Source organism: Pleurodeles waltl, chromosome 7, assembly GCF_031143425.1.
Source record: "Pleurodeles waltl isolate 20211129_DDA chromosome 7, aPleWal1.hap1.20221129, whole genome shotgun sequence".
In the NCBI taxonomy this organism is placed as follows: domain Eukaryota; kingdom Metazoa; phylum Chordata; class Amphibia; order Caudata; family Salamandridae; genus Pleurodeles; species Pleurodeles waltl.
Genome location: NC_090446.1, coordinates 480,970,198 through 481,258,555, shown reverse-complemented (window position 1 = coordinate 481,258,555; position 288,358 = coordinate 480,970,198). Strand labels below are relative to the sequence as shown.

Genomic DNA, 288,358 nt, shown 5'->3' with positions numbered 1-288,358 from the left:
GCTTCTCATCCAGCGCACACGCAGACACAGAGCACGGCAACAACAACAGCAGCTACCAAAACACCAGCAGGGACCCCAAAGGCAACGCAGAAGGCAGGAGAGGATATTCCGCACCAGGACAACCCTTCATGGCCTCAGGGAACATGCATCATCAAGAGGTACAGGTTGAACTGGCAGGCCATTCAGCAGCTGCTGCGCAACATTGAGCCACAGTTGGGCCACAGTTGGCACCCAGCTTGCTGACACCCCGCACCATCCCAACAGAAACCAAGCTGCTAGCTGTACTACACATGTTGGCAAGTGGCTCCTTTCAAACCACTGGCGCCCTGGTTGCTGGGATATCACAGCCATCATTCTCCGCCTTCTTGCCCAAAGTACTGGATGCCATCATTGGACTCACACCCTGCCACATCTGCTTCCCAAACACACAGTAGAAGCAGCAGGAGACAAAACAGGGTTTTTACCTCATTAATGGATTCCCACATGTCCTTGGTGCCATTGACTGCACACATGTACGCCTTGTGCCACCTGCTGCAACTGAACACCTATACCGCAACAGGAAGCACACACACTCCATCAATGTGCAGGCCATTGTGGATCACCAAGGATTGATCACCAATATCATGGCAAAGTATCCTAGGAGTGTCCATGACTCATTCATCTTCCGTCACTGTACCATCAATCAACACTTTCAGGATGGACGATATGGCAATGGACTACTTGTTGGTAAGTACAGAAACCTACTTATATACACACTGCACAGCAACCCTCTAGGACAAATAACACATACACCACGACATCAACATGTGGACAGGAACACACTGAGGTTGTGACACCGCTAGGCATGTTTAATAGGTCTGCAGTGAATGTGTCACACATCTGAAATTAGTGTACAGTCTAATGTCAAGATGTCAATGATCATAACGTATGGAGAGGTTTGGCTAATTGTCACCTTGCAAAATGTAAGCATCTCGCTGATGTTAAAATTAATCCATTGCATATGTCTAAAGGTATGGGATGTCCAGGGTACATAGATGCTAACGTGTTACCACCACTGTGAAATTGAATCTGTGTATGGAACTATCATCTCACCCCCAGTGAAGACACAGGAACACCTGTATCACAAGTCACAATGCTAGGGAGTGCACACTGTACTGCAAATCCCAAAACATACTGCTGACAACCGGTCAGCAGGCAAACACTCGTTCAGCCAAGGAAACAAACCAATGCAGATGGTACATCCTAGAAGCCTAGGAATCAACACAATAACACAAAAGAGCCACAAGACAACTACTGCCATGCAAGGTGATATGAATGAGGCAAGATACGTCAACATGATCCCAATCATTTTCTCTTTCAGCTGATCAGGGGTATGGGATCCAGCCATGGATTATGACACCATTTGGCAAACCAAGCACTGCAGCAGAGCGTGCCTACAATGAGACACATAGGAGGACACGCACCATAGTCGAGAAGACCTTTGGCATCCTCAAGTTGAGATTCAGGTGCCTTGACATCACTGGTGGCAGCCTCCTATATTCACCAGAAATAGTTTGCAAGATCATTTTAACATGTGCCATCCTGCACACATTTGTGTACAAAGGAACATTCCCCTATTAGAACCAGAGCCACAAATGCCTGAAGAGGAGGAAGAAGAGGATGCTGGCCTGCAACATGAGGGGGAACAACAAAACACAGCTGCTGGATTGCGTAGGCGCCAACATATTGTGAACAATTTCTTTTGAAACAACTCACCATCACCACTGTAGCAACATATGTAAATAAACATCAGAATAAGAGTGTAGCCTCATGGAGCATTGCTGACATACCAAACAGGACACAGAAAATTCCAAAGCAATTGTGATGCGTATTATACAACAGTCACATACACACACTGTAAATGACATATATCCTGTACATTTCACCTTTGAAGGGCAATAGCAGAGGACCACACCTATTTCACACATACATGTTGGCAACATGGTTCATCGCAGCATATGGCACACAACTAAGACACCATCAGTCAATTAGGGAGAAAAATGCCTCATACATGAGGCAGTGGATGTGCTATTGCATTGGTAACAGGAATGTATGACCAGACCCTTGACAGTTGTAAGTCATACTGCACCTATCTTTGCAAGGACTATTTGTGACTAGAGTTCCTTATAAGCAGAACAGAGACAACAAAAGTGCCACACCTATGACAAGCATTGCGTACATGACATTCCATGTACATGTCAGCCCATGTCCTAACTCCTGACACAACCATGCTCCTGGTCTCACCCCACCTGTCTTAAGAGGTCCCTGGAATGGTAATATGTGTACCCAGATATTCCCTCCTCTACACACATACAGACTAACAATAGTAATCCAGTGTGCTTCACCCTTTCGTATGGTATGCCATAGTCATAGTACATCTGACTGCATGGACGTCAGGTCAAATAATGCACTGGCTTGTAGTTTCTAAGCCCTGTTATCAGCTGTAGATTGCTTCCCATGTGAAAGGTACTGTTGGCCATTTGAACTCAAATCTCACCTATAGGACTTGTGAGAAACTGATGCAGCACACACCTGTGAGCACCTCCAAGCAGACCACCCAATTGAACATGCACTGCCCTTGCAGATGCTGGGAACAGCATAGAACCTGCCATTTTGTCGATTACACTGTTATGCATTGCTAGAAAAATAAGCCGTGTAACACAGCCCTTGGGTTTATGTGTCACCTTCCAAAACACAGGACAAACACAGTGTTCCATGTCAACTGTCTTGTTCTTCATCTGACCAGTCTTAGTCAGACCACTGAGTACGTACCTTGTGAAATTGCTGGATCCTGATTGACCCTGCATCCTGTCAGCCTGACTGGCACCTGTCTGTGTGCGTTACCCTAAAGGTTCCTTGTGGCTACATATGTAGCATACTTGCTTTCCCAACCCTCACATTCCTCCGGGGGTATTTTGTCAGGTGCTTCCTCAATGCATACTCAAATACATTGTATAGCATAATCTGCTTTTTTATTGTACCATAATTGTGAACTTGTCTCCAAAAACCCAAATCATAGCCTATCCCTTGTCTGGGTCTCATGTATGCATGAGCGACAAAGTGTGACAGTGTACCAGGGCTGTATGCAGGGATTGGGTATGGTGCCTCCAGCAGAACCAGCAACCTCTGATAATATGCACACGCTGAATCAGATTGCTCACAACATATTGATGGCTTGTGCGTGCTGAATAGCTGCAAGATTAATCAACACAGAGGCTATGATGTTCCCAGATGCAGTGGGAACTTTACGGGCCAACCTGTGTACAAATGTTGTAATGACACCTGCCGGAACATGACTCCTGAGATATGATCTCACTCAGCACACCAAGGTTGCCCTGTTGACAGTCTAATAACACGTCTGCAGTGACAGGGTGGGACCATCCCCATGTAGGTTCTCATGTCCTCATTGGCTTTACTTCCATTGATCTCCGAAGGATACTCAGTAGATACAGGAATAGCCACCGCTGACTCATGATGAGACCTGGACGTAACTGTGACAACATAGACCCATAAAAATATACAGGATCAACATTGGACCACACACATGAACCAGACACCTCTGTGCAATTGATCACTGGAAATATGTGGCCACGTGCTGCCTCGTCTGCTGGTCCACCACTGCCACAGGAGAGTTGTGGCACAGTCATATGACCACAACTATGGGGTGATATTACATTTGTGGGTCACCTTTGGCTTTCCGTGTCAATAACATGGTACCCACTTAGTCTGTACCTGTGCCTGACTCACGGTGGGTTCACCAACAAGTGCCTAGGAAGCAGTATCCAAATTTCCAGGACATGTGATAGGCAACTTTTGGACTATTGACATGAACAAGCGTCTGCCATCTATCCGGTGCATGCTTTGTCATTTGTGGTGTCTACGTTACCCAAAATCTTGGAAGTGCACACAACAGATGTTGCTACATGTATGACTAACACATGTCCTCTCTCATTTCCACACTGACGTGCATCTGAGGTTTGAACACATTGACTTCACATTCATACAAGCATATTTGCAATAATGCATCTTGTGATGCACACACACTGGGTCAACAACTACATTAGTAGCCAATGCACACACATTGAGCCATAGGCATTGAGGTATTGTACTTATGTGCGTCACATTGCTATCCTCTCCTGACGCCAAACATGCCCAATTTGTGCAATACATATATGTAGGCCACACATATGGCCATCTAGTGCGTCAGCCAAGAGTGAAAATCCTGTTAATGAAGTAGCGGATCATGGTCCGCAGTAGTATGATGTCTCACATGTGCCCATACACCGTCAAGACCAAAGTGGGTGCAATCAGCCTATCTCAGTTGTGTCACAAATGTTACATAACATTAAAATGGTAAAATTACCCAAACCCAGTTAATGCCCTGAAATTTTGACACATATGCGTCAAAAAATGACACTTATGCCCGAAAAACGATGCATAATGCCCTGAAAACACCATTGACTCAACCAATTTTCTGAGGTACAGTGTGGAAAAGTGTTAGACTATTTCCAAATATATGGATGCGGGCTCATTTCTACTACTGTGCGTCGAAAAAAATGACGCCCAGACCGTGTGCGTCAAAAAGTTTTGACGCATAACGATAAAAACGGCTGCCATTTTAGGCAGGAAGTGATGTAATAGGATATCCTGTTTACTGATTATGTACAGTGGGTTGACTTTCACTTTCACTTTGCAGTCTGTGATTCTTCTAGACTGTGTGGCTGTGTTGAGAGGTTTGTCTGGTTAAATTGTGCTTTTGTCTCCTGTGTGGTCCGTTTCTTGTCATTTTGTGAATAAAATATTGTTGTTGTATCCTGTCCGAGTGTTCATTGTGTACAATTGTGTTGTATAGTATTGTCTTTGTTGTTTTTGGGAATCTGTTGTGGGTAGTGATAGTTTGGGTCTAGTTGGGCTGTTTTAGTTGTTTAGTTTAAGTTTTTCATATTCTACTTTCCCCCTATTCTCCTTTGTTCCCCTTTATCCCCTATTTATCTTTTGCTGCTAAGATGTTGGGTAGGCCTCGTCTTGGCAAGATGGGTGAGGAGGAGCTTGGTGGTTTCATATGGCTGGTGTGCCATTTCCTCCCCCTTATGATTGAGGCAGGTGGGCAGGTGATACAGGGGGATCACACTGAGGCACGGAGGCTCCAGTGGGCAAAGGTCTTGCATCACCTGCAACGCATTTATCGGACACCAAGGAATGGCCACCAGCTGAAGCACCTCTGGGCTGACCTCATCTCCAGGGAGCAAGATCTGCTGGACCACGTGGGCATTGTGATTGGTGGCCCTGTTGGTGAGTACAAATCATGTAAATGTGCACGAATAAATGCTTTGTAGGGACATCAGATGATTTGTACAATATCTGCCGGCAATATTGTTGAGTGTGTGGAATGCTTTGGAAACATAGAGGGTCATTTATGTACTATGTTAAGGACCACAGTTGCTAGCTGTTGGGAAGCAAGTGCTCTGCAAACTTACTGAATACTTTTGCTTAATGTAAGTTGATGCCGCCTTTGTGTCAAACAGCAACACAAATTAGGAGCCAATTATGTATAGATATAAGTCACATTTGCCTGTGAGGTATAGAAATTTCCAAATCATTACCAACATTTGTTGACGCAACAGCTAGACTGACTTTTGAAACACTACATGAGGCTGAAAATGAGTGCAGGCTTCACGTCAATTGATGATAGCAATGTGGCCCAAACATATGTCCATTGTGTGTCTGGTGAGTGTGTAAGGAAACCAATCATGGAAATTTCCAAAATCTTAGGGATTATTGTGCCCCTCCTTCATTTCGGATACATGTCTGATCTGGATTTGGACACATAGGGAACAAGTTCTAGCTGCACTCAGCTAACATCTTAGACTGGTATTTGGAGTTTGTAGTGCCACATTTCGATTAGGGATGGCTGGCTAAAGGTATGCACATGGGTTCATATCTCTGTGGTTGGTGCAACTCATCATAGCTGGGCCACATCAAATGAAGAAACTGTAACAACACGAGGGCTTACAACTGTCCCTGCCCCTCTGTACATTGTACCTGTGTGTCATAAATATGACATGGGCACAATAGCTGGTTGACTGGTAATGCACTCCTCAAGGAAAGTGGCTTGGCACGTCTCTCATGGATACACATGATGAGAGGAAAACACTCCATGAATTAGTCTGCTCACTAATGAAGAAGCATGTTTGCCACCACATGATAGTTAGGGCCACTGCATGTGTGCAGATATGTGTGTAAAACTCACAGGAGACCCATGGTATGTACATGTTAGCCGTGCTATATCGGATGCAGTATCATCATGTCCGAGTGGCTTTACTTACTTATGTAATCTTACACATAGTATTTGTCTTTGGAATTGTTGGACAGTGCACAGAATTTGAGCACATTTCTCCCTTCCATGCCTTACAGGTGGACCCGCACCCTACACTGTTGGCGAGGTGGCTACATTCGAGGACCCAGACAACTCCAGTAAGTGTTGATATGTCTGTTAGGTGTTGTGTTGGCTGGTGATGTGTAATGGACTCCTGTGTGTTTAACACATAGCAAGGTGTGATGTGCTGGCCAATCATTTGTTTTGTTCCATGAGTGGAATTTCATTTTATCACCATCTTTGAGCTGGCCAATCCTTATCCTATTGTCTTATTTAGGGATTCTAGGTCAGTCCTGTAGGCCCCGCAATGTGAATGGGGATGAGTCATGTGGATAACACTTGTATCAGCAAGAGTCGCACTGGACCTAATCTGTGATTTAGTCAGCCTGTCAGACCCACATTCTCCCAGAATGGGGCTGCTAAATGCTTACCCACAGACTTCTGCTTCCCAATTCACTAATGTACTTATTAAACTGTAGGTTGAACTTCCTAGCAGCATTTAGCTCCACATGTAGTGCTACGAGTATGTGGCACTTGAGTGCAATGGCCTAGGCGTGCATGCAACTCATGGCCAGGGGTGTTCTTGCATCTCTGTGTTTGTCCACATCATATACTTCCAGTAAGCCATGACTTACAACAAAGGTCTGCATTTCCAGACATGTGTGGCGCTGGGATTGGTCAAGGGTTAGCTGTCTCCTATTTGGAGATCCTCCATACCTGTGGTGTGTGTGCTGAGCCAAACACATGTCCAGCTTTCCTAAGCTTCCTGGGTGTCCATGTTGTTTGCAATTGTTACTTGTTAGCCCACCCCCACCCTTAAACACAGGCATGGGTTTGTGAATACTGTACCTAGGACTGATGATACAGGTTTGGTACACAGACATGAAAATCAGTGGATCTTTTGTCAGAACCTAGTATACACACTAATTTTTCCCACATGAGTACTATACTTATAAGTCCATTTACAACTTGCAGTTCATGTGGCCCTAGATTTCCATCCCGTACAATGACATTTGTAGCCCTGGCATTGGCGGAGGATGTGCTGCATGACTGTTAGCTGACAACTGGCAGCACTCAGATGCCAAGTTAATGCCAGTTGTTACCCATCTTGTATGGTTTGGATGTGCTATGTGTGATGGAACCTTTGTAGGCTGGCCTGCCATGTACTTCCTCACGGACAATCAATGATCTGTACGATGATATGAGCTGTTACAAGTACAGTAGATGTATTGTCTGATTTACTTCTTGTGCCATTTCATACAATGCAGTTCCTAATGTTAGTTTTTCGATTTGTCTTCACAGCTGCAAATATGACACCCATCCAGGTGCGGGAATTTTAATGGCGGGCAATGAGGTATCAGCACATACTTCAGGTAGAGTCTGGGTAACGAAGAATGGCCCGCAGATACCGGCACGAACGGGCCTCCAGAGCCTGGAGGGCATTCCCACAAGGCGGCCCTTCTTTGCTCACCACAGCCACCACCAGCGCCACCACCACTACCACCCAGGTGGCACCACCAACAGCTGGGACTGTTGCAGCAACCACCTCCGCAAGTGCTCCAGGCCCTAGCACAGCACCACCTGCAGGGCAGCCCACAGCCATGGACACTACACGGCCCCACACCTCCTCAGCTGGCACCCAGACCACTCCAGCTGTAGCTATTGACCCTTGCTGCTTTTGGACAGATGCAGCATAAATTGGACCGTGCCCTGCGTAAAATGAGTCGACTGCAGCAGGAGGTGCGACATGTAAACCGGCGGGTGCGGTCAATCAAGCGGACCCTCCAGAGGGCCAACCTGTAGCAGTGTTGAAGGACATGATTCCCTCCCTCCTCTTTCCTGATTCTTATACTTTGTGGGTTTAGGGGGCTTAGTGTTAGGTTAGTATAGGATGTTAGTTTAGTTAGTATAAATAATCAGGACCAACCCACCTACTGACACTGTTTATTTTTGAGTGGGTGGCAATGTTGGGGTTCTTGTGTGTTTAAAAAAACAAAAAAAACAAAAAAAAATATTTAAAATAATTAACAAATAAAAATTACAAACAAATATATATAATTGTTTAGTATAGGATAGTATGTGTTTAGGTTAGTATCTGTTGTCCTCCATGTATCCCGTCTCATAAGGGGGGTGGGGGTTGATGTTTAGAACATTTAGTTAAATGTGATAAGTAAGTTTAGCTTAGGTTAGTTAGGGACAGTTGTGGGTAATGAGTAGTTAGGGTAGATTAGGGTAGGTAAGGCTTTTCCCCGAGTTTTCACTTCTGTTTTTACAGTTTAATAAATATGTAGTAAACCCTTTACAGCATGTGTGACATGCTTGTAGATCAGGGCCTTGGCATGAGTGTGCATGATTTCTTTTCTATTACAATTTGTGTCCTACGCTACAAACAAATCCCAAATGAGCTGTAACATTGGCAGCTACCCCAAAGCTACCTTACAAAGATTAGACCATTCATTGCAACCATCAATCACAGTTACTATGGATCCCAACGTGCTTTTTTCAATAAGTATGTTTTCAATGTCACATGCAGTGCTTCCAGATTTATGATTGGGGACACTGTGTTATGTTTGACTGCAGTCTGATGTCCAAGGAAACCGTTATAAGGTGAGTGGTAGTAAGCACTCTTGAAGTATAGTGTTCATGTCTCACATAGATCATTTGTTACACTGGGGAACATCTTTACTATATGTCTGTAAAAAAGCCCTTCGGGAATTAATATACAATAAAAATAAAAGGGGAGCGAGAATGCAGCCCTGCCCTACACGTATAGTAGCTCTAATTGGTTTAGTGCAACCCCCATCATAGGTGTAGCGGACTGAGGTGGTTGTGCTATGATTCAGATACTTTATTAAATCCAATAAGGGCCGATCAATACTCGCCTGACCCATTAGCTCCCAAAGAATTTCCCTGTCCACTAAGGCAAAGGCACAAGAAAGCATGTGGAGAGCACCTCTCCTGGACTTGACATACTTCCCCCAGATAAGTGTTAAATTGTGAGCCTGTCCCACCGTCCCTAGGCCGGGTCTAAAGCCCTATTGAAATAGTGAGGAAAAAGGAGGTGGCCCCTGCCCAATTGTCCAACTTGCCAAAGATTACTCGCCCAAGAATCTTTACAGTACAGACTAAAAACAAGATTAGGTGATAACAGGTGGGAAGATTCTGATCACCCTTTTTAAATATGGGCACTATAATGGCCCCTCTCCAAGAGTCCAATAGGCTGCCTTAACTGATGCCCTTAAGACATTAGTCAGAAGAGGGGCCCAGAAGTCAACACTTTTTAAAAATAAGTCTACTGGGACGCCATCTGGCCCTGGGGCCTTACCGCCGCCTACACGCTGAATTGTAGTGGCAATGGTTGCATGGTCAATCAAGTCAGCTAACCACTCCTCCCTTACCTCTTTAGAGGATATGGCTTTGCTCACCTGCTTCACTATTTGGATTAAAAATATGAGTAAAATGTTTTATCCAGTCCTGCTCGCTGATCTGGCATTTAATGCCAGTGGATTGTTTATGAGAAAAAAAGGGTTGGTTTATGGCCTCCCAAAAGAGTTTGTTGTCTTTTAAATAGACAGATTTTTCCAAATCCTGCCAGGCCTTCCTTCAAATTTTTGCCTTCTATTCCCTAGAGCATGCTTATATTCTTTATATCCAGAATATTACAGTAGCACTTAAAGCGTTTAAAAGGGCCACTAATAAAATTCTGCTTAAGTGCTACTGTAATATTCTGGACTGCATTAACAGAGGACTTTCTCTTTGAAATAGTTTTAGATAAATGTCTTGCCACCATGCTACCAATTTTAATAAAACTCTCTATAACATCACTGGGGGGCCTATCTGATGCAAGATGGCAGATAACATCATTAATGTTTACACTAATCAATTCATTAATAAATTTAGCTGGTTCTGTGTTATGCCACTTTAGCTGTATCCTCCTATTTACAGCATGACAAACAGGCAACTTTGATAAATCCACTGCCTCATGTTTTATGCTAAATTAAAAGCGCAGGCAGATGGGATTATGGTCACTGAAAGGGAGGGGAAGCACTTTATAATGTGCTATCTTGCCCTAAAGGTCATCTGAGAGAGGCACAAAATCTATTGTGCTACCCTTAGTCCTGCCAGTAAACGTAGGGGGATCGAGGTTACCCTGCCCATGGTCCGCAGATGCATAGCTTAAATCAATCAATCAATCAATCAATACGTCTATAGCGTTGCTTATCACCAATAGGGTCTCAAGGACCTGTTACGGGCATGCTGCTCACTTGAATAACCAGGTCTTTCCTAAACTGCTTCAGTGTCTGAGTTTGAGTGATAGGGTGTTCCATGCCCGGGCTACGAGGTAGGAGAAGGATCTTCCCCCTGCTGTGCTTTTTCAGATTCTGGGAATGACTGCGAGGGCAAGCTGGGAAGAACAAAGTTGTCTGTTGGGTGCACAGAACGTGAGGCAGTGGTTGAGGTAGCCCATTCTATGTTGTGTAGTGCCTTGTAGGTAACTTAAATTATATGTATTATATTATATTGTAACTTAAATTATATGATAAGATAATTTGATTTAATGCTTCACCATAAGCGGAATGCACAAAGTGGCGGGCAGGGATTCCATATATATCAGTAAATGAACAAACTAGTTCTGCAGAATAGTTTAGGTTGATTATATTTGGGCAGAGTGAGTTTCTCTACAGTAAGTTTGCACAGCTCACATTCTATGAGATTGTCAATTCCCCTTTCAATGTAATGCCTTACTGTGAATGCCCAGGTGTAATACCAGTTTATCTGTGACCTAATGTGTGCACCCCTAAAACTCACTTCTAGCAACACCACTGACAGTCTGGCCAGGGGCAATTTAAACATTGCATATAGTAAAAAAGTGCATAGAGAAAATAATGCAGATGTATGTGATGGTCCGCACAGGTATGGGAAATACGGGTAATCACTGTTTCGGGTAGTGAAAAGGGCCACAGGTATTATGCAATTCTGCAGTCAGTTTCCACATTATTATGGATTTGTTGCATTTTCCACATATCTCATCATCTGCTGCATAAGCTACAGATTTTAGCAAAAAAATGCTTCTAGCTCAAAGGGATTAAAAGTTACTGAAATCTCAGTGACATGTCTTGCAGTGCAGCGGCAGGCCTTATGCAAAAGTGGATTGGTCACCTTTCTGTTGTTGTTTACTGTATTTTTATGTTATAAGCCCATTAGTTGCGACGGACGTTAACTTTAACGTCCAGGGACCGGCCCTCCTGGGACGCGCTAGCGCTTCTCCCGAGGGCCTTTCCCCACCCCTCCTCCAGGGCAGGGCTGGAAGTGGAATAGCTTCCCCTTCCCCCCGATCCTCCCCAGTGATGTCTGATGATGTCAGCGCGTGATTGTGCGCTGAACTCATCAGAGGCCATCTGCTCACGGCGGGCAGAGGCATCAAAGGAAAGGAAAGGCTTTTCCTTTCCTTTGATGTCTCTTTGAGCATTTCTGCAGCCAGATCGTGAAGTGATTGGGCTGCAGAAATGCCCACTCAACACCAGGGAGGTGTTTTTTTGTGTATGGGCATGAAGGGAGCAACCCCGTGAGCAAGTGTTACTCCCCAGAGGGGTCATTTTTTATAATGCTTTTTTCGTCCACCCCCACCTCAATTTAATTAGGCCAATCTGCCCCAAGGGGAGGCAGAAGCCACTAGGCACCAGGGATTGTTTTTTTTACAGATGGGGAGCAACCCCTTAGGCAAGAGTTGCTCCCCTGGGGCACAGATTCTTTTTAGGGCATTTGGGGCAGATCAGCCTATTTTTCTTATTCCAATCTGCCCCTAAGGGGGCAGAAACCACTAGACATCAGGGATTTTGTTTTACGTCAATTTCACGCAAGGGGAGCAATCCCTTAGGCAAGGGTTGCTCCCCTGTAGGTCAATTTTTATTAGGCTGATCTGCCCCCAAGGGGGGGCAGAAACCACAAGGCACCAGGGATGAAAAAAAATTACAGATGGGGAGCGACCCCTTAGGCAAGGGTCACTCCCCAGGGGGGCAAATTTATTTTAGGCCATTTCTGCCCCGCCTTGGCGGCAGATCGGCCTATTTCTATTAGGCTGATCTGCCCTCGGGGGCAGAAACCACTTAGGCACCAGGGACTGGTGTGTGTGTGTTTTGTTTGGGGGGGCAGCCCCTTGGGCAAGGGTCACTCCCCATGGGGCATATTACTGTTGGCCATTTCAGCCCCCCTTGGGGGCAGATCAGCCTACTTTTGTAAAGCCCATCTGTCCCCAAGGGGGGCAGAAAACCCACCAGAGACCAGGCAAGATTATTTTTCCAAAAAAAGAGGGTGGGGGGAATGGCCATACCCCCACCCTAAATAAATGGGGACAAAGTTGTTCTGCCCACCGGAGGGCAGATGGGGCAATTACCCCCAATCCTGGGGGGCAGAAAGCCTGCTAGATGCCAGGGAATAAAAAAAATAGTGGGGTGGTGGCTACCAACCAATATGGGCATGGTTATGCCCCCACTCCAACTGAAGGGGATAACAGTCTTTCAGCTCTCCCCCCCCCCCACACACTAAAAGATCTTATACTACAGCAAGCAAAAGGACATTTGATTGTTTTGGTTTTACATTTGACCCATGAGAGCTTTTCTAACTCTCAAAATATCCCACTTGGAATGGTTAGGGCTGCGCTTCTGGATGAGTTCAGGGTGGTGTGCTTTACATGCACCCGCACCATTTTCTTACTCGCAATGCCCTGCAAACCTCCAACTTTGCTTGAAATCACACATTTTTTCCCACATTTTTGTGATGGTACCTTCCAAAATCTGCAGGAATCCACAAGATTACTACCACCCAGCACTGTCATGTCTATACTGATGAAAATTCTGCCCCACTTGTCAGTCTAAAAACGTTTTATTTCAAATTGCCCTTTCGGACGCGCTTTGGTTTTCCCTTGATTTCTACATGTTTTTGTCTCTTCCCTGTCACAGGCACTTGGCCCACGTACACAAGTGAGGTATCCTTTTTGTCAGAAGACTGAGGGGAACGTTGGGTGGCTGGAAATTTGTGCCGGTACGGTGATCCCATCCAGAAATGTGGAACAAATGTGATTTGTTTTAGGTAAATCTGAGATTTGCTGAGGTTTCTGAGTAAGAAAACATTGGTGGATCCACGGAAGTCACACCACCCTGGACTCTCTGGGGTGTCTAGTTTTCAAAAATGTGTGGGTTTGCTAGTTTTCCCTAGATGGTTGCTGAGCCCAGGACCAAAAATGCAGGTGTCCCCCGCAAAAACAGGTAGTCTTGTATTTGATCATTTTGATGTGTCCACGTAGTGTTTTGGGGGCATTTTCTGTTGCGGGCACTATGCCTACCCACACACGTGAGGTACCATTTTTATCAGGAGACCTGGGGGAATGCTGGGTGGAAGGAAATTTGTGACTACTCTCAGATTCCGGAACCTTCTGTCACTGAAATTTGAAGAAAAAGTGTTTGTTTTTTTTGCCAAATTTTGAGGTTTGCAAAGGATTATGGGTAACAGAACCTAGTGAGAGTCCCACGAGTATCCCCATCCTTGATTCCTCAACGTGTTTTGTTTTAAAAAATGCACCGGTTTGCTGGGTTTCCCTAGGTGCCGGCTGAGTAACAGGCTAAAATCCACAGCTGGCACTGTGGATTCCAAAAAACACGTCAGATTTCCATGTAAAAATGTGATGGGTCCATGTTGCGTTTCCTGTCGCGGGCATTAGGCCTACTCATGCAAGTGAGGTACCATTTTTATCGGGAGACTTGGGGGGAACACAGAATAGAAGAACAAGTGTTACAGCCCCTTGTCTTTCTCTACATATTCTCCTTCCAAATGTAAGGCAGTGTGTAAAAAAGACGTCTATTTGAGAAATGCCCTGTAATTCGTATGCTAGTATGGGGACCCCGAAAAAATGTTTGTTTTTTTTGGCCAAATTTTAAGGTTTGCAAAGGATTCTGGGTAACAGAACCTGGTGAGAGCCCCACAAGTCACCCCATTCTGAATTTCCCTAGGTTTTCGAGTTTTCAAAAGTGTATAGGTTTGCTAGGTTTCCCTAGGTGCTGGCTGAGCTAGAGGCCAAAATCCACAGCTAGGCACTTTGCAAAAAACAGGTCAGTTTTCTTCGGGAAAGTGTGATGTGTCCAAGTTGTGTTTTGGGGCATGTCCTGTTGCGGGCTCGACGCCTACCCACACAATTGAGGTACCATTTTTATTAGCAGACTTGGGGTAATGCTGGGTGGAAGGAATTTGTGGCTCCTCTCAGATTCCAGACCTTTCTATCACCGAAATGTGAGGAAAAAGTGTTTTTTTTGCCACATTTTGAGGTTTGCAAAGGATTATGGGTAACAGAACCTGGTGAGAGTCCCACAAGTCACCCCATCCTGGATTCCTCTAGGTGTTTTGTTTTACAAAATGCACCAGTTTTCTAGGTTTCCCTAGGTGCCGCTGAGTAACAGGCTAAAATCCACAGCTGGCACTGTGGATTCCAAAAAACACGTCAGATTTCAAAGTAAAAACGTGATGTGTCCATGTTGCATTTCCTGTCGCGGGCATTAGGCCTACTCAAAAATTGTACCTCACTTGCATATCGGGAGACTTGGGGGGGAACACAGAATAGAAGAACAAGTGTTACAGCCCCTTGTCTTTCTCTACATATTCTCCTTCCAAATTTAAGACAGTGTGTAAAAAAGACGTCTATTTGAGAAATACCCTGAATTTCGTATGCTAGTATGGGAACCCCGGAATTCAGAAAGAAATACAAAGGTTTCCTTGATACCTATTTTTCAGTCTTTACATTTCACCACTTGAATTGCTGTATACCTGGTATACAATAAAAACCCATTGCAAGGTGCAGCTCCTTTATTGGCTTTTCTGTAGGAAAACCTTGTAGTATCTACACAAATTACCCCTTTCTGAATTCAGAATTGTGTCTACTTTTCAGAAATGTTTAGCTTTTTGGGATCCAGCATTTGTTTCACACCCATTTCTGTCACTTACTGGAAGGAGGCTAAAAGCAGAAAAAATAGTAAAAATGGGGTATATCCCAGTAAAATGCCAAAATTGTGTTAAAAAATTTGGTTTTCTGATTCAAGTCTGCCTGTTCCTGAAAGCTGGGAAGATGGTGATTTTAGCACCGCAAACCCTTTGTTGATGCCATTTTCAGGGGAAGAAATACAAGCCTTCTTCTGCAGACCTTGTTTCTCATTTTCTTTTTAAAACAAACTTTTTGCTGTATTTTGCTTAATTTCTTGGTCTCCTCCAGAGGAACCCACAAACTCTGGGTACCAGTGGAGTCCCTAAGATGTTGAGAAAAAAAGGATGCAAATTTGGCATGGGTAGCTTATGTGGACAAAACGTTATGAGGTCCTAAGCCAAAAAAAGGCCTGGCACCTGAGGGGGAAAAGGCCTGGCAGTGAAGGGGTTAAATTGGTACAAATGAGAACAACCCCTTACTCAGGCAGTAATAAGGTGTTAAAAAATTACAAACATTATGACGTAATACTGTCACAAAATATGTCACATTACACCACATAATTGGCCTTTTCTTCCCACATAATTTAGTCAACCCTACTGCATAATTTGGTCCTTTCATGCTGTATAATTCCAATGGCTCTGGTACCAATTTTAAATTACTTGCTGATGGATTCACATTCAGTGAAGCAGATGCTGTTACCTTTTCAATGCATCTGTTTCAATTAAAATCAATGAAATGTCCCTACAGAACTCTTCTTCTTGGTTTATTGCATATGCAGGGAGTACCATGCCTACATTTCACAATGTTAAACAGGACTACCAAGTGGTAAGTCTGCTTATGTGTGACATCTCATTGATTGTAGCAGCTAATGTGTGCCACTTCCAAGCCTCCTGTGTGAGACTCTGAGTGACACATTAGGGAAAACTTTGGCCCTCATTACAACCCTGGCGGTCCAAGACCGCCAGGGCTGTTTCGGAGGAAGCACCGCCAACAGGCTGGCATGGGCAGTGCGGGGGCCCCCTGACAGGGCCCCGTGCAGCTTTTCACTGTCTGCTATGCAGACAGTGAAAAGCGCGGCGGGTGCAACTGCACCCGTCGCACAGTCGCAACACCGCAGGCTCCATTTGGGGCCGGCTCCTGAGTTGCGGCTGAGATCCCCGCTGGGCCGGCAGGCGGAAGCTAATGGCCGCGGCGGGACTGCGGCTGCATTGGCGGCTGCCCGGCGGTCCGATGCCGCCCGCCAAGGTCGTAATGAGGGCCTTTGTCTTTTACCCACGCAGATAATTGTGCACACAAAGGCTTTTTTATGTAACTCAGAGGCTATCTGATTTGGTTTTAAAAAACTACTAAAAGCACCTGTCAATATTTCAGTAATGCTGGTCACTTTTGTTTTACATTGCTGTACTTTTATTGGTATATGTTTTTTGATTATTATTAAACTAAATGTATTGCAAATTGTTTTTAACTTTTGCCTGAAACGTTATTGAAAGTATGCCCAAGGTGAACGAAAAACCTGGGGTTCCGCTCAGATCCTTTAATAGAAACATTGTGAAATCACTTGCAATGACTGCCATTTAATATCCTGGCCACCATTTCCCCCTTATCAGTAACTATTCTACAGCAGCCCTAATGACCCATGACTGATAATTTGAGTAAAGAAAGACAGCGAGGTCATGTTTAAATGAATGCAGATTATTTCATACAAAGTTCTACTCGTGAATTATGTGCAGGCCTTAGCAGAATCTTAATAGGTGAAAAGGGGCTCACATTTTTCTCAGCAAAAGGTGCAACTCTACCTCTGCTCGGTACGTTCTGTGCTACCTCTTTCCCTCTAAGACAAGCAGTGCTCTGTCGAGGGCGCTCTCTCAGTGGCCCAACCCACTCTTTCAAGGTGCCTGGCAATCTCCTACTGAACAGAAAAACAATCCATTATTTTGTTTCTCTTCAGTGCTGGGTCAGCCCGGTGTCAATTCAGAGCATGATGAGCAGTGCAGCTGATTTACATAGACTCACACTGCACAGAGAAGCTGAGGGGGGCCCTTCATGTGGAGAAGGCTGGTGGGTGCTCTGCACCCTGGGGGCTGCAGGGATGTCCCTTATGCCCCTGACTACTGCATATTCCTACAATTGCTAATGAGCATACAAGCAGCCTAGAGTGCCACTATGTGACTTAAGGTGTCCTTGTGCTTTCCAGATTGCCAGGGTTAGAATAGTTTAGGGTCTTAGGGGGTCATTCTGACCCTGGCGGCCGGTGGCCGCCAGGGCCACCGACCACGGGAGCACCGCCAACAGCCTGGCGGTGCCCCTTAGGGCATTCTGACCGCGGCGCTTTGGCCGCGGACAGTGCAGGAAAACCGGCGGTCTCCCGCCGGTTTTCCGCTGCCCGTCAGAATCCTCCAAGGCGGCGCAGCATGCTGCGCCGCCTTGGGGATTCTGACACCCCCTACCGCCATCCTGTTCCTGGCGGTTCGGCCGCCAGGAACAGGATGGAGGTAGGGGGTGTCGCGGGGCCCCTGGGGGCCCCTGCAGTGCCCATGCCAATGGCATGGGCACTGCAGGGGCCCCCGTAAGAGGGCCCCGCTTGTATTTCACTGTCTGCATAGCAGACAGTGAAATACGCGACGGGTGCAGTAGCACCCGTCGCACCTTCCCACTCCGCCGGCTCGATTACGAGCCGGCTTCATGGTGGGAAGGTCGTTTTCCCCTGGGCTGGCGGGCGGCCTTTTGAAGGCCGCCCGCCAGCCCAGGGGAAAACTCAAAATACCCGCTGCGGTCTTCTGACCGCGGTACGGTATTTTGGCGGCTCCCGCCGGGCGCGCGGTGCCCGCGCCCGGCGGGAGTCAGAATGTCCCCCTTAGTCAGGGTAACTAGAAATATGCAGCGGGGAAAGACCAAATTATTTGAAGGGTTGCCCCTGTTAAGCGCCAAGAAAGGACAAATGATGCACCATAATGTGGCACATTTTGTGATGGTATTGCATCAGTATTATCTTATTCATACTATATGGGCAAAGGATTCACTACATTAGTGCCAGATTAACACCCAAACACATAAATAGGCAACTGAAAGGTGGCCTGTCAACTTTCATGAAGGACCTTCTACTGCGCAGCAGCACACGTTGATGCATTTTCAGTATCTTTTCGTCCGTTTGAGCTAGAGACAATTGTTTTTGTTAAAATCTGAAGATTGTGCAGCAAATTATGGCTTTTTGGCAAATGCAGCAAATCCATAACTAATTGAAAAATGCTGGGGCTGTAGAATCACACAATTCCATTGGCCCTTGTCTTGTGAAAATATGGTTCAGCTTCCTAACATAATTGCTTCAGTGTTGTCCAGTGTCCCGCAGAATTTCTTTCAGAGTGGACTTCAGTGAGTGACCCTTGAATCTGAGGTAAACTAATCATTATTTATCCAGAACGTCAAGGGCAACTGAATAGAAGATTGTGGCCTCCCTGATGTTTAATCTATTATCCAACAGAAATAGCGAATTTCTGTATCGTGGCCTCGCCATATTGAATTTGTTCTAGAAGAATACAGAGTTCTCTCTGCATCTTGACCTCTTCAGGAAACAGAATTAATCTTAGTTTTAGTTATTTTACTAAACCTGTCCAACACAGTTTGTGAAGCCATTAAGACCTTTCACACATAAAAATGTGCACAATAAGACATGTTCATTCAGTTTGTTAAGTCAAATGTTGTCAGCAGCACCGTAAAATTAGACTAGTAACCCAAAGTGTAATAATGAATTATAATTAAAAAATGAGGGTGTTTACCTCTGAGAACCTATCTCTGTGGAAGGGTAAGGAAAGTTAGAGGAAAATTCCCCTGCTCTCCAAGATCAACCTACCATAAACATGCTGCTTCATTTTCTTAAAATGTGTTACATTCACCAGTGAAGAAAAAAAGGAATGTTACCAGAATATGCCTTGCTTTCTACATGACCAACCCACCTTAACACCTCCTGCTTCACTGTCACGTAAGAACATACTACATTTGTGTAAGGAAATGCCTCCTTGGCATGGTTACCCCCTGACTTTTTGCCTTTGCTGATGCCAAGTTATGATTTGAAAGTGTGCTGAGGCCCGCAAACCAGGCCCCAGCACCAGTGTTCTTTCCCTAAACTGTAACTTTGTCTCCACAATTGGCACAACCCTGGCACCCAGTTAAGTCCCTTGTAACTGGTACCCCTGGTACCAAGGGCCCTGATGCCAGGAAAGGTCTCTAAGGGCTGCAGCATGTCTTATGCCACCCTAGGGACCCCTCACTCAGCACAGACACACTGCTTGCCAGCTTGTGTGTGCTGGTGGGGATAAAATGACTAAGTCGACATGGCACTCCCCTCAGAGTGCCATGCCAACCTCACACTGCCTGTGGCATAGGTAAGTCACCCCTCTAGCAGGCCTTACAGCCCTAAGGCAGGGTGCACTATACCACAGGTGAGGGCATATGTGCATGAGCACTATGCCCCTACAGTATCTAAGCAAAACCTTAGATATTGTAAGTGCAGGGTAGCCATAAGAGTATATGGTCTGTGAGTCTGTCAAACATGAACTCCACAGCATCATAATGGCTACACTGAAAACTGTGAAGTTTGGTATCAAACTTCTCAGCAAAATAAATGCACACTGATGCTGATAGAGCGTTCCGTATTAATAATTTACCTGTATTCGGACGCTCTTTAGGCCGATGAATCTTTTGGCTAGGTGGGACTCTCCGTACTCTATATCGGTCAATTTAATCAAATCAATAATCAATAACGAACATAAGCAATACCCTGATCAACATAACACTTAACAATCAATCCAGAATACATTTCGGCGAACCCTGACCTTTCAGTCAGGAATAACCACACCAGTTTATTCAAAGTTAGTGAATTTATTTCCCTATATTAACAAAGCTAGCACAATATAGATGTGTCTCAACACCAAATGATAAACATAAATGAACATTAATAGCTGTCCATAGCGGCGAAACAGGTGCAATCTATGCAGCATTTGGATAACAAGGCATTCGATAATAGCAATGCAAATCACTAATACGATAATCTGTAATGAACTAATTGCATACATTTAGTCAGCATAACAAGGTCTCAAATTGCATCGTGCAACAAAAGGAATCCTCATCTAACCACAAATTAGCATCAGCATGTGGGACTTCATGCAAAAACAATTTAGCAACATAAATTTGGAAAACTCCTAACTAGGGATCTTATCAAAATCAGCAGTTGGTTACCTAAAAGAAACACAATGCAATTGTACAATTTCCTTTCATATTTACCAATTACGATCAGCATACAAGGAAGTCTTCGTCTCACAGGTACCGTTTCTCGATCAGCATGGGACGGGGCAAAGGGGCAAGGTGGACGGGGCAATTGCCTCACGGCAGCAAAGTAAAACTACTACTTCATGCAAGGGATCAAAGTTAAAGTCTCTAGGGTAAGAATCATTTAAAATCTCTTTCTCTCGATTAGAGAAAGCATCAAAGTCTCTTTCAAAATGGCGTCGCAGCAAAGTGGGCCATAATAGCTGCAAAATGGCGCAATGTCGGGCAATAGCTGGTAATGGCTACTTTCTTCTCGTGCACCTGGTTTAAATAGACAACAGTTCAAATCCAGTAGGGTCTTCCATTGGAGGGTTCATAGGTTGACTTCAAATTGTCCAATCAAAAACAACAGTTCTCAAGCTTTTACTTAAGCATACATTATCCTTGGAGACGAGTACGCAAGTTGCAACATTTTATACCAATTAACTCACTTTCAGAGCTTCCATTGTCCGCACCTGCAGATTGACCTTGGAGTAAAGAGAGAAATATGCTAGGCTGGCCCGAAACCTTAAGATAAGCATGTGAACGATCTCAGTGGAAAAGTACAGCTTCAAGCAAAAATACACGTTTATTAGCACATTGGAAAAATACGAGCATCTAAACCGTGAGACCAGGCAACTAGGCCAAAGCCTCCACTAAAGTTATGCTAAGCTAAAACATTTCAAGCAAGCAAATCGTAGCACACGTTTATGATTATGTCGGATTAGTGCAATTCTAATACATCACGTTATATAAAGCACGCTTATAAATGTTGGCGAACTACTCTAAGGGCACATTTTGTCCCCGTACAATCTTTATTAGTTTGGTTAAAGTCACACATGATTATTGCAGCACTACGTTTAAGCGCTAATAAATGAAAAACCTTCATTTTCTGCTTCATCAATGCCAGTGTGCACGTTATTGTAAAAATACACCCAGAGGGCATCTTAGAGATGCCCCCTGAAAACATAAACGACTCCAGTGTGGGCTGACTAGTTTTTGCCAGCCTGCCACACACCAGACATGTTGCTGGCCACATGGGGAGAGTGCCTTTGTCACTCTGTGGCCAGTAACACAGTTCCTGCAGGGGGAGGTGTGAAGCACTTCCACCCACTACAGGCTTTAACACCTGGCGGTGAGCCTCAAAGGCTCACCCCCTTTGTTACAGCGCCACAGGGCATCCCAGCTAGTGGAGATGCCTGCCCCTCCGGCCACTGCCCCCACTTTTGGCTGCAAGGCTGGAGGAGATAATGAGAAAAACAAGGAGTCACTGGCCAGTCAGGACAACCCCTACGGTGTCCTGAGCTGAGGTGACTCTGACTTTTAGAAATCCTCCATCTTGCAGATGGAGGATTCCCCCAATAGGATTAGGGATGTGCCCCCCTCCCCACAGGGAGGAGGCACAAAGAGGGTGTAGCCACCCTCAGGGCTACTAGCCATTGGCTACTATCCTCCCAGACCTAAACATACCCCTAAATCGAGTATTTAGGGGTCCCCAGAACCAAGGAAGACAGATTCCTGCAACCTGCTGACCTGAAGCCCTGCAGAGAAGACAGAGACACCAACTGCTTTGGCCCCAGCCCTACCGGCCTGTCTCCCCACTTCAAGAACAGCGACGCGTCCCCCAGGGTCCAGTGACCTCTGAAGCCTCAGAGGACTACCCTGCATCTAAAAGGACCAAGAAGCTCCCGAGGACAGCGGCCCTGTTCAACAAAACTGCAACTTTGCAACAAAGAAGCAACTTTTAAAGACCACACGTTTCCCGCCGGAAGCGTGAGACTTTCCACTCTGCACCCGACGCCCCAGGCTCGACCTGCGGAAAACTAACTCTACAGGGAGGACTCCCCGGCTACTGCGAGCCCGTGAGTAGCCAGAGTTGACCCTCCTGAGCCCCCACAGCGACACCTGCAGAGGGAATCCAGAGGCTCCCCCTGACCGTCACTGCCTGCTTCAAGGAACCCGACGCCTGGAAAACACACTGCACCCGCAGCCCCCAGGACCTGAAGGAACCGAACTCCAGTGCAGGAGCGACCCCCAGGCGGCCCTCTTCCTAGCCCAGGTGGTGGCTACCCCGAGCCCCCTTGCCTACCTGCATCGCTGAAGAGACCCCCGGGTCTCCCCATTGAATCCTATTGCAAACCTGATGCCTGTTTGCACTCTGCACACGGCCGCCCCTGTGCCGCTGAGGGTGTACTTTCTGTGCCTGCTTGTGTCCCCCCAGGTGCCCTACAAAACCCCCATGGTCTGCCCTCCGAAGTCGCGGGTACTTACCTGCTGGCAGACTGGAACCAGGGAACCCCTATTTCCATTGAAGCCTATGTGTTTTGGGCACCAATTTGACCTCTGCACCTGACCGGCCCTGAGCTGCTGGTGTGGTAACTTTGGAGATGCTTGAACCCCCAACGGTGGGCTACCTTGGACCCAACTTTGAACCCTGTAAGTGTTTTACTTACCTGTGAACTTAACATTTACTTACCTCCCCCAGGAACTGTTGTTTTTTGCAGTATCCACTTTTAAAACAGCTTATTGCCATTTTTGCCAAAACTGTACATGCTATTGTGATTATTCAAAGTTACTAAGATACCGGAGTGAAATACCTTTCATTTAAAGTATTGTTTGTAAATCTTGAACCTGTCGTTCTTAAAATAAACTAAGAAAATATATTTTTCTATATAAAAACCTATTGGCCTGGAATTGTCTTTGAGTGTGTGTCCCTCATTTATTGCCTGTGTGTGTACAACAAATGCTTAACACTACCCTCTGATAAGCCTACTGCTCGACCACACTACCACAAAATAGAGCATTAGAATTATCTATTTTTGCCACTATCTTACCTCTAAGGAGAACCCTTGGACTCTGTGCACACTATTTCTTACTTTGAAATAGTATATACAGAGCCACCTTCCTACAATTTGCCTGTGGAATAGTTAGGCTACATTTGCCTCCCTCCATAATTAACCAACCAACCTGATTCACTGGTAACTCAGCGAGTCCCTCTCCTAATAGCCTTTCTTGACCCCCCCCGCCATACTCAGGATTGGGTGTGAAACCCTGTCCACTATGTGATAGATCAATCCTCAATGGGGACCTTGGGATGAACTGGGTAAAGCCTGTTCCTTCCGCTTGTATGTCAGAATATTGTGGTCTGGAACATTGTCTGAATTAAATAATGTGTTCTAAATATCATTTAAAAAATGTTTGTCTCACTGTGTGTAAATGTTCCATGATTACCTCTGATGGGATAATATTTTTTTAAACAATATTGTTATAGTGAATGTGGAAATGAGAGAAGGCCCACACGTGCTAATGCAAGCTTCAGCAGAAAGAAGCATAGAAATGTATGTGGTGAAGAAAAAACACAAACCCAAGCTGTTTACGATGTCAGAATACAAAGCCAGAATTGAATGGGGCCTGAACGAAAAGTAGACACGAGTTCTAGTAGAGAGAGAAATATAATTAGTAAACGCAGCAGAAATGGAAGTTCACGGCATGCACCACAGGCACGCTGCGCAACAACATGACTCTGATAAAAAATGTAGATGAAAGCAGACACAAAGAAACAAGATAAGCATGTGCTTAGATATGGCAGAACAGCAGACCGTAGGGAAGAAAGTACTGATTTGCTCCAAGGCATGAGACAGTGAAGGACAGAGTGGTTCAGAGTGCGTAAACAATTTATCAATGACGTGCAATTCAGCTAAATTCTGTGAAGTGTGGTTAGAGGTTTTTGCAGAAACTATTGCTCCTTGATGAAATTATAAGAGATTGTGTTTGATCAATCACTTAATTTAATGTGCATACCGATGAATAACACATCATTTTGATTTTGAGACTATATAAGACATTGCCTGATCTGTTGCAATGTGAGTTCAGTTTCAGTTCTACAGAGCTGTTTGATAAAAACCTATACTATTTTGCCAACTGAAATTGTGTCGCTTCTTTATTTCTTCTTCAACAACATTTGGCCAGCCAGCCAGGAGCCCAACTCCTGTTCCAGGGCTGCTGCCGAAGGAAACGCCACCTGCCCATGTTGATTAGAGTACTATGCAAAAAACAGGCGAGCAGACACCATGCTTTAAAACAAAAGTCTGCCTATTGAGAACAGGCAGGCAGGGTTTCCTGAGGTTGGCGTCAAAAGGGTTAAGAGAGGTCAGACTTCCGACCTTAAAATTCTAATTTCACGATCTTTTGGCAATCACAGTATGGGGGGATGAGGAAATGCATACATAATTTATGTGTTTTTTTTCAAGACGCAATGTTATGTTTAAAAATGTGGTGATTTTCTAGTTAGACCAGAAGACTGCCTAGTGTGAATCCCCTTTAAAATAGAAGGGAGGAATAACAGCGTGTTACCCAGGGGCTAGCTCCTGGAAGGGCTTTCCTTCAGGTAGTGGCCAGAAAATAGCCCAGTTAGATCCAGAGGACTAGAGTAAAAGTAGTGAGTCGGACCGGGTAACAGGTGTGAAGTTTGACATGGTAAAGGGACGGTCACTTGATCAGCGCTGGCAATCCTTATTCTGAATAAGTCAGATGCTGGCTCCCAAATTCCCAGGTTTAAGATATCTAGAAGGCATCTTCAAGAAACAGCGACCAAGGCAGAGGCATCAGTTAAAGAGTATGGTGTTTAGGTAAAGGGACAACCGGATGGTTGGTGTCAAGTGACTTTGCCCTGAGCACTGTCAGACCCTTGGTTGCAAACCCGAAAAGCGCAATAGTTGCAGGTAGATATCCCTCCATGAATAAGGAGGATGACATAAAGTGTACATTATTTTATAATCATAAGGGGCAAGATATACAGAAGTGGTGGGGGTCTCCGCTGGTTGTCATCCACGTTGATATAAGCGAGGAAGAAAGGGTGCAACACTGTGATTATGGTGGGTATTCTGTGATACAAAAACAAACCTGACACCAACAGCACCCGAAGATGAAATAACAAAGCCGCCAGAGAAGCCCCCAGAGAAGCCTTCAGGGGAGCCCCGGCCTTATGGTCTTTATTCCATTCTGCCAGCTGTAGGGTATCAGGATCCTGTAAGAGTTGCGCCTAAAGAGGAGAGACAAGAATCACAGGGAGCTGAGGCAACTTTGGATCTCACCCCTACAACTCCTCGGGCCGGTCCAAAATCAGACTGAAGAAACAGACTTATACATGAATTGCAGCATACCGTAAGACAGGCAGAACACTTTAGAAGTCCTGCCCCCTTATAAGGACAATGAACCATGGGACATGTTGTTCTTAGGCTGGGAGACACTTCTGCAGCGACTCTGAGAGAGGCAGCTGAGGAATACAGAAGATAAGAATGATGATGGGAAACAGACATAGAGACACCACAATATAATGAACCCCTGACTCAGTTACAAGACGTAGCAGGGGCAGAGGAAGAAGGGGAGTAGGAACAAAGGCCTAATCGAGGTGCAGAGGAACAGTAAACTAATCAGAGACCATATAATTTCCGCCCATGTCCTACGTGGGGGTTACTAATGGCAGCGAAAGACACCTCATACATGAGGAAGAAATAAATTCTAAAAAAGAGTTGGTTAGATTTAACACCTATAGACATAGTAGAGCAAAAGGAGGGTAGTTACTATTGCCAACCCTTCTCAGATGAATTGGCAAGGTAGACTACAAAAGAGGGGAGCAAGCCATGGCCCTGACAAGGGTCTTTTCAACCATTCGACATAGCAACTGCAGAAGATTGAATAGAGCAGGGACAGGGTGACCCAGACTGGAACTACCCTATATGCAAGAGTGCTCGTGGTCTAGGAGCAGTATGGTATAGACAAACCAACTGAAATGATCCGAAGTAATAGACCAGATCGGAGGGTAGGCCCAAGAACAGTTAACCCTCAACCAATAACTCAGTTACCCCTCATTTTCAAGGGTGGGCAGGTACCCACATATGTACCATGGCCACAGATGGTTAAAGAGAACTTAAAGAAAGCAGTACCCTCACTGTCTGAGGGAGTGGTCAAATGGATAGGATGCTTTGAAAAACACACTGCCGGAGTGAACCTCGCCTTGGGCAATGTTAAAAGCTTACTAAGTACTCTAGTGGCAAATAAAGTAAATACAATTTTTGCCAGAGCAGTGTTCCCTCAAATAACATTGATAAACACACAATTTATGGGTCATCCTTTAACAATGTCCGTCAATATGTCTGGGATGCACTCCGACAGACATTCCCAGACAGACCAGACTTTAGTGCCTTTATGGCAGAGAGCATAAAACCGACTAGGACACTGCAGAATTTATCACCAAAATGACCAACACTAGTGCAGCTGCAGGCACCTGGAGGGCAGCCAGAAAGTAACATGGTAAAGGGACGAGGAGGTTTTTCAGGAGACCAAGGGACAGTGCAGGGAAAAAGAGAAAGAGGATATAGGGTAGGACAGCAGTGATGTTATTGTGGCAATATGGGTCATTTTGCAAGGGAATGTAGAACAAGAAAGAACAATGAGCAAGTACAAGGATGGACTACTCTGCAGATGAGGCACAACAGATGCAATGGGCTCCCCAACAAGTTACACATGGACCCCCACAGATCCCTCATGTTCAGTTGCCTGCACAACTGGGGCCAATACCACAGACTGTACCCCAGGTTGGCAGGAACACTGTAGGACGATCAACACAGGTCCAGATGGGAAGAGTAATGGTACAAAGAGACAGTCCCTTTTATGCACAACCCCAAATGTCCGGAGGGGCACAGACCAACCATTATACTCAATGAAAGAACCCACAGACAACTACTATGTGTCCAATACTATTGGTAACCCACGGGTCAGATGAGGAGCCCACTGTGACAGTAACCATAGAAGGTTGCCCCTACAGTTTTCTAATTAACACTGGGGCCACCAAATTGTGTATAAAGGAAGGAACACTACCACTTTCTCACAAGTCAGTGGACACAAGGGAGTTAGCGGGGGCTGTCAGGAGAGTTCCTTCTACTGAATCAGTGAGCATGACTGTAGGAGATACACAAATTGAAGGACCATTGCTATATTACCCAGAGGCACACGTCAACCTTCTCGGAAGAGACCTAATGAGTAAGTTGAATATGACCATGTCTTTTCTGGAAGATGGGTTGATGGGTCGATGGTATGTCACACACCCAGTATCACAACAGGTAGGATGTTGTCACTCATAGCTCAAGAGGATATGGGACAACAGGTCAGAGCAATTCCTTTTGACACAGATTCCTTTTTGGATGGCATATATGTTTTGATAGAACATACACCAGCGCAACTGGGGAAGACAGTGCAGATACCAAATGAACTATTGTTCAAACCCGACGGGCCTGTGGATCCTGTAGAAGAACCTGATATGATATTTGAAATATCAGCCCTTGAAATAAGGCCAAGTTATGCATTGTTGTTAGCATTTGACAGAAGACAGGAAATGTGGGCATGAATGCTATTTACAGATCCAGGGGGTCAAATTGAGAGATACCTCATATGAAGAAATGTTTGATGACAGCCCACCAATTGAGACAGCGGTATTTGAAATTGATATCACCATTAGAGTACAGCTGCATTACAGGACAGTGCCAAAACATTCACAAGACAGTACAATAAGAGAAAAGGATTTGGGAGTGGTAAAAGAAGGTCTGTGGACAAAGGAGCCACCCAACATGGGACTGATTAAAGGAGCTCTAGCCTGTGAAAATCACACTGAAACCCAGGGCTATACTGCCCGGGGTACATCAGTATTACATGCCTTCTTCTGCCTCTTTCGACATCTTTCCCACAATTAAGGCATTGCTTGAGCAGGAAGTAATGTATGAGGGAACATCACCATATAATACACCCATTTTTCCAATACAGAAGACTAAGGGGGGAATTGAAGAATGATTCAAGATTTCCATCCCCTGAATGATATAGTAATATCAGAGTTTTCAGGGGTACCAGGCCCCTCGGTTATACTGACAAACATTCCTTTGGATGCCATCTACTTTTTGATGACTGATTTGAAAAATACATTTTTCAGCATTCCATTGCACCCATATAGTCAATAATTAACAGGTTTCATGTACAGGGAAACTCAATATTGCTATTGATGACTTCCGCAAGGCTTTTGTGAGTGCCCGTGCATCTTCAATAGGACAGTAAAAAAGGATTTAGCCAATGTAAAATGCAAAAGTACCCTTTTACAGTATGTGGATGACATTCTGGTATGTAGCCCTACTGAAAACAAATATAGAGATGATACTATTGCTCTCCTTTCCATGCTTACAGGAAAAGGATACAAAGTGGACAAGGACAAATTGCAATATGTGCAGACAGAAGTTCACTATTTGGGGCAGATAATATCCAAAGACAGGAGGAGGGTGATCCCTTATAGAGCAGAAAGCATCAGAAACATCCCCAAGCCCACCACCACAAAACATATGCAGCAGTTCATAGGGCTCAGCAATTATGTGAGACAGTGGCTATGTTGTTATGCCACCCTGACTGCACCACTTCTGACTGCCCTAAAAGAGTCCAATACCAATGAGAACAAAATAAAAGGGACTGATGAAAAGAAACAGCATTTCAGGAGCTAAAGAAAACAATCACAAATGCTCCAGTGGTAGGTACTCCTGACTGCAGTAAAAGATTCTACCTCTTCTGCCATTGTCATGTAATGACAATGACGGCAATATTGACTCAAAAGACATCCATGGGACACAAACTAATTGCCTATTATAGTAGGCTGCTAGACCCCATCATGAAAGGTCACTACCCATGTGAGCAACCGCTGGCTACAGCAGCATTTGTGGTCTAGAAACGCACCACCATAGTGATGGGATCATCTTTAACACTGCATGTAGAAAATGCAGGATTTGCTATCTTACAAAGAGGCGAGAGCACCCTCACAACTCAGAGGGCATCTGGATGTGAAGTAATACTCTCAGTACCATCATTGCAAGTTGTTAGCTGTCACACAGTTAATCCAGTGACATTCTTTGCACACCCAGTTACTGACGATGAACAAGCACATGGCAGTGCTAATTACACACCAAATAAAGGAAGTAGGGTTGGAGGAGACCCCATCCCAGGGAGCTTGTTTATTGTTGTTGATGGGTCCTCTTTCATAGATCAGGAAACTGGGATTAGACATTCTGAAGCAGCAGTTGTAAGAGCTGAACAGTAGGGATCATCTGATATATTACAAATTATTAGTCAGATGCCACTGGCACCTTATTTTTCCGCCCAGGCTGCAGACCTGGTGGTCATTATTGAAGCATTATAGTGAACTTAGAGACTAGAGGTCACCATTTACTCGGATTCAGCATATGTCACCACCACTGTACATTCTAGCATTCACAGATGGGAATATAATGGGCTCACATGATCCACAAAGATTTATTGGCACAATTAATAAAAGCTCTAACTCTTCCATCCAAAGTAGCACTTATAAAGTGTGCAGCACACACCAATCAGTAAGACCTTATCTACAGGTGTAACGCTTTGGCAGATTGGGCAGCAAAAGAAGCAGCTAAAGCATCCTCAAATATAATGAATATGATGAACACACATTAGGTATGATGAGAACAGGATGCTACTGAATTACCACTCCCTTATACAGAGGCAGCACAGTTACATTTACACGAAGTGCAAAAACAAGCACTACCTTGTGAAAGGGAGCTGTGGGAACAGCAAGGCTGCATGCAGTCACCAACAGATTTCATTTACAGGCAAGAGAGCACAGGCAATGCCATAAGTCCTGTTGTACACAACTCTAGAGCAACTACATCTGCCAGCACAACACTGCAAAGGAACATCTTCTTGCTACATTACAGGCAGATTGGTTTATTCCACAACTATCTTAAAAGATCACTATTTATATTAAAGAATGTGCAGTATGTCAACAGTATATCCCTAAGCCTACATAAAAAGTGACCACCACACCCAACAGGTCCAAATTTACATTTAGACTTTGTTGACATGATTGAGAGATGTAACAATTACAGATACCTTATAGAAGTTGTTTGTCCAATTTCAAGATGGATTGAGGCAGGACCATGTGTACACAATGATGCTAAAGCAGCAGCCATTTTTTTTTCTCAATAAAATAAGTAATAACCAGGTGGGGAATTCCAGAAACGATCGGCTCAGATAACGGCACACATTTCTTTAATGTAATGTTCCAGCACATTTGCACCTCCCTAGGAATAACACATAAGTTGTCATCTGTTTATCACCCTCAAAGTAATGGTATTGTGGAGCACCTTAATGGCCTTCTAAAAATAAAATAAGTAAACTGTGGGCTACGGTACAAAAGAAGTGTCTGTATTGCCTACCTCTAGCTTTATACACCCTCAGAAATCAGCCAGGAAGTCACCACCATTGGATCCCACTCCAGATAGTGACAGGGCAGCCCATGCCCACATCCTTAATGATAGTGTGGGAAAAGACAGATGCCCATAAGACAACTGAGGTTTTGGGGGATGAAATTAGTTATTATTTATCTCAGTTATTGCAGTCTGCCAAGTTCTTCTCTAAACAGTTATTGCGAAAGAAGTGCTCCACCTCAGCCCAGCAGACCAGTTCGATACCCACTGGCCAGCAATCGTGCATCTGCAATTTTGTGAGAAAATGGAGGGACAAGAAGTTTGAAGGTCCCTTCTCAGTGACAATGAGTACTCACAGCGCAGTGAAAGTGGATGGCAGAAAACCATGGATATACTTGTCAGTTCGTTCTACTGCTTTGTGCCAGGAATCGCCATCAACATAGAGAGAATTAGAGGAGGAGATAGACAAACAATGTCTACCATCAAAGTGCGAGTGGAGTATTTTATCGTCTCTGCTTATGGACAGTTATGTATCTCTGTTTGTTTTTCTTTTTATGTTTTCTTAAGGTTACATTCACCCAAAGAGGTACCCCTGAATATTACTCTGTATCTATTACACCTTTCTCTCTGAAGAATACAAGCGCAGACGCAGCCCCTGCATGTAAAATAGGGCACATCCCTAGTAAACACCACACAATATGAGGAAGAGTTAGCAGACAAAATGAATATGAGGTACAAGGATGAAATGTGGAGAGCTAAAATATTGTAACAGGGATTTTTAGGGGTATCCTGACCTTCACTTTTCTGTAAGAATTACTCTGCCACACCTCGGCCTCACGATTGTCAAGAGAGACCATATTTCAGGATAAATGGATCAATATATGTTCAAGGTCACTGGCACCATGGTTCTACATTTGGATGCTGGGCCCTTTCCTTATGGAAGGGAAACCAGAGTGATAATATTACACGACAAAAGCATGGGATGAGAACATATTTAGACTAACTAGGCTAGAAACACCTACAACTTTTCGAGTAGGTAGCAAGCTCATTCTTTTTTATTTATGTTTCAGGAAGTATGGAAAGGTCCTGGTGGGGAACAACAACAACTGCATCACCACAATGTATAATGCTGTCATGCAATGGGGCAACTCCAGTCTAATAGACCACAACGGGCAGTGTGGACAATGGCTGTATACATAAATTCCTTCAGCCTGGAGAGGTCTCTGTGCTTTGGTCACCTTGCACTCCCCCTCCCTGGTGATTCCAGAGTGGACATTTCAAAGTTACGTGACCATCCCATGAGCCATCCAACTACCTTGCTGCACAATCGTTGGAAGAAGAGAGCTACAGACTACTTTGGCATTACAACCTGGAAAGACGTCCCACAGGAGCAAAGGCTGTTCAACAATGCCCAGTTGTTCTTTGGAAGCATCTTTCTGTTTGTCCAAGCAAAAGCAACTGCACATTGGTCGAACGTAACTCATTGGGCACTCATGAAGGTGTTCAACTCCACAGAATATGGCTTTAATGCAGTCAAAGAAGAGTTGTGAGCTATGAGAGTAATGCTCATGCAGCATAGGTATGTGCTGGACTTGATGACGCCCATAGAGGGGGGAGTTTGTGCTGAAATTGGGACTGCTAGCTGTACGTACGTACCAGCCAATGATGCAGACAATGGAACATTAAAAGAGGCCATACTAACTCTGCATACCTTGCAAAAGAAGATGGTGGACGAGAGGGGTGTCCCCGCCGAATGGTTCTCAGGGTGGTTCTTATGGATACCATCCTGAATGTCAGGACTGTTTAAGGCCTTGTTGTCCATCTTTGTGGTAGTGCTCTTGATGTATTGTATCTTCGAGTTAGTGATGCTTCAAGAGGGTTTTGTCAGAAGTTGGGAGGGATGTTTACCACTAGACTGGTCAATAAAATGCAGGACGTTGAGGAGAACATGTATACACTGATGGAAGCAAGCAAAAGGGAGGGTGAGGAATAGTTGAAAGATCAACTAAAGGGGGAATGTTATAGTGAGTGTAGAAAAGGGAGAAGGCCCACTCATGCTAATGCAAGCATCAGCAGTAATAAGCATAGAAATGTATGTGGTGAAGGAAAAACATGAGCCAATCTGTTTACTATGTCAGAATAGAGAGCCAGAATAGAGTGGGGGCCTGGAGGAAAGGAAGTCACAATTTCTAGTAAATAGAGAAATATAATTAGTAAACACAGCTGAAATGGAAGGTCACAGCATGAACCACAGGCATGTAGTGCAACATCATGTCTCTGAGAAAAAATGTAGATGAAAGCAGACACAAAGGAACAAGATAAGCACATGGTTAGATACTGCTGAACAGCAGATACGTTGGGAGGGTAGTACTAACATGATTCAAAGCATGAGACCGTGAAGGACATCATGGTTCAGAGTACATACAAAATGAATCAATAACATGTGCACTTCAGTTACATTCTGTAACATGTGGTTAGATGTTTTTGCAGAAACTATTGCTTAGTGCTGACATTAGAAGAGCTAACAGTATGCTTATGCAAGCGCTTGATTTAATATGCATTCTGATGAATAACATGTCATTGTGGTTTGTAGACTATATAAGACATTGCCATATGTGTTGCAGTCTGTCAGTTTCAGTTCTACAAAGCTGTTCTGACCTCCCGGCCGTATCTGATAAAAGGTTATACTGTATTGTCAACTGAAATTGTGTCACTTCTTTATTTCATCTTCGACAACAATATTTAGAAAACAATGTTTATGTCAGGCAATATTCTGACAACTATGTTCTAATACTAGACTTTTCCATCTCTTTCCTTCAATAATTTCTCTATTTCTGCCCATCCCTTGGTTTTTTTCCTGAACAAATGAGGTCAACGCTTTGCCTAGGCAGTGTTAAGGTGTTAAAAAATGTAAGATGTTATAGTATCACAAAATGTGCCACATTAAGTTGCGTAATTTGTCTTTTCTTGCCACATATTTGGTCCTTCCATGCTGTATAGTTCCAATGGCCATGGTAACAAATTAAATTACTTGTTGAGGGGTTCACATTCAGTGAAAGAGATAATATTACCTTTTCAATGCATCTGTTTGGGTTCAAATAAATTAAATGTTCCTACAGAATGCTTCCTCTTAATTTATTGCAGATGAAGGGGACACCATGCCTCGATTTTACTGTGTTAAAAATGGCTATCAAGTAGTACGTCTACATATGTGTGACATTTCATTGTTTTCAGCAGCAAATGTGTGGCATTTCAGGCCTCATGCGTGACTCTGTGGGTAACACTTAGGGGAAACTTTGTCTTTAGCTCAAACATATACTTTTTATGCACACAAAGGCAGGAATTTTCCCTGAGACACGTTCAAGGACCCTCTGCGGGTAGCTTTCCCTTCAGTGTGTCAGGAGTTGTATTCAGCAATATAAATTTACTACATTTTGACATCTTACCATATAAATACTCCCCGTTTAGCAAAAATACCCTTACGGTCGCTTGCCATTCTCATCACCTGCCCAATTACATCATGTGCTTGGTCCCCTTCTTTAAAGACCCACAGGCATTGCTTTGTTACCACTGACTACCTTGTTATACACGAGGGATGCATTTTATTTTAAAACCTGGGAAAAGTAAATTTGCTAATGCTGCTGTAAATTCCTATTATGGGAGCTACCAGTATGAAAACACAAATGTGCTTTGTGGAAACAATGAGGGAAAAGGCTTCCTTGCTCCATATGTGTAAAAGAAGTCATCCATTTGAACTTACATAGTGACCTTGCATTTTTCTATTTCACGTATGAGTAGTTGATACATTGTATTCTGGTACTTGTAGTCCTGCCTAAAATAGGAAGAGCAAAATAACAAATACCAGGTTGCAAAAAAAGATACATGTTACAAGGGAGAGCCTGATATCTCCGCTTTACTTTCCTGCAACTTAATTGGGTTATTTAAATATTGAGGCCCGTATTTATACTCCGTTTGCGCCGAATTAGCGTCGTTTTTTTCGACGCAAATTCGGCGCAAAACTAACGCCATATTTATACTTTGGCGTTAGACGCGTCTAGCGCCAAAGTATGGGCAAATAGCGTCATTTTTTTGCGTGAACGCCTTCCTTGCGTTAATGAGATGCAAGGAAGGCGTTCCCGTCTAAAAAAATGACGGCGACGCAAATGCATCGTATTTATACTCCCGGGCAAAAATCACGCCCGGGAGTTGGCGGGTCAAAAAACCCCGCATTTGCGCCACTATTTAACGCCTGGGTCAGGGTAGGCGTTAAGGGGCCTGTGGGCTCAAAATGAGCCCACAGGTGCCCTCCCCTGCCCCCAGGGACCCCCCCTGCAACCCCTGCCCACCCCAGGAGGACACCCAAGGATGGAGGGACCCACCCCAGGGACATTCAGGTAAGTTCAGGTAAGTATAATTTTTTATATTTTGTAAATTTTTTTGGTGGCATAGGGGGGCCTTATTTGTGCCCCCCTACATGCCACTATGCCCAATGACCATGCCCAGGGGACATAAGTCCCCTGGGCATGGCCATTGGGCAAGGGGGCATGACTCCTGTCTTTACTAAGACAGGAGTCATTTAAATGGCGTCTGGGCGTCGAAAAAAATGGCGCAAATCGGGTTGAGGCGATTTTTTTGCCTCAACCTGACTTGCCCCATTTTAAGACGCCCTAACGCCATTTTCCCCCTACGCCGGCGCTGCCTGGTCTACGTGGTTTTTTTTCCATGCACACCAGGCAGCGCCGGTCTGCTAGCGCCAGCTAACGCCATTCCATAAATACGGCGCCCGCATGGCGCTTCAGAATGGCGTTAGACGGCGCTAAATTTTTTTACGCTAAACTGCGTTAGCGCAGTTTAGCGTCAAAAAGTATAAATATGGGCCTGAATCACTGAGGCCCGTATTTATACTCCGTTTGCGCCGAATTAGCGTCGTTTTTTTCGACGCAAATTCAGCGCAAAACTAACGCCATATTTATACTTTGGCGTTAGACGCGTCTAGCGCCAAAGTATGGGCAAATAGCGTCATTTTTTTGCGTGAACGCCTTCCTTGCGTTAATGAGATGCAAGGAAGGCGTTCCCGTCTAAAAAAATGACGGCGACGCAAATGCGTCGTATTTATACTCCCGGGCAAAAATCACGCCCGGGAGTTGGCGGGTCAAAAAACCCCGCATTTGCGCCACTATTTAATGCCTGGGTCAGGGTAGGCGTTAAGGGGCCTGTGGGCTCAAAATGAGCCCACAGGTGCCCTCCCCTGCCCCCAGGGACCCCCCCTGCCACCCCTGCCCACCCCAGGAGGACACCCAAGGATGGAGGGACCCACCCCAGGGACATTCAGGTAAGTTCAGGTAAGTATAATTTTTTATATTTTTTAATTTTTTTTGGTGGCATAGGGGGGCCTTATTTGTGCCCCCCTACATGCCACTATGCCCAATGACCATGCCCAGGGGACATAAGTCCCCTGGGCATGGCCATTGGGCAAGGGGGCATGACTCCTGTCTTTACTAAGACAGGAGTCATTTAAATGGCGTCTGGGCGTCGAAAAAAATGGCGCAAATCGGGTTGAGGCGATTTTTTTGCCTCAACCTGACTTGCCCCATTTTAAGACGCCCTAACGCCATTTTCCCCCTACGCCGGCGCTGCCTGGTCTACGTGGTTTTTTTTCCACGCACACCAGGCAGCGCCGGTCTGCTAGCGCCGGCTAACGCCATTCCATAAATACGGCGCCCGCATGGCGCTTCAGAATGGCGTTAGACGGCGCTAAATTTTTTGACGCTAAACTGCGTTAGCGCAGTTTAGCGTCAAAAAGTATAAATATGGGCCTGAATCTTTTTATGTGACTCAAAGGCAATCTGCTTTGTTGACTTTACTTTGGTTTAAAAAAACTAGGGATTGGCTTTTGCGGAGTTTTTCTCGCTCTGCTTAGAGCACGGAGTTCTGAAAAACTCTGCATAGCGGAGCAGAGTTTTTTCCTCATTCTTGCTCACTTGCTTGGCGAGTGCAATTGAGGAAAATCACCACCTCCAGCGAGATTTCTCAACGCGGGCGGTCGCAGATGGGAGCTACGGCCCGCGTTGAGACATCTTCCATTCATATTGAGGAAGTTGCTGCTTGAGTAGAAAATCTACTCAAGCCGCAGAAAAGAAGTAGCACCATCTTGCGCTGCGCGTGGTGTCATTCGTGCTGATTTTTAAGCGTGGGACAAACACCTGGCACTTCACCACTTGTGGAAATTTGCACAGTGCGGCAGAGTTTTTTGGTCACTTGCGAACTCCGCCCAGGCCTAAAAAAAAACTACTAAAAGCTGATGCTGGTCACTTTCGTTTTTCAATGCTGTGCTTTTTTGGTATATATTTGTTGATTATTTTTAAACTAAATGTATTTCATATTGCTTTTAACTTTTGCCTGACAGGTTATTGAAAGTATGCCCCACAGGAACAAAATCTGTGGGGTTTCATCCAGGTCCTTCAATGGAAACATTGTGCAATCACTTGCAATGACTGGCATTTGGTATCCTGGCCTGTATGTTTTCCCTTATCTGTACATACTTTAAACAGTTAATGTAAGAAAAAAAACACGTTAACATTCTACAAGAGCCCTAATGACGCCTAAATAATAGCTTAAGTAAATAAAGACAAAAGGAAATGTTTAAATGAATGCAGACTATTTAATATAAAGTTCCATTCATGAATTATGTGCAGGCCTTAACAGAATCTTAAGAGGGGAAGAGGGGCTGGCTTTTTTTTCTGGCAAATTTGCAACTCTACCCCTGCTCTGTAAGATCTGTCCTGCCTCCCTCTAGTAAAAGCAGTGCTCTGTCAAGGACACTTTCGCATGGGCCCCAGCCACTCTTGTAAGGTGCCTGTCAGTCTCATACAGAATAGAAAAAAATACCTTATTTTGTTTCTTTTCAGTCCTGGGTCAGCCTGGTGTCAGATTAGAGCATGCTGCACACTCCGGCTGCTTTAGAGAGACACACGCTGCACAGACAAGCAGGTCGGGCCCCTTCATGTAGAGAAGACTGGTGGGCACTCCGCACCGCAGGGGCTGCAGGGGTGACCCTTGTGCCCCAGACTACGGCATATTCCTACAATTGCTAATGAGCATACAAGCAGCCCAGAGTGCAATGGTTAGACTACAATGGTACTTTAGGTGCCCTTGTGCTTTCCAGAATGCCAGGGTTATAATAGTATAGGGTCTTAGGCAGATTAAATGGAAAAATGCAGCGGAGAAGGAACACATTTTTCAGCAGGGTTGTCCCTGTTATGCACCAAGAAAGGGTAAATTATGCATCCTATTGCAGCACATTTTGTGCTAGTATTGCTTCATTATTATCCTATTTATATTCATGTCAACACTATGGCCCTCATTCGAACCCTGGTGGTGTAACACCGCCAGGGCAGAGGGCAGAGGAAGCACCGCCAACAGGCTGGCGGTGCCTCCTGGGCCATTCTGACCGCCGCGGTCAGAAAAGGGGAACCGGCGGTTTCCCGCCGGTTTTCCCCAGGTCCAGGGAATCCTCCATGGCGGCGCTGCTTGCAACGCCGCCATGGGGATTCCGACCCCCTTACCGCCAGCCTGTTTCTGGCGGTTTTCACCGCCAGGAATAGGCTGGCGGTAACGGGTGTCGTGGGGCCCCTGGGGGCCCCTGCACTGCCCATGCCACAGGCATGGGCAGTGCAGGGGCCCCCTAACAGGGCCCCACCATGATTTTCACTGTCTGCTGAGCAGACAGTGAAAATCGCGACGGGTGCCACTGCACCCGTCGCACCCCTGCAACTCCGCCGGCTCCATTCGGAGCCGGCATCCTCGTTGCAGGGACATTTCCGCTGGGCCGGCGGGCGCTCTTTTGGAGAGCGGCCGCCGGCCCAGCGGAAATGTTTTAATGGCCGCCGCGGTCTTTTGACCACGGTGCGGTCATTTGTCGGCGGGACTTTGGCGGGCGGCCTCGGCCGCCCGCCAAAGTCTGAATTAGGCCCTATATGGGAAAAGGTTTCACCAAATTTGTACCAGATTAACACTCAAACACATAAAGAAGCAACTGAAAGGAGGCCTGCCAACCTTTGTGATAGAACTTCTACTGTGCAGCAATATGAGTTGATGCGTTTGCAGCATTTTTTAATCCGTTTGTGTAGGAACAGCAGTTTTTGTTAAAATCTGAAGATTATGCAGTAGATGAGGAAATACGTAGCACATGCTGCAAATCGATAATTCATTGCAAAACACTGGGGGTGTTAAATTGGACAATTCCAGAGGCCGTGGTCTTAGAAAGTCGAACAATATTTCTGCTACATGATTGTTTTAACGTATCCCGCAGAATGCCTTTCAAAGTGATTTTCAGCGAGTGTCCCTTGCATCTGAGGACAACTGATCATTATGTCTCCAGAACATCAAGGACAATTGAGTAGAAGATTGTGGTCTCCCTGACATTCAATCTCATTTCCAAAAGAAAGAACTAATTTCTGTATCATGGCCTCACCACCTGGAATTTGCTCTGGAGAATATTTTGTTTTCTCAGTCTCTTGATCTGTGCAGGGAACAGGATTTGTCTTAGTTTTAGTTCTTTCACTAAATCTATCCAACACAGAGTTTTGTAAAGCCATTAAGACCTTTCATGCATAAGAATGTCTACAATACGTTTTTTTGTTCATTCAGTTTAACTCAAATGTGAAGTCAGTGGCACAGCTGCAAAGTGTAGTAATCAATTATAATTCAGAAATGAAGGTGTTAACCTTCCACAGAGACACCTTCCTGAAGGCTAAGGAAGGTTATTGGAAAAATCTTCCTCCCTCCAAGATCAACCGCCCATAAACATGCTGCTTCATTATCTTAAAATGTATTACATACACCTGTGAAATTAAAAAAGAACACTCCCTGAAGATGTCCGGCTTTCTACCTGACCAACCCACCTTAATACCTCATGCTTCACTCCCATGTAAGAACTTACTACAGTTGCTGCGGAATAGATAGGATACATCTGCCTCCCTCCATAACCAACCAGCTCTATTCACTGGTAGCTCTTGTGTAAAGCCAGCCCCTCTCCTAATATCCTTTCTTGCCCCTCCCCCTATTCAGGCCTTGGTGTCAAACCTGTCCAGTATGCGATAGATCAATCGTCAATGGGGAGCTCGGGATGAACTGGGTAAATCCTGTTCCTTCCACTTGAACGGCAGAACACTGTGGTCGGGAAAATATTCTGCAATAAGAATTGTGTCCTGATATCATTTACAAAGAGTTCATCTCACTGGGAGTAAATGTTTCATGATTAACTCATATTCTTCCAAACAATATTTAGGGTACAATGGCCCAGATTTATACTCTGTTTGCGCTGAATTAGCATATTTTGTTTTTTACACTAATTCAGCGCAAACCTAACTCCATATTTATATTTTGACGCTAGACTAACTCCAATATTTTGATGTTAGATTAAAGTCATTTCTTGCTAGCGGGAAACTACCTTGTGTCAATGAGATGTAAGGTAGGCATTCCCGGGCAAAAAATGACTCTAAGGCCCTAGCGCCTTATTTATCCTTCCGTGAAAAAATGGTGCATGGGAGGGAGGCGGGACTAAATAATGGCACTAAGGTTGCTTAGTGCCATTATTTAACAGTTGGGTCAAGGCAGGCATTAGGGGACCTGTGGGCCTAGTTCCATGGTGGAATACCATGGAATAAGCCCACAAGTGCCCTCCCCAGGCCCCAGGGCATCCCCACCCACACCAGAGGGACAGTTGAGGATGGGGGACCCCATCCCAGGTAAGTAGAGGTAAGTATTTGGTTTAATTTTAAAAGTGCCACTGGGGGCCCTGAAATGGCCCCCCCTACATGGCACTGGTTGCAATGGCCATGCCCAGGGGACCCTTGTCCCCTGTGCTGGCCCTTGGGGTGGTGGGCATGACTCCTGTCTTTTCTAAGACAGTAATCATATAGTATGGCAGATTTTGCATTGAGAAATGACACTAGGCTGGTTAGGGTCATTTTTTTTTACTCTAACCAGCCTAACGTCATTTGTCAGTGCAAAACCCCCATCCCCCATACCACCCCCCCCCCCCCAGCCGGAGAACGTCATTTTCCTTGACATTAGCCCACCCTTAGCACCGGCTTGCACCATTCCTTAAATATGGTGCCCGGCTGGCGCTCTGGAATGGTGCTAGCCGGAGGTAAACTTTTTCATGCAAAACTGCGTTAGTGCATTGTTGCGGGAAAATGTTTAAATATGGGCCAATGTTTATATCAGATAGTATTGTGATGACAATATTCTAATACGATACATTTCCTTTGCAACAGGTCCATAATACTCTGAGAGTTGACAGTGTGACCATGGTAAGGGGGTGGTAATGCTAGAGAGTCTGTCAGAAATCTGCACAAATAGTTATGGTGGTCATTCTGACCTCGGCGGTAAAAGGCGCCTACCGCCGGTCAGAAATCCTCCATAATCCCGCCGCGGTCGCGGAAACCCGCCACGGTCATTCTGACCCGCAGAAGGCAAACCTCCGAAAATCCGACCGCCACAACAGACCGCCAGACCAGCGGTCGGCGGAAAGGTGGAGGTGACCAAACCTCCACCGCCACGCCAACAGAAATACGCCCATGCCATTACGACCCACGAATCCACGCGGCGGTCATTCAAACGCGGTATTCCATTGGCGGGACACACCGGCGCGGTCAGAATACACACAAACGAACAAAACTCAGCCACATTGGACGATTTGAATCCCACACACCTGATACACATACACACACCACTCCCACACACACAATACAATATAAAACACCCACCCACATCACCCACAAACCCCTACGCTTAAAAATTCGTAAAGAAGACAAGAGCGAGACACCAGCATCCAAAACATAACAGCCACAGCCACTCAACACCATCACCCACACACTATCCACACACAAAACAACACACACCACCACACTCAACTCACTTAAATACACATACTCCACCCCACACATCATACACACCACCCCATGGCACCCCAAAGACAACCCCGCTTCACAGACGAAGAACTCAGGGTTATGGTGGAGGAAATCGTTCGTGTAGAGCCCCAGCTGTTCGGCACACAGATACAATACACCAGCATTGCCCGGAGGACGGAGCTATGGCAGAGGATTGTCGACAGGGTGAACGCAGTGGGACAGCACCCCAGAAATCGGGAAGACATCAGGAAGCGATGGAACGACCTACGGGGGAAGGTGCGTTCCATGGTATCCAGGCACAACATCGCCGTGCAGAAGACTGGCGGAGGACCCCCACCTCAACCCCCACAATTCACATCATGGGAGGAGGAAGTCTTGAACATCCTGCATCCTGACGGCCTCGCAGGAGTCGGCGGAGGAATGGATACTGGTAAGTTGAAGCTTCAATACTGCTTCCCCCCCACCTGCATGCCAAATCAGACCCCAACCCTCACCCCCATCCTCGAACCCCACCCTCACCCCCACCCCCATCCTCACCCCCACCCTCACCCCCACCACCATCCTCACCCCCACCACCATCCTCACCCCCACCCCCAGCACACCTATTCCCCGCCAATGTCTCACCATCACAACCCACACATCCCAAAACCTAGTCCTGCATGCGTCCACTAAGCATGGACACCCATCACCAAAGCATGCCCAATGCATATACACATCCCCCCCACAAGCCACCCTCACCAAAGCCCCCACACACGAATGCCAGCACTTGGGGACACGGGAACCCACAGATACACCCATATGCCACACATTGAAACTATAACCATACCTCTATACCCCTGCAGGACCCGACCGTCAACACACCGCGGCGGAGGGGCCAGAATTATCCACACCCCCCACCCAAGAGGCCGTCAGCGATGACAGCAGCTCTGTCGATCTGGACACCGATGACCAGCCCGGACCATCGGGGACCTCTGGACAGTCGGTTCCCCTCACACAGGCACAGGCCACTATAGACCCTAACCCCTCTGGGAACACCAGCACAGCTCCCACCCAGCGGGCCCATGCCTCTGTCTCCAGGGCGCGTCAATCTGCGGTGTGTCTACCACTACAGGGCACCCAGGATAACCCACCACCCCAACAACAACAGGGACCTGGGGGCAGTGGTAGTGGGCACACCGGCCAGGGGGCAGAGGCCCAGGGAAACAGGGCAACTCGGCGGGCAGCTGTGCGACAGGGGGGGGAGGAGAGGCCCAGGGAACCCACTCTCCACGAGGTCCTCACCACCATCATGGGAGCATACAACCGCTCCCAGGAGACGATGGCGACGGTACTGGCCCGGTTCCAGGAGATCCAGGTGCTGCAGGAGGAACACTATCGGGGGTACAGGGAGGACATCAGAGCCATCAACACCACCCTGGTTACCATGGTAGGGCTGCTGCAGGACCTCATAAACAGCAGGGCGGACACTGAACAACACCCAAGGGCCCCTGCCACTAGCCTGGACCAAGAACAGCCATCCACCTCCGCCGGCGCTAGTGGACAGGAGGCCCCCGCACAGCAGCAGCCCACCAGACCCCCACCTCCTGCAGGAGAAGAACCACCCCGCAAGAGGGCCCTGAGATCTCGCAAGACAGAGTAGGATGTCAAGACCCCCGCCAGCAATGGATACCACCTGATGTCATCCCACTGTCCCACATTGTCACCCTGTCCATCCTCGAACTGCCCATGCTCCATCTCTCCACAGGCCTCTGGACAATGCACCTGTGTGACTGTTACTCTGGACTCTGCCATGGACATTCCTTCACCATAGCCCCCACCCACTTGAAACCACCCATCCCATTTTGAGCACTTCAATAAACACCTATTTTGCACCAAAATATCAGGAGTCTGGCTGTGATTTCAATAGATTGTAATTGACATGACAGTGCAAATATGTCCTTGTACATGGTGAAGTCAACAAACAGCTGCCACAAAGCTGTAGTCCATGGGGAAACGAAGCACAGGACTCGTAGTGGGGACCCCAGATCTGAAATAGGGAGGGAAAAGCCAAAACTCAGTCATCATACACTGGGGCAAATAGACAGGCAGCAGAGATGCTGCAGAGTAGTTAACATTTACTAAATTATCTTTGAAATGTTACCTGTGTCCTATTGGAAGTACTGTTCAATGATTCTGTCCCTGTTGTCTGTTTCAGCCCCGTCGTCTTCCTCCTCGTCACTCTCCTCAGGTTCCACCGCTGCCACAACACCACCGTCTCGACCATCCTCCTGCAGGAAAGGCACCTGGCGGCGCAAAGCCAGGTTGTGAAGCATGCAGCAGGCCACGATGATGTGACACACCTTCTTAGGTGAGTACTGTGGCTTTGCTCTCCCCAGGATGGCCCAGTGGGCAGGCCACCCACTGTATGGACTGTATGGACTGTGGCTTTGCTCTCCCCAGGATGGCCCAGTGGGCAGGCCACCCACTGTATGGACTGTATGGACTGTGGCTTTGCTCTCCCCAGGATGGCCCAGTGGGCAGGCCACCCACTGTATGGACTGTATGGACTGTGGCTTTGCTCTCCCCAGGATGGCCCAGTGGTCATGGAGTCCCCTCGTGGATCTGGCGTCGTGTACTCAAGTGGCTGAGGTGCCCCCCCTTCCCTTCCCCCTGAGGTGCCTGTCCTATTTTCTTTCTGATGCCCCTGCAGTGTTCTCTCCGTGGAGTTCTTGTCGTGGGACTGGGCCTTGCCCCTTTGCACAGGACCCCTGTGATCCACGGACAGTGGTTGGACTACATTTAGTAGCTGTATATATTTTGTACATAGTTTATTTATTTTTTGGGATTAATGGCGTACATATTTCAATATATCTGCCCGTTTACGATCTCTTCTTTTGGTCTTTGCATTATTTCGGAGGGGGGTGGTTTGTGGGTTGTGACAGTGATCTGTGGGAATGCATTGATGTGTGTGTTGTAGTGGGTGTGGGTGGGTGGGTGTGTGCCGGTAATCTTTTCCCTCCCCTGTGTCGTAGGTGCAGTACTCACCGATGTCTTCCGCGCCGCCGGGCGTGCTCCTGGTATATGAGGAGGAATAGGAGTGCGGGGATGACCTGTAACTCTGGCTCCATACTGCCGGAATCTCGCGTGGAGTGCGTAGAGGTGAGCGTTTTCCCGTTCGTAGTCTGTTTCCGCCGTGTTCTTATCGGCGGTGCTCCCGCCCCGGAAAAGGTGGCAGATTGGTGGGTCGTAATAGGGTGGGCGGTACTTTGTCTGCCGCCGGGCTGTTGGCGGGAACCGCCGCGCTGTTTGTTTGTACCGCTGTGGCGGTCGGAGTGTTAAGTTGGCGGGCTGTGTCGGCGGTTCCCGCCAGGGTCAGAATTGCATATTTTAGACCGCCGGCCTGTTGGCGGCTTGGCCGCCGCTTTATCACCGACCGCCAGGGTCAGAATGAGGGCCTATGTCTCCAGAGTAGCCCATTGCAGGGTATTGTGGTCTGAGTTAGCCAGTTAACTCCTAGAACAAAACTGCTGCAGCACAAGTTCTGGCACTAGGGGTTCGGAACTCCTGTAGCAATAGCTGTTTCTGAACTCAATGGTAACCCACGGCAAGGCTAGGGAACATTAAGGCAGGAGGTAACTGAAAACTTGGGCCCTTACTGAATGAAGATTGGTTTGCAGTTGTCCAGCATTTCCTTGGAGAGGCCACATGGAAATAAAAGGCCTGCGGGTTTGTGCTTGTCTGACGTTTCCTCCTTCCCGGGATCATGCATCTCATATTGTACTGGGACTTTAGTCCTGTGTTTTGGCTGGCAGGTGCCAGTGGCTGCAGGTCTTTGTTCTGGATGAGGAGTAGCCCACGCATGCACAAGGTTGGCCGGTAGAAGCATTTGACCTGAGATGATCCATTTTTAAACCTTTGTCGGTGTGAGCCATTTTCAACCATCACCTCATTGGACTCCCTTGCACCATGGCAGTGGTATGCCAGTCCTGAGGCCGCATGGGTTGCTGACGATATGGATGTAACAAGTAAAGGAAAACAAGGGCCATGCTGCACACATGCTCACAAATTGCCCACGCAGGAAAACATGGGCTGTGTGACCCTGGCATACTAATCCCCTTTTTTGTGCTAACCATACGTTTCCTGCATATGGAGGAACAAGAACGTTCCTTTTAATATACTTGGACAAAATATCGTCAATTTATTTTCATCCAAGAAAGCCTTCAGCTCATTTCTCACTGAACATATTCTCGTTGTTCACCCGTTTTCAGCTGCTATTCTTTTACTAATGTCTTCTACTGTCTTAAAAATACATCTGCAGTCACTTGAACAGAAGATGTCGGCCATACCTGGATGTAATAAGGGGTCTCAGAAATCTGCAAAAACAACATTCTGAGATATATTTGGGGATTTTAGTGATATTACACAAAATACGTTTTTCTAGTTTTAGGGTAACTTTTGTTTGCGAGATTGAACCTCTCACCAAAATGTCACACGAGATACGAGCAGAAAATGTCTCAATCGAGAAAAAAAGGTCTGTTTGGGAAATATTATCCTCTTAAAACAGATGTCCTTGTGCAACAAACACACAAAAGCTTGAATAATGCAAAATTGCACATTTTCGTGTTGAGCATAAGAAGAAATTCTTGAATTATGCAAAATTGTTTCAAGATTATACCATCACAACAAACATTTTGCACAGAACGATGTTTAATCTAGGATATGTAGCATGATGGCATCATCTGGAATTTGCTGGCCAAAGACACTAGGGCCCATAGTTATACTTTTTTAGCACCGCATTTGTGCCATATTTGCCCAGTATTTAAACTTTGAGGCCCGAATCCGCGGATGACAAAAGTCCACCGTGTGCGTCATTTTTTGGATGCGGCAACCCGCCTTGCGTTGATGATATGCAAGGTAGGCGTTCCCGTCCAAAAAATGACTTAAACGGGCGTGCGTCGTATTTATGCTTTCAGGGAAAAATGACGCATGGCCGGGAGGCGGAACCGGAAAATGACGCTCAGCCCGATTTGCGTCAAAATTTTACACCTGGGTCAGGGCAGGCATTAAAATGGGGCAAACACACCTGTATTTAATCAGAACACACAGAAGCAACAGCAGAGCAGCAGAGCAGCAAAAGGGAGACATGGAGGTGATTCTTATCCAGCGTGCACGCAGATGCAGAGCCCAGCAGCTACAACAGCAGCTACCACCACACCAGCAGGGACCCCAAAGGCAGTGCAGAAGGCAGGAGATGATATTCTGCCCCAGAACAACCCTTCATGAACTCAGGGAACACAACATCATCCAGAGGTACAGGTTGAACTGGCAGGCCATTCAGCAGCTGCTGCGAAACATTGAGCCACAGTTGGCACCCACTATGCTGACACCCCGCACCATCCCAACAAAAACCAAGCTGCTTGCCGTACTTCACATGCTGACAAGTGGCTCTTTTCAAACAACTGGTGCCCTGGTTTCCGGAATATCACAACCATCATTCTCTGCCTTTTTGTCCAAAGTAATGGATGCCATCATTGGACTTACACCCCGCCACATCTGCTTCCCTAACACACTGCAGAAGCAGCAGGAAACAAAACAGGGGTTCTACCTCATTAGTGGCTTCCCACACGTCTTTGGTGCAATCAACTGCACACATGTACGCCTTGTGCCACCTGCTGCATCTGAACACCTCTACCGCAACAGGAAGCACACACATTCCATCAACTTGCAGGCCATAGTCGATCACCAGGGATTGATCACCAACATCGTGGCTAAATATCCTGGGAGTGTCCATGACTCATTAATCTTCCGTCACTGCACCATCAATGAACACTTCCAGGATGGACGGTATGGCAATGGACTACTTGTTGGTAAGTACAAAAACCTACTTATATACACACACTGCACAGCAACCCTCTAGGACACACAACACATTCTCTACAACAGCAACATGTTGACAGGAACACACTGAGGTCGTAACACCGCTAGACATGTTTCTTAGGTCACCATTGAACCTGTCACACATCGCAAATTAGTGCACAGTCTAATGTTAAGACGTGAAAGATCACAACGTGTGGAGTGGATTGCCTAAATGTCACCTTGCAAATTGTAAGTGTCCCAATGACGTTTACATTAATCCATTGCATAAGTCGAAAGGTATGGGATGTCCAGGGTACATTGATATGAACGTGTTAACAACACTGACAAATTTAACCTGTGTATGGAACTATCATCTCACCCCCAGTGAAGACACACGGACACCTGTATCACAAGTCACAATGCTAGGCAGGGCACACTACTGCAAATCCCAAAACATACTGCTGACAAACGTTCAGCAGCCAAACAGTTGTTCAGCCAAGGAAACAACACGATGCAGATGGTACATCCTACAAGCCTAGGATGCGACATAATAACACAAAAGAGTCACAGACAACACAAGACAACTACTGCCATGAAAGGTGATTTCAATGGGGCTAGCTACATCAACATGATCCCCTTCATTTTCTCTTGCAGCTGGTCAGGGGTATGGCATCCAGCCATGGATAATGACACCTATTGGCAACCCAAGTACTGCAGCAGAGCGTGCCTACAATGACGCACATAGGAGGACACACACCATAGTCGAGAGGACCTTCGGCATCCTCAAGTCAAGGTTCCGGTGCCTCAACATCACTGGTGGTAACCTCCTATATTCCCCGGAGATGGTCTGTAAGATCATTCTAACATGTGCTATTCTGCACAACATTTGCATCAAACGGAACATTCCCCTCCTGGAACCCGAGCCACACATGCCTGAAGAGGAGGAAGAGGAGGATGGTGGCCTGAAACATGAGGGGGAACTACAGAACACAGCCGCTGGTATACGCAAGCGGCAACATATCGTGAACAATTTATTTTAAATATAATCACCACTTAATGAACTAATTTAAATAAACACCTATAATAATCCCCATATCATCGTTTGGCTATTCATTTTTGCACACCTTCATCTCTAACTATCAGAATAAGAGTGTTGCCTCATGGAGCATTGCCGATATACCGATTAGGACACTGAAAATCCCAGAGCTAATGTGATGCCTAACATACAATGGTCACATACACACACACTGTAAATGACATATATCATGTACATTTCTCCTTTGAAGGCCAATAGCAGAGGACCACACCTATTTCACACATACATGTTGAAATCAAGGTCCAATGCAGCATATGGCACACAACTAAGACACCATCACTCAATAAGGGGAAAACAAGCCTCATACATGAGGCAGTTGATGTGCTTTTGCATCAGTAACAGGAATGTCTGATCAGACCCTTGACAGCAGTAAGTCCAACTGCATCCAATATTTGCAAGGACTATCTGTGACCAAAGTTCCATAGAAGCAGTACACAGACAGCACAAGTGCCACACATATGAGCAGCATTGCACACATGACATTCCATGAACATGTCAGCCCATTTCCTAACTCCTGACACACTATTCCAGGGACCTCTTCAGACAGGTGGGTTGTGACCAGGTGCATGGGTAAGATGTGTACCCTGATATTCCCTCCTCTACACACACAGCTTGTCAACAGCAATCCAGTGTGCTACACCCTTTCCTATGGTATGCCATTGTCATAGAACATCTGACTGCATGGACGTCAGGTCAATTAATACACTGGCTTCTAGTTTCCAAGCCCTGTTAGCACCTGTAGATTGCTTCCTGTGTGAAAATGGCTGTTGGCCTTTAGAATGCAAATCTCACCTACAGGACTTGTGAGAAACAGGTGCAGCCCACACCTGTGATCACCTTCATGCACACCACCCATTTCAACAAGCACTGCCCCTGCTGATGCCTGGAACAGTATAGGAGTTGGCATTTTGTCAAATACACCGTTAAGCATTGATACTAATTAAGCCGTGTAACACAGCCCTTGGGTTCATTTGTCACCTTCAAAAACACAGGACCTACACAGTTTGACATGTCAACTGTCTAGTTCATCCTCCAAACAGTCTTAGTCAGACCACTGATTATGTAACTTGTCAAATTGCTGGATCCTGATTCACCCTGCATTCTGTCAGCCTGACTGGCATCTGTCTGTGCGTCACACTAAAGTATCCCTGTGTCTACATATGTACCACACTTGCGTTAGCAAACCTCTCATTCATCAGGGGGTATTTGGGCATGTGCTTCTTCAATGCATACCCAAATACATTGTATAGCATCATCTGCCTTTTAACTGTACCATATGAGTTAAATCCTCTGTCATTCATACATAAATGAGACCCAGACAAGGGATGGGCCATGAATTTTGGTTTTCACAAAGTGTGACAGTGTCCCAGGGCCGTATGCAGGGATTGGGTAGGGGGCCTTCAGCAGAACCAGCAACCTCTGATAATGTCCATGAAAAATCCACACGTCAGGACCCTGACAGTTCACACACAGAATTACATTGCTCACAACATATTGATGGGCCGTGTGTGGTGAATAGCTACGAGAATAATCAGCACAGAGGCTATGATGTTCCCAGATGCAGTGGGAATTGCAGAGGCTAACCTGTGTACAAATGTTGTAATGACACCTGCTGGAACATGACACCTGAGACATTATCTCACTCAGTCACCAGGGTAACCTTGGTGTGCTGTCTCATTACACGTCTTTAGTGACAGGGTGGGACCATCCCCATGTAGGTTCTCATGTCCACATCCACTTTACTCACATTGATCAACAAAGGATACTCAGTAGATACAGGAATAGCTGCCACTGACTCATGATGAGTCCTGGACCGAACTGTGACAAATTACACCCCAAAAAATATACAGGATCAACATTGGACCACACACATGAACAAGACACCTATGTGCAATTGATCACTGGAAATATGTGGACACGTGCTGCCTCATCTGCTGGTCCACCACAGCCACTTTCGAATTGTGGCTCACTTATATGACCTCAACTGTGGTGTCATCATACATTTGTGATTCACCTTTGTCTGTCTGGGCAAACAACATGGTACCCACTTCCTCAATGCATGTGTATGACTCACTGTGGGATTCACCAACTAGTGCCTAGGAAGCGGTTACCAAAACTCTAGGACATAGGATGTTGAAAATGTGGACCATTGACATGAACAAGCGTCTGCCATCTATCTGGTGCATGCTTTGTCATATGTGGTGTCTACGTTACCCTAAATCTTGGAAGTCCACATTACGGATCTTGCTACATGTATGACTAACACATGAGGAAGCATTATTCTATCCAACACAGCATGATGGTGTATGGTTTCTCACTTCATCAGATATGTCCCTCAGGATGGGCAGAGTATGATGCAATCATGGGAATTGTGCAGATTTATCTGACTACATAATATCAGGACAGTTGCATTGACAAGCTATGTAATTTGACAGTAGGCACATTTCAGTTATCTACTGCATCTGTAATCTGTTATCTGTAAGATCATCCTAACATGTGCTATCCTGCACAACATTTGCATAAAAAGGAACATTCCCCTCCTGGAACCTGAGCCACACATGCCTGAAGAGGAGGAAGAGGATGATGGTGGCCTGCAACATGAGGGGGAACAACAAAACACGGCCGCTGGTTTACGTAGGCGGCAACATATCGTGAACAATTTCTTTTAAATATAATCACCATCACCACTTTATGAACTAATTTAAATAAAAACATATAATAATCACCATATCATCGATTGGCTATTCATTTTTGCACACCTTCATCTCTAACTATCATGACTCACATTGATCATTTGTGACACAGTTCAGCATGATTACCTATTTGGATGTAAACTCAGACAGCTTCATTCATGCATTTTTTGTAGTGTTTGCTTAGATTTGTGTGCACTGTTATATGTGTTAGTATTGCATGGTGACAACATTTTGCTGCCACTATTTGGTGACTTAGATATTCCTTGAGGAAGCATTATTCTGTCAAACACAGCATGATGGTGTATGGTTTCTCACTTCTTCAGATATTACCCTCAGGAAGGGCAGAGTATGATGTAATCATGGTCACTGTGCAGATTTATCTGACTACATAATAACAGGACAGTTGTATTGACAAGCTACGTAATTTGACAGTAGGCACATTTCAGTTATCTACTGCACAGTTGATATGTCACATTACCCAGAGACAGATTTATTGTCTAAGTGCTTTAGTACTATCTGTACTTTGTCCATGATTGTGAGTCCATTAGAGTGACATCTTACATAGTGATCCTACACAAGGGGTTACGGAAATGCTTTTGACATGCTGGGGTGATGTTTCAGACAGTGCAGAGGGACAGGATTTGCCAATGAGTTCGTGAGAGACAATCACAAGGCAGGCTGACAAGATATACAGCGGTAAGCAGAACAGTGCTTGAGTACAGTTGTTGCAAGACTGGCATGTTACGAAGTGCAGGACCTTGGTAATAGGTGGACATGTGGCAGGGGCTATTGCTTCCGGGTACTTTTACGTGTGAAGGTGATCTGTTCCATGTCTTCATCTTCTGATATGTGTGTTGCCTCCTCTGTCCTTGGTGGTAGTGGTTGTGAAGGGGCAACACACACCTCAGTGTTAGAAGACGTGGAGTCAAACATCCCGGTCGCTGCTACCTGTGAAGGTCTTAAGGGCAGTACTGCAGCAAGGAGGATCTGCTGATTCTTAAGAATAGCAGCCACATCGCGATGGTAGGCAGCCAGGTCGGTCATGAGGGGTTCAATGTTGCATTTGTGCATGCGTTGACAGGATTGCTGTTGTAGGTGTTGGGTCAACTGTATTACAGCTGTGCTGATTTCTTTCAGGCTTTTTTGCTGTTCCTGCAAGATAGATGTTAGGGCTTGCATAGCTGCTGTCTGATCTGCAGATGACATCATGCACAAACGCACCCCCTCTAGGCTGGCTGCCATAGTTTGCATCCCCACCCGCACCTTGTAGGAGGCTGGACTGGATTGTAGTGAGTACCAAGGGGTACTTGCACCTTGCACCAGGCCCAGTTATCCCTTATTAGTGTATAGGGTGTCTAGCAGCATAGGCTGATAGATAATGGTAGCTTAGCAGAGCAGCTTAGGCTGAACTAGGAAACGAGTGAAGCTCCTACAGTACCACTTAGTGTCATATGCACAATATCATAAGAAAACACAATACACAGTTATACTAAAAATAAAGGTACTTTATTTTCATGACAATATGCCAAAGTATCTCAGAGTGTACCCTCAGTATGAGGATAGCAAATATACACAAGATATATATACACAATACCAAAATATGCAGTAATAGTATTATAAAACAGTGCAAACAATGTATAGTTACAATAGGATGCAATGGGGACACATGGGAATAGGGGCAACACAAACCATACACTCCAAAAGTGGAATGCGAACCACGAATGGACCCCAAACCTATGTGACCTTGTAGAGGGTCGCTGGGACTATTAGAAAATAGTAAGGGTTAGAAAAATAGCCCACCCCAAGACCCTGAAAAGTGAGTGCAAAGTGCACTAAAGTTCCCCAAAGGACATAGAAGTCGTGATAGGGGAATTCTGCAGGAAAGACACAAACCAGCAATGCAACAACGATGGATTTCCAGTCGAGGGTACCTGTGGAACAAGGGGACCAAGTCCAAAAGTCACAAGCAAGTCGGAGATAGGCAGATGCCCAGGAAATGCCAGCTGTGGGTGCAAAGAAGCTGCTACTGGACAGTAGAAGCTTAGGTTTCTGCAGGAACGACAAGGGCTAGAGACTTCCCCTTTGGAGGACGGATCCCACACGCCGTGGAGAGTCGTGCAGAAGTGTTTTCCCGCCGAAAGATCGCCAACAAGCCTTGCTAGCTGCAAATTGTACGGTAAGGGTTTTTGGATGCTGCTGTGGCCCAGAAGGGACCAGGATGTCGCCAATTGCGTCAGGAGACAGAGGGGGCATCGAGCAAGACAAGGAGGCCTCTCAGCAGCAGGCAGCACCCGCAGAAGTGCCAGAAACAGGCACTACGAGGATGCGTGAAATGGTGCTCACCCGAAGTCGCACAAAGGAGTCCCACGTCGCCGGAGAACAACTTAGGAGGTCGTGCAATGCAGGTTAGAGTGCCGTGGACCCAGGCTGGACTGTGCACAAAGGATTTCTGCAGGAAGTGCACGGAGGCCGGAGTAGCTGCAGAAGTCGCGGTTCCCAGCAATGCAGTCTGGCGTGGGGAGGCAAGGACTTACCTCCACCAAACTTGGACTGAAGAGTCACTGGACTGTGGGAGTCACTTGGACAGAGTTGCTGGATTCAAGGGACCTCGCTCGTCATGCTGAGAGGAGACCCAGGGGACCGGTGATGCAGTTCTTTGGTGCCTGCGGTTGCAGGGGGACGATTCCGTCGACCCACGGGAGATTTCTTCGGAGCTTCTAGTGCAGAGAGGAGGCAGACTACCCCCACAGCATGCACCACCAGGAAAACAGTCGAGAAGGCGGCAGGATCAGCGTTACAGAGTTGCAGTAGTCGTCTTTGCTACTATGTTGCAGTTTTGCAGGCTTCCAGCGCGGTCAGCAGTCGATTCCTTGGCAGAAGGTGAAGAGATGCAGAGGAACTCGGATGAGCTCTTGCATTCGTTATCTAAGGAATCCCAAGAGACAGAGACCCTAAATAGCCAGAAAAGAGGGTTTGGCTACCTAGGAGAGAGGATAGGCTAGCAACACCTGAAGGAGCCTGTTAGGAGGAGTCTCTGACGTCACCTGATGGCACTGGCCACTCAGAGCAGTCCAGTGTGCCAGCAGCACCTCTGTTTCCAAGATGGCAGAGGTCTGGAGCACACTGGAGGAGCTCTGGGCACCTCCCAGGGGAGGTACAGGTCAGGGGAGTGGTCACTCCCCTTTCCTTTGTCCAGTTTCGCTCCAGAGCAGGGCTAAGGGGTCCCTGAACCGGTGTAGGCTGGCTTATGCAGAAATGGGCACCAAATGTGCCCATGAAAGCATTTCCAGAGGCTGGGGGAGGCTACTCCTCCCCTGCCTTCACACCATTTTCCAAAGGGAGAGGGTGTAACACCCTCTCTCAGAGGAAGTCCCTTGTTCTGCCATCCTGGGCCAGGCCTGGCTGGACCCCAGGAGGGCAGAAGCCTGTCTGAGGGGTTGGCAGCAGCAGCAGCTGCAGTGAAACCCCTGAAAAGGCAGTTTGGCAGTACCAGGGTCTGTGCTACAGACCACTGGGATCATGGGATTGTGCCAACTATGCCAGGATGGCATAGAGGGGGCAATTCCATGATCATAGACATGTTACATGGCCATATTCGGAGTTACCATTGTGAAGCTACATATAAGTAGTGACCTATATGTAGTGCACGCGTGTAATGGTGTCCCCGCACTCACAAAGTCCGGGGAATTGGCCCTGAACAATGTGGGGGCACCTTGGCTAGTGCCAGGGTGCCCTCACACTAAGTAACTTAGCACCCAACCTTTACCAGGTAAAGGTTAGACATATAGGTGACTTATAAGTTACTTAAGTGCAGTGTAAAATGGCTGTGAAATAATGTGGACGTTATTTCACTCAGGCTGCAGTGGCAGGCCTGTGTAAGAATTGTCAGAGCTCCCTATGGGTGGCAAAAGAAATGCTGCAGCCCATAGGGATCTCCTGGAACCCCAATACCCTGGGTACCTCAGTACCATATACTAGGGAATTATAAGGGTGTTCCAGTAAGCCAATGTAAATTCGTAAAATTGGTCACTAGCCTGTTAGTGACAATTTGGAAAGAAATGAGAGAGCATAACCACTGAGGTTCTGGTTAGCAGAGCCTCAGTGAGAGAGTTAGTCACTACACAGGTAACACATTCAGGCACACTTATGAGCACTGGGGCCCTGGCTGGCAGGGTCCCAGTGACACATACAACTAAAACAACATATATACAGTGAAAAATGGGGGTAACATGCCAGGCAAGATGGTACTTTCCTACACACCTCCTTGGCCAGCTCCTGCTGTACCCCAACTACAGTTCTCTCAAAGCTGGTGCCTGTGTCGTCTGAGTCCTCAGCTGTATTGGAGCTGGCAGGTCTTACAATTGGGGTGGTGGGTGGATCCTCTGCGATGGCTGCTTGTTCTGTGCTCCTCCTTGTGACTGAAGGTGGGGTCTGGAGGCTTTCAAGGACCTTTTGGATGGTCTCCTGAGAAATGTTTATCAGCTCGTCATCCATGTCATCAGGGTAATCTGGGACAGGCATATCCGCAGGAGATCCATCTTCCTCTGCAATGAGACAGGGTACAATTAGTGTGTCTGTGTTGTAGCATTAGTGATGTGACATGCCTGCCTTGTGATGATTTCACATGATCTTGTTTCGTGTTTATTGCTCCAGTCTTTCAGATGGGCATTCTCCCAGGCCTATGGCCCACCTGCATGTCACATGTATGTTATTAAGTTATCAGACTTGTTGGCATCATCTCTTCTAGGTGTTGTTTTTGGCCAAATAGTGAATTGCCACCTTCTTGTCCTACTCAACCCTCCGTCTACATCCATTCTCATGGTGAGACCTTTCACTGGCTGTGGGTGTTCTGATGGCACTGGCAGCACACTTAACAATCTGGACCTGCCCCAGTCTCTGATCTTTCACATCCACTTAAATGTAGTTGACATGTAGCATATCTTATGCATAACAATGTAAGGGCATGATATGGATGTTGGCACTGGTAATGTGTACAGCTGATGTTGGGAATGTGTGGTACATTGGATTGCCCTGATAATCGTATCAGTGTCCTATTTCCTCATCTGACTGTGCAGGTGTATGTCAGTGACCAGTTACATGTGTCCCCCCTCAATGCTGTTGTCTGAGCAGTATGACATTTGGGATGTTACATTGTGACCCAGGCACAGGATGGACCCTGAAGACGCCCTCAAGAAAGTTACCCGCGAACACCACCACCTGATCCGAGCAGCCAAAAGGAATTTCTTCACAGACAGACTGGACAAAAACAGCCACAACAGCAGAGAACTCTTCAGCATCGTAAAAGAGTTCTCCAACCCCAACGCCAACGCCATCACGCCCTCACAAGACCTGTGCAACTCCCTCGCCACCTTCTTCCATTGTGAGATTACCGCCTACACGACAGCTTCGGACACCAGACCCAGCCGACCAACACTGAACCCACACCCCCAGCCATCACCCTCAACGCCTGGACCCACATCAACATAGAAGAAACCAAAACCACCATGAACTCAATTCACTCCGGTGCCCCCTCGGACCCCTGCCCACACTTCATCTTCAATAAAGCCGACGACATCATCGCCCCGCACCTCCAGACCATCATCAACTCCTCGTTTTCGTCTGCTACCTTCCCCGAAAGCTGGAAACACGCTGAAGTCAACGCCCTACTGAAGAAACCTACGGCTGACCCAAGCGACCTGAAGAACTTCCGCCCCATCTCGCTCCTCCCCTTCCCTGCCAAAGTCATAGAGAAGACCGTCAACAAGCAACTTACCAACTTCCTTGAAGACAACAACCTTCTCAACCCCTCACAATCCGGATTCCGAGCCAACCACAGCACTGAAACCACCCTCATCTCAGTCACAGACGACATCAGAACCATGATGGACAACGGTGAAACAGTCGCACTCATCCTCCTCGACCTCTCGGCTGCCTTCAACACCGTCTGTCACCTCACCCTAATAACCCGCCTCCGCTCCACCGGGATCCAAGGCCAGGCCCTGGACTGGATCGCCTCCTTTCTCTCCAACCGCTCTCAAAGAGTCTACCTCCCACCTTTTCGCAAAGACCCCACCGAAATCATCTGCGGCGTGCCTCAAGGCTCCTCGCTCAGCCCGACACTCTTCAATGTCTACATGAGCCCCCTCGCCGACATCGTACGCAAGCACAGCATCATCACCTCTTACGCCGACGACACTCAACTTATACTCTCCCTCACCAAGGACCCCACCAGCGCAAAGACCAACCTGCAAGATGGTATGAAGGACGTCGCAGATTGGATGAGACTCAGCCTTCTGAAACTGAACTCAGACAAAACGGAAGTCCTCATGCTCGGCAACACCCCAACCGCCTGGGATGACTCCTGGTGGCCCACGGCCCTTGGCACCGCACCAACCCCCTCAGACCACGCTCGCAACCTCGGCTTCATCTTGGACCCTCTCCTCACCATGACCAAACAAGTCAACGCCGTGTCCTCCTCCTGCTTCCTCACCCTCCGCATGCTCCGTCTGCAACGAATTCAAAACGCCTCCGCCCGCCTCATCCTCGACATACCCCGCAACAGCCACATCTCCGCCCACCTGAGACACCTGCATTGGCTTCCCGTCAGCAAAAGGATCACCTTCCGACTTCTCACCCACGCACACAAAGCCCTCCACAACAAGGGACCAGAATACCTCAACCACCGCCTCAGCTTCTACGCCCCCACCTGTCTTCTCCGCTCCACCAGCCTCGCTCTCGCCGCCGTCCCCCGCATCCGCCGCTCCACAGCGGGTGGGAGGTCCTTCTCCTACCTGGCGGCCAAGACTTGGAACACCCTCCCCACCATCCTCAGGACCACCCAGGACCACTCCATATTCCGGAGACTCCTCAAGACCTGGCTCTTCGAGCAGCAGTAACCCCTTCCCCCTAGCACCTTGAGACCTGCACAGGTGAGTAGCGCGCTTTATAAATGTTAATGATTTGATTTGATTTGACATATGCAGCATGGGTATGTCCTTATTGCTGTGTAGCTCCTATTGTTGTGTACATTGGCTGATGTTTGCAACAGCTATGGGCCTTGACATTTGACAGTACTGGGGCCTTTGTCTTTTTTCAGGGGATTGTTGAAGTTGTCATCCTCAACCCTCTAATTTAGGTGTGTATGATCCATGGGGAGGTTACTGCCATTGGCTACTTGAGCTGCACACAGAGCGGAGGTGGTAGTGGCAACTGTTGACGCAGTTACATCCCAGTTGTCGGTATGACTAGAGGTTGTTGATAGGGCCTTAGTTAATTTGGGGGGTATGGTGGCTGACGTGTGCCGGGATGTCAGTTTGACGTTGTGCCCTTCCCTCCTGGCGTGGCTTTCCCTTTGCTCCATCGTTGGCATGGGAGCATGCCCCCTTGGGACTTTTGTTGGTGTAGTGTAATGGTGTGCCCCAGCTTCTGTCTGTGCAGGCCATGACCCCATGCTGTGCCCCTTTACCCATGCCACTCCATGTATATGATGACTTACATGCAATGTGTAGTAGGTATTCCCCCTCCCCGGTTGCAGTTGACATTAGTGCATTTCAATTCCCCATGCGACTTACCCTGCATGTGTGTTGTCTCCTCGTAGTCTGCGCTGTCCTGTCCTTGAATCCCTGTGAGGATCTCCACAGGGATGACGGCTGCCTCCATCTCCTCCATGTCGTCAAGGGCCTCCTGGTGTGCTGGACTCCCACCTCTAGTCTACAGTGCTGCCTTCCTGTTCCTGGCCATCTTTTCCTTGGTCCTGCGCTTGCAGTCATGCCAGCATTTCTTGCACTCGATGACTGTTCTGCGTACTTCTGCCACACTGTTGATCTTGTCAACAATTTGTTGCCATATAGCCTCTCTCCTACTAATTGGCAATTTTGAGGTGACAAACAGTTGGTGCTGATGTTCCGTCACCCCTTTAACCAGAATTTCCTGCTTCTCTGCACTGAAGCGACACTTTCTTTTCTTCTTATAAGTGTCCTGGTCCTTGTGTGGGTCCTCCTGGCTGGTTCCTGGTCTGTTGTCATCTTCCTGGGGTCTGTTGTGGCATCTGGGATCCATTTTGGCTCTCCTCTGGTGAAATGGCAGTGTTCGCAGGGTTTTTTGACGCTATTGCGTCAAAAAACGCAGCATATCCGGTTTGCGGGGTCGTAAATCGAGCCACAGTCATTTCCGATGCGTTAACGTCATGTTGCTTTACGACGTGACGCTGTGGTGTGCGTCAAAATAAATGACTCCCACCTGTGGTTTGCGCCTCCGTGCGTCAAAGTAAAAATTTGACGGCCGCACGGTGCACCAAAATGGAGTTAGTCGGCGGTATTATTTGTTACGCAAAACTGCGCCGGCGCAGTTTTGCGTCAAAAAGTATAAATATGGCCCATAATTGTTTTGAAATTTGCACTGCTGTTGCGTCAAAAAATGATGCAAATGCGGCGCTACAATAGTATAAATATGGTCCTAGATCTTCTGCATCTTTGGGATACAGACCGCATCCTGGCTATTAAATGAATTCAGACCAAAAGTCACCCAGAGTCCCCTAGTCCACACAGTAAGAGCAGTAAGAGTGTGCTACATAAGTGATGTGACTCACTTGCTCACCTTTTCACAGGTCAGCTGTTCTAAAGTTCAATTTCTTTCTACTGTGCTACTGCAGAAAATGATGCATCTAATGCAGAGCACAATGAACACAGCAGCTTGCAGCACAATACAATGTAACAAAATGTTTTTCAACATACTCAATGTTTTTTTAAACGTCTCGACTATTCTGCTGACTAACCTGACATGCAACCTGCATGTCTGTCCCAGTGTCAAGACACCCACGGAGCTCTCAATATGAAACCTCTAGTCTGACCTGCTAAGCAATACTGTGCCACAAATGAGATACCAGTAGAGCTATTGGAATGGACCCCTATCCTAACTTGCCCAGTAAAGGACATTCACAATTCTCTCGGTATGCACCTCTAGCTTGACTTGAAGTGTGCACTGGAATCTTGGCACTAAGACATAAAAAAAGCACTCACAATACAACTCTATCTTGATTTTAATGTGCTCTTGTACAACAACAATGAGGTATTCTCAGCACTCTTTATTAGGTCACTTCACTTTACATATTTCAGTGGGAATTTGAAGCACAGTATTTTTTCTGATGAAACAGCTGGAGTCAATGCACCTCTTACTGGTTAAAATCCCAGCTTGGTTGACGTGTTCTTTCATCCTTCTGATGCTAAAAAAGACGTCTATTTGAGAAATGCCCTGTAATTCACATGCTAATATGGGCACCCCGGAATTCAGAGATGGGCAAATAACCACTGCTTCTCCACACCTTATCCTGTGCCCATTTTGGAAATACAAAGGTTTTCTTGATATCTATTTTTCACTCTTTATATTTCAGCAAATGAATTGCTGTACACCCGGTATAGAATGAAAACCCATTGCAAGGTGCAGCTCATTTATTGGCTCTGGTACCTAGGGATCTTAATGAACCTACAAGCCCTATATATCCCGGCAACTAGAAGAGTCCAGCAGATGTAACTGTATATTGCTTTAAAAAATCTGACATCACAGGAAAAAGTTACAGAGTAAAACATTAGTAAAAAAGGCTGTCTTTTTAGCTCAATTTCAATATTATTTTATTTCAGCTGTCATTTTCTGTAGAAAAACCCTGTAGGATCTACACAAATGACCCCTTGCTGCATTCAGACTTTTGTCTACTTTTTGGAAATGTTTAGCCTTCCGGGATCCAGCATTGGTTTCACACCCATTCCTGTCACTAACTAGAAGGAGGCTGAAAGCAGAAAAAATTGTAAAAATGGGATATGTCCCAGTAAAATGCCAAAATTGTGTTGGAAAATTTGTTTTTCTGATTCAAGTCTGCCTGTTCCTGAAAGCTGGGAAGAAAGTGATTTTAGCACCACAAACCCTTTGTTGATGCCATTTTCAGGGGAAAAAACACAAGCCTTCTTTGGCAGCCCTTTTCCCCATTGTTTTTTTTTTTTTTTAATGAAATGTTTGCTGTATTTTATCTAATTTCCTGGTCTCCTTCAAGGGAACCCACAAACTCTGGGTACCTTTAGAATCCCTAGGATGTTGGAAAATAAGGACGCAAATTTGGCGTGCATAGCTTTTGTGGACAAAAAGTTATGTCGGCCTAAGCGCAAACTACCCCAAATAGCCCATAAAGGGCTCAGCACTAGGGGGGAGGCCCAGCAGCTAAGGTGTTAATAGCTATCACGAAGAGAGACAAAACACTGGCTTCTCTCAAAGGGCTCTTTACACTCTGGACAATAGAGACTGCAGTCTCACCTTTCCCCTGCACCTTCTACCAAATGGCAGAGCTCAGGAAAACTCAGCAGCAGCTCCTGCAGCAGAAGGACATGAACAAACTTCTGAAGGGAAGCCTATCTCCTCTTTCCTCGCTGCAGTGCCTTGGCCTCCTCCAGCAGGCTTCAGAAACGTCAGCAATACTGTACAGTTCCACTATATGGAAAACAACCTCACCTCTGTCTTGCACACAGGAAAAGGTCAGAGGCTTCCAAATGGAACCCACAGCCCTCCATTACTGAGGCATAGTTTGGTGCACCATGCAGCTCACACAAGACATACACAATAACATGCACAGGCATTCTAGCGCTTGGAACTGGGTTGGCATGTAGCACTGAAACTTCACGAGTGGGTAAGAATGCCACCACTCAAATGACACAGACAAAAAGATCCAATCCCAACTAGATTCACAAAACACAGGACATTGCCTCCACCATGTTACATACTAATCCCATGACATAGACCATAGTCCACCCTCTAACAAAACAGGGCATGATTTGCACACCCTTCCAGGTTCAGGACAGGTCCAGGGCCACTCTCATGTCAAAAGACAGGCTTAGCTCTTTGCACACATTCTAAATTGGCTGGGGCCAAAAGAAAAAAGAAAACAGGATACCAGATCCTCACAGTTGGGCACTAAGGCCATAGGACCACAGCTGTACACCATGCAGGTGACATTCCCATCCCAACAAAGACTTTGGTATCAAGTAATGTAGGAATTGCTTTTGATTCAGTATTGATAACTATAACTTTTATTAATTGAAGACATGCTATATGATATTGGTTACATTCAAGTAAGTTCCATGTGCACCCTTATTCTTAATGAACTGATACACACATGTTCACCTCTGCTACAAGGTGGCACTGCTTTGTTACAATTCCAGCAACATATTGCCATTTTTTAAAGGAAACAATCTTCTTTTGGACCAGCATACTGGACTCCGTCCTTATTACTGCATGAGCCGTGAGTGCCACATGGAACAACATCAAACCGACTGTTGACTCAATGGACTAGTAGCACTCCTGCAACCAGACCTCTACACGTTTCATACTGTTCATTAGCCTACATTGCTAGAGAGAACAGACAACAAAGGAGTATGTACCACTGTACTGTACAACATAGTCTCCTTTCTCGTACCACTTCCTTCCTTCTGCTTTATCTCACTCTTCTCCACTAGCAGTGCCCATCAAGGCTCCACCATCATCCTACTTTTCCTCAATGTGTTCCCCAGACTCTTCCAGGCCTCAGCATCTCCTCCAACTACAACTTCAACAACTAGCCTGAAAACGTGCATTTTTCTGGCATTTGAAACCCATCATACCGCTTTGTCATCGACCTGTGCCTATGAGCGGTGGATGCCACCCAACCATCTCAAACTAAACACATCAAACATGGGATATCCTGGAAATAGACTAAGTATCACTCCTCTAGCATCTGGCTCAAGAACTAGGTATACCCACAAAGACCTCAACACACATAAGAAATATAGGAATGACTAGGGACTGAACTGAAGGCTCTCCCTGATAACATAAGTAAATTAAATTACCAAAATAACTTTTTTCCTCAATCGCAGTGTTGTATATTTCTTTCTCTTCCCTCAAATAGTACAGACCATGAAAGTCTGATTATGCTAAAGGATTTTAAGTTAATTCCCCTCTCTGCTTGTTTTGAGGGCTGCAGAAAATGCAGATGTCAGACAACTCTTTTATTTGAATGCCCAAATCACATCTTACCAGCGATCTAATCTCTACATCAGCTGCCAATGGCTACACTTATCACCTTTAAAGAGGTGCACATCACACATTGAGTTATCCAGTGCACTGGATCACTTCTTCAACATCATTTCCACATCTTTTGGCCAATCAGAATACTGCATTCCGGACTAAGCTCACTCTTAACCATCCCTTCCTCCACAAATTGTTAGAGAGCTCTTTTTCAGGCTGGGCGGCTAAAATCTGGAATTTGATTTCTGAAAGAACGAAAATTGACAAGCGTTCGGAAAGTCTTAAAACTTTTCAGTTCATACATGAATGATACAAACCACGGCTAATGAAGATAGTAGGTATTTGTATGCATGACTTCATCTAATCTCACACTCTTCTACAGCACCATGCCTAGAGCACGTCTCCAAAGGTCAAGCACCACATCCATGTTTCATACACAGACCAAACGACAGCTAAAACCTTTTCAATCAGGTCCTCTAAAAAGGCTTCTCATGAACCTGGTGTGAAACACAGCCTTTTGCTGCTTCACTAGGAGTTTGAAGAGCCAGTATAGAGTCCAATACAATGCATGCATGCACCCCAATGCAATTAGAAGCTCAGAAAAATAAAGAACAATGTGTACACTTGTAAATACCACCATAGTGTTTTACTGAACTCCTGGAGCCAGAGTTCAAAAGAGATTTCAGGACATCTTTCTCAACAGGAACTTCCAGTTCTGGACCATTTTCCTGTACTCTTGGTCCAGATGAACTTCTTTCCTGCGGGTTCCCAAGGGGGAATACCAAAGCGGCAGAGATATTATCGGTCTCTGGCCCAGTGGCATTATCACTCATGATTACAAAGCAGCTACCAATCTGTGCTCATTTGCTCTTGTAGGTTTGAGGAAGGGTCAATACTTGCAAGCTCCCATCCCCGCACATGGTGCGATACGGCCTCAAGAAGCCACATGCCCCATTATGCCCCGTTTCTGTGGCCACCTGTCCAATGTTCCATTCTACTTTGCATTTCACACTAAATGTGCAATAGAGAAGTGAATGATTGTGCATGTTCCCAATCTGAAAGCCACACACTGCCTTGGACTGCTCCACTGAAAACTGTGACTTCAGAGTGCTCTGTAGGTAAAGGTACAGTGGGGTGACTGGCATTGGGTGGGTTTGGTAGGGCATGTGTCTTTCTTCTCATGGTCCACCACTCCCCACAAACCTAACATGCTGTACTTTTCCTTAAAGAAACTAGGCACTCCTGCACCTTAATAGATTCCACTGCAGAACATCTACAGAAGAGGAAGCCCACTGCTAGTGGTAACATTTGTTGTCAATCTGTATAATGCTCCCACACTATTACATCCTGACCGCAGAATTCTGGATCTCTGCACTTGACATTAGTCAGGTACCTTATGAAAAGCATGGATCAGGAGTCACCTACCTCCTGGACGCCAGCAAATCAAATAGTAGCCTACACCGCCACCACTGAGAGGGAGAGGCCTATGTAGGTCCTGTACTACTGTTAACTTGGTACCGAACTGCAACATGGTGGTTGCTAGAGATGATTCAAAGTTAGTGCTGTAAATATTGACATAGGACAACCATCATGGTGTGTCTTACAACCATCCAGGATACATCTCAAGCATGAAATACCCACAAGAGAGAGACTGTAGAGCAATCATTCAGACAGAATTATTGTTTGACATGGAAAGTTGAAAATACTGGCATAGTGAGGCAAAATGTCAGCATGGTACATGCATCACAAAGAAGTCAATAGCATGTGCACTGGCTTCCCAGTTATGTGGTATGGACAGCTGCACTGTGAAGTAATCAAAGACTCATTTCAATTCAATTTTATATTTTTTTTATTTGTGAGGTCCAACTTAACTGCATTTCCTCATCCTCCCTCCCCACCCCAAAAGCATCAGAGCCTCTCTATCCTCCACCCCAGTACTTTCCATTCAAATGTCACCTTAACAAATAGAATATTCCAGTGAGTTTTCGTCCATCCCTCGACATACGCACACAGGGTGGAGCAAACAACAGGTGAAGGAGGAGCGTATTAAGTCACAGAAACAATCCCGTTGCCACTCAGAATAAAGCAATGTGTATTAGTGCACGTGTATAAAATTACTCAAAAGTGGGCCCTGTAGCTGTTTTTGGCCCTCAGATCCTCTGGTTCCTGTTTTCATAATTCATCATGTCCTTTTGGCTGACGTACTTTTCTAGCCATTTTGTTTTCTCTTTTGTTTAGAAAAAAATGAAACAGCACCACTGAAACCTGCCCCTGCTCAAGTTTAGACCCCCATTACCATCATCACCTTGTTTGATCTCTGAAATGATGACGTCTTCTAAATTTGATGACACCAGTGATCCCTGTCTTTGGTCTCTTGAGGCTGTCATATCCAGGAGTGGCTTATATGACTCGGTGTCAGCCCTTTCAGAGCCTGCAGCTGGCTGGGAATTCTCTTGGCGACCCCAAAAATGTATCCAGTTCTGGTTATCCACAATGAGAGATAGAGAATTCTGTGAAAGCTTGAGTTTTGCGGGACAGCCTGTGGATCCACCCTAGAACAGGTGCTTGCCAATGCCCACCCACCCTTTACTGAGAAAATAAAACTGGGGTAGCATTTTTCCAACATTTGCTTTGGTAGCCACGGATATATAAGGCTTGCCTATTGGTGCTCCCCCTGACATTTCCTCCCTCAAATGACCATGGAACTTGTGTTGTGTTGCAAAATGCTTCCTTTGTGGGGGGGACACAGGTCTTCTGAGGCGGCATATAGACCGAAGTTAGATCTGTAATTCAAGCAGCGGAACAGTTTCTCCCATCCTTCTAAGGCTCAAGCAGCAACACACTGCCATGTTATCCCCAGTAAATCATGCCCACTATTTCCATATAAGGCATGCAAAGCATCCGCAGTTACGTGCCGGATCTCTGTGCCCTAACAATGTTTTCATCCAAGGAAGCTTTTAACTTATGTTTCATTACCCATATTCTGGCTCTTTCCCATCCTCAAACGCTGTAGGAATGAACACCTTTCTCCTATTGACCAGGAGCCTCTCTGTGGGCCTCATAGATCCATAAAGGAGGAGAACTTGCACCATCCCACCACTCTGGAAATGGCACAGCCACTTTCTGGCACTAGGTGGTAATTTATGGCACTGTGTTTGGCATAAAAAGGCAGAATCTTGAGACGGAGTGAGAGGGGGAAAGGGGACAGGAATATTTGTGGTGGATAGATGGTGTAATGGTATTTTACCTCAACATTCCTTTTCTTCGTCCAAGTCATTACTTTTGAGTTTGCCCCACCTACGAGACAGCAGAGGTCCAAAGAAAAGACTACGAATACATGCCCCACCAACTCAGACTACGTGCCATAAAAATGACAGACACTTCTGGCATCCACGTGAATTACCCAAGCCAGCAGAGAAGGCCAAAACGTCAGTGGTGGATGGGAAAGCCATAATGTCTGGGTGCGAGGAAGAGAAGGATAAGTATTAATGAGGGGTATGGTACGTAATCATGGTATTATGCTGTCTGGAGGTCCGCCCACCACATGGGGTAGAAGTGGCTTACTTTGCCCAGTTGAGATGGTACAGTAGATGCCAATGTCCATATCTGAAGTGGGAACAAACAGCTGAACCATGTTCCTTTTGCTAAACTAGCCTGCCTTGGCAAATACACATATTAAAATTAAATATTTGTAAAACATGTATTTATTCCTTGAATTTGATATTTCTCATTTAATGTTATAAATGAGGCCTCATTCTGTCTGAATAAATTATGGGATTACTACCAGAGGTTCTTACCACCTGACAGTAAAAAGCAAAACTAGTTGAATTAATCTGCTCATGTATGCAGTAGCTATGCAACTGTTACTGTGGGCAAAGTTGTACCGCTGGGTGATAACACATAACTCTGTATAAAATATACTGTTGTTTTTTTAAAATATGAAGAACCGAATTTTGTATCTTCCTATTGGTGCTGAAAACTGTTTTGGGAGCTCCTCTCAGGTCCAGAGAGTTTCCTTCATTCCAGCTATCCATCAAGTATTGTTAGCTCATCAAATAACCCCTGTGATGGATAATCTAACATTTCTTTACAAATAAGGTGCACAGCATTTATGCAGACATGATATTGCTTCAAAACCCTTTCAAAGCTCCTCTTTTATCTAAGTATGTTTGTTTTTCTCATTTTTCATACTATCCTCCAAGGTGGAACTTAAGTATATTACTGCTACTACAGGCATTAAATCAGAATCTCTGGATGACCTGTGTCCAGTGACTATTTTGAAATGTTACATCTCACCCATCGCAGATGGGGTCACGGAGCTAAAAATCCACCTGAACCCACTTATGGGCTGCGCCGTGAATAAATATGGATAGATAAGATGTTTCTTCCACTGAACAAGCATATAGTAACCTTGGGTTTGTCAACATCGTTCACCCTATTCCTCTTCATCCTGCTTTGGGTAGCATTCTAGGCAAATATTGAACAAACAACTTTCTGACTTTTCTTGAGGAAACCAAGACTTTGGATTCTCTGCATTAGACATTATACCCTGATAGAGGCATTGAAATTGCTCTGAGAATGTCAGTATCCAATGTATGAACTCTGCTGGATAAAGTGGAAACCAGCTTGAGTCATCCTGTTGCCTCTCTCTGACGCATGTATTAGAGGGGACCGTTCGGTTCTGATCCAGAGACTGGCAAAGATGGGAGTCACTTGGGAGTTGTCTTGGAAGTCACCTGGGCTTCTCTCTCAATGCACACATTAACACTGCAGCAAGTTGCTGCTTGCATATTCTGCGCCGCTAAGGAAGGGCTTTATGAACCTCTCAGACAAGTTCCACGCTACCATGGTGGCCTTCTCTACACGCAACAGCAACACTCTTTACTTAAGACTGCCTGCCGGTGTAGCAGCGAAATAGCACCAAGTCTAAAATCTTGCGGTCTGGACGATCCAGCAATTACAAAAGGACTACCATGAACCGGGCGCCAGCAGAGGCCTACTATTAAATAAAGGTTTCAGTGCAAGTCTTTTTGCTATGTACACAAATGATTTTATGGAAATTAGTCAGCTAGTCTTACAAACTACCTAAGCCCCTACCTCCACCTTGGGACCTGATTTTGTTTACAGTCACAAACAATTGTTTAAAGGCCCAACAGCATTTTTGATGTCTGCAGCACTGTGTATATATTCCGAGGTCACCCTGCACTGCATTTTCACAGGCAGCTCTGCGCTGTTCTTTGCATGAGCAATGGGGCTTGGCAATCGTGTGTGTCACAGTCAGCACAAATTAACAACTGCCACTACTTTAGCTCCGAGCTGCCACACCCAAGGGAGACCAGGCTGTCATGTATGGACAAGACTGACATAGGTTCCTTACTTACACTTTTGGTAACACTGCCGGCAAGCTTTAAAACTCCTTTTCTTCAAGTGAAAAGCCGCCCCCGGGGATGTATGCTCCCTGGGATGATTGGGGAGGTGGTGCAGTCAGGGCGACTGTCCACTAGGTGCTTGAGCTGTTGTGGTAGGGGGTGGAGCTTAGGCCATTGGGTTTCACTTTTTTGGGCTATATGCCACTATTTTAGGTTTGTGACCTGGTGGCTGCCAAGGTAGCTGGCGTAGGGATTGTTTTGTCCCATCCACCCATCCCATTTTGTGTACATTTCAGGGAAAATCCATTGACATTTGGATACGTGTACTTGAGGGGGTGCTTTATACTGGAACAGGTGTGCAGGGGGCAATATGCTGTGTCACTGTCACTAGAGACTGGTGCAGTTGGTGGTTGGCCGAGAAGTTTGCATGGTTTTAGCTAATTGTATTATTGTTGCCGTTGGTGAACCAGGTTGAAAGGGGGCGGGTGTGGGTGAACTGGCTCACACCTGGACAAGGCAAAGTTAGTCTCGGATAGCAGAAGTTAAAGGAAACAATTTCCGCAGCTCAGTATGGTAGGATGTAAATAGTTACAGGGTTGGGTTACTTTGCGAGACATTTAGGGGTGAGGTAAGGAAACATAAGTGACATTTGATATAGTGAGGCATTCGTTTTATTTGACCGAATGCCTAGGATAATATTATGTGCACCTATTTCAATAAACACAGCCTTTTTCACACAGAAATCGCTGCCAGTGGGTGGTGCTGTATCTCTCTCATCCATTAATGGGGATATTATGGGCAGCAGTTGCCTTTGTGTCCAAAATGAAGAAAAAGAATTTGAAAGCATGTCAGCCGACCCGGAAAGAAGCACCACCTCTGCTCCTTGAGCTGAGGGGGGTGGGATTATTACAGCTGCAAACAGACAATGGAGCAGTGTACCTGAAAAAACAGGCGCGCTGCACCAGCAAACAGGCTCGTTGCAACTGGAGGAAGGTGCACTGCCTCGTTATTCTTCATCGTCACTGGAAGCCACCACTGCACTGCAAAGGCTGGAACAAGAGCATTAAAATAGGCAATTCCAAATCGTCCGCTGTTGAGACGCAGCACTGAGGCCCTTCAGTGCTTAATTTGTTCATTCGTGGTCCCAGAGTTTTCTGTCTGCTCCGCTACATGCCAGGGATGCCAAATAACAAGGATGTCCTGATTCCTCCCCATGTCTCTTTCTTCCACCACCTTACAATTATTCCCTCCTTATCACTCTTGCAGACTCTTTGTTAGCCATGTTTTCGGCCTTTATCACTGTCTTCCTATTGTTCTCTCCCTCCTCCTTTCTACCTTTCCTTGCTTCCTCTCTTGAGCTGTAGGGTAACATTTGAAGAAATATAAGTTCTGGCCCCAATAATGAGTGCTGGTACCCACCGCTCACAGCCACCAGCGCAAATTAAGCTCTGCCCCCACCTCCCTGCAGAGCAGGAGCACTCAGGAATGGGACCTGGGTCTTCATTTTCAATTCATCCTTTACTCTGCAAACAGGAGAACAGAGGCGTTATACAGGGTGTTGTCCTCATTTTCTCGGTCGTAAACTTCGTAACAATCTTTCATTGAAGCTGATGTAAATTAAAAATCATCTGCCTCACAGAAAGGATCTGAACATTTTATATTTTACAAGACTTTCTAGTGAAAGTTTTGGGGTTCCTACACTGATTAAAACGTATTTTGTTGCACGAGTCTCCGTGCCAAAAAGCCACTGATGGCACGCGTAGCGCTTCACAAGTAATACAAACAATTGGCCATGCGCTGTGTGCCCGTTTCTGATATACATCAACACACGTCCTTGCTCAGATTGTTGGAATGTCTCACGTCACATGTAGTAGATATCCCCTGAATGAAAAAGATACTACATTCATTTTAGCGACCCATGACCCATGAAACTACAAAAGGGGGCCATGGCACGTGGAGCCCTGCGTACCACCTCTTCCTGTCACGGTCCTCTTGGCCGTCTCTAATAACGCCAGAGCGAGGCCCTTCCTCCCTTCCCAGAATCCCTGGGGTGAACTCGCGGCTGGGCCTGTCTCTCTCTTCTTCAAGGCAGTGAGATGAACCAGCGAGAGGGCGGACAAAATAATGCAGATCCTGCTGTCCCTACTGGGAAAGCCGATGGAGCAATAAGGCTTGATTTTTGGATTCAAAAACCTACATACAGCACTAAATTTGACAAGAACACTGAAAGCAGACGATGATAAAATGCAAAGCGAACAACATTGTATAATTTAGCATAACGAGTTATTTTTATCACTCAGCAGAAGTAAGTGTGATGGCCACGGTTCCTTTGCCGAACATTGCAGCCTTCTTATGCCAAGAGCGCAACTGCATCAGGGCTCACACCTGCCTAGTCATGGGGACCGTCCAAAGTGGATGGACATACCCTTTCTGGTGACACCATTTCTTTGTATTTCTGCGAACACAAACTAGGCTCTTAAATTAAGGATAAATATTAAATAATTATTTACAAAATGAATAAATAAATACATGGTAATAAATCAGCATATCATGTTACCTAGCAACAATAAGGCTCTGCACGTTCCCTGTTAATAAATATAACACATGTACGAAACGTGTTCCGGAAAAAAATAATTAACTTTGCAAAAACAGGTCTCTTTCTACTTAGATTGCCTTCTGCGCTCCACGAGCCTCAGATTATTTGAAGGCTGCATTTTGACCCCATTTCTGTTTACATTATATGTCAATAGCTTGGAAAAGTCGCTGATTGAAGTTGGCAGGGACATGTCCCAAATCGGTACTCGACAGGCCCCAATTCTGCTATATGCAGATGATGCTATTCTTATTTTACGCACTGCACTGGGTTTAGAGGTTCTCCTTAACCGATTAATAGAATTAATAGAAAATCTTGACTTAAGCATGAACTTTTCGAAGTCACATGTCATGGTCATAGGCCCACTTACCACCAGGACAAGGACCTGCTACATTAAAGGCAATACTTTCAGTCGTGTTTCTGTTTTTTCCTACCTGGGAGTTTTCTTTGATTCTTCTCTGTCTTGGACACTTTACATTGATTGTTTTTATTTGCCTTTGTAATGTTTTCTTTTATGGTTCCATGTGAACCGAAATAAAGATTGATGACTGACTAAAGTCTAGATGCCCCTCTCTTTTCCTGTACCTTGTCCCCCCCATGCCTCAGAAGTGAGGGCTGTCTACCTGCCCAAGTGGGCAAGGAGGAAACGATTCTCCCCCGTCACACACTCGTGACCAAATAACAGTCCTTGTCTTATTTAGTTTAGTCACCGAAAGACACAATGTGTATTTTCTGTTTGGGAAATCATACCAGAAGTACCTCAAAACATGAGCCCCCCAGAGATCAGGAGGGGGCTGGGTAGGCCAACCTAAAGTACCCAATACCGGACCAATTTTACCCACACACGCTCTTAATAGAAAATGTAGATGCAATTAAACTTTGTTTGACCCCAGACTATCACTTTAACCTTCCCATCATTTCCACTGAAAAAATATTTACCTTCTGAAGAATTATAGGTGAATAATAAACATACAATATGTGCATATTCAAAAACAGCACTGCAGTGTGTAGCTTGTGATGGAGAAAAGCACTGTGCAGAGGAGGGCCCGGGTGCAAAAGGGAGGGAGTGGTGCAAGAAAAGCGAGGAGGGATGCTCCATTCGCTCAGTGAAAGGGTTTCCAAGTTTGATGCCCCCTGATTGCTCAGGTCAGAACTGTGGGAAGTGAGCATATACGGGATCCATAACAGCAACGGAAATTGACACCAATGGTGACAGAAGTGACATTCAAATTATGGCCCATGTATATATGATCACGTGTAATTTGTGTATGTAAAAAGAGCATGACATTTGCTGTCCCTAATCAGTAGGTGGCACAGAGGATTTGGCATCGACAGCTTGGCTGTTAACTAACAGATGGCAGGGCACAATGAGATCTGCATGTCTGTTCCAAAAGCCACCTTCCTCCCTTTGAAGTGGAAGTGTGGTTCTACAATAATAACAAAACAGTAAGGGCCAGAGATGATGGTGCTTTGGATGTGGGTGTTAGACTACCATAGCTCGATGAGCATCTTCATGGTAAGTGTGATGTCAGTGCATGCTGGCTGTTAGTTGTATTTTTAGCAACACAACATGGGCAGTGGACAAAGCTGTAGCGCCAATGCACAGTGGCCCAAGCTAGACTCGACCAATGCTCTCATATTGAAGGGATTATCGTACATCTATTAGTTAAACATCACTTGTAAAATACTGTAAAATACTGGTAGGATATTATAGTTACCTGAACCTAAGCCAATATGGATGACACTGTACAAAGCCCAATCAAAGCTTGGTTCAATACAGTTCTAAATTAGCAGCTGAAAAACTGTAGTTCTTTGCCCGTAGAATCTCGACATCCCCCTCACTAGTCACCAACTCCCCTACAACCCCACCCTGGCTACTGACCACACTCTCCTTGGTGACCAACTTGCAGTGACGAGTGAGAAAAAAAGTGCAATGGGGATTTGGCACAACTGACATTATTTACAAGTGGTGAAAAGTCACATGACTGTGGCGAAAAGGCAATGGTGTTGCGTCAGAGGCAGCAGTTAAGAGCAGCAGGAAGCAATGGCAAGGGGCAAAGGCAACGGGCAACAGTAAAAGATGGCCACTGGGGAACATGATGGGATTAAAAATGGTTCCTCCCGCCCTACCCCCGCCCTCCCTCCCCTTTGTTTGATTTGTCTTTTTTTCTTATTTTCTCTTTTATTTCCTCTGCTCATTCCTCCGGTAATGGCTGTTTCAGATAGAAACTTCGTACTCCCTCGTGTCCTGCAGGAGAAGAAAACAGGGGATGAAAGAGATCTGGAAACTACATAGCTTAAAATGTAAACTCTAAAATGTTTGCAAGCTCCCACATCCTACATCAAGTAATTAATGGACAGTTTTGGATATATTTATTCCAGTATTTAATGTAATGATTTAAAAATCCTTAGGCCCATATTTATACTTTTTTATACATATTTATACTTTTTGACGCACAACTGCGCCAACGCAGTTGTGCGTAAATTTTTTTACCGCCGGCTAACGCCATTCCAAAGCACCATGCGGGCGCCGTATTTATTGAATGACGTTAGCCGGCGCTGCGGACTGGTGTGCGTAAAAAAAAATGACTCACACCAGGCAGCGCCGGCGTAGGGGAAAATGGAGATTGGGCGTCAAAAAATGGGGCAAGTCAGGTCTGAGGCAAAATTTTGGCCTTAACCTGATTTGCACCATTTTGTTCAACGCCCAACCCCCATTGAAATGACTCCTGTCTTAGCAAAGACAGGAGTCATGCCCCCTTGCCCAATGGCCATGCCCAGGGGACTCATGTCCCCTGGGCATGGTCATTGGGCATAGTGGCATGTAGGGGGGCACAAATCAGGCCCCCCTATGCCACAAAAAATAAAACGAAAAAAAATACCTACCTGAACTTACCTTTCTTTCCCTGGGATGTGTCCCTGCATCCTTGGGTGGCCTCCTGGGGTGGGCAAGGGTGGCAGGGGGTGTCCCTTGGGGCATGGGAGGGTACCTTCCGAGCCCACAGGTCCCTTAACACCTGCCCTGACCCAGGCGTTAAAAAACGGCGCCCATCAGGCTGGGCGTAGTTTTTTAAGGCCTGCCCCCTCCTGTGCGTCAAAATGACGTCACAGTATAAATATGGGGCACAGGCCTTAAAGTCATTTTTTGGAAGGGAATGCCTACCTTGCATATAATTAACGCAAGGCTGGTTCCCCCTTCCAAAAAATGGCGCACATGGTGGAACTTTGACGCCCGCTGCGTCGGACGTCAAAGTATAAATATGGGGCAGGGTTTGCGCCGATTGTGCGTCAAAAATTTTGACGCACATTCGGCGCAAACAGAGTATAAATATGCCCCTTAGTTTTAGAGGAGAATTTTGGTATATTGTACAACGCTATGAGACATCTAAAAAAGGAGGTGATACAAATGTTGTGGGGAAGCCAAATGGAAAAGATAGTTATTGTGGCACAAGGGATGGACATGATGCACTCCTGCAAATCCTATAGGAGAAGAAAACCAGGAAAGGGCAGAGATATGAGCAGCTCCTCAACTTAAATGTTTAAAGTCAATAGTGTTTCCAGCCAACTCTTATTTAAGTGTTATGTGACATAGAATGCAAATCTGAATAGATTTCATTCTAATGTTTTATTTCTCTTCAATGAAGATCTAAGTCTATACCCAGGTGTAAAAACCAGAATGCACAGGCATAGAACCTATTCCATGCAGAGTTTTATAGCCCACTAAGGCCAACTTAAATTTAACAGCGTATTGTACAGAGGGTTACGTGCTGGGAAGCATAGGCTCCTCTTCAGCAAGCATAGGCTCCTCTTCAGCATCAAAGCTGATGAAGGTACATGCTAGTTGAAGTCACTCATCAGACCAAAAGCTTTCAATATATGGCCCTTAGATACTGGCAAATAGGCATTGACTATTGATGACCAATTTGGTATTAGCAAGACAGAGCACAAACAGAAGCATCCTCAGACATAGGATTACTAACCACCACTTCTAATTCAGCGGGTATTTTAACTCTCGTGTAAATGTAGAATCAGAGGTTATGCACGCACGTCAAGGAAAGTGGCTAAACAGTATATCCTTGCTCAAACCCACGTAAATTTCTAAGATCTGTGTCACCATGGCACACTTTGGGTAAATGCTCAACTAAGGCTGCTGCCTCTTTCTGGGCCACCACGGGGTTATTTGGCCTCCTGTCAATCACAAAGGCAAGCCTGGGGCTGGTCCCATTAACAAGATAGCCCCCCCTTGATTGTGCTGGTCTTCGGTGGTATTATGGGTCTTTTACAAAATAGACCAATACTCTATTCTGTTAGAGATGTGGCACCGGTGCACACTTACCCCAGCCTCGTAGAGGGGGTTGTTGAAATCCGACTCAACTGTGATGGGGCTGTAGGAGTGGGAGTTCGAGAAGGAGAACCCAAAGATTGACTTTCCTTGGAACCTGGGGTAGGAATGGAGTTTTGAAGTGTGTAGAAAAGTGGAGATTAAAAACAGAAAAAGAAGGTGGAGGCAAAAGAAAGGAGGTGGTGGAGCAAATGAAAAGAATAGTAAAGCAGTAAAGGGGAATGGCAGGAAGAAAACACAGAAGCAAAGGTAAAAAATATGAAAGGAGGGAAGAATGGAAATTGAATGTAAAAGAAGGTAGGAAGGGGACAAATAAAGTAAGATGGATCGAAATGAAGGAAAGGAAAAATATACAGGAGAAAAGAAGGCAGGAAAGAAGGAGATAATTGAAGGGAGAATGAGAAGGAAGTGAAGAGAGGATGCGACGAAGGAAAGGAGTGAGGAGAGAGAAAGGAAGAAAGTGAGAAGAGTGGCAGGAAGAAGGAAGGGAAAGGAAAGGAATGGATATAAAGAAACAAAAGAAGGGAAAATTGACATTTTATTAGACATTACTTTTTGTAATAGCACACATTTCTATCAAAACTTTCCAACCAAAGTTATCAGTAATTTGTAATGTATGATTTCTTTCTTAAAAGTAATGTAAAACATTTTTTTAACTCTAGGAATCTTATTAAGTTTAAAAACAACTTTATTATCCCTGTCGGCGGCCTGGACATTGGTCTTGTAACTGAGATACATGCCCCATTTTAAACCCCACTCATGTGCACCACTCACTTTGTATAGTAGACATAAATCCCACCAATTAGGAGGATCACCAGCACGATTGGAAGGAAGATCGCCAAGGCAATGTTTCCTCCTTCCATCTGATGGGAGGGGTCTGTGGTCTGAGTGACTACAAGGCAGAAAAAAAAGAAATAAGGTTAAACACTTTGATATTCACAATACAATGATTGAAAATCATTTATATTATTATTCAATACATTTATAACTTGAAATCTCACAAATCAGAGTTATGTGTTACAAATTACAAAGTTTACTCTTTCAACATGACATTAGGATTGAAGACTAATGGCTTTAACCTGTAAGAAAGTGTAGAGGTCAATGAAGCTCCTGTATATGACATTTGATATTCCATAGCATGTCAAATTTACTAATTAAATCTACGATTTATGTATGCAAATCCCCTTTGTTTATGTACCACATAAACCACATGCACCACATCTAGCCCCACACACACTCATGGCCCCTTCACCTGCTACACCTGCCACTTCTCCTGCTCATCATCCCTCACACAACACACCAACCATAGCGACCCCACCTTCAACGAACACAACACCCCCAAACAAGACTCACCCACCCTGCCCCACCAACCAACCCCGTAGCACACCAGCCCACAACCAGAACACACCCATCAACAACACCCTCACGCACCACACCAACGCCACCCACCACAACAGCCTGAACTGCCTGCTCCTCAACATCCGCTCCCTTCACAAACATGCCATAGAACTCTGGGACCTCATCACTTCACACTCACCTGACATCGCCTTCCTCATGGAAACCTGGACCAACCCCTCCTCACAACCCGACATAGCCACAGCCACCCCCAAGGGATACAAACTCCAACGCAAAGACCGCCTCAACAGGCCAGGCGGGGGCATCGCCATCCTACACAGAGACACCATCAAAGTCACCACCAGCTCCCAAGACACTATAGGCAACACTGAACACATGCACTTCCTCATCCACAACAACAGCAACTCCACCCTCAGAGGTACACTAATCTACAGACCACCCGGACCACGCCCCGCCTTCTGCGACACCATCGCCGACAGCATCAGCCCGTACGCCCTCACCTCCACAGACTACATCATCCTCGGTGATTTCAACTTTCACTTAGAAAACCCACACGACCACAACACCACCTCCCTCATAGACAACCTCAACAACCTTGGATTCAAACAACTGGTCACCGCACCCACCCACTCAGCAGGACACACGCTGGACGCAATTTTCACCTCAAGCCAACATATAGCCTACACCCACACCACCGAACTCCTCTGCTGCGTCCACTTCTCCTTCACCAAACCCCCCACACACTGCCATCAACACACCACACCCTACCGCATGTGGGACAAGATCCCCACAGAACGACTAAACTCCCAACTGGCCCACAAACTCCCCCCCCCCATACCAACGACCCCAACGCAGGAGCACACAACCTCTCCAAATGGATCACTACCTGCGCATACACACTAGCACCCCTCAGAAAACACAGCACCACCCGCAACATCAAGAACGCCCCATGGTTCACCCCTGAACTCCAAGGCTCCAAGCGCAAATGCTGCCAATCTGAGAAAATATGGAGACTAGACCCTCCTCAACCAACTTCTCCACCCTCAAAACCACCATTCGCACCCATCACCAACTCATGCGCACCGCCAAAAGAGATCACTACAAGACACGCCTTGACAACAACTACCAAACAGCAAAGAACTCTTCACCATCATCAATGAACTTGCCAAACCCAAAGCCAGCAACATAGACCCCACACACACACACAGCCCCTATGTGATACCCTTTCCAACTACTTCCTCCACAAAATCCTGGACATCTACAACAGCTTCATATCACACACACCCACCACACATACCCCACTCACCCAGCTCAACCCCCACCCAAGACCCCCCACCACACTATCCACATGGACCCCTACCACACACGAAGAAACCGAAAAAAACATGAACTCCATCCACTCCGGTTCCCCCTCCTACCCCTGTCCACACCGCATCTACAACAAAGCTAGCCCTACCATCGCCCCCATACTCTACAACATAATCAACTCCTCTTTCTACTCCGCCACCTACCCAGACCCCTGGAAGCACACGGAAATCACAGCTCTCCTAAAAAAAAAAACAAGCCGACCCGGAGATCCTCTCCAACTACCGCCCCATCTCCCTCCTCCCTTTCCCCGCCAAGGTTGCAGAGAAATTAGTCAACACCCACCTATCCCACTTCCTCGAAGCAACCAACACCCTTGACCCCTCACAATCTGGGTTTCGCAAGAACCACAGCACAGAAACCGCCCTCATCGCATGCACTGACGACATCAGGACCAAAGTCGACAAAGGCGAGACCGTCACACTCATCCTCCTAGACCTCTCCGCAGCTTTTGACACCGTCTGCCACCACACACTCCGCACACGCCTCCACAACATAGGAATCCGCCACAAAGCCTTAGACTGGCTCACCTCATTTCTCACCGACCGAACCCTGAGAGTCTGCCTTCCACCCTTCCACTCCAACACTACCAAGATCACCTGCGGAGTCCCCCAAGGGTCCTCCCTCAGCCCCACACTCTTCAACATCTACATGATCCCCCTAGCCAACATTCTCCGAGCACTCGGAATCACTATCCTCTCCTATGCAGATGACACCCAACTCATCCTCTCCCTCACCCGCAACCCCACCACCGCCAAAACCAACCTACACGCCGCTCTCCTAGACACCGCCAACTGGATGACCACTAACCACCTCAAGCTCAACTCAAACAAAACCGAAATCATCATCTTCGGCCCCAACAAAACCACATGGGACGACTCCTGGTGGCCCACCGCCCTAGGTCCCGCACCCACCCCTGCAACCCACGCACGCACCCTCGGCATCATCCTCGACCCCTCCCTCTCCATGACACAGCAAATCAATGCTCTAACCTCCTCCTGCTTCCACACACTCCGCACTCTAAAAAACTCCTTCAAATGGATCCCCCCAGAAACCAGAAAGACAGTCACCCACGCACTCATCAGCAGCAGACTGGACTACGGCAACGCCCTCTATGCCGGCACCACACTCAAACTCAAACTCCAAAGAATCCAGAACACAGCCGCGCGCCTCGTCCTTGGCCTCCCCCGCCATGAACGAATCTCACCACACCTCAAATCCCTTCACTGGCTCCCCATAGACAAGAGAATCACATTCAAGATCCTCATCCACGCACACAAATCCCTCCACAACACCGGCCCAACCTACCTCAATGAAAGGGTAAACTTCCACACTCCCACACGCAACCTCTGATCAGCCGACCTTGCCCTAGCCACAGTCCCCCGCATCCAGCACACCACCACACCACCACAGGAGGCAGGTCTTTCTCCTACCTCGCCCCCAAAACCTGGAACTCCCTCCCCACCGACCTTCGCAAAACCAAAGACCTACTGGTCTTCAGAAAGAACCTCAAGACTTGGCTGTTCGACCAGTGACCCTCCCTGCGCCCCCCCCCCCCAGATTCCCCCCAGCGCCTTGAGACCCTCACGGGTGAGTAGCGCGCTCTACAAATTCCTTTGATTGATTGTAGTCTCAGACAGTGTGTATGGGTTACCAATTTTAGGTAAGGAAGAAAAATTTACAACTGAGAGATGATGCGATTTGCTCATGCTCACATGAGTTTGGTGATGTGAGGGAATAGAGATTTAAACCTTGGTATCACCATTCTACAGGGGACACATAAGCCACTAAATCAGATCTACAGGTAATCAGTGGACAACAGGCCATTCCAACTAAAGTGCCACATTTCGATTTAGTCACTAGACCACATTGTAATATAAAAACTAGAGCCAACATATCTTAATGATTAAAATTACATTTCACCTTAACCACAACACCACATCTCAACTTGGCCACTGAGCTGCATCTCAAATGTACCAATATGTTCTAGGCAACCTCACACCTTGGCTACTTGACAACCGTCACAACTCCACCTGATGTCAGTTGAATGAAGAACAACGTTTTAGACAATAGGCACTACTCTCATAGCATTCTTGAACCCAAGCTATGACTTTTTTTAAGGGCAAACCCGATTTGCTAGCCACCAAATCAAATTGTTCATATGATTTGCATGTAAGATCTGTGGTTTGTTCACAGTATAAGTTGTAACAGTAAGATGTGAAAAATGAGTTTTTGTAGCTCGCAACTAAAAAGCAGAATCAGCTCCCTTAGGGTATTTCAAACGGAAACTTACTACATAGCAAGATCTGGTACCTCAATGGTGCAGTCAGAATATCATCTGACATATAAATAAAATGCCCTTAATGTTGTTTTAAAAAAATATAGCCAAGTTGGAGGCTGTAATAGAACATCTACACCTCATGGAACAATATTTTTGCAAGCAATGTTTAGGGCACAACATTTATGTCAGACAATATTTCAGACTATGATATTCAAACATACAACCCTTAACCTCTTCTGTGCCTTGGACGAGATGATCTCGTCCAAGGCTACAGTTCCCCTGTGCCTTGGACGAGATCATCTCGTCCATGGCACAGGGGAACTTGGGGGCGCGCTAGCGCGCCCCCCGTGCACCCCCCTTCCCCCCCCAAGTCGGGGATGGAAGGGGAAGACCTTCCCCTTCCACCCCCGACCCCCCCCCACCCCCCCCTGTGACGTCAGCGCGCGCGCGCGCGCTGATGTGTCACAGGGGCCTCCCTCGTCGCGCTGGAAGCTCTGCTTCCAGCGCGATTGAAAAAGAAATGCAAAAGCATTTCTTTTTCAATCACTTGGGAGGCCCGGAGGGGCTTCAAAGGGAAGGAAAAGTATTTCCTTCCCTTTGAAGTCCCTCCGAGGGTTTCAAAAGCCGGATTGCTTGCAATCCGGTTTTTGAAACCCCACTAGACACCAGGGATTTTTTTTTTTTTCGTAGAAATTGACAAAAGGGAGCGACCCCTTGGGCAAGGGTCGCTCCCAGGGGGGGCATTTTTTTGAAAAGGCCTTTTCTGCCCCCCCTGGGGGCAGATCGGCCTTATTAGGCCGATCTGCCCCCAGGGGGGGCAGAAACCTCTAGGCACCAGGGACCATTTTTTTTTTTTTCATTTTTTTTTTATTGAGGTGGGGAGCGACCCCTTAGGCAAGGGTCGTTCCCCTTGGGGGAAAATTATATTTTGGCCATTTCTGCTCCCCTTGGGGGCTGATTGGCCTATTTTGATGAGGCCAATCTGCCCCCAAGGGGGGTAGAAACCACTAGACACCAGGGATTTTTTTTTTTTTTTATGGTTATTGACAAAAGGGAGCGACCCCTTGGGCAAGGGTCGCTCCCAGGGGGGCATATTTTCGGGAAGGCCTTTTCTGCCCCCCCTGGGGGCAGATCGGCCTACTATTAGGCCGATCTGCCCCCAGGGGGGGCAGAAACCTCTAGGCACCGGGGACCATTTTTTTTTTTTTTGTTTCATTTTTTTTTTTGGGTGGGGAGTGACCCCTTAGGCAAGGGTCGCTCCCCTTGGGGGAAAATTATATTTTGCCCATTTCTGCCCCCCTTGGGGGCAGATTGGCCTATTTTGATGAGGCCAATCTGCCCCCAAGGGGGGTAGAAACCACTAGACACCAGGGAGTTTTTTCTTTGCGTGAATTTCACGCAAAGGGAGCGACCACTTAGGCAAGGGTCGCTCCCTGGGGGAGAGGGGAATTTATTTTAGGCCATTTCTGCCCCCCCTGGGGGCAGATCGGCCTATTATTAGGCCGATCTGCCCCCAGGGGGGGAAGAAACCTCTAGGCGCCAGGGCAAATTTTTTTTTTGTGTTTTTTTTTTTTGTTCTTTTTTTTTTTTTAGAGATGGGGAGCGACCCATCAGGCAAGGGTCGCTCCCCTGGGGGGCAAATTGTATTTAGACCATTTCTGCCCCCCTGGGGGCAGATTGGCCAATTTTAGGTCAATCTGCCCCCAAGGGGGCAGAAACCACTAGGCACCGGGGATTTGTTTTTTGGCGCCAATGTCACGCAGGGGGAGCGACCCCGTAGGCAAGGGTCGCTCCCGGGGGGGGGGGTGGGGGTTGGGGGGGCAAATTTATTTTAGGCCATTTCTGCCCCCCCGGGGGACAGATCGGCCTATTATTAGGCCGAACTGCCCCCGGGGGGGGGCAGAACACTCTAGGCGCCAGGGCAATTTTTTTTTGTGTTTTTTTTTTTGTTGTTTCTTTTTTTAGAGATGGGGAGCGACCCATCAGGCAAGGGTCGCTCCCCTGGGGGGGCAAATTGTATTTAGACCATTTCTGCCCCCTTGGGGGCAGATTGGCCAATTTTAGGTCAATCTGCCCCCAAGGGGGCAGAAACCACTAGGCAACCGGGGATTTGTTTTTTGGCGCCAATGTCACGCAGGGGCAGCGACCCCGTAGGCAAGGGTCGCTCCCGGGGGGGGGTGGGGGTTGGGGGGGCAAATTTATTTTAGGCCATTTCTGCCCCCCCGGGGGACAGATCGGCCTATTAGGCCGAACTGCCCCGGGGGGGGGGGGCAGAACACTCTAGGCACCAGGGCAATTTTTTTTTTGTGTTTTTTTTTTTTGTTGTTTCTTTTTTTAGAGATGGGGAGCGACCCATCAGGCAAGGGTCGCTCCCCTGGGGGGGCAAATTGTATTTAGACCATTTCTGCCCCCCTGGGGGCAGATTGGCCAATTTTAGGTCAATCTGCCCCAAGGGGGCAGAAACCACTAGGCACCGGGGATTTGTTTTTTGGCGCCAATGTCACGCAGGGGGAGCGACCCTGTAGGCAAGGGTCGCTCCCAGGGGGGGGGAGGTGGGGGTTGGGGGGGCAAATTTATTTTAGGCCATTTCTGCCCCCCCGGGGGACAGATCGGCCTATTATTAGGCCGAACTGCCCCCGGGGGGGGGGGGCAGAACACTCTAGGCACCAGGGCAATTTTTTTTTTGTGTTTTTTTTTTTTGTTGTTTCTTTTTTTAGAGATGGGGAGCGACCCATCAGGCAAGGGTCGCTCCCCTGGGGGGGCAAATTGTATTTAGACCATTTCTGCCCCCTGGGGGCAGATTTGTCAATTTTAGGTCAATCTGCCCCCAAGGGGACAGAAATCACTAGGCACCGGGGATTTGTTTTTTGGCGCCAATGTCACGCAGGGGGAGCGACCCCGTAGGCAAGGGTCGCTCCCGGGGGGGGGGGGTGGGTGTTGGGGGGGCAAATTTATTTTAGGCCATTTCTACCCCCCCGGGGGGGGGGGCAGAAACCTCTAGGCGCCAGGGGAATTTTTCTTTTTTTTCTTTTTTTTTTTCTTTGTTTTTTTTTTTTTAGAGATGGGGAGCGACCCATCAGGCAAAAGTCGCTCCCCTGGGGGACAAATTGTATTTAGGCCATTTCTGCCCCCCTTGGGGGCAGATTGGCTGAGTTTAGGTCAACCTGCCCCCAAGGGGGCAGAAACCACTAGGCACCGGGGATTTGTTTTTTGGTGCCAATGTCACGCAGGGGGAGCGACCCCGTAGGCAAGGGTCGCTCCCGACGGGGGAGGGTGGGGGTTGGGGGGGCAAATTTATTTTAGGGCATTTCTGCCCCCCCCCCCCCTGGGGCCGGCTGAGCTACAGGCCAAACACCACAGGTAGGCACCTTGCAAAAAACACCTCTGTTTTCTGTGAAAAAATATGTTGTGTCCACGTTGTGTTTTGGGCCATTTCCGTTTGTGGGCGCTAGGCCTACCCACAGAAGTGATGTACCATTTTTATCGAGAGACTTAGGGGAACGCTGGGTGGAAGGAAATTTGTGGCTCCTCTCAGATTCCAGAACTTTCTGTCACCGAAATGAGAGGAAAAAGTGTTTTTTGGGCCAAATTTTGATGTTTGCAAAGGATTCTGGGTAACATAACCTGGTCAGAGCCCCGCAAGTCACCCCATCTTGGATTCCCCTGGGTTTCTAGTTTTCAAAAATGCACTGGTTTGCTAGGTTTCCTCAGGTGTCGGCTGAGCTACAGGCCAAAATCCACAGGTAGGCACTGCTTTTTATAAAAAAATTTGATGTGTCCACGTTGTGTTTTGGGCCCTTTCCTTTCGTGGGCGCTAGTCCTACCCACACAAGTGAGGTATCATTTTTATCGGGAGACTTGGGGGAACGCTGGGTAGAAGGAAATTTGTGGCTCCTCTCAGATTCCAGAACTTTCTGCCACAGAAATGTGAGTAACATGTGTATTTTTAGCCAAATTTTGAGGTTTGCAAAGGATTCTGGGTAACAGAACCTGGTCCGAGCCCCGCAAGTCACCCCTCCTTGGATTCCCCTAGGTCTCTAGTTTTCAGAAATGCACAGGTTTGGTAGGTTTCCCTAGGTGCCGGCTGAGCTACAGGCCAAAATCTACAGGTAGGCACTTCGCAAAAAACACCTCTGTTTTTTTCCAAAATTTAGGATGTGTCCACGTTGCGCTTTGGGGTGTTTCCTGTCGCCGGCGCTAGGCCTACCCACGCAAGTGAGGTATCATTTTTATCGGGAGACTTGGGGGAACGCTGGGTGGATGGAAATTTGTAGCTCCTCTCAGATTCCAGAACTTTCTGCCACAGAAATGTGAGGGACATGTGTTTTTTTAGCCAAATTTTGAGGTTTGCAAAGGATTCTGGGTAACAGAACCTGGTCCGAGCCCCGCAAGTCACCCCTTCTTGGATTCCCCTAGGTCTCTAGTTTTCAGAAATGCACAGGTTTGGTAGGTTTCCCTAGGTGCCGGCTGAGCTAGAGGCCAAAATCTACAGGTAGGCACTTCGCAAAAAACACCTCTGTTTTTTTCCAAAATTTAGGATGTGTCCACGTTGCGCTTTGGGGTGTTTCCTGTCGCCGGCGCTAGGCCTACCCACGCAAGTGAGGTATCATTTTTATCGGGAGACTTGGGGGAACGCTGGGTAGAAGGAAATTTGTGGCTCCTCTCAGATTCCAAAACTTTCTGCCGCAGAAATGTGAGTAACATGTGTATTTTTAGCCAAATTTTGAGGTTTGCAAAGGATTCTGGGTAACAGAACCTGGTCCGAGCCCCGCAAGTCACCCCTCCTTGGATTCCCCTAGGTCTCTAGTTTTCAGAAATGCACAGGTTTGGTAGGTTTCCCTAGGTGCCGGCTGAGCTAGAGGCCAAAATCTACAGGTAGGCACTTCGCAAAAAACACCTCTGTTTTTTTCCAAAATTTAGTATGTGTCCACGTTGCGCTTTGGGGTGTTTCCTGTCGCCGGCGCTAGGCCTACCCACGCAAGTGAGGTATCATTTTTATCGGGAGACTTGGGGGAACGCTGGGTGGAATGAAATTTGTAGCTCCTCTCAGATTCCAGAACTTTCTGCCACAGAAATGTGAGGGACATGTGTTTTTTTAGCCAAATTTTGAGGTTTGCAAAGGATTCTGGGTAACAGAACCTAGTCCGAGCCACACAAGTCACCCCTCCTTGGATTCCCCTAGGTCTCTAGTTTTCAGAAATGTACAGGTTTGGTAGGTTTCCCTAGGTGGCGGCTGAGCTAGAGGCCAAAATCTCCAGGTAGTCACTTTGCTAAAAACAGCTCTGTTTTCTGTGATGTGTCCACGTTGTGTTTTGGGGCATATCCTGTCGCGGGCGCTAGGCCTACCCACACAAGTGAGGTATCATTTTTATCGGGAGACGTGGGGGAACGCTGGGTGGAAGGAAATTTGTGGCTCCTCTCAGATTCCAGAACTTTCTGCCACAGAAATGTGAGGAACATGTGTTTTTTTAGCCAAATTTTGAGATTTGCAAAGGATTCTGGGTAACAGAACCTGGTCCGAGCCCCGCAAGTCACCCCTCCTTGGATTCCCCTAGGTCTCTAGTTTTCAGAAATGCACAGGTTTGGTAGGTTTCCCTAGGTGGCGGCTGAGCTAGAGGCCAAAATCTACAGGTAGTCACTTTGCTAAAAACAGCTCTGTTTTCTGTGATATGTCCACGTTGTGTTTTGGGGCATATCCTGTCGCGGGCGCTAGGCCTACCCACACAAGTGAGGTATCATTTTTATCGGGAGACGTGGGGGAACGCTGGGTGGAAGGAAATTTGTGGCTCCTCTCAGATTCCAGAACTTTCTGCCACAGAAATGTGAGGAACATGTGTTTTTTTAGCCAAATTTTGAGGTTTGCAAAGGATTCTGGGTAACAGAACCTGGTCCGAGCCCCGCAAGTCACCCCTCCTTGGATTCCCCTAGGTCTCTAGTTTTCAGAAATGCACAGGTTTGGTAGGTTTCCCTAGGTGGCGGCTGAGCTAGAGGCCAAAATCTACAGGTAGTCACTTTGCTAAAAACAGCTCTGTTTTCTGTGATATGTCCACGTTGTGTTTTGGGGCATATCCTGTCGCGGGCGCTAGGCCTACCCACACAAGTGAGGTATCATTTTTATCGGGAGACGTGGGGGAACGCTGGGTGGAAGGAAATTTGTGGCTCCTCTCAGATTCCAGAACTTTCTGCCACAGAAATGTGAGGAACATGTGTTTTTTTAGCCAAATTTTGAGATTTGCAAAGGATTCTGGGTAACAGAACCTGGTCCGAGCCCCGCAAGTCACCCCTCCTTGGATTCCCCTAGGTCTCTAGTTTTCAAAAATGCACAGGTTTGGTAGGTTTCCCTAGGTGGCGGCTGAGCTAGAGGCCAAAATCTACAGGTAGTCACTTTGCTAAAAACAGCTCTGTTTTCTGTGATATGTCCACGTTGTGTTTTGGGGCATATCCTGTCGCGGGCGCTAGGCCTACCCACACAAGTGAGGTATCATTTTTATCGGGAGACGTGGGGGAACGCTGGGTGTAAGGAAATTTGTGGCTCCTCTCAGATTCCAGAACTTTCTGCCACAGAAATGTGAGGAACATGTGTTTTTTTAGCCAAATTTTGAGGTTTGCAAAGGATTCTGGGTAACAGAACCTGGTCCGAGCCCCGCAAGTCACCCCTCCTTGGATTCCCCTAGGTCTCTAGTTTTCAGAAATGCACAGGTTTGGTAGGTTTCCCTAGGTGGCGGCTGAGCTAGAGGCCAAAATCTACAGGTAGTCACTTTGCTAAAAACAGCTCTGTTTTCTGTGATATGTCCACGTTGTGTTTTGGGGCATATCCTGTCGCGGGCGCTAGGCCTACCCACACAAGTGAGGTATCATTTTTATCGGGAGACGTGGGGGAACGCTGGGTGGAAGGAAATTTGTGGCTCCTCTCAGATTCCAGAACTTTCTGCCACAGAAATGTGAGGAACGTGTGTTTTTTTAGCCAAATTTTGAGGTTTGCAAAGGATTCTGGGTAACAGAACCTGGTCCGAGCCACACAAGCCACCCCTCCTTGGATTCCCCTAGGTCTCTAGTTTTCAGAAATGCACAGGTTTGGTAGGTTTCCCTAGGTGGCGGCTGAGCTAGAGGCCAAAATCTACAGGTAGTCACTTTGCTAAAAACAGCTCTGTTTTCTGTGATGTGTCCACGTTGTGTTTTGGGGCATATCCTGTCGCGGGTGCTAGGCCTACCCACACAAGTGAGGTATCATTTTTATCGGGAGACGTGGGGGAACGCTGGGTGGAAGGAAATTTGTGGCTCCTCTCAGATTCCAGAACTTTCTGCCACAGAAATGTGAGGAACATGTGTTTTTTTAGCCAAATTTTGAGGTTTGCAAAGGATTCTGGGTAACAGAACCTGGTCCGAGCCACACAAGTCACCCCTCCTTGGATTCCCCTAGGTCTCTAGTTTTCAGAAATGCACAGGTTTGGTAGGTTTCCCTAGGTGGCGGCTGAGCTAGAGGCCAAAATCTACAGGTAGTCACTTTGCTAAAAACAGCTCTGTTTTCTGTGATGTGTCCACGTTGTGTTTTGGGGCATATCCTGTCGCGGGTGCTAGGCCTACCCACACAAGTGAGGTACCATTTTTATCGGGAGACTTGGGGGAACATAGATTAGCAAAACAAGTACTATTGCCCCTTGTCTTTCTCTACATTTTTTCCTTCCAAATATAGGAGTGTGTGTAAAAAAGACATCTATTTGAGAAATTCCCTGTAATTCACGTGCTACTATGGTCACCCCGGAATTCAGAGATGTGCAAATAACCACTGCTCCTCAACACCTTATCTTGTGCCCTTTTTGGAAATGCAAAGGTTTTCTTGATAGCAATTTTTTACTCCTTATATTTCAGCAAATGAATTGCTGTATACCCGGTATTGAATGAAAACGCACTGCAGGGTGCAGCTCATTTATTGGCTCTGGGTTCCTCGGGTTCTTGATGAACCTACAAACCCTATATATCCCCGCAACCAGAGGAGTCCAGCAGACGTAACGGTATATTGCTTTCGATAATCTGACATTGCAGGGAAAAGTTACAGAGTAAAACGTAGAGAAAAATTGATGGTTTTTTCACCTCAATTTCAATATTTTTCTTTTTCAGCTGTTATTTTCTGTAGGAAACCCTTGTAGGATCTACACAAATGACCCCTTGCTGAATTCAGAATTTTGTCTACTTTTCAGAAATGTTTAGGTTTCTGGGATCCAGCATTGGTTTCATGACCATTCCTGTCACTGACTGGAAGGAGGCTGAAAGCACAAAAAATTGCACAAATGGGGTATGCCCCAGTAAAATGCCAAAATTGTGTTGAAAAATTGGGTTTTCGGATTCAAGTCTGCCTGTTCCTGAAAGCTGGGAAGCTGCTGAGTTTAGCACCGCAGACCCTTTGTTGATGCCATTTTCAGGGGAAAAACCACAAGCCTTCTTCTGCAGCCCCTTTTTCCAATTTTTTTGAAAAAAACGAAATTTTCACTGTATTTTGGCCAATTTCTTGGCCTCCTTCAGGGGAACCCACAAAGTCTGGGTACCTTTAGAATCCCTAGGATGTTGGAAAAAAAGGACGCAAATTTGGCTTGGTTAGCTTATGTGGACAAAAAGTTATGAGGGCCTAAGCACGAACTGCCCCAAATAGGCAAAAAAGGGCCTGGCACAGGAGGGGGAAAAGGCCTGGCAGCGAAGGGGTTAACAATCCAAGGAGTCCGTAAGACATCAGTAATGCAGATGGATACCTTTATGTATAATTTTGCTCATTTGAGCAGCTTTCTTTGCTACACCTGAATGAAAGGCCTGGGTGATTCCCAGCTATATGGAACATAGCACTCTCTAAGATATTTTAGAAATGGAGACAATACAGCAAATTCAGCTGGAAAATTTCAAAGGCATTTCTAACCCTTAAAGTACACATTTGGCAGAAAATGTGTTTACTCCTACCAATTATTCCTAAAGCGACTCCTGTCAGATGTAATGGTTTTGTTAAAAGGTTATGTTTCTCTTCCACGCCTCTGAAGAAATGCTCCGTAGTAATTCCCACATAAGGGGTAAACATTTGGCTGGACAAGGCATGGGAACCTTGTAAGCTTGAGATCGCATACAAATGTGTACATACAGAGTAGACATTCATAAACACCTATCGCACCCTTTTCCACCCTGTAAATGGTCACGGTTTTACTCCAGCAAAGTATTGGAGTAACAGTTCTTCCATGATAAGAGGAAAGGGTCACCCAAACCTTAAAGGAAATGTAAAAAAAAAAGGTTCTCCATGCTTTTATCGTGGGAAATAATGAGAAAGGAAAACATTTCCCCAGTGCTTAAGTGCACTTTATGTAGATGAATGCATTGGAGAAACAGTAGTACAGGAATATGTCACATGCTGTGCTTATTTTGTTACATAAATAAATAAAAACAAGTGCATTGGCCTCGTCAGGAGTCCACTGCGGCTTTTATCACCCATTGCTCGAGTAGGCGTTGCCCATGACAGTACCAACACAACTAGTCATCATCACACTTCTACATGTGTGACAATTCAACTGATCCACCCCCCGGAGCTATGAGAATTGCTTCAGCAGCAAACATTAGTTTTACTGTATATTGAATTAATAAACAACTGTCACACTCATTGCTGAATGAAACAAGCAGTGCCACAATGTAGCAGGCCATCATAAGGGCCAGTGTTGACAATTACGTGTCAATGCCGAACACTGTAAACAACAGGATCAAATTAAGCACTGGCCACGTCATTGCCCGTAGTACACCCAGTAAAATGGGTCTATGCAGTTTTCCATACCTACTATTCTGAATACAAAAAGTAATTCTGCACCTGTTCGTTTAAGAGTACATCTACAGGTGCAGATCTAACACTTTCTTTATGAATTGAACCCATGGTCTCCAGACTCGAATGCAATCCCTAAGGTGATCTTTTATAATTGCACACAGCTGTGCAAATGTTGTCTCCAGACATAAATGCGATGTACCCTAAGTGGCGAATAGCTCTGACACGAAGCTTGAGCAGAAGCATTTGCAGGCTTGACAAGGAATACGGCCTCATTTAGCGGCTGACGGAGTGTGATGACAACTGGAAAAAGGCAGTGGCCCTACCATGCCAAATGTGCGATTTTCAACTCAATTTTCAGTCAGAAAAAGTGCCAGGTTTGCATCAGCCAAGCCTCAGTATATTCCTCTAACTTGGCAGCCCATCTACCATAAGGGCACCATGAGACAGAATCATCCCACCCCATTTTCGGCAGAGCGACTGTCACTCACTTTCCTTGAACAGCTCTGCAATGCAAAGCATTCATTTTTGTATTGAGACATCAAACTCTTGCTTTGGAAGTTTCTTTTCTCGATATAAAAATGTTTGCTGAGTGGGCGCTTTAGACATGGCAAACACTTGTCAGTCCTTAATTACAGAGTAATTGCAGAGAAGAGAGCCACCTCAGTGCCATCTCGTGTCACAATACAGAGATCCCCACCAGGCAGATGGTGACTTCTCAGTAGGGCGGACGGTCCTCCTCTAGGGTCTAAATGACCACCAATGTTTTCTGGCTTTTATACAACTCTTCACCTCCTCTGCCCAGTGCTTAGTTTGCAAAAGAATAAGTGCTGGTGCCCAAAGCTCTCCTCAGAGGTCCGCGAGCAGCGCTATTACACGCTGTTGCGCCAAATATCAAGGCTGTGTATACTTGATTTCACCCCAAATGCCTCTTTAGTCCACAAGCAGACACTCCCTACCCCTTTAATTTACTCACACAGGTTCCTGTTTTCTCCATCTGTGACGGTTTTCCGTCTTTTGTTTCCTCATTCTTTCACTTTTGTGTGTTTTCCTCGGTTTTGTTCTCGGTAAATGCTTGATGGGGAAAGATAAGTGCCGGTCCCCAAAAATGAGTGCTGCTGGGCCCCACCAGCAATCATCAGCTCAAATTAAGCACTGACCCTGTCTTTTTCAGACTATCTTCAAATCTTTCAGGTCAACAGAAAATATTAATGAACAGAATTCAGATGTGACTTCGGGATGCACACAAAGTGGCTCACAATTCAGGCATAGCCCATCAATGACTTCTACACACTGCTAGTAGCTGTTGTGTTATGAGACACGAGTTTGCCATAAGTGCTTGATTGGTTTCTTTAGAATTTACTGCAGTGATATTATGTAACATTTATGTTTTACTGTAACAAATATTGCAATTAACAACGGTTACATTCAAACATAATTTATTGGAGTCTTGACACTCATATTACGGAGGAGTAAGTGACGAAGTAGATCTCATTAGAAGACAACATAGAGCCTTAAAAGGGATGTTAGGAAATTTAACTGACTATTATTGGTTGTTGTTTCAGAGACGGCAGATTGCGACTGACTCGTCATAGTATTTGAATGGCCATTTTTAAAGTTCCATTCCTGGTACTTTGACAGTATAAATCCGCTATACATCATACATGGATTAATGGCATCATTTTAATCACTGTATACATCAATGTGCGTGCAAGGAGTGGTTTTCAGTTTCCAGGTGGAAAAGGCTTTAGGCATTAAGATGTACACCCTAATGGGAGTGCTTGGACTAGAATGTACACATCCACAAGTGGTAATAGAGACAAGAAGCCCCCGGACAGTAGGCCTACCTCCCTTGTCCCCCTTGAGAACCAAGAGTTAGAATTCAGCAACTAAACGGCTAACACTTTATCCAGCACTATTGACAGGCATAGCTAATGGGGAATTAATAATTGTAGCCTTTATAGCAAATTATACCGTATGCTTCTGCCCCCTAGCGCCCCCTACTGCCACCATGTGGGTGCCGTATTTAAAATACGGTGCACCATGGCGCAGGATAGTGGGCCATAACGTCAACATTTTTGATCCTGTTGATGTGCTGTTCAGGGTTAGAGCCATATTTTTGGTGCTAAGCCTGAACAGTACGTAGGTAACCGTTGTAACCAATAGTGTGCCCCCTTTTCACGCCTGCTCTGAGCAGGCGTTAAAAATGCATTTGTTTGGCCCCCCTAATGGGGGAACACCCTCCTTACATACATTATGCCTGGCACAGGCATAACGTGGCGCAAGGGGTTACAAAGTGGTGCAATGCATGCATTACGCCACTTTGTAAATATTGTGCAGCATTTTTGCCCACATAACGCCACATTAGCGTTACAAAACATAACGCTCATGTGCACTTAGATGGCGCTAGGCCCTCTTGAAATCTAGGCCTTAGACGGTTAGCACAAGTTATATAAATACAGTCTGTTCTTGTTATTATATATATATATATATATATATATACGCATATATATATAGGTAGATCACTTCCAGGTAATGCTTAGTTCCAGATAGCACCTCACAGGTATCACTTTACTGGCTGGGCTTAGTTTTACAAAAGTAGTGCTTTGTAAGAGATAGCACCTTTAAGGTAGTGTTTAGTTTTAGGTAGCACTTCACAGATAGTACTGTTATCGATGAGACAGCTGAGATCATTCTTGATTTTAGATAGCACCTTACACATAATGTTCTGTTATAGATAGCTTCTTGTATTTTAGCACTTTATTTATATATCAATTGGCAAGTGGTGGTCAGTTGTAGATTGCCCCTTACAAGTGGTGCTTAATGAAATACACCTACTCCTGCCAAGCCCAACAATGACTCACCTTCTAGTTTCCGATCATCCAACAGCTCCTCGTAGGCAACTGGAGGAGAAAGAGAAGAAGGTGAGAAGTAGGAAGCTTCAAGTGCACTCTGACCTACTCACCCCCTTCCTGACGTTAACGTTACATACATATATATATATACATACATATATGCAAATACACACACACACACATATATATATATATATATATATATATACACCCACACACACATACATATATATACACACATGCACACACACACACACACACATATATATATATATATATATATACACACACACACACACACACATATATATATATATTTCCTACTTGCGGTTGTCAGTAGGTCGTTATAGTTAGGACCATGTTTCCATAGGAAAAGGTCTTTTTGACTTGCCTATTTCTTTGGCACTGTTGGACTAATCTTTATGAAACTTTCCAAAAAAGGAGCACCAGTAATTCTTGTTGCACATAGAAAGTGTCGGGTGATTCGTCAAACGGGGGCTGAGAAAAAGGGGGGTCAAAAAAGTTGGGTTTTCCATGTTAAGCCCCAGACCTTTGAACAAGACAACAGCCCAGACCGCTAGACGGAATTACACTAAATTTGGCAGAAAGCTAGCTTTTGGTATGCAGAATGTGGGTTTGATTATTTGGTGTCAATCCGTTCAGTATTCTTTGAGAAAGTAAAGGAAAATAAATTTGGATATCTCAGGTTGTGAATTTGTTGCAACATTTTTGTGAGGATCGCAATGTATGCGCGAATGCACACACCTCAAGAATGCTATTATTGACTGGCTGCAATCTGACTAGAAACTTGCGGCCACCATTTTAGGGAACAGGGCAAGGTCCCAGGGCTGATAACTGACATGAAAAGTGGCATAAGGGGTCAGGCTGGGGTTACCCTGACCCCAAGGCTGTCGTATTGGTGTCTTTTTGGTCAAATTATGACCTTACAATTATTTTTTTCCACGGCTTGTGATAGGCTCTCAGCATGACCCCAGTGAACCATTGCAATGTAGGTGTGAAAATCAGCGACAAGGAAAACAACCTAGAAACAGTTAGTTTTACATTAAATCATTCAGTCACAGCAGCACTGAGAAGCTCATGCACCCAGGCACAGACCCACTCAGACACTGATGCACTCACTCACAGACCCACTCACACCCTCATGCACCCACTGACAGATTCACTCACACCCTGACGCACCCATTCGCAGTTCCACTCACACCCTCAAGCACCAATTTGCAGACCCAGTCACACCCTCATGCCCTCTTTCAGAGATCCACTCACACTCTCACAAACCCATTTGCAGACCCAGTCACACCCTCATGCACCCATTAACAAATCCAATCACACCCTGATGCACCATTCACAAACCCAGTCACACTCTCATACACCCACTTACAGATCCACTCATACCCTGTTGCACTCTTTCACAGACCCCCTCACGCACCCATTCACAGACCCACTAACACCCTCATGCACCCATTGACAGATTCACTCACACAGTGACGCACTCATTCACAGATCCACTCATACCCTGACGCACCAATATACAGCCCCACTCACATCCTCACCCATCCATTCAGAGGCCCTGTCACACTCTCATGCACCCATTGACAGATCCACTCACATTCTGGCGCACCCATTCGCAGACTCACTCACACCCTGATGCACCCAAAGGCCATGTGCCGAGCGGAGTTAGGTTGTTAGGGGAGTTGGTCACAGGGACTGGCTGCAGGCCAGGCCCTGCGCAGACAACTGCCGCTGTGCACGCTGATGGTTGGATTGATGTATAGTAATGAAAATTACTTTACGTTAAAAAAACATAGAAATTCACTGAAAAAAAACAAAGGTTACAGGGGTGTTAAACGTAGGGAATAGATGAAAAAACATACAAATTCTCATAAAAAATAAATGTTACAGGGACGTTATTGTTAGGCTCACATTTGAAACGTACAAAACCAGAGAAATTCACCTGTTAGAGTTATCTCAAGTAACTATAACTCGTGCCTTTAGGTAACTATAACTCAAACCCTCACCATGCACTGCTAATTACGCCACAAATTACAGCACTCATGACATCTTTGATGACATCATTGATAATATCAATGTAATATTTGCAGTAAAAGTTTTTACGAAAAAAACGTGCATGGCAGTTGGCTCATTACTTTCGACCCTGCATGCCAATGTTTTACTTCCAGGTTTTAGTGGTCTAAACTCATCGGTGAATGCTGTGTGACCTGTCCAACAGAGGCTCCTGGTCAGCTTGTAGTATCAGGATAACTTTGAAAGCAGCTGTGCCTGTGTTCTAGAAGAGTGTGCGCATGAAGCACTGTGCTCTGAACTTGGTCCTGCATACCACAGGGAGTCAGTGAACAGATTTCAAGGCAAGTGTGATCACAAGTTTTTAAGGTGAGGCATGATCATCCCTTTGGATCCTGGCAGTCGTTTTAGACTGTGTTCAACCATGTTACAGTAACCTAGCCTACCTATAACTGAATATCTGTTCAACTTCACCTGTCAATTCATTTTCAGACGTGACAAACACAGGATCACAGACAATTGATCCATTTGAGAAGTTAATAGACTTTGCAGAGAAGGTGAGGTTTTAGTAAGAAATGATGATTATATTTCAGAAATTTTTGGCATAAACCGTACAAGTTTCAAACCAAATAAAAATTAATTGTCTAGTCTTATGTGCCACTGAGCACAAGGGTCACAGTTTTGTCATTGTGACAGATGTGACTCAGGCACATGGTGTTGTTGTCTAACTTGTCCACTATTGCCTTGTGATTTTGGTACCCCTCAAGGGCCTGAGAGAAACATATTCTGAGCATGGTTATGAAGTAATCTAATAGCTTTAGCACTCTTTTGCTTGGGTGTTAGTACTTTGCAGGTTAGGATCCTGGGATTGGCTTTTACTTCAGTAAGGAGCAGGAGACTAGTGCTGTCACATCATATATGACATGTAATATAGTGATCCTGTAGCTTATACGAGGTTCGTCATGAAGATCTTTTTAAGGCCTCAGAGTTTGCTATTTCCTTGAAGGTGTTAGGATTACCCTTGAATAAATGTCACATCATTTATGTGATTGGCACAGTAGCCTCTTAGCCCTTCATTTTACAATTTTGCCAGATTGGTGGAGTGCGGCCCAGAGACTGATACGCTCAGGATCACAATTCTCAGTTAAACTAGGATTATAAACTAGTTGTTTTAGCCTTAAAGTGAGCCATTAATCGCTGACTCACATCTTCTGCTTCAGAACACCCTTTAACTGGTCAATACAGTTCTGATCATTTGCAAGCACCAATCTGCCTCTTTCACAAAAGGAGAAGGTCAAAGTTCATAAAGAGAAAAACAGAGAGGATAAAGGAAGAAGAAAGTGTGTAGAGACAAAGCTCACAGAGGTAGAAAGCTCAGCAAGTGTTAGTGGCACAGTGACCTCTCCTCACCTTTGCATAGGGGTGGTTGGCTGGTCCACTGGGATGGGTGTCCGGGCACGCAGGTGATGGTGACTTCTCCAATCAGCTCAAAGCCCTCATAGCAGAAGAAGCGCAGGTTCTCACCGGCCTGGTAGTGGTGCTTGTAGAGGGTCTGGTAGCCGTTCTCTGGGACCCCGGGATTCAGACAGGGTTCGTACTTCACTGTAGAGGAAGCAGAGCACATGAACAACCCTCGGACAGTGGAAAGCTATACCAGCCAATATTAATAAACCTCAGAAAGTGGGGGGTGCAATAACTGACCCTGCTCACTATCTCACACCCAGTACACAATAAGGTACTTACACACACACTTGGGGACTCGGTCACTCCACTTAGGGGTGCCCGTGTCCCGGTTGTAGCAGGTTAGGCTGCTGCTGCCCTCGATGGTGTAGCCTTCATTGCACGAATACTGCACGTGGGAGCCAATGGGAAAGTGGTGGTCAGAGGCCCGGCGCAGTCCATTGCCAATCTCACCTGGATCAGCACAGTTCAGGACTGGAGATTGGGGAAAAAACAGAGAAAGATACAAAAAAAGACTTTAGGTGTGTTGTAATTTAACCTGCTTGTTAAGTTAGTATAGTTCACAATAGACCACACTTTGCATATGGCTGGATCCAAACTGGGGTGGCGTGGGGGGCAAATAAACAATGGGTTAAACCCAGAACTTTGTGACCGGGGGTGAACGTTTGTATTGTTCAGCATTCCATCCATCATCTGTTCTTTTTGCTTTTACCGCCCTAAGTCAGAAGGGTACGCCTTGACGTAGGTCCAGTGCTTACTGCACCAATGGATTTAAGCTAGCTTGGCTGATGCAGCATGACACCCCAAAACTAGTCCCAGGATGCTTCTTTCTGATCCTGGAAGAACCTGGTTTGGCAGTTCGGGCTAGACTGTTCCCATGGAGAGCAGGGTCAATGTTGATTTGCATATCACTGGGTCCAAACTGGGGTGGCGTGGTGGGCAAAAAAAAAATGGATTAAACCCAGATCTTTGTGACTGGGGTTGAATGTTTCCATTGTTCAGCATTCTGTCCATCATCTGTTCTTTTTACATTGTCAGCAAAGATATCTATTAACATAGATATACAGTAAAGATACCGCTTGTATAAAGACCCAGTTACTGCTGTTATTTAGCAAGCATATTTGCTGTACATCTGTTTGCAATGCTTTGGTGGCTAGGTTTAAATAATGAAATCAGAGAGTAGGGTGAGAATTGTACTTTGTGTTGAAACGTGAAAGAAGGTTGAAGGGGGGTGGTCAAGACGTAGGCCATTATGATTCTGGGGAGGGAGCCTGGTATAAGGTTTGTGTAGATTTCTTGGGACCAACGGATTATCTGAATGAACCAGAGAGGTATCTGGTTGTTTTAGCGAATGTATTTTCAAGGTGCATGGGGGTGGAATTCATGAAGAATATGATGATGGAGAAAGCAGTAGCGGTATTTGGTAGAGTTTTTAAAAGGGAAGGATGTCAGCATTTCTGGTCACGGATAATTGCACGCAGATCCCTTCACCTGTCATGCAAGAGTTTTTGAGAACACATGGAGTGAAGCATGTGAAAAGGCCCTCTCCGTATAATCCAAAAAGAAAATGGTAAAGTAGAGTGGGTGAATAGACTGGTGAAGGGTACAATTCAGATTGTAATAAATAGTAGGAAAAGTGTCAGGGAAGCCGTAGATCAACTACTTTCGGTACATCGTACTACAAGAAGTAGAATGACAGGCAGGACCTCTCTTCTGATGATGAGCTAAAAACCAAGTTAGATTACTTTTTCTTGGAGGCAGGTGACGGCCACAGGAATAAAAGGGAAATTTGAGGCAATGGTAGCTCTGCAATTGTAAAAAGAGTGAGGCCTGGAGATTGAGTCAAGGTCTAGTTAGGGAGGAACTGGATCTAACAAATTTTCATAACCTTTGAGGTAGATAGGGTGTACACATTGCATACTGAATAATGAACAAAGACCGAAGAAAAGGAGAGTGGGTTTATATTGCACAAAAGGAGACGAAAAGTGTGAGAGTTGTCTGAGAGTGGGCATGAAGAAGACTGAGGGACAGTATGAAGGCTGAAGACTTTGTGGGAGTTGGTCACAATGTAATGAGTGGAAGGAGGTAGTGAACGTTTTGAGATGGGTGGAGGAGGCGTCAGTCTGGTGGGAGGAGTTTTTCAGTATGCGATGAGAAGAGAATAGCATTGGATGAGAAGCATCCTCGTCAAACTGCAAGACGCTGTACTGTTGTAAATCTTAGCAAGTTTAGGATGCTTATGCCTGTGCAGTGGTTGTTGGATACTACATTCTCATGTTTTGTTAGATCCAGCGCATTAAACTTTTGTTCTTTACTGGTATTTGCAACCTTTTGCTGGGGCAAATGCACTGGGAGGGTATTTTGTTGCTCTTCCTCTGCGATAGTTTTGATTCATTGTAAAGGGGAAGATATGTTATATGTGAATATTGGGTTATTAGTTGTAAAGGGAAATATATATTTTACCAGGGAATGTTTAGTTGCTGAGGGTGTATCCTCAGAGGTGTGTGGCCAGCAGTCTTGTCAGTGGGCCAATTTTCAGAAACGTGGAAAGTTTCCCCATCAATGATACCCCTGCAGGAGTTAGAGGTTCTCAGAATCTGGGATGTGGTTGCTGGGCAGGCTGTTGGTTTGACAGCTCTGTGGTGAACTTAATAAATTTAGAATATTTCAACTTTTGGTGGCAAGGTAACAACGCCAATCAGAGAAGTTCGTTGGCTCGTCAGAGGTATGAAACACTATACAAATGTTGAAATACAATATATTACAGCAATTGCTTTAATCCACTGAGGAGCTCTAACAAGAGTGAAGCTGATGTCAGAAGCTGTGTGTACTGTACTGTTAAGATAGTGATTTAAGAAACTACTAAGGAGAATAAATTGTTTAAGAGAGTGCTGTAATGAGCAGAATTTAATGGGAGATGCGCAAAACCAGAAAATTACCAAATCACCGACCTCCACGACAGCTTCGGACACCAGACCCAGCCAAGCAACACCGAACCCACACCCCCTGCCATCACCCTCAACGCCTGGACCCACATCAACACTGAAGAGACCAAAACCACCATGAACTCTATCCACTCCGGCGCCCCCTCGGACCCCTGCCCTCACTTCATCTTCAATAAAGCCGACGACATCATTGCCCCGCACCTCCAGACCATCATCAACTCCTCTTTTTCATCTGCTACCTTCCCCGAAAGCTGGAAACACGCCGAAGTCAACGCCCTACTAAAGAAACCTACGGCTGACCCAAGCGACCTGAAAAACTTCCGCCCCATCTCGCTCCTCCCCTTCCCTGCCAAGGTAATAGAGAAGACCGTCAACAGCTTACCAACTTCCTGGAAGACAACAACCTTCTCGACCCTTCACAATCCGGATTCCGAACCAACCACAGCACTGAAACCGCCCTCATCTCAGTCACAGACGACATCAGAACCCTGATGGACAACGGTGAAACAGACGCCCTCATCCTCCTCGACCTCTCGGCTGCCTTCGACACCGTCTGTCACCGCACCCTAATAACCCGCCTCCGCTCCACCGGGATCCAAGGCCAGGCCCTGGACTGGATCGCCTCCTTCCTCTCCAACCGCTCTCAAAGAGTCTACCTCCCACCTTTTCGCTCAGACCCCACGGAGATCATCTGCGGCGTCCCTCAAGGCTCCTCGCTCAGCCCGACTCTCTTCAATGTCTACATGAGCCCCCTCGCCGACATCATACGCAAGCACAACATCATCATCACCTCCTACGCCGACGACACTCAACTTATACTTTCCCTCACCAAGGACCCCGCCAGCGCTAAGACCAACCTACAAGATGGCATGAAGGACGTCGCAGATTGGATGAGGCTCAGCCGTCTAAAACTGAACTCAGACAAAACGGAAGTCCTCATCCTCGGCAACACCCCAGCCGCATGGGACGACTCCTGGTGGCCCACGGCCCTTGGCACCGCACCGACCCCCTCAGACCACGCCCGCAACCTCGGCTTCATCTTGGACCCTCTTCTCACCATGACCAAACAAGTCAACGCCGCGTCCTCCTCCTGCTTCCTCACCCTCCGCATGCTCCGCAAGATCTTCCGCTGGATCTCCACCGACACCAGAAAAACCGTGACCCACGCCCTAGTCACTAGCCGCCTGGACTACAGCAACACCCTTTATGCTGGGACCACTGCAAAACTCCAAAAACGTCTGCAACGTATTCAAAACGCCTCCGCCCGCCTCATCCTCGACGTACCCCGCAACAGCCACATCTCTGCACACATGAGATACCTGCATTGGCTCCCAGTCAGCAAAAGGATCACCTTCCGACTTCTCACCCACGCACACAAAGCCCTCCACGACAAGGGACCTGAATACCTCAACCGACGCCTCAGCTTCTACGCCCCCACCCGTCTCCTCCGTTCCACCGGCCTCGCGCTCGCTGCCGTCCCTCGCATCCACCGCTCCACGGCGGGTGGGAGATCTTTCTGCTACCTGGCAGCCAAGACCTGGAACACCCTCCCCACCAGCCTCAGGACCACCCAGGACCACTCCGCATTCCAGAGACTCCTCAAGACCTGGCTCTTCGAGCAGCAGTAACCCCCTTCCCCCTAGCGCCTTGAGACCCGCACGGGTGAGTAGCGCGCTTTATAAATGTTAATGATTTGATTTGATTTGAAAGCATTGTCTATTGGAGCCTCACTCCTGCAAAACTGATGATTCAATAAGGCTGCTAAAACATTGCTCTTGGTGACTCAGGCCTGAAAAATACTTATTAATCGTGGGTGATGGCATGTGTTGCTGTCACCTTCGTTCAGTAAACTGAAGTCTAGGTAATGTGCAGGTAACATTATGGCGCATTCGGGGTGATCCATTGCAGAAAGCGTAGCTTGAGGGGCCATCAGTATATGACCTGAGGTCTTCACCTGCCTGAAACTAAGCTGCCCACATAGTTGTATCTGTCCCGGGCGATACTCGATGCTGTTTTGGAGGATCAGGATGACTGCAAATCTACAAATGCAACTTTCACTTAAGAGAGTGTAAAATCCACCACATGGGCATACTTTGCACCTGTTGAAAGTGTCTTTGTGGGGTGGAGATATGGGTTTTCCGAGAGGAAAATCAGGAATGTGCTTGTGCCTAATTTTGAGAATATCAACAAAGCAACACATTTATGGTTTTCACCAGTGCTAAATTTGTTTCAGTGGGTGCAGGTTGCAGCCACCAGCACTCATTTTTGGGACCTGGGACTTTTTTCATCAAACTTTAATCCACAGCAAGAAAAAGAATGACAGATAAGGGAGGAAAAGAAATTTAGAAAAACAGTGACAAAGGGAGGAAGCATATACGAAAAAGCACTTGCACGAGTGATATGAAGAAACAGGAAAAGTTAGGTGGTAGAAGAAAGAGGTGTGAGGTGGAATTAGACTAGGCAGCCTTGGTATTCAACAGCCCCCATATATTCGACGTGCCACCAGCATTTCTCCAGTGTAAAACCTTGAGCCCCTGCACTTATTTTCTTTTACAAATTAATCACTGGTGTTCACTAACATTTGGAATCTGTGTCACACGTTAACAGCACTTGTGAATCTGCACCTAACAATGTAAGCACAAGTGATGCTGTTAATCTGAGAACATGCATCAACACCTGTACCTGTGTACAATAAATCTTTCTAATTGGAAATGTTTTCTATGTAATGAGAGGAACAAGAAAATATAAAATGTACATCTGTGCTAAACTTACAACTGCTGCTTGACCTCGCTGGAGACAACTGTCAAATATACAGTCAGGGGTGAGAGGGTCACATTGTAAGGGCTGGACCTCAAACAATAAGTACATTCATGCTGGCTGAGGGGAGGACCTATACCTACAATGTTCATAGTAGTTATCATTTTATAAACAGTCTGCAGAAACTATGACTTTTGCAGTGTCCTTTGCGCACATCTATGACCTGTGGTTGTAAATAGAATATTAGCAGGAATGAGATGTTAAAATGCATACAATTACACATTTATTTTTGCTCATCTTTTTTTATCCACAAGGAAAAAAATATCTCACATGGAGGAACTATTTCTGTACAAGACTTTTGGGAATTTATAAAAAGCCTGCGTCTTTGGTAATCTTCTGTACAAACTGCCTACCAGGTATTAATGTAAGGTTAGCTGTGGCATGCACTGAGAACCTACAGAGGATCCCCATCCTGCATACATACTTTTGTCACACGTGGGTGGGCTGTTACTCCACGAGAGGTCCCACTGACAAGTGAGGATGTCAGAACCCATGATGTCGTAGCCTGGCTCACACTGATACGTCACAACCGTGCCCCTAATCAGATCAGGGTGTGAAGATGTCTTCCAACCGAATTCCACATCAGGCAGATCAGGGCAGGTGTCATTTCGGGCGACTTCTAAATTGTGGAAGCATGATGTAATTTATGATCACATATCATGAGGTAACAAAGGCGCACTAATACAACATGGTGGGAGATAACTTGGCATGATCCAAAACGTAACATTAGATACACTATCACAATCAAGTATAATTTGATACACTATAATATAAAATAATGTTAGATAACATATTAAGAAAATATAGCAAACAATACTGCAGTAAGAAGGAAAAACATGGCTTGTAACAAGGCCAAAGGTAAAAATGTAACAGGAACATACATTAGCACAATAGAAAACGCTAAAACTGCTGAAATATAAGATATAATAATATAGGATAGCATATGATAACATATTATGAGATAAAATAATATATCAAATAAACATTATGATGTAGATAGTAAGAAATAACAGAAGAGAGGATGACACAGAGCAAAATGGTCAGAGGTGGGGAAAGATAATGAGAAATAGGGAAGTAAAAAAGTGAGAATTCTAGAACAATATTAAGGCAAAATGTGTGGAAAATGAGAAATTAACACTTCAAAAGAAATAAAATGATGTGGCGTAGAGCATAAAGATAGTGGAAGCAAATAATGCAATAATGAAGGTGAATGGTGAAGGCAGAGAAATTAAAACTAAACAAAAAAGGCTGAAAGACAAAGAGATTAAAAAAGGAATGATAATGCAAAAAAATAAAAATTTAGGGAAGGAAACTGATATATCTATTAATTCAATACTCAAGGAAAATAGAGAAGAATATTCAGCATAAATAAAAGAGAAAAATAATATTTGAATATATGAAGCAGTAGAGAAAGACATTATGAGATTGTCTCAAAAAGAGGGACAGAAGCAGATAGAGGAAAAGGTTAAAAACTATTAAAAATGTGAAAAGATAGAACACAATCTTAAAGAGATTGTTGGATGGAATCATAGACATTAAGATAAGGGGAACAAAATGAACGATTAAAGAAATTCACTCATGACATCCCATCTCTAAATGGATATCTCAGACTTAGGACACAATATTCCTGTTAAACAATATTTTTGTTACCAAAGTGTTGTTTACAAAAATAACATCCCAATAGGTGAGGATTTTCTATTATTAGCTCCAATGGGGCAATATTTGTATAAACAATATTTCAGAGGCAATATTTCTGAAAGACATTTTTTTGGTTATAGTATTCTTGTACCATATACTCCGAAGTCCCTCCTACCTTTAAAGTGTATGATGAAACCCTGGCTCAGCCCAAATAAGGGGTCGTTGGTGTCAGACTGGAACTGTATGGTGACGTCGTTGTCGGAAGAGAAAATCATGAAGCGCTGGTGCACCCCCATGTACTGGCCCAGGATGCGGGCTGTCAGATCCTCGCCATCAAAGACAGTAAGGATGTCACTCTTCCGGATATTCAGGCTGCAGAAAAGGAGGGTATTAGTAAAGAAATAGAGGGTAATGTTTTAAAGAGGTCAACTAGGTGTCAACCAAGTGTAGCCCTTGAAAACAGCTAGGTAACCTTGGATGTGCAATTAAATGTACATAAGGGTTAAGAAAAAAAACTTGTAATGTCAAGCATTTGTTTTTCAGATGGTGTTCTGTAACAATACTTTGAAAATATAATTTTACCTATAGATAAGGATATGTACTCAATATTTTAATGTGTATGGTAAATTAGAACTAGCCTAATGGAGGAAACCTGTCTAGTGAAAATAATCTGGGAATACTGATGATGTGGGAGATGTAGGGAACACAAAACAGTGGAAGGGGTTTATCTAGCTTGGCTGAAGAATTCAGACAGTGCAGGATAGAAACAAGATAAAGAAGCAAAAAAAACACAAAGTAATGAATAGCAGACAAATGTATTATAGTTGGTAATGGAATACCTTCAGTGCATGCCTGTGATAACCAAAATGCTCTGTACCACTTAATTTAGATCACCATTATATCTTAGCAAACTAAAAATATCGACAGCTCACCCATAGCCTGTGATGTTTCCCTCCAAATTAAGAATACGATTATAGAACTGGGTATTAGGAGTGTGAGCAAACATTTGGAATATTTTTTGTTTCATATTCAAAATAGAAAAGACACAACCTTCATCACATTATAGGCACACTGAAATACTATTGTGGAGAATTGCAGCTGTTATAGTAGATAGTGCCACAAACGAATTCCAGTGAAAAAACACATAGTCAAAATGATACTTTAAAGTGATTAGAATGGTCTTATTTTCCAGGGGATATGGGTGATTTAGAACACAGTTTCTGGTTGAGCCACATAAACGTCCCTAAACAGTATTTAAATCCTCATGGGCACAGTATAACACTATTTTAGTTTTCCATTAACAAAATGTTGTTTTTTTCAAATGTTTGGTTTGCTAGTCATAAAAAATGCTGTTAATAATAAATTGTTATGGTTTGCTTGACTGTTGTGTTATTTATGGTTTTCGGTCTTAATGGCTTTTAGGTGAATTTCTGAGGTTCGTTAAATCGTATGTTAGAGTGTTATAACAATGCCAGTTGTAACATCACTTTAAACTTGAGTAAGTGTCTGCCAAGTGTTGTGCATATCTGTAAAAGTGCACCAAAGTTGTTAGCAAATCCATGATTTTTGACCCATCCCTCTTGAACCTTGTCCCCTTTTAAGATCTGTACCAAACCTGCAGTTCCTGTACTGTACATAACCTGCCAAATTTCATTCAGATTCAATACAGAGCACCAAAGTTATTTGTGCATGAAATCGTTTTTGCCCCCCACTTTAATTTTTGCCACCTTCTCTATAAACTTGCCATAGCCTCAGAACATTAAGCATACTAAATACTTGCCAAATTTAATTTGGGTTTGTTTAATGATGCCATCGGTTTTTGCTGATGGACACATTATTGACCCCAGCCTTTTAAAAGTGCCCCATTGAAGAATATACACAAGTTTAAAAGTACAAAAAGGAAAGTAACTGTGCTTAGCACTTGCCAAATTTCCTGTAAATTTATCATACAGCACTAAAGCATGGGCAAATTCAAAATACAGCTTTCCAACTGTGAAAGTATCTCTAAAAACTAAACCTCTTCATATGCAACCTGAGCACGCCTTGAAAGCCTAATTTGTTGAAAACTACTGAACAGCTTTACACTCATCTACCATAAACACAATCCTTAGGTAAACTTCTCCCTTTGTGTCAAGTTGGGCGTAATTCTGTTCAGACATTTTTGCCTGTATCAAAGAACAAAGAATGCTAAGTGAATTAAAATGGAAAATTGCACTTTTGGGATTCCCTCTCCTTTTTCTTGGTCCTCACTTGGTGGATCTGCACGGAACTTGCCATTAAAGGCCTAAAGTGGATGATTTTTTTAAAGGGCTTTGCGCATTATTTAACTGTCTCCACATTTTCCTTTAAACAGGTTATGTATGACTCAGGCCCTCATTATGACCCTGGCCGTCATGAGACCACCAGGGCCACAGTGGAGGTTGGACTGCCACCAAAGCAGCGGTCGGCCTCCACATTACGACTGTGGCGGAGATGCCTTGGTCCGACCATCGGCACGGCCAGGTTGCTGCCAGTCCACAGTCTAGCAGTGCCGGCGGTCTTAATCCACCAGGGCGGCACTGCAAGCAGCGCTGCCCTGGGCATTACGAGTCCTCTCTCCACCGACTTTTGCTTGGCAGTCCCACGGGGTGCACTTAGCATAAGCAGTGCAGGGGCCCCCAAGGACAGCCCCATCTCGTTTTTCAAAAGCGGGACGGATGCTGTCCCACTTGTCACACCTGATGCACCGTAACATTGCCGCCGGTTTGATAACGAGCCAGTGTCAATGTTGTGGTGAGTTTTCTGCTGGGCCAGCAGGTGGAAATGCTGTTTCCACCCGCTGGCCCAGTGGAAAACTCCTAATAGGGCCAGAGGGCGGAAAACCAGAGTGGTGATTTTCCGTCCTAAAGAGTTTGGCGGGCAGCAGAGTGTGGCCCTCAGTCTGTTTGTTTAGGTAATTGTACATGCAACAAAATGCCTGTCGCTTACATCACTTCAGAGTCGCAAATGATGAGACCATAAATAGGCACATTACAAAAATAAGTTAAATATAACAAAATAGTTGTGCAGCTTCTCATTTATAATTTTCTGAATTGTTTAGAGATAGGTTTAGACTGGATATAAATGAGTATAACAGCTTTCTGGCCACATTCAACATGGCTGAGAAACAGACTACCAGGTCTGTGGTAAGTAATGTTTTGTAAATGTATACTATGTAGTGTTCATTATATAGCGAAATGTCCTACTTTCAACTAAAAATAAATGAACAATTTTCTGAGGCTGCAGGGGGTGAACTAAATGTGATGTTTGTGTTCTATCAGTCTCATTTATATTGCTGGAAAACGTGGATAACAAATGCATAACACATGGAAAAAGAGCTTTATAGCTTCACACATGTGCCTTCTATTTAAACCATGTCCACACCCGGAGAGAGTGCATGGTGCAAGCGGCCTACAAAATGTTTTTTTTTTCAGCGTAAGGGTTGAGGTAAATATGTATTAAAATGTGCATTTAGAATTTTTTCTCTTTTGCATATTTACCTTCAAACTCGGGTTTATGCTTTAAGCATACTGGCACTGGGTGTTGGGAAAAGGAGGACCGACGAGGAAGGAAAGTAACACTTTTAGCCCTGGGACTTTGGGAGGTACCAGTAAGGAAGGGCAGGGTGCGGTTAACGTCAGCAGCAACGCTGCTGGTGCGTCCCCTTCTTTTCAGGGTAATGGGGGAGCTAAATAAAGGTTTAATTAACCGCTCAGCACAATGCAAGCCCACCGCCCACCGTGATGCAGGCAAGTGGGCCGTTCTTTGGAAGCCATGGTGGTTAAGAAGTTGTGTAGAAAAGTTGAATGTCGCAGTTCAGTCTCTGATGGCAGGCGGAAAGAGAGCGCTCAGGATAAGGTGGGGGAGACGGAAAATGTTAGGATAGGCGGACAGGAGAGTGGGACGAGACTGGAAGACACCATAGAAGATGGAATACAAAGCAGCCTAGGCCTGTTGAGGGCAGGCGGAGAAGAAAAGTGAGAAAGTTGATGACAAATGTTACAAAGAGGGGAGTTTTAAAGGAAGTGTGTTAAAAAGTGAATTGCATACTAGGGGAGGGACTGTAAGCCATTAGGTTTGGGACTGTTTAGGGGTTGGGTGACCGGATTAGAGTTCAAGGCTAAAGTTAGGGCCATTTAAAGCCCCAATTAAGCCAAAGGTTGTACCAGTTGTGAACTGTACATGCTTCAAATATAGTGGCCTTTTTCACACAACTTGCCTCAGGAGTGTGTAATGTCAGCACTGTCCAACATTCGATTCTTAAGTGTGAAGAAAAGAAAAACACATAACACCAGTACGTTTAACTGGGTGGCTAGCGGAGGCTGCTCAAACTTGCACCGACCTCATGCATTGCCTCACTGCCTTCCTCCGGCCACGCCCTTTATTTTTATAGCTGCTCACCTACGACCTCAGGGCTAACCATTAGCAACAAAAACTATGGGGGTACAACAACATTTTGGCATGGGTGGTTCCCAGTGGTAGTGTCCGGTGACCAATTGCATCACTGGCACGCGACATTACATTCCTCCTAAAAATAAAACAAATGAAAATGCACCACACAGCATTAAGTCATCCATCAACTAGATGGTCGCGTAGTCTTATAGACGGAGTTGGGTTGCTGTGCAGGTTGTATCGTGTAGCCTCTGACCGGCCTGGATCAGGGTCTCGACTTGAGTCTTGACAAGGGATAACATCATGGATCGTAGCCCGCATGGTGTCGGGAGTCATTCGGGGCATGGGCACCAACAGTATCCTCATCAGGCAGCAATATCGAATCACCGCCCATAATGGGGTTAGGTGCGTCCTTGGTGACATCAGCTGAAGAATGGAACCTCTTGAATAGGAATATGTTGTGGGTGACAACATCAGCTCCTTGTTGCGCCACCACTGACGATCCGTGTCGACGGATGATGGTCCAAGGAGCGGTACCAAATGGCATGCAGAACTTACTTCCTGACGACAGCTCCCTCAACAGTACTCTGTCACCAACCGTGAGGTCTGACGATACCGCCCGTCTTTTCCGGCTTGCATAACTGTTTGTGGCTGACCGTCGTTCTTGGACTTGGTCAGGGTTTATGGATGGAGGGACCCAAAAGCGGTGATGTGGGATGGAGTCAACTGCGGCTCGCCCAAAAACTACATTTCCAGGGGCTCGATTAGTCGTAGAATGAAGGGTCTGGCGATAGTTCCTCAAAAACGAGTATATGGCATAGTCACTGGTTTGACCACTAGCGTGGGCAATGCATATCACTTTGTTTAGGGTTCTCATAAAACGCTCGACCTCCCCATTAGCCTTGGGCGATCGTGGCGTGATTCGACGGTGTCGAACACCTGTGCTCTCGAAATATCCAGCCACCTCTTGATTCTGGAAAGGTGGACCATTATCAGTTTTGATTTCACAGATGAGACCGTGTGGCCATGACCTTCGCCAAACAGGATATTACTACATCAGCTGTGAGAGCCGGTATGATCTCCACCTCTGAGTATTTGGAGAAGTCAGCAATCAGAACCAGGGTGTGGCGTCCATCCAGGAGACTCCCAAAATCAAGACTCGCTGACACCCAGGATTCCTCTGGGCCAGGCTCTTTTTCAACTGGGACTGTCCGGGTGGGCTCACCAGAGGCCTGGCACCACACATAAAGACCTCACCACATTCTCCTCTTGTTCATCAATAAGGGAAAACCACACTTTTGATCTCAGACGGCTTTGGGTCTTGACCATACCTTGGTGACCATTGTGAGCAAGCTGCACCAGTCGGGCTGTAAGAGATGACGGTATGACCAATCTGCACCCTCTGAGCACACATCCATCCGTGTCCATGGTAAGTTCATCTCGAACATTGTACAAACTTCCCAGAATACGTTGGGAATCAGAGGTTAAGGTGGGCAGTTGTTTCTTCACAACGTACGACTGATTGGTCCGTATGGCAGTTAACACCTTTTGTAGACACACATCACCTTCTGTAGCTTGGACGACCTCACTCACAGAGAGAGGTAACGGTCTAGATCGGTCTGACACATACCGTCCTGCGCCCGTCAGTGACCGGAGGAGGCCGGGCTGGGCCACACCATTTTTATCCCGACTCCTGAGGTGGGTGACCAGCGGATGAACATACCTTACCTACCCGTCACCTTCCTAATACAGGTGAGCAGTACTTCAGGCCCTTCTGGCGTCTCGGCTTTTTTTTTATAAAAGCCCTAATAGAGCAAAATTAGGGTGGGAAAAGGAGAAGAACAACACCCACGGAAACAGACTGTCAAACTCTGGGGCTGGACCTAAGAGTCTTACCAAAACAAGATGGGCAGACGGAAGGGGGGGATGCCTTTGGAAAAAGCCGGTAACAACAAGACTCTAGATGGCTTCCTCCAAAAAGCGGTAGGGGCATTGGAAAAAGAAATTAAATTGGTGGAGCGCCGATTGACTGCTCCCCCACCAACGAATGCTTCATCGAAAACCCCACCACAACATTTTTACCCACCAGTTTTCCAGCCTACACTGGCAACCCCACCACCAATTACCCAAATTACCCGAATGTCCCTCGCAGAGCCCCTGGACAAAGCCATACATTCTTCAGAAACTTCACAGCCTATGCCAGATAGGCCTGCACCCTCCCCAAAGCACAGTTCAAAGGGCAAAAGGAAATGTGGGGAGGTGAACCTAAAGAATAAACGGGCCCGTGTTTTGAACTCCCCCAATCATGCCGTGCCTACTCGGACCAAGGACTGCACACCTGCCCAAGCTTCAAATAACGGCAGCCTAGACATAGCTTTCATAATAGATTTTATAAAAGACGAGCTCTCCAAAAAATTAAACCCTATAACAACTCGCCTATCAGATATTGAGGAGAAACTTGACGTTCTCATCAAACTCAATCAGCCAACCATCGCTATCTCATCGGATTTACAATATTCGCAACAACATCTTCCCCCATGCCCTCCGGCCAACAGTGCCAGCAGCCCTCTTCTACCACCAAGCACGGTTCACAACCCTCAATCACTTTGCTCTGATTCTTCGCATCAACCAGTGAAGACTTCTACTGATTGAGTGTCAAGTTTTAGGGGAGTTGGCCAGTCTAAGAGTGACCCTCTCTTCCCAAGGCAGAGTGATGAAATTGCTTCTTCCATAAACACGGACACAAAACTGTGCAAGTACTATACCAACCCTCCAGCAGACCGGATGCATAGGGATCTAGGATCCAATATGAGAACCTTACACCTACCACCGGAAGCTTGTCCTTATGTGCTTGTCATCACGAATGTCCCTAGACTTAAGCCTAATATCCCCGAATCATTTACAGAACTGAAAAATAAGGCCATTCACTGGCTACACAAACATGCTAGATTTCCTTTCCATATGATACCCTCAATATTAATGGTGAGGCGGGTGGGTTGAGTGGGTCCACTCAAAAACCCCGGTACAGGGGACTGTATTGTTATTTACTTCAATGCGCCCTTCCTTGTCCAACAGCTTTCCTTGAATGTGTGTCACTCCAACCCTCTAGGGGGAGCAACCTCACTTTGTAGGCTCCAGGCTTTTTACCCTCATATAGCTGTACCAACTACTAAGGGGGCAATAATGTCACTCAGAGGTCCCACTAGGGCACAGATGCAATCCGACTCTCAGCCGAGATGCAGCCCTTTTTCGCTCTCGCTCTCTGAAAATGATTGACTAAAAAACAGCACTGAGTACAGCTCACTTCAGCCTCAAGGTTCAAACACTTGGGTTAAAAAGCACCCTATAGTCGGAAATAATGAAACTCACGAAATAGGGCAAGGCAACCCTGAGGTCCAAGAAACCCCTACTGTAGACGGCAGAGACCCTACGCCAATTTTCGTACCTGCTCAGCCAGATCTTTCTAAGTGTTTTGAAAACTGTATTGGGGGTGCAAATAAGAAGTGCAAGGTGATTGAGACCAATTTAGCCACAGATTTATCAGATCTCAGCAAACTTGGATATCCACCAACATTTCAGACACTCGAACTGCTCACGCCACCCCCCGATCTAGACGGGGCAAGAAATACATTGGGCAATACAGTAGTGGGAAACCCAAACCTGACTGGCATAGTTACGATTGAAAAGGGTATAAAACTTCTCCAAGGTACCCCATTGGCAAGAGAGAACCCTGTGGCCGAAGCTCGCCATGACAAAATAGATGGCCTAGATACGATCCTTAGTTGGAATATTGCAGGGTTGGAGAATAAAATGAACAACCCTGAATGGGACAAATTCATAGACGAACACAAAATATGTCTTTTCCAAGAAACATGGGCATTGGAGCCCAAATACTGAATTGGTTATAAAAGTTATTGGGTCCCAGCAACTAAGGTGAATTCAGGGAGACCCTCAGGTGGCCTGCTTATATGGCTCAGCTGCTCCTTTAAATGTCGGATTGAAACAATTGACTTGAGCTGCCCTGATTTAATGGGCTTATCAATACCATCCCTTAGCGAGAAACCACTCTTAATAATCAATATTTATAATAGGAGCCTGGGTAGCAAATACGAGTCCGACACACTGACTATTTTGGACAGCTTTCTTTCTTGTAAATCACCTTCCCACTTTATTCTTATTGCTGGAGATTTCAATACCATTTTTGAACCCTACTTGCTGGCCCAGGAATTATACAAAGATGAAGATGCTTACTGGGGTATACCTCAATTGGTATCAAGCAAAAGACCAAAAATAAATAGATTAACACACCAGGTTGTGGACATTACATTGGCACATGGACTGCAGGCTTGCAATGGTCGCTCCCGCTCGGACCCTAATCTTCACCACACATTTAGACGCAGGGCACAGAAGAGCCAGATAGACTATATTTTGCTTGATGTCCGCCTGTGGGGCTATATGGCTGACATGAATATTGTAGAACATGAGGAAAGTGACCATGAACCATTGATTTTATCTCTTAGGAACCTATTACCCCTACTTGAAGTTTCCTGTCCCAAGACCCACGAACAACAGCTCGCACTGACCAATAATAGACGAAATGTTAGATGGGAATCCCTGAACACCGATACAGCCACCTTGGCATCTGCGTACAGGCAGCTGGCTGATCACATGGATTGCATATCTCAGCCTCTAGAAGATAGTGGTGGGCTTATAGCAGCCCACACACGTTTCTTTAATTCTCTAAAAAACCTTTTTACCAAAGAGTCTGTAAAAGAAGTTAAAGAGAAGTGCAATGCAAGGTGGTTTAACGCCGCATGCAGGGAAGCACAGCACAAACTGCTGAGAGCTTTAAGAGGAGGCCAGTCAGATCATATAAGGGAAGCCAGGAAAGATTATAAACAGGAACAAGGCAGAGCCCGCAGGACATGGGATGAATCTAGATGGGTTTCCCTCCTGGAGTCTGCTAAAACAAATGACACCTCGCAATTTTGGAAACTGGTGGCTGATGCCAACAAAGAACCTAATCGTTCGCCTGGTACCTCAATACTCCCTGCAGAGTGGACAGATCATTTTTCCCGATTATATTCTGGGATCACTGGTATTACTCCTAGGGAATTGACCCATATCATGATTACTGAGACCCCCAAAATAGAATTTACGTTGGCAGAAACTAAAGCTGCGATTGCTTCATTGAAATGGGGGAAGGCCCCCGGCCTTGATAAAATACCTGGTGACTTATACAAGACAAACCCAGATATATGGGCCCCATATCTGAACCTTATTTCCAATGCGGTAAATGCAGGAGCACCTGTCCCGAGCTCCTGGATGGGTGCAGAGATAGTTCCCATCTTTAAGAAAGGTAACCCCTCTAACCCTGTTAACTACTGCCCAATCTCCTTAATCGACAACTTCCAAAAACTTTTTGCAAAGCAAATTTTGTCCCGTCTAGAAGAATGGATTCTGGAAACCAATGCTATTTCTGATTTGCAAGCAGGGTTTAGGCCAGCAGTTAGTACCATAGATCAGGTGCTAAGATTCCTAACAATAAAATGGAAGACTGTGGAAGTAGGAGGTGGCAATCTTTTTGTAGTTTTTATTGATCTTAGAGCTGCGTTTGACTTGGTCCCAAGAAACCAGCTATGGCTGACACTAGCCAATATGGGTGTCCCACATGGCCTTTTGAAACTCATCATCTGACTACATGAAAATACTTATGCTCAAATTAGGAGCGGCAAGAATGGTGACCTAACAGAACCAGTCGCTATTGAGAGGGGAGTCAGACAGGGGTGCGTTTTGGCCCCAACTCTTTTCCTTCTATATATTAATAATTGTATTAAGTATTTAGCAAATTGCACTAATGATTCCCCAAAGCTGGCCGGGACCAAAGTCCCATGCTTACTTTATGCAGATGACACTATCCTCCTGTCCAAATCATCCATGGGAATCCAGAATTTGGTTAATCAGTTCGGTGTATTCTGCAGAGATTACGGGTTAGACATAAATCTCAAGAAAACTAAACTCATGATATATAGTCCCCCGAACAAGAAGCTCAGAGCAAGTATAAAGATAAATTCAATTCCTCTGGAGAGGGTAATTGAATACGATTATTTGGGCATCAGACTATCCGATAAGGGCAGCTGGGATGCAGCTATAAGGAAAGGGGCACTAACAATCAGCCAAAGATGTGGAGTGATAGGACGCAAAGCTAGCACTGCAACAAGTCCCCCTCTGACCCTCATCTCTGAAATATACAAAGTCCAAATCCGCGCCGCGGCCCTATATGGAGCGGATTTTTGGGGATCTCACAGACAAATGGATACTCTTCAAGTTAAAGAAAATAATTTCCTTAGACACATATCTAGACTAGGGAAGGGTACGCCGATGCTCCCCCTAAGACTGGACCTGGGTCTAAATAGTATTAAAAACACAGCATACTTAAGACCACTTCTGTACTGGGTCAGACTATGGAAAACGGATGAACTCGAACCTTTTAGGTTAGCAGTTAAAGAATTATTGCCACCTTGCTATGGATGGGAAAAAGTACGATGGCTAAGGGAGATGAAGGCAGCTTGGGTTAAACTGAATCTATCCCATTATTGGGAGAATCCCGAGATGATTCCTGGTAACGCTAAACGCTTGATCAAAGACCGTTATTGGGAAAAGATCCATGAGGAATCTCTCGGCTCAAATGGGTTAGGTCGGCTGACAGCAGGGTTCCTGCTGGTTAAGCACGAACCTCTGCCTGAAAGCTTCCTGGATCTCCCTATACCAGCCCGTGCTCGTTCTCTATTACTTCAGTTCAGATATGGAACATTGGCAGTCAACAGCTTCACAGCCTGCTGGTCGACCAATAGTTCCTTATCTGACAAATGCACAAACTGCCATCTATGCAAGGAAACTTCTGAGCATGTCCTATTTTTCTGTCCTTTGTACAAATGCCCCCGAGGGAAGTGGATTACCCCTCTGTGTAAAACACTGTCAATACAAAATCGTAACAGTGCATATAGAATATGTAAATATGATACTTCCATGCTGATAGTGAGTTCTGTTTCTAAATATTTGGCAGCAGCATGGAAAATCCGCAGTAGGATCACTACAGATCTTAATCCACCGGTTGAAGTACAGTCTAGAAGTTAGCGAACTAGCACCCTGTTTACAAATGGTAAGATGCAATCTACTTGATCAACTCATTCAATAGAACTGATTAACTTAGGGCTTCATTTTCCACTGGTTGATTTTTTAACTTTTGCTAACAGGAGCTATTGTATGTAGTTTTTAGGTCTTATTTTTATTGTATAAACCCGTTTTAAAATGCTTTTTATGCTTTTAACAACTGATCAGTATCATTTTAGCATTTAGCGTCTTGCATAGGGTAGGATCCAGAGACTATTTTGTGAGTCTTGTCTTAACTATTTTTGAATCCTTTTATGTAATTTTATGAACTTTTTTCCTGTATTAATTGTCAATGTCCTTTTTATATATATTACTTTTTACTTTTCAAATGGTCCAAATTTGGACCGAATAAACTATTGATGATTGACATACTTAACGTACTCTTCTGTCTCTTGGGCGTCATGCACTTCTTCATCTGACACTGCTCATGGGTGTCTTGACAGATAGTCTGCAGGGTTCTCAGACCCAGGACGGTATTCTAGCTGACACCTATAGTCCTGCAACTGGAGCATCCATTTCTCTATCCTGGGAGGAGGCTTTGATGCAGTGCCGTTGAACAAAGGTATTAGGGGTTTGTGATCCGTCGTCACTACGAAGGGGCATCCGTATACGTAGATGTGAAAATGTTTACAGCCCCAATGTACAGCAATTGCTTCCTTCTCTATTTGAGAGTATCTTTGTTCGGTCTCAGTTAGAGATCTGCTGGCATAAGCTACTGAGGACCAATTCCCCTCATCCTGTTCTTGGAATAATACAGCTCCCAGTCCTTTTAGCCCTGCATGGACAGCAACTTTGGTCTCTTTATTTGGGTTGAAGTACCTCAGTGTGGTTTCACTGGACAGAGCATCCTTGGTGGCCTCAAGTGCGGTTTGTTCAACCGAACCCCACATCCAAAATTCGGATGCTTTGGTCACGTTTCGGAGGGGCTGTGTGAGAGTGGACAAGTCCTTTATGAATCAACCACAGTAATTGACCATGCCGAAGAAGCTTCGAACCTCGGTCACACACGTGGGAGGAGGCGCATCTTTGAAGTCACTTACTTTCACTGGGTCAGTTGCAGCGCCGTTGGCTGAGAATACATACCCAAAGAACTGTATTCTGTCTTTTAAGAACCCGCATTTTCTGCGGTGTAGTGTTAGTCCAGACTCCTGGATCCTCTGAAGCACGCTTCTGAGGCGGGAGTGGTGTTCTGCGATGGTGGGTGCGTGAATCAGGATATCATCACTGACATTGATCGTCACTGGTAGATATGCTAGTAGTTCCTGTATCACGTTTTGGAAGACCTCAGCGGCGCTGGAAATCCTGAAATTCAAACGCTTATATCTTCTCAGCCCTATGTGAGTAGAAAACATCGTGATGTAGCGGGACTCCTTTGACAGCACCAGCTGGTGGTACCCTAACCTTAGGTCCAGCTTTGAAAACCAACAGGATCTGCTGAGTTCACCTATAATATCATCGATCGTGGGTGTCAGATGTCTCTCCCGTTTGATGGCTGCATTCGGGAGGCGCATGTCCACACAGATGTGGCCCTCTCCAGGTTGCTTGGGTTTGCGTACCACAACGATGGGTGAAACCCACGGCGTTGGTCCTGACACTCTTTCTATGATACCCGCCTTCTCAAGGTAATCTAACTCCTTCTCTACCTGGGGTCGGAGGTGAAACGCAATGCGCCTGTGGCGAAGGACAACCGGTTGCACTGTCTTGTTGATGTGTAGCTTTACCTCTTTACTCTTTAAACATCCAATTCCTTCAAAAACTCCTTGGTATTGGGCCAAAAGCTCTGTTACTGACTCCTCATGTATGCTGAGTGCAAAGGTGACTACTCCTAGGTCCTCTGCTGCCTTGCAGCCTAGCAGCATTCCACCTCCTTCTTGTGTCACATAGATTTTAGCCAGGATGGTGCGAGACCCGTGTGAGATGGTAGTCTGAAACATACCCTTCAGGGCGAGTAGCGTGTTCTGGCCGTAGGCATAGACCTTTACTTTGGCTTTAGTTAGTACAGGAATAGGCATCATTTTGTGATGTTCATCAGCAGCCAGAATGTTGATTGATGCTCCTGTGTCGACCACTGCCAGGATCTCATGCGTGCCTACATGAACCTGGCATTTTGGTAATTTTGTTGACACAAGGGAGGTGTTCCCAACCATGAACAATGAATGAATTACGTGTACCTCGGCCTCATCGTCATCCATGTCACTACCATGCTCAGATTTTGTCTGTTGTGGCGTTGATGGAGGTATTTCCAGTTCGGTTTTTGCTTGACCTACACACTTTTACAAAGTAGTGTAGTTTTCTGCAGCCAGCACATTTCTTGCCTCTTGCCGGGCATTCAGACGGCTTGTGTGTGGATCCACCGCAATACCCACACTGTCTTGTTGGCTGTTAGTTTGGGCGGTATTTCGTTCTGCTCGTGGTTGGAGCTACTATGTTGGCGGCCTCCTTTTTTATGGGTCTCTGTAATGCTCCTTCCATATGAGAGGCTCGGGCTTTGGATAGTTTCTTCGTGCGCCCCATCTGTAGGATGTCGGGTAGGGACATTCCGGACTCCTCCAGGATCCGTTCTCTGAGTTTGATTGACGAACATCCTTGAATTATTTGCCCTCTTATCTCTTCTGCCTCGTCGGTGAACCTGCACGTACTGGCCAGATCTCTCAGTCTCATGTGGAAGGAGTCTAATGACTCATCTGCCTGCTGACGTGCTTGTCTGAAGGCAAAACGCTCGTAGTCTGTATTGGCCATGGGCTCAAAATGTCTATTTAGGGCAGCAATGAGAGTGGTGTGTGTTCTGGGAGCATCCTCAACGAGATTTTTGGATATCTTGTAGATGTCCTTTCCCCCTAAATGTAGGAGCATGGTGCGCTTCTGAGCGTGTTCCACCTTGGTGGCTTCAAAAAATAGTAGGACCCTCTCCACCCAGTCTCTCCACTTAGGGGCTTGTACAGATGGTGCCCCATCAACGAGAAAGGGCTCTACAGGTGGTATTGATGACATAGCAGTGGTGGGGTAACGCGCCTGCAGTGAACTTGGGTGTTGGCAGGGCAAAATCTGTAGACAGGTGCACTCACCAGGTTGTCACTAGCACAGCTGCGCGAGGAGCCAGAGCACTCTGTTGAAGAGTCGTGTGGGAGGCCTTGGAGCACGTCAATACTCCTCTGGAATGAGGAGGGGCAGGTGGATTCTCCATGGCAGGGAAGAATAAACTGCTGTGCACAGTAGTCTCGATACTCCTCTGGAATGAGGAGGGAGAGGTGGATTCCTCGTGGCAGATAAGAATAAACTGCCTTGCACAGTAGCCTCAATGCGTAGGAGGCAGCAGCAGCGAGCCGAGGGCTCGAGACAAGCGGGGTGGGCGGGGGGGTTACCGACACGGGCTGCACAAGAGAGCAGCACGCTCCTCGTAGTAGGTGCGCCGGCACCACTCACGGCCAAAATGCAGGGTAACAGCAGACCCCCGCGGTCACAAGGGGCAGCGTGCATCCAACGGTGGGAGGCCGACAGAAGGAGACACTGCCGTCTCACTGCAACCCACGTGGCATGAGCACCGCACCTGGAGCGGCCGCCACAGGGTAGAGCAGCACGGGGTGTTGTTTCACTCCCTCGTCGCCAAATGTAATGTCAGCGCTCTCTGACATTCGATTCTTAAGTGTGAAGAAAAGAAAAACACACAACACCAGTACGTTTAACTGGGGGGCTAGCGGAGGCTGCTCGAACTTGCACCGACCTCGTGCATTGCCTCACTGCCTTCCTCCGGCCACGCCCTTTATTTTTATAGCCGCTCACCTACGACCTCAGGGCTAACCATTAGCAACGAAAACTACGGGGGTACAACAACATTTTGGCACGGGTGGTTCCCAGTGGTAGTGTCCGGTGACCAATTGCGTCACTGGCACGCGACATTACATTCCTCCTAAAAATAAAACAAATGAAAATGCACCACACAGCATTAAGTCATCCATCAACTAGATGGTCGCGTAGTCTTATAGACGGAGTTGGGTTGCTGTGCAGGTTGTATTGTGTAGCCTCTGACCGGCCTGGATCAGGGTCTCAACTTGAGTCTTGACAAGGGATAACATCATGGATCGTAGCCCGCATGGTGTCGGGAGTCATTGGGGGCATGGGCACCAACAGTATCCTCATCAGGCAGCAATATCGAATCACCGTCCATAATGGGGTTAGGTGCCTCCTTGGCGACATCAGCTGAAGGATGGAACCTCTTGAATAGGAATATGTTGCGGGTGACAACATCAGCTCCTTGTTGCGCCACCACTGACGATCCGTGTCGACGGATGATGGTCCAAGGAGCGGTACCAAATGGCATGCAGAACTTACTTCCTGACGACAGCTCCCTCAACAGTACTCTGTCACCAACCGTGAGGTCTGACGATACCGCCCGTCTTTTCCGGCTTGCATAACTGTTCGTGGATGACCGTCGTTCTTGGACTTAGTCAGGGTTTATGGATGGAGGGACCCAAAAGCGGTGATGTGGGATGGAGTCAACTGCGGTAGTGTCCTGTGACCAGTTGCATCACTGGCACGCAACACTACAGAGTGGTCCCTCTCCCAAGGTACTTTCACTCCGATCGGGTCGAGGTGGGAGTTTTGCCTATGGTAATTTGTCCCAGGTAATACCCTAGCTCGCCCAATTTCAACTTTCTTCCTCTAGGACGAGCACACCAGAGCCTACCTCCATCGTTCACAGGACCATGCAATGCAGGTCAAGCAGCTTATGCGAGGGTGTAACGTGCATTGAAAAACTGCAGTCATGGTATAAGAGAGTTGGACTGTGAAACTCCATCACCACTGACCGGCATGGTGTGGTACAGCAGCCACACCAGACTGCTTTAAAAGAGAAGCGCATATAGGGAGAAAGCAAGCAAGGAGGCAATGTTTCTCCTACTGGTTCTGTGCTCCCAGAAATAAAAATAAGAATGAAATAAACCAGGGACATGCTCAGTTGCATGCTTATTGGGTAATATGCTGACTGCAAAAAATATCCATCGACTCAACGCGTCGGTGCAGCCAGTAAACATACCAGATCACTGGATTTTTCGCTAAAGATGCATTTTTCTTTAAGTATGGCACACAGAGCACATTGGTTAACTTTGCATTAGCGGTCAACTGCTGAAAAAAGACTGCAATATGCACTGAAGTATCAATGAGGCTGAGCGTGATATTTATTGTTGCTGCCATCTTTTCTGAAATGAGGAGCTTGCACGGCTGCAGCCAGTGGGCGGAGGAAGTGTTTAATGATCCTGGCCACACTGTATGAGTTTTTGAAATACTTTCAGACTGCAGTTTCTGGAAATCCCCATCTTTTTTAATTGTTCCCTGTCATTGAACTTGGTAGAGGCACCTTTTTTCAGTTCTCTGCAAGTGCCCAGGGTTGAGGTGGTGGAAACAAGGCTGTAATTGAAGCATTACCTACCTCTATCATTGTGCTTACACTGGTTAGCATTATTTTGTAACAGGTAAAGTCAGCCAAACTCTTTGCTTTTATTGTCACAAACTCTGAAGTAGTAGAATAATTCAAGAGATCCTGCTGAGAAATACCTTTATACGTTTGCCTTTTCAGCTTTTTAGGAGTATTTATCACAAAATTTACTGTTTTGCTTCATTCATTTTTTTTCAAAATGCTACGACCAAACTCCTTGGGGTAGTTGGTTTGTTCACTTTGCCGCTTCCGACAGTGCAATTTGGGGTAAGCATATATGCCACAGCTGTTTAAAAGCTCGCCAGATGCCCGATGGCTCAAAATCCTGCCAATATGCCTCCTCCTCGACAGGCACATTGTCAATATGTCATGAAGGTGGGGGTCCACAGTGACTTTCCTTCAGGTGCTCTCTGACCATCTAACTGTTGGTTCTGGTTCCTAACTTGTTCTCGCTGTGGCTGCTCACTGACAGTCATGTAGTCACGCAGCACACAGAGACAATGTCTGCTCTATTCATGAATGTGTGCTTCTGCTCTGCAAGTGTGCATGCTTCGAGTTCGTCTGCTCTCACAGCCTGCATGTACTTTGTTCAATTATATGCTCTCTGTGTTATTCTGCTATGTGACTGTCTCTGTCGGCAGAGTGACTACAAGGCTGGCTACTTGTGTGTTTCTGCTCTTTGATAGCTTTCGGCCGGTCTGCAACTGCTTACATGTTCGTTTTTTCTCTAACTCCTTGTGTGTATCTGCTTCTGTGTGTCCGCACTGAGCCTGTGGGTATTCTCTGGGACTGCTTGAGTGTGTAAAATCAGACTGCAGGTCTGCTTCTGGTCTGACTTTATGCGTGTGTCTGCTCTATGGATGCCTGCGCATGTCTGCTTGGGTGCATCTCCTCTATGACTGCTTGTATACATCCGCTCGGTGACTGCTTGCTCATGTTTGTTTTGACCATGAGAGCCTTTGTTCATAACTGCCAAAAGTACCTTTCAAAAAGTCCTGTTTTTTTAAGGAAACCTCCCTAAGCTTGTTAGCCCAGGCTTATAGAGGTACACACAAAACTAAATTTTTATGGGCGAGCACAAAGTGCTCCGTCCATTCTGTTATCTCTCTTTGGGCTTGAAACGACGCCCATGCCACGTCAGTCACTTACATTGGTTCATGGGCTTGCCTTTTAAAATCCGCTTGCTTTCATTTGTGAAAGGCATGCATGCCTTTTCCGGTGTTTAGCCCACCTACACAGCAACGGTAATGTATCAAAAACATATGAGGCTCAATGTTTTCAGCCTGGAGACTGGACTACTTTATCTGTTTATTTTCCATGCAGCATGATCGTGCTGCATTTCACATAGCGCGATCGCGCTGCGGTTTTGTTTTGCTTTATAACGCTAATAGCTCTAACTCGAACAAATGGGAGACCTGTTGCATTGAAAATGCTTGTTTTTTTATTCTTGGTGCTGTTGTCTGAAAAAAACATGATTGGCTCAGACACCCTCATGACTCCTTGCACACAATCACTGGCCCTGCAACCTCCCCTGCAATGTGCACATTGATTCACAGCCCTGCCCCGTCTGCTACTTGGGACACAAATTAATCAGTGCAGTTTTCTCTTCCAGCCTCAACATTCAAAGTTCTCACCGAGATAAAAAAAAGAAAAAATAGATGAGGATTATGAAAGAAGACAGTTTTTGTGAGAGGGCCAAGAGGAGATTGAAGTCATGTGTAGTGTGGTCACATTTCTTTTTTTTATATATATGTTTTTCTTGAGCTCCATCACAGCAGCCAAAACATCAAATCATTGTAAGAATACACCAGCACGTAAATACAAAAACGGATTACATTTGAACACAATAACAATCCATCAAAAAGTCAACCTCAAAACCCAAAGTTTCATTAATACCACGGATGAATTAAAACAAGATCTCGAAAAGCAGACTCAACCTCTTTATTCTACCTCGAGTTTCAGCCATCAACTGCCCCCACAATTTATCAACTTTCCTAGTCCCCCCTGCAGTGAAGAGCATATAGCCACTCCTTATATCTTAATTGCTTCACTTTTGCCGCCTACTCCTCTATTGATCAAAGGCATTCACCACCTTTGGAGTAGTAGGATCTGGCCACTGATATTGCAACGTACAATTTTTAGGTCAAGCGCAAGCATTTTTCGACCTGTTGTAAGTATCTGTGGGCTTTTAACCAAGGCCATCTCACGCCCATCACTTTCATTCGTTTATGGGCTTGCATTTCAAAAATCCTTTGATGTCATTGGTACATGCTTTAAGTTTGTCCTGCCTTGGGGCAGTATTGTTACCACCTTGCAGACTGAACCTGTAACATGGATTATTGCATGGTTGCCGATATACTTCAGAGTGGGCAAGTTATTTTTTTCTTTTTTCTCTCCCCTTCGTGCTCCATGGCGACCATGACGCTCACAGCACAGAACTGCAGTACGAACTCCATCGGTGGTACTGATGCGCTGGTCACATTGTTCACACTGTTACCTAAACAGGGTCATTTCTTTTGGCTCTCCCCTTCAAGCTCCATAGCTTTCACAAAAACGCTTGTTATTAATAATGCTTTATGTAAAAAATACAGAAATCCTCAATGCGGCTCTCCTGGCACAGCGAGAGAGCTGATATTACAATATTCACTGCACTCGGGAAACTCATCCCATAATGCTTTGAAGCCATTTCTTTTAGAAAACATTTTAGCTCATAACTCAACCTGTGGTGGTCCTATGACAAATGGGACCACCACCAAAATGTTAAGTACAATGCATTCTGTCTGTCTAGGTCATCTCTGGGTCCCCACACTAGGTTAGTGGGGACCCCAAAATAATAACCCTTCCCACCATTCAGTGTCTTTTCAAATTCATTCATGGTTGGATTTCATGTTTTACAGCTGAGAGTAGTTTGTGATTTAAGGGCCTTCTTTGTATTATTATTGCAGTCGGTCTGCCAGTCCTGAAAATGTGTAATGCACCATTAGAGCTAAATATATGGTTACATTGCATTATTTCCTGCCATTCTGTTTTCATATGGTTATGCCCTCTAGGGGCTAACTATATGGTTAAATGCCCATGTTTCTTAGAAATGCTATTTTATTGTGGTGTCCTCTATGTGCTGTTCTGAGCATTACAGTCACCATATTACAATATTTGCAGCACTCAGGAACTCGCCCCATAATACTTTGCAAGGTATTCCTTTTACAAAGCATTGTTGCTCATAACTCAGCCTGTGGTGGTCCTAGGACTAGGTTAGTGGTGACCCCAAAATAATAACCTATCCCTTCATTCAGTGTATTTGTAAGGTCTCTTATGGCTGGAACTTTTGTTTGCATATGGGAGCAGTTTGTATTTTAAGGGCCTTGTTTGAAAGAAAATTCCAGTAAGCCTACTAGCCCTTTAGTTATTTGCAGGGCCATTGGAATTATGTGGCAAAAAAGGATGAAATATGCAGCAGGGTTGACCAATTAACATGACAAAAGAAGCACAGTTATAAATTTACAATGCAAATAGCTTCAACTCAAATAAATGCAAGACCTATTGCATTGCAAATGCTTGTTTAAATCTTGGTGTTATACGAGCAGCAGGATCATAACCCAGAACTCTCCACCATACACTGGAAACAAACTTGATCTGCCAGGCCCTTTCCAAGAACCCACATATTTCTTTCCATAATTCTTGAATGACTATGCACTGCCCAATTACATGTGGCCAATTTGGGACTGCCCCTGAATTAATCTAAGACAGCGGCCTGACTGTATGGGGTAACCCTCGACTAAAAATTGCGGAGTTTTATAAAGTAGCTGTTTTGTATAAAATAAATTTCTCCGCAAATTGGCTCCTTGCAAAACCTTAATATTTCATATATTGATCTCATCTCGCATCTTTCTAGTTAGTTCTATCCTTTCATATTTCTCCTATTTATTGATAGCCTTTTGACAGGGATTGAGATTCTTCGTGGAAGCAAGTAATCTTTTCCATTCACCAGGCCGCTTACCCTTAGGGACCTCCACTAACGCCAGTACCATTTTTTTGACTGCCCAAAACCTTCCCAACCTCTAGCTTGCTAAATATACTAGTCAGAATCCTATAGGAGCCAAGAAGCAAAAAATTATCTTGAACTGCTACTCGAATTTCTGACAGGTTCTTCTACCTATCTTCAATCCAAAAACCAGCTACCTTGCGGAAACCAGCTCACCCAATTTCGCAGTAAATCGGGATCTAACTTAGAACTTCCTGAAGATACAGGGGCTATCAAGGGTGTCGCCACATTAATGTGGGGAGTTGCATATCGCATATCAATATTGCTGCACTTCCTAAAAAAACACCTATAGCTTTTATAATAAACTTTTTTGGGTGACCACATCTTAAATGTCATATTCACTGAAAATGAGCTGAAAGAAATATTCTTAAAAATTCCTCCTGATCTAAATTTTGCATTAAATCTGGACATAAACTGTGCAAAATAAGTGCCCAGTGCTAATCTAGCAGTTTTGGTTTGCCAGATAAATGATGTAAACAAAGACTCCACTTTTTAAAGAAAATAATGTTGTTAAACACAGGAAATGGCTGAAAAAAAGAAATTAAACAGCGGGAGAACTGTCATTTTAGCCAGAGCAATACTCCATAGAGTAGTTAGAGGAAAAAGAGTTCCACTGTGAAAACAAAGTTTTTACTTTTATAATAAAAGGGACAACATTTATATCACATAAGTACTCGATCTTTGAAGAACATCAGATGGCCAAGTATCTTTTTGGGTGATCATTTTCACAGTGGGCTACCTCTGGAATTAGTCTTTCCGAACTGAAACTAAAAAGAATCACTTCAGTTTTCTTTCTATTGGTTTTATAGCCCTGAGCTCCTGATATAGCGAGAAAATCTCAAAGGCTCTTTCTTTCAAGCACGTATTTGCATATAACTTAATCTTCCCCTTTCGTGCAATGGAAGGATAGATATTTTTCTTCTTCCTGATCGCAATCGCCAGTGGTTCGATTAAAAATGCACATAACACCGGTGATAGGGGACATCCCTGTTGAGTGCCACGTCGGACTTACTGTCTGCCAACCTCAGTGGTGTTAACTATAATCCTAGCTTCCACATTCACATACATCGTGTGTAGCAACCTTGTGATCTGGGAAGGGACCCCAAACTTAGCTAGAGTACAAAAGAGCATTTCCCAGACCATGAGGTTGAATTCCTTCTCAGCGTTCACTATGAGAATTATGGCAAGGATGTTATTAACTGATAGATAATCTAACGCCTCAGCTAATGTGTGTTTGAACTAAGTTGTTGTCCAGTAATAAAACCGTTCTGACCCTGTTGGATAAATTTTGCCATTATCAAATTGAATCTATTTGCTAATAATTTCCTGATGATCTTACAGTCTGAATTCAACAATGTGATCGGACAATAAGAATTCGTGTTTTCACCGTTCTTTCCTTAAAAAAAAAACACAGACCACATTCCCCATACTTAATGAGGCCAGTATGGGGACGTCCTGCAAATTGCATTTGCAACCATTAAAAGATAATTAACTAATACATCCAAAAATGATTTATAAAATGTGTCCGAAAAGCCATCAGGACCACCTTGCAGTTTGGGAGGTTTTTCACCACCTCAACCAACTCTTATTTAGAAAAAGGGTGAGTTATATTCTCTACATCTCTTCAAAAAAAGTGGGAATATTCAGCCGCACCAAACAATTAGCCAGAGCATCAGAGCCTCTTTATCGATCACTTGATTTTAACTGTAAATCTGCCTATAATGTTCAACCAGAATTTCACCCAATTTCTCCTTTCCCCTACATCTGACCCCAGAGACTGGGCACCTCAAGGCATGAATCACGTTACTAGCAGCTTGTTCACTTGCCTTCCAGGGTAAAAATTGTCCTGTGAAATTACTCTCCTCATAGACCTAATGCCACTAAACCCGATGAGAGACAGAGCATTTATTATAATACAAATCACTCAAAGCCTGTTTAGCCTTTTCCAGCTCTTTCCGATTTAAAACAGATGGGCGCCTTAGAAATGTATCTTGCATATCCATAACAGTTCTTTGTAAAGACTGCTTTTGTTCTCTGGCACTTCTAACATTTGGCACTTTTAACATTAACCACATCCTTGGCTATTGCATGCCCCTTTACAAACACTTTTAGTGCGACCCACACAACACTTGTCGGGGTGGACCCATGATTTCAAACCAAGAACTCTTTGCATATCAGGACCCATCCCACCTCCTGTAAATACAGGTTATTAAAAACCCATCTCCTAACTTATGGAGAGCCTTTCTCCACAGAAATCGCACCAGTGTTGCATGGTCTGAAAAACCATTAGGGAACGCCCATTGGTACTTAAAAATCAGAGCTTTAGAGACAAAAAAAAATTAATACACAAAGAGCTATGCAATCTTCCTGAAAGAGATGTATATCTTATTTTTTGGAAAGGCCTCCCTCCAGTGTTTTTTTTAAGAGCAAAGGTTTTTTTATATTTCTGCAACACTTTTGCCACTTTAGGCTTTAACTGTTTCCTACATTTTACAGAGGTATCTAACCCATAGAAATCTCCCTGGGGACTTGAAATAGCTATTGGAATAACGCCTCAAAAAGGCCCAGTATTATCCTCCACTAGGGCGTACAGGCTCAAAAAAGTGAACGTCTGGAAAACACCAACCAAGTAACCCAACACCAACGACAATATTTATCACTAGCAAAATTAAGCACTTGAGCCCCCAATCTCTTGGCCAAGAAAACAGCAGTGGTGTGCAGCCTGTAAAGACACAAAACATAATTAACTGGGCCAACTTTTAAACAATGGAAACTCTAAGAGCTTTCCGCCCGGATTATGGGTTTTCTGCACAAAACCATTGAAATGCTTCCCGCTATAACCCAGGCTTCTATAGCACACAATTTCTTCTTATTTTTGAGCCTATTAATATTAAAAGAAACCACCTTCACAGAGCTCTTAGACATCACACATGTCTTCTATTCCCAGGTGGTGAACATGATACAGCAAAATTAAGAAAAAAAACATAAAGGGGGTCATTCTAACTCTGGCGGGCGGCAGAGGCCGCCCGCCAGAGTTCCCCCCTCCAGAATACCGCACTGCGGTCAGAAGACCGCTGCGGTTATTCTGTGTTTCCCGCTGGGCTAGCGGGCGACCGCCAGAAGGCCGCCCGCCAGCCCAGCGGGAAACCCCCATCCCACGAGGAAGCCGGCTCCGAATGGAGCCGGCGGAGTGGGAAGGTGCGACGGGTGCAGTTGCACCCGTCGCAAATTTCAGTGTCTGCAAAGCAGACACTGAAATTCTTTGTGGGGCCCTCTTACGGGGGCCCCACGACACCCCATACCGCCATCCTGTTCCTGGCGGGCGAACCGCCAGGAACAGGATGGCGGTATGGGGTGTCTGAATCCCCATGGCAGCGCATGGAGGATTCATGAGGGCAGCGGAAAACCGGCGGGAGACCGCTGGTTTTCCTCTTCTGACCGCGGCCAAACCGCCGCGGTCAGAATGCCCTGCGGGGCACCGCCAGCCTGTTGGCGGTGCTCCCGCCGACCCTGGCCCCGGCGGTCCTTGACTGCCGGGGTCAGAATCACCCCCAAAGTGTCTAAAGTGCCTAAAATGCCTAGTGCATAAAAGTGCAGACATAAAAAGTGCTAACAGCTGGCCAAATCTTAAAGTCCATCCACTTTCTAGAGTGCATTCAAAACTGCCTATTACCTTGCAGACTAATCTAATACCTCGACTAAAGTGCAGACATGCATGGCCAAACCCCACTGCCAGCAATCCTACCCAGATGTATTTCCCTTCTATTCGCCATAATGGATCTTTTTATACAGCATACTAAACCCCCTCTTTAACCCCACCCTCCACCAACACCTCAAACCCCTCCAACCCCATGCCATGGGGGTGGCCCGCCTATCCACCCACTCCCTGCATGCAAACCAGTTCTCCACCCTGGAAATTTTGGCACAATGACCTAGTGCCAAAACCTCTGGCCACAATCCTCCGATCCCACCCCTCCCAAGTCTCACAAATAACCACAAAAAAAACAACACAAAATACAAAACACAAGCAAAGGGAATGCACAAAGGGCCAGATTAAAGCATTGACGTTCGTGGCTTCAAGCAAATTATCAAAAACTTGAAAATACACCTTAAGCAGCAATTTAAGTACAGAAAACTGAATTATCAAGGCTTGCCCCTCTGCGGACTGAAACTTATAATCAAATGTTTTAATTCCTTGCACCTCCCAGCCGACTCTACAGTCATGTCTGAAAATATTTGAATTTCTCTGCCGACCTAAAGGCTTTCTTCTTAATTGCCTTGGTCAAGATCCTTTCCTTTTCCCTGAAATCGGTAAAGTTCACTAAGATGGTACAGGGGTACTTGGCCTGACCACCGATGTGAGCTGAAACAGGATGAGCTTGAGTAATTGTTAAGCCATGGTCATATTCTGGAATTACATAAGACTGGATCTGCTTTTCTACCAACTTAATGCACCCACCAATATCCTCACTGTGCTCCGGAATACCCATGATCTGAAGCTTAGAGCACCTTGCATAGTTCTGCATCTGCTTCTGTTTGTTTAGCAGCCACACCACCTCCTTCTATTGATGCTGATTACTCTTTTCCAGGCTATATATCTTGTCTTTACAGTCAGGCACTCTGTGCTCCATCTCACTCAGTCGAGAAGAAAGACCCCCCAACTGTATGCAAACTGAATCTAACTGCTCTATAAAATCATCCGCCATTTTTGCCTGGGCAGCTTTAAAGGCTTTCATCTCTATTAAGAACTCTGAGAGCATAGAGATCAGGTCCTGGGGATGTCAGCCACTGACCTCCACAGTTTTTAAGACCACCGTGACACTCTCTCCCTGCTCCAGTGCCAGGATCCCCTACTCTTCTAAACTAGCATTAGTCTGATCATTGCAGGCGGATGCTACATGGTGGCTTTTATTTGACTCTGCAATCATTCCCAGATCCTGGAAACTTCGAGGATCCTCGTCTCTATGCCTGAAGACAGTATCAATCTTGGCACTGTTAGCATTATCCTAGTTGATTCTGAATAAGGGGTACAGGCTCACCCCTCAACATTTTCAGTAATGGGCTCCATTCTTTTGACATCCTCCTTTGAGAGAGTCAGTTGATCTCCCTGATTGCGTTGCTCCACCTTCTGTCCTTCCAATTCCTGCAACTGCAGTTCTGACGGAACTGCTCAAAGATCTTGATCCTCAGCCGTAGCCCCCATGTCACTGAACCTCTCTCATGGTCCCTTATCCCTCAGAGACTTGACTCCTCGCTCTCTCACTGGCATATCTCCAACTTCTGCTGGTTTCAGGGATGTGGTACTGGGAGAGCTATCAGGGGTGCTTACAGAGGTGTTGTCTGAAAAGCTGACCAACAAGCCCTTCCTTTGCTTCATTTGTGATCGAGACGCCTCACCTACAACCAACCCCTTAATAGACCCCAGTGCTCTCTTCTGGATGCTTCTCGGCTCGGACGACAATTTTTTTTCTTCTCTGGAAAATGTAGCAGATTTACTGAATTTGAGAACTTCTGCTGCCATCTTTTCTCTGCATGGTTTAAATTAATCTAGCAAATCGTGTGCCAGGCTGTTCAAACCACCACACCTAGTCATAGTCCACCTGCACTGATCAACCTCTTGGCAGAGGAACCACAGGAGAACGGAAAATAGGGGGCTAAGGGGGCAAACATTAACCTCAGGTCCGTCTTGGGTCAAGATAGGCAGCGCAGACCGCAGAGGGCTATTCCTCGGACATAGATACAAACGGTACCAACATAAAACAATGCTGCACTAACTATTTGGGTTTGAGAGGGAAATCAAGGCTCCCAATCAAAAAGGACTTCCAGGTACTAAACGTGTCTTGCCAGAATGGGTGGGTCCAAGGAGAGTGGGCCATAGGTGGACACATGAGGACTCTGAGTCCCGACCTATTGCAAGCAGTTCAGTCTAATCACTGTTCAGTGATTAAAAAATTATTAGACATCCATTTCGGAATGCAGTCTTGTGACCTACCAATGGAATTTGATGAGTACTGCTCCAACTCATCTGCAGCTGTGTATCATCCATGTGCGAGTGTTTATTCAGATTGATCAGATTCTTTGAATTCTAGAGGTTGGATGTAAGCATAAAATAAATCAGGAAACAAAACAGATCCTTAAGGAAGTGCATAAGGAGGAAAACCAGGTGATTTTAATGGAGTAAGGTCTACTGATTGTGATACATTTTCCAAAAATAAAGCAAAATAGGCTAAGGCCTTGCTTGCCAACCCCATGGCTTTGTGACGATGCAGGAAGATACCATGATAGACTGTATCAACGCCTGCAAAGAGGAGAGGGATTTCTTTCCCCAGACCCTCTCCCTGCCAGGTTTGTGGTTGGTCAAGAATGGCCACAAGTACAGATTTGCATACTGAAGTAATGGAGGAACAGAGAAGCTTAACTCTTCTAGGCAGTTAGACTGGCCCTAGGTGCTTATCCCTCACTTTCACCACAGCTGGTTATTGGGTAATTCAGCAATAGATTTTCATTGCTAATGCATCTAGCCCAGACATTTTTAAGAGGGGTTACTATGTCTTTCTTGGGTTGTTGATGAACCAGTCCAAGTGTCAGTGAGGCATTAATTACGGCCTACATTGGGCACTCTATAATAGGAAGAAGGCTTTTAAGTACAGGATAGGGTCTCCCAGTGAGGCAGATTTGAGGCTGGACAAAATTGTACAGCCACAAATCTGTAATTAGTCAAAGAAGTGCAGATATATAGTACATACCAGGTCTTGTGAAGATGCTTTTATGTATTTTACAGGATTTGAGCTGAAAAATGTACCGATTTGCCACCATCTACTCAAAGTTTTCACACAATGAGGGTACCCATGCCCTTTTGGTTATATTTGTGAGATATGTAAAGTTTGAATCTGCCAAGTGACAAAGGAGAACAACATTGAAAAGTGTATCTTAAAAATTAATACTTGGCACACTTTCTTGCAGAAAGGGTAGTGAAAGCACTGAAGGCTGGAGTGATGTCCGTATAGGAAATGGGCAGCACAGGCATTACTGGAGGAGTCGGGCTGTGCCAGTAAAGGCAGGCGTCCTACAAAAAAGTGTGGCCCTGGCACTTATTTGTTTTAAAAATTAATCACTGGTCATGGACAAATTGGCCACTTACAGTAAGTTGGGCACATGACTTGCCGTCTCATCAACCTTAGCTGGGCAAGGCCTTCAAAATGCGTAGCAGCTTATGGTATACTTTCTTAGAAGTCAGATTTAGAACATTATAAAAAAAGACATTTCCTAAACAGCTATGGTGAAAGTGAAGTTATGGTTATGATTGTTTATAATACCTTAATGTATATTTAAAAACCCAGAAATTCACTTTAGAAACAACAGATAACAAGTATAGTTATGGTGGCACGTTAAAACTGAAAACAACACTGATAACTAAAGTTATGGTTATTTCCAAAACCCCTGAAGTCACACAACTGCCATGAAACCCATAACTTGCACATTTGCAACCATTTTCCCAGTATAAAAACCCCTTCCCCTCAACCTGTTTGAGGGCTGTTACCTTCTCTCTCAACCCTGAAAAGATATTGGTGGTCATTCTAACCCTGGCGGTAAAAACCGCCAGGGCGAATGACCGCGGTAGCACCGCAAACAGGCTGGCGGTGCACCGCTGGACATTCTGACCACGGCGGTTCAGCCGCGGCCAGAAACGAAAGTCGGCGGTGTACCGCCGACTTTCCGCTGCCACTGACACCCCCTACCGCCATCCTGTTCCTGGCGGGTCTCCTGCCAGGAACAGGATGGCGGTAGGGGGTGCCGCGGGGCCATTCGGAGCCGGCTTCATCGTTGCTGGGTCTTTCCCGCTGTGCTGGCGGGCGGCCTTTTGGCGGTCGCCCGCCAGCACAGCGGGAAAGCCAGAATGGCCGCCGCGGTCTTGTGACCGCGGTGCGGTCATTTGGCGGTAACCGCATGGCGGGCGGCGACCGCCGCCCGCCGCGGTTAGAATCACCGCCATTATCTCCTGCCCTCGATAGTTAAACCTGCAACCATTTCCAGGATAGGAAGCGATCAGATATTGGGTTGTGAAATACCCACACTCCAGAAAGAGTTCACACATTTCCAGGGCAGTTACAGAGTAAAACTGTTGTTTACAATTAGCATCCCTGCCCAAAAGGTACTATTTTGCAAGGTCTTGATAACGAGCAGTAAAAGTGTTGCTTACTTTTAAATGTACCTTGTCAAGTGGTTTATTGCTTATAGCCTAGACTAATCGTGCTTTATACAATCTTTTACATATTCTGTTGCCTGATGATATTTGTTATTCTTCATCTAGTAAGACTCGATTTACGAATGTATGAATTTGTCAGACACATGATTCTATCTCACATGTATTAGGACACCGTTACATAGGTCACACCTTTTGCGGAGGTTTCTTAGATACATTTCTTAGGTCACTCCCCTTTCAGAGGCCCTACCACCACTCTGTCATCTCTATTAAAGAACTGTTTGGGTCCATACATACATCTCAATCTCGAGCTGGATGCGCTTGTCCTCCTGTACGTGGATCCCCCAAACGCAGTCTTGGCCCTTCCCGTAGTTCTGAGGCCAGTCCGGGGACAGGACGACACCACTGGACTCTGAAATCTCCCCTCCGCACAGAGCTGGAGACGGGGTGAAGAATGGCGTTTGTGGTGGCAATTGATGGGAAAGACAGAAATAGAAAGAAGGAACAAGAGTCACATCAATGCAGGAATTCACCAGCGGTCATCTTCAAGCAGTAAAAGTGAAATAGCAAACATAGGATGTGGTTGGGCAAGCAAATAGGTTTGGTCGAAATTTAGGTGGTTTTAGAAAATCGAAGTGTAAATATGCAATAGATAGGAGAGGGGGATTGTAGGAGGCAAATGACAAATGAAAAAACAGAATGGGAGGAGAAGCTTGAGACAGAACATAATAATGAAAACAACAGAGAAAGTAATAGATATATAGGAAAAAGAAACTGCAAGACAGGAAGAAAGGCAGAAGGAAAGCAAGAGGGTAAGTGAAAGAGAAATAGTAAAAGAGAAAGAAACAGCGAGAGAAAAAGGAAGACGAGGAAAGGGTGGACTGCAAGAGGAAACAACAGAGTGAAAAGGAAAATGAGATTAGAGAGACAAAGGGGGAAAAGCAAGTTGGATGTGAAGAGGAAAGAACAAAGCAAGAGGAAAACGGAACTGAAAGAGCGAGAAAAAGAAATACTGGGAAAAGAGCATAGTGTGACTGAAAAGAGAATGAAGGAAAGAAAATGAGAGATAGGAAATCAATAGAGCTAGAGGGCAATGAACAGAGAGAGAGAGGAGGGAAGTATTGTCAGGATGGATGCGGCACCAGTGCAGTAGCTAGATGCCCTGCAGGACTGCTAGAGGGTGCAACAGCAACAGCAGGGACAGCTTTTTAATTATGAAGTGAACCGATGGCAATCCACAGTTTCCCCTCCGGCTGGTCATTCAGTATTCATCCCCCCAAGCTTCTCCTGCACCGAATGTGCAGACCAGAGTGAACAGCAGGTCTGCGGTCCATCCTGCTCTGCTCTCATTTTCTGGCAGCCCAGCCTGTGCCCTAGGCCAGTGGTTCCCAACCTGTGGTCCGGGGACCACGGGGGGTCCGCGAAGCCTGCTGAGGGGGTCCGCGAGAGCCTGGAAAATTAAAAAATATTAACAAATATAGACAAATTAGGTCCCCAGCTTCCAGTAATGACTTAGGAGGGGGTCCTTGGATTCCCATGATGATTCAGTAGGGGTCCCTGGGTTCCATTAATGTTAAAGTGGGGGTCCACAGAAATCAAAAGGTTGGGAACCACTGCCCTAGGCCGTTAGCCCAAGGGGCTCAGAGGAGAGTAGGGGAATGGCCCGGACTTTACGGGCGAGTGGTGCTGGTCTGGCAAACAGGACTGAGAGGCCATCTGGCATGGATGTGAGTGTTCAGGGACGGGGAGGGATTTAGGGGTAGACCTTCAGGGGAAGGATTTCTCTAGCACCCTTCTCTGCACACTTGCCCTTCTAATCTTCCTGGTATCAGCGGTTAATGATATGTTCTTAATATTGAAAGAGAAACGGGGAGAGTGTAGGCTAGACTTCTTATACAGAAAAATGTGGGCAAGATTTTTGTTCAACAATTGTAATTTATTTCTGCTGGTGTGTCAGGTTAGTAAAACATTTTTTTTTTCAAAATGTTAGTGTAAGTAGTAGAAATAGGGCCTCATTACGACCCTGGCGGTCTTGAGACTGCCAGGTTCGCGGTGGCAGTCAGATAGCCGCCAATGTGGCCACGGTCGCCACGGTCGGACCGCCAACACCGCCAGGCGTTTCGTCGGTCTGGTGGTACTGGCGATCCTAATACCATAGGGCAGCTCTGCATGCAGTGCTGCCCTGGGGGTTACCAGTCCCTTCTCCGCCGGCAGTAGCACCGCCATGTAACTGCTGGCAGAGAGGGGGTGCAGGGTGCCCCAGGGGGGCCCTAGCCCTGCCTATGCACTTAGCATAAGCAGTGCAGGGGCCTCATAGCCAGCCCTGTCACGATCTTCACTGTCTGCTTTGCAGACACTGAAAATTGCGACGGGTGTTGGTGCACCCTGTGCACTACAGCATTGCCACCGCTCTAATATGAGCTGTTGTCAATGCTGTAGGGCATTTCCTGCTGGGCCAGCAGGCAGAAACATCGTTTCCACCCACTGACCCAACGGGAAACTCTGAATGGGGCTGCACTGGCGGCAACTTGAACGCAGGAGTTTGGCGGACTGCCTTTTCGGTCCGCCAAACCCATAATGACACCCATAGTGTGTGGAGTTAATAGAAGCTTAGGGAGTTAAAGCGCCAAGGGCAGAGATTCCGGGCTATAAATCTGAATATGCAAATGCTCTTTTTCTTTATTTTAGCGATCTTGAATACATCTTTCTCCAGCTCTTAATGAGGTTGTATGTTTTGGAGGATTCTCTGGTTTGAGGGTCAACTGTGGCAAATCCCTTATTTTTTCACTCACTAAATGTACACAGCAGTGCACCTTGGAGTTTTCTCTCAAATGGTCTCAGAAACCCTTTCATTATTTGGGTATAGTTTTGCATACTGACATGGCTCAGATTGTTGCCAATATATATAGAGAGCTTGTAAGCAAACTCTCGGACAATATTGATAAATGGATTGGACTCTCGCTGCTCCTTTTTGGTAGGGGTCGCTATTATAAAGATGGTGGTTGTATATAGACCCTATTATTTGTTTTTAATTATTCCCATTGCCTTGCCTCATATTTTTTCGTACACTGCTACAGCTGATGATTAAAGTTGGAAGACTGGTAAGCTGTCAAGTGTCAAATGGTCAACTTTAAAACTCTCTTATGAGCAGGGCAGCCTGGCTGCCTCTAATTTTGTTTTGTTATTGCATAGCACAGAGCCAACTCTCCCATTATAAGATATATGACTCTTCTTGTTTGCCACATTAGTAGTTGGAGAGGGATACTGCCTCTCCTCTGTACCCCGAGGACGTACTTGTTGGTTCGCCCTCTTGAAAATGTAGCTCTATAGATCTAATTTCCTCCACAGTAAATACACAGCAATTCTGCTTAAAAATGTCTGTGGGTGTAGGAAAGTACCCTCTTTCTTGGCATGGTTACCCCCATTTTCTGCCTGATGTCAGTGTGCTTGACTGTGTTCACTGGGATCCTGCTAATCAGGACCCCAGAGATTATGCTCTCTCTCCTCTAACGTTGGTTGTTACATACTGTTAACACAGTATTTTACCCAAAATTAGCATACTGGTGCCCCCTTATAAGTCCCTAGTATATGGTACATAGGTAACCAGGGCATGGCGCTCTAGGGGATCCCTATGGGCTGCAGCATATACTTTGCCACTCACAGGGAGCCCATGCAAAGGCTTCTGCAGGACTGCCATTGCAGCCTGCGTGAAAAGGCGCAAGCACCCTTTCACTGCCATTTACACTGCACCAGGTCACTTATAAGTCACCCCTATGGCAGGTCCTCCAGCCCTGAGGGCAGGGTGCAAAGTACCTGTGTGTGAGGGCACCCCTGCACTAGCAGAGGTGCCCCCATGAACTCCAGGACCTTTTTCCCAGACTTCGTGAGTATGGGGACGCCATTTTACGCGTGTACCTGACATAGGTCACTACCTATGTCCAGCCACATAATATAACTCCGAACATAGGCATGTTTGGTATCAAACATGTTGTAATCATACCCCCAGTATTGCCATTGCAGCCTTCTGAGATTTCCAGGCAGCCCCAGATTCTGTCACCTCACAGACAGGTTTCTGCTCTCCTGTTGCTTGAGAAGCTCAAGCCCAGGAAGGCAGAACAAAGAATTTCCTTCGTGAGAGGGGTGTTACACCCTCTCCCTTTGGAAATAGGTGTTACAGGCTTGGGAGGGATAGCCTACTCAAGCCACTGGAAATGCTTTGAAGGGCACATTTGGTGCCCTGGTTGCACAAACCAGTGTACACCGGTTCAGGGACCCCCAGTCCCTGCTCTGGTGTGAAACTGGACAAAGGAAATGGGAGTGGCCACTCCCCTTTCCTTCCCCACCCCAGGGGTGGTGCTCAGAGCTCCTCCGGAGGGTCCCTGGGTGTTGCCATCTTGGATTCCAAGTTGGCAGGGAACTGAGCCCTCCCCTGGTAGGTGCTTACCTGGGTAAGTGACCAATCCCCCTTTCAGGGCTATTTAGGGTCTCTCCTTTGGGTGGTTCCTCAGATTCGGACTGCAAGACTCACACAGCAATCCTCTGCACTATCCACTTTGACTTCTCACTGAAGAAACTGTATCTGGATCCAGGAATTCTACAAGCTGGAACAAAGAAGCAAGATGCCTTCTGCAACATTGTATCTTCAGCTCCTGCCAGCAACTGCAAATGTATCCCAGCCATGCATCCTTTGAGGACAGCCCATCTTCAGCCTGCATCAGAAGAGCGAAGATAACTCCCTTAGAGTGAAGGAGTGACTTCCCTGCTTCAGCAGGCACCGACCGCAACGACAACCGTCTCCATGGATCCCCACTCTTGCTGAGCTGCGGGGATCCTGCATCAGGGGTGGTGGACTGAAGTGGTCCAGACAGTCCTGACGTCCTACTGTCCAACTTTGGTGGAGGTAAGAGCCTGCCTCCCCATGCAAGACAGTAGCCCCGTGCACAGCTTGCTTTGTAGCTGCCAAGGCTTGTTGGCATCTTTCCTCCAAGCCCTTCATGCATTTTGTAGCTCCAGCCCCTAGTACTCCATCCTGCGATGCACAGCTTCCTGAGTGGTTCTCAGGCGACCTGGGAGCCTTTGTCGTTGTGCTGTGTGGGCCTCTTCTGCAACTTCTTTGTACCCATGTTGTGGGACTCCTGTGTGTGCTGCCTGGTCTTCTGTGAGCTCTCTGAGTTGCTGAGAGCCCCCTCTGGTTCCCCCTTCTGGGTAGAGTCCACCTGGACCTTCCCGGTCCCAGGCAGCGCCATTTTCCGCTAACCGTGAGTTTTGCATGTGCCAAGGCTTGTTGGCGGACTCCAGCAACCCAAACCAGACTGCAATCCTCCATCCGGCGTGGGACATTACTTGCATCCTCCAGGAACCCGTCTTCATCTTCTTGGTTGCAATACTGACTGTTCTTCTTCACCAGTGGTTCTTCTTTTGCACCTTCATCCGGGTTAACAGGGGCTCCTGTACTCCGTGGACTCTTCTGTGCTTCTTGGGCTTGTTCCCCTTCTTCCACAGGTCCTCAGGTCCAGGAATCCACTGTTGGTGTCCTGTAGTCCCTTATGGTTCTTGCATAGTTCTTCTTCTCGTTTCTGTGTGTGTTCTGGTAATGTTAGTGTGATTTACTCCTGCTTTCCTGGCCACTGGGGTGGGTTCTAGTACTTACCTTTGGAGTTTCCTAGTACTCCCAGCTCCCCTCTACACACTACACTTGCCTAGGTGGGAGACTGACTTTCGCATTCCACTTTCTTAGTATATGGTTTGTGCTCCCATAGGCCCATTTCTAACTATCGTGATTTTCACTAATTGCACCGTTTTCTGTTTTTACACCTGTTTCTGCATACTAGTGTATATAATTTGTGTATTACTTACCTCTTAAGGGAGTATAGCCTCTATGGTATTTTTGGTATTTGTGTCACCAAAATTAAGTACCTTTGTAACACTGAGTGTTTTCTTTCATGTGTCTGAGTACTGTGTGATTGCAGTGATATTGCTTGAGCTTTGCATGTCTTTCAGATAAGCCTTGGCTGCTCATCCACAGCTACCTCTAGAGAGCCTGGCTTATAGACACTGACTACTGTACACTAATAAGGGATAACTGGGCCTGGTATAAGGTGTAAGTACCGTAGGCACCCACTACAAACCAGTCCAGCCTCCTAAAGTGGGGTGTTGTTATACTGCGCAGCGCCTTTAGGCATATCACCAACAGTCCCATTGCTGAACCTGGCTCCTTTGACGACATATCTGATACATAATGCCAGTCCTAATCATATTGTTTTCTGATTGCATGTCATGATCCTCGGCAGTGCTGAGGCAGTGACAAGACCTCACCTAAGATGGCAACTAGGTATCCAGCAAGATATCGCTGATAAGCAATGGCTATCCTGTCGCTCAGCCACAAAAAACATTACCTTGAACAGCAGACATAGACTCATACAATCCAGAAGTTGTATTATACCCTGGCCAGGCTGCATCAGTATGGCCTCAGAGAAGAATCTGTGTGCAATTGAGATTGGGAGAGGTAGCCGACTCCATACGTACATGTTGGACATTTCCTGGAATACATGCTTACTGGGACATTTAATTTATCAAACTTTGTAAAATGATTGACATTAGTATTAAACCTGATCCCCTGATAGCTCAACTGGGCTACTATGAAGAAATGCCTGTATCTGTCAGGTCATTTACTTGCACTTATATTGGCCAAAAGGCACATCACAATGAAATAGGGTGGGGACCTATCAGTGTTCTCAGTGATTCGTTACACGATCTCACATGTAACACTGCATCTGACAACCTTGGTAACTTATGCCACCAAACTCTAGGCCCAGAAATATCTGGGCACCCTCCCAGGCACCTTTTGCACAACGTGCTTTGGAAAAAGACACTATGGAGGAGAGACCTAATACTGTGTAAATGAGCTTCTAGGAGTTTGCTATTAGCTCTCTGAAACCATGGTTTTGGGTCACACCTCGATGTCCCTAGAATTGATACGCTATGCATGATGCATTTTATGCTTTGACTTACAGTACATGTTGCGCTGTATCTAGGCAGGGCATCAGAAAGGGCTTCCCCAGAAAACACACTGAAAAAGGACCAAAAAGTAACCAGTGGTAACAAGTGTCACCAAACCATAGAAACCTAAAGTTAATATAATAACACAAGTGGGAGGGAACTTCAACCTCAGGTTTGACTTCTACTACTAATGTACACTGTAACACATTGGGCCAGATGTATGAAAAAGTTTTGCACTCGCAAACGGTGCGAATCAGTAAATTTGGCCGTTTGCGAGTGCAAAACAGTGGTCTGCAATCCATGAAAGGCATTTGCAGACCACAAATAAGAAATAGCTAAAATTGCGATTCCTTGCATTGCGACCTGGAAATTGCGAGTCGCAATTTGCGATTCGCAAATTCCAGGTCGCAAGGCAATGCTGCAAAAAATCGCAAATTGCGATTTTTCGCAGAATGGCATTTTGCACATGCAAAATACCATGGACTGCAACCAGGTGGTAACCTGGTGCAAAATTTAAAAATGCATTTAAAATGCATTTTTAAATTGAACATGTAAAGCACACATATCCTTATGGCATGTGTGTACTTTACATGTCCCCCAAAACATTTTTGGGGTGTAGCAGAGGGGGCCATAGGCCCCCAGCACCCTGGGGATTTGCATTTCCAAAATTGCGATTTCTGGTTCAGAAATCGCAATTTTGGAAATGCAAAAAATTCGCAGCTATGGGCCAACAGGCCCATAGCTGCGAATGGGGCCGGTATCGCAATTTGCGATTCGGTAATAGCATTAGCGATTTTTAAGAAATCGCTATTACTGAATCGCAAATGTGATACATGGCACTTTGCGAGTCGTTAATAGCCATTTCTTAAAAATCGCTATTACCGAATCGCAAAGGGCCGTGATGATACATCTGGCCCATTGTCTCTTCTTTCTGTTTGTCCTCATGTTTTTCTGTTTATTGAATTGTGATGCCTCTTTTGTTTTTTGTATAAAGGTTTTTTTTTAAAGTTGTTAGAGGGTCTAAAGGTTTGGGCCCTGGATGAGCAAGCAATAACTTAAATCACACCCACTTCCCACCTGCAATTCGTTGCAAGTTATACTCAATAAAGCAGTTTGGAAATTACTTGTTTAGCTCAGTCAATTTAATCGTGTAATGGTAATTGTTTTCTGTCGATAGATTTGCAGATTGTGTTTGTTAAACATTTGGGCTAACTAAATACTCACGTCTGGAACCCATGCCAGGCTCATCAGGAAGCTTTTGAATGAATCTGTGCAGTGCACTGTGCCGTTCCAGCATAAAGCAGAGTTCAGTGAAAGTTCATAGAGGGCATGAAGCAGAGTGCGATAGTTATGTTATGTTATATAGATTTATATAGCGAAGGACTCCCAGCACTGCGGGCTTGGACACTTATGGTCAGTAGCTGAAGAGTAGGGGATTAGGCTTTGAACAGCCAGGTTTTTAGGGCCTTCCGAAAAGTTAATTCATGGCTGTCCATACGTAGGCTTAGTGGTAAGGAGTTCCATAACTTTGACCCCTGATAGGCCAGGGATCTTCCACCCCATCTGGCCTTCTTCACTCTAGGCGTCACTGCTAAAAATGCTGTTGAGGACCTAAGCATCCTGCTCAGTGAGTAGAAGGAGGCCAGTGTCCTCAGTAATGCCGGACCTCTATTGTATAAAGCTCTATGAATATGACACAGTGTCTTAAATTTTATCCGTTTGGTCACTGGAAGTCAATGAAGAGCGGAAATTCCTGCTTTTACGGATTCATGTCTAGGTATATTTAGAAGCAGACGGGCTGACGCATTCTGAATTACCTGCAACTTTTTGATCACATATCCCGGTGCACCAATATACAGAGCATTTCCATAGTCTAGACGTGAACCAATCAAGGCCTGTATAATAATCCTTTTAGCTGCAAAAGGTAGGATAGTAAAATCCTTCCTTAGAAGCCTAAGGAGGCCAAAAGAGGTGGCAGAGACTTTATTGGCTTGATACATCATAGAAGGTTTTGGGTCAAGCCATACACCCAGACTCTTAATGAGTGCTTTAGGAGGAGGCAAGTTCCTCATCTCTCCACCATAGATGGAATACGTTTGGGCTGTAGGTGATTTCCAAATATCATCACTTCTGTCTTATTAGCATTAAGTTTCAACTTACTTAAGGACATCTGCATATGATATCAACTCCAGCCAAAAAGGCTTGACTATTTCTGCAAGCGGTAGCATGTAAGTATTAAATAAAGTGGGGCTAAGAGAGGACCCCTCCGGTACTCCACAACTGTTCTTAACATGATTTGAGAAATATGATCTATCTAGAACTTGGTAAGAGCTATCCTTAATAAAGGAAGTAATCCAGTCTAAGGCATATCCTACTATTCCAATCTCTTGTATCCTGCCCAGTAGTATATCCACGTCCACTGTGTCGAACGCGGCGCTGAGGTCAAGAAGGATGATAGCAGTCTCCAAACCCTGATCTCGGCGCCTTCTAGCCTCTTCCGTTACAGCGATTAAACCTGCCTCAGTGCTGTGGAGCGGTCTGAAACCCCTCTGCATGGTATGTAAAATATTATTGTCCTCCAAAAAACAGGAGAGTTGATAATTGACATGCTTTTCCACCATTTTAGCGAGAACAGGTAGCAAAGAAATAGGTCTATAGTTGCTAAGCTGTGCGGTGTCAAGGTTGGGCTTTTTTAGAAGTGGCTTCACAATGGCATTTTTCCATTATTCTGGTACTGTCCTCGAAGACAGTGAAGCATTCAGGAGGTTCGTGATGGCAGGTACCGTCACTGGGGCGCCTAATGTCAGCACCTGCGAAGGGGCGGGATCCAAAGGGGATCCCGATTTAAGAAATGTAAGGTATTTGGTCACATCTTCTTCGGATATTGGTAAAAAATCCGAAAGAATTGCGGTGTATGTGAGCAGACGGCAGCATGGAACAGAGAAGGCAGTGAGTGTTCAGTGGCTGCAGGAAGAGGACAGGACGGTGTGGCAGCAGAAGAGGTAGAGAGAGGGAAGGGCGATGTATGAGCAGAAGGGGCAGAATGTGAGGAGCAGGCAGGAGGGGAGAGTAGTAATGAAGTTAGTGGCATGGCCCAATCTTAAATTTTATCAAATTGCATATTACGGGCGCATACCAACACCACACCCCCTTCCCACCTGCAATTCGTCCCAAGTTATAGTCAAAATAGGTCTTTTGACCTGGGCCCCACTAATATTTTTGTGAACCTGACTCCCATAGTTTCGAGGTGAAAGGGATTTTGGTCTGTGAGCTTCTGAGTTGCTGGGTGGCCGGTTGTTAATTGATGGCTATTTATTTTAAAAAGTCTCATTGTTTTAGGCTGTTAAGTGCAATGTCAGAAACCTCTATGATCTAAGCGCACTCCCGTTCCATTAAAGACGTATTTTCCACATTTCAGTAAGTAGGGGCCAAATGTACTAACATTACTGTTTGCAATTAGCAAACAGTGATTTGTTATTTGGTAATTGCAAATGCTAGTGTACTAAGGTGCGTTTTACACTTTTTGCAGTTCCTAGTGGTTCGCAAATAGACCTACCTCATGAATATTAACAGGGTAGGTCTCAGTCTGCAACCCATTGGGAATCACAAAATCACAGAGAGGGTGGCCTGCTGGAGTCAGCAGACCACCATGTCTGTGATAGCTTTTAAATAGAGTATTATCTTTTAAATACAGCCCATTTTCCTTAAAAGAAAACGATATGTGTTTCAAAAGGAAAACAGCAAATTTAATTTTATTTTTTTAAGGGCAGGCAGTGGACCGTGGGACTACTGCCTACTCTTACAAAATATTTTTTCAACTATTCTCAAAGGGAAAGGAATCTCAAGGGGACCCCTTGTCATTTGCGAATGGGTTACCACCAACTTTGAGTTGATGGTAAAATGCGAATGTTTTGCAATGCAAGTGTTTTGCAACTGCATTTCTGTCACAAAACAGTCATACAAACAAATGCGGGAAACATTACTTACCATTCGGTCAATGCAACACTAAACATTCACCAAACTGCCATTACTACGCATGTGTTTACCAATCATGCGTTTACTATGCATGTGCGTGGTAAAGGCAGAGAAAGTGGTCTAGGTGTCCAGGCGGAACAGGAAGGAGCAGTAAGCAGAGGAGAGAGAGGTAAGTGGGGACGGGTTTTGGGGGGAGGTTAGGGTAGTTTTTAGGACAGGCGGGGTGGGCAGGGTAGTTTTTAGTACGGGGTAGGTTTAAGGGTTCTGGGTGGGTGTGGGGGAGTCAGGGTAGTTTTTAGGACATGGTGGGGTAGGTTTTAGGGTTCAGGGCGGGATGGGGTAGTTTTTAGGATGGGGTAGGTTTTAGGGTTCAAGGTGGGGGTTCAGGGTAGTTTTTAGGACATGGCAGAGTAGGTTTTAGGGTTCAGGGTGGGAGTGGGGGTCGGGATAGTTTTTAGGACAGGGCGAGGTAGGTTTTAGGGTTCAGGGTGGGGGTTCTTAGCAGTTTTTAGGTCAGGGCAGGAGTAGGTTTTAGGGTTTCGGGGCAGGGGCGAGGCAGTCTGGGTAGTTTTTAGGACAGGGTGAGGTAGGTTTTAGGGTTCAGGGCGAGGGGTCAGGGTAGTTTTTAGGACAGGGCGGGGTAGGTTTTAAGGTACAGGGAGGGGGTTGATGTGTTTTTAGGTGCAGGGCGGGTAGGTTTTAGGGTACAGAGTGGGGGCAGGGGGTCAGGGTAGTTTTTAGGACAGTGCGGATAGGTTTTAGATTTCAGGGCGGGGTAGGTTTTACGGTTTAGGGCGGGCACGGTGGTCAGGGTAGTTTTTAGGACAAGATGGGGAAGGTTTTAGGGTTCAGGGTAGGGGCGGAGGATGGTTAGTTTTCAGGACAGAGCAGGGTTACATTTAGGGCTCAGGGCTGGGGGTTAGGGCTCATAGCAGGGGGTGGGATGGACAGTTTTAAGGGCTTGGACGGGGTGGAGTATGGTGTCAGGTGTAAGGGGCAGGGCAGGGGAGAATTTGCCACGCATGTTCCTTTACCAAACATGCTTTTATAACTAAATGTGTTGTAGAGGCATGCATGATAAAGGCATGCATGGTAAAGACGATGTTGTTGTTGAGTCTGCGTTGTAATGGCATGCATGATATATGCATGCGTTGTTCCGTCATACATCCACAAATGCAAACTGGTATTAGGAAGGGATGGCCTGAACATGCCCCTTACAAATACTAATTCACAATCCCAAATTGCGCTTTGGTAACAGGGTACCGAATCGCAATTTCAGCTTGGTACATATGAAAATGAGAGAGAGAGACAAAGGTAAAGAGAGAGACAAAGACAGATGAAGAGAGAACAACATGAGTCAAAGAGGCAGATGCAAGGGAAAAAACAGGATGAAGGAATAGAGGGAAAATGGGAAGAACAGAGTGAAAAAGAGCATGCAAGGGGGAATGCAAGAAGCATAGTAAGATAGTGGGATGAAAAGTGAAAAAGGTAGTAATGTGGTAAAATTAATTTGCATTTCTCTGTAAGTTGATGCTATGTCACGTTGGGCCACTTGATTCCATTTCCCTGCACACAAATTATTTCAAATTGTCCTAAACAAGTACGCAAAATAACTCAAGCCCATTTCCCAAATTTGGTTTCACTCTCCTGCCCCTAGGTTTATCTTGATGCCATCTTCCCCTTCCAGTTCCATGACTGTCAGCCTACACTTTAGCCTAGAGGCGTCCTGTGTTTTGAAGCTACATGTCTGTCAAAGCCCTTCCTCCTCTACTGAGCATGTGGAAGCTTTGCACACACATGTACTTACGTGGCTTCTGTGTCTATCATCCTTGCTTGTAGACACTTACCTTTGCAGATAGGCTCGCTGTCGTTCCAGTGCGGATTGGACGAGTCAATGCACTCAATGACAGACGGGCCCTGCTCCAGCATGTACCCGGGGCTGCAGGCAAACTCCACAAGCGTGCCCACATGGTACTGCAGGTCTGATGTGGTGAAGTTTCCATGGGCTAGGAATGGGCCATAGCAGCGGTCCTCGTCAAAGGCTATAAGAGAATGTAAAACCAAAGGAAGAAGGGATAGTAAGAGAAATATTAGTTATGACTTTTTACCATGTACCATCTTCATATTTCTATCAAACATTATTATAGCTCAGACCTCAAACTAGAATGCCTCTGTGAACTTTGGTTACTATGCACTTGGTACAAAAACATCACCACCACAATGGCTTCTGTCTTCTATCTCCCCATCCCTTTCAACCTACCTTTTTCTCTTAACTTGACTGCTAGTACCAGCTGTACTTCCCATGTAGACTCGTTCCTGGGAGACTTTACATATTCAGACTCACCAACCCAGGGCTCCACTTTGCCTGTAGACCGCAACCATCTCTCACTCTTCCACTGCCTTTAATCCCTTGAATGATGTATTCTGAAGGACCTACTCACCCAATGCCCCCCCCCAAATATGCCACAAAAATACAAAAGATGACTCCAAAATTACGAGAAACATTGTGGCTGTGAGAAGATGGTTGTCATGCTGTCCCTAGATCACGAAGGTGAAAAGCTAACTTTGGTGACAGAGCCTCACTTGAAGATGTGGAATATAACTTGGTATTGTGTGAAAGGCCGAAGATCCTGTGTGTGCTGGGACTGGGTGGTGGTGTTGCACATTGTGGGCAGTAGACCAATGGTGCTTGGAGCGAGGTGAGAGACACAAGACTGTGTAGGAATTTGGAGAAGCGCTCATGCAAGGTGGAACATGGCTTTGCATGGCAGTGGAACACAGAGTCCACAAGAGTGGAGCAAGAGATCCATAGATGAAGGACTGCAAAAGAGAAGGGCAGAAGAAAGGGCTTCCCTAGGAAATGCACTTAATAAGGATTACGTGATAACAAGTGACAGCAAGTGTTACCAAGCCATACAATCCTAAAGCTAATATAATAACACAAGTCGGTGGGAACTTCAACCTCAGGTTTGACTTCCATTTTTTAGTTGCGTAATTAATGTTAAAAGTTTACTTTAGGTATAGAATTTGCTTGCAAAGATAAAGGCAAAATATAAATGTATATTAATACTTATCCTCTGTGACAGAGTAAAGAGTTGGTACTGTGAAGAGGGTATCCTCTACTTGGGCATTAGTGAACAACTTAAAGCACAGCTTGAAAATCAATTTGGCAATGAAGTCAGAGGTGCATCAGGAGAATTTTAAATTACTTATAGCTAATGGATATCTTCAGACTACTACTTAGAAGTACATAGTTTTTTCTTCGGGGAAGAATAAACACTTCTAAAACCTTCAGCTTATTAACGAGTAGCGGGTTACAGCGTAAGACCTCAGGCTGTGAGGTTCCAGCACATTACTTCTCCTATCATTTCATAATTTCGTTACATTGATATGTTGAAAGTTGAGATGAATAATGAACAAAATTGCATTTGGATGATCACTAGGGGAAGATTTCTTAAGAAAGGGTATTAACAACAGGTTATCTGATAACTTCCAGATTAATGTAAGACTGGTGAACCCTCTAGTGGCATATGATGTGGCTAACACTTATGAAGGAGCTTGGTTTATTAAAAGAAAACAAAAAAGAGGAGCTTAGAAAGTCAGTTGAAGAGATACAGAATAAGATTAGGACTTTAGAGATTTTACAAGTCTCCAAGAGGGCAGAGATTTAAGAAAACACCATAATTGAGAGGACATTCTTTAGTGAAGTACACAGTTAATTCAGGCATGAGTCAGAGATAAATCAAGTGTTTGAATATGGGGAAAAGAGTGGACCTTACTTGGCCTGGCTAATAAAGAACCATGAGGTTTGAATAGAGCAGACAGCAAGCTTGACTCAAATGGGAACACAATATCTAGAACAATAAATCTTCTAAGGACATTTAAATATTATTACATACATTTGTATTTAGAAGACTTTACTGGCCAAAGATAGAAGATAATAGGAATTACTGTAGTAAACAAAATATAACACTAACAACAGAGGATGGGTAGAATGAATTGCTGCACAGGCCAATTCCCGATGATGAGATTCAGTTAATTATTAACTACCAGTTAAGGGGGAGGCAGATGTTTCAGGCATATTTCTAATGGAAGTATATGAACCTGCTACAGGCTCAGCTGCAGCTACCAATCTATAGGCCTGATTCAGATCTTGGCGGAGGGGAATACTCTTGTCATGTGGTTTGCTTGTTGTATGAGGATCATGGGGTAATATGATGCCGCTCTTGTATGGGTGTATAGGTGACGGGGATAAAACAGAAAAGACGGCAAAGGCAGATCATGTGGGATAGGAGTAACCACAGACACATGCCTGACTACTATCACATTTGACTGAGAAGGAGGACAAGGAAGAAGGGCATTGGGCATTCATGTTACAAGTGGGTGGAAACGTCCATCCATCTTTGCTGTTGTTGTTTGCTGTCTGCTGCAGGAGCAGGCAGGAGTCTCTTCCAGTCCCGGACTGTGGGAGGAAGTGCGGCCGGCCAGGCCATCTGAGGCAGGCAGGGCACAGGGGAGGCATCTCTCCCGGACCGCAAGTGGACTATGGGAGCAGCCGCAGGAGCAGCTGTGGCCGGTGGGCCGAAGAAGGGGGACACAAGGCATCTCCCCTGGACCGTGTGAGGAGCTGCGACCGGCAGCGTCATTGAGGAGTAGGCAGGCATCCGTCCCAGGCTGCGAAGGAGCTGTGGCTAGCAGTGCTTATTTTGGAAGGCGGGCGCAGGCAAGCTAGGTGTCTTTCCTATGCAGACACGTGGGGCGTGGGGCCCGAAGAAGGGCCTGAAAGACATTACTAAGAACAATGGAATCCCTAAGGAGTGTTATCACTTAGGAGATACTGATATCAGTCTTGAAGGAGGAGATATATTCCCTGCCATGCAGCACGAGGATGCCCGAGAGACATCAGGGAAGAAACTGCTGTTTGTGGGGAAGTATTTTAAATAGAATGCTAATGTATTCCAGGATGCTGAAAGAAAAAAATCTTTAAAAGTGGGTAGGAGAGAAGATGAACGGATTGTAGCATGTGATTCTATTATTCTGGATTCCCTACAGAATGAGGATCTACTCTTAGGGGGAGGGATGGAAAAGAATATAGGGGGGGGGTGTTCTTACAGGAGCCTAGGTTATCCTCATTGCCTTGCCTCCCCCACTTTTGGGGAATGATCACATGATGGGTGAAAGTCCCCCGTTTTATACTACATTAGAGAAGGAGGGGATAGAATGGGAAGGTAGAGGTGTACGCGGAATGGATCCTTCCTCTCCCATTGACAGGCAGTCTGTTTTAGACTTAGATACCACTGCAATTCCAGCAGCATCCTTATTAGAAGTAATGTTCTTAATGCAGAAAACCTTACAGGCCATTTTAGAAGTATTGACGGTGAATAACGACCTCAGTAAATCACATAAAAAACTGCTATAAGGTATTATGGAAGAGCTGAAACAAATAAACAGCTGTATGCCGGTACTGGTGCGGCCAGTGCCAGAGAAAAGAGACCAGGAGGTGGGTATGCCTGTAGAAGGTAGTGAAGGAGAGCCCATAGATACACCGAAGACACCAGATCTGCCATAGGAATATATCTCTAAGCAGCCTATGCTGGTGATAAAAAGGGTTTGAGGTTGGGGAATAAGGGGTATATCCCCTATTTCAATATATTAAGCAGTAAACAGAGGAAGATTAAAAGGAAAAGGCCCATGAAAAGAGGGGGGAGGAACGATCGGCATAAGAAATTAGGAATAGCCCCGTGACAGAGTCATGAAGTGGCTTCCCCAAGAGAGGGGGGAGTGGGACTCAAAGGGGACCTAGAGTAGTAGACAGAAGATACGTAGTTAGAATAGGAGAATAGTAGGAGAATAGGTATTCTCAAAGGGTCATAAAGAAGGAAAGTAAGGAAAATAAGGAAGTTACTGGCATCAAAAGGAAGATAATTAGTGAAAAAAGAGGAGGGAAGAAAGGTTAGAACAACAGGAGAAGGGTGGCCCCTTTTGCTATCCAGGGGTCATGAAAACATGAGGAAGATGGAGGAATATAATGGAAGTGAGAGTTTGTGGGTATATCTCGATTCCTGGGGAAGGGAGATTGGGGGGAAGCGGCGGAGGAAGCTTTAGCTCTTGAATCGCTTGCACCTATTAGAAGTAAAGGGTAAATGTCCCAGTTTAAGTGGGATGGGGTCAGAGGATATAAGGCAGATAGGAATTATGACAAATCTTGCAGGGAATGAGGTGAAAAAGACCCTTTTTATTCAGGAAGTGTTAGACAATTGGTATTGAGGGCAGAAAAGGAATTAGAGAAGGAGGGCATAAGAGTGGTCCAAGTGAGAGAATTGGAGAAAGTAGAGAGACATTATAGAGCCCTCAACTGCCATGCAGAGCTGCTTCCAGATCAAGTACAAAATAGTCTAGTAGGTTCCCAATATTCAAGAACGTGTGTGGACGGAAGTAAGGGCAGACTAATTGTAACCATTGTAGACGACCCTAAAGGCACAATGTTAAGGAATCATTTTGAGCCCTTTTTAAACCCCCTTGATAATTATAGCGGGAAGGAGTTGAGTGAGGTGGACTAGGGATCAGCACTTTGCACAGCCTTTTCATTCTTCCTGGAACTTAGGAGGCTATAAGAAACATCTTAAACAGGATTCATTTAAAGTGAGGTTGGAAAAGTATGATATAGTGTGTTTCCAGGAAACTTGGCTGTGCAAAGAACCTGGACCAGTAGGTGGCTTCTTGAGGCTCTTTAAGGATACCACCAGTTTGGGCCCAGGATGACCCTCAGATGGCCTAATTACTTTAACCTCGACTAGAATAGCCAACAGATTTATAAAGATAAAAAAAGAAGTCACTGGCTATTAGCAGGTCAGGTAGACCTTTATAAAGATATTGGAGGGACAAGACAGCTCACTGTAATTAATGTAGCCGGGGATGACAGCTGATAATAATACCCAGCTGGGTCTGCTTGAGGAATATTTGGAGGCAGTATGTATAAATAAAGCAAAGCAGTTGGTATTGCTCCTCGAGTATTTTAATCATAAATTAGATCCAACAAGTGGTGATAAATTGCACAAAGAGTTGCTGGCCGCTGAACATGTGCTACAAGCTATTTTCCCTAGATCAGAGGGTACAGCACAGGATAAGGCCTTGTTAAGAATTTTAGGCTCTGTAGCATTGTTTTGCATCAATGGACGTATGAACACGGATCGCCCTGCAAAGCAGACCTTTCGAACAGGTAATCAGGTTTGCCCTATTTCAAGGAAGTGGCGGGATTTGAAGTCATGTACCTAGAGGGTAGTGATCCTTGGCCCCTACAGTTAACACTCAGAGCAGGGAATAAAGATTTAAGAGAAAAAGTGGTTGCACTGCAGGTGGAGTACCCACACCGGATAACTACTCGTATCACAGAGAATCGCTTAAAAACACTAAGGGGGTCATTCTGACCGCGGCGGACGGCGGTCGCCGCCCGCCAAGCGGTTCCCGCCGAAAGACCGCTCCGCGGTCAAAAGACCACGGCGGTCATTCTGGCTTTCCCACTGGGCTGGCGGGCGACCGCCGAAAGTCCGCCCGCCAGCCCAGCGGGAAACACCCTTCCCACGAGGACGCCGGCTCAGAATGGAGCCGGCGGAGTGGGAAGGTGCGACGGGTGCAGTTGCACCCGTCGCGAATTTCATTGCCTGCAAAGCAGACACTGAAATTCTTCGTGGGGCCCTCTTACGGGGGCCCCTGCAGTGCCCATGCCATTGGCATGGGCCCCCAGGGGCCCCGCGGCACCCCCTACCGCCATCCTGTTCCTGGCGGGAGAACCGCCAGGAACCGGATGGCGGTAGGGGGTGTCAGAATCCCCATGGCGGCGGAGCGCGCTCCGCCGCCATGGAGGATTCTCAAGGGCAGCGGGAAGTCGGCGGTACACCGCCGACTTTCCGTTTCTGGCCGCGGCTGAACCGCCGCGGTCAGAATGCCCAGCGGTGCACCGCCAGCCTGTTGGCGGTGCTACCGCCGACCTCCGCCATGGCGGTAATTACCGCCAGGGTCAGAATGACCCCCTAAATGATCTGATGATAAATTATAGGGGTCTCTGTGTGACTGAAGATCCTAATGGTGTGTTTATGGGATATGAAAGGGTAATTGAACAAGTAGTAGATTGTTTGAAAGTAAAATTAAAAATAATGCATGTGAACAAAGATCAGGGACAAGTTAGAAGGGACCATAAAAATACCTAGTATAATCAAGACTGTACGATTCAGAAGTTGAGGGTGCGGAAGTTTGAAAGGTAATTTAGGAAAAGGTGTACTAAGGGAGTAGGACAGAAGCTTTGCATAGCCAAGCAAGTCTATAAAAATATCTTGAAAAAAAGGAAATGGGAATATATAAATATGAATTGGAAAGTTATGTTAGACGTAGTAGGAACCCACAATATTAGGAGGTTTTTGCAGTTGGTGAGGGAGGTGAAAGCCTCTGGGAATATGCGGTGTTCGGTTGGAGAAGATGATTGGAATAAGCATTTGTGCAACTTATATGGAGGGAAAGATGTTGGTTTAGACCAGGAGAATAAAGTTGAGGTCGGTGGAGATATAAAGGCATATTTTTCCCTTCAAAAGATAAAAGAAATAATTGTTACTTCTAAGTTAACTAAAGCAGCTGGCCCAAACAACCTTCCAGCGATAATCATAACAAATAATGTTGTTTGGTGGGCAAGACTTTTTTATGCCTTTCATAACATTTTTGATTCCGGGTGCTTCCCTGAGAGCTGCAAGGGTGCAATAATTAGGACAATTTATAAGAAGGATGATCCAACACAACCAAAGAATTATCGTCTAATCAGCCTGTTGAACGTGGGTGAAAACATTTTTGTAAAGCTACTGTTAGGCCAAATGAAGTCCTGGGTAGAGTTAAATAATTTGATTCCAGTAGAGCAAGGTGGTGCTTCAAAGAAGGTCACTCTACAATAGACCTCTGCTTTAGCCTTTGGGCACTGGCAAAAAAGTCAATAGAGGTACGAGGGCATCTATTTTGTTGTTTTGTGGATTTTCAAGCCCCTTTTGAGCTGGTAGATCGGAATTTGTTGTGGGATAAGCGGAGGAGGCTCGGGGTCTATTTCGAACTTCTTTTCCTCCTCCAGGAACTACATATGCAAAACTGGGCCCAAGAGATTTTCGATACTAATGGCTCATTATCAAAGAAGATACCTTGAAAGAATGGGCTGTGACAAGGCTGCGTTTTGACCCCAATACTGTTTGCTATATTTTGGTCTGACTTGCCAAACATATTAAAGGAGGCCTGGGGTTTTTGCCCCAAAATGGATGGGACCCAAATCTATTGTTTACTATATTCTGATGACTTGGTGATAGTTCACATGACGGAGCTGGGATTGCAAAGAAAATTAGATGCTTTTTATAATTATTGCCAAAGTAAAAAGCATACTGCAAATTTGGACAAAACTAAAATAATGGTGTTGGGAAAAAAGAAAAGGGCATTTTCCTGGTACTTGAGAGGTGACAAAGTAGAAATGGTTGATAAATATAAATATTTAGGTATTGGGTTGACTCGGAATTAAGATGGAAAGAGCATATCGAGTCACTAAAATCCACACCATTAACATCAGTTTGGGGGTTAAAGCATTTTAGTCGGAAGTATGGAGGCCTGTCTTTTCGTCCCATAATTTCCACCTTTAACGCCATGGTGCATCCTCAATTTCAATATGAGGTGGAAGTTTTAAGTCTCGCTGGGAAGTTGAACTGGGATACGTAAGAAAGTAAATGTGTGAAACGTCTACTTACGCTTCCCCCCTCAAGTATGATCCAGGCTATAAGGACGGAATGCCAAATTACGGTGTGGAGTTCTCAGGGAATGCAAGCCTCATTGAAATTTTGGTTGAGCCTGTCTGAAGAGGGTATTTCTAAAATTGCACGCTTATGTAAAAGGGAAATAAGGACAAATTAGTTGAACTGGGTCTCCCAAGTGAAAGGTCGGCTAGAGAAAATCTGTGCTACCTTAGGTTTAGCAGCTAATCAGTGGCTCAGAGAACAAATCCCAAAGCAGGAGCTGCGCGCAGTGGTAAATAAAAGTGCTAGAGAAGAAGATTTAGGTTATTTGGAGGAGGAAATATCTACCCAGTTTATGGTGCTTGGGTGGAGAAATGAGGAAAACTTCCCCTATGTAGAGGCTCTGTCTATCCCCAAGTTAAGGGATGCGATGTTAAAATTTAGGGTTGGGTTAAACCCACGCTATATGGATCTGAAAACAAGAGTCATAATGAGGGATGACTTGGGTTTATGTATATGTGGCCTCAAACAAAAATGTAGTGCCCAAAATATTTTTTGGGATTGCTTGTGGTTTTTAGAGGAATGGTAAGAGTTTTAAAAGCCAGTTTTAGGGAATATAAGGTTATATCAAGCACTCAACCTACTGGTAGATATGAGATTTTTGAACGTGACAGGTGGATTTTTAAATGAAATACAAGGTTCCCAAATGGGGTTCTTTGGGGCTTTGTAAGGGAAGAGAAAGTAAGTAAGGGAAGAGAAAGTAAGTATTCATGGTATATTTAATTAAAGGTATTTTATAAGGTTTAAACTATCTTAATAATCGAGTATAGGATAAGGAATGCGTAAATGGTAACCACAATGCATTTAGGGTTAGGTAGGTCCGCAAACCAAACAAATACAATTAGTGGTACCTTGGGGAACTGCAAAAATTGCTGTTTGCCTTGTATGATTTAGTAAGACTAGGAGATGATGTTACTTTTATTTCATATTGTGAGCGTACTGTATTTTAAGTAATAATGTAAATGTGAATTTAGGTTCAAGATTTTAAGCTATTGTTCTTACTTTCTTAGATTAAAATGTTATATTTGTTAAAGCTGCTCTCCATCCGAGGGACATGGAAACACTATTTATCCCCATGTCATTGGAACTTGGCTTTAATGTAAAGCACGTATCACGGTATCCTGATGTGCCCACCATATTTAAAAACTAGATTGATGCTTTTAGTATTTTCACTGGGTCTAGTATTTTCACTGGGTCTGGCTGGCTTGTCTCCATGCAAGCCTGCAATGAAGTCTATAAAGACTTTTGTGAATAGGGATATGTTAGGTAATACTGAATTTTGTCAAGACGGCATTACAATCCAGAATCGAGATGAACTAAGAACAACTATGAGGTTGTAAGCTATGTGTCAGATCCGTTTTATGAATTATTATATTATGTATTCATATATTATGCTTTTATGGCTTTTTATGCTGAATAAAGAATTTATTGACTGACTGACTCCGTCACAAACATGGCGGATATTCCATCCGCGTTATTACGACCCCATTATATCCAATGGAGATTGTCACAAACATGGCAGATATCCTGTCCACCGTATTACAGAGTATTCTATCCACTGAGATCTAAATCAGGCCTTATATGTTTAATGTTATCCGTGGGTTAACAGCACTAAAATCTTGTCAGCAGGAACTAGTAGGCAATCAACAGCAAGAACATATTCTTTCAACCATCTGATATCGATTTTAACATACAACAGAAAGCAACTACATTCTGAATTCCTTGCTGACAGCTTAAGCAAAGTACTGGTTCTCTAGCTCATGTTGATAAAAAAGGGATAACTTTCTACTAGGCATCTTGCTTCACTAACTTCCACAGGCTCATGCAATAGGTGTATTAGCGTGTTTAATTTCTATTTAGCCCATGTTGGCCAAAGCAAGAAATTCAGAAGAAAAAATGCAGTTCTCTATCATCACACAACTGCCATTACAGTTGTAAATGCTTTTTATGCCACATCCATTTGGCAGTGGAGAGGTATGCAGCAATGGGGCCTCTTCTCCTTCCTTGCTGTCTGGCTTGGCAGTATAACTATTCGCTAACGTAAGATTTTCACACAGTTTATTTTTCATAAATTACAGCTTAAATTAATCTTGAATGTAGATACCTTGATCTATACAGCAATTTCATCAATGCATCAAGGATACATGGTGATGACTTGAAAATTATATTTTGGAATCATATTTATCAATGATCTGGAGAGATTAACAATTTGCAACCTTGGAAAGGTACATAGCACTCCTAAGACTCTCTTAACAATACATATTAGGGATACTTTTAGGGAAAGAAGATCAAGTATGTGTGGCTCCGATGTTAGAATTTGTTAAAATTTGCATGAACGTTCTAATGAGTTTCAGGGTCAGATGTACAATTTAGTAATTCAGCAGTTAGTGTGGTTAAAACATAATATAAATATTTTAATAATATTAAAGGTACAGTGATGATCTGCCTTAATGATGGTGGTGTGTGCATATGTGTGTGTGAATGTTACAAATTATCAGGTGCAAGAAAACTGTATTGGCCCCTGACACATATTAAGACCAACATATGTCTAGTCATAAGACCATCTGAAGTTCAGCAAAACATAGTTAGTCTTTACATGTTCTCAGGCACTCCCTACCTCCCTTCATGATAACATATTAAATATGTAAAAGGTTAAAGGTTTTAAATGACCCTTCATTATGCTTTTTCCAACTTCAATACTACTTTGAATGTTTAGTGAAACTGATTTGAGATGTTACACTTCAGGTCTGTAACAAACCGCCTACTCCATACAAATCTGTGTGGAATTAAAATGTTTTTTAGAGGGAAACCATCAATGGAAGATCAGCTAAGGGCATCACTGAAACACACTTTTCAGTCAACAAATCAAGCAGAAGAGGTTTGGACAACAATATCAAACACCACTTGCATAAATTGAGATTTCGAGGAGGCAGAATTTATTAGACACACAAGTCTTTCTTTCGGGACAAGAGAGAATGATTTCTAGTCAAATAGAACTTTCTATTTGAGAGGCTAGGGATTAAGAAACAAAAATATAATCTTGGGAGAATTTGAAGGAAGAGGTTTCTACCAAAACTAACCTTCATATCGCAGGCTGAGGAGAAGAGGTACTGCTGGATTTTCAGAGATCAGCTCCACATACAGGGACTGGGCATCACTCAGTAGGCCACGCTCTGGGACATCATCAATGTCAGAGTCAAAGATCAGAGGGGAGAGTTGACTACTCCCACTGTGGATCACCAACCTGGACAGGACAATGCAGACAGAGTAGGGGTAAAATACCAATTGTAAATACGTGATCACAGAGGATACAGATGAAAGGAAGAGGGCAAGAGAAAATTGGGAAAGAGTAGGGAAGAGGGAAGGAAGTAAGAGGAAGATGAGGAGAAAGACTGGGAATGGAGCAGGAGAGTGTAGAACAATGAAGGGTGGAAAAGTTGGGTGAGTAGAAACAGGGCGGATGAGTGTGGAACATAGAGGTAAGGAAAGAAAAAAACAGAGAAAGGGGCATGAGAGATATAGAGATAAAAAAAAAATTAAACCTGGAGGCTAGACACAGAGATGTGGCATAGGGACTTTCGCGGCTTTATGGCGTGTTGGACTCTGAAAGGGTCTAGACACTTTGGAATAATAGACAGCCTAATACACACTAAGAAAGGCTTGAAATTGGAGCACAGTGAGGCCCATATTTATGGGAAAATGACAGAGCGCGACGCTGCGCCAAAATTGGCAGCGCCACGCTCTAATTTTCACAACGCAGAGATGTGCCGTATTTAAGTGAGTACCACGCACTTCTTTGTTGGCCCCTGCACTGGTGCTAAATTTAGCTGCCAGCGCCAACGAAGGTGTCCCTTCCCGCACATAAACAATCACTAATGGCGCTTTGACACTTCTGTGTGTGCCAAAGTGTCATTTTCAAATGACTGTTTATGTGAAGGAAGGGACACCTTCCTGCACATAAACAATCATTTCTGCCATTTTGCTCTTTCTATGCATGCTGAAGAATGCAGCACGCAAAGAAAAAGCAAAAAATGAGGAGGAATAAAAATATTCCTACTTGTTGTGCTCTACTAACGCCACCCCTGGGGGTGGCGTTAGATTCTGGCGCTGCCTCAGGTTTACGAAATCTGGTAAATCTGAGGCAGCATCAAAATGCAATGTGTGTTGCTGTGGCACGCCTTCAGCAACACTGATTGCACGCCCCTCTGACAGCGATAACTGCGTCGAAGGGGCCCATATTTATAAGGAGGTGTAACACCACAAAAAGTGGCATTACACCTCCTTGTAAATGTGGAGCCGAGGTCAACACCACTGGAGCGTCACATAAAGTGCAGCTACCATGGTGCTAGGGGCTCATAAAAATGCCCCTGAGTTCTAGGGCTTACTGGACACTGACACTTGCAATACAGCTGTGGTACTGGGCAACTGAATGTAGAAAATGCCAAACAGCTGGGCATAAAAACAAGTTAGACAGCTGTTCAATGATGGGATGTGCTCGAAATGGTCTAGCATGGACAAGAGGGCAGTGGCTGCAGTGAACAATGGGGATGCAGACCACAGGGGTGCACTTTGTATTGTGAATCATGGATACAAGGAGACTCTGGATAATCATAGAAAGAACTTTCTATAGTGAGACATCTGGACTCTACTGGGTCTGATCAGTAGACAGACTGGTCACAAGTGTTCAGAACACAGAAACAAGAGATTGTTACTTGTCATTGTCCTCATCCAGCGAGACTCTTTCAAAATGCAGATGCAGTCTCTGATTTTCTGATGCTTCAATCAGCCAATGGCAGGTCAAGTTGTTTCCATGGTTACTTGTGAGGTCGGGGGATACAAGACGTCCTAATGTGGCATTCCGGATTGTGCCTCCGCAGGATGCTGTCAGGAGGTAAAGGATGAAAGTTCATTGAATAAGTTTGTTATTTATACCAACTGTAGTACAGAGTAATATTTTCCTATTCTTGTCTCCACACTGCAGCTCCAAGCTACCATCAAAGCAAGGTTTGGCCTCTTGCATGTCTTGTTAGGAATTAGTGTGGGTCAGCCATGGCCTGTCCTTTAGGGCGGAGGGGCCAAGACCCCCCTTTTGCCCCTCATGAAGAGTGGCTATCAGGCTGAGCAAAGGTCAGCCTGACAGACACTCTTTATGTTCAGCTCAGGCAGCCAGGAGCGAGACAGGCGCGGTTTGCGCAGGCTCCTGGCTGCCTGAGTTGAACTTTGCTGGGCAGAAGAGGTCAAACTCCTATGGGCGTGACCCAATTGGCTCAGCAAAGCACAAGGGCATCAAATGCAAGAAAATGAGATCAATCTTTCTCTAATAAAAGTTTGCTGTGAGGGGTCTGAAAAAAAAGAATTCCATTAATCATGATGATCATAAGAACTGCACAGACACTATGTTGCATACAGGAGCTGGCCTGCAATTGTCTGAGAGGAGACATGAAAGAAGGAGAAACAAGCATTTGCAATGAAATAGGTCTGACGTTTGCTCGAGTGAAAGCTATTTGCGTTGTAAATTCCGAACTAGACATTTCTTGCCACATAAATTGAAAATAAAAAGTAAAACAGAAGTTTGCTCGCAGTCAAACGTATTATAGGCAAAAATGCAATTATCCATGTAACAGGGTTGATGTGATGCAAAGCGCTCGACTACAGCCCACCGAGATCGCGCTGTGTAGGAAAGAAATAGAAAAAAGTAGTCCAGAAACCATACAGAAAACACAGAGCCTCGTATGTTTTTAGTAGTTGGCTGGTGGGCTCAAGGAGAGCTACCGGAAAAGGCATGATGTATCGATGCCTTCCACTAATAAAAAGCAAAAAAATTTGAAAGGCAAGCCCACAAACCAACCAAACTCATAGGCGTGCGGTGGGCGTGGTTACAAGCCCATAGAGAGATTACAGCAGGGACAGAGCGCTTTGCGCTCGACCCTCAAAAAGGGAATGTGTGTGTGTGTGTGCACATGTGTGTGTGTTTGTGTGTGTGTATCCTAAGATGGGCTGAAACCACTAGGCCATCACATGTGTACAATCACAGAACATCAGTGGTGTAGCTTGGCCAGGAACATTGGGGGGCAGCTTTAGTTTTTCAACAGTCACGCAGGCATATAGGCCATCATTTTAACTTCAGCGGTAAAAACCACCTACTGCCGCGGCGACGACCACCAAAAAGCTGTTGCCGCAGCTACCAGCCGTCTGCCATATTATGACCACAGCCGGATTTCCGCCACGACAACAGCGGAAATCCGTCTGTGGCCATGCTTGCGGATGGTGGTAAGGTGGCGCTGCTGCCACTAGCAGCGCCACGGCAGTAGACCGCCACCAGCCGTATTATGACCAATAATACAGCCTGGCAGTGTTCTGCTGGCGGTAGCAGTGCCCCATCCCGTCTCCTGCTGGAGAACCCTCTGGATCCTGGTAAGTCGGGTCTCCGACAGGGGAGGGGAGTGGGGGGTGTTGTGTGTGTGCGTGGGGGGTGTTGTGTGTGTGTGTGTGGAGGTGTGTGAATGTTTGTGTGTGCATGGATGCGGGGGTGTTGCGTGTTGAACGCGTGTGTGCATGTATGGAGGTGTGAGTGCGTGTATGTTGTGTTATGGGAATGCATGCCTGCGTGTATGTTCGAAAGTGTGTGCAGATGTGTGTGTGAATGGATGTGTGCATGTGTGTAAGCATGTAGGAATGGGTGTGTGTATGTGTGTGTATGTGTGTGAAGGGGGGCGTGAATGTAGGGGTGTGGGGGTAACTGGAGAGGGAGGGGCGGGGAGACCACTATCAGTGACAGGGAAGGAATTCCCTGTCACTGATATGGCCTACTGCCATGGTTTTTGTGGCGTTACGAACGCCACGGAGACCATGGAGATAGTCAGGGTCATAATCCCGCAGGCAGAGCAATGGCGGCCGCCGGGCTGGAGATGGATATCTCCAGCCCGGCGGCTGTTACCGCCGTGGCGGTCGAAGTGGTTCATTGGCGGGTTGGCTGTCATAATATGGCGGTAAGTACCACCAGCCTGTTGGCGGTACTTACCGCCACATTAACGCCGACCGCCGGGGTCGTAATGACCCCACAATGTTCATATACATTATATGACAAACAGGGTGCTGAGAGGGACTTAAGGCACAGTTGAAAGGGAAAGGAATGTGGACTGATAGAGGTACTAAGTGAGAGAAAACCAACAGTTTTGAAGACCTTTTGTCTGTGTGTGTGTAAAAATTCCTGGTGCAATTCAACACACAACTCACCATACCTGACTAAAAGCTTTTGTACCCAATCATTTAGCAGAAAATATATATTTATTTGGGGGATGTAACACCCCAAACACACTCACTGAAGCTATCCACTGCAGACCACCCATCAACACTCAGACCATCCAAAGATACTTCATACGTGTTTACAGTGAAAGTGTATAAACACTATGGACTTTAGTTGCTGTTACAGGAGAGATCTATTGACTTCCATGGTACATTCAGCTGAGCACCCTGTCCCCAAACATGGAACACTCAGTCAATGAAGGCAGCACTGTTCACGGCTGCCTTAAGGAGAGGTATGAGTGGATTAGAGGATTAGAGGATATACATTTCTACCAAATTAACAGTAATTCAAATGTAGGCTCTGGTTAGGTCTAAATAACATATTACATTATTCCATTTGTTTGTATGCTTAATTTTCTACTTGTGCTAATGCGTTTTTAGCATTCACTATAATGGTGATGCATCTAGAATAGTCTAGGTTAATTTTAACAAGAATTATGAAATAGAAATACAGTTAAGGTAGTCGTCTTTGGTTCATAAAACCAAAGTGGCTTTCCCACATATTTAAATTTACCCAGAAGAGCATCCGGCAGTCGTCGTTTGTCTCAATACTGTTTTTTCCTTGTAAACTTTGCCCATCGGGAGGTTGCTGAGACCTCTGTTCATTTTCCCCAATCTGCCGTCCACAGGCTAGATCAGAGGTCTTCAAACTGGGGGCGGGCCCCAGTGATCGCAGGGGGAGAGCCAGACTCTGGCCAAAAGAAGCATTATACAGATAACAGGCCTTTGTTTTAAGCAGAAGCTTGTTGTTGCATTTTATAAAAGGTGACAGTACTTAACTGCAATGTTTAAATAGGTCTAGACATATTTAAACATTGCCATCTTTATAAAAATAATTGTGAAAAATTCTGAGGGGGGAACCCCATGATTTTTATTTTTCAACTGGGGGGGGGGGGGATGGGGCGCAGCGTTAAAAAGTTTGGAGACCACTGGGCTAGATGCACGGCTCCGCGAACTAAGGACCGCATAGCTGGGTTTTGGGGGGACCAGAATATTATAACGTAGCATGATCCAAGGGTAAGCGGCAATCTCTTCCAAAACTTCTTTATTGAGATGATGTAGGTTACACGTAGTATGGCCCAGCCATACACACAACACCTTAAGCAGGGCCACCTGACCGGCACGGTGGAAGCACACTCCTTCTCCTCACCAAACTCCACCGCGTCTGCCCGTCTCCTTCTCCAACCACCCACAATTCTAGAACCATGTTTGTTCTAGAATATAACACATCCCCCCCCCTCTACAACAACAACAAAACAACACAGTAAAGGGAAAAAGATAATCTGTAATGAAACAAACAAAAGGGGAAAAATAAAAATTATACTAAAGTCTTTGAGAAATGTAAGTTACACATAGTCTTTAAAATAGGCAGGACTCAACACTTTGCTGAGGAAGTCTCATAGAAAGTTGCAATCTTCCAACTCTTCTGGATTGTCTTCAACCTTGGGCGGGTCTCCTTGGTCATCCTGATTTTCCTGTACCACTCCACCCTTATATAAACAACTCTATTGAGAGTCCACACCCGATGATCACAGGTTTTGACAGCATTGGTAAACATCTTAATGACTCTCAATGGTTTTGATAGCCTACTCCCACCAATAGACAGTCCAGGGCGTTTTATCATAACCCTGACCTTTACTTTGGTCACCTTGACTGCATGATTACGATCAAAATGGAATTTGCTTTTCTTCACTTTGGAGAGTTCTCTCTCTTTCCTATAGCTATTCTTATTAAGGCGACCCCCATCATCCCAAAATGTGTTCAACCATCCTGGTTCTAGCACAGTGTTAGGACACCTCCCATGAAACAAAACAAACGGAGGTACCCCAGTGGTCGTATGTGGAGTCAATCTATACACTCCAACTCTTTTAATGGCCTCATCTTTCCAGATCGTGTTGTCTTTTTTGGCTAGCGCTATAGTCTCTTTCAAAGTTCTATTGAATCTCTCAAGCACACCATTAGCTTCTGGATGGTACAATGCACATTTTTTGTATTTGACCCCACACAGCCGAAGAAAGTCCTCCATTTCCCTTGAAACAAGTTGAACACCATTGTCTGTAAGCCTTACCTTAGAAATAAATCCTTGAGAAAGCTTATAACACATTGAGTCTCAATACCTCTAGAGAAATGAATTTCTGGCCAACGAGAAAACATATCAATTACAACAATGATGTACATTTCCTGACCACTTCCATGTACAGGACCCAGTATGTCCAAAGCAATATCCCTCCAAGGCTTATCAGGGTGATTTCTCAACAACATGGGTTGGACTCTCGGTTTCATACTCTTCTCACTTTCTGCACATTGTACACATTCCCTCACCAGACGTTCAACTTGGATATCCACACCAGGCCACCAGTAACTAGATCGCAATCTCTCTTTCATCTTAGAGATGCCAGAGTGCCCCTCATGAGCTAAGTCCAGTAGCTCTATTCTTAGTGTGCTTGGGGGTACCAATCTAGTACCCCGTAACAGCAACCCATCTCTGGTTGATAACTGGTCTTTAATAAACCAAAACGTTTTGCACAGCTCTCAACCTTGCTGCTTATCTTTCCATCCACACATGATGAGATTAATTACACCCTGTAAAGTAGAATCATCTTTCAATTCATGGCGCCATCTCTCCTCCAAAATGACTGCTTGATTGATCTCGCAAACTAAATCTTCTTCCACACACACTCCATCATCCAGAGAACCTGAGGTGTTCTCAGAAACTAATCTGGATAAGGTGTCCGCTATCTCAACCCCAGGAATGTATTTCACTTCATAATTGAACTCTTGGAGATCAACCACCCACCTGGACATTCTAGAGGATAGGAAATCAACACCCTTCTTATTGAAAACCTCACACAAAGGTTTATGGTCAGTCCTGACAATGAAAGTGGATCCCCACAACAAATGTTTTAGCTTCTTGATGGCCCAATGTACAGCCAGCTTCTCTCTCAATCACCGAATATTTGCTCTCAGCACCTTTGAGACTCCTCGATAAAAACATAATGGTATTCTGAGGTTCACATCCACTCTGTTGTAATACAGCTCCCAACCCTTTAAGACTGGCATCAGTTGTGACAATAGAATTTTTTGGGGGATCAAAAATCCTGAGACAGGGAGCCAAAGATAACTTCGCATTGATTAAATTAAACTCTTTTTCACACACCTCACTCCATAAGAAGTCTACTCCCTTCCTTAAAAGGCCTCTCATATTATGGGTTATCTCAGCAAAATTCTTGACAAATTTATGGTAATATTCAACCATTACCAGAACCTCATGAGCTCTTCTTTTGTAGAAGGGGACACCATCGCCTGAATTGTGTTAACAAGATCAGCTTTGGGGGCCACACCCTCACCTGTTATGGTGTGGCCTAAGTAGTCAATAGTCTTAATGCCAAACTTGCACTTTTCCAATTTGACTGTTAAATTGTGATCACTTACTCTCCTTAACACTTGTCTGACTCTGGTATCATCCTTGTATATGGGAAAGATCATGCAGAACATATCATCCTGGTATACACAAACCCTCTCTAAACCTCTCAGGATCCTCTCCATAACCTTATGAAACACAGAAGCCACCAAGATTAATCTAAACGGAAGCCTGGTATACCTAGACGTGCCAAATGGTGTTATGAAGGCTGTGAGATCCATAGAATCTTCATTAAGTTGAATTTGGTGATATGCTGAACCCAGATCGATAGTGCTAAATACCTTGGCATCCCCTATCATCATGAGTAATTGGCCAATATTAGGTAAGGGATACCTATCTACCACCACACACTTGTTCAACTGTCTGAGTCTGAGGTCAACACATAACCTGAGCGAACCATTGGACTTCCTGTCGTAACTACTGGGGCCAACCAAGCAGTGCTTTCAACCTCCTCAATGATGCCTTGCGACTTGAGCCTATTCAGTTCACTTAACATTTCTTCTCTGACATTAACCGGAACATCTCTAACCTTGCTGCAGAAAGAAATTTAACCTGGAACAAGCTTGATGTTATGGCGATAGTTTTGTAAGTAACCCAACTCATCTCTGAAAACAGACAGAAACTCTTGAGACAAGACCTGTTGTAGATAGCAATCAGTGTCAGAAACCTAATGTGACACAGACGCAACATAAGAAATGTCTTTCAATATAATGGGGACATCACTATCAGGATCCAACTTAACTCTAAGGTCCTATACAAATAGCAGATGTGGATGGCCTTGGAACGAGTAAAGAAGTCATAGTGGACAAATGGAGTGAAAAGTAAATTCCGATAATGCTTAGGATATGTGCTGGAGTTGTCTGGCTTTCGCTGTGGATGGAACATCTGAGAGTGACAGTCCTCAAGGGTGGCTGGCGTTGATGAGCGTGAAGGGCGTTGCCCTACCACCCTGGGGGTCAAATAAGAAAATGAAAAGAAACACTGAGAGCTGGAAACGAATTGCAGTTGCTGCTCTGTTACAAAGTGGGCTCAAATATGTGCTTTACGGCAGGGGTAGGGGCTGGAGGACGCACACGCATCGGTTGGGTGAGATCCCCCTCGCCCTGGAATCATAAGATAGGGCACTGACATCACTGTGGTGGGTGTGGTGGGATTTTAGCATTAGGTATAGGGGTCAATTTGGGCCATTAACAACAATGGCCCGGGGGGAATTGCAACAGTCCATTAAACAAAAAGGGCTGTGGGGGCTGGTTGAGCTGTAAAATGTTGGAGTAGGTGTGGTGTCAATGAGTCTGCCTTCTGCATTCAACACTTCACAAACAGAGCGATTAGGTATTATGCCTTGGGTATTTGATGGCTTGCTTTTAACGTTTCCTTGACATGTGTGGTAAAATGCCCCATTAGGATCTCTTTTGTTTTCTAACATTTGTTGCAAATTTATACCATAAAATCCATCATTTGAATCCATTTTTTTTAAAGAATTCTTGGGTGGGGAGAACCCACACACCTTCCGTTTTCAGTTTGGCCTCACTTGTTCATTAGACTCATATTTTCCACCCCACCACTTTTAAAATCCACCAACTGCCACTGGTCCTCATAAATACTCAGGAAATACGAGAATATATAGGTTTGGGCTTTCAAGAAGGAGATGGCTGTCAGGTACAGGGCAGTTCATTAATAGAAAGACAACAGGAATGTACAAAAGCATTGTATAAAGTACCAAGGCAACTTACAGAATCAAAACCAAACACATTCAAATTCCATGGGGGGGAATGAGAGAATAGTGATACTTGAAGCTCTAATGGGGTGTAACATTACAGGCCTTTCTATGAGAGATGAAGAGTAGGCAAGGTAATCAATACCTCAAGAACAAAACCAAAAAAGTAGAGTAACAAAAAATTATCGTCTAAGCTGTAGGGTCACATGACAAAGGAAGAGACAAAATTGAGACAAGATGGCATTACAAAAGAAAAAAGAGAAAGTCTAAAAAGTTGTATGTACAGGGTGGTTCCTATTTAAGGGCTGCTCCAAATGTTGCCTCCCGCACCCCCACCGGAGGCTCTAATCATAACCCAACTGATTTTAGGTTCTACCAAGTGAAAAACATTTGTGGAGTGGTACAGGTACCTCCAGGCATACACAGAAAGGTAATCATATGAACAAAATGAGAGGCTTTTAGCTATAGCAGACAAACACATGGATACTTGAATAAACTTATGGATAGATGAAGAGAACATCTGTGCTCAGTGACATAGGACCAAACCAAGAGGCATTTAGGCAGGCTGAAAGACAGATGGGAAAAGTAGTCAGATATATATGTATATATATATATATATATAGCCTGGGACATATATGGGTAGACAGAGGGAAAGACAAACATAAGAACAGACTGTAGGAACTGGTGATGGACCCAAGTGCCCCCCTGTCATTTTTATCAACTAGGCTTTATTTTCTTCACATGACACTAAATCCTCTTATAGATACTCAACATTGATCATGCAGTTGCTGTCCAGCCGAATGCTAAACTCTGATGAAGAGGGTTACAGACTAAGTATAACTCACACTTCGTAGGGAAGATTACCGTCCACCCCTCCCTATGCAATCATATCAGTGTTGGTTGGTGGCAGTTTACCGTCATAAAGGAGCACAGACCATGCTACATACAGCCGTGGTGAGAAGGCTGACTATTGGCCATTTCTATGTACATGAGACCCTCACTCCAGCTGGCAGCATTATGACTTATTAAGTGTGCATGTTTGTGGTGTTTGTATGTGTGTGAGTCTACATGAGGGGACGTGGTACTCCCTGCTGGTGTCCCCATCGCTGTAGTCCTGAGACATGAGATGTTACCATTGTGAATGGTTGAAGACCACGCTGGTATCTGTTCTCTTTCTTTCCTCTTGCATGTAACAGATGCTGCCCTTTACCCTCCTCAGTGAGGGGTCATGTGTAGATCACTCTTTCTGGTGATTGAGTTCATTCCACTAAAGCCATAATGAAGCTAAGAAGACACTTTTGTGTTTAACTGTACTGGACTGAGCAACTTCTGCCATGGCAGTCCATGGCTGGTAAGAAAATAGCACTCTAAATGGAAGAACAGGGGCATGGCCACTTACTCTTTACTGAACTAAGTGGGATTCACCCATACCCTGTATCCTGTGTCCAGTTCATGTAGCAACACCTTCTGAGAGACTGGAGTCCATCTTGAATAAATGCACAACTAAGGCCATGATGCCCAATTGCAGAGTAGTAGTGTGAGAGCGAAATTGCATACTATTTTACCATTACCACCTAATAAAATTATCCAGCTACTATGTAGTTAGGAGCAGGGCCCTATTGAATGAAGAATTAACATTTGGGACAAATGTTTATGGTTGTAAAATCACACAGCATTCGCCATTCCAAGAGGTTTTACCCCTTACATATACCACCTGTGTGGCCTGTGGGTGGGGTGGAGTACCCCATGTTACCCTGTAAGAAAGGAAACAAGAAAGGGGGCTTGGCTGCTGCTGTATCTAAAGTCTCATGGACTTTATAACAAGAATAAGTCTAAGAAGAATATTGAAAAATAAATCAGGAGCATTTTACAGGTGTGGATCTAAATTTCATTTAGGAAACAGCACTTCTTGTCCTGTCCAAGGAAATAAATGCAATAATTATAAAAAGAAAAATGGGCATTTTTACACTGTTTGTAAATCTATCATACCTAAAGCTAAGATAAGACAAATATGTATGGAAGAAGAGAAGTTATGTGAAAATGTGAACACTGTCGTAACAACTGTGGAGGTCAATAATTTAGGCGATCTACATTAAAAGATGCAAAGGACCTAGTTGTGATGTCCAGATTGGTGCTGTCAACTTGGGTGTCATGGCTGATTCTGGCTCTCCAATAAACATTTTAGCTGATGTTACCTTTCTAAAATGTTGGTCCAACAGTTGTTAGTATCCTCTGATGTTAATTCAAAGGCATTCGGAGAATTTGATATACCCATGAAGGGTGTGGGTTTGCACATAGGACTGTACTAAAGGAGGAACGGTACCCATATGTCATAAGGCAAGGAACATTTCCTATTGGTATGATGGATGGTGTAATCGGAAACTTGGAGAGCAAAAGCATAATTGAGCCTGTAGAAAGTGGGGAGTGGTTGGCTCTCTTAGTGGTAGCGCGAAAGTCAGATGGTATTTTACTTTTGTGTATTGACCTCAGGGGTGTGAACAAAATACTGTAATCAATAGATTTAGGTTACAGAGAATAGATGAGCTTCTTTCACAGTCTTAAGGAATTAGATGGTTTTCAACCATAGATTTGACATCGGCCTATCACCAGGTGTATCCTCAAGTAGGAACCTTACAGCTTTCACCACCCTTTTTGGATGCTATAGATTTGTACGCATGCCTTTTGACTTTGCGTCTGCAGCTGCAGTATTTCAGCGATTAATGAAAAAAATCTTCAAAGGTGTTAAAGGGGTGACATATTTCCAGGACAACATCCTGGTTATGCACCAAAACCAATCTGAACATGAGTTAAGATTAAGATTAGTTTTGGAAAAATTAGCAGAAAAAGGCTTAACTGCTGAGTTGAAAAAATGCACATTTGCAGTGATTTTGGTCATGTATTTAGGACATGAGGTGGGTGGTGATGGTATATCACCCAAAAGAGAAAAAATTAAGGCAGTTAGTAATGCTCCAGCGCCAACATCCACAGAGGAAGTTATGTCCTTTCTAGGGCCTGCAAAATTTTATTTAAAATCTGTGCAGAATTTTGCAGTGAAAACACATAGCCTTTGGCAGTTATTGAAAGTAATGCAATAATTTGTATGGACTGAAGAATTATAAAAGGATTTTGAGGAAATTAAGCAGGAGTAAAGCACAGCTTGGTTTTGACGCAAGAGCAAACAGCAGATGCCAGCGGGAAGGGGCTGGGGGCAGTTTTAGCACAAGTAGCAGACACAGGAAATGAATACACAGTGGTATTCCAGCTGGTAATGTGAGCCTAAATATGGCCTGAGTGAATGAACAGGCATACAATCATATGAATACCCAGACAGTCTGACAAGGACCAAGAATGATGATTAGAGACCAGAAGTGAAGGTGCTCCTACTGCAAACTCCTTGGAGTGATCAGTAAGCCATGGTGCAGGATCGTAAAAATGTCGCGCCGCGCGGTGCGGCGCGAGCCGAGAGCTCGACTTCGGCCGGGCGTTCGGCTCGGGCCGCGCACCGCGTTATTAAGACGCGGCGCGCCCCCAGCCTCTCCTGCGCGTTTCGAGGCCCCAGATTTGCTTGGGGCCTCGTTCTTCCTTCTGCCTTTCACTGTCCCAGGGGTCTCTGAACCCTCTTACCTGTTTTTCTTCGTTTCTTTGTCCTTTCTTCTTTTTGCAGTCTGTTGTGTGCCTTTCTTTATGTCTTTTCCTCCTTCCCAGATTCCTGTGCTTTCCCAGCATTCCTTGTTCCCTATTCTCTATGGTTCCTCTACTATTCTGTTCTATATATTGTTTCCCTATCTAAGATGGTGTCCTTTTACTTCCTGTGGGTCACTTCCTGTTTGTTGGTATATAAGGGCTGTGTTTTTCCTCTTTCCTTGCGCTGCAACACTTTCTGCTCAGTTGGTGTCTTCGCTCCTGATTTCCTTGCCTTTTGGTTTTGGACTCAGCATTCTGTATTTTCTGATTTTTGCTCCTTTTGGATTCCTGTTTGTTGTTCTTGTTTTTCTCCAGGACTTTTCCTGTTTGGAGGTTTTTCCCCTTTGGAAGGGGTTTTTCCCTCTGGCGCTACTTTCTGAAGGGCACGGTCTGTTCTTGGTGTCTCCATTGCTTACAGCACCGTGGCTACCAGAAAGAGTCGCCCCTTTTTGGGCCAAAGCCGAACATTGAAGATTCACGCCACCAGATCTGCAAATTCCAGGCGCAAGCAGCGCGTGAGTCGTGACAGATTGCAGCGCCTAACCATTCCGACGTCCTCAAACACCATGGATAATACAGTGGCGGCTGCTGCAGATCCGGAGCAATCTCTGTTAACCACGATTCAGCAACAAGCCCAGGAGTTGCAACAACTACGTAATGAAAATGCTGCGTTACGACAGGCTTTGGCCCTCCGCACCAGTGATGTTCCGACAATCTCCGCTTCTACCCCTTGTTTCTCTGGTGAACCAACCAAGCTTCGCGAGTTCTTGGATGCTTTAACGGTGTATTTCGCCTTCCGACCTACTCAATTCTCCCACGACAGGACCAAGGTGGGTTATCTTATCAGTGCCTTATCCGGCCCAGCCTTGGCCTGGGCAACCCCGATGGTGTCCTCCGACGACCCTGTATTGTCAGACTATTCCGCCTTTGTGAGTCGCTTCAAACAAATGTTTAGCCGTCCTGGATTGGAAGCCTCCGCTGAAGAAGCCTTGTGCGACATCCAACAAGGCTCCCAAGACGTCCTGCAATATATAACCCGTTTTCGTCAGCTGGCGGCAGAGACCACTTGGGTGGAACGTACTCTGGTAACATTATTTCGTAGAGGACTCAAAGAAGAAATAAAGGATGAACTAGTGCATTCTACCAGAGCGGAAGATCTTCGTGGCCTGATGGATCAAGCACTGTCCATCGAATATCGTCTTCAGGAACGGAGATCGGAAAAGAAAAGGAGTAGAGGGTTTACCCAACCAAGTAGCTCCCGTGCATACCTGCAGCGTTCCGAGGAACCTCGCACTCCTGCTAGAGACATCGAAGGGGAACCCATGCAGGTGGATACTACCCGAGGTCCGCTCTCTGCTAGTGAACGAGAAGACAGACGCAAGAGAGGGTTGTGCCTGTATTGTGGTTCTGCTGGTCACATACTCCGTACCTGTCCAGTACGTCCTTCCAGACCTTCGGGAAACGCCACCTCCCGTCCTCTGTAAGAAGGGAGGGGACGGGATCTACAGCTATACCTTCCATCAGCTCCTTTAATGACAATACAACTGCCTTGTTCATCTTTCCTGTCCTGTTACAACTTCCTGACGGTCGTCAAGAAAAGACTATGGCATTACTAGACTGTGGTGCTAGTGGTATATACATGGACAAGACATGGGCTGCTGCTAACCTAGTTCCTACTCAAGCAAAAGAAGTACCCGAACAGGTACACACTGTGGATGGATCTTTGATATCCTCTGGTCCTGTAGACACCACTACCCTGATGTTAAGTCTACAGGTGGGAAACCATCAAGAACACATCTCCTTCGATCTTATTACGTCCCCTAACCATACCATCATTCTTGGAATTCCGTGGCTCATTAGACATAACCCATATATAAATTGGGTTACCCGGACAGTCTCTTTGTCTTCGCAATTTTGTCACGAGAACTGTTTTACTTCCGACAAGTATTGGTCTCCGAAAAGATCCTTAGCTACTGAAGGTGCCACTGGTATGTCCATTAATACGGTCCAAGGGGTCCCAGACCACTATTTGGAGTTTCAGGATATTTTCCAAAAACCGTCAAAACCTGTGCTACCTCCACATCGAGAATATGATTGTGCAATTCCATTAGAACCCGGCACAATTGTTCCTTTTGGGAGGATGTACTCCCTCACGGAACCCGAAAGGGAAGTTCTAAAGGAGTATCTGGACGAAAATATACAGAGTGGTCTTATTGTTCCATCGTCGTCTCCGGCTGGGGCCCCTCTCTTTTTTGTGCCCAAGAAGACTAAGGATCTTCGTCCGTGCCTGGATTTTCGAGGTCTGAATAAAATCACCATTAAAGATCGTTATCCTTTGCCTCTCATCAGGGACATACTGGAAGCAATCAGAGGGGCCCAACGTTTTACTAAATTGGATTTACGAGGAGCCTACCACCTTTTACGCATAAGAGAAGGCGACGAATGGAAGACAGCATTCAGGACCCCATTTGGCCATTTTGAATATAGGGTTATGCCGTTTGGTCTTACTAACGCCCCGGCAATCTTCCAGAGATTTATGGACTCAGTGTTTTCAGACCTACTTAATCAGACAGTCGTGATCTACCTAGATGACATTCTTATTTATTCTAGAAATCCTGAACTCCATACTTCCCATGTGAAACAAGTTCTTCAAAGACTTCGTGATCATCAACTATTTTGCAAACCAGAGAAATGTGAGTTCGACATAACGGAAGTCAAATATCTGGGCTATCATTTAAGTCCCACCGGCATAGCTATGGACCAAGAAAAGGTACAAGCTATCCTAGAGTGGCCTTCTCCTTCTACCATAAAAGAAACACAATGTTTCCTAGGTTTAGCAAACTTCTATCGACAATTCATTCTAGACTTTGCCAGTCAGACTAGCCACATAACTCACACCTTAAAGAAGGACAATTTAAAGAAGGGGTTTGTCTGGACTGAGGCTGCTGAAGCAGCCTTTCAAAGCTTAAAGAGAGCCTTCACCCAAGCCCCCATCTTAAGACATCCAGATACCACCAAGCAATTTATAGTAGTAACTGATGCTTCTGAGAGAGCCATCGGAGCTGTCTTACTCCAACGACAAGAGGATGATGGCCTTGAACATCCTGTTTTCTATTTGTCTCATATCCTTTCCACAGCTGAACAACATTATTCCGTACTTGAAAGGGAATTATTGGCTCTGAAAACAGCCTGCCTTGAGTGGAGGCAGTTTCTGATGGGTTCCAAGGAACCATTTGAGGTGAGGACAGACCACCGTAATTTACAATGTTTAAGAAATTTTGTATGCCAGAATAGTCGTCAGGCCCGCTGGGCCTTTTTCTTCAGTCAGTACGATTTTTATATTACATATATTCCAGGATCCCAAAACATTCTGGCTGATGCTCTGTCTCGCCGATATCCAGAGTGTTCTCCTTCCTCATCCCAGTATCTTCTAGAACCCAGTAAGATCATTGGAGTGGCTCAGTCTTTCCTGGAAGAAGTACAACAAGAATACGCCAACCTATCGGACCATGACATAGAAGAACTAAGACCATTATTGTACAAGAAACAAGGATATTTTTATTACCAAGACCTGATATTCCTCCCTACAAACAAGGTGCAAAAGAAAGCATTACAAATGTGCCATGATTCCCCTGTAGCTGGTCACAGAGGCATCAAAGCCACACAAGATTTACTTTCACGATTTTTTTGGTGGCCTACCTGGAAACTGGATGTGGAAAGATACGTTCAGGCCTGTCCCATATGTGCCCAAGTCAAAATACCTCACACCAGACCGGCAGGATTACTACAACCTTTGCCTGTTCCATCGGCCCCATGGCATACTATCTCTACTGATTTTATGTGTTCGCTCCCACCATCAGCAGGAAACCGGGTTATCATGGTCACAGTGGATTCTTTCACAAAGATGGCTCATTTCACTGGCCTAAAAAAGCTGCCTACTTCCCAAGAACTAGGTCAAATATTCATAGATCATGTCTTCCGTCTCCATGGACTTCCACATACCATAATCTCTGATAGAGGACCTCAGTACATCTCCCGATTTTGGAAGCATTTTTGTAAAACACTGAATATGAATAGAGCCCTGTCTTCAGGGTTCCATCCTCAGACCAACGGACAGACTGAGCGTCTGAACCAAGGACTAGAGCAATATCTTCGATGCTTTTGCAATTCTACCCAAAGTAACTGGAGCACTTACCTCTCTTTAGCTGAATTTTCCTACAATAACTCAGTCCATAGTGCCTCCAAGGTCACTCCCTTTTTCTGTTCCTATGGTTTTCATCCTACCTCTTTCCCTACTTCTCCACAATCCAACTCTCCTCTACCTGCTATTAACTATTTCTCCAAACGCCTTCTCCAACTCCATAAACTAATTCGATCTAATTTGTTACATACCAAGAGGTATATGAAGAAGGCTGCAGACAAGAGACGTACAACCAATCCAAATTATCATCTGCAAGATAAAGTCTGGCTCTCCTCCAAATTCTTGCCCTCACGTCTCTCTCAAAACAAGTTCACACCTCGTTACTATGGGCCTTTCCGTATTCTCCAGTTGGTCAATCCTGTCACTGTCCGTCTTCACTTACCCCATACATGGAAGATCCATCCGGTTTTTCATGTTTCTCAGCTTAAACCTTATGTGCCTGATCCTTACTCACGTCAGTTTCCTTGTCCACCTCCTGTCCTTGTGAATGATGCTCCTGAATATGAAGTGCAGGAAATCTGTGACTCTCGTCTTTTTCATAAACGACTTCAGTATCTGATTCATTGGAAGGGTTATCCTCTCAGTGAATGTTCATGGGAAGATGCCTCTTCCGTTCACGCTCCTCTCCTGACTCAACGCTTTCACTGTTTATTCCCTCTTAAACCTGGGCCTTCGGGAGGGGGACCTACTGTCGCGCCGCGCGGTGCGGCGCGAGCCGAGAGCTCGACTTCGGCCGGGCGTTCGGCTCGGGCCGCGCACCGCGTTATTAAGACGCGGCGCGCCCCCAGCCTCTCCTGTGCGTTTCGAGGCCCCAGATTTGCTTGGGGCCTCGTTCTTCCTTCTGCCTTTCACTGTCCCAGGGGTCTCTGAACCCTCTTACCTGTTTTTCTTCGTTTCTTTGTCCTTTCTTCTTTTTGCAGTCTGTTGTGTGCCTTTCTTTATGTCTTTTCCTCCTTCCCAGATTCCTGTGCTTTCCCAGCATTCCTTGTTCCCTATTCTCTATGGTTCCTCTACTATTCTGTTCTATATATTGTTTCCCTATCTAAGATGGTGTCCTTTTACTTCCTGTGGGTCACTTCCTGTTTGTTGGTATATAAGGGCTGTGTTTTTCCTCTTTCCTTGCGCTGCAACACTTTCTGCTCAGTTGGTGTCTTCGCTCCTGATTTCCTTGCCTTTTGGTTTTGGACTCAGCATTCTGTATTTTCTGATTTTTGCTCCTTTTGGATTCCTGTTTGTTGTTCTTGTTTTTCTCCAGGACTTTTCCTGTTTGGAGGTTTTTCCCCTTTGGAAGGGGTTTTTCCCTCTGGCGCTACTTTCTGAAGGGCACGGTCTGTTCTTGGTGTCTCCATTGCCTACAGCACCGTGGCTACCAGAAAGAGTCGCCCCTTTTTGGGCCAAAGCCGAACATTGAAGATTCACGCCACCAGATCTGCAAATTCCAGGCGCAAGCAGCACGTGAGTCGTGACAAAAAAAGCCAGTTGGTACTAGACTATGGCCCTCATTACGAGCCTGGCGGTCTGTGACCGCCAGGCTCGCGGTTGGCGGGAGCACCGCCGACAGCCCGGCGGTGCCCCGCAGGGCATTCTGACCGCGGCGCTTTGGCCGCGGTCAGTGCAGGAAAACCGGCGGTCTCCCGCCGGTTTTCCGCTGCCAGTTGGAATCCTCCAAGGCGGCGCAGCTTGCTGCGCCGCCGAGGGGATTCCGACCCCCCCTACCGCCATCCAGTTCCCGGTGGTCCGCCCGCCGGGAACCGGATGGCGGTAGGGGGGGGTCGCGGGGCCCCTGGGGGCCCCTGCAGTGCCCATGCCACTGGCATGGGCACTGCAGGGGCCCCCGTAAGAGGGCCCCTAAATGTATTTCACTGTCTGCTGCGCAGACAGTGAAATACGCGACGGGTGCAACTGCACCCGTCGCACAGCTTCCACTCCGCCGGCTCGATTCCGAGCCGGCTTCATCATGGAAGCCTCTTTCCCGCTGGGCTGGCGGGTGGCCTGAAGGCGGCCGCCCGCCAGCCCAGCGGGAATGTCAGAATTACCGCCGCGGTCTTTCGACCGCGGAACAGTAACCTGACGGCGGGACTTTGGCGGGCGGCCTCCGCCGCCCGCCAAGGTCAGAATGAGGGCCCATGTCCACAATGGTTGTAATTCATCCCATATACTGCTGGAGTCTTGACATGATTCTCTTTGATTGCTTCTTGAATCAATTGTATAACGAGCTTTGTGTTAAGAAAAAGAGTTTAAAAAAAGAAGGATAAATAGGGAAAACAGATCACTTACCAGCACAAATCGGTGCCTTGCCACTCCACTGTGGACGGCTTGTGTTCAGGCAGAGAAGGGACTCCTCTCCTCGGATCTTGAAGCCAGGGTCACACTTAAAGGTAGCTGCTCCCCCAGGGTGCAGGTCACTGACGCTAACATCTCCATTATCTGGGCGGCTGGGGAACCCACAGCTGAGGACAAAGGCTGCAGGATACAGGGAAGTCATGGTAAGATAGGCATTAGAGGGCAAAACAAAACAAAAGCCATAGTACCAAGATGGCTGAAATTAGAAGTTTTGAATGTGAATGGAGACTAAACACTGCTCTCCTCCTCCAGAAGAGGTGGACGGGATGTTCTTTACTGAGAGACTAATGACAGAAAGTCATGGTAGCATCTCACCCAGGGATCTTTGCACACATGCAGGTCAAGGATAAGATGGCCACGGACACTACCCACCACAGAGGGCTACATTCACAGAAAGGCTGTTGGAAATTGCCCTTTCTGCAGGGTTATCCCCAAGCTTTTTGCCTTTCACCTTCTATTTTTCTGACCCTCTTTTAGTTGGCTATAGGACTCTGGGCACTTTACCACTGCTAATCAGTGCTAAAGTGCATGTGCTCGCCCCCGTAAAACTTGGTATAATTGGCTTATACCTGTTTGGCTTATTTAATTTACATGTAAGTCCCTTGTAAAGTGGTATACCATATACCCAGGGCCTGTAAATTAAATGCTGCTAGTGGGTCTGCAGCGCTGATTGCACCACCCACAGAAGTAGCCTTTCAAACTTGTCTCAGGCTTGCCACCGCAGTTTACTGCCACATTGGCTTGGCAAGTTAAACTACTTGCCAAACTTCCTTTTTACTGCACCTAAGTCACCACTAAGGTAGACACTAGATAGCTCTATGGGAGGGTGCTGTGTATGTAAAAGGTAGGACATATATTTTTATGTCACATGTCATAATAGTGACAAACACCCTAATTAGTTTTTCACTGCTGTCAGTGCTTCTCCCTTCATAGGTTTGCATTGAGAATTCCCGTATATGTGTCAAAGGGTAATTTCTGATCTATAAGGAGTACTGTGGGCATGTTTGGTATGTTTGGAATGGTAGCGAGATATCCTGCTTACTGGTGTAGGTGGATTTTTCATTACTATTTTGGAAATGCCACTTTTTAGAAAGTGGGCATTTTTCTGTGTTTATAACTACTGCTTTGCAGTCTCACTCCAACCCACGTCAGGGGCACAGTGACAGCTCCACTTTGTGCATACTCTCCAGACAGCCGAGAATCAGGGAGGGTTAGGTGTGACAGTGTTACATCAGCATTCATCTACATACTGATGGTCTTCCTGGGCTGGGAGAGAGGGAGGCGACCCAACCTTTACACTTTTATAGGCGGTGTCCTGCCCTCACACAAAGACCTGATTTAACCCCTTCTGATGTCTGAAGCAAGAGTAAAGGAGGAGGAAAACTCATGGAAGTGGTCAGGCCATGCTGGACATGTCTCCCACTTTCTAGAAGCAGAGCACTGGGGTACAAGTACAGGGGCTCTGACCCCATGTTTTTAGAGCACTTTTGGGAACTGGGACAGAACCTCTGCCAGACGGACTGCTGGACTGTACAAAGGACTCATCTGGACAGCTCTTCTGTGGTTGCCAGGCTACCTGCTGTTGCTGTGTGGCACAAACGACTCCCTGGATTGCTTTTCTGCTTGTTGCCCTGTTCCCTGAGTCTGGACTACCTAGTTACTGCTGGACTGCCAGGTAGAACAGGCATTTGGACTACCTGATTTGTTGAGGAGGAACTGCAAATTTGCATCTTGTCCCATGTGCTGGCTTTCTGCCTGCCTGCACCCTGTGCTCCTAGGGGTTTGTTTGCTAGCCCCCCCCCCAGTTTTTGACCCCCCAGTTTTTGAAGTCTCAGTGCCTTAAAAGACTTTATTGACAACAAGCAGGCTGTCGTGCCTGCTCTTTTCTTGAAACCATGTGTGCACCGCTGCTCGAATTGCAACAGGTGCCTCAACATCTGCAGAGCCCCAACCAGGAGGCGTATCTGCCTGGGTTGCATGGTTAATGTGAGTGTCAGTTCAACCGCCTCTGCGGCATGCTTCTGAAACCTGCCATGCCGACAGAAGGATCGGACAGACCAGTATCGCCGCGCTTGTCCTCTCTCCTCTGGGAGGCAGCACTGTACAGCACTGTGACAGGTATTGTAGCCTCCCTTGTAGAACCAAGGTGATGTGGGCCCGGCTATGAGAGATCATCATGCCCGCCCCTCTCTCCAGTTCGGGGTGGTACTCTGGCCATGATGCGCATTGCGGGCAGCAGTACTTACACTTACCCTGACGCCTGTAGTCACGAGCAATGACAATGGGTAATACAAGGAGTACTGTTTCTCCCAGAGCCCTGTGGCCACCGAAATCCAGCTGTCAATTCCCTCCAGGGTTCATTGGGATTCCCCAGAGGTGTTGCACTAAACCTAATAGGAGCACAGGTGCTTCTGAGGCCTGGGATTAACCGGTGAAGCTAACGCAATTACTGTACAGGATCTAGTAGGAGCGCATTCCCTTGGGTGCCCCTTATTTAGACAACTCATTGCTAACGTTTTGACCTCATGCATATCTGAGAAAGTATTCACTGCATTCTTACGGTTTGACTTCACTGTGCTTCACATGCATATCGGAAAAAGTATTTACTATATTCATAACCTATTTGACCTCAGAATGCTTCATGTGCATACCTGAAACAGTGTTTACTGCATTTCTAACATTCAGACCTGATTGTGGGCCATGTGCTTATCTGGAAAAGTGCTGATTAAGTTCCTAAGGTCAGGATCATAGTACATGTCCTGAAAAGCACCCCACTACCCCAAGAAAGTTGATATCTCATGACTCACTTATGGGATTATTGCCATTGTAATCTATTTTGATCAGGATAATGAGTATTGATCAAGTAGCTGCCTCCATTGCCTGCACAGTAATTATGATTTATGATGCTTTTGGTCTAAGATCTGCTTGCTGTTACAGATTCATGGTCATGATCGAGGGCTGTGTAATATGTTGTCTTGTAATTCCAGAATACAAAATTAGAGTACAAGAATGACAATCTATGTGGAACATTTCTGACTTATGATGCTTTTTGTCTAAGATATATATATTCATATTATAGATGCATATTTTTATATAATCCTGCGTGGAGCCTCATTTACGGTGTATTTATTGTGCCACTGGTGTGAGTGTGTTGTGCAAATGCTTTACACTTGACCTTTGGGGATAAGCCTGACTGCTCTGTGCCAAGCTACCAGAGTAAGCACAGGTTATCTTTGGTGTGTAACTTACTTGGCCTGACTAGAGTGGTGGGTTCTGCCTGGCTTAGCTGCATACCCTAGCCAACCAACAACCTCATTGCTGACAGAGGCCATGATCTGAATGGGCATGCCGGACCATTTAATGAAGTTTTACCTTGATAGTGGAACTTGAAGACGCCAGGTGCTGTGGAGTGATAACTCTGAAAGTGAATAAGGATTTGGTTGGTTGGACTCCGGATCACTTGCCCCTCTACCATCAGGGACTCATTGGCCAAGACAACTGGCTTGTCACCACCTAACCCCTCCACCGTCAGAGAGTCATCCTTCGTCAGGTTCAAGCTTTGCACCTGAAGCATTTAAAACAAAAAATATAATCTTTGAAATCAGCACATGATTTACCATGCAGGGGCACAGAACGCGGAGGTTTGCTATAGTGCTATAAAAGTCTTCCTCTCTCATGCTTGCTGGCTCTATGTTATATTTTCACATCATTCCATCTGCTGTGCTTCCACCACAACAACAAATTGCCCTCACCCAATCTGTCCTATTTAGGCAAACTGCAGCCAACATGCACTCCGAAGGGCGTCAAGGAACCCAGTGCAAATCAGGGTGCAGCTTGACCACCAGGGGTATGACGTGTTAAATAAATAATTCCACTGAACCACTCAGAAATTGCTTTGGGCATTGCAAGAGAAGGGGAGCGCTGTATAAATACCAAAACAATACAATAAAATAATACCATGTTCGAGGTCTGTAGATGCCTTTGCCATTCTAATGCAAACTGAAAGACTTGCCAGGCAACTGAAGAGGGGCATAGAGAATAGGGCAGACAAGGAAGCCATAAGGGAGATGGGAAATTGGAACATTCTGCTATGTTATGTTGTTTATGGATGCCATCCTCAATGTCACTTGAAACTTGTTCAGTATGGACACTGAGGCCCAGATTTACTAAGGATTTGCATTGTCCTTGTGTCATGAAAGTCGCAGCAAGGCAACACAAGTCCTAAAGTAATATTTACTAAGCTACGCAAGGCAGCGACTAGCACTGTGTTCCATTACACTTAGGTGTTCCGTGGTTGGAGCATGGGTGTTCCCATGCATCTACCCATGGAATCTGACACAATTCCAGATTTACTAAAATCAGTAAACCTGGGATTGTGCCAAAATGGTATACTTACCACATAGAGGTGTAACAAGGAGAAATATATTTATTTCTTCTTGTAATTTCTCCTGCATCCTGCAGCACATATAGAAAGAGGAAAAGCCTCTAAAGATTGTTTTTGTGCAAGGAGGTGTCTCTTGTGTGAAACATTAGTAAATCTGGCCCTAGATGCTTAAGAGAGGGCATAATTAGGAAGGAAGTAACCCTAAAGGCTATTGTTGAGGACAGAGGACAAACGGGGGCGCTTTGGGAGAAAAACAGAGATAAGGGAGGGAGGGTTCTTTCAAAAGTATTAAATAAAACAAAAATGTGAGACAGCAGCATTTCTAGTTAACCCCATGACTGCGTGTGGTGGCCAGAGGCAGTCATATGCACACCCTCCCTGGTGCGTCTGATGGCCACTGGGTGTCACCAGGGAGGGCTTAAAAGAATTCTCCAGTGCTAAGCATCATAGAATTCTCCAAAGCAACCTCCCCCCAATGGGGGGAAATGCAGAATCATGCAAGGACTACCATTGAGCCTTGTGTGATCTATTCCTGTTGCTGGCACTAGGCGTAGGAACACCAGTGAAGTAGAGTTTTTATTGGGACAAGTGGGGGAACGCTGGGTGGTAGATATTTGTGGATCCCTGCATAGTCTTGTAATTTACACCTCAAAATGCAAAGAGAAATTGTGTTTTATTCAAGGTTTCTTGTTTGCAGGCTATTCTGGGTAAGAAATCTTGTGTGGAAAATGTGACTTTTAGATAAATATGAGGTTTGAGGGGATTCTGAGAAGGACAGTTTGTGGGACACACACAAGCCACACCTCCCTGAACTCCCCCGGGTGTCTAGTTTTCAGAAATGTCTGGGTTTGGTAGGTTTTGGTAGATGGCCGCTGAGCCCGCAACTAAAAACGCAAGTAACTGCCTTGCAAAACCAGTTTGTTTAGTCATAGATGACTTTGATGTCTCTACAATACGTTTTGGGCCATGTCTTGTCATGGGTACTTGATCTACCTATAAAAGTGAGGTACCATTCTTATCAGGAGGCATGGGGGAATGCTGGGTTCCAAGAAGTTTGTGGCTTCCTGCAGATTCCAGAACTTTTCATCACAGAACTGTTTGAGGCTTGCAAGGGATTTTGGGTAAAAAAAAGGTGTAGAGAGCTACCCAAGTCAGCACACCGTGGGTGCTGCTAGATGTCTACTTTTAAAAAATGTACAGGTTGGCTAGGTTTTCCTAGGTGATGGCTGAGCTAGGGTCCAAAATCTCAAGCTACCAACATTAGAAAAAAGGGTCCGTTTTAGGAGGAAAAATGTGCTGTGTCCATGTTACGTTTTGGACAGTTTCCTGTAGTGGGCACTAGGTCTACCCACACAAGTGAGGAACCAATTTTATTGGGAGACTTTGGGGAATGCTGGGAGGAAGGCCGTTTGTGGCTCCCTGTAGATTCCAGACCTTTTTGTCACAGAAATGTGAGGAAAATGCATTTTTTCAGTTAAAGTTTGAAGTTTGCAAAGGGTTCTGGGTCGAAAAACGCAGTGACATCCACACAAGTCAGCACACTTTAGATACCCCTAGATATCTAGTTTAAAAAAATGTACAGGTTAGCTAGGGTTCCTAGGTGCCGGCTGAGCTATATTCCAAAATGTTAAGCTACCCACATTGGAGAAAAAGGTTCAGTTGTCAGTGGAAAAATGAGTTGCGTACATGTTGGGTTTTGGGCCATTTCCTGTCATGGGCACTAGGTCTACCCACACAAGTGAGGTACCATTTTTATCTAAAAATCTGGGAAAATGCCAAGTGGAAGGAAGTTTGTGGCTCCCCCCAGATTCCAGAATTTTTCATCACAGAATTGTGAGGATTTCTTTTGGTCACAGTTTGAGGGTTGCAAAGGATTCTGGGTCAAAAAAAGTAGAGAGTGCCATGCAAGGCAGCCCACTCTGGATTCCCGTAGGTGTCTAGTTTTATAAAATGTACTGGCTGACCAGTTTTCTCTGGGGACCGGCTGAGCTAGGGTCCAAAATCTCAAGCTGCCCACATTGGGAAAAAAGGGTCCGTTTTCAATGGAATAATGCACTGCATCAATGTTGCAGTTGAGCCATTTCCTGTCATGGGCACCAGGTCCATCCACACAAGTGAGGTACCACTTTTATCGTGTGAATTGTGGGAGCATAGAATAGTAGAACATTTGTTATCACCTTTTAGATTTCGCTGCATTTGTGCCTTTTGAATGTAAGCCAGTGTGTAAGAAAGTTGACATTTTGAAAAATACCCTCCAAAACATATGCTAGTAAGGGTACCCACAAATTCAGAGATGTAGAAATAATCACCGCTCATAAGCTCCATATCTTGTGCCCATTTCAAAAGTACATATGCTTCCTTGATACCCAATTTACACTCTGCCTATTTCGGTATAACAATGGGTCTATACTCAGTACTCAATGAAAAACCATTGTACGGTGCAGCTCAGGTGTTGGCTCTGGTTAACTTGCGTTCTTGGAAATCCTACAAACCCTCTTGCTTTTATCAATCGGCCATTGTGACAAAAAGTTATAGATGAAAATGTTGTCACAAATGCTCAATTTTTCCTACCCATTTTCAATGTTTATTTCAACAGTAATTTTTCTTGGAAAATCCGTGAGGGATCTACACATATGACCTCTTGCTGAATTGGGAATTTTGCTTTAGTTTTCAGAAATCTATAGCTTTTCTGGATCACCCATGGGTTTCACACTGGTATCCACCACAAACTGGAAGTAGATTGAGAGTACAAAAAAATAGGGAAAATAGGCTACCCCTTAGAAAAATGCCAAAACTGTGGTACAAAATTATGTTTTTTAATTCAGCCCTCCATGTTCCTGAAAGCTGGGAAGATGGTGACTTTAGTACAAAAAATAGGTACCATTTTTAGAGAAAAAAACTGACACTTTTATCTGGAGCACTTTTTCCATATTTTTCTAAGAAAAAACTAAACTTTTTGCTATATTTTGCCTATTTTCTTGGTCCCCTCCACAAACCCTGGGAACCTTTACAATTGCCAGGATGTTGGAAAAAAGGACTCAAATTTGGTGTGAATAACTTATGTGGAAAAACTGTTATGCAGCCTTAAGCGTGAACTATCCCAATTAGCCAAACTGGCTTGTGGGGGGGAAGCCCAACATCTAAGGAGTTAAAGATATTGGGTACTCCTTTCAAACATGGAAGGTAGATTATTCATGTCCAGGAGCAGTATGTGACTGTTTTCCTCTTCCCGCCATCCTTCTAGTAATATACACACACTCTTCTAAAAGGCCCCTTTAAATCTCTGCACTGCTTTCTGTTTATTTCCCCTGAAGTTGCATTCTGCCTAATGATTTAGTAGTGGCAGATCTTATTTGGCACTCTACTCAATTAGTTTTAGCATAGTGATGTTTGTGCACCACTAAAGGAACATTTTTGTAGTTTTATTACAGTAAATGACTACCGGGCACAAGGATAAGCTACCTTCTCTTGTGTTTGATTTAATAAACTATATGTGTGTATAACAACAACTCAGGCCATCCAGAGGGGTTCACACGACAAATGACTTACCTCTTAGCTCACTTTTGGCATTGTCAAGGTGGGAGGTGTCATGAATGTTTCTACGTTCATTTTTTTTTAAACTATCACTTTTTAAAATACTTCTCAATGCACTGACATAATTTGATGTACTAAAGTGAAACCCTTGTGCATGTCAATGAACTGACATTTTTTGCATGTTGAAGAGTCCCTCACCTTTTGAATTTCTTCCATGCACTAGACTGGATCCAGAAACTTGAAATAGCTCTGCAGCACTGACAGCTGGTGCCAAGACTCTGATCTGACATCATGTGGTACCCAAAATACGATCTCACAAAGCCCAATACGGTGCCACCCAGGGATATCATTGTCAGATCCCTGCCCTTTTTTTGACTCCCTCAGAAACTTAGACAAGGCTGATGAAATTTGACATAAATTGCAGTGTGCCAAGACTAATCTGGGACCGCATTATAAAGAACATGATTGTTCCTCAGAATGGGAAGGCCACGATGATCAGTAAAGAGTCTGTAGGCAGACAGAGTAGCTGCTAAAAGTAAGTAACTTGTTCTTGTGATGATTACTTCTATCTGTTAATTCTTCACTTCTTGAATCAATACCGCAACACTACCTTCCATGTTGTGTGTCTGAGGAGACGGTCCAACCAGGAAGCCTTGCAACACAAAGCTGACAAAATGGTTATCTCTGCAGCCTTTAGGGTTGAGGCAATAATGTCTGCAAAAGAAATGGACTAAAGCCCATGTTTCAGCCTGGAGAGGAACATTCATGGACCCTGGTGCGCGTTGGAGGCTCCTTCTTGACAAAAACATAGCAAATGTTGATGCACAGCATGATCCAGTAGGAAATGATTCACTTCTGAATAGCCATGGCTTTCTTTGGACCAGCATAAATAAGGAAAAGCTGATCACCAAACCGGTACTTGTGGGGCTTTTAAAAGTAAAAACTGAGGTACTTGTGAGGATTCAGGCAGTGAAGTCCCTTCTCTTTGCTGGGATAAGCATGTGGGATGAATGTTGGTAAAGTGATGCACTAAACTTAGTGACACAGGGTAACCTCCATCAGAAGGAAAGAATCCTTAGTCCCAAGGAGCTGTTTGTCTTGAACAAATGTGATAAAATGAGTACTAACAGACATAACCTGCAGCTCGCTAACATGCCAAGCTGAAGTAATGAAAACAACAAAACAGTTTCCAAGGAAAGCAGCTGCAGAGACAACAGAGCATGTGTTTGAAAGGTGAACCCATCAAGAATGTGAGCACCCAGTTAAGGCCCCACTAAAGGATGACACAGGGAGAAGGGGGAAACGAATGTTTCGACCCCTTCCATAATGAATAACAAAAGTAGACATAAACAATGAAAGATCATCTGGTAAACAAAGTAATAGCTGAAGGGGCCGACAAATAGAAAAACTTGTATGAAAATATATGCCTGCAAGTTGAAGGACACCATCCTGTCTTCCAGCTTCACAGCCAAGAGACCTGTGCATTGGAGAGCATCTTGAAATTCTCCTCGCAGAGGCAGGCATTGCCTTACTCAATATCTGTGAGGCCATGATTAGCCACTCAAAGTAGCTTTGTGGCGCCTCATAGATGGGTCTCTAATCTGCATTGCCGGAGCATCAAACAAAGTGACGCTCCTGGTGTGCATGGGGCATATAAATAAGCCCCTATGTTTTTAAACTGTCTGCACAAACTAATTAAAATGTGCTGGGTGTGTTTTTGTAGAGTTCACCACTTGCTTTCCTGCATTCCCACCTTGTTAACCATGGAAAGGCTTAATCAGATCCAAAGATATCCTCCTGCTGGGTCATGGATTGAACCGCCTTGAGGTTGCATTACAAGCAAACCCACAAACCTTTTAGCCTCCTTTTGCCTTTGCTTTAGCAGGACTGAGACCCCTCCAATGCTAATAATAGTGGGATGACAGTCAATCCCTGCCCACGTCTACTTGTGTCCTGGACTCACCTATCCACACACTCCTCCATCACTTACTCACCCATTCATACATCCATCTGCTCATCGACATATAGACACCAATCTGAAGATGCACATGAGTTAACCCACCCACACTCTCAACTTCTCATTCAACCATTCACACTTCTGATTACAAGTTCACCCCACCCCACACACCCCCATCTACAACGTACTCATACACATCCCTCCATCTACTGGGTTGTACATTCTCACTCCTCCATTCACTTACCCCTATTCACTTCCTCACCCATTAACCATTGTACGTATCGCCCATGTTCTTGCTCATCCATCCATACTCCACCATCCACTAACCACCCGCCTGTGATTGTCTTTAGTCTCCCAATCTTTAGTCTCCCAATCTTCAGAAGCGGACACAGCACTACAAACAGGGCCGGACTGGCAGCAGCGGGTGTTTTCCCAGCAGGCTGGGAGGGTGGGGCTGGTTTTGAAGTGGGGGAGGGGTTGTGTCTGGGGGCCGGTTTTGAAGAGGTGCTGCAATATCGCCCCCCAGTAACAAAAGCAGCAGTGCTTTGCGCTTTCAACCACCCCCCACCTGGGGGCTGTTCCAACAAAACTGCCATGGCAGCTTTGGGTTCCCAGTCCGGCCCTGACTACAAATGCGGTCTCCAGAATTAAAACCATAATGAAGGTCGAGCCTCTAAGAGTAGTAGTAATAACCAAGGTGAAGCATCAGAAACTAGACATATTACTCCAGACACGGCTTTAGGCACTTAACACAATATTCCAGATGGCCCCTTCAGAAATGGGGACATTATGATGAAGATTGCAAGTAGATGAGGGCACAGTCCTCCAGACGAGGACAGTCGAATTGGAAATGGCACTTCAGAGAAGAGTTCCAGAACTGAACACAAACCTTCAGACTAGGTCTTACAAGGTACAATTGCAATACTGCATATTTGTTTTAGTACATATCACTAGCTCTGCCCCTTCAGATTCCTCTTGCACTTCCTGCGGCCTTGTCTTATTTGTTTAGACACTTTGGGGTAATTTGGCATGGGAACTTGCTGCAGAGCAATGGAACAATGTGCACGCTGTGGCATGTTGCATCTGTGTGAAGGGAGTGTGCACTAATGCTGGCTACTACACAACTCAAAGTGTTTGATTAAACCTTTAACTACTGCTGGTTTTGCTTTGCAGATGTTGTTGTAAGGACAGTTTATATCACTGGTACCAGCTATGTGTCTGTGTGCTTGCTTGTGCGCATCTGCAGCAGTGAATGCTGTATGTGTGTTTGGGTGCGCGCCGGGCATTGTCCCAATAAGTGCAGTGATTTGCAGTTTATGAGAAAGGGCAGTTAGTGCTGTGTAGATGAGCTTACCGTGTTGCTGTCAGCTATATGCCTGTGCCATGTGCACGATGGAGGCTTGCACAAGATGCAGAAAGTGGTGCACGTGCAAGTTACAACTATTGTGCCTTTGATGTATGTCTAAAATGTCTGATATGCAGTCAGTGCTGTCCCAGTATTTGTAGAGGGTATTCTGTCTCCCTCTCAAATGGGCCTTTCTTGGACTCAGTCTCTCACACCTGCAGACTCATTGTCATGACAGCATGTGCCTCGCGCCCCGTCTCAATCCCACCTCTAAGCCTACATTCCCGCTCGTGCCTTCGGTCTCTCCAGGGCCGGCTTTAGCCCTGGTGGCGCCCTGTGCAACAATACTTTTTGGCACGCCCTCCCAATTATCTCCGATTCCCGCACTACCACCTGACAAAAGTGTCTTGCATCTCTCCATAGACCCTATCTCACATTCATTACCTCCCGTCCCTCCCTCGCCTTCCTTTCTACCAATGAGGCTCCCTACCTCCCCCTCCCCACCCCCACCACCTCCTGTTCTTTTTGTCTAGCCCAGCTAGACTTACCTTTCTCCTTCTCCTCCGCGGCGTGGCCTGGGGGGGCATCGGCTTGACTCTCGACGAGCGCGGAGCTCCTCGCAGAGAGTTCCCGGCGGTCGCGTCTTCTGGGGGCAGGCGGTGCTGCCTTTGGAGACGCGTCCTTGGAGTCGGCTGACAGAGTCGGTCGGCTCTATGGTGGCTGGGGCTGTGCTTCCGGATCTTTGGCTCGCGTTGATGGGCTGATGTGCCGGTTGTGTTTTTTGGCATTTTGGACGGTAGGACGGGCGTTTCTGCCCGTGTTTTTAGTAGGTTGGTGCTAATTGTTGCCTCTTTTTCATTTGCTGATATTGTTTTAGGTGGGGGGGGGGGCTTTCTCCATTATTTAATGGGTGCTGGGACCTCTGGCATGCATTTCTTGTTGGGATCATGTCGAAGGTTCCTTCAAAGCGACGCAGGATTGTTTCCTCTTCTTCTTCTTCAGGGGAGGATGTTGAGGTTCCCCTCTCCTCTCCTGGGGGTCGCCAGGTTGCGGTGGGGGCTCCTGCACCTCTCATGTCCAGGGAGGAGGTTCAGGACATGATTGAGGTGGCTGTGTCTCGTGCTCTGCAGGCTGGAGCATCCAGGCCTGGACGTTCTTCGGCTGCCCGGCCTTCAGGGGCTGCGGAGGGGTCCTCTTCATCAGATGATGACGCTCCTTCTACTTCTTCTGGTGGGAAATATGTCTCCAGGGAAGAGATGTGGGAGGTTCTGATGCATGTTCGGGACAATTTAGGTTTTCCTGTTTTTCAACCTACGAGGACTGATTCGCACTTGTTCCCTCAATATCAAACGCCTTTCATGTTTGCCATGCCTTTTCGGGGCCCTGTTAAGAATATGGTGCTCCGGGAGTGGAAGGATGTGGACAAGTCTTAGGTTCCGCGGTTCCTTAAGAAGCTGTACTTGCTGGAAGGGGAAGATGTGTTGCCACCCTCCGTTGAACTGGATTCCATTTTGGCAACTCTGATTGGGAAGACGGTGGTCAATCCGGAAGATTGTGTTCCTGCTGATGCCACTGACCGTAAGGTGGATTCTGGTCTAAAAAAGGCATTTGCGGCGGAGAATTTGGCCCTCAGAACGGGTATTTTTTCTGCTTATTCTGCACAATCTTTGGTGCAGGATTTTGACAAGCTGGTGGTTGCTGTTCAGGAGGGTTCGGAGTGTTCGGAACTGCTGGCTGTTATGGAACAACAGGCCAGGTTGCTGGTGGACATGTCTTCTGATGTTGTCTGTACTTCAGCTCTGGCGTCGGGAGCTTTGAATGGGGCTCGTAGGTCCCTCAGGTTAAGGATGTGGAAGGTGGATCCTGGGGAGAAGTCTGCTCTCCTGAGACTGCCTTTTGAGGGGCGCAATTTATTTGGAGATCAGTTGCCTTCCATGCTTTCGAAGGCTTTTAAGGAGAGGAAACACGCCTTGCCTTACAAAGGTGATTCTTCTTCTGGCAAGGGTTGGCAGAAGCATTCGCGGTCTTCTCCCAAAGTTGGTTCCAAATCTTTTTCTTTCAGGAAACGTCATTTTCAGCCCCGTTTTTCTCCTAAAAAGTCTGCTCCTTCGGGCGGGGAGGATTCAAGAAGGGGTCCTGACAATCATTGTGGGCCTGGCAAAGGGCCGGTTGGGGGACGGCTGAGGCACTTTCTTCCCGTTTGGCAGGAGAGTGTCAGCGATCGCTGGGTGCTGGACATTGTAAACAATGGCTACGCCATAGATTTTGACGTGGTACCTCCAGATACCGGGGTGCGTCCTACTCCACTGCCTGCGGACGGGGCCTAGAGGCAGGCGTTGTTGGAAGGGGTCCGGGACTTACTTCTCAAGGGGGCCATATCCCATGTTCCTGTGGGGGAGAGAGGTCTGGTCACTTATTCCATCTTGTTCCTGGTTCCAAAGGTGTCAGGGGGCTTTCGTCCTGTCCTCAATCTAAAGGGGGTGAATTCCTGGATCAAGACTGTACATTTCCGTATGCTTTCCATTCAGTCGATTTTTCCTCTGGTCAGTCCAGGGTATTTACTGTGGTCTCTGGATCTGCAGGATGCTTACCTGCATGTTCCAGTGGCTCTGTCTTCTCAGAGGTTCCTACGCTTTGGGGTGGGCCAGGACCATTTTCAGTTTTGTGTTCTGCCATTTGGCCTCAAGTCCTCTCCACGGATTTTCACCAAGGTGCTGGCCCCTCTGGTGGCTCTTCTACATTCCGAAGGGGTGTTTGTACATCCTTATTTGGACGATATTCTAATCCAAGCGCCCACTCAGGTTATGTTATAGAGGCATGTGGCCCGGGTTCTGTTGGTCCTGCAAAACCAGGGTTTTTTGGTCAACTGGGGGAAGTCAGATTTGGTCCCTTCCCAGGATCTGGTTTTTCTCGGGTCCAGATTTCTGACTCTTCAGGGCTTGGTGACTGTGTCGGAGAAGCGATTGGTGTGCCTCCAGTCACAGGTGTGGTCGATCCTGTCACAGACGGCTCCCAGAGCCCTTCAGTGGTTGCGTCTGCATGGTCATTTGGCATCTGTGATTTTTCTTGTGCCATGGGCACGTTTTCATCTTCTTTGCCTGGTGAACTGGTTTCTCGTCCGTTGGTCTCCGGGGTCGAGTTCTCTTCGGGCACGGATTCCTGTGTCGGGGTTTGTTCGCCGGGAGTTGGGTTGGTGGCTGGTGCCGGCTCATCTTCGTGTAGGGGTGTCTTTATCGCCTCCTCACCCGGTGGTAGTGACGACCTATGCCAGCCTCTCCGGTTGGGGGGCTTGGATGGGGTCGGCTCAGGTCCAGGGGTTTTGGTCGCCCCTGGAGGCCAGACGTTCCTCGAATTGGCGGGAGTTGAAGGCGGTGCTTCTGGCTCTGATTCATTTTCAGGACTCCCTGAAAGGTTTAGCGGTTCTTATTCGGGCAGACAACTTGGTGACCAAAGCTTACGTGAACCGGCAGGGAGGGACCAGGTCTCAGGCACTGTTCCGCTTTGCGAGAACATTTTTTGTTTGGGCACAAAGGTGGGTTCTTTCCCTACGAGCCACCTACATTCAGGGGGTGGTCAATGTTCGGGCGGATCTTCTGAGCCGGGTCATTCCTTCGTCTCAGCTTTTCTCCCTCCGGTTGTCTCTGTTTCGTCACCTGGTTCGCCTGTGTTGGATGTGTTTGCCTCTCCAGAGAATGCGAAAGTCAGTCGCTTTTGCTCCCAGTTTCGTTGTCCTCAGGCTTGGGCGGTGGACGGGATGTGGTGTCCTTGGCCTCAGGATCTTTTGTATGCGTTCCCGCCCTTCCAGTTGCTCCGTGCGTTTCTGTTGAGGGTACCTCTTTTGAAGGCCAGGGTTCTCTTGATCGCGCCCCATTGGCCAAGGGCAAATTGTTTTCCATTGCTTCGGTTGATGGCTTCAGATCACGTGTGGACTCTTCCTCTCTGTCCCTCACCTCTGGAGTTTCCTTGCCTTCCGATGGGATAGTTGAGGCGGTTGCACTTGACGGCCTGGAAGTTGAACGAAGGGGTTTGACGTGCTTAGGGGTTCCGGTAGCTTTGAGTTCTACTTTACTGGCTTCGCGGCGTCGTTCCCCTTTAATGTCTTATGGTCGGCAGTGGAAGGTTTTTTCTTCCTGGTGTTTCCGGCATAGGTTAGATCCTACGTCTGCTTCTCTGTTTGAGGTGATGCAGTTTTTACAGGATGGGGCCCAGTTGGGTTTGTCTGTGGCTTCCCTGCGGGTGCAGTGGGCTGCGATTCAGGCTTTTAGAGTTCCATGGCGTAATCTGTCTGATGACGGTCATTTGATGCCTCGGTTTTTCCAGGGTCTTCTTAACTTGCTTCCTCGTCCGGTGCGGTCCTTTCCTTCCTAGGATCTTTCTTTGGTGTTGGATGCTTTGACTGTTCCTCCCTTTGAACCTCTAGATTCCTGTGACTTGCGTCATCTTTCTTTGAAAACTTTTTTTCTGGTGGCCAATTACTTCAGCCCGTCATTTGGGGGAGTTGGGGGCCTTGGCCTGCTCTTTTCCTTTTTGTAAGATTTTTCCGGTTCGGGTGGTGCTTATACCGGTTCCTTCGTTTGTTCCCAAAGTGAATTTGTCTTTTCATGCTCGCCAGGAGGTTATCCTTCCTTCTTTTTGTCCGAGCCTTCCTCGGATGAGGAGGTTCGGTTGCATTCATTGGATGTGCGTCGGGCTTTGTTGGAGTATCTACGGGTGGTTGCTCCTTTCCGGAAAGGTGATTCTCTGTTTGTGAATTTCCGTCTGGCTCGAAAAGGGGAGAAGCCGTCCACTGCTTCCTTCAGTCGGTGGGTTCGCTCTCTGATTTTGATGGCTTATTCTTTGAAAGGGGTGGTTCCGCCCCAAGGTATTCAGAGCCGTTCTACCGGGGGTATGGCTGCTACGGTGGCGGAACTACAGGGCGCTTCTGTGGTGGAAATTTGCAGGGCCGCTACTTGGGCCTCACCTTCGACCTTTGTTCGTCATTACAGACTGGCGGACTTGGGCAGTTTGGAGTCGGTATTGGGTCACCGTGTCTTGTCCTCTATGATGTAATAGGAGGGTGGTTGTTCGGTGTCCTTTGTTGGCTGTGATTAAACTTGTTGCAACTCAGTGTCCGTCTCCTGTTTTCTCTTGCTATGTCTCATTGGTAGAAAGGAAGGCGAGGGAGGGACGGGAGGTAATGCGTCCATTACTTACGTTAATGGCATTACTCCTAGTCCTACTCCCTCGCCTTCCTTTCAGTTCCCTCCCGCCCTCCCGGTACGGGCCGCCTGAGTTGCTGCTTGGGCTTATTTTTGTACAGGAGGTGGTGGGGTGGGGGGGGTTTAAGGGGAAGGGAGGGGTCTAGGGGGAGGCAGGGAGCCTCATTGGTAGAAAGGAAGGCGAAGGAGTAGGACTAGGAGTAATGCCATTAACGTAAGTAATGGACGCATTTCATTTGCTTTAAAGATCTGTGTTGTGTATTTAAATTCACAACACAAGTGTAATGATTTGTAGGTTTTTATTCCAGAAAAGAAAGCAGTACACGACCTTCGCGTCAGCCCATCTCGGAGTCACAGTATAACTACTGTGCCCCGAAAGCTCCACCAGAATGTCATATGTGTTGTACTACAACATTCAATTTTAAAACATAACACGGTGGACAGGCTGGTTTTACTAATCCACTCAGCTATCCACATAAAATACAGATCTGTTGTTTACAGCAAGTATATTAACCCTCTGTGCTACTTTATGGCAACTGCCGTCCTCACACACCTACGGTCACCCGCCTAGCACATCATATTAATTATCCCTTTGCCTGAGGGTTTCTCGGCCTAACCCCCTTTACTCGCTTACCTGCACCTCGATGCCGTAGCCCAGGTAGACGGTGATGCTGTAAGTACAGTCCAGGCCTCCGTAGTATGCAGTGCCAGAATAGTCCGGAGACTCGATGTACCCCTCTGGATCCGTGATGTTATTATTACAGAGAACTGAAGAGAATGCAGAAGAACAAGCACATTTTAACGTTTCCTCTAGAACAGTGGACTCAACTCTTCGGAAACAGTACTGTCTCCTAAGGAACTGCACTCTGACACTTGGCACAGTACATCCTCTCTGTGTAAAGCACTGTCTCCCTTTCCTCCACCAGGCACTATACAATGTTCATAGACACCAGACTGTTTCCCTTGAATTGATACAAGTGAGCAGTACTGCCTCTCTAGACGGAGTACTGTCTCTTTTGAGAAAATACTACCTCCTCTGGCATAGAACTCTGTCCTTAGAGACTGCACTGTCTTCACTGTCATCTTATTTTCTCCCTGGGCACTTCCCATCTCCCTAGGTACACTACTGGACGCAGTGCCATCTCCCATTGCATAACGTTTTCCCAAGACAGAGTGCTGTCTCCCCTGTTCTTGAGATCATCGGGTACTTTTGTCCTCTGCATAGTACTATCGTCTGCTACACAACATCCTATTACTTTGCCAAGTACTGTCCATTTCTCCACATACTGTCTCATTTGACACCACACAGTCTCATTATGAAAAGTACTATATGCCTGGGCACAGCATGTCCTCATGAAGCTGTTTAAGGTAGCTTTGGCACAGTGCAGCCTTGCTGATCACCTGCTGGTTCTCTTGGCACACTACTATGTCATTTGGCACAGTTTTGCACCATGGGCACTGCACGTCTTTACTAGTCACAGTGCAGTCTCGGTAGGCAATAGGAAGACTGGGCACAGAATTATCTCCCTACACACGCTAGTGCCTCTTTACCTACAGATTATGGCACACTCTTTCAGTTATTTGCATAAGAAAGAATCTGTTTAAGACTACATGCATGTTCCCAGCCTCAGATTGTGGCCTGTTCTACCCCCAGTACTGTGGTCATGAACTGATGAGTGAGACCGGGGTAGAGTCAGGTGGCTTCCACTGCTCTCCATATGGAGGGGAGTGTAATGATAATTTCAACATTCCACTGTTTGTTTTGTCTCTGCTAGTTTACTGGTGTGGCCACAGGTTGAATTTGCAGCAGAACTGACTGTCACTCTTACCTGGGGTGTGCACTGTGGTGATGGTGGTGGTGGTGATCAGAGTGGTGGTGGTTTCCTCGTCAGCCTCTGGGATGAAACTGGTTGGCCCCGCCCGTCCATCGGTTGGTGCCTCCGCCTCCCGGGGTGGGCCCGGTGGTAGGGATCCTGCCGGCCTCCAGTGGGACATATCTGACTCCGCTGCTGCTGAGCGTGGTACAGTTGGTGTCACTGCAGTGACTGGTGGCGTGGTCAGGAAGTCAGCTGGTGGAGAGGTGACAACATCGTCAGACGACTGCCCATCTGGTATCGCAGGAGCCATCACTACTGTGGTCAGGATACTGGCTATGTCTGTTCCAGCCACCGCCGGCCTCCGGTACACAGGAACTGCTTGCGTGGGGTTTGTGGTAGTGCCTGCAAGACAGCAAAGTGACATTAGTTTTAGTGCATCAGTCCCTTTAGACACAAGCATCACCTCTCTCCTTCTCTCTCACTAGCTCTTGTGTGTTGTAGATTTTTTCCATCACTAGCCCATCCTTCATCATTCTTTTCCACTCACATTTTCTTCTGTCTTGCTTTTCACTTCCATTTTTCATGGTGTTCTTTTTAACTCCCACCCTTTCTCTCCCCTCGGCCACTCTCTCTCCTCACCCACTCTCTCGGATTTCCCCTCCCCAGTCCTTTCATTCTTCCACAGCTTCCACCTCGTTTCTTTGCCATTCTATTCCACGTTCTTTTTCTACTCTCCATTTCTGTTCCTTTCACACTTCTGTAATTGTCCTCCCTCCCTCATTTCTCACCACTCTGGCCCATTGATTCCTGGTGCTCGGGCCGTATTAATGCAACCCATGCGTAAACTCCTTTTTTATGCAGGAGTTAGAATTACGAGTTTGAAGGTATTTAACACATCCAATAATTGTCGGATGCGTCAGATAAGTCAATTTTGTTAACTGTCATCAGGTCAGACTTGCTGAAATTAAACAGGGGAAAACATACAGGATTTACCGGTTCATGTGGATTTTGGTGCATTTAACCATTGCAGGTTCTTCCCTGTGAACTCATAATGGGTGTTATTTACCTTACCCAATAGGCAAAATATTCTGTGGTACCTTTATTTGTCAGGGGCCATAAATAACACCTTGTACGTAATCAGGCTCAATGTTTCACCCTTCCTGAAGTCACACACCCAGGCACTTCATCAGGTCAAACCTCAGTGGCAGTATCAGAAAGGTACTTGCCAGCAGGTGAATATAGTTAATGTGAGGAGTATCTCAAGAATTAGAGTCATATCTGGTTGTTCAGATAAGAAAGTGGTGGAGGAATCGTGGTACCATAGCTGCAACTTTGTTTCATTTAATCCAAATAAAAGGTGTTGTTAAAACGTCCATTGTAGGGGGATCATTGGGTCTAAATTCCAGGGCCCAACTCAATTCCATTGAAGTGTGAAGTGATTTTGAGAGGAAAATTAAAAGTTGTACCACGTGCCTCTAACAAATGTTTGATCACCAGGGGGACATTTGGAAGCAGGATGTAGGGCAAAGCTGGACACGTTTGCTTAAGTTGCTGGAACCTTCCCAGATTCTCAGGAAGACCACTGGCTATGTAAAGCATGTAGATTCATTGTATGCACATTGAACCCAAGCAAAGGTCCTAACATTTGGTTATAGTTGCGGCCCTTGTGGACCAGTGCTGTATATCCCCGTAAGTAGAGTATGCCACAAAAAGCTTAGGGTTGGTTAATGGTTAAACTGACCAGTAGAGCAGTGAATGACCGAGTGGACACCACACACAACTGCTTGCATTTTGCTGCTTCTATTTTAAACGTCTACTAGGGGCATCAAGACCTCATTGCCATAATGTTCCAGACCCTCCAGGGCACTGCTGACTGATTCACTCCTGTGCCTTACTTTGCCTAGCCGCAAATTTGTACTTTTTTTCTAGTGCTGGGACAGTTTACAACTGGTTTGGGGTCCTGCTTGGGGTTGCTCTGAGCACCAGGGCATATGTCCGCTGCCCCTAGCCTCATTCACCAACATTCTTTGGAAGCAATGGAGACATGGGATAGCTGACTGCTGCCATCGTACCATGTGCACAACTACAAACAGGACACATTGGCAGCTGTAAGCCAAAAGCTGTCACGGTTCTCCAGCAGCATTTTAAATGGCAGTGGGACCAAAATGTCACCTGCTTGCAACTGAAAACAGGCAGCATGGCAGCTAACAACTCCTGTGGGCCTTCATCACCTCCATAAATCGATGGTGAAAGAGGATCTCCCGAGCTACAATAGTGTCCTATTTCAAATGCAATCAGGACATCGAATCCCATCATTCGTGTTGGATCTTCTGGAAAACAGTCCCGCTGGCGTCATGTTCACAACTGTGAACGAACACCGAGGCAGCTGACTGACCGCCTAAAACAATCCTGCATCACCTTGGCATGGACATGAACTAGGAGTCGGCAAGGGGGAAGCACATGATTTCCTTGACTTACCTATTGCATCCCTTAGTAGTGGTATTTCTAACAATGGTTCCAGGGAACATCAAGGCAGTGGCACAAATGAAATTGATCAACCCTTTTGACAACAAATAGCAGACTGCTGAGGGGTGATGGGTAGGACAAGGGGTTACCCTATGATGTGGTCGAGGGTTAAAAAGTGCACAATGTCACTTATCCAATCCGTGGAAACTTGGAGATTCGATGCCAAAGGTCTTTGGCAAAGTCTGAGACACAAACGACTTTCTTGCCTCTTGGACAAAGAAGTAAGGGTAAAAAAATAAGACAGTGCTCTTTTCCCTCCGGAGGAGGATGAGGATTATGAGATAATGATATGAGACCACAAGGATTAAGAATTATGACTCCCTAATTAGGTAGGAGAATTGAAAATGTTATGAGGCCAAAAGAAATAAGAGTTAAAACCTTCCCTAATTACTAATTTAAAGAGTGGAAGATGTGCGGAAGGGAAATTAAATAAGTATAGAGAAACCCTTTCAAAAACGCGAACGTAGCAAACAATCAACTAAAATGAGAAGTAGAAAATATTAGAGGAGAGGTGAAAAAGCACTTGCTACTGAACAAATTGAGAATGTCCTATGGAGCTGGATGGAAAACTGTTTACGCATCGTTTAATGCATACTGTACTGTTTATGCTAGAGGCCGTACTTATACATTTTCTCGAAAATATGATAGGATAGAGATAAGGCTGCACAGGCAGTAATCCCAAATTCTTCAGAAGTAGAGTTGTAATCTATAAAGGGAAAATATGAAGAGCCACGGGTTAATCCCTGCGTTTTTTTAGATCAGCTAAATGGTGGGTTTCCTGAGGCTAGGTGGGGCTAGTTACCCAACTGTAACTGTTCCTGGCCTCCCCTTGTGGCCCTCGACTAGGCGGCTGCCACAGCCAAATAGTCACTTCTGCATAGCACATACTACCTAGTAGCAGCTAAATTCTGCTCTACACGCTGCAGCAGACACCCCCACACCGATGCTGCCTGGGCAAGAAGGGGGGCACTGGATATCTTACAGATTCTGATTACCGTAACCCGCTGTTTGACTGAAAATGTTAGCCAAACAATGACCTCCCCATGCCAAAACATAGAAAACATGGGCTTCTTTTGTACTGTATTCTTGTTCGCCCTCATATTTTGCTTACCCTCATTTTTTCTTATTGACCCTTTAGTTTTCTGTCCATCTTTTTTTCTTCTACTTCACCCTCTTTTCTTCTTCCTTGCCTTGTGGTCCTAGCTCACAGCCAATGGTTCTCTATTTTGCTGGAACCGACTCCGCTTTTGACTTCTCTTCCCTTTCTTCTCATATACTTTTGTATCCTTTTGGTATTTAGTTTACTTGTGTGTTCTCTTCCAATATGTACTTGGTTAACGACCTCCTGGCTGCACCACTCCCCCTATAACTCTACACTCATTTAGCTGATGTAGGGAAGCGGATGATTTTTCTTCCTGTTTGATTCACCGGTTCTTCCGAAGGAGAGTGACAGTATAGATGACAAGTTGTCCAATGTCATGTTATAGCATAAGGACTCCCTAGCTCTAGCGCCAACAGCAGTTTGCATGCCTGGACTTCCAAGACCATACTCAAATTGTTATAAAGTGAAACTACAGGTCCCAGAATGCAGAGTGCTGTTGGTTAGAAAGCAAGGACTAACTGAAGCATTCATATCTGACACTTCGCCACAGTATTCTGCATCCGCTGAATCTAATCTATAAAAAACGCTCATTGTACTGTGAAATATTTTGTCGGGGTGGCCTGACCACCTGGGAGGTCGGACAACGGGGAAGCAGCAACAGACGAATAAGATGCAGACTATGCAAACCCTAAAGATGAGAAAGCAGTTACTCCAGGAACATAGGAACTTGGAAGAAATGTTAGTTCCCCACAGGTGTTCCATGTTCCTCTTATTTTCCAAAGCTCTTCAGCATTTCTTTCTTGATTAATGGACCTCACAGACCATCTCAATGGTTGGTAAGCTGTAGCATGTGGGCTGCCTCCAACTTGATATTTAAGGTCAGTTAAAGGCGGGCACCTATGAGGTGATGGTGTGAAGCACAAGTGTTTTGCTATTGCCAGCGAGAGACAGTAAATGGCATCCAGGCTGTCACATCTACTATAGTAAGCTGACCATGGCTGTCTGTGATAGCAATGTCTGGTACTGTGAAAAAGACAGCAGCAGTGTGAAACTGCTTACGATCTTCTGCTGCTGAAAACTTGTCTCTGTTTTTGGTGTATCCATCCTCAAAAGCAAAGCATGTTGTGGATCAATGAAGCATTCAGGTCAGCATCTATCCTGAGTCCCTGTGATCATAATCGAACATGCTTGCAACATCTTTGTACATATATATATATATATATATATATATATATATATATATATATATATATATATATATATATATATATATAAATATATATATATATATTCACTGAAAAAAAATTAAGGTTACAGGGACCTTATAGCTAGGTTAACATTTTACCTATAAAAAAACAAAGAAATTCTGTAGTTATAGTTATACTTATGTTAAGAAACTAGAACTCGTTGTCCAAAGTTACTTCCCGCCACAAGTTATAGTTTCTTTAGATAACTAGAGTTATAGCTATAACTTCTGAATTTCTATGTTTTTGAATGGGTAAAACGTCAACCTAACTATAACAACCGTGTAACCTTTGTTTTTGTTTTTTTCCAGTGAATTTCTATGTTTTTTTAATGATCATATTAATATTTTTGTCAGGTTGCGGCAAGCCAATCAGGGCCTTCCTTTTCATCAGGATCTCAGGAAGATCCAAGGAGGGCCTGAGTCCCTATATATACAGATTTGATTCTCATTTAACTGATAGAAAACTACTGAACAGATTTATACCAAATCACAAAAAGGGTGCTTTCTGGACCAAAAGCTAGCTCTCTGGCAAATTTGCTGTAAATCCGTCCAGCGGTTCAGGCTGTATTCATGTTCAAAATCCCTACGGAAATTAAAATGGGAAAATCTTGTTTTGGGACCTCCCTTTTTCTCAGCCCCCGCTTGACAGATCTCCACAAAACTATCCAGACAGCAGCTGAAGTAAATTTCAAATTTTTGGGGGAAATTTTGTGAAGATTAATCAACCAGTGCCAAAGATATAGGCAAGTCAAAAAATGCTTTCTCAATGGAAACTAGGTCCTAACGATAACTACCTATGTGCAACCGCCAGTAGGTAATTTATATATATATATATATAGTGGTCACCAATGGGTAGTTATAGTTAGGATATTGTTTCCATAAGAAAAGCGTTTCATGTTTTGACAATATCTTTAGCACCTTTAGACGAATCTTCATGAAATATTCAAAACTAATACAACAGTCGGTTCAGCTGCTGTCTTGAAAGTTTCGGGGTGACACGTCAAGTGGGGGCAGAGAAAAAAGAGGGGTCCAAAAACAAATAGGGTCTTTAGACATGACTACAGCCCGAACCACTGAACAGAATTAAACCAAATTTGTCTGGAAGCTAGATCTCGATGGTGTAAATCTGTTCAGTAGTTTTAGAGATATTAAAGGAAAAGGAAATATAGATATCTTGTTGATGCGGAGGCTCCGCAGATCCCGGAGATCTTGTGCCAAGATCTGATTGGCTACCAAATCTTCAACCAGGAAATGTTGGCTGCCATTTTGGGGCATAGTTTTAGCCAATAGCCAAAAAACATAACAAAATCCAAGGGGGCAGGGTAGGAATCCCCCATACCCCTAGGCTTGGTGCTGGGGCTGCCCTGGGACCCCACCAGAGCACAAAAGCATTTTTTTTTAAAAATGTTCACATAATTCACGGAGTATCTGCAATCCACTGAAAATGAAAAAAAATAAAACAAACACAGCCACCCGCATTTGTTCTCAATGTAGCCCTCAGGTGGGCCAGGTCCCAGGGGCATGTGGAAATTAAATAAAAAACAGGAGGGGCTGTATGGGGCCGTCCTCCTACAGCTGTTTTTAACCCCAGGGACCACCACCTCCCTGGGGCTTTATTTAAGGGCCACATGGACCCTCCTCCATTTAGGCTCATTGAGCCTCAGGATCACAACCTCCACAGGGCTTTTCTAAATCAAAAAGCCCCTCCTAGGGCTTTATTATTACCCAGGGATCACCACCTCTTCAGGGCCAAACAAACAAGGTGCGGGGATGCACTGTCATGCAGGCAGGGAAACAGATGAAAGTTTGTTTCTGTGTGTAGGGAGCTGTATATTTAGCAGCTCCGTGCATGCGGGAGCAATGCCAGCTCCTGCAGGAAAAGGAAGCCAGGTGGGACCATGGGGTCTTATGGTTCCCCCCCGCAGTTCCCACCAGTGTATTAAAGGTCTTCCGGCCTTTCCACGGTAATGGACAGCTTACTCACAGCCCCCCAGCATGTTTCCCGCCAATTTGGAAGACACATTCTTGATGTACGGAAATATGATCACATCTCCACCTAACAAAGAAGCACTTACTTCTGAAAAGTACAAATCATCCTAATGTCTTGTGCATTGCCAATGCAAAGCAAGTGTGTTTTCTCTGCAGTTCCACCTTGAAAAGTTATCTGTAATCCTCGATGGAGGTGTTTGCATCCTTGCTCTTTTGAGCGCAATATCTTATGCTGTGATAGTACGAGCATGTAAACTGGCCTAGAAGCCCCACCCATTTGGCCCCACCCAATATACATTAGTGTACACAAGGTCTTCCCATCTTTTTTCCAGGGTAATGGAAGCTTACTAAAAGGCCCCTCCCTCTTTAAAATCCACACACAATGTGATCATATTATTGCACATGGCCAAGGCAAAGCAAGTGTGTTTTCTCTGCCGTTCCGCCTTGAAAAGTTATCTGTGGTGTGGGAATGGGTGCAACCCCCACCGTGCACAGCGAAAGGCCATGCGTGTCGTGAAGTTGGGTGGTTACGGGAGTAGGCTGTGTGTGGTTTGGGGTTTGGACGTGCATGGCAGTGGTTGGACTAACGTAAATTAATTAAAATTATATTACGTTAAAAAAACATAGAAATTCACTGAAGGCCCCCGCGGTCCCAGCCAGCTACCCGCCTTCTGCGGGAGCCGCCGCTGCTGTCACAGAGAGACAGCTGCTTAACATGAAACTCCCTCTCTGTGAGATCAATGGTTTCCTCTGTTTCCATCCCCGCATGTCTGCAGGTAGGGAAACAGAGGAAACCTCTGCTAGCAGCAAGTGAGAGCTGTTTGACAGCCTTCACGTGCTGTGAGTGAAGTGTTTGCTCTGACTTGGCAGGAGCTGTCAGCTTCTGCCAAGTCAGAGCAAACAGCTATGTTTGTGGGCACCCGGGGTCATAGCAGGAGCTGGCTCTGGTTGTGGCCGTCCTCAGGGACATCTATGGCTCCTCGCTATGGGGCCACGCTGCCACCCTCCAACGTTAAGTAGGCCCGGGAAGGTGGTGGTTGCCAGGGCTGGTAGTCAGTGCGGACCCCCTTCATTATTTGAATTCAGTCGCGGGGTGCTTGTGACCCCCATGGCTGAGGGGGGATGTGCACCCTCCGCTTTCATTATTACTTAAGTCCCTGGGAGGTGGCGGTACCTGGGGCTGCGGGGGTGCAGCCACATGACCTCCCCACATTTATTATTATTTAAGCCCTGTTGAAGTGGCGGTCCCTGGGGCTGTGTGGTCCCAGCCCGCATACAATGTGAATTAAGCCCTGGGGAGGTGGCGATCATCAGGCCGCCTGCATAATAATAGTAATCTCTGGGGAGGTGGTGGTCCCAGGAGCATAAAAATGCCCCAGGAGGGGGGCCCTATGCGCCCCTGCCTTTATTTTGACATGCACCCGAATCTGGCCCACCTGGGAACTGCTTTAAAACAAGCACAGGGAGACTGTGCTTTTTTCTTTGTAATTTTTCATACGAAAATGCAACGCAGCAAAAATATTTTTAAAACTGTGTTTTTTTAGCCCTGCTGGAGTCCTTCTGAGACCCCAGCACGAGAGCTAAGGGGTCGGGGTGTCCCTACCCTGGCCCCTATTTTTCTTTTTAGGGAATTGGCTGAAGCTGAGTCCCAAGATGGCCACCAACACTTCCTGGTTGAAGTGTTGGAAGCCAGTCAGAGCTTAGTAGATCTCTGCACAAGCTGTCAATTATTCGCAAAGTTGTTGGGGAGGATCTAAGAATATAAAAATTTGGATTTCCTTTAATTTCTCTTAAACTTCTAAACAGATGTACACCAAATAACAAAAAGCATAATCTGTGTACTTAAGCTACCTTTCTGCCAAATTTGGTGTGGATGTGTTGAGCGGTTAGGGCTGTAGTCGTGTTTAAAACTCCTGTGGGAATTAACATGTGAAACACATGTTTTTTTACATCACCTTTTTCTCGGCCCCCCCTTGACAGATCACCCCGAAACTTTCAGTGCACAACAAGAATCACTGGCACACTTTCATGGCAAATTTTGTGAAGATTTGTCAAACGGCGCCAAACATATAGGCAAGTACAAAAATGCCTTTTCCATGAAAACATGGTCCTAAGAATAACTATCTACTGGCGATTGCCAGTAGGTATAGGTATATATATATATATATATATATATATATATATATATATACACATACATATATATACATTATATATTCACTTAAAAAAACAAAGGTTACAGGAATGTTATAGTTAGGTTCTGAATCTACTCATCTACTCGTGCAAAAACATAGAAATTCACCAGTTATAGTTATAGTTAACTCAAGTAACCTTAACTCGTGCCCTAAGGTTACTATAACTCGTGCCCCCGCCATGCAGTTTTATCGTAAAAAATGTTACTGCAAATATTACATTGATATATACAATGTTATCAAAGATGTCAGGAGTGCCGTAATTTGTGGGGTAGTTAGCAGTGTATGGCGAGGCCGCAAATTATAATTACCTTAGGGCACGAGTTATAGTTACTTGAGATAACTATAACTATATGTATGAACCTTTACTTTTGAAGTTTAAATTAAAGAAGGGAAAAGACCACAGACGAAAATTGAGGGTTCTACACCACGTGTGTGTGTGACCTTAATCTTCACACCACAGAACATTCTTTATGCTGCTTTTTCCAGACATACCTATGACATTGAACCCACACATGTGATAGGAAAGAAGCGTAAATGTTCCATCACTAGGAAGGTTTAACAGTCAAAACACTAGTGAATAAACAAACATACTGCCAAGCAATACGAGGATTTGAACCTTCAGCGTACTGAGTGACAGCATAAGATCTTGACCATTCGGCCAGAAGTGACTCTATTCCACTCTGCATCCAAATGTAAGCATAACATTCGGCCCAAACATCTTGCTAGTCTTTCTCTTTAAAGTCACTGCATGGAGAGACCTATGCAATGACAATCTCTCTCTCTCTCTCTCTTTCAACCCATTATGAGATGGAAAAGAGAGAGTGACTGGTCTGCAGGGGAGCCTCAAGGCTCCAGTGGTCCTAGCCAGCTCCCCACCTCTGCAGGAGCCGCATTGCTCCACAAGCATGGAGCTGCTTTAAATATCAGCTCCCTGCTTGTGAGAGCAATGTTTTCATCTGTTCCCCTGCATGCATATTTGCGTGCCGGGAAACAGATGAAAACTCTGCTGTCAGAAAATGGACTTTGTTTGCTTTTGCTTGGTGGGGGCTGTCAGCTCCCACCAAGCAAAAAGCAGGTCCCAGGGGTCGGGACTCTAAGTCATTTCAGGAGCCGACCCTGGGGGCTGGCGGTCTCCAGGGCCATAATTGGCTCCACGGGGCGTGACCCCTCTCCAACATAATATAGACCAGGGGAGGAGGTGGTCTCCGGGGTTCAGGGGTCTGCAACAATCTCCCTTCATTCTTCTATTAAAGCCCCAGGGAGGTGGCGGCCCCCGGGCTGCAGGGGTGGGAGGCCACACAGACTTCCGGGTTATATGTGTTAAAAGCTCCATGGAGGTGGCAGTCCCCAGGGGTGTGTGGGGCTGCGTGGCCCCCCTACTTATATTTGTTAAAACCACAGTGAGGTGGCAGTCCCCAGGGCTGTGGGTGGGGCGTGCACTGGCCCCTGCACTCTGATTAAAGTTCTGGGGAGATTGCGGTCCCCAGGGCTGTAGGGGGGCCGCTGGCCCCCGCATTTTATTTGATAAAAACCCTGGGGGGCTGTCATTCCTAAAGGCAGCCCCCTGCATTCCATTGTATATTTGCCCTGTGAGGAGGCCGTCCCCGGGGCAGTGGAGGAGATAGGTGCCCCCCCCCTCATTAAAATGTCAGTGCTCCCCGGGACCACAACCTCCCCACACGGGCCTCACAGAAGCACCCGGGGGCCTCACAGAAACAAGTGCAGGAGACCTCATTTGTTTTTTTTCATTTTCACAAGATCTGTGGATCTACCGTGACTTACTGTGAACATTTTTTTTTTTTTATGCTTTTTAGCTCTGGGTGGGTCCCTCTGAGATCCCAGAGCTAAGGGTTCAGGGTGTCCCTACCCTGGTCCTTTTTATTTTTTTACATGTTTTTTTTCTGGGACTCGGCAGAAGCTGAGTCCTAATGTGTTGGCAGTCAATCAGATCTCAGCACGAGATCGGAAGGGTTTGCAAAGCTTTCGCATTGATATATAAAAATTTGAAATTTGTTAAATTTCTCTAAAACTACTGAACGTATTTATATCAAATAACAAAAAGGTCACTTTCTGGACAAAGAACTTATTGCCAAATTTGGTGTAATTTAATTCCGTCCAGTGGTTCAGGTGCTATCACTGTTCAAAATCCCTATGGAAAAATGAATGGGGAAAAAGTGTTTTGCCCCCCTTCTCTGCTTTTCTTGGCCCCCCACTTGACAGATCACCCTGAAATTTTCTAGACAGCAGCTCACATGAGAGGCACATTTTTGGGGAAAATTTTGTGAAGATTTGTCAACCGACCCCAATGATATAGGCAAGTCAAAAAATATGTTTTTCTATAGAAACTAGGTCCTAGCTATAACTACCTAGTGGCGATAGCTAATAGGCAAAATGTTTGAACTATATCAGTGCAATATGTTTAAGATGTTTTAATAGATAAAAAACGGCATTCACTCTTTGTTTCAGGCACTTTTCGGCTGGAATTTAAGGGCCAGTTTTACAAGGCCTTTGCACCCCTTAGCGCCACATTAATGGGCCACTACCATAGCATCATATTTACAAGGTGGAGCAAACTAGGTTAGAGGGTCGCTACAAATGGCGCAATGGAATCTACAAGTTTCCATTGCACCATTTCTAGCATAATTTTTAACACCTGTTTAAAGCAGGCGTTAAAACGAGGCTCCCGTTGATTTCAATGGGCCTCTTAACACTATACTGGATTAGCGTCAAGGGGGCCGCATGGCGCATCACTAGTGAGGCACGGCTTTCTTTTAAATATGGGCCAAAATATCACAGAGTGAGATGACGTTTGTTTGGTTAGCCACTGGATGGCGGTATAGCTGTAAGAATATGTGTACCGGCTATAGAGCTAAATCAATCGCTAAACGGCTGCAGTTGGCAGGGAGTGTAGAGAGTATCATAATGCACGAATGTATGTATCTTTTAGACTGCATGAGAGATACAGGTTACAACTGCGAAGTTTGACAGTTTGCAAGATTCTGAGTCTGGAAGGGAGTTTCTACAAAAGACTCAGAGCCTCGTTTAGGGTTTGGCGGGGAGGGGGGAACGACAGAAAGCGGAGGCCCCTTGCCCTGTCAGATCTGTGCTTTACCGCTGTGAGAGCTTAGGGGTGAGAAACCTGAGGTGTTGGGAATGAAACTGCCAGAGAGGAGGCTTCCTCCGCAGGGCAGAGATCCCTGCAAGGTAGGCAGGATCTCCAGACGGGCTTCTACCGCCAGAGCGCGAGAGGCCAAAGCCACGGCTCCCGAGGTGAACCAGCGGAACATCACCACAAGGGTCGAAAGGGTTAGTTTTATTTGGAACCGAAAATCCTCCAATACCCTAAACAAACTGTATATACCGAATAGAATCCACCGGCTCCTTTCCTTAGTTTAGGAAGATTATCGTGAAGGAAATTCAGCAGGTGGATTCATCTTTCTATTTGGAGTATCCTCCAGAAATCGGGAAAAAAACACAAGGTTGTTACACCTAAAACACCCGCAGTGGCAGAGTCGGTCCCCTGGCAAGCCACGGCCGTTAGGGATGGTGTTGTGTGTTGTTTGAGATGTATTTGTTCATATCTTGGGCTGGCGTCTGTTCTCATGAGTTGCCACAGAATCGCGTGACCCACTGTTCATGCAGATCTTTGGGACCTGGAGCTTCCATATCTGCCAGTTAGATAAATGCAGAAGAAATGGCAGCGCCAGAGACTACCGCTCATCTCCACTAGTAAATGTACTTATCTTTAATTCTCGTAAGTACACCAGCAGCAACAATCGCAAGCAATTGAATCTATCAACACCATTTGCATCCTCAAGCTTTAATACACATTTGCTGGGTTTTTCTGATCCAGCTTGAGGCGTGGTGCGCCCTGCATCTCACCGAAGTATATATAGCGAGGCTGACTGGCATATTCGTGGTGCAAAATCTGGTAACGTGCATACATAGCCAGCACTGGTGAGGCATCGTTTGACCTATACTGGTGGTTTTGTAAGACTGGAAAGCTAGGAGTAGATTCTGGTTGCTTCACTATAAGCAGTGCTTGAAATTGAAAAATTAAAGTGCGGGTACTCTGTGCCAGAGTACCTGCTTGTGTCCGAGAAGTGCCGGCACTCTCCAATTAAAATGATTACGTTTTTCTTGAGATGTGCCGGTACTCTCCCTCTCAAAATAAAAAAGTGCCGGTACTCAGTACCGGCCCATTTAAAGCTCTGACTATAAGGAGTGTTTCCGGGTGCATGTCTATTAACTTACGCCTAAGTGCGTGACTGCAGTTCGCAAACGCCGATCAGTCGGCATTTGGCCGTGGGCATCATCTTTGTCTGTCTGTGACAAGCATCTGCATAGTTTTTATTTCCGCTGTTAATACCTAAATGTTGTGTGTGTTTTGATGACCATCATGCACAGTGGTGTGCACGCCTCCGGAATCAGCCACTTTGCCTTGGTCTGCAATCTGAAATTGATACGGTACTTCATCACGTGATGTATTAAGTTTTCACACATATTCATGAGATAAGAAGAATAGTTCCATTTATAGCTCTTTCGGATTATTCATGGGTGTTCTGTGCCTCGGATTTTGTGCGATACACGGTGACGTTTATGGGGCATGGGTATTTACAGGTCAGAAGACGCGCACAATCGTCGGCGATCTGCACACAAGATGAAATTTAACATTTGTTTGGGCATCGAATTTTTTAGTGATGTTCATTAAACATGCTTTCAACTTCAACTTTGTAGTGCACATCGGTTTTAGTGTTTTTGCCCTCAAATCACTATTTTTCATCACTAAGTGTGATGCACACAGACGTTTCTGCTAAGATGTATTTCTAGGAAAAAAACACCACTTTACTGTGGAGACAACTAAGAAGTACATCCACCTTTTTATTGGGATGCGTGGAGAAGACGCGTATGAATCTGTATGCGTAACGGTGTTAGGTTAGGCACACTGCTGTTAAACTTGATTGGTCTATGTTTGTATTAGCTTTTTGCGTGTTAGCTGTTAATCTTGTTGGTGGTAGTGGTATATTGTTTAGATCGAATCATGTAATGACTGAACACCACCAAAGCTCTTTCAGTACAAGAGTGAGCCTCAAGTTCCTTCAAAATATGGCAGGAGGAATTTCTAACATATTTGCTCGTTGTTGATGCTTAAAATAATGCTGGTATAATGATTTAACTACAGTCTGTGACATGGATGAAATCAATGAATGAAGAAAGAGTGTGATGGGAAGACAAATGTATGTACCACTACAAGTAGGTCAGGGAAGCAAGACCAGAAGTAAAAAAGGAATGGATTTGAATTTGTACAAATGTGGCAGCAGTTTCCAGTTGGCTTTGTTATAGGATGTCCAGCTAGTAATGAAAAGTGCAAATTGTGTGAAGGAAAGGACATCTTACAAAAGTGTTTTGGAATAAAAAACATAGGGGAGTAAAATGACGTGAACCATTTACGTGATGCCAACGTGAAGAGAACTATAAAAGAGAAACTTGGGTTTGGTATTTGGTACTAGTTAGGTGCTGCTATTTCAGTAACGGTGAGGATGTTTAGGATGTGATGTAAAAATGAAGGATGAATTTAAGTTCACAGAATGCCATTATTATGAGAACTATTTAAAGTTGTTCGCGATTGACGTTGTGAAGCATTTGAAGGGCATTCCATTGATTTAAGTAAGTATTTTGAAACAAATATTGTTTTAAAGGAAAAGTGCAGTACTGAAGGTGAATGGTAAAAATGTTGCAATGTAAGTAATCAAAAAAACTTGTTTTCCAAGTTAGCTCCATGCTCATTGGAGTACACTTTGTTAGTGTGTAGTGAGTAGTTTTTTTGATTAGTGGCTAAAAAAGCAATGGATAAAACCTAGATCTTTGTTTGCATTGTTCAGCATTCTGTCTGTCATCTGTTCTTTTTGCTTTTGTCGCCCTAAATAGGAAGGGTATGCCCAGACATTGGTCTCGTGCTTGCTGCACCACTGGATCCAAGCTATCCTGGCTGATGATGGGTGATGTGAGGATGCCAGGATGCTTGTTTCCAGTCCAGAGAGGACCTGGCTTGGCACTTCGGGCTGGGCTGTTCCCATGAGTAGCAGGGTCAAGACTGATTTGCATATGGCTGGCTCCTAACTGGGGTGGCATGATGGGCCAAAAAATGATGGCTAAAATCCAGATCTCTGTGACTGGAGGTGAATGTTTGCATTGTTCAGCATTGCGTCCATCATCTGTTCTTTTTGCTTTTGGTAAATATTTGGGAACACAGTTAGTGTATGAGGTTCCTGATGTTTTTTTTGGATTCTCCTGCAAGATGCAAGATATGTTCACAGGATATGTAGTGGAATGGGGGGAAACTCAGCAAACAAAAATTGAAGGGTGTTCCAATTAATTTGAGGAAAACTATGTACAAGAAGATAATATTGAGGCAGTAGGGTCTTCCGAGTGGAGGCCCCCAAGTATTCTGGATAATAACAATGATAGTAAATTATTTATATACATTGACGAGAACGTTTGTAGAGGTTTCACATCTATCACCAAAAGTCTGTGAACTGATGAGCATATTAGACGATGCTACTGGGCTGATGACCTTCAATTTCAGATCTACTTACCATCTGAAGAAATGGTACTTGAGCTGAGGGCAGTGGTAGTGTTGATCACTTCTCAGTGCCTACTCTAATTTAAGAAAATGCTCTTCGGGCTTGCGTCTACATCATCCTGTTTGTTAGGAGGGATGTACCATTTGTCTCAGGGCATGTACGCTAACCAGAATGACATTTGAATGTATACTAAAGGTTACGTTTAAATCTTAACATTTTCTGAAATAAAGTTTGTTTTAATACCAAGTAGATTATATGGGCACATGATATCAGGCAAAGGTATCATTCTAAAACAGGCACAGATAGATGCCATTTGTTGTGGTCTATAGCCAGACTGCAAGGATAAGTTTGTTTCTTTTAAAGTACTGGGTGAGTATTATAGCCAATTGTAAGGAAATGCCTCCTTGGCATGGTTACCCCCTGACTTTTTGCCTTTGCTGATGCTAAGTTTTGGTTTGAAAGTGTGCTGAGGCCTGCTAACCAGGCCCCAGCACCAGTGTTCTTTCCCTAACCTGTACTTTTGTTTCCACAATTGGCACACCCTGGCATCCAGGTAAGTCCCTTGTAACTGGTACCCCTGGTACCAAGGGCCCTGATGCCAGGGAAGGTCTCTAAGGGATGCAGCATGTCTTATGCCACCCCGGGGACCCCTCACTCAGCACAGACACACTGCTTGCCAGCTTGTGTGTGCTGGTGAGGACCAAACGAGTAAGTCGACATGGCACTCCCCTCAGGGTGCCATGCCAACCTCACACTGCCTATGCAGTATAGATAAGTCACCCCTCTAGCAGGCCTTACAGCCCTAAGGCAGGGTGCACTATACCATAGGTGAGGGCACCAGTGCATGAGCACTGTGCCCCTACAGTGTCTAAGCAAAACCTTAGACATTGTAAGTGCAGGGTAGCCATAAGAGTATATGGTCTGGGAGTCTGTCATGCACGAACTCCACTGCACCATAATGGCTACACTGAAAACTGGGAAGGTTGGTATCAAACTTCTCAGCACAATAAATGCACACTGATGCCAGTGTACATTTTATTGTAACATACACCCCAGAGGGCACCTTAGAGGTGCCCCCTGAAACCTTAACCAACTACCCGTGTAGGCTGACTGGTTTTAACAGCCTGCCACACTCGAGACATGTTGCTGGCCACATGGGGAGAGTGCCTTTGTCACTCTGTGGCTAGTAACAAAGCCTGTACTGGGTGGAGATGCTTATCACCTCCCCCTTGCAGGAACTGTAACACCTGGCGGTGAGCCTCAAAGGGTCACCCCCTTTGTTACAGCACCCCAGGGCATTCCAGCTAGTGGAGTTGCCCGCCCCCTCCGGCCACGGCCCCACTTTTGGCAGCAAGGCCGGAGGAGATAATGAGAAAAACAAGGAGGAGTCACTGGCCAGTCAGGACAGCCCCTAAGGCAACCTGAGCTGAGGTGACTCTGACTTTTAGAAATCCTCCATCTTGCAGATGGAGGATTCCCCCAATAGGGATAGGAATGTGACCCCCTCCCCTTGGGAGGAGGCACAAAGAGGGTGTAGCCACCCTCAGGGCTAGTAGCCATTGGCTACTGCCCTCCCAGACCTAAACACACCCCTAAATTCTGTATTTAGGGGCTCCCCAGAACCTAGGAACTCAGATTCCTGCAACCTAAGAAGAAGAGGACTGCTAAGCTGAAAAACCCTGCAGAGAAGACGGAGACACCAACTGCTTTGGCCCCAGCTCTACCGGCCTGTCTCCCCCCTTCTAAAGACACTGCTCCAGCAACGCTCTCCCCAGGGACCAGCGAGCTCTGAAGCCTCAGAGGACTGCCCTGCTCTAGAAGGACCAAGAACTCCTGAGGACAGCGGCTCTGTTCACCCAAGACTGCAACTTTGTAACAAAGGAGCAACTTTAAAACAACCTGCGTTTCCCGCTGGAAGCGTGAGACTTGCTACTCTACACCCGACACCCCCGGCTCGACTTGTGGAGAACAAACACTTCAGGGAGGACTCCCTGGCGACTGCGAGACCGTGAGTAGCCAGAGTTGCCCCCCCTGAGCCCCCACAGCGAGACCTGCAGAGGGAATCCCGAGGCTCCCCCTGACCGCGACTGCCTGTTCCTCAGATCCCGACCGCTGGTAAAGACTCTGCACCTGCAGCCCCCAGGACCTGAAGGATCCGAACTCCAGTGCAGGAGTGACCCCCAGGAGGCCCTCTCCCTTGCCCAGGTGGTGGCTACCCCGAGGAGCCCCCCCTTGCCTGCCTGCATTGCTGAAGAGATCCCTTGGTCTCCCATTAATTTCAATTACAAACCTGACGCGTGTTTGCACACTGCACCCGGCCGCCCCCGCGCTGCTGAGGGTGTACTGTCTGTGTGGACTTGTGTCCCCCCCGGTGCCCTACAAAACCCCCCTGGTCTGCCCTCCGAAGACGCGGGTACTTACCTGCTGGCAGACTGGAACCGGGGCACCCCCTTCTCCATTGAAGCCTATGCGTTTTGGGCACCACTTTGACCTCTGCACCTGACCGGCCCTGAGCTGCTGGTGTGGTAACTTTGGGGTTGCTCTGAACCCCCAACGGTGGGCTACCTTGGACCCAAACTTGAACCCCGTAGGTGGTTTACTTACCTGCAAAAACTAACAAACACTTACCTCCCCCAGGAACTGTTGAAAATTGCAGTGTCTAGTTTTAAAATAGCTATATGTGATTTATGTGAAAACTGTATATGCTATTTTGCTAATTCAAAGTTCCTAAAATACCTACCTGCAATACCTTTCATTTCAAGTATTACATGTAAATCTTGAACCTGTGATTCTTAAAATAAACTAAGAAAATATATTTTTCTATACAAAAACCTATTGGCCTGGAATTGTCTCTGAGTGTGTTCCTCATTTATTGCTTGTGTATGTACAACAAATGCTTAACACTACTCCTTTGATAAGCCTACTGCTCGACCACACTACCACAAAATAGAGCATTAGTATTATCTCTTTTTGCCACTATCTTACCTCTAAGGGGAACCCTTGGACTCTGTGCATACTATTCCTTACTTTGAAATAGTGCATACAGAGCCAACTTCCTACACCAATTCATAAAAAACTCCTGCTAAAGTGTTTGCTCCATAATTAAAGGGGTTTAAAGTGTAATGGTAAAATCAGCATGAAGCATTTGTAAATGTAAAGTCTGCTATTATTCATGTACTCACTTTTAATTGATTTGCATGGACAAATTATGAATACTCTTTGTGGATGCCATCACAGATGGACAAGTGGCTGGATCATTGCAGGCATATGGTGAGACAGGGTGGTTGAGGCATGCACATTTCCTACGTTGAGTGATACTGAACATAGGTATGCAGTCTCTAAACGTGAATTATTGTTGTGTGTCTATATTTTGGAATATTTTTGTTATAATGCCCAGGGTAGGCTATTAATATTAACGATTCATCATAAAACTCTTGTTGTGTTTTTGTTTTTTGGTGAATGTTTGTCATCTACATGTTTGAATGCTTTGGCAACTGGCTAAGAGGAACCAAAATGGAGGAACAATAAGATTTATTGAAGTTTGTTTCTATGTTTGCTGCAAGTATTTAAGTGGTATTACTATTGGATATGTGGTGGGAAGAAAAGTGTAAAGCTCACTAGAGAAATCAAGGAATATATTTAGAATGATTGCCGCCAATCAAATATTTTGTAGGCAAAGCCTGATCCTTTGCTCAAACTGCAGAATAAATGGTGATTGAGAAGGACTAGGTAAATAAATTATGCAATGTCCATTTTTAGACTGTCTGACATGTAAGTGTTGGGTTGGAAAAGTCCTCTGTATAGTATGAGATGTGTACCACTGGCCTGAGTGCCCAACTGCATTGCTGTCTGGATCCCTAATGCTGATCTTTTTTTTTTGCCATAGGCGAACACAGGTCATGTATGGGTCTATGACATAGGCCTGTCTTAGGTGTATGTGTGCTTGCATAAAGTACAAATCATGAAGGGTGCAGAGTTCTGCAGTGCACACATAGGGGCTGATTCTAACCCCGGCGGTCTTTGACCGCCGGGGCGAGGGTCGGCGGGAGCACCGCCGACAGGCCGGCGGTGCCCCGCAGGGCATTCTGACCGCGGCGCTTTGGCCGCGGTCAGAAAGGGTAAACCGGCGGTCTCCCGCCGGTTTACCGCTGCCCTCAGAATCCCCCATGGCGGCGCAGCTTGCTGCGCCGCCATGGGGGATTCTGACCCCCCCTACCGCCATCCTGTTCATGGCGGGAAAGCCGCCATGAACAGGATGGCGGTAGGGGGGGTCGCGGGGCCCCTGGGGGCCCCTGCCGTGCCCATGCCAATGGCATGGGCACGGCAGGGGCCCCCGTAAGAGGGCCCCGCAAGGTATTTCAGTGTCTGCCTTGCAGACACTGAAATACGCGACGGCTGCTACTGCACCCGTCGCACCTTCCCACTCCGCCGGCTCGATTACGAGCCGGCATCCTCGTGGGAAGGGAGTTTTTCCCTGGGCTGGCGGGCGGTCTTTTGGAGACCGCCCGCCAGCCCAGGGAAAAACTCATAATACCCTCCGCGGTCTTCTGACCGCGGAGCGGTATTATGGGGGCGGAATTCTGGCGGGCGGCCTCCGCCGCCCGCCAGAATTAGAATCACCCGCATAGTGTGTGTGCTAACAGTGCATGTGTTTAGAACCAACACACTCTGGTTAAAGGTAAAGGCTTCAGTGCTGAACATTGTGAGCCGGCTAAATATGTGTGCTGGGTACATGGTTACATGTGAGAGTACAATACATAGAAGTATAAGTGCTGAACTGGAAGTGTGATATGAATGTACAATGAGTGAATGTGCTTCCAATAGTTCACTGCATGGACCCTGGGTTCCATTTTGGGAAGGTTAGGCCTGCCTAGTGAAGACCTGATCAGGAGAGGAATCCCTCCAGACTAAGGGGGTCATTCCGACCCTGGCGGTCCATGACCGCCAGGGCCGGGGACCGCGGAAGCACCGCCAACAGGCTGGCGGTGCTTGCAGGGCCATTCTGACCGCGGCGGTAAAGCCGCGGTCAGAAAAGGGCAACCGGCGGTTTCCCGCCGGTTTACCCCTGGCCCAAGGAATCCGCCATGGCGGCGCTGCTTGCAGCACCGCCATGGGGATTCCGACCCCCTTCCCGCCATCCTGGTCCTGGCGGTAAATACCACCAGGAACAGGATGGCGGGAACGGGTGTCGTGGGGCCCCCTAATAGGGCCCCATAAAGTTTTTCAGTGTCTGCTGTGCAGGCACTGAAAATCGCGACGGGTGCCACTGCACCCGTCGCACCCCTTCAACTCCGCCGGCTCCATTCGGAGCCGGCTTCATTGTTGAAGGGGCTTTCCCGCTGGGCCGGCGGGTGGCCTTCTGGCGGTCGCCCGCCAGCCCAGCGGGAAAGTCAGAATGACCACCGCGGTCATTTGACCGCTGTACGGTCTTTTGGCGGTTCCCGCCAGGCGGGCGGCTTCTGCCGCCCGCCGGGGTCGGAATGACCCCCTAAGTGCTGGGTGAGGACACAATGGGGGTAAGAAACGTTCTTTACATTAAAAAAGACTGCTCTTTGATTCAGTGATAGAGCACAAGGAAGGAGCATAGACACATCCCATTTAGGGAGGCAAGGCAGATAATGGAATCATAAAGACTAGAGACGGGGGTCTGGGATTAACCCTCTGATGCACAAATCACTGTGGCTTGCATCCAGGTGAAAACTCTGGTCACTTACATGAATTACATTGTGGACAGTCAGCTTCAGAGTTGTGCCTGCTGTGGCAGACCTCCTTCATGAAGAAAAAGAAGTGCCCACTTCCAAAGAACCAGAAACCCAACATAAAATGTCAAAGACCCAGACCCTTAATTACGTTTGCTGTCTGGAAATGGACTATAAAAAAAGAAGGTTGAATCCCCAAAAATGTTTCATGTACCAAGCAGCCAGATGAGCTTTGTGAGAAGGGAAAGCTCTGTAAGACTTCTGCCTGTGACCAGGACTGGGGGAAATGTCCCTGCTACGTGACAGGACATTGCCAAGATCACCAGCATCACCTGCCCTGGACTACCATTGCCTCCCTGCTTGCCAAGAACAGTGTGCCCTGTGTGGGAGAGGAGAATGTTAAAGGGAGCGAGGTCCAGTGGGGAGGATTCCCTAAGCAAGGTGTGAGGCTATGCACTAATCGGGCCATTGCCCCTGTGCAGTATCAGCTCTGCAACCCTCATATGCCAGGAGAGGGCCACATTGTTCTGAGCTGTATCTGAAGCACTGAGCAGGAAGAATCAAGCTGCACTCTGCGTCCCGTATCCCAAAGGGGGGTCGCAGGTGAACTGAGTCTGGCCAGATGCACAGGCCCTGTGACTGCAGAGATCAGTGACCCCGTATGCCAGGAGAGACTGCAGGGGTCTGCACCTTGATCTTGAGTGCCGCAGCAACCTGCAATGAAAGGAGGGGCTGCTTGTACAACTTTGGCCTAGAGTTCGAGCTGTTGCCCCAGATCGAAGAAGAACTGCTATGACCAGGGTTTTGAGCCAGCACGTCATCATCTGCTCATGACAAAATACCAGAGGATCGCTGAGATACTGCCATAGGTATTGCACCCTCGTTGGAGCTCTGGTCAGGAGCCAGAGGATCACACCAGCACTCATAGCCCCCCTTGCTAGGGGGAAGAACAACTTACCTTTGTGTCGGCAGAGTGGGAGAAGATACTATCACTGGAAATTGACCAGCAGCAATGCTTGACAGGCAGAGCCGGCATTGCGGGGTGCTGCCATGCAGATTACATGCCACCTGACTTCACCGTACAGGATCCAGACTGGACAGCGCCCAAAGAGAGGGCACTAGCTGCACCACTGAATAATACCATACTGCTGTAGCGGTAACACAGAAACTTGGCATTTGGGCCCCCCAGGGGACTTGCTGCTAAAAGGTTGCTGCAACACCATTAACACTTTTGACTAATTTCCTAAAAGGTCAGAAGGAAGAACTCTTGAGTATAGCCTGACAATTTGCATTTTCTGATGGGGCCACCAGTGAATGGGGAATAACCCTGGACATGTTACACGAGGGAAGGTGGGACGAGCTGACCTCAAGGGAGATTGTGTAGCTTCTGAATGTTGTATTCCTTTGCATGTGTAGAGTTAGAAATAGAATACTACTTTCTTATAAAAGCAAGTATTTGGCTGGACATTGATTTATTGTTTGTACTGTTTGCATTTTGAGTTATGAGCCGTGTTTATTGAGCCGTTATCTACATACCCCACCTCAAGGGAGTCTTGACCGTTCGGCCACAGCTACCACTGAGAGTGTAGAAGGGGTACTTTGCCCAGTTGAGCAGGATGCATAGTAGGTCAAGCCCTGGGACATCAGGAGTAAAAGGTATCAACCACCACGTTTGGGCCTAGTAGCCCATGTGTGCTCCTGGTCCTCTGAAAGGGGTTCTGACATTCAGTAATGAAAAGATTATTGAGAAGTGTCTTCTAGTGACCTTGTGTGGATTTGAATACTGAAAAATGATCAATTGTGACAAATGTGCGTCAAGTGATAGGATGTTGAAAGTGTATACAATACCTACAGTACATGATGAATAGCCACAACATGTATAGTAGGTGGTAGCTTTCCAGATTTCTGTTTTTTTAATGTCTATGCTATGTTAGGTAAAAAAAAAAAAAAATACTGTAAATGTTTGGCCATGTTTGACACTAGGTTGTGTTCCAAACACAAGGTCAGCTATCGGGAAATACCTGTCTGACCTTCGGTCAGCGTCTGTTGCCCTCTCCAGCACCTGCTGCTGCTACCACTGCTGCTGCTGTCTCTGCCACCGAATCGAACAGAGAGCCTGCTGACTCTCAGTTTGAGGCCCTCCTCCACCCTCAGGCTCCTGCCTGCACCTCACCCCTGGTGGCCTAGTGGCCTCCTACAAGTATCTCCAATCTCTCTCTCTCTTTCTCTCCTTAATTTACTCTTTACTCCTGCCTCCACCTCTGCCTTACGTCGTGCTGCATTTTTCTTTTTCTTTTAAATTTTTCCTCCTTTTCTGTCCCCTTCTCCTCTCTTCCAGCCCTTTCTCCCTCCCACGCCGCTGTTGCCGCTGCTACCCCTCCACCCACTACAAAGTGCCTTCCCACCCTTCTGCCTCCCAGCTGACTGATCCCCCTGCCTCCCTCCCCTTCTTCATGGCGGCCGCAGCGTTGTGAAAGGGCGACGCCTATGACCTTGGTCAGCATCTGTTGCCCTCCCCAGCTCCTCCCACTGCTACCTCTGCTGCTGCTGTCTCTGCCACAGGATCAAACTGAGAGCCTGTTGGCACTCAGTTCCAGGCCCTCCTCCACCCGAAGGCTCCTGCCTGCACCTCATCCCTGGTGGCCTAGTGGCCTCCTACAAATAAGTATCTCCAGTCTTTCTCTCTCTCTTTACTTCACTCTTTATTCCTGCCTCCACCTCTACTTTACGCCATGCTGAATTTTTCCTTTTTTTCCTTTTATTTTCCATTTTTACTTCTTTTTTGTCCCCTTCTCTCTTTCGGCCCTTTCTCCCTCCCGCGCTGCTGCTGCCCCTGTGGCCCTGCCTCCCTGCCCCGCAAAGCAACATCCCGCCCTCCCGCCTCCCAGCTGACCGAACCCCCTGCCTCCTTTCCCTTCTTAATGGCGGCCGCACGCAGTGGCGCGCCGCTGGTGTGCCAAAGGCAAGACCGTCCGCACCTGGACCGCACCCAGCGTCAGGAACCGTGGATCTCCTGTAAGCCGTTCCCCAGCCACCTTCCAATACGATGCCAAGACCCTTCATTGCTTCAACAACGGACATCTCAGCGCCTGCTGCACTGCATCACCTAAGGGCACCTTCAGACCTTTTTCCTGCCAGACCTGCAACCTCAACTTCAGCCACAACAAACAGCCTGAACACCCCACACCCGAAACCACCGACACCCACCACAACTTCATCAACTGCCTCCTTCTGAATATATGCACCCTCCATAAGCACATCACTGAAATCTGGGACCTGATCGACTCTGCCCAACCAGACATCGCATTCCTTACCGAGACCTGGACCAACCCTACCTCTGGGCCAGACATTGCTATCCTGGATGGCTGCAATATCCTAAGTAAGGACCGGCCCTCTCATCTGGGCAGAGGACTGGCAGTCGTACATAAGTCCTTGATAGGCATCACGATCAACGCGGAGGAACACTGCACTACAATGGAACACCTTCACTTAATGATCCACGCCAACCACAACTCCTCCCTCCATGGCATTCTGGTCTACAGACCGCCCGGCCCCCACCCAGCATTCAACAACGGCATTGTAGAAATCACCACCCCCATGCACTGGCATCCTCTGACTACCTCCTTCTCGGTGACCTGAATTTCGACCTTGAGGACTGTAACGACCAAAACACCACCTCCCTACTCAACAACCTCGCCACCCTCGGCCTCAGGCAACGCATGCCGCAGGACACACACTGGACTCCATTTTCACCTCAAGCAACCGGATTACGATCGAGAACATCTCTACCCCAGACTGGACAGACCACTACTGCCTACACTTCACCATCACCACACCCACATCCGGCTCCCCAGGGCTCCCCACAGAAAATTTAACAAAATCACTGACGAGCAACTCACCACGACACTTGCCAAATCACCCCCGCACCTATCTGACGATGCCAACACCTCAGCACGCAACCTCAACTCCTGGACAACTGAATGCGCTGATGCCCTAACCCCCCTCCGATTAACTTCAGTCAAACGCATCCCAAGAAAAGCCAGCTGGGTCACCACCTTTGCAAGATTGGATTTGCAATATTCCAAGCGCACCTGCAGGTGCCTAGAGAAGAAATGGAGAAACAGCAAAATCTACGAAGACCTCACCTCCTTCAGAGCTGACACTGCCACCCACCACAAACGCATCAAGAACGTGAAAAAAAATGCACTCCGTGAACGCATCAGCTCCTCCACCCACAACACGTAAGAACTCTTCACAGTGATCAACAAGTTCACCAATCCCCCCTCCAAAGCCACCAACATCTCCCTGTCGCAAGTCCTCTGCGACAAACTGACTACCTTCTTTCACCGCAAGATCAAGGACATTTATGACAGCTTCCTCCCGGAGATCCTGCCAAGCATCTGAACCTATGATCGACCCAACCCCCAAGAACCCACCCAAACCATCCACAGCTGGTCCACTCTCACCACTGAAGAAACTGAAAGCATCATGAACAGCAGTCACTCTGGAGCTCCCACAGACCCCTGCCCCCACCACATCTACAACAATGCCAGCGCATCCATCGGTACCGAGCTCTGCAAGATGCTGAACTGATCAATCAACACAGCCACCTTCCCCATGGACTGGAAACATGCTGAGATACGCTCCCTCCTGAAGAAACCCTCGTCTGACCCATCAGAGCTAAAAATATTCTGGCCCATCTCACTGTTACCCTACCCGGCCAAAGTACTGGAAAAGGCTATCAACTCACAGCTGCAGTAATTCATCGAAGACAACAATTCTCTGGACACCTCCCAGTCTGGCTTTCGCAGCAACCACAGCACGGAGCCAGCTCTTCTTGCAGCCACCGATGACATCTGCACACTCTTCGACCGCAGCCACACCACAGCACTCATACACCTCGACCTCTCAGCAGCCTTCAACATGGTCTCCCACAGCACCTTATGCACCAGACTCCACAGCGTAGGAATCTGTGGAAAAGCCTTGAAATGGATCCACTCCTTCCTCTTCGGAAGAACACAGAGAGTCAGGCTCCCACCCTACACATCCAAACCAACAGAAGTCAGTTGCAGAGTTCCTCAGGGATCCTCCCTGAACCCAACTCTCTTCAACGTCTACATGGCCCTGCTTGCAGCCATCATCAGAGGTCATGGAATGAACACCATGTCATACACCAATGACACACAACTCATCATATCCCTCAATGAAGACCCGGACAAAGCCAAGTTAAACTTCCACAGAAGAAATGAAGCCATTACTGCCTGGATGAGAGAGAGTTGCCTCAAGCTCAACTCAGACAAACCCAAGCTCATCATCTTCGGAAACTCCTGTTGGCCCACATTGCTCAGCGCCCCGCCTTCTCCGACTGACCACACCACCAAACTAGGAATCATCCTCGACTCTTCCCTATCAATGACGCAACAGGTAAACGCGGTCACCTTCTACTGCTGGCACACACTCCGCCAACTCCACAAAATCTTCAAACAAGTGCCATAAGACAGTCACTCAACCATTAGTCACAAGCAAGCTGGACTACGACAACGCACTCTACGCTGGCACCACAACAAAATCATCAGGAAACTGCAACTCATCCAAAACGCCACCGCCAGACTCGTCCTGAACCTTTCTCACCAGGAACATATCTCACAGCATGTGAGAACCCTCCATTGGTTCCCGGGGGACAAACGAATAATCTTCAAACTGCTCACCCACACCTACGAGGCCATTCACAACATCGGACCAGCCTACCTGAACCATTGCATCTCCTTCCATAATCCCACCAGACCACTCCGCAGGGCCCAGCAGACACTAGCCACCATCCCATGCGCACGGAAAACCACTGCTGAAGGAAGGTCTTTCACCTACCTCGAAGCTAAGAACTGGAACAACCTGCCCATGCACCTCAGAAAAAGCTCACTATCTTTAGGAAGATCTTCAAGACTTGGCTCTTTGGATGAGGCCAAGTCCCTCCCCCAGCGCCTTGAGACCCTCACGGGTGAGTAGTTGCGCTTTACAAAAACTGATTGATTGATTGTCTTTAAAAAAAAGTGTACCACCCACTTAGTTGTCTGACCATAAAAATAATGATAATATTAATAATGGTAGTAATAATGACAGCCTTTTAATTGGTTGCAATGCCCTAAATTTCATGCTAAATACAAGTGAAAAGCATTCAATGAAATAGGCGTTATAGTACTTGCAATATAATAAGGATAATCCAAATGTTTTTATACAAGTCATGAATAACAAAGATTAACATTTTAAGTGCAGCCGTTGGTCTATGGCAGATGGCTGCACTTCATCCCCAGTGCGGGAACCAGTCATTGGCTGATAATGGGGAGGCACATAAAGACCTCTCTGGTGCAGAGCACCAGAGGGAATCCTTTATTATTTTTTAAACTCGGGCTGCCCCTACGAAGGGCTTCCGGAGCAGCCAGAGTCTTGTTTTTTACTTAGTATAATGAAGATCAGTGCGCTGAGCGTGCTGAAATCATTACACTAAAGTGAAAGTAAAATAAGCCGATGGGAACCTTTTACTTTTACTGTATCAGTGCTCGGGCATATCTCAGCCCTCAAGAACTGACTGGAGTGTCGAGGTGTCATTGGAATGGAAGGAATCTCCCCTTTCCAAAGATATTCCTCCACAGTGGATCTCTGCTTGGGGATCACCACAGGAGAGGGATCCCCAAGCAGGGATCCACCCAGTAGACATCAAGGATTTTGGGGGAGTGGCCCCTTGGGAAAGGCCTTGTGCTCCCCCACTCCCATTTCATGTATCAGTCTTTCTCCCCTCCCTGGGGGGCAGATAGGGTAGTTACCCTGATCTCCCCCCAGTGGGGGTGGGGTGTGCACAAAGCCTACAGGACACCACAGTCAATGTTTTAAAATAATTATAGGGGTTGGGGGCTGCCCATTATGGACATGGTCATGCACCACTCCCAAAAAACTATAGGGACAGTTTTTCTGTTTCCTCTTGTGGGCAGATGGCGGTTATTACTCCAATCTCCCACTCCCTAGGGGGGCAGAAAGCCCGCTAGACACTAAGGAAAGACACCATGAGCATAGCCATACTGCCTCCTCAACAAGAGAGAGAGTCATTCTGGGGGTAGTTACCCCCCATCTGCCCCCAGGGGACAGAATGCCAACTACAAAGCAGGGATTTTCTTTAAATATAGGGATGGGGCTGTATGACTAAACCCACACTCCAAGTAAATGGGGAAACAGTTGTTCTACCCCCTGGGGGGCAGATGAGGCTAATTACCACGATCTGCTCCAATGGGGGCAGAAAGCTCACTAGATGCTAGGGATTTTTAAAACAAATATAGTGGTGGGTGCTGTCCACCATGGGCATGTCCATACCCTCACCCAACTAAATGGGCCAACAGTCTTTCTTACCCCCCCCCTGGGGGAGGCAGGTGGGATAATTACCCCTGATCTACCCCCCTGAGAGGCAGAACGCCCAATGTATTGCAGCAATATATATTTTTAATAAAATAATGGGGTGGGTCTTCCCCATTTTAACATCAGGCCCCGCCTTCACCCCTAAAACCTCAACAGTCTTTTTGCACCCCTGCAGACTAAAGCATCCCATCCCAATGGCAGGCGAGAGAACTTTCGATTCTCTTGGGTGTTGAATTTACTAAAAGGACAGGAGAGTGTAGCCAGCCCTCATTATCGCCTCACTTGCAACGGTGAATGGCAGCATTTTTCTCTTGGGTAGGCTGCCACCTGGAAAAACCTACCAGACCCAGACAGTTGTGAGAACTAGACATCTGCGGGAAGTTCAGGGTGATGTACTTCACATACATCCCTCACCATTTTCCTACCCACAATGCACTGCAAACTTCAAATGTTGACTAAAATACACCATTTCCTCGGATTTCTATGAGGAAAACTTCTTGAATCTGCAAGGACCCACACATTTCCTACCACACAGCATTTCCCCAAGTCTACTGATAAAAATGGATCCTCACTTCTGTAGGTGGGCTAAGAGACTTTTACACAAAAGGCCCTAAAGTACTACACAGAGAGATCACCAATAGGGGTATCTGTGGAATTTGGGGCCGTGCTCGGCCGCCACCCATGGAAACCTACTAACCACATACATTTTTTTAAAGTAAACAAACAGGGTATTCCAGGGTGGTGTGCCTTGTGTGACTCCTCCATAAGTTTGTCTTTCCCACGATGTCCTCCAAACCCAAAACTTTGCCTGAACTCACACATTTTCCTTACATTTCTTTGATGGAAACTTCTGGAATTCACAAAATTCCTAAAACCCAGCATTGCCCCACTTCTGCCAGTAAGAACGCTGCCTAGCTTATATGGGTGGGCCTAGAGCCCGTGACAGGAATGGCAGTGACGTAGCTTGGTCAGTAGGATTGGTGGGGAATGAACTTCAGGTTTTCCAACATTCACGCAGACATATAAATTTAAAATATCAGCCACGGCCCGTCCTTTAGGGTGGAGGGGCCATACCCCCCAAACTTTTGCCCCTCATGAATTGTGCCTGTCAGGCCGAGCAAAGGTCAGCCTGACAGACACTCTTCATGTTCAGAACAGGCAGCCAGGAGTGAGACATGCGCAGACTCCTGGCTGCTTGAGCTGAACTTTGCTGGGCTGAAGCGGTCACAGCTCCTATGGACATGACCTTCTCAGCTCAGCAAAGGTGCCTTGAGGCCCTTCCCCTTGGTGACGAGGGGAAGCATCACCCATTGACTTCGACCTGAGCGCTCCAGGTTTAAGCCCTGAAGCGCCCAGGGAGAGTGTCAATCAGAGACACCTCGTCACAGTGTGGGGTGGCGTCAGAAGTCTCACTGACCCCGTCCCACTCTGTGATGAAGTTGGGACTGCTGCCTTCCCTCACTGGCTGTCCTAAGGTCAGCCAGTGAGGGAAGGCAGCATTCCCAACCCTCCTGGGACCATGTGTGTGTGTGTGTGTGTGAAGGTAAGTGTGTGTGTGTGTTTTTAAATTAATGTTTGTTGCATGCTTGTATGTTTCAATGTTGATGAGTGTTGTGAAAGGATGTGTGTGCATGTGTGAATGCATGAGTGTGAGTGTGCTGCCCGTCCCCCTCCCTCTTAAAATTACCCGCCGTCACTGTAAAATATATTATATGACAAGCAGGATTCATGAGAGGGGCTTAAGGGGCAATAGCAAGGAAGAGAAATAAAGTTGGTAGGGTACTAAGGGAGGAAAAAAACAATATTTTGTTAACCATCATTTTTTAAGACTTTCAAAATGGTGTGTGCATGCGATTTTTTTGTCTGTCTGCATGTCAAGATCCTGAAGTCCAACAGACACATCACCAAACCCGACTGAAAGCACCTATACCCAACTATTTTGCAGAAAATACATATGTTTAGGGTTGTAAAACCCCAAACACCCCCATGAAGATATGCCCCGAGGAACAGATCAAACCAAGGTCAACAGGAGCTCCCACACAAGAGCTCCAACTGATCTTGGTTTAATCTATTCCTGTTGTGGGCACTAGGCCCAGCCACACAAGTGGGGCAGTGTTTTTATCTGCACAAGTAGGGTAATGCTGAATGGTAGGAATGTTGTGGGTTTCTGCATATTCCAAAAGTTTCCATCATAGAAATGTAAGGAAAATGCATGATTTCAGGCAAAGTTTGAGGTTTTCATGTGATCGTGGTTTGAAAAGCCTTATGGGACCCACACAAGGCACACCACCCTGGACTCCCCTAGTTAGTTTTTTTTTATGTGTAGGTTTGCTAGGGTTCCCTAAGTGCTGCATGAGTTAGGGCCCAAAATCCACAGCTACCCACTCTGCATTAAACAGGTCAACGTTTGGTGGAGAAATGTAATGTATCTATGCTGCATATTGGGACATTTCCTGGCATGATCAGTAGACCTTTCCAGACAAGTTGGGTACAAGTTTTATTGGAAGACTTAGGGGAATGCTGGGTGGAAGGAAGTTTGCGGCTCCCCACAAATTCCAGAACTTTGCATCACAGACATTTTAGGAAAATGTGTGTTTTTTTTGTCAAAGTTTGAGGTTCGCAAGGGATTCTTACTAGCTGGCGAGAGTCACACAAGTCACCCCACTCCAGGTTCTCCTAGGTGTCTATTTAAAAAAAAAAATATGCAGGTTTGCTAGGTTTCCTAGGTACCCCTTCAGTTAGGGCCCAAAATCCACACCACCCACTTTACAAAACAACGGGTCAGTTTTGAGGGGAAAAATATGATGTATTCATGTTGTATTTTGGGCCTATTCCTGTTGTAACCACTAGGCCTACCCACACAAGTGAGGTACTATTTTTATCGGGAGACTTAGAGAATGCTGGGTGGGAGGAGATTTGTGGCTCCACCTAGATTCCAGAAGTTTCCATTACAGAAATGTGAGGAAAATGTGTTTTTAGTCAAAGTTTGCAGGAATTCTGGGTAAATAAACCCGGTGAAAGCCATTCAAGTCACCCTATTCTGGATTCACCTAGGTGTTTAGTTTTTTTAAATGTAGGGATTCAACAGGTTTTCCTAGCTACCAGCTGAGCTAGGGGTCAAAATCTACAGCTACTCACTTTGCAACAAAAAACAAAAGGTCAGGTTGGGGTGGAAAAATTTGATATTATCCATGTTGCATTTTGGGCCATTTCTTGTTGTGGCTCTAGGTTTACCCACACCAGTGGGGTACCATTTTTATCAAAAGACTCAGGTGGATGCTGGATGGAGAAAGGTTTGTGGCTCCCTCCAGATTACAGAACTTTCAATCACAGAAATTTGATGGAAAATGTGTTTTTAGTCAAACTTTAAGGTTTGCAAGGGATTCTGGGTGAAACAATATCGTGAGACCCATAAAAGTCACCTCACCCTGGATTCCCCCATGTGTCTGGTGGCATATTTACAAGCCCTGTGGCGCATGGCAGCGCAGCAAGTGACCTGCTGCGCTGCACTGTGCTACATGGAAAGAGCAGAAATGCACTTTATCTACAAGATACGGTGCATTTCTGTCCTTCCCCTTACGCTGGCACACAAATTGCTGCCTAGCACCAACGCAGGCACCCTTCCACCATGGTGCAAGGGTGTCGGCTTTGTCAGCAGGATTGGTTTTGTGTAGGAAGGCGAGGCATTTTCCTCTTTCTATGTGTGCTACAGAATACAGCACACATGTAAAGAGGAAACAACGAGGAGAAATAAAGATTTTCTCCTCGTTGGGCCTGCCCTGGAGAGGCATACAGTTTTGACGCTTTCTCAGGTTTGAAGAATTTTGTAAGTCTAGGAATGCATCAAAACCCATGGGTGTTGCGTGGGAACTCCCACCACAACAACACCCATGGTACGCCTCCCTAATGAAGTATAAGGCAAAGCAGTGATGTATGCTGCATTGCCTTACTCCATATCTACAAGGCCATGAAAAGCCCCGCAATGTGAATATCCGTGGTCTTATAGATATGGGCCTGTTCTATGTAGTGCCTGTGCATCACAAAAAGTTACGCACCTGTGATACACGAAGCTTGTAAATATGCCCACTACTTTTTAACAAGTGCAGGTTTGCTAGGTGTTCCTAGGTGCCCTCTGAGTTAGGGCCCAAAATCCACAGCTACACACCTCGTAAAATAAAGGGTCCGTTTTGAGTGGAAATATTATGTATCCATGTTGTGTTTTGGGCACACAAGGGAGGTACCATTTTTATTGAAAGACTTATGGTAATGCCAGATGGAAGGACGTTTGTGGCTCCCCACAGATTTCAGAACTTTCCATCCCAGAAATATGAGGAAATATGTTTTATTAAGTCAAAGTTTGAGCTTTCAAAGGATTCTGGGTAAAACAACCTGGTGAGACCCATGCAAGTCACTCATCCTGGTTTTTCCAAGATGTCTAGTTTTCAAAAATGTGCAGGTTTGCAAAGTTTCCCTATGTGCCAGCTGAGCTAGGGCCCAAAATCTACAGCTACCCAATTTGCAAAAAAAGGTCTGTTGATGTGATGCATCCATGTTCTGTTATGGGCTGTTTCCTGACATACACTCTAAACCTACCCACACAAGTGAGGTACTATTTTTATCAGAAGACTTGGAACAATGCTGGATGGAAGGAAGTTTGTGGCTCCTGCAGGTCTCAGAACTTCCCATGACAGACAGTTGAGGAAACAGTGTTTTTAGTCAAAGTTTGAAGTTTGCAAGGGATTCTGGGTGCAATAACCTGGTGAGAACCATGCAAGTCAGCCTATCCTGGATTTCACCAGGGGTCTAGTTTTTAAAAATCTACAGATTTGCTAGCTTTCCCTAGGCGCCAGCTGAGCTAGGCCCAAAATCTACAGTTACCCACCTTGCAAAAACTGATCCATTTTGAGTGGATAAATGTGATGTATTGATGTTGCGTTTTAGGCAATTTTCTATTGCAAGAACTAGGCCTAGCCTCACAATTGATGTAATAGAACAGCAAGATATTTGTTATTAACAATTGGATTTCACTGCATTTATGCCTTCCAAATGTAAGCCAGTGTGTAAGAGGAAACATTTTGAAAAATACCCCCTAAATAGCTAAAAATAAGAGATACAAGCATGATCAAAGGTAACAAAAAAATTAGACAGACATCATCTGGATCTGCAATAGAAAATAATATTAGAAATAATAACCATAATATCAAATTTTATCATTGGTGCCTAAAACCAGGCAGAGTGAATTTGAACGTGCTTATGAAGAATTACGTTTTGCCATTGTTTAGATACCAGATCAAAGTTACTAAGGATATCAGCTCCTCCAGTGGAGGCCTTGATAGGATATAAATGAATGCAGCCCTCAATCCCTTACTGGGGGAAAAGTATCCAGGTCTTCTGCGGTACACAGTGCTGAGAAACAATCACCCTCCCTTTGGATAGGCAGTAAGTACCCACTTCCAGTATGTGCATCCAACTTTCAAGTCACTGGTGCTAATTCTGGTGGGAGCGGCTGAGACTTCTGTCATTCTGAGAGTGATGAACTGGGGGTCATTGAGCTCTGGTTAGAATCGAAACTATCATTCAAAAGACAAGCAACATGTCACTTTAAAGCACATGCCATATCCAGGTCCAATGTTGACAACATTAAACCTAAAATCAGTTCTCCATTCTCTATCAGTCTCCCATTCCACTGCTTTGTTCTTCGGCCGTTTCATTTTTATCCTCAAGTTCTTGCTTCTCTTGTAATAGGTAATTGCAGATATCCTCTGTATTTGAGTGATCCAAAATTCGGAACCAGGTAGCACCACTCTCTAATCTTTCTCGCACACTCTCACCTTCATTTTCCACCCATCCCCACCTATCATTCTATAAAATCTGATTCCCTCATGGTCCAGGAAGAGCTTCCATTTACAAAACCGATTCATCACAAGGCACCGTGCCTATGCGAGTGACTTCAGTGCTCAAGTAAACAAACAAATGGATAAATTATTATTATTATTGACTGCAGGATCTCAAGGCTTTTCTTGGGAACACATCACCTCTGCTGTCTAGTGTCAGTGTTAATAAATGCCAAGAATGCCTAGTGTCATATTTCTGGCCAATTGACGCAAGTGGTGCTACGTCACAGAGAAAGGGCAGGAATGAGCCATATTTTAAAGAATACATAGCATTCCTACCGTTGTCCCTGCGCTGGCGTCCATTATGGCAGCATAGCACCAATGCAGGCACTCTTGCACTATGGTGCAAGGGTGACTCCTGTGAAGGAGGATTGTTTTTGTGCAGGTACAAAAACAATCCTCTTTTCTCTTTCTTTGTGTGATGCAGAATGCAGCACACCTAGAAAGAGGACGTAATGAGGAGACATAAAGTTATTTCTCCTAGTTACACATCACCTGGGGAGGTGTAGGTTTTTGACGCATTTCCATGTCTACCACTTGTAGTAATCTGGGAATGCATCAAAATCCATGGGTTGTGTGTGGGAACACCCATGGAACACTTCCCTGGGGCAGCGTAACGCAATGCAGCGATTTGTGCTGCATTGCTTTACTGCAGGTTTATGAAGCCCCTCAGCCCCGCAAGGTGACCTTGCCTGACTTCATAAATCTCATTTTGGGCTTGTGTCGCTCTTGCACCACATTGCGTGGTGCAAGAGGGACGCAACAGAGCTCATAAATATGTCCCCTGTCTTGATTCCTTCTAATGCCTCTTTTGTGTACCACCCTACAAATCCTATCCCTTTGGTTCACCGTTGCAGGTTCTTTTTGCATCCCTATTTTCTCCCTGTCGTTGTTCCTTATCTTCCTCTTCTTTCTCACCTTCTGCATTTCTCACATGTCTTCTTTGTCAAAGTCCCTACTACAAAAATAAACGGTGGTGCTCACCATCTGCAACCAATTACACAAATTAAGCATGGTGCACTTTCGTATGTGACTTACCACCTCCAGCATGGCCTTACCTGGGAAGAAGTCATCGTGCCCCAAGTAGTCTTTCTTCATCAGAGACCCAGTCAACAAATCGACCAGGGGCTCAGCTGGGGCGCTCCCACCTGGCACTGATGCCGTTGGAATGGAGGCTGTGCCCACCTCTAGCCTGCTCTCCTCTTCCTTCAGTGGTAAACCTGAGGACACCAAAAACACACGAAGGTCAGGCAAAGTGAATCGTTTCCACATGCTAAGCACCTAGAGGAGATTGTGTCTGCAACGTTAGTTACGTATGTGTTCTCACTCAACCACCAAGAAAATCATACTCATTCACAACTACCACGTCATTGTAAGTGTCTTGCCATCCTACAGCAATTCTAGAACACCATTGGAAAATGCAACCACAGAATGTTTTGCAATGCAGACATATGTTCAAATGGCCTGGAATCACAACACCGAAGTGAATGGTGGGGGAGAGGGCCAACTCTTTGTGCACAAACACAAAATACAGTTTGTTGGGGGTATTTTAGAGCTTCTGCAAAAAAAAAAAAAAAAAAAAAACAATCGTTGTACGTACTAGCTGAAAAGATCTGTGTGCAAATTGTAAACATATACGCTTTAAAAGCGTTTAAAACCTCATGCGATCGTCCGAACAAATTTGTCGCACTGCAGATGACAGGACAGGGCTTGTTGACTAATTAGATTAGAGAACACGCTGTCCCCTTGCTAAAGAGATCACACAATATGAATATAATGAAGCACTGCCGACGGCATCAAAGCACGCACGGTTAGATGACTGAATGACATCACAGAATCCACGATGTCGCTGCCAGTGACACAGCACATGCTACCTCACTGGTGATGAAACTAGAGGACAGACTGCGCCACTGCTGATGACGTCACACTATAAGCTTTATTGGTACCGATGACATCACAGAACAAGTGATGGAATCAACAAACACGGCTCTGAAACGTCGAACTGGAATCTGATGATGTCCAAAAGGCAAAAACTCAATTTCTCACTACTGAAATCACAGACGTTCTGCCTGAATAATGGTGCATCACCTACAGACATTCCCGGTGCTGTTGGTTTATGCTGATTATGACGAAGGACACCATGATTGCTGATGAAATCACAGAATATGTTGCATGGCACGGGGAATATGCTGCCCCACTGCTGAAGATCTCACAGTACAGATATCTCACGGTTGAAATCATAAAACAAGCTGTCGCCTGCGAAGAGGCCCGAAAAACACTTTGTCACTAGTGATAATGTCAGAATGCACGCTTTATTAATGCTGTGCACGTGACATAACACAGTGGCTCAGCACCTGAGATCAGAAAAAAACCCTCACGGCCGATGATTTGTCATTATTGATTTTTAACTGCTGGCGACATTAGAGGAAACACTGTCCTACTGCTGATATCAAGAGCCTAAATAAATATGACTACAGCACTGCACCACTCCCATGTTGATGGAAGTCCACTGGCTCCCTTTGCAGGCCTGCACTATCTTCATATCCAGCTATATGAGCTACGAAGCGATTAAGACTGCCACCCCCCGGCCTATTGGAATGACAAGCCCATCACCTCCGGTGTCTCTTAGCACACCAACAGTCAGGACACCAGCAGACTGGAAGAAATGTTAAAAGAAGGCAACATGCCTTCTTCATTTATGCACCCAGGATCTGGACAACATGCTCATATCCATGACGACCACTCAAACCCTGCTCCGATTTAGGAAGATTGGAAGATCCACCTCTTTAAAGAGCCATACATCACAATAAAGTACCAGTTCTATTCTCTGAACCCAGCCACTCCTCCAATCATTCACTGACAGGGTCTTTTTCTTTTGCCCTCTACCATTCTTCACTGCCATTCATCTACGTTCAAGCAATACAAGTACCATAGAAACAAACGCATATATCTCAAGAGCACGTAGTCTAAATACTGCTGCCCTCCAAGAACATGCTTTCCCGCCGATGCTGACATCTCGTCTCATCTGTCTGGGTGCCCGTGAGATCCTAGGGCACACACTCTCTCACGAGGTAGACATAAGAATGAATGACGTTTGATCACAGGTAATGTTCTCTGCTGCTGGCATCGCAAAAAACATCATCTCATCACTGAGGACTTCACAAAACATCTTGTCCTACTGGCGATGAGATCATAAAACCTTTTTTTTCACTGCTGATAACATCACAAAATATTTGTCTCATTGCTGTTGACATCACAGAACAGGTTGTCTCACTTCTGGTAATGTAACAACACATACTATGCCACCAACATTATCACAAAGAGCACTAACATTTTTGGGAGATCAGATCGACACTGCTGATATCAGATGAACCCTCTGAGCGTTTCAGATGATATCACAGAACATGCTGCTTCTGCTGGTGAGATCAGAAAGATATTCCAAAATAGTTTTCTCACTGCTGATGACTTCATAGAAGATACTTTCTCACAGCTGATATCACAGAAAATGGTTTCTTACCAAAATCATAGATCACACAAGTTCAGTGTTTTTGCTAACATATAATATGCTTCCCCCCACTCATGATATCGCAGAGAGTGCTGTTATAATTGGGAAGAGATCATGTAACACAATGTCTTACTGAAGAGGATCCTAAAAAAACCGATTCTCAATCTCATTTACATATTATATCTCACAAAGCGAGTTTTCACCATGGCAAGAGTAGAGAACATGTTCTCAAAATTAACTCCATGCTTACTTACAGTCTACCACAGAGGACACCATCAACTCATTCATATTGCAACGACTCAGGAGATAGTTTATTTAGAAAATACAGAAAATAAAAAAAAACATAACATAGCTCACTTATCAAGATATGCCCACCAGTAAGTAATTTATCACGACTGCATAGTAAAAGTTATGCCTGAAAATAAATGAAAGGGCAAATGTTACTTTGAAAAGCCCTGCAACACATCATCAAAGAGACTGATTCATGAAGAAGTCTCCTGTGAGATATTTGTAGCTCTGGTAATTCATGTGCCTATTTAAAGTTATTTCTTCACACTATGTAACCTAATCACATTGAATATGAAGGCACACTCTCTGAAAAAGCGTGGTTAGTATTACACAATAGTTATTACTTTCAATTATGCAATTTGTCCATAAGGCCAAAGAACTATCATGTGCACTGCATTTACTTCCGTTTATGACAACCTATTTGTGAATCGGTAAGAGAGGGAGCAAGGCTGATCTAAGGCTGCAACTGATTACGTGCAATATATTGTATACTGGCTCATTTATTGAAGATGTGATTGTAATTTGGACCCGATCATTAGATGATAAACTAATAGCTCAGAATTATTTGAAAAGCAAAACCTACAACAATGATCCCACTATTGATAAGAGACAAACACAGCTAACATGTCTGAATGATGAGTTCACTCTTTAGCAGTATACACTACAAAATGAATGATATCTATTATTGCCCCACTTCCACCAGTACCATCCTACACATTTCTAACACACAGCCTTGTAAACTATTGCATAATATGCTTGCTGTGACCAAATGCACTCCAACTGAGATGCAATTGTAGTCTCTATATTGATTTTTCACTGTCATGTAGAACAGCCTAAAACTAGTTTATAACATGCGGTTAGTTTAGCACTATAGTAAACACATTTAATTCTTATTTGTAGGTCACCAGTCAAGGAGACAGATTCATGTTTGTTTTATAGCTTTAAGTACAACAGCTCTCTGTACATGAAAACATTAGGTAAACTAAAACTGACAGCTGGAATTAGTAGAGAAGGGGCAATATGTGTACTGTTTGTGCTGAGGAATGTAACTAATTAGAGACATGTTCTATAGAGTTGCTACATAAATGCCTTTAATCAAACAATTAATTTAGATTACTTCAAAAAACAAGTCAACAGCCTTCATGGCTAGAGATAAGTATATTATCCAAACAGGTAGGAAGAACCCCAATCTGTGAAAATATTAAAGAAAGATTTAACAATGAGTTCATACTCCTTACACTGTTCCCTAACAACAGGTTTACCATCACCCACACCACATCACATAACATGGGCTGGGGCTTAGTCTGCACAAAGTTAAGAACAGACAGAGGGTAGATTTACTACAGCTCTTTAGAGATGTGTGGCACAGTGTGACATAAAATGTATTTACTAAACACTATGAAGGCCCACAAAATTGTGTTGCATAGTGCCCATGTAAACGTTCATTAAATCTACACCTGTGTGTCTTATAGCACTATGCTCATGTTGAAAGGTATTTCGCTTCTTTAGGGGTTTGGTGTAGCACACTAAGGCCCTCATTATGATTCCGGCGGGCGGCGGAGGCCGCCCGCCAGAATTCCACCCTCCATAATACCGCTCCGCGGTCAGAAGACCGCGGAGGGTATTATGAGTTTTTCCCTGGGCTGGCGGGCGGTCTCCAAAAGACCGCCCGCCAGCCCAGGGAAAAACTCCCTTCCCACGAGGATGCCGGCTCGTAATAGAGCCGGCGGAGTGGGAAGGTGCGACGGGTGCTGTTGCACCCGTCGCGTATTTCAGTGTCTGCAAGGCAGACACTGAAATACTTTGCGGGGCCCTCTTACGGGGGCCCCTGCCGTGCCCATGCCATTGGCATGGGCACGGCAGGGGCCCCCAGGGGCCCCGCGACCCCCCCTACCGCCATCCTGTTCATGGCGGCTTTCCCGCCATGAACAGGATGGCGGTAGGGGGGGTCGGAATCCTCATGGCTGCGGAGCGCGCTCCGCAGCCATGGAGGATTCACACGAGCAGCGGAAAGTCGGCGGGAGGCCGCTGACTTTCCGCTTCTGACCGCGGCTGAACCGCCGCGGTCAGAATGCTCGTTGGAGCACCGCCAGCCTGTTGGCGGTGCTCCCGTGGTCGGTGGCCGCCAGGGTCAGAATGACCCTCTGACTCTGTAATTATCAGCAAGACTCTGGGCCTGATTCTAACTTTGGAGGACGGTGTTAAACCGTCCCAAAAGTGGCGGATATACCACCTACCGTATTACGAGTTCCATAGGATATAATGGACTCGTAATACGGTAGGTGGTATATCTGCCACTTTTGGGACGGTTTAACACCGTCCTCCAAAGTTAGAATCAGGCCCTTTATCTGCTAAACACTGGCTGATGTCAACAAATTTCCTAAAACTAAATTCCACTTAATAGGAAACTTTCCTGAATCCCCCGAGGAATTACCTACAATAAAGATGCTTGCCTATCAGGCATAGCAAGCTTCCTCGTTCTTTGTAAGATTCTGATCATCTTAATTGATTCAGGTCTCTTCATATCTCCCCAAATCCTGGCAGTATCTAAATATTGCTTTTTCTTTCTTAGCCAAACTAAGGGTATTTTATATTCATTACTTTCCCCATAAAGTTGTATTGCCTTTGTGTCCTCTGCAGTAGACATGGGGCTTCTAACGAAAGCCATACAACAATTATGGAATATTCAGATGCCACCACCATAGTGCTGTTTTGCTTACACATGTTTGATCATACCACCTTAACCTACGCTTTCAGCATTGGTTGAGGGCCTTTAAGAAATGCCAGGAGCACAAAGCATTTTACATGTCTGTTTCCATAGCGTGGAAATACAATCTTATATTAATTTAATTTTATGTTTGTAGGTCACAACCTATAAACTTAATCATCTCTAGGTGTAAAATAAATTATATGAAATAGCCAATACGTGTTGCAAACAAAGAAATCCCAGTGGCAGAAGAATTAATTCAGGAGGCTGAATCTAATCAGTTCCTGGAAAAGAACGATTTAGATCTCTCCTATCGGAAAGCAGAGTGTTTTAATCCTAATATCAGGAGGGAGGGAGTTCTAGATCTGTGGGAAAAAAAGTACTGAAAATTTGCAGTCTTCCGTCCATCAAAATTTAGGGGCAGATTTATGGAAAGTGGCAGTGCATCGAGTGCAGCACCACTTTCCCAACGTACCTTAGCAACCTCTACTGCCACCATGTGTGTGCTGTATTTAAAATACGGCACATCATGGCGCAGGGTAGGGGGCAATGACTCTATTGATGTACTCTGCAGGAGTAGCGCCAAACTGTTGGCGCTACTTCTGCATAGTACATAGGGGCCCATTCTAAAGAATGAGCAGGCGTTAAAAGTGCCATAATAAATGGCGCAGGGAAATCCCATAGATTTCCTTGCACCATTTTACCAGCTCCCTTATCGGGGGAACGCCCCTTTGCATACATTATGCCTGGCGCAGGCATAATGTAGCGCAAAGGGTTACAGGGTGGCGCAATGCATGCATTGCGCCACCCTGTAAACGGCGTGCGGATTTTGGCCTCGTTGGGCCATATTAACGTCAAAATAAATAACGTTAATGTGGCGCAAGCTGGCGCTAGGGGGCTATAAATAGGCCCCTTAGTTCCTGCAATGTGGAGAAGTCCTCAGATGCTTGACTGTAATATTTGGATAGGAGCATTCCTAATGACTTTGTCCGACCAGAGGATTAGTGCTAGTCCCTTAATGCACCAGAAAACCCATACCACTTCGGAGATAATTAAATTTGTACAGGTAGCCAGTGCAGGGAATTCAGGCCAGGTGATAAGCGTTGTGAAATGCCTTAAGCTGTGCCTTTTGACTTCCAAGACTAGGAAGCCTTTGTATGTCTTGCTTCACAGCTCTGGTGCTGTCTTCCAGCCATTCTCAGATGTGAACTGGATCACCTGTGTATCCGCCGTCATCTGAAAACCTGAATTTTCACTAACTAGAGTTAGTGAATTAGATCTCTTGCCACAACTCTGTCCTGCCTCTGTCTTTCTTCTCATTGCGACATTATAGCTTCCCCGCGACTGAGCGCTTTGTAAAAGAAAGTTAATGTAATAGATTTGCTCCATTCGTATTCATCTCTAGAAATGGCAAATGAGGAATAATTTTAGCCGAGGGAGTGTTCATGCATGCTCGCACATGGCATTGCTGTTTTTCAGTGAGGGATATTATTACTGCAAAAGATTTAACCACAATCAAAAGAAGCCTTAAAATGGGTTGTTGCAGTAGAAAATGGCGACCTAAGTCTTTTATAAGGTTCTTTGCTACACGATTCTGATAATTCCATCCTAACCACCCTTACATTTTTATGTCGGGTTCTGGATATTTAATCTGATAAATTGAATAGGTGACCTTTCTCATTTCTAAGTGTTATTTTACAGACTGAGGTTACCTGCAACCATTCTTTATTTTCACTATTCCTGTCAGGCTAAAGTTTCCTCTTTCCCTTGATGTCCCCTCTAATCCGGGCCAGTGTCATTACATTTCTTTCTATGTGAAAGTTGCGGCAATTTGTTTCTATCTCCCAATCTCCTTCCCTTTATCCCCCCCAGTTACCTCATTGCACTCTATGGTGGTCAGTAATGGTTGGTTATGGTCCTCACCAGTACATGCAAGTTCACTTGAGTCCAGGTGGTGCTGGGAACTGTAGGCGAGATGGGGCCGAGGGAGACTAAGGGGGTGATTCTAACCCTGGCGGTCGGTGTTAAAGCGGCGGCCAACCCGCCAACAGGCTGGCGGTAAAAAATATGGGATTCTGACCCTGGCGGGAACCGCCAACACAGACAGCCACCTTAACACTCCGACCGCCACGGCGGTACAAACAAACAGCGCGGCGGTCACCGCCAACAGACAGGCGGCAGACAATGTACCGCCCACACTATTCCAACTCACCGATCCGCCACCTTTTCCGGGGCGGGAGCACCGCCGATAAAAACACGACGGAAACAGACTACGGACGGGAAAACGCTCACCACTACGCACTCCACGAGGAAGGAGGACAGCATGGAACCCGAATTAAACATCCTACCTGCTCTCGTCTACCTTCTCATCTACCACGAGTACGAAGTCCGGCGCAGACGACAACGGTGAGTACTGCACCTACGACACACGGGAGGGGGAGGACGAAAGGTTACGGCCACACACATATGCGACCCCCCCCCCCAACTACGTACTCACCAATGCAGCGCACCAAGTCACAGTGACACCACCCAAACACCCCTGAAAAATGCTAGGACATAATCATATTTGGAATAAATATTTATGTACCAAAAAGCTCCAGAAAATTAGCGTACAACCATGAAAGATATCCACAACAAAACTAATTACACACACATCAGTGTATAACTGAAGTACCAAGTCCTGCACAACCTACGATTTCAGCATGTCCGTGGGCCAAAGTCTTGCGAAACAAGGGCAAAGCCCACACAGGAGACCTGAGTCCTTTGGAGAGAACACTGCAGGGGCATCAGATGTAAAAACTACAGGCACCTCAGGGGGAAGGGAAAGGGGGGGCACCACAGCCACATGAGTCCACGACGCCAGATCCACGAGGAGCCACCATGCCCACTGGACCATCCTGGGGAGTGCAAAGCCACAGTCTCTCAAGTCTCTGCAGTGGGTGGATCGCCCACTGGACCATCCTGGGGAGTGCAAAGCCACAGTCTATCAATGTCTCTACAGTGGGTGGGCTGCCCACTGGGCCATCCTGGGGAGTGCAAAGCCACAGTCTCCCAATGTCTCTACAGTGGGTGGGCTGCCCACTGGGCCATCCTGGGGAGTGCAAAGCCACAGTCTCTCAATGTCTCTACAGTGGGTGGGCTGCCCACTGGGCCATCCTGGGGAGTGCAAAGCCACAGTCCATCAGGTGGATGACAGTCTCCACTGGTCAAGGAGGAGGCATGGTGGGCACAGTGAACCATAAACGGTGCTTGCGACGGCGGTGCCCAGCGGAGCGGTGCTTGAGAGGAAGGGCCCAGCGGAGCGGTGCTTGAGAAGAAGGGCCCAGCGGAGCGGTGCTTGAGAGGAAGGGCCCAGCGGAGCGGTGCTTGAGAAGAAGGGCCCAGCGGAGCGGTGCTTGAGAGGAAGGGCCCAGCGGAGCAGTGCTTGAGAGGAAGGGCCCAGCGGAGTGGTGCCTGAGAAGAAGGGCCCAGCGGAGCGGTGCTTGAGAGGAAGGGCCCAGCGGAGCGGTGCTTGAGAAGAAGGGCCCAGCGGAGCGGTGCTTGAGAGGAAGGGCCCAGCGGAGCGGTGCTTGAGACGGCGGGGCCCAGCGGAGCGGTGCTTGAGACGGCGGGGCCCAGCGGAGCGGTGCTTGAGACGGCGGGGCCCAGCGGAGCGGTGCTTGAGAGGAAGGGCCCAGCGGAGCGGTGCCTGAGAAGAAGGGCCCAGCGGAGCGGTGCTTGAGAGGAAGGGCCCAGCGGAGCGGTGCTTGAGAAGAAGGGCCCAGCGGAGCGGTGCTTGAGAGGAAGGGCCCAGCGGAGCGGTGCTTGAGACGGCGGGGCCCAGCGGAGCGGTGCCTGAGAAGAAGGGCCCAGCGGAGCGGTGCTTGAGAGGAAGGGCCCAGCGGAGCGGTGCTTGAGAAGAAGGGCCCAGCGGAGCGGTGCTTGAGAGGAAGGGCCCAGCGGAGCGGTGCTTGAGAGGAAGGGCCCAGCGGAGCGGTGCCTGAGAAGAAGGGCCCAGCGGAGCGGTGCTTGAGAGGAAGGGCCCAGCGGAGCGGTGCTTGAGAAGAAGGGCCCAGCGGAGCGGTGCTTGAGACGGCGGAGCCCAGCGGAGCGGTGCTTGAGACGGCGGGGCCCAGCGGAGCGGTGCTTGAGACGGCGGGGCCCAGCGGAGCGGTGCTTGAGAGGAAGGGCCCAGCGGAGCGGTGCCTGAGAAGAAGGGCCCAGCGGAGCGGTGCTTGAGAGGAAGGGCCCAGCGGAGCGGTGCTTGAGAAAAAGGGCCCAGCGGAGCTTGAGAGGAAGGGCCCAGCGGAGCGGTGCTTGAGACGGCGGGGCCCAGCGGAGCGGTGCTTGAGACGGCGGGGCTAAGCGGAGCGGTGCTTGAGAGGAAGGGCCCAGCGGAGCGGTGCTTGAGAAGAAGGGCCCAGCGGAGCGGTGCTTGAGACGGCGGGGCCCAGCGGAGCGGTGCTTGAGAGGAAGGGACCAGCGGAGCGGTGCTTGAGACGGCGGGGCCCTGTTCAGCGGTGCTCTTCTGCACCACGGGCCCTGTTCAGCGGTGCTCTTCTGCACCGCGGGCCATGTTCAGCGGTGCCTATCTCCACGGCGGGGCCCTGTTCAGCGGTGCTCTTCTGCACCGCGGGCCCTGTTCAGCGGTGCTCTTCTGCACCGCGGGCCATGTTCAGCGGTGCCTATCTCCACGGCGGGGCCCTGTTCAGCGGTGCTCTTCTCCACCGCGGGCCCTGTTCAGCGGTGCTCTTCTCCACCGCGGGCCATGTTCAGCGGTGCTCTTCTCCACCGCAGGCCCTGTTCAGCGGTGCTCTTCTCCACCGCGGGCCCTGTTCAGCGGTGCCTATCTCCACGGCGGGGCCCTGTTCAGCGGTGCTCTTCTCCACCGCGGGCCCTGTTCAGCGGTGCCTATCTCCACGGCGGGGCCCTGTTCAGCGGTGCTCTTCTCCACCGCGGGCCCTGTTCAGCGGTGCTCATCCAGCAGGTCAAGGGAGCCAGACCTGGCCTCGACTCCCTGCTCAGTCGCCCTCGGACCGTGACGTTTCTGGACCCTTCGGGGACGGACTCCTGGCCTCCTTAGTGTCCTCCTTCCCAGCTGGGATGTGGCATGTGGGGTCCACCTTCTCCGCGCTCCTGCTGCCCTTCCGCTCCTTTGATGGGGCTCTCGGGCCCTTGCCTCCCCCAGATGGTGTGGGTGGTGAAGTGGCCGCACATTGCTCCTTGGGGGCCGTCCTGTCGGTCCTCGCACGGCGGTCCTTGGTTTGGCGGGTCCTCTTGCCGGGGGGGGGGGCTGGACGTGTCCTTGCTGCAGCTCGATGTGTCACTGCTGGCAAAGGGTGGGCTCCAGAACCCAGGCACAACAGTGACACCCGAAGCTGGGCTGGTGGTGGCTGCGGTGCTCTTGGGACTCCTTGAAGATGGATGGGGGAGGTCATCGGGGGGAAAGAGGTTAAGGTTAGCCAGGAAAAGTTTTTTAGGGCCAAGGTAAAGGGTAGGAGGAGTGGAGATGGAAGTGGAGGTAGAGGAGGTGGTTGTAGGAGAGTCAGGTGTGCTGTCATTGGGTGAAGGTGCTGGTGCTGTAGGCTGTCGTGAGGTGGATGGCTGTTGGGTGGGTGGCTGCCTGCGTTTGTGTGTCTTGGAAGAGGGGGTGACAGACACAGTGGGAGAGGATACAGGGGACGTGTACATGGCAGTGGGGGTGGTGACTGCACGAGTGTGGACTGTACTGGAGGGTGAGGTGGTGATGGAAGCACTGGCTGATGTTGGGGTGCATGCAGGTGTGAGTGTAGACGTCACAGGGAGGGAGGAGGGAGACGAGGAGGAGGGGGACACAGGGGTGGCAGTGGCTGTTGGCATGTCTGCATCTGGGTGTTGCTCGGGTGAGTGTTTGCGGGATCTGTGGTGCTTGTGTTTGGATGAGCTGCTCTTGGGTGTTGAGGTGTGTGCAGGCTGGTCTGATGGTGTGGATGGGATAGGCTGAGGAACAGGAGACAGAGACAGGCTGGAGGCAGTCAGAAGAGGGAGGCTGGAAACAGGGACAATGGCTGCCGTCAGTGCTGAGGCCAGAGCAGTGAACGCTCGTTGATGGGCAGCCTGACCCGAATGAATGCCCTCCAGGTACGCATTGCTCTGTTGCACCTCCCTTTGCACACCCTGGATGGCATTCAAAAGGGTCGTCTGCCCAACAATGAGCGTCCTTACCAGGTCAATGAGCTCCGCACTGAGGGCAGCAGGGGTAACAGGGGCAGGGGCTGAGGTGCCTGGGGCGAAGGAGACGCGCGCCTTCCTGGGCGAACCGGCACGGAGCGAAGGCTGAGGGGCTGCTGGGAGGGCGGGGCTGGTGCGCTGGGTGGCGGCTGTACCTGTAGAGGCGGGGGGCACGGATGTTGCCGCCACCCCTAGGGAGCTCCCATCCGAGGACGTGTCGCTTTCGCTGCTCTCACCAGCGGTCCCCGTCGTGGTGCTCCCCTCGCCCTCCGGATCACTGGTGCCCTCGGTGTCTGTTCCTGGGCCCACCGGGGCCTTGTGTCCTGCAGCTCCCTCGTGCTCCGATGCCATATCTCCTCCGCCTGATGATGCTAATGCACACATGCACAAGAAGATGAAGAGAAAGGGTGGGGGGAGAAAAAAGAAGACCAGGTTGAGTGCATGCAATGTCAACACCGTTGGCGGAGAGGACAGACACAGGTGCCTAATGCACTAAGCCGCGCATTCGGGGTACACTACTCAGTACTACTGACTAGGACAACAGGCCAACAGACGTCAAACGCGCACATGGGAGATGCTGGACCTTCAATGGCTGTACTTGTCACCCTACAGAGGTGGGGGCCGGGGACACAGGGCCATGCCTAAGGGAGAGGACTACACTACAGAAAGCGCCCTGGCCTAATGTCACCCACAGCCCTCCTCCCCCACCCAGACGCCTCCACTGCGCAGAAAGATAGGAGAATGTGCTGATACTCACCCCCTTGTGTCTGCTGTGATGTCTTAAAGCGCCCATCCAATTCAGGGTAGGCCACCGCCAGGATCCGGGACATCAGGGGGGTCATGGTGAGACTGGCACCCCTCCTAGGTTGGGAGGCCATCCCCAGCAGTGTTTCTGCGGTCTTCCTTGTCCCGCGGCGGATGTCCTCCCACCTCTTGCGGCAGTGGGTGCCCCGTCTGTTGTGGACCCCCAAGGTCCGGACTTCCTTGGCGATGGCACGCCAAATGTCGATCTTCTGATGGGCGCTGACCTATTAGACATGTACAGGGTGGAAAGGAGGAACTCATCAATGACCTGCATGTTAGATGTAATTGGCCCCCCCCACCCACTTTGCCGTATGGCACATGCTCTCATCTGTCGGGCGTTGCACTCCTCATTCGCCCCCCACCCCACCAACTTACATCCACCCCAATCCACACAGGCATAGCCCATTCCATTAGCACCCGGTGTACTCACTTGTTGGTCTGGAGGACCGTAGAGTAGCACATACTGGGGGAGGACCCCATCCACGAGCTTGTCCAACTCTTCAGACGTGAAGGCAGGGGCCCTTTCCCCAGGCGCAGCAGCCATTGTATCTTCCAGACCGAGGTCACAGCAGCACTTGCAGTATAGGTCCTCTCCTGTGGACGATCAGGTCTCGAGTGATTAAGCAGATAGAAAATGGCGGTCACGTCCGCGGCGGTGTGTCCCGCGGCGGTGCGTACCGCGACCGCCGGCGCACTTCGTTATTGGCTGCTGAAACCCATAGGCTTCAATGTTAACCAATGCGGCTTTGCGCCGCGGTCTGCGACCGCCTACCGCCACGGTGTGCCCCGCCAGCGCATTGACCTCACATCCCATTGTCCCACTTCACAGGTCAGGCAGCCGCCATTTCAAGGGCCCACATGGCTTAATTTTGACTGCGACACACAGGCCTAGGCCTTGCATTGCCACACATACACGCCTTTCAACCCATTGCCATTCTTTAACTGTGCAAGCTGTCTGTACGTACCTGTGTTTTGGCTGACTCTGTGCTCCATGTTGTCCTTCCTAGGCACCGTCCGCTGGGACTTGCGATGAGAAGGAGGAATCCTCGCGTGTACCGACCGCTGGTGGACCTGTCGACAATGGAAGAACGCCATATAATACTTCGATACAGACTTGACCGTGCCACTATCCATGAACTGTGTGCCCAGCTGGAGCCAGCCCTGATGTCCCCCATCCGCCAACCCACAGGGATTCCCCCTCTGGTGCAGGTTTTGTCAGTCCTCCATTTTTTGGCCAGTGGGTCATTCCAGACCACAGTGGCCATGTCATCTGGAATGTCTCAGCCAATGTTTTCTAAGATTTTGAGCAGAGTGTTGTCTGCCCTGATGAAACTCTTGCGGAGCTACATCATTTTCCCCGAGGAGGGTGACTTGCCTACAGTGAAGGGTGATTTCTATGCCCTTGGACACATCCCCAACATCATTGGTGCCATTGATGGGACCCATGTGGCTTTGGTACCCCCAAAAGACGATGAGCAGGTGTTCCGAAACAGAAAAAATTATCATTCGATGAATGTCCAGGTGGTCTGTTTGGCTGACCAGTACATTTCCCATGTAAATGCCAAGTTCCCTGGGTCAGTGCATGACGCGTATGTGATGCGAAATAGCAGCATCCCCTATGTGATGGAGCAGCTACAGAGACAACGTGTGTGGCTAATAGGTGACTCTGGTTACCCCAACCTGCCGTGGCTACTGACCCCAGTAAGGAATCCCCGGACAAGGGCAGAGGAACGCTACAATGAGGCCCATGGGCGTACTAGGAGGGTGATTGAGCGAACCTTTGGACTCCTGAAGGCCAGGTTTAGGTGCTTGCATATGACTGGTGGATGCCTAATGTACTCACCAAAGAAGGTGTGCCATATCATCGTGGCCTGCTGTATGCTTCACAACCTGGCTTTGCGACGCCAGGTGCCTTTCCTGCAGGAGGATGGTCCAGATGGTGGTGTTGTGGAAGCCGTGGAGCCTGTGGAGAGTGAAGAGGAGGAAGACTCAGAGGACGACACAGACAATAGGGATAGAGTGATACAATAGTATTTCCAGTGACACCCAGGTAAGATTCACCCACGCCATTTCCCAATTGCTTCTAGCCTCCTGCATCTGTACTTTCTGTAGTTCCCCACAGATGTTTTTCATTAATTTTTGCCTTTCCCTTCCCTTCTCAGTGCTGTCTGACTCAGTACCTGACTTCTGCTTGGTTCGCCCATGAAATACAGCGTATTGACATTGGTATGTTGTCATGACTAATTGACAGAACAGAAATTGAACAGTGATATGTAATACATTTGTTAATAAGACAGCATGACTCAAAACAGATTATTGTGCAAAATGTGATTTATTTACAGTGCTAGATATCGGTACATGTGATTCTAAGGGTGATGGGTGGGGGTGGAGGAATATCCATGGCAGAGTCCAGTTCTCAGTCTCACAGGTGCATTGTTCTTTTGCCTGGGGAAGGATGGAGCATAGGCAGTTCATGGTTGGACAGGGTGGCAATGTGGGACAGTGGGAAGAGTTCAGGGGGTATGTCCTGCTGGCGGGGGTCTTGACATCCTACTCTGTCTTTTTCTTTGGTCTCAGGCTCCTCTTACGGGGTGGTTGTTCTTCAGCAGGAGGTGGGGTTCTGGGGGGCTGTCGAGGTGTTGGGACCTCCTGTCCACTAGCGCCGGCGGAGGTGGTAGGCTGTTCCTGGTCCGGCCTAGTGACAGAGGCCCTGTGTGGTGCACCATGGTCCCGCAACGCGTCCTCTATCCTGTGGAGGGCCAGGACGATGGTCCCCATTGCGGTCCCGATGATTCTCAGCTCCTCCCTGAACCCCATGTAGCGTTCTTCCTGCTGTGCCTGGACCTCAGTGAACCTGGCCAGTACCGTCGCCATCGTTTCTTGGGAGTGGTGGTAGGCTGCCATGATGGTGGTGAGGGCCTCTTGGAGAGTGGGTTCCCTGGGCCTCTCCTCCCCCCCCTGTCGCACAGCAGCCCTCCGAGCTGCCCGGTTTCCCCCGGCCTCTGTCCCCTGGCCGGTGTGCCCGCTCCCACTGCCCCCAGGTCCCTGTTGTTGTTGGGGTGTTGGGTTAGCCTGGGTGCCCTGTAGTGGCAGACACACCGCTGATTGAGCTGTCCTAGAGACAGAGGCATGGGCCCGCTGGGTGGGAGCTGTGCTGGTGTCGGCAGAGGGGGTCGGGTCTGGTGTGGCCTGTAGCTGCCTGAGGGGAACCGACTGCCCAGAGGTCCCCGATGGTCCGGGCTGGTCATCAGGTTCACTGTCGACAGAGCTGCTATCCTCAGTGTGGGCCTGTTCCGGTGGTGGGATGGACAGTTCTGGACCCTCCTGGCTGGTGTGTTGTCGTTCGGGTCCTGCATGGGGTAAGAGAGTTTGGTTATTGTTTCTGTGTGTGCAATAGCGTGCCCTTGTTCCCCAGTGCAGGCATTCCCTTGAGGGAGGTGTTGTGAGGGTATTTAGTGGGGGGGAGGGGTTGGTGCAGTGGTCATGCATAGGTGATGGGTGCCCATGATTTGTGTTATCATGCAGGAGTTGGTGTTGGGATGGGTGGGTTGTGCTGGTGAGACATTGTCAGGGAGGATATGTGCTGGGGGGTTGGGGGTGAGGGTGGGGGTGTGGGTTGGCATGCTGGTGGGGTGGGGGGGATATATTAGTTGAGATGGGACTTACCAGAGTCCATTCCTCCGGCTACTCCAGCGAGGCCCTGAGGATGCAGGATGTTCAAGACCTCTTGCTCCCACGATGTAAATTCGGGAGGGGTGGGTGGGGGTCCGCCGCCAGTCTTCTGGACCGCGATGTTGTGCCTGGAGACCATCGATCGGACCTTCCCCCGTAGGTCGTTCCATCTTTTGCGGATGTCCTCCCTATTCCTGGGATGCTGTCCCACCGCGTTGACCCTGTCCACGATCCGCTGCCATAGCTCCGCCTTCCTGGCTATACTGGTGTGCTGCACCTGCGAGCCGAAGAGCTGGGGTTCCACTCTTAGGATTTCCTCCACCATGACCCGGAGTTCTTGGTCCGAAAAGCGTGGGTGCCTTTGGGGTGCCATGGGGTGGTGTGGGTGAGGTGTGGGGTGGTGTATGTGATGAGGAGTATGTTGGTGTGTGGTCCTTTGTGCTACTATGTGGTGTGTGTGATGGTGTAGTGTGCCTCAGTGTGTCTTGCTAGGGATTGTCTGCTGTGTCTCTCTCTCCTTCTCTCAGTAATTCTGGTCGCAGGGGTTTGTGGGTGATGTGGGTGTGTGTTTTATAGTTGGTTGATTGTGTGGGAGTGGTGTGTGTATGTGTATCAGGTGTGTGTATTTCAAATTGTCCAATGTGGCTGTGTTTTGGTGATGTGTGTGTATTCTGACCGCGGCGTGTGTAGCGCCAATGGAATACCGCGTTTGAATGACCGCCGTGTGGATTCGTGGGTCGTAATGGCATGGGCGTATTTCTGTTGGCGTGACGGTGGAGGTTTGGTCATCTCCAGTTTATCGCTGCCCGCCGATGTGGCGGGCTGCAGTGGAGGACGGATTTTTGGAGGTTTGGCCGTTGTGGGTCAGAATGACCGTGGCGGTTGACCGCGGCCGCGGCGGTGTTATGGCGGTTTTATGACCGGCGGTAAGGGCATTTTACCGCCGAGGTCAGAATCACCCCCTAAGTGTAGTGCCGATCTCAAACAACACAGATCAGCAGCATTTAGAAGTGTAAGCAGTGCGTTTGCCTGGGTTGCAGTGTCCCAGAACCAGTTTCGCTTATAAAATAAAGTCAAGGACACAAGTGGTTTGGACCAGGTTGGGAGACTTCACTGATTCATATGTCTTCCTAATGCTGAACCAGCCTGTGGGGACCGTCCTGACGGCTACAGAAAATTGCCCATCGGAATAGCCATGGGGCACAAAATGGCAACCACACTCAGGAGCCTTGTCGTCTTCCCCACATTCTCCTCTTGTCTTAGTAGTCATTGTCCTTCCCCTTCACTAGGCACACCATGTCCACATCCCGCCTGCGGCTGGGTACTTCCTACCTCCTGAGCAGGCTCTTAGAGGAACTCTTTTCATTGGTATCAAGGGGGTAAACAGATGAAAATGAAAAAGATCCAGGGTCCTATTTAGACTCTCCTAACTGGTTTGATAGCTGTAGTCCTGGCTCGACTTATGTTGCCCCGTTAGTGTACTGCGAGCAGTACAATTAATTTGGATTCCATTCAGCAGCTCTCCTGTTTGCAGTGCTCGACATTACCACATACAAAGTCTGTGTGTGGACACGGAGGGCTCAGCCGAATGGTGATTTAGGACAAGTATGACCTTTATCTCTCTTTGTTCTCTCAGAGCTAATCATGGGTGTAGGACCCTCTGGCAAAGCCCCTCCATACATCACCATCTGTCCCCCTAATAGATGGCAGGATTAAAGGTAAAGCCCAGCATCCAGGTCTAGCTTGTATGGTAGTGCCCTCCTTTGCTCTTTGTCTCGTACAGTAAACCCAGAATGTACTCGACCATTCACATTTCAAGTGTACTCTAAGCTTCCCCGACAGTCACTCTGGCAATCAGGTACCGTAGACAGTGCCACTCACCAAGCTCAACCCCAGAACACTGTCTACAGGACCTCATGGTCACTTGCACAGGGATTTTGGTTCTTGAGACCAGATGCCTAAGAAGAAACCTCGTCTGCCCATACACTCCCCAACGTGTTGCTAATGAGAGGATTCCTGAACCGAATCTGCATTGCTTTTCTAACGCTCCGATGCCTCTTCTGTTCCTCTCAAATATTCCTTCATTTTTTAGGCCAGTGCTGTCTTATCTCTTTGTAGCCTGTCTTGGTCTTTTCAGCATGTGTTGCAACATTGCTCCCTACTCACGTTCCTTCGAGAGACCCTTACTTCTCCTAAAGGACTTAGTTGCCGGCATTATATAATACACCCTCTCTTTTCAATGGCCAATCCCTTTTATTAAGTTGCAGGAACAACGTTCTTGTTGCCTTTTATTGTTACAGCAATATTTTGTTGTTTTTTCTGTTTGAATTTTAAATTTAGAGGGGCAAGTACTTTCACATTAGCCTTTCAGCTTTTTCCAACTAAATGTCACAATAAAACCTTTCGTCAACTTGGATTTTTGTTGCCTTGCATCTTTGTCAGCCAGAATTCTACAACAAGGTGTTCCCCCAGATAATTTTCCATTAGGATAGCATAACTCCCATTTCCACCATAGATAACTCTTTTATTCCCTTTCGCATTGCTTGCCTAATCAGTAGGTGAATCATTTTTGGGGCATCTATTTTTAAGTCTAGCTTGAAATTGCAGCTTTGTGCATGACCTATTGTTACCTTTAACATTTACATAGAGTGATATTTGGCTCCTCCAAGGGTACTGCATGTCTCTTTCACTGGATGCTATTGGCTGTCTATCATCCCGCCTCTTGTGAAGGGCTTGCATTTCAGTGCACGAGGGACTGCTGTGGATACTCAAATATAGACTGAATCATCAAAAATGCAGTTCTTTATCTCACAGATGATGTTAATAATATGGGAAACAATTGTTTTGGCTTTGTAGCACGTTTCAGGTATGTCTGTATTATTTAACTCAATTTCCAGTTATTGATTTGTGGAGTATCAAATTCTGTGGCCACCAAATCTACTAAAATTCCTTCCAAACTTGGGTTAATGGGCCTCAAGAAGAAATAGTGTATGAGTGATCGGAACAGCAATAGTACGAGCACTTGGGTTTTGCAGACACTGATGACATAGGCCTCTATTTGATAATGTTGTGGCCATAGCTTTATTTTATTTTCCAGAAAATCAACAAACTAGCAAAGAAACCACTACAAACTTTAGTTTGTAGTTGACAAACCCTGATACATAAAATTCATTTAACCAATGATAATCATTTAATATCTTAGAAGAATTATAAACAATGTTATCAATTCCTTGGGCATCATTGACATATTTAGAACATCATGTCCAATATGATTTCAACAATTACACTGCAGCATGATGAGGAAACTCACGCCAAATAACTGATGCTTGTGGTTAACCCCAATCATTCACAGCCCTCCCAAGAAATGAAAACACCATGATGTGAGAACCCAAGTTCGAACTAGAAGCCAAAGGAATCTATTAAACCAACTTCCACCTCCTGCCTGCCTCATATTGTCTTCAAAGTATTTTTTTAAAGAGTTTTAGTTCTTAAAAGGCACCACAGTTTTGTCCCTATTTGTAATTTTCAGATGTTACTGTCTACACCTTCTATAACCACTAAATTATGAGAATGGGTGAGTGGGTGACTTGTGGTGCAACCCTGGTGAGGGCCAAAGAGTGAAGACAAATACAGCAGGCAAAGGTTGTGCTGGCTTTTAAGCCCCACAAATGCCCTTCCCTAAGGCCACCTTTCTTCGGGCCCAATTACAAGTGGGCAGTTAAATTATAAACCCTGCAGAAACACCTGTATTCGCAGCGGTCAACATTACAAGTGGCGCGATGTTTAGTGCACCCCGTAATTACCAGATGCACTAAAGATCACACCTTTCATTAAAATTCAATAGGTCAAATCTTCCAGAATTGAGAAAGGAGTGAAGGCCCATTATTTAAAGGGCATGCAGATTTTGCTACTGTTAGTCCCCAAATTCTGAACACCTTGGTGCCAGATTTGTATTGAATGTGATAATTATCACACCCAACAGGGCCTGCTCATAATTAGACCCTTAGAGGGTCATTCTGACCCTGGCGGCCGGTGGCCGCCAGGGCCACCGACCACGGGAGCACCGCCAACAGGCTGGCGGTGCTCCAACGAGCATTCTGACCGCGGCGGTTCAGCCGCGGTCAGAAGCGGAAAGTCAGCGGCCTCCCGCCGACTTTCCGCTGCTCGTGTGAATCCTCCATGGCTGCGTAGCGCGCTCCGCAGCCATGAGGATTCCGACCCCCCCTACCGCCATCCTGTTCATGGCGGGAAAGCCGCCATGAACAGGATGGCGGTAGGGGGGGTCGCGGGGCCCCTGGGGGCCCCTGCCGTGCCCATGCCAATGGCATGGGCACGGCAGGGGCCCCCGTAAGAGGGCCCCGCAAAGTATTTCAGTGTCTGCCTTGCAGACACTGAAATACGCGACGGGTGCAACAGCACCCGTCGCACCTTCCCACTCCGCCGGCTCTATTACGAGCCGGCATCCTCGTGGGAAGGGAGTTTTTCCCTGGGCTGGCGGGCGGTCTTTTGGAGACCGCCCGCCAGCCCAGGGAAAAACTCATAATACCCTCCGCGGTCTTCTGACCGCGGAGCGGTATTATGGAGGGCGGAATTCTGGCGGGCGGCCTCCGCCGCCCGCCGGAATCATAATGAGGGCCTCAGTATCTAAAGGGTGTTTTTATAATGTTGAACAGATCTTGATAGTATTCGAAAACGGAGAGTACATAACCACCAACTTATTCAATTCAGGACGTAGGTCAAAAATAAGGGACTAAACAGGGAAGAAGAGGCACCACCCCTGAGGTAATACATCAAGAGGCAAAGCATCTAATATTTGCCAAAGTGATTGTTTTGACGTAATGATTCATGTTTAGCCTCTAGCCTTCAAACACTGGGTAATCAATATCTACACAATTTGTAATTATAGTTTTTCTTCCAAATGTATGTAAAAAGAGGTATATTTTGTGTTATTTTTTGCATAATGTTCAATTCATTACATGTGTCCTCCACAACCCTCATAATAATGTTGCTGCTGAAGACACCACAGGACACTGCCTCACTTCTAAGGGCACCATAGTGCACACGGAGTCACTGTTGGTGTGAGCACGGAACACAGTGCCTCATCCACAGAAATGCCTGTCACTCTCCCATTGGAGAAAACGGTATCGCAAATTTTGGTTGAGTCTGAATGTGTTTGAGTCAAAAGATATGAAGTTGTCTTTTGCAATTAAGAGTGATCTTACAACAGGACCTCCTCAAACTGGTGAGGGGACAAGCTCCCCATGATAAACCAAACGACAACCTTAAATGCTACTTTGCACAAATATTTGGTGCCAAAATGCTAAGCGTCCGAATATCAGAGACAATGAGAGTATGAAGACATAGCAGTGACAAGTTACAGTTTCAAAGTGCTAAGTGAAGCAGGGAAGGGTTAATTTACACTAGTGATGACTCATAGTGCACAGGTCACGACTGATGTAATCACAGAACACACTGGCTCCATGTTGATGACATTATTAATTGAGCTATGAGTGTGCGAGCTTGGTGTTCAAAGGTTAAGGCCAGACGCATCTTCTAGGTTGATGAACGTGTCCGTAGCCTGGCGAGAGGTATATGTAGAGTTTTTCCAGTCAGATTTTCAGACCAAGCTCCACACTGGGAGTGGCACCGAGGTACTACTAGTCTCCATCTAGGACTTTGATTCAACAGTGCACCATACTGAAGTGGCAGCCCTCCTACTAATTGACTTATCTACTCTTCACACAGCCCGTCATTCCACCATGCTGCACAAGCTCCAGTATCTTGTAATTCCATGGTCAGATCTAGACTGGATCTTGTTATTACTCTCAGGACATCTACAGATCATCTCCCTCCCACCTTTCGAATCATAACAATTCAACAATAATAAGGCTGTTCTGCTAGCAGTGAAAACCTGGGTAAACACAAACCACCACATACATCTGAAAAAGTCATTATCACATTTTTGCTTGACATTACTGTAGTTGTGTCATTTTGATGCCAAACATTTAGGGCCAGATGTATGATTCTGGCCCATTGCGATTCGATAATTGCGATTTTTAAGAAATCGCTATTACCGACTCGCAAAGGGCCTTGTATCACATTTGCGGTTTGGTAATAGCGATTTCTTAAAAATCGCAAATACAATTACCGAATCGCAAATTGCGATACTGGCCCCATTCGCAGCTATGGGCCTGTTGGCCCATAGCTGCACATTTTTTGCATTTCCTAAATTGCGATTTCTGAACCAGAAATCGCAATTTGGGAAATGCAAAAGGCCAGGGTGCTGGGGGCCTAAGGCCCCCTCTCCTGCACCCCATTTTTTTTTTTTTTTACCATGTAAAGTACACACATGCCAAAAGGGCATGTGTGCTTTACATATTACATTTAAAAATGCAGTTTTACTGCATTTTTAAATTTTGCACCATGTTACCACCTGGTTGCAGACAATGGTATTTTGCATGTGCAAAATACCATTCTGCGAAAAATCGCAATTTGCGATTTTGTGCAGAATTGCCTTGTGTCCTGGATTTTGCGAATCGCAAAATGCGATTCGCAAAATCCAGGTCGCAACGCAAAAAATCGCAAATTTTGCAATTTCTATTTTGTGGTCTGCGAATGCCTTTGATGCATTGCAGACCACGATTTTGCACTCGCAAATGGCCGATTTCGCCGTTTGCGAGTGCAAAATATTTGGATACATCTGGCCCTTAATCTCTTAAAGCCAAATCAGGCCCCTGGTTGGAGTCTTGGCTCCCTCTAAGAATTTGCTGGCAACGGGTGAAGAAAAGGGCAGCCCTACCACACTTTGATTCAGTATAGTATATTTCAATGATTTGCAGCCACAGTTCCGGTTGCAAACTATTACAAAGTTGCCAAATCCTCAAAGGAGGGTGGTAACTGATTTGCAAGTGGGAAGGGGTTGATTCCTCTGGAAATTGGGGGTACAGCATTAAGGTGAGAAGTAAGTGGTACTCGGTACACTGCCTGCTTCCTCTTAAGTTTTCCAAAACTGAAAACATTATTTCAAGGCAACACTGGTTAATTTAATGAACACAAACAGCTTAAAAAAAGCTTTCTGTTTTGGAATGTAGCCACATCGATAGGGTCTGCCGTTCCTTGGAGGCAACTATCTGTCATTGCAGCCAATCACAGTGGGTCGCAAATTGAATGTTCTGTAGGCAGGTCAGTCTATGCCCCCCTAAGATTCAGTATTTGATGAACCAACCTATAAGAACATAGGTTGGCACGCAAAATTCAATTCCATTAACAAAAAGTCAGGGTGCAATTTGTGACCACATTTTGAGAGCTGAATGGTAGTAAATGTGGCCCATTGTGCCTTACATCCGATGAGATCTACTGTACAGGTGGGTAGGACAGGTCGCCTCAGGCTACTGAAGTCATGGGACAAATATTTTCATTGCTGATGACTTCACAGAGGATGTATATGACATCACTGAGGGACACAGTCCTTTGATCAGTGATAGCAAAGATTATGCTGCCTTCTCACTACTGTCACTACCTCTGAACTCGCTAATAGACAACAAAACACACTGTTACATCAACTGGTGGACAACAGGGCATACTGTCTTCTGATGAGATTTTGGCCATTGTCATGTAGCTGACAACACAATCTCTTACAGCTGAAAACATCACAGAGTACATTGTCTTCAACTGTACTCGCCAAACACGTTCACACCAGCGATTATATCACAATTCAGTCAGTCTGCAGATGCGATAAAAGAATACCTTGTCTCTCTACAGTATAGATGAGGGAGTGTACTCTCGTTCTGCTTATGACAGAGAACAGCAAGTCTCACTACTGATAGCACACCCACCCCCATAGACCTATGAATTTAGTAGGACTGTGTATCAAGTCAACATAACCTTCAGCATATAGGGTTTTGGTCCTTCTACAACCACCAGGAAATGTTGACACAATTTCTAACTAGCTCACTGTGCTCCATCCGAACCCCTAACCTTACTGGGTACCAGATTGTAACAGCAACGTCGAACATGACCACTCTGATTCCCAAGGAAATCATGGGAACAGATCTACTCTTTAGTTGTTACTCTGAATGAAAATACATTTTTGTATCTTTCTTGGGTTTCCCTTGAGCATGCATTTATTGAAACAATCGCAAGCATTAGCTGCGATTGTTAAGCAGATGAAAGAAAGCATGGTAACCAGCATTATGAAATAAACAATTCAATCTTGGTAATATTACTATGTTAATACACTCCTATAACTACTATCTACACTATCAAGAGTATACATGGGCAAGATGTGCAAAGAAGCTAGTTTGATATAATGCAGGCTATCATCCTTTGCAGGATCAAGGTCAGAGTCAGCAGGGCTGCATCTCAGCCACACTACACAGTGTTTCTGGACTATCCCAGCAGAAATGCTCCTCTGCCAAATATAGCACAGAGGCAGGTTATATAATACAAGCACTGTACATATTGCACTGTGTGAGAGGTGTAGAACTAATGCAATGGTTTATAAGGAGCCTCACAACTACATTTTTACTCCTCTCATCTTCAACGTACACCTACCTAACCATTTGCAGTTGGTTCACTACAGTATTTACACACAAAAAGGCATGGGGAGATCAAATCTAAAACAAAATCAACCCTCTCAGTGGGAACACCCTTAGTGGTTTTAAAATTGCCCTCACCCACTAAATAGTGGTATGATTCATCATTGGCGTGCTACAACACACTGGCAGAGGCCAACTCTCAGAGTGGAGCAAAGTGAGATTTTGGAGTCAATACCCCAACCTTACAATGGATCCATTATACAGAATGAACTTAAAACTGCCTAAGGGAGTGCCCTCCCTAATTTATTCTGGACCCCCAAGGCAGGGTTGAAAACTGTACACTGGAGTACACCTGGGTAATCAGTGCCCTGTCACCCTCTGTGCTATCAACAATGTGAGGGCAATTTTAAAACCAGTAAGGGTTTTTCCACTGACGGGATGGATTGTATTCTAGATTTGATCTCCTTCTTGTGTGTGTTTGGATTATTGCCTGGGAGGACGAGGGAGGAGTGGCACCTCTCGCCCCTTTCTTTTGTGAGTGTTTCACTACAGTCTTTGCTGGGTGTGCAAACCATTCTACTGTCAAATGCAAAACCTGTACAAGAAGATGAAAGATTCTAAGCCTCCATTTTAAAAACACTGGCAGCTCAATTGTGACTATTGTAGAGCACAACTTCATCTCCCAGCAACACCGTTGGTTGCATGTGCAAGCACTAGTACTGTCAACATCCTTTTGAAGGGGCTCTGAAAAAATCATCCTACAGCATGCGTCTGCTAGAAAGATCTTAAGCGCCCACAGCTCCAATCAATTTGCTGTGGTCCTGATCGGCCTACTTACCTTCCCGCTGAAGCTCACTGCGCATTCTAAACAGCACTTCTAACATGCACAGCAATCAATCAGAGCGCCCTCAGACTCTTAGCAGGTGAGCTCTCTGTATCAGCAGGACACCAAGCATTGCACAGCAACGAGAGATGACTGCAAATGTCTCTCTGCAAGAAGTTTCAAACTCAGAAGATTTCTTAGGCACAGACAGAAAAGCTGTCCTTCTCTCCCTCAGGAGCTGTGCTATCCCCCTTTCGCCTTGTCCATTTGGAAATACATGAACATCTTCTACAAGAAGTACCTCAGAGAGTCCAAGTCAAACACTCCAAACTACCAAGTAGAGGGAGCGACAAACTACTGCTGTTATTATTATTGTGACTTAACACATGTAATCTGCCATTAGTATTTAATAAAGTATCTGCCCTAAATGCACCTTTGTTTCTACTTGATTAAAGCCCCCATCCTCTTTTTCTTCTAGCAATTTTAGTAGACGTAATAGGAATACAGATACAGAACACAATCGTTTCACAAACGTTTCTAGGTTCCTGTAATTGTTCACCTCAAAATGCACAAAAACACACTGTCCTTCTGGGTCTAAATGTGCACAAACATATGAACAACAATTTTGAAAAGCAGCCAAGCAGCGCAGACACAATAATCAATATGTTACATGTACCACATGACACACCTGGGAAGCTGACTCGTTATGATGCAACCAGACAGCGTTATAAAACTACTCCCTTTATTTTCTTTCTGACATTTTTCACCAATGTGCAGCATGTCCTGGACTCAGGGCAGAGGGTCAGGAATGTTTTTTAGCCTTCCACACCTTTACAATATAGAATTTAAAAATATAATTGTCCTGTACTTCTATGCATACTGATTTGATGAAAAGCAGCACTGTGTTAGGAAGGTTGCTCGTTGAGGTTGATTATTCTTAGGGTCTGGAAAGAGAGACCCTCATTAGACATGTAATCTCTCAAAGAGTTCTGACCATTATAAAATTACTCTGTAATAATATGGCACAATGTGGTTAAACGACTCCTGTACTAATCCACAATCACAATAATATTCAGTAGTTTCTTGCATAGACCCTTTTAACACCTTGATTGCAGTCCAAGACAGACTAATAAATTACAAACACTGACTGAGTGAATCTCAAAGATTAACCAACTTTACTACCAGAAACAGGACCACATAAAAGTTACTGTAACAGCCAACACCAGACTCTATCTATCTATCTATTGGACATGGCCCTTTTTGCAGAGTCATCCCCAAACGTTTTGCCTCCTTCCTCTTATTTTTCTGACCTATTTTTGTTGGCTTTACAACTCTGGGCACTTTACCACTGCTAACCAGTACTAAAGTGTATATGCTCTCTGTCTAAATTGTATTGGTGATTGGTTTATCCATGATTGGCATATTTGATTTACTAGTAAGTCCCTAGTAAAATGCACCAGAAGTGCCCAGGGCCAGTAGATCAAATTCTACTAGTGGTCCTGCAGCACTGATTGTGTCACCCACATGAGTAGCCCTGTAAACATGTCTCAGACCTGCCACTGCAGTGTCTGTTTATGTAGTTTTAAACTGCCATGTTGACCTGGCAAGTGCACCCAGTTGCCAGAGCCAAACCTTCCCTTTTAGTACATGTAAGGCACCTCTAAGATAGGCCCTAGCTAGCCACATGGGCAGGGTACAGTGTATTTAAAAGGTAGGGCATGTACTGGTGTGTTTTACATGTCCGGATAGTGAAATATTGCCAAATTCGTTTTTCACTATTGCAAGGACTGTCTGTTCCGTAGGTTAACATGGGGCTTATCTTTAAATACCTTTTAAGTGTAATTTTTTCATTGGGAGCAGATCTAGATATGGAGTTTGCGGTCTCTCAACTCACTATTTAAAAATACACCTTTTAGTGAAGTTGGTTTTTAAGTTGTAAGTTTGAAAATGCCACTTTTAGAAAATGGGCATTTTCTTGCTTAACCATTCTGTGCCTCTGCCTGCCTGCGGAATCAATGTCTGGTTTAGACTGACAGGGGCTGGTCATGCATGCACTCTAGACAATGCATATATGGCCATGCTGAGGTTTGCCCTGCATATGCTGATGACCCCTCCACTGCCTGATGGTGGTGGGAGGATTTGTCACTGACACCTGGTTAGGACTGTGCCTGTCCACTCACAATGCTGTCTCTACCTCCCTGGAGTGCGTCTGGAGCCAGGCCTCGGCAAGGCAGGATTTTGTGAACAAAAGAGACTTTCCTTTGAAGTCTGTCTAATTCTAAGGCAGAAATAAGTATAAGTAATGGACCCAAAACCCCACAACTTTAGAACACTTCTGGATTAAGAGGAACCTCTGCCATGATAAGGAGCTGTGTGTGCTTTGCTGGGTTGGCCTGCAGTTGCTGCTTCTGCTTTGGAGAGGACAAAGGCCCTCATTATGGCTGTGGTGGTCCATGGACCGCCAGGGCTGCTGTGGCAGTCTCACTGCCGCCGGACCGGTGGTGCAGACCACCATATGACATCCGCTGCGGTTTGGCCAATGCCAAACCACCGCATCCCCGCCCATTCCCCCGCTTTACCGCGGCCCGCCGTGCTGGAGGTTTCCACCTGCAGCCCGGCGGGAGTCGGATAACCGCCGAGGTTATTCCGACAAGGGACACCACCAGCATTTTCCTGGTGGTCTCAGCGCCACAAAATGCTGGCGGAAAGGTATCCTGATGACAGGAACTTGCGTTCCTGTCACCGGAATACACCCCCAAACACCTCTGCACACACGCACACACGCACACATGCACCCACACACACACAATCACACACAGACACACTCCCACTCACAAATGCACTCACAACATTCACCCCCATAGACACGCATACATGCCCATACACATCACACCCGCATACACTCATCATATACACATCCATACATACACACACCTGCACGCACTCACTCACATACTCACACACATCCATTCACAACTCCCCACCCCCTCCCCTTGCGGACGAAACTGACCTCATCTGACGCGACAGGACCCTGCACTCTCTGTGCTACCACCGCCGGCACCGCCATGCCACCAGAAGACCGCCACACAGAATTACTGGTTTTAAATCTGTGGGCGGTCTTTTTCTAGTGTGGCGGTGCCGGCAGTGGAACCGCCTAAGCACCACCGACCACTGTGATGAATGCCACCGGATATCTGACCGCCGGCGGTGCGGATATCCAGTGACAGTCATAATACGGCGGTCGGAAAACCGCCAATACTGGCGATCTTCCGGCGACTGCGACTGCAGCGGTCTTGGCAAAAGACCGCCTCAGTCATAATGAGGGCCAAAGACTGGACTTTGCTGTGTATCCTGCTTGTGACATTTCTACAAGGGCTTTGAGTGAGCTTGCCTCCTGTTAAAAAGTCTCAGGGACAGCAAAGACTTCACCTGCCAGCCTCTGAGTTCTCCTGCTGAGGACCCTGACTTGCCAAGTCATAACCACTCCAGTTCCTTGGCCATTGGGAGTGAAAGCTGGCCTATAAACAAGAAGAACCAGGCACACCTACGCCGGACAACTCCAGAATCTGTGCCGCTGCCCAACCCCGCACCTTTGCTTGCGCCCAAAGCTGTGGTCCCTGCTGAAGTCCAATGACTGGGACCGACACCGCAGGGTCAATGCCGCGCAGCGCCGCTGAAGTCCAGCGATAATGTGAGTTCTGAGTGCCATTTCACCGACTTCTGTGACACCCGATTCTGCAGTGGCGTCTGTGGTCCCGTGGTGTGACCACTACCTCAAGAGGTTGCCCCATCATGTCTTGACCTGCCAGATTCATCAACCCCTCCGGATTGTAAGGAACCAATGCCTCACCACCAATGCTGCATCACCTCCCCTGCAACCGCAAGGAACCAATGCCTCACCTCCCCTGCCTCGCAGTAAGGAACCAACACCTCACCTCCCCAGTAGCTGTAAGGAGCCAATGCCGCACCAGCTCCAGTGAGGCCTCCCCTCCCCGACTCCGTGTAACACCTTAATGTATTTCGTTTTTTTTAAAGTTACTGTACATGGGGGTCTTTCGACTCCGTGACTGGCGCCGCACTCCCTTGTGAATGGCGTCTGACTGTTGGGAACGACTCCATCAACGACGTCGTGATAGGCGCAGTTGGGGCTATTCTGTTTCTAAGTGCTTTTATTGGGATTTAATCATTTAAAATCCACATCTTTGCTTGTGTATTTTGGATTTTTGTCATTTTGGTCTTGTTTTACTTAGATAAATATTGGCTGTTTTCCTAACTGGTGTGGTGTCCATTTGTAGTGTTTTCACTGTGTTACTGTGTGTGGGTACAAATACTCAACACATTACCTCTGAGAGAAGCCTGACTGCTCATGCCAAGCTACCAAGGGGGTGAGCAGGGGTTGTCTTAGGTGTGTGAATCCCTTACCCTGACTGGAGTGAGGTCCCTACCTGGACAGGGTGCAAATCACTCCCAACTACAGACCTTATTTTTAACACTATCTACCTCTAAGATTAGAAGATTCTCATTAGACCTGACAGATTTGGCTCTATCAGATGAAGACAATATATACACAAATAACAAACAACAAGAGAATGTGACTTTGATAACCCACATTATATCTTGCACCAGCCCTGTATGTCTTTTCATCATGGTTGCCATAGTAATTTAAGGAATATGAGTAAAGGGTTTATGATATTTGTAAGAATCTAGCAGTCTAATCCCTCATTCCATTGCATGAATTAGCATCCCTAATAGGAGAAGGGGCTGAATGCATTTTCCTAAAACCCTACAAACAAATATTACAAGTCTTCGCTATATTTGTAATAATTATTTTTCTCACAGAGGAAATCACCTTTTTCAGTTGGAGAAATTCTGTTTGCCCCTATTTTGTTTCATAGTCTGAGATGATTCTATGTAAATACAATGCACACAATGTACAACTTACATTTGCTCAGAGGATTCTGCCTAATGGCTGATAATTAGTATAATTCCTGCTCAGTAGAAACAAGACCCTTGCCGTAGGAAAATGATGCCTTAACTCAAATTTGGCTGGTTCCAAATAATGGCAAAAACCTTTTTGGCATCTAAATGTATTGTAACTATGACTTCCTATTTCATATTAAACAGACTAATGTTATCATTTAATTCCCTTATTTTATAGTTACAGCTTCTCCCTCACATAAACTTAGTTTGAAACAAATACACCAATGTTTCCATAAGGTTTTCCAATCATAATGCAAAACTTTAGGTAGAGTTTTAAACAGTGACGGCTCCTCCGCTATGGCAGAGGTGCGTCGCCCCCTCCACCAGCAGCCGAAGCTGCAAAGCTTTCACAATGAAGGGATAATAAACTATGTTTATTATCCCTCCATTGTGAAAGGTGCTGGCCATGGGTTGATGAGCACCAAGGGGCGTGCATTATGCACTCCCCTCAGGAAGCATGCATGTTTGGCTGGCTGGCTCGTGCCAGTCAAACACACATGCGCAGTGTGCTGTCTCCAGAACAGCACCTTGTTGCCAGGCTGGAGAGAGTCTGCACAAGCTCCCAGCCTGCCTGGGAGTGCCCAGCCAGGACGCTTCCAGCTAATCCTGACTCTGCTCTGAGCAGCATCAGGATTGGCCGCAGGGCAGGCTAGGAGCCTGTGCCTACACTACAAGACTGAGGAGCAGCGGCGCGGTAGAAGCGGAGCGGAGGTAAGTTTTCTTTTTTTTTTACATTTACTAAAATCCCCTCCAGATCCTGTGCACGCCACCCCACCCCCTTTAACTCCAGCCAGCCACAACTGGTTTTAAAATCAATATTTAATAGTGTGATGGGTGTGCAGTTACAGTATTTAGAATGGTATTTATCTGTTGTGGGAACATCAGTAACAAAGTTCTCACAAGATCTTGCTATACACATTTATTAGAAAACTACCAAACTATCCTAAACAGATTGACTTGACTGCATGGTATCCCATTTAATCCTAGAGAGTTCCCAATTTCAAGGCATAACCACTTCTTTAATGACTGAAAAATCAATATGATTCTTCTCCTGCCTTAACAACCAAGGTAAATCAATTCTGCAACTGGTATTCTGTCCTTGCTGGGCCTGGGATACAGATCTTTGGGCCTGATTCACAAAGGTAAACTTACTTTTTTTAGTATCCTCAAAGGTAAGTTGACGTTATTTTAGTATTCACAAAACTAAAAATTAAAAATAAGTTTGCAATTGCAAAGCCTTTGCAGTCGAGCAGAGAAAATCGCACATAAAAAGACAGACCTGTCCTACATTTTTATTGGTGAATACCATAAAATCGTAAACTTACTCAAAAGTGTAAGTTTACCTTCATGAATCAGGACCCACAGTGGAATAAAGGAGTCAAACACTGCTTTGATTTGTTTAGGCTAAACAAAACCAAAGTTTATTATCCTTTTGGGTACACAGATATCCAGGTCCTTCGACTCGCAATACTTCTCTTGAACCAAAAAGTAATCTGAGGCAAAGGAGCAGTGCTAAATGAAGCAGGAACTAGAGATTTGAAGGAAGAGACTACAAAACATGTTAGCGGCAGATTTAAGAGCCTCTAGCGCCTCCTTGTGCCATATTAGCGTCATTATGTTTTTTTATGCTAATGTGGCCCAATTTGCAGCACCAAATTTACAAAGTTCCGCAATGTATGCATTGCGCCACTTTGTAACCCTTTGCGCCAAATTATGCGTCCGCCAGGCATAATGTATGCAAAGGAGGCGTTCCCCCACTTGGGGGGGGGCATTAGAAGGAGCTATGGGGCGCAAGAAAAGTGCCACTGCACTAGGTGCAGCGCCACTTTTCTTAGACCAGGCTCCTTAGTCTTTTCCTTATCAGTCCCCACTTCTTGGTTAATTTCTTCTTTTGAGTAGGGCAGGGGTGGTGAGACGAAGAGTGGGAGCAGCTAGTGTGCTCCTCTCTCCCACCTTCTTTCCTCTCTCTCCACCTCAGGAACACGTGGATTGAGATGGTGGACATGATTAGGAAGGAACTATGTAGAGGAATAGCTGCCTTTATTCTCTCCCACAGACACACCCTCAGCTTTATTCAGAGTAGACCCGGAGATGCTAGGGAAACCCTGAGTGTTTCCTACCATACATTTGTTGCATCACTCATGACATCACGCACATATAAATCAAGCAGCCTGGAAGTGAACACCGGGCTGCCTTAGTTGAGAGTTTGGAGGTGTCTAGAAGGGCCTGAGCACCAGCAAACTTCTTTTCAGCTCCTCCACTGTCAGCAGGAGCGTGTGCTAAATAAGGATAAATATCGGGGAGAGGCAAAGAATGTATTAAAAAAAATAGTACCTGGCATGTTGTGGCTTTTTGGCATACTTATATATATATATACATCATGACGCACAATAGAGCATACAAAGGGTTAACATTACTGAACACACTGTCAGACTGTTGATAAGATGACCAAACACTTGGGGGCATATTTATACTCTGTCTGCGCCGAATGTGCGTCAAAGGTTTTGACGCACATTCAGCGCAAACCTTGCCCCGTATTTAAACTTTGACGCCCGAGCCCGCGGACGACAAAATTCCGCCATATGCGTCATTTTTTGGATGCGGCAAGCTGCCTTGTGTTAATGATATGCAAGGTAGGCGTTCCCGTCAAAAAAATGACTTAAACGGCCATGCAGCGTATTTATGCTTTCGGGCAAAAATGCCGCACAGCCGGGAGGCGGAGCCAGAAAATTACGCACAGCCCGATTTGCGTCAACATTTAACACCTGGGTCAGGGCAGGCGTTAAAATGGGGCAAACACACTTGTATTTAATCAGAACACACAGAAGCAACAGCAGAGCAGCAGACCAGCAAAAGGGAGAAATGGAGGTGATTCTTATCCAGCGTGCACGCAGACGCTGACGCAGAGCCCAGCAGCAACACCAGCAGCTACCACAACACCAGCAGGGACCCCAAAGGCAGTGCAGAAGACAGGAGAGGATATTCCGCCACAGAACAACCCTTCATGGCCTCAGGGAACATGACATCCTCCAGAGGTACAGGTTGAACTGGCAGGCCATTCAGCAGCTGCTGCGCAACATTGAGACGCAGTTGGCACACACTTTGCTGACACCCCGCACCATCCCAACAGAAACCAAGCTGCTTGCCGTACTTCGCATGCTGGCAAGTGGCTCTTTTCAAACAACTGGTGCCCTGGTTGCCAGAATATCACAGCCATCATTCTCTGCCTTTTTGCCCAAAGTACTGGATGCCATCATCGGACTCACACCCCACCACATCTGCTTCCCTAACACACTGCAGAAGCAGCATGAAACAAAACAGGGGTTCTACCGCATTAGTGGCTTCCCACACGTCCTTGGTGCAATTGACTGCACACCTGTACGCCTTGTGCCACCTGCTGCAATTGAACACCTCTATCGCAACAGGAAGCACACACATTCTATCAATTTGCAGGCCATTGTCGATCACCAAGGATTGATCACCAACATCATGGCTAAATATCCTGGGAGTGTCCATGACTCATTCATTTTCCATCACAGGACCATCAACCAACACTTCCAGGATGGACGGGATGGCAATGGACTACTTGTTGGTAAGTACAAAAACCTACTTATATACACACTGCACAGCAACCCTCTAGGACACACAACACATACACCACAACAGCAACATGTTGACAGGAACACACTGAGGTCATGACATCGCTAGCCATGTTTCTTAGGTCACCATTGAACCTGTCACACATCTGAAATTACTGTACAGCCTAATGTTAAGACGTCAATGATCACAACGTTTGGAGTGGGTTGCCTAAATGTCACCTTGCTAATTCTAAGCGTCTCAATTATGTTTACATTAACCCATTGCATAAGTCTAAAGGTATGTGATGTCCAGGATACATTGATATGGACATGTTAACAACACTGTCAGTTTTAACCTGTGTATGGAACTATCATCTCACCCCCAGTGAAGACACAGGGACACCTGTATCACAAGGCACAATGCTAGGGAGGGCACACTGTACTGCAAATCCCAAAACATACTGCTGACAACTGGTTAGCAGCCAAACACTCATTCAGCCAAGGAAACAACACAATGTAGATGGTACATCATACTAGCCTAGGATGCGACATAATAACACAAAAGACTCACAGACAACACAAGACAACTACTGCCATGAAAGGTGATTTCAATGGGGTAAGCTACATCTACATGATCCCATTCTTTTTCTCTTGCAGCTGATCAGGGGTATGGCATCCAGCCATGGATAATGACACCTATTGGCAACCCGTGTACTGCAGCAGAGCGTGCCTACAATGACGCACATAGGAGGACACGCACCATAGTCGAGAGGACCTTCGGCATCCTCAAGTCAAGGTTCCGGTGCCTCGACATCACTGGTGGTAGCCTCCTATATTCCCCGGATATGGTCTGTAAGATCATCCTAACATGTGCTATCCTGCACAACATTTGCATAAAAAGTAACATTCCCCTCCTGGAACCTGAGCCACACATGCCTGAAGAGGAGGAAGAGGATGATGGTGGCCTGCAACATGAGGGGGAACAACAAAACACGGCCGCTGGTTTACGTAGGCGGCAACATATCGTGAACAATTTCTTTTAAATATAATCACCATCACCACTTTATGAACTAATTTAAATAAAAACATATAATAATCACCATATCATCGATTGGCTATTCATTTTTGCACACCTTCAACTCTAACTATCATGACTCACATTGATCGTTTGTGACACAGTTCGGCATGATTACCTATTTGGATGTAAACTCAGACAGCTTCATTCATGCAGTTTTTGTAGTGTTTGCTTAGATTTGTGTGCACTGTTATATGTGTTAGTGGCAGCAAAATGTTGTCACCATGCACTACTATTTGGTGACTTAGAAATCCCTTGAGGAAGCATTATTCTGTCCAACACAGCATGATGGTGTATGGTTTCTCACTTCATCAGATATTACCCTCAGGAAGGGCAGAGTATGATGTAATCATGGCCACTGTGCAGATTTATCTGACTACATAATATCAGGACAGTTGTATTGACAAACTACGTAATTTGACAGTAGGCACATTTCAGTTATCTACTGCACAGTTGATATGTCACATTACCCAGAGACAGATTTATTGTCTAAGTGCTATTTATTGAAAAGTGCTGTAGTGCTATATGTACATTGTCCATGATTGTGAGTCCATTATAGTGACATCTTACATTGTGATCCTACACAAGAGGTTAAGGAAATGATTTTGACATGCTGGGGTGATGTTTCAGACAGTGCAGAGGGACAGAATTTGCCAATGAGTAAGAGAGAGACAATCACTGGGCAGGCTGACAATGACTGTTCTGCTTACCACTGTATATCTTAAGTATAGTTGTTGTAAGACTGGCATGTTACAAAGCGCAGGACCTTGGTAATAGTTGGCCATGTGGCAGGGACTAGTGCTTCCGGGTACTTTTCCGTGTGAAGGTGATCTGTTCCATGTCTTCTTCTTCTGATGTGTGTGTTGCCTCCTTTGTCCTTGTTGGTGATGGTTGTGAAGGGGAAACACACACCTCAGTGTTAGAAGACGTGGAGTCAGACATCCTAGTCACTGCTACCTGTGAAGGTCTTAAGGGCAGTACTGCAGCAAGGAGGATCTCCTGATTCTTAAGAATAGCAGCCACAGGCACACTCGTCCAAATTCTAAATGTTTTTACATTTAATATACAGGGACAGTGACATGTGTTTTCAATATTGTACCACAGCACCAGTTCACTAATATTACTGCAAATAATCTCTGTGACACCCTCTGATTTCTCATATGTGAGGTCCTGTTTTGATGTAAAAGAAGCCTTTTACTATGGATGTTGCATGAAACAAACAACATTTGTCTGCAGAATGTCTGGAATACACTTCCACATATTACCTACTACCAGAGATGTAAAAGGCACGTCCCCCCCAGATACGCTGGATTCTGAGGATACGTGCGAGGGCGAGGTTGGCTGATCGAAGCTCTCTAGTGGGCTGGTGGAAGGAGAGACTGTGGTTCAGGAGATTGGGTCCAATGTCGTGAAGCGCTTTAAAGGCCATGGTGAGGATCTTTAACAAGCATTTCTTGTGTACGGGCAACCGCTGAAGTTACCTGAGGTGTGGGTAAGGTGGGTTCTTCTGGGTAGGTCCAGGATGGGTCTACATGTGGTGTTCTGGGTGGTCTGGAGTCTGTGGAGCAATGGTTCAGGGAGACCCAGGCACAGGATGTTTCTGTAATCCAGTCTGCTGGTGATGGTGACCTGTGTAACAGTTTTTCTGAAGTTGACGGGGATCCATTTGTAAATTTTATGGAGCATGTGGAGGTGATGGAAGCAGGTTGCTGCCTCAGTGCTTATGTGTTTTCTGAAGGTGAGCCTGTAGTCTATGATGAAGCCTAGGTTTGGGGCGTGTTCTGTCGGGCCAGAGGTACTTCGAGCGCAGTTGGCCATCATGTGTCATTCCAAAGTGAGGGGTTGATTCTTTGGGTGATGTGGGCTTCGGGAGTGGGGCCTCTTTTGGTGAGGATGAGGACTAGCTGCGTATTGTCAGCATATGATATGATGTTGAGTCTGTGGTGGTGCACTGTCTCTGCCCAGGGGGCAACGTAGATGTTGAAGAGGGTGGAGCTAAGGTATGAACCTTGGGGGACTCTGCAAATGATGTCCTTGGGTTCTGACTTGAAGGGAGGTAGGTGGATTCTCTGGGTGTGTCCTGTGGTGAAGGAGTGGATCTATTTGAGGGCGTTGCCCCTTATACCGATGTGGTGCAGTCTTGTGGTGAGGGTGTAATGGCAGCAGAGAGGTCAAGTAGTATCAGAGCCACCTTCTCTCCTCGGTCTAGGAGGATCCGGATGTCATCTATTGTGAAAATGAGGGTGGTTTCGGTGATGTAGTTGGAGCGGAAAACACAGTGGGTGGAGTCAAGTAAGTTGTATTTTCTAGGTGTTTCGAGAGTTGTTTGTTCATGTCTTTTTCCAGTTCTTTTGCAGGGAATAGGAGCAGCGAGATGGGTTGGTAATTGTTAAGTTTTTGGGGTTTGCTGTGCGTTTTTTGAGGAGAGGTTCAACTTCAGCTTGTTTCCTGGATTCAGGGATGGTGGCTGTTCTAATGGAGGAGTTGAAGATGGGAGTCAGGATTTGGCTGATTTCCTTCTGGCCTAAGTTGAAGATGTGGTGGGGGCAGGGTTCGGAGGGTGAGCCTGAGTGGGTCGATCTCATGATGTCCGCTGTTTCCTGAGTGGAGTGGGGTGACCAGTCCATGATCAGGTGGGTGTAGTCTACCTCATCAAGTGTGAATAGGTGGTCGACGTTGGAGGGTTGGTGAGAAATGTTGTTGTAGATTTCAGTGACCTTGTTGTGGATCATCTGGGAAACCAGACTACGTGCTTCTGGGACTACCTGCTCCCCCAGCACTACCTCCCTCACCTTCTTTCCTCCAGTCCCATCCATAGTGACATCCCGTCGCTCTCCGTGATCTCTGGCGGAGTGTCCTTTGGCCAAACGTGCATCCAGTACAACTCACATTGCCCACGCCAGGCAGATCCATGCCCCCTGCCTCCATTTTGTCAAAGCAAATATAATGTGATGCTGCTGTGGACAATGACTTGCTTGACTCCTCCCTGGATTCCTGGTTTTCTCTGTTTCTCTGTATTGATTTGTATTTTGCATTGACCTATTCTGACTTTTCAGAAGCCCCCAAAAAATAACTAATTAAAGGAAAATGGTATTTAAAACAATCTGTTTATGATAAATTACTGGGCCTTTTTGATACAGCATGAATCCTCCCTGCTGTCGGACAGGAGAGCAATGGAACTGGAGTATTGTATATGGAGACTGAATGGGGAAGGGTTGCTCCACCTGCCCTCTCTGACAGCTGTGGAGGTGAAGACATGGAAAAGGGTGACTTGGGTAGTGGGCTGGCAGGGTAGACTGACACTACAAAGTCCCCTGTGAGACTCTGACCTCTTTAGCGAGTTGCACTGTATGGAGGGGTATAGTAACTGAGACCTATTTGGAATTTCTAAACTTGGGGATGTCTGGAAAAATGGTGAGCCACTCAGCTTTGCCAAACTGCAGGCAGGCTACAAATTGACTGGATGTCAATTCCTGAGATATCAGCAACTGAGGCACATCCTGGGGAAGTAAAAGGCCCTCAGGACAGATTTGGAGGAGTCCCCAATAGAGTATAATGTTCTGGGGTCTCCCTTGACAAGTCATGAAGTATCCCACATCTAGTCTACGTTCCTTCACAATAGCTTCCCACCACTTGACACATTATGAGAGAAATGTGAGGGAGATCTGTGTAGGCTTAAGGACGATGACTTGGGGATGGCATGAAGGCAATCGGGGGAAGTGGCGATCAGGGCAGGGTTTTGGTTAATCCAACTGAACTCTTACACAAGGGCTCAGCTTTTCAGTATGTGGAGGGCAGTCAATGGTCAATGCATGCTTACAGGGCTGCCGGATGCGTGGTACCCTGATCCTTATGATATGCAAGTGCCTGGAGGTCAGAGCATACTGGGAAAGGATAGACAACAGAATTTCGGATATGTTTGGTTGTGGAGTGCAACTCTCCCTCAATCGATCTCCCTCCGGTGATGGGGGGAACAAACCCTGGATCGCTATGCCTTGCTCTTCCGTAATGTGGCCCTGATAGTGGTGCGCAGCGGTCTTATCAAATGCTGGGGGGAAAGATCAATATCGACCATGCGGGAGTGGGAGGAAGGCCTGGATTTGTGTATGGGGTGAAAAAAAATGGTATACCGAGCGATGGGCTGTACATGAAAATTTGATAAAATATGGGTCTCAAGGATGGAAGCAAGAGACTTGACGGGATGGGGGGGGGCAATGAGGGATGAAAGGATGAAAGTAAAATGACGTTGGAAAAGGGGAGGCTCTGACCAAGGTGGGAGGTTGTGCAACAAGGATACATTCTTCATTAGGTAGAAGCGGAGGACAGCCCAACTTGGGATTTTTGTGGGGAAAATTAATATTTGTAAAGGTAACCATGTCTTCATGCCTCTCTCTGTTGGGGGAGGGGGGTTCTGTTGTTGTTATTGGTAAAAAAGAAACCTCCATAGAAATATGGTAAAATAAATCTGTTTAAGAATTATTCAAGGTCATCAGGGAAAGATTCTCTACAGAACAGAGCTGACTCTATCAGGGGGCTCCCTGAATGACTGGGGCTGTGGGCCGGAGCTCACTTTACTCAGGGTTCAAAACATCTCTGACCACATGTATTTTGAGTTGTGAAACTGTGTTCACCCCCCCCCCCCCCCTGCATGCACTTGCCCCCTGCCTCCCTTGAGGGAGCCTTGGACTGTATGGACCAGACTATTCCTGAGAGTCAAGTGCTGAAGGGGTACTTGGCCCATTTGCTCAGGATCCATAATAGGTCAGGCCCCGGGACATCAGGAGTAAAATGCCTCAATGCCCATGGTTGGAACCAGTACCTCCTGCTTGTCCCGTGGCCCTCAGAATCAAGTTCTGACAGTGACCATGTATTATAAGGTATAAAATATCCCCTTCTGAGCATTATAAGTATGTTGCAGATCATAGAACCCCTTGGTGACTCCCAATATATTAAGAATGAGCAGCAGGGGTAATTTATCATACATATAAAACTTAAATCCATACAAGAAGTGTATAAAACCTACTCTAGTTTTCTTGTAACAAGTCACACTAATGGGGCAAAGGTGCTCCCCACCCATACTGGAAGTGACTACTGTCCACAACCAGCCTACAGAGACCAACAGTAGGTGTCATTATGATTTGTAAGTCAAGGATACATACGTTTTTCCTTTAAGCCCCATTGCTAGGTAACAACTGATTCACTGTATACAGAAGACAAACTTCCCTAAAAGATCTCTGGCCTGTATACTTTGCAGAGGGCCACTTGACATAATGAAGTTCACTTTTTGAACAAAGGGGTGGCCTCTCTGAACACTTTGCTGTGTCCCTGCTTAGGATATTCCTAATGAGTGGAGGCCAATGAAGGAGCAGCTCTAATAGCTCAGGCTGGTTTTGGTTTTCTCTGTCTGTACCACTGATTGATTACAAAAACACAGGGCACCCCTAGCAAGATGTGGGCATCCTGCTCATTGTGGTACTGGGATCAAGCTGCACCTTACTGACAAGGCCTAGGAAGGCACAAACTGGTCTGGTTACCTGTGTTTCTGTCTGAGGGGTGGGGGGCACCTGACCTGAGAGCTTAGGCCGGACAGCTCGTATTGCAGTAGGACCAAAACTGATTTGCAAAGGGGTGGTTTTGTCAACAGTGGCATAGTGGCAAAACAAAAACAATGGACTGGAATGAGGCCTTGAGCGACCACCCAGAGATTTATTTAAGCATTATACCCATCACTTTATTGTTTCTTGCCCTAACATGAATAATGCATGAAAGAAGGAAATAAGCAACACTGCCTTGTTGTGACTAAATATATATTTGTTCAGTTCCAACTGCCATCTTTAACCCACCCTCTTCCCCGGAGAGGATTACATTCTTTGAGGATGTTCTTGAAAATTAATACAATGCTGCCTAACGTTCAGGTGCCCGTGGTCCTACCTGGACAGGGGGCTTTCCACTATATGGCAACTTTGAAGCTAGAGGTTAAACGATAAGGTGCTTTGGCCTCCATTCCCCAATTCATCCTCCGCCTCAAGGTGAAGCTCTGTGCTTTTACCAAAGGAATGACTGGGCCAGTCTGCAAGAATCCAATGCTGTTGCTTTTTTGGGCCATAAATGCCCAGAGCAGGCTTTATGCCTGTCATGAAGCCTTTTGCTTCTGTGCTCTAGAAAGATGGACCATCTGAGTCCGTAGAGAACTGGCCTCATTTGCTGTGAGGACTCAATGCCCCATTGCTGTGTGCTCTGATGTGAAGGCTTTCTGACCCTGGATGATAGGATCTTATGCCATGACCAGGACATCCCTCCTGCAGGCTGTCTAGCTTGTCCCAGGACACTAGAAACTGGTAAGCCAGCTCAGCACCGTGTTTTGGTGGCCCTAAAGGAGAAAACTGAGCCAACTACATCTCCATTTGAAGAGAGGTACATCACTGCAGCAGCTGGGACCCCAAGATCTATGGGGAAAGGCTTAAGAGATCCTATGGGTGTCCCCTGTTGAATCTGGATTACTTTATATGCCTTCCTTCCCCTGAGGCTGGGCACAAGGAAATGTGTTCATTGACGCTGCATCATGGACCACTGCAGAGTTAAAGTACTGGTCAGAGAGTCCAATGAAGGCCATCCATCATGTGTACCCTCATCTAAGAAGGTCCCATAGCCTGCAGAGGTGCAGCTGCTGCCAACCATCTAGGCTACGATTTGTCACTACAACATGGTCAACAATGGGGTTTTAAGCTGTTGCCGTGACTGCCAACACACTAACAGCTAAACTCAACCTAGGTCCGCCCCTCAATCGCTTATGAGCAGGTGCCACTGCTTTGTTTGTGTGGTGTGTTCTCAACTAAGGATAGGTGCTGAAGCTCTGGGTTTTGGTTTTCTGAATGTTGACACAAAATCACACATAGGAGCAAAGCCACCTTCAGTGAACGTCACTTAACACTGTGACTTAAAACTGTGACCCGAATCTGAAACAGTGTACCTTCAAATGGGCTGTAGTATTACTACTGCAAGAATTTCAGTAGCAGTATGCTGTTTATCAAGAATGCACACATTTACTTTGGACTAATTGTGACTTCGCTAGGGCCCATTTTAGCTGCCACTGTCGGGCCTGCATTGTTTTGCACCAATATACGAATTGGTCTTTGGGCTCCTGGCTCGCTATATTGTGGGTGCTCCCCATATGGGTTGGATCGACATTATCAGCTCCAGTGTATAGGGAAGCAAAATAAGTGGGTTCACACTGCTTACTGTTCTATTATTTTACTTCTGTAAAAAAACACTGTATTATTTGATAAAACCAGAACAGGCTCGACATTTTGCTTATTGTGCTTTATGTGCTTACTAATTCCTATACATGAACTCCTACCTGTGCCACCTATGGCAGGGAGCCTTGGTAACTCAAACTGAACCTTACTGTAGAGTCAACACCCAAAACCGGGGTCTTGCCACTTCTGAGTATGCCTGTAGCACGCGAACATTTGAAGTGTCACAGATAATTGATAATAGTTACACAAAAAGTGCTAAGTACCCCATGCCTCATAGAACAGGCATAACTCATTTGACATCACGGAACCCTAAGGAATGACGCATGTGACTTGTAATGTGACTGGCATTCCCGTAACGGAGAAATGTCGGTGGTGACCCTCGCGCCTTTTCTCTGTGGATCCTTGCACACTCTGGTTACTGGGCAGCGCCAGTGATAGGTACCACCTAAAGTTCTGATCCTGCCGGATATGACACAGGGGATCACGTGATTCTGCTTGAACACCTTGAAAAAGGGCTGGCATTTCAGGCTCATCGCTACGAAAGTTGGGAAGGATCTTTTCTTCTTAATGGCTAAACCCGTGTTCTGTGAAGTTCTCTTACGATCAATACGCTCACTCTCTTCAACACCTATATGAGGTGCCTGGTGGAGACATCCCGACTACATCAATTCCAGTTCCAAATGTACATGGACGACACACAAATCCACATCAAATTGGAAAAAAAAATAAAGAACATTAACACTAAATTTCTGTCTGAATGAACTATATCACCCACTTCATAAATAAATATTTTCTTTGCCTTAATGGGATTAAACTGCCACTCTGATCACTGGGGCTGCATTTGTCAACATAATCTCATTTTTGATGGTGCAAGGAACTGGAAACATGCCCATATCCAAAAGCATAGGAGTCAGTTTTGACATGGACTTCTCCTTCTAACTACAGATGAAAGCTAACACTAAAGTCCCAACTTCACGCTGATGATCTGAGGAAGGTTCATCCCACTCCTTCAAGGCATCAGATTGAACTAACTAGTGCCTCTATTCTTTCCCAGCGCGCTACTGCTACTTAGTACATGTTGGGGTCCCAAAGAAACAATTTCAGACACTTTACAGACTTCAAAATCAAGCAATGAGGATCTCTGACCACAGAACTGGAAGAACCCCACTGACTCCCAACAGGCTGAAGAATTGAAATCCAGGCCCAGATTTAAGAGGGCCTAGCGCCAGTCTAACGACAGATTAGCATAATTTTTTTACGATAATGTGGTATTAGATGGCCAAAAATGCCGCGCCATATTTACAAATGCACAATGCATGCATTGCGCCACTTTGTTAACCTTAGCACTACATTATGGCTGCGCCAGGCATAATGCATGCAAAGGAGGTGTTCCCCAGTTAGTGGGGGCAAAAAAATGGCGCAAACAAATCTAACAGATTTCTTTGCATCATTTTTTTACACTTTAACTCCTGCTCTGAGCAGGCATTTAAAGGAGGCTCCCATTGGTTGCAGTGAGTTTATGGGTGCTTTGCAGGGTTAGCGCCAACATTTTTGATGCTAATCCTGCAAAGCACAAAGCTAGCATCAAAAATTCTGACGCAAGTTCCCTAACTACCGCCATGGTGCGGCGGATATTAAACACGGTGCACACATGGTGGCATTAGGGGGGCACTAAGGGGCGCAAGAAAAGTGGTTCTGCAATAGGTGCAGCGCCACTTTTCATAAATATGCCCCCATGTTTGGTCTAAGACTTTGCTGTAAATGGGCTTTAACCAGGGCCACTGGAATTATGCATCAATGGAGAACAAACTTCAGCTGCTGGTTTGTGTAAACTATGTGCCAAGAAAAGCAAATTATGTCCCACAATACAGCACAATCTGTGGTAGTAGTATTTCATTTTTTGCTTCTTTTATATTGAAACATTAATTTATATATTTTTTCTGTCTTCTTATATAGCGTAAACCTGACCCCAAAGTATGTGTGTACTTTACATGAGCACTAGATCACTTCACATATTTTTTAAGCATAGAGAGATTAAGTGATATGTCCAGAATCACACGATGTTGAGCAGAGGCTAGGGCTCGAACCTGGTCACCGTTCCAAGGTTGGCAGCTCTGGCTGTTGGACCACATCTCTAACGAGTGAATTAAATGTTATTACTTTCTGGGTAAACGTTTTCAAATCATTGATGCTAGGTTAACTTCCGAATGCAGCAATCAGTAACTAAAAGGTAACCAGACAACTTTTACAAATGGTGTGTGATTTCGTGGCACCTTGCATAGTACTTTTTAAAGTAACTGTAGCCCAGTCTGAGGTAAAACTTTTTTCCATCCTTGAAATCTACAAGTTCCAGAGCAGATGGCAGATTACTTCCATTGGCTCTAGCAACATTAGCAGATAAAACTGGTACCAAGCTGAGCCACTGTTGTGGCCTTAGATGACATAGACGCACAGCCCAAGCATTCTCCTCATGAAAGGAGAAACACTGTGGTAAATTCCCTTTCTTAGTGCAAGACTCCGGATCTCCCTCTCTGAGTATGTGACCCAGCTGAACATCAGGTTGTGAGCATAACAGCATCTGGACCTCCCTCTCGTCAATAAATAGACCAGTCTACACCAGGGGAGAGTCTCACAACTCATCGATCGTAACTGGTGAACCACCCCCAAAAGGCACCACTACACCAGGAGGCAAGGTGCTAGCGCTAAATAAAACCACATAAATAAATGTCAGTCCCACAAATAAATAAGTTAGGCGTCTTGATAGAATGGCAATGTGCACTGGTACAACTGCAGACTTACTGGATATCCGAGTTACTTCTTTTAGGGTAATAGGCCCTCAAGGGATGGATAGCAAAAACAAGCAGACATTGCTTATTTTAAGAGGCGGCTGCGGGTATAAACTCCTATGCAGCATGTTCCATAAATAGCACACAATAAACCAAAGCCCTCGCTATGCGACCCGGTTAATTGCGATATGTGCGGTAACTGCTGTTAGTGATCGATTTGAGCAGTGTGACTGCTGACAGTTTCTTTGGTGCCCTGTGAGGAGGGGTATGTGGGGGAGGCAGGCAATGGTAGAGGCAGTGACAAAAACCTACCCTTAGAGACCACTCTCTGTGGTGCTGATGAAGTATGAGAAGCGCCCGGTGCAGAGTACAGACACACAGGCCTCTCGTGATGACGCAGGATGCAGGCTTAAGAGCCTCTCACAGTCATGGCCTGGAGGGTGAGGGACCACACACGCCAGACTGCACTACTCAAGCCGAGTAGCTGCTTGCTTCTCCTACACTTGGCAGGCTCCTCATCTGTGACCTCTCTCCGGTAGGCACTCGTGTGGAACTCACTCGCTGGATGAACAGGCACGTTCTCGCCACACTCTGCAGTCAACATCCTGGATGCCTTGACACCAGTAGCAGCAGAGTTTCTTCACAGCAGAGGGCTGGGAGACAGGCACGGATCCAGACCCTTGTCTTCCTCAAAACTCGTGTACAAGTTTCCTACAGGCAAAAGGTGACCACATGGAATGCTGGATGGGTCAGGTTACATCCAGTTATAGGATCAGCTGTCTCTGTCCAGTTACCTATGAAGCTCGTAGTTCTCAGACTAATGGGCGTTCGAACCACAATGAAGTTAATTTTCCTTTTGGTTGGCCACAGGTCTATGGCAACCATTAGTATGATGAGCTGCCACCTTGCCTTCTATGGATTCCAAGGAGAGAGATTCCGCTTGCAGCAGAAACCACAAAATAAGGTGCCAGGTACGTTTATATAACTCAGCCCCAGGTGAGAGCATTTCTTACCTTGCTGGTCACCACCAGAGCTTCATGGCTGACTATGAGACCAGAGCTGCTTCCCTTTCTTACCTATTCCTAGTAGCACCACCATGTTCCTTAGATAGGAGCAGCCACTGGGTTTCCAATCTGGGAGTGGAAATCTGTAGGGTTGAATGTGAATTGTGATGTCATCCCCTTTACCTGTCATGTGATGTCACTTTGTTCAGGGGTCAAATGAGATGTGATTTCCTTTCTCTACTGCTTATGATTCTGGTGAAATATTCACATTGTCTAAATTATAGAGCTGATAAAGTCATAGAACTGAATATATCACTGCTGAGGTAATAACAGGACACTTCGTCCTACTAATGGTAAAATCATTGAACGTGCTCTATATGTTGATAACATCACACAACCTGCTGTATTTCAGTTGATGACTTCATAAAACAGGATGTCTCGCTGCAGATTGCTGAAATAAGCTTGTAAATGTTCACAACTGATGATATCACAAAACATACTGTGCCACTGCTGTTGGCGTCGTAGACTAGGCTGCCTAAGTGGAGTGGTGAGGCACTGGAGGGTCAGAGGGCGCTACACAGGGAACTGTCATCTTCTCCCTTCAGATGCATTGCTGAAGTTGACTTGTCCTACTGCAGCAGCTCCTAACTCTTTGATTGCTGTGGGCCACCACTGAGTCATAAATGGAATCTTGGGACCCTCAATGAATCATTATTGGAAGCTGGGGACCCCCAGCCGAAGCAACTTCTAGGATTTGAACCTTAAAACAATACACAAACACACAAAAACATGTATACACCTCATAAATGCCCAAATATTCGAATGTTTAGTTCTTTAGTTGTATATACTTTTTTTAATTTGAATGTATTAATTTCAATATTATTTCATTTTGTATAACAGTCACGGACCCCCTGAAGAGCCCTCTTGAACCCCAGGGGTCCCTGTACCACAGGTTGAGAACGACTGTGCTAGTGGGTGAAGGGTGTGTGATGTTAGGCCTGTGGTGTATCCAGAACGCTGCTTTACGCATACACTGCAGAGGTTACTCAAGCCCCAGCAAACTAACATACACTGAGCAGTAGTGGTCTGCGTCTTCAGCTGGTAGATGCTAATGGTGCAGCGAGTGCCAAGCAGCACCTGAGTTCTGTTAAACCTTGTGCGTTAAAGGGCGTTTGGGGAGCTGTGATACCCCTAAAAGGATGATGGTGTTTTGTCCTTTGGGGCCGGGTGGAGTGGGTGCATTTAGGTGCTCTACGGTGTTAAGGTCCTTTGCAAGAGCACAACAGTCATGGGACTGTCGATAGAGGTGACATGTGGGTGTGTTATTTAGTGTAGTGGGATACTTTGAGGACCCTGCCTTGGGCATTTTAGGTTAGAGTACTTCCACAGAGCGGTACTATGCCGAGTAGGGTGAGGTGCACTGATGGAGCTGGCGTAGGCCTGTTTAACTCCGGTGCTTTTACTAAGCAATGTGCAGGTCAATAAGCAGAACTTCTTCGATATGCCCTTGTTAGATCTAAAGGATTGAGGGGCATTAACAGAATGACAAAAGAAACTTCCCAAACACCTTTTTCCATCGATAAATGGCAGGACCAAACCGGCACGACTCCATGAACAGGATCTGTAGCAAGGTATGAAAGGAGAATAGCCCACCACCACACCAAGGCCCTGATTTATACTTTTGTGGCTAAATTGTGCTAATGCAGTTTAGCATCAAAAAGTATACTGCCGACTAGTGCCATTCCAAGATGCCAGACAGGCGTCTTATTTATGGAATGGCGCAATCCTGTGCAAAGGGTGGACTAACGTCATGGAGAATGACGTTCGCCGGGTGGGGGTGGTGGGATTGGAGAAGGGGGTTTTGTACTAAAAAATTACGTTAGGCTGGTTAGAGTAAAGAAAAGATGACTCTAACCAGCCTAGCGTAATTTCTTGACACGAAACCTACCATACCACATGACTTCTGTCTTATAAAAGATAGGAGTCACACACACCACACCAATGGCCAGCACAGGAGACAAGGGTCCCTGGGCATGGCCACTGCACCCAGTGCCATGCATGGGGGCCCATTTCAGGGCCCCCAATGGCACTTTAAAAAAATCCAAAAATACTTACATCTACTTACCTATACTTACCTGAGATGGGGTCCCCCATCCTCCTCTGTCCATCTGGTGTGGGTGGGGGATGTCATTGGGGCCTGGGGAGGGCCCCTATAGACTTATTCCATAGTGTTCCACCATGGGAATAGGCCCACAGGTCCCCTAACGCCTGCCCTGACCCAAGCGTTACATATTGGCCGCTGAGCCAGCTTAGCGCCATTATTTAGGCCCGCCTCCCTCCCATGCACCATTTTTGCACGGGAGGATAAATAAGGCGCATGGGCCGTAGAGTCATTGTTTGCCTGGGAATGCCTACCTTGCATCTCATTGATGCAAGGTAGTTTTCCGCAGTCAAAAAATTACTAACTCCAATATTCTGCCGCTAGATGGGTCTAGCGTAAAAATATAAATATGGAGTTAAGTTTGTGCTGAAATAGCGTCAAAAAAATTACTCTATTTCAGCACAGAGGGTAAATATACCCCCAAGTGCGAAAGAGGTACACTCCAAATGAGGGAAGGAGCGCCACATCTAGTGTCTCTCCACGCAGGCGTGGAAGAACGTCTCCGCCTCCCCACCAGACACCCCGACCAATGTAAAAAACAGGGATGGGAACGCCGCTGCCTGATTTGAAACACAGCCCCCTCTCACATCTGAGAAGAAGATGCCTCTATATGAAACAGTCCCCTGCCTCTTCAGCGGGTGGACAGGAGCAACCCAACGAGCTCATCTCTCCTCCTGCGCACACACACCAGATATATAAAAAAAAAACATGCCATCCCAGCCTCACGGAAAACGAAAGCCTTACTGCTGATGCGCGTACCCTGCGGGACACCGGTTCGAAAAATCCGTGCCACGGTAGCCTTTCACCGAGGCCGACACATCGACTCCCTGGGAGATGGGTTGAGAGTGGCGCCCATCGCGAGCGCGAATCGTTGGCAGCGGTGAATACTCTGTCAAGAACAAGTTATCAGATACACCGTATTTACACTCCCTGGTATTTAAACGCCCCTCTGCTACCGCCGTTCACAGGCGCATTTCAATCTTTCGCATTTCTGGTCATGGGATATCCGAAGCTGACTCTCTTGACTTAGTTTTATCCTCTGCAAAGGTCGGTTCCGGACATGGACACAATACTGCAATCTTAGGCTCGAGTATCGCACACTAAACTCCTTATGGGAACGACACGCCTGGGCACAGTGCCCCAAAGAGGTCCCCGAAGTTAAGAACAATCATCAATGCATGGTTTAAGAACATAACACAACACTGCAGGTGAAGTGAGGCCTTCAGTACTGGGCCTCATGCTTCCGGTGAGGTGGTCACAACTTGACAAAATATTCCAGGTAAGGTGTTCGCAACGGGACACGAAACCCGAGGCGAGGCCTTCAGAACTGGACATGATACCCTAGTTGAGGCCTTCACAGGTGAACAGATACCTGAGGTGAGGCCTCCAGAACTGGACAGGAAACTCCAGCTGTGGTATTCACAACTTGGCACAGTACCAAGCCATGGACACATTTCTTGCATCTCCCTCGATACTGGTATTGGATCATGTGAAAGGGCAGCCCAGAGTGGGTTACAGCAGGTGGCTTAACCAACTGAGGCTGTAGTATGAGGGTTGTAGATTACGGACATATCGCTGACCCATCAACCCATACCCTTTGTTATGATGAGTGGGCCTTGCAACCACAGATAAGTGAACAGAGCTTCGCAGTAAACAAATAAATTGAGCTTTCTTGCCAGCCCTAACGAAATCTATCATTCTCTACTCAAATCCAGCCCATTGCCATGCTTCTAAAAAAACATTCCACATCAAACAACTGGGAGAGGGTAAGATTCTGCTGCCAATAAAAACAATATCTTCCAAAAAATATAAACACTAACGTTTTGAAACACATAATGGAATAATTGAGGAAAGGGATGCCTTACACCCCTCCCCCGCTGCGAGGAACGTGCTTGTCAGTCAGAATTCAGACAAGTATCTATAGTCATTTTATAAACAGCACCACCTTGTCATTTTTCCTCTACACGGCCGCAAGAAAAACAACGTTAGCAACCAATGAAAAGAAGGGGATACGAGCTAACCTGTCATAAAGGCATCTATAAACTGGATTTATTCCATTAGACATCCCAAGGTTTCCTGTGAATTTCGGCGGACGTGCCACATAACGTGCGCATCACTAATTCCGCAGCCCGGATCCCCTCCAGCACACGACGTGTGCGTGAGGATAGGGGCACTGCTATAATTAGTCCAGCAGATGCAGTGGTACCGGGTCCCGTCGTTATGAGGGGCACGTTGTTCTGTCCCAAGCAACCTAAGAAGGTGTTGGGGGCATTTTTCTTGCTTGTCTGGGGCCCTACGGCTCTCCTGCTACGCCACTGGCGGGGATCTGCATTTGTGTTATTTATCGAAGGACTGTACCATCTTCGTGCTCGCCCAGCCGATGCAATAAAAGACACCCCATCCGATAACATACATAATAATTCTAACCCCAAAATTGCTGTTCCTTACCTCTCACGGAGGCCAGCGCGCAGAGGATCGTAGCCAGACGCGGCCACGCCATCGCTGCCAGCGCCCCCGTCCCCTCCGAGAGGGGGGCCCGTCCCATGGCAGCCGAAGCAGGTGAAGCGGAGGGTTGCGGAATTAAAAGATCCCTGTGGAAAAATTGTATGGCCGATAAAAAAATAAAAAATGACGAATAATGGAGAGCGGATGCAAACAAAAGCGTTCTCCTCAGCAGTGGCGGCGTGGTCTATCGCTCACCGGTGCCTAAAGCCCTCCCCCTTCTCTCTCACGGCGGCGGGTGAGACGCCTCTTCCTCGTGCACGCCAGGCAAAATGACATAAATAACGAAATTTAAATTAACCACCAACAGAGGCCGTCATAAAAATTCAGAGAAAAAGCCTTTTCTCACAAAAATATCCTATATATATGGAGAGAGAGAGCGCGCAAGAATGGGCTCGGAGAGATGTTCTTCAATGTAACCTTAGCTACAGAGGCGCTGTTGCCATCTCTTTAATGTCCCTTTGCCACCAGCCTCAATTAGCCCGGTAATTTATTAGTGCCAAAACGTCACCGAAGCAATGTCGACGTTTTAGGTGCTACAGGCACCGACATTGAGACCTGAAAAATAAAACACACACACCGCCCCCACCTTCCCCTGTTTGGGTTGAAGATGCGGCGCTGGACTACGTCAGTTCCTGGAGCAATATATGTACTGTGCGCGCGCTGGTGAAGACGAGGTTTTGGGGAAACTGGTGGAAGATTAAGAGGGGGTCGGGGGCGGGCTGCATGTAGATGCAGGCCATTAGTGGACTGGGAGGGGTAAGGGCTAGAGAAGGCACACTAGTTTGGCCATGCCTCTGCGCTGGACCATAGGCTGTGCGCTTTGAAGGATGGTTAGCAACCTTCATAGCCTCTGTAGAAGAATTAAGACCTTCATCCTCAGGGATGGGGTAGAGAGCGGTGCACGTATTTACATATATGCTTGTACCTAAAAACAAATAGACATTGACTTTGAGTGAGCGCTCAAATTGCGCACATCCTGGTGGGCTGGAAGTGGAGGTAGGGGCCACTGATCTCTAGATCATGTGCATGTGATAAATGCAGACCCTGGTCTTCTTTATGTGGCAGGGGACAGTGCACAGGTCGAATAACTTGTGAGGGGATGGGCCTCATGGGTCTGGGAACATTAAAATATGTTAGATCATTTGGAAATGATGTGGTCTTTCAAGGTTAGTTGTGGGAGTAGCGCACAGAACTCAAGCTTCAGTTAACAAACAAACGGTAAATGGACTGTATATATGGTGGAGGTAACAGAAGAGCATTGGGGTCTCACTCAGAAGTCTACAGGCAATTCATGCACATCTTGTGCTCTGTAAGATGCAGGTGTCAGATGTTTCCAGTAGCGATCACTCTTACAATGACAACACTGCGCTGCTGTGCTGATTGTGCACTAGTTGTGTCGGACAGCCTAGATTATTTGTTCCATATGTCCGGGTATATCCCCATCAACACAGTTTTTTATGTTATGCTTAGAATTTACTTGGAACTTGCATAGGAACCCAGTTGTTTTGTTTCGGTGTCCAAGTGCTCCCTAATCAAACCATTAAGGGTCTCATTTTTCTATCATTCATTTTTGTGTTGGAAAAGGACAATGAACTACCATGATGGATCTGTTTATGCGCTTCTGAAGTAGCTGATCCGCCCTCTCCATGTCAGATGCCTCCCATGGTCCAGCCCACTGGGAGGGAGCATAAAGCATATGCCTCTTTAATTATTCATATATTCATTTATATTGTTTAATGTTTAAGGGTTTTCAGTGAGTCTGGGAGGTATTGCATGCTAGTTCAGCAATAATGGAAGCATAAAAAATAAGAAACATGTATCACTTGAAGCAATATATAATATTTTCCTACTTTCATGTTGTGAGACGTGTACACAATTCTCGTGCTGACAAAGTCCAAAACATTTTCTCTTTGAGGAAATACATATTTTCGCACTGAACAGATACATAAATCAGTCTGACAGCGAAAACGGCGGAGTGCAGTAGTTTAATTAAGAACAGCAGGGCTATTTCCCCTCCTACACCGGGAGACTCATAACTCTTTTTAAATAAGACTCATTTTTTTAGCGAGCCCTGACAAATGGAAGAGGGCGTTTACATTACTCTGCCACCTCCTCTTACATGTTTTTTACTCAGTGAACATTCCTTAATCAATACTGTAAGTGTATCATAAAAAAGCAACATCAAAAGTTAATCATAATTATTATTAATAGTGACTTAGGAGTATACATAAATTCACTGCTATTTCTGGTATACTATCTGCAATTGCTTCTCCAGTTCTTTTTCACTTGATGGTCTCATATCCGGAATACATGGTTTTCCTTAAAATAATAAAAAAATAAAAATAAAGACAATGTGCTTTTGCACCGCAGGCTAGTCGCTCTATCCTTATTTCTACCCGATGTGGCTTTCTGCACAGGGGGAATTGGAGTCTGTGAGATTTGTCATAATATTTCCTGTAGCACACCTGTCGCAGTTTTCCAGACGTAATACGGGGAATGTTTGTAAACTGAAAAAAAGTAAAAGTATGTTCAGGTGGATCTGTAAATTTCAGCATGTATGTTTAGGTTTTTTTGTGAATCATGCCCTTGGTATTCTTATCCCTGTACACATTTGAAGCTTGGGGAGTTATCATTTGTCTTCACATCAGGAAATCTGCAACTGATGGGAAGGAGTAGATGTGGGCAAGGGACTCGCTTTGGAATCTAAAGACCCGAGTTCTAGGAGGCGCTAACGAGTCAGGCCACAAAAGGGCTGCCCTTTAAGGGGGCTCTGCTAGCCAGGACTGCAATCCGACATTTATCTTTACCTTCTGCTTCTAGATGGCAAATCCCAGGGGCTGCAACAGTTACCGGGGGTGCAGGGTGTGGATTGACTGCCCTAGGGGCTCAGCTGAGGTGTGTGAGGAGCTGGGCATACCGGTCGCCTGTGGTTTGGCCTGCATCACTGGGGCATCTGGAGATCGCACTGCCTGCCTCCCTCTCAGCTCGGGTGGCACCACAGATGAGGTTTGTGGCTCGGTTTGCCCTGTGATCGGGGCCCCACATCATGCCCTGTTGTGTACGCATTATTGATTCCAAAATCAACACTCTCACCAGTCAACTGGATAGAATGGACACAAAGCTGCACAAATAGGAAAGCTGTCTGACCTACCTGGAGCAAAGAGTATCAGACCTAGATGATGATGTGGCAACACAAAATGAACAGATGCTACGAATGGAGAGTGTTGGAAGTCATCAAGGCTAAGAACGAGGGCCTGGAGGCCCACACTAGAAGAAGCAACATCAGGATCCCGGGAAAACCAGTCTACAGCCATGGGGAAGATCAAACTATATATAGGACCTGCTCCATTCTCTTTTTGGGGACCACTTCACGGATCCCAAACTGGCTCTTAAATTTGGGTGCAAACATACTCCACAACCTTTGTCCGAAGGGGACTTTGAAGCAGGCACCCGGGGCGAGCACATTGATGACCATGACTAGTGCTTGCTGAATTGGCTGCATTTGGGCCTCCCCAGCTGTTGAGACCCCCGCACTGGAGGCAGGGCATCCTGTGCAGGCACTGCTGTCATCTCTGTGCTGCTGCTTTCTTCAGGGTGCTTGGGCGCCGGGCTCTGTGCCCTCTGCTGGGATGTTACTGGCTCTGCACCTTGAGTGGCTCAGTGGTACCTGTGATGCTTCAGCAGCCGAACATTACACGGACATGACACTGGCAGTAATATGAAGCTGCCCTTTGTGGGTGTGCAGCTCCACTTGGCACTATGCACTGTGCTTGTTCTTGACTGTCCCAGCCGCCCACTGACCTTGTGCAACAGGATTCATCTGGCTCTCTGAATACCGTCATGATGAGCCCCACTTTAGCCCTAACAATTTCAATATAGGCCTTCTTTAATGTTGCTGGTTTACGGGCTGTGGAGGGGGAACAAATTCATCAATGAGTTGGGGTTGCTGAAGAGGGTTGGGGAGAAGAAGTGTTAACTTTATCAATACTATACTAATGCATACTGTCACATGACTGGGAGATCTTCTTGCTGTCTCATGGGTTGCAGATTATGGGGTGAAATGGATGCCTGAGGTGGGGAGGCCCACTGGGATGTGTTCCGGGTCTGGTGGTAAACAAATGAGAGGAATTATGCGGATAACATGGAATGTTTGGGGTGTAGGGGAACCAAGCAAGGTCAGGCAGATTTTTGCCTACTTCCAGCGGAATGGAGTAGATATCAGCTTCCTTCAGGAAGTACATGTCACTGAACACGCTCACATTAGACTCCGGTCTAGCTGGATCAGTGAAGTCTATATAGTGACATATTCCACATATACAAGGTGAGTGGCGATTGTCCAACAAAAGGGACAATTAACTCTTCAAAAGGGAGGGGTGGTATATTATCCTACATGGCATACTTGAGGGAAAGGAAATGACTCTTGTCTGTGTATATAGCCCTAACACTGACAGCCCCAATTTTTCTCTCCTGGTCTGGTTCAGGGTGCTGGGTCTTGGATGCCCGACCATCATCTGAGGTGGAGGCTTTAATGTTGTGATGAATCTCATCCTAGACAAATCACAGACGGGGCACAGACCGCACTCTTTGGTGGCTGCACAGCTGCAGGGTATTATGGAGGACCAGGCCTTGCATGATATTTGGCGCGAGTGGCATGGTAACAAGACCAGTGGCACCTGTATCACGACCTCACAAATACTACTGTCTAATATCCAGAGATGCAGCCGCCTGGTCCAAACGATGGACCACATGTTCCCTGCCCTGATTTGTTAACCCTCGACTTGATGGAAACAAGGGGCCTTGCCTAGAGCTAAATGCACTGAGGAACCCTGTGTTCCTGGTGGTGCCATACTTGAGTACTTCACCACTTTGCGAAATCGGTAGGGTCTCCAGGTCTGCTTTGGGAGGACTTTAAGGCCTACATATGCAGTGTGTGTATGGAGAAACAACTGAGAGTCCTCAGAGATTTGAGAGAGAGACTAGCCCAACTGGCGAGAGAGCTGGGGGAGCTAGATGTCAAATACACAGACACCAGCGAAGTACAATTCCTTGCACAATACCCTAGTAAGCTCGCTGAGTACCACAAGAAAGCTGCCAGGAGAGTGTATTATTTGAATAGGGAGGCCACTGCGAGGTGGTTTTGGATTGCGATACTTCTGTGAGCCATTTGATGGTTTGTAAGCAGCTGTCCTTGCATGGGGCCTGTAACGCTTCAGCAGCAAACTTAGCTTGCTATCTGAAGGGAGTTCCAGTCCTCTTGATTAGATCTGCGTTCCAGATGCTCTCTAATGGAAGCTATGTGCTTCTTAACAGTGATAGCTGTTGCAGAATGTGAGCCAGAATTCCTTATGTTGTTTCGGTCTCCCAAATTGTCACCTGTTGCGGGAATATCCTTTTTCCTCCTACACAACAGACTAAAGTAGCAGATATTTGGCCTCACATTACTAATTCGAATGTGAATTTTGACAAGTTGAGCAGGCAAGGCTTTATAGTTTCAAAAGCATGTGGCGCTGACATCTGCGCGCAAGACCTATGTGCTTCAAGTTGCAAGGTCATCTGCAGAAATTCAGTCCCTTTTAAATACAAACTTTCCAAGACACTTTTGTGAACTTGTGGGACACATTTGTAACATGTCCAGTACTACTGGGATGGTACATTTCTTTAAGTCTGTTGGTTCTAGTTTTGTTCACACCTTCTCCTCTGTATTCGGCTTTATACCTTCAGCCATACACTCAATATTTTCGAGTATTTTTGGGGGATTTCCACTTACTTTGGCCATAATAGTTTGCATCTTACCTTTGCTATTTTTTTTAACAATGGCTGTCCCATCACAACAAGAAGTACTGAAAGCACTTCCAGCAGTGCAACTGTGTAATGAACGCATGATGGCAGTACTTTGGAGCACCACTCCTTGAGCAATTGGAGTGCGACTGGTTTCTGTAGTTCAGACCGGTTTTGCATTGTGTGCAGCCCGTGTTTCGGTGCCTCTGATGCCCTTTTGAATGTGCACTGAAAGTTTGTCTTTCATTGGACGCTGACCTGTTGATGTTCTCACTGAGGGCTCATTACCAGACATGCAGGATGAGGGTGCATTTGCTACGGGAAGCTGTTTGTGAGTTGCCCTTTGTGGATCATGCACCTCTAAACTCACTGTTGGGCACATCATGGAATGCTGCTGCCTCGGCTGGTGCTCAGGCTTAGGAACACAAATGCTCCTTGGTTTTCCTTGGCAATGAACTTCCTACTTTACCACCTGCCGAAGAGGAAGATTTCCTATCTTCAAGTATCCCAGATTCAATTAGCGACTTTAAAAATGACTCTGACTTTGGATATTCGTCTTTTCTTGACGCCACAATTGACATTTTAAATTGTCCTTTTAATGCATGCTCAAGTGTCTTTTGACTTGTCATTATTGGCATTCCCATATATATGCCTTAGGATGAATCTAGTAGCTTTTACACATATAATTAGGCTTTGAACCACCTTTGAACTGGCAAGGGGAGGGTGTTGTGTAGCCATGTTAGCTG

General features: G+C 46.2%; 1 protein-coding gene across 1 annotated transcript; it reads right to left on the bottom strand.

The window, feature by feature from the left end:
• Positions 1 to 65,359: 65,359 nt before the first annotated feature.
• SEZ6L2 (seizure related 6 homolog like 2) lies at positions 65,360 to 282,418 on the bottom strand. Its single transcript, XM_069244112.1, has 18 exons — positions 281,778 to 282,418; positions 231,023 to 231,184; positions 195,341 to 195,730; positions 194,146 to 194,279; positions 180,466 to 180,658; positions 177,028 to 177,213; positions 159,135 to 159,303; positions 157,503 to 157,666; positions 146,461 to 146,655; positions 133,937 to 134,075; positions 104,556 to 104,752; positions 103,167 to 103,361; positions 97,263 to 97,454; positions 96,930 to 97,121; positions 93,489 to 93,527; positions 76,613 to 76,730; positions 75,833 to 75,935; positions 65,360 to 73,744 (listed from the first exon to the last, which is right to left on the bottom strand). Exons 1-18 carry the CDS (start codon positions 281,872 to 281,874, stop codon positions 73,715 to 73,717), a joined length of 2,895 nt encoding a protein of 964 aa, XP_069100213.1. The 5' UTR covers positions 281,875 to 282,418; the 3' UTR covers positions 65,360 to 73,714.
• Positions 282,419 to 288,358: the final 5,940 nt, after the last annotated feature.

What these genes read in the sequence shown, in the direction of transcription:
- SEZ6L2 (XM_069244112.1), bottom strand. Translation starts at nt 281,874, where the DNA reads ATGGGACGGGCCCCCCTCTCGGAGGGGACGGGGGCGCTGGCAGCGATG. An exon ending in GCACGATGACTTCTTCCCAG is followed by an intron (nt 195,731 to 231,022) that starts GTAAGGCCATGC and finishes GCTGTCTTGCAG; the next exon opens with GCACTACCACAAACCCCACG. An exon ending in TTTCATCATACACTTTAAAG is followed by an intron (nt 103,362 to 104,555) that starts GTAGGAGGGACT and finishes TCCACAATTTAG; the next exon opens with AAGTCGCCCGAAATGACACC.